At 42.5% G+C, this 246,195-nt stretch overlaps 2 protein-coding genes and 1 long non-coding RNA gene across 4 annotated transcripts; 2 read left to right on the top strand and 1 right to left on the bottom strand.

Moving 5' to 3' along the window:
* Positions 1-8,842: 8,842 nt before the first annotated feature.
* Positions 8,843-16,335, bottom strand: LOC115154173 (uncharacterized). Its single transcript, XR_003867835.1, has 3 exons — positions 15,839-16,335; positions 12,903-13,006; positions 8,843-9,432 (listed from the first exon to the last, which is right to left on the bottom strand). It is a non-coding gene; the product is annotated as an uncharacterized LOC115154173 (long non-coding RNA).
* A 1,951-nt stretch (positions 16,336-18,286) lies between these two features.
* On the top strand, positions 18,287-132,540 carry pknox2 (pbx/knotted 1 homeobox 2). Its single transcript, XM_029700132.1, has 12 exons — positions 18,287-18,353; positions 44,029-44,116; positions 83,387-83,494; positions 84,621-84,757; positions 113,373-113,544; positions 117,729-117,914; positions 122,064-122,199; positions 123,281-123,378; positions 127,704-127,823; positions 128,467-128,543; positions 128,893-129,068; positions 129,451-132,540. Exons 3-12 carry the CDS (start codon positions 83,408-83,410, stop codon positions 129,681-129,683), a joined length of 1,422 nt encoding a protein of 473 aa, XP_029555992.1. The 5' UTR covers positions 18,287-18,353; positions 44,029-44,116; positions 83,387-83,407; the 3' UTR covers positions 129,684-132,540.
* Positions 132,541-134,469: 1,929 nt separating this feature from the next.
* On the top strand, positions 134,470-151,882 carry LOC115154171 (pannexin-3). 2 transcript variants are annotated; one of them, XM_029700131.1, is made up of 6 exons: positions 134,470-134,581; positions 135,114-135,305; positions 137,076-137,218; positions 146,868-147,082; positions 149,991-150,739; positions 151,234-151,882. In XM_029700131.1, the coding sequence occupies exons 2-6, from the start codon at positions 135,122-135,124 to the stop codon at positions 151,290-151,292; spliced, it is 1,350 nt and encodes a 449-aa protein (XP_029555991.1). In that variant the 5' UTR covers positions 134,470-134,581; positions 135,114-135,121; the 3' UTR covers positions 151,293-151,882. The 2 variants fall into 2 exon arrangements, with proteins under 2 accessions (XP_029555991.1, XP_029555990.1); XM_029700130.1 differs by having other exon boundaries at positions 149,991-151,882.
* Positions 151,883-246,195: the final 94,313 nt, after the last annotated feature.

Below are 246,195 nucleotides of genomic sequence, written 5' to 3'. Positions count from 1 at the left end.
GGTGTGACCACCATTTGCCTCATGCAGCATGACACATCTCATTCTCATGGAGTTGATCAGGCTGTTGACTGTGGCCTGTGGAATGTTGTTGGATATTGGCGGGAACTGAACACGCCGTCAATCCAGAGCATCCCAAACATGCTCAATGGGTGCCATGTCTGGTGAGTATGCAGGCCAATAGAAGAACTGAGACATTTTCAGCTTCCAGGAATTGCCTACAGATCCTTGTGAAAAGGGGCTATGCATTATCATGCTGAAGCATGAAGTGATGGCGGCAGATGAATGGCACGACAATGGGCCTCAGGTTCTCATCACGGTATTTCTGTGCATTCAAATTGCCATTGATAAAATGCAATTGTGTTTGTTGTCCTTAGCGTATGCCTGCCCATACCATAACCCCGTCGCCACCATGGGGCACTCTGTTCACAACGTTGACATCAGCAAACCATACACATGGTCTGTAGTTGTGAGGCTGGTTGGACATACTGCCACATTCTCTAAAATGTTGTTGGAGGCGGCTTATGGTAGAGAAATTAACATTAAATTCTCTGGGAACCGCTCTGGTGAACATTTCTGCAGTCTGCATGCCAATTGCACACTCTCACAAAACTTGAGACATCTGTGGCATTGTGGTGTGTGATAAAACTGCATATTTTAGAGTGGCTTTTTATTGTCCACAGCACAAGATGCACCTGTGTAATTATCATGCTGTTTAATTCGCTTCTTGATATGCCACACCTGTCAGGTGGATGGATTATCTTGGCAAAGGAGAAATGCTCACTAACAGGGATATAAACACATTTGTGCACAAAATTAAAGAAATAAAGCTTTTTGTGCGTATGGTAAATTTCTGGAATCTTTTATTTCATCTCATGAAACATGGCACCAACATTTTACATGGTGTTTATATTTTTGTTCAGTGTAGATCAGTTCCATTAATAAAGTGTCTACCAGCTGACTGATCACGTCCAGCACAATAAAACTTTCTCCACTCCATCAAAGGAATTTGATATGCATTGCTCCTCCACACCCATTGGTTTGTGTTCTGAGATTATTTCTTCAAGGGTGACTCATGGAAGTAGGCAGGCGGTATCTGTTACTATGTGCCCCCCTTTCTTGCCCATAGTGTTTTAGACTGAATACTGGAGAGGGAGTGTTTCCAAACAAGTCTGACCCTCTCTGATAACTCTAAATGCATTAATGCCAAGAAAGGGCAAGCCTTTGTTGGAGGATATTCAAGCTTTTCTGACAAGGAATATTACAATATGCCACGAAAAGTCAAATGCAAGATGAAAAAAAACTAGACATCAAGCCTGCAGCATTCTCATTTGTTGAGGTGGAGATAATTCATTTTCACTGGTGACAATTTAAATTTTCAGAGCTCATGTATCAATTATCTGGTTGCAAGACAGCCAGTTCCCTTTGATGAAGAATACGTAAAAGGGAAAAAGGGCCACAAAGGGTTCTTTCCCCCCTCTCTGTCTTCCTTTAACAAGGCAACTCAAACCCCCATTGCCCACCCCCCACTAGCGCAACTAGCCAGGCAAATTTGTAGCTGCCTGCTCACAGTGTGAGCCCTCATACATCATCTTGGCTCAGCGATCACAGTCAGACAAAAGTTTTTTACAACGACCTTGTCGAAACATTCTAGTCCGATGTTTCACTATTCAGTCTAGCTGGTTGGATACTAGAGAGGCCTTGGGGGGAAATAGGTAACAGAGGTACCGTGCTGGGCTAACACATCAGACCTGATCTTATCCCAACAACCTCGACTGATTTTCACTTTGTGCCCTGTAATTGCTAATGGACAATGACAGACTTGACTTTGATGAACTAAAAGTCACTATGACTGGTCTCGTCTGCTGTATGCATCTCTTCCAGCAGTGAGCAGTACACATTAGAACACATAGCTAGCTGGATAGGAGACCAGATGCTGCTGGAAGTGGTGTTGGAGGGCCAGTAGGAGGAACTCTTTCCTATGGTCAAAAAAATAATATCCCAATGCCCCAGGGCAGTGATTGGGGACATTGCCCTCTGTAGAGTGTCATCTTTTAGATGGGATGTTAAAATGGGTGTCCTGACTCTCTGTGGTCACTTAAGATCCCATGGCACATTATAAGAGTAGGGGTGTTAACCCTGGTGTCTTATCTAAATTCCCAATCATCGTGGCCACCTAATCATCCCCAGCTTCAAATTGTCTCATTCCTCCCATCTGTAACTATTCCCCAGGTCATTGCTGTAAATGTGAATGTGTTCTCAGTGAACTTACCGGGTAAAATAAAAATTTGATTTTAATATCTGGTTGGCTACAACACCTCCCTAGTGTGAATTCAGCTCCAAAGTCAAATTATTGAGTTGAATGAGATACAGTGGGGGAAAAAAGTATTTGATCCCCTGCTGATTTTGTACGTTTGCCCACTGACAAAGAAAGGATCAGTCTATAATTTTAATGGTAGGTTTATTTGAACAGTGAGAAACAGAATAACAACAAAAATAGAAAGATTTCTGGCTCCCAGGTGTCTTTTATACAGGTAACGAGCTGAGATTAGGAGCACACTCTTAAAGGGAGTGCTCCTAACCGTAGCTTGTTACCTGTAAAAAAGACACCTGTCCAGAAGCAATCAATCAATCAGATTCCAAACTCTCCACCATGGCCAAGACCAAAGAGCTCTCCAAGGATGTCAGGGACAAGATTGTAGACCTACACAAGGCTGAAATGGGCTACAAGACCATCGCCAAGCAGCTTGGTGAGAAGGTGACATCAGTTGGTGCGATTATTCGCAAATGGAAGAAACACAAAAGAACTGTCAATCTCCCTCGGCCTGGGGCTCCATGCAAGATCTCACCTCCTGGAGTTGCAATGATCATGAGAACGGTGAGGAATCAGCCCAGAACTACACGGGAGGATCTTGTCAATGATCTCAAGGCAGCTGGGACCATAGTCACCAAGAAAACAATTGATAACACACTACGCCGTCAAGGACTGAAATCCTGCAGCGCCCGCAAGGTCCCCCTGATCAAGAATACATATACATGCCCATCTGAAGTTTGCCAATGAACATCTGAATGACTCGGAGGACAACTGGTGAAAGTGTTGTGGTCAGATGAGACCAAAATGGAGCTCTTTGACATCAACTCAACTCGCCGTGATTGGAGGAGGAGGAATGCTGCCTATGACCCCAAGAACACCATCTCCACCGTCAAACATGGAGGTGGAAACATTATGCTTTGGGGGTGTTTTTCTGCTAAGGGGACAGGACAACTTCACTGCATCAAAGGGACGATGGACGGGGCCATGTACCGTCAAATCTTGGGTGAGAACCTCCTTCCCTCAGCCAGGGCATTGAAAATTGGTCGTGGATGGGTATTCCAGCATGACAATGACCTAAAACACACGGCCAAGGCAACAAAGGAGTGGCTCAAGAAGAAGCACATTAAGGTCCTGGAGTGACCTAGCCAGTCTCCAGACCTTAATCCCATAGAAAATCTGTGGAGGGACCTGAAGGTTCGAGTTGCCAAACGTCAGCCTCGAAACCTTAATGACTTGGAGAAGATCTGCAAAGAGGAGTGGGACAAAATCCCTCCTGAGATGTGTGCAAACCTGGTGGCCAACTACAAGAAGCGTCTGACCTCTGTGATTGCCAACAAGGGTTTTGCCACCAAGTACTAAGTCATGTTTTGCAGAGGGGTCAAATACTTATTTCCCTCATTAAAATGCAAATCATTTTATAACATTTTTGACATGCGTTTTTCTGGATTTTGTTGTTGTTGTTATTCTATCTCTCACTGTTCAAATAAACCTACTATTAAAATTGTAGACTGATCATTTCTTTGTAAGTAGGCAAACGTACAAAATCAGCAGGGGATCAAATACTTTTTCCCCCCACTGTATCACTATTCTCCCACTGTATCACTATTCTATTTCAGGAGCATTTCTATGCCAAGTCAATAGTACAAACAGCTCTTGCATCATTAGCCATTTCTTCAACACATTCACTGAGCATGTGATACTATTTAAATGAAAATCACTCTTTGACTCTGATTGATACAAAGAGCAAGACCAACAGGTGTGTCCTGTGGCTGTCCTCCCTGTGTATGAACTAAAAACAGACCACCACACACACATTTTATCCTATGTATCAACAGATATTTTGGGGGGACCAGTGACCACCCACCATTGACAACCCATCTCCATCATTTTGACCACAATCTTTCTAAAGCCTGACACTGTAGCCCCTTTGCCGGGAAGTGGCCCATGTTCGGACATCTTTCCCCCACAGGGACGCCCAAAGAGCCACGCTTCGCCCGCGATGGGGCGTCGGGTCCTAGCTGCCAGGGGGCCATTGGAGAGCACTCTGACCTCTAAATTGGTCCTTCATCTTCCCCCCGGGAGGAGCGGCTTTGGGGTAATCCCCTCCTGAGAAAGGAGTAAGAGGCAGAGGCGACGCCTGGTCCTGGGACTCGAGATTTGTCCCCGGGTGTGTGGGGCACTGACAGCACCCTCTGGCCGCGCACAAAGGGGGTAATGGAGCGAGACCAGGGCGGCAGTGAGAAAATCCACACTCCTCGGCCCCAAAAATACATCAGCTGTTACCGGGGCAACCCGGCATCAAGCTAATTTCTACCCCCCCCCCCAAAAAAAACATTTCCCAGCTCTGGTGAAGCAGCCAGTCAAGCCAGGGTAGTGAGAGGACTCGCTGGAGGTTCGGATGTTCCCAGAGTTCCACTCGTTGGGCAGGGAGTCCTAATTCAAATTCAAGATTTAGAAGCAGCTCACACATTTTTTGACATTCCCCTGTATAAGCCCTCATCAAAACAATTCTTACGTTTTGAAACCTATAACAAACTGGCAATGGATGCCTGCTGAAAACTTGCCAGCTGAGTGGATCCAAGATCCATCGTCAATACTGCCACTGCTAAACCATGGGCTCTTGTCTCCTATCAAACAGGATGGATGAGATGCTCTAACCTTGGGTCAGGATATTGGAGCACTGATAGAGGGTCTTCAGGGTTAGCTTGAGTGAGAGCAGAAAGGCTTGGTGAAACTGGCCATATCTCACAAGGAAGGGAGAGGGTGGGGGTGTGAATTGCAGGAGTTCTGCTTGAGTGGATCTCAATACAGGATCTAGTGAGGAGGAGCACCCTCCCCTGCTTCAAAACCAAGCACCCACTCCCACATCCTGGGCTTTGCACACACCTCTTTGCCCCCACATCTCTCTCCCTCTTTTTTTCTCTCTTTCCAGTCTCCCCATCTCTTTGTATGTCCAGCTGGCTGCTACACAAAGGCTCTGGATCGAGGTTCCAAATGAACCTCAAACCCCCAGACGCTTTGTTCTGCCCATTTTCCCACTCCCTATTGGGAGTTTGTTAACAAAATTGAAAATGAGGAAGGGATAAAGCAAAAAGAAAGAGTGAGAAAGAGTTATGTTTTTTAAAAGATAAAGCAAGGAAATGCACTAGGATCGGCTGGAGCAAAGATCTTCGGGCTTGCATTTTGAACAGGCCTTGTAACTGTCAGATTTGGAGCCTGAGGCATCTGAAAGATGTGGTGGTAATCAGTGGCATCTGCTGCATTGCGACCTTGAAATACCAACTGCTGTTGAAGAAAAAAACGTTCAAAAGGACCATTTCAACGACAACCCCCACACATTTGAAAATAAATTAGTCTCTGATTACATTTCAACACGTAGGCCACATTCGTTGACTACACTAAGAGGTAAATCCTATCCAACCAGTTTCACTATGCTTCAAAACATTCTACCACTCTATGACATTCTTCGGTAACACTTTACTTGACACCCACCGGCATAACACGTTATGACACGGTCATAACAGTGTCATAACAGCTTACTTAACTTGTCATAACCTGTCATAACCCATATATTTACACCTGTTGTGACATATTTGGTTATTTTATGGCTGGTTATGACACCAACAGAGAAAGTCCTAGTTAAATAAAGGTTAAATAAAATGTATTTATGTTGATGTTGGAAGGAATTCTTTACAGTCAGTTATTTTTTACCATTACATTTTAAATAACTTATAAAAATACACTGTCAAGGAGCATTATGACCATCATAATCATATAAACCAGATAAGCCTATCACGTACATGCCCTTCTCCTGAAATCTGCTCCTGCATTCAACTCAGTCATCAGAAACAGAGCATTGGGGGATGTCTGACATCAATGTGTGCGCAATAACAATGATAATTTAATACTGTCCATTTAAGAAAATGTTATATAACATCAACATACTGTTGACAAGTAGGCTATGGTGGAATGGAATGATTTGCCTTGTGTGGTAGGTTTTGTGGGTTTAGACACTCTTATGTAGGTGTCATAACCTGCCATAAAATAATGCAATATATATTTCACAACAGGTCTAAATATATGTGTCATGACCATATTATGACAGGTTATGACAGCTGTTATGACATATGACATGGTTATGACCGTGTCATAACACTGGGTGTCAAGTAAAGTATTATCCGTTCTTCTACCGCTCTGTGGCTAAGATCATGTTTTGTGGAAATCACACGCTCAAGTACAGGCAAGGAGCCCCCCCTTGGGTTGGTCTCAGATCCATCCCAGGCCAGGCTCAACCAGCACCCGTTTCCCAGCCTGTGTGAGAGGGACCGTTCATGGTAGATGGGCCTGACCATGTAAAAAAGGCCTGTGTGGGGAAACGTGGGCCGGAACTAATAGGATTGGTTTTGATTCATTAGATTCGCTTTCATCATCCTGGTTGGAATTTCACTGCACGTCCTGTCGGGCTTCACACTTTAAATGGGGGGGGCTGCAAGGTTCCAAAAGGGGGGCTGAGCACTTGTAATTGAGCCCCTACATTGCAAAAAGCTTCATACTATGTGGAATCATTAGCAGTGCTATAATAATGTCAATGTGCAACAGTACGGTACGATAAACAAATGATTGATGACAACAGGAGAGCTGGCATCCTTCTTACATCTGTAGGTTACTAGCTATACCCTAAAGGGCAAAGCAACCACGTTTGTTTCATTGTGTTATGTTAGCAATAATAGACCCCTGGTGTAACCCTACTGCAGGGTTTCCCAAACTCGATCCTCAGGACCCTAAGAGGTGCACATTTTGGATTTGCCCTAGCTGATTCAAATAATTAATTAATCATCAAGTTCTGGTGCCCTCTTTGCTGCTATAACAGCCTGAGTTGAGGTCAGGGCTCTGGGCAGGCTAGTCAAGTTCTTCCACAAATTATTTCTGTATGGACCTCGCTTTGTGCATGGGGGCAATGTCATGCTGAAACAGGAAATGGCCTTCCCCAAACTGTTGTCACAAAGTTGGAAGCACAGAATCATCTAGAATGTCAATGTATGCTGTAGTGTTAAGATTTCCCTTCACTGAAGCTAAGGGGCCTAGCACAAACCATGAAAAACAACCCCAGACCTTTATTCCTCCTCCACCAAACTTTACAGTTGCATTGGAGCAGGTAGTGTTCTCCTGGCATCCGCCAAACCCAGATTCATCTGTTGGACCGCCAGATGGTGAAGTGTGATTCATCAGTCCAGAGAACGTGTTTCCACCGCTCCAGAGTCCAATGGTGGCGAGCTTTACACCACTCTAGACAATGCTTGGAGTTGCGCATGGTGATCTTAGACTGGTATGCGGCTGCTCGGCCATAAAAACCCATTTCATGAAGCTCCCAACAAACAATTCTTGTGGTGAAATATGTTCCAGAGGAAGTGTGGAACTCGGTAGTGAGTGTTGCAACCAAGGACAGGTGATTTTACCACGCTTAGCACTCGGCGGTCCCGTTCTGTGAGCTTGTGTGACCTACCACTTTGCGGTTGAGCCATTGTTGCTCCAAGACGTTTCCACTTCTCAATAACAGCACTTACAGTTGAGCTGGGCAGCTCTAGCAAGTCCGAAATTTGACGAACTGACCTGTTGGAAAGGTGGCATCCTACGAAGGTGCCACGTTGAAAGTCACCGAGTTGTTCAGTAAGGCCATTCTACTGCCAATGTTTGTCTGTGGAGATTGCATGGCTGTGTGGTTGATTTTACACACCTGTCAGCAACAGGTGTGGCTGAAATAGCCAAATCCACTATTTTGGCCATGTAGTGTAGTTTTTCTTATGACTTTCAAGGATCTTCTACAAAACTGGCCTCCCAGTATCACACATTACCGTTCTGTTAGTGTGCGAATGTTACAGGATAGTTGGTATACTGTATTAGTTTGCCGTCCTGGAGATTACATGTCCAGACATACAGTATGACATTTACTTTTAGGATTAGTGAAGATAAAGAGAGTGCAAGTTGTACAATGCATTCATGCAGTTTTATCTGAGACCGAAATTACATAACTTCAAAACAGTAGCACCCATTGTTTGAGGAAACCCCCCCCCCCCAGAATTTGCGCTTTCCTGCTTTGTTGTATTCTTTGGGAGTATGAGACAGTCTTCAAAGAAGGAAGGCATCAGTCAGTCGAAAAATTTACATTTCAATGTAGTTGAGTGCAGATGCAATCTGGTTTAAATGCTGGCAAATGTGACAGAACACAGAATGCATCCGGAGTTAATGAACACACTCACTCCATTTAAACTACGTGAGAGGGCTACTACTTCACATCACAGTATATCACAGCATCGCTACTGACAGTTCTCTCTTCATTCAATTAGCTCAACTGACTTGAGAGACTTCAGGAATAAGACAGTTATGAGGAGTGTAATCACAGAAGAGGTCTTAGTTAGTTAGCCAGATTCAATCAAAATGCCACCCGGCTGCATCTGAACAATGTAGACAACAAGCGCTATGCATATTCATTACAAACACTTCTAGTAGCAGGAAAGATTTCAGTAGTCAAGATGAACAACATTGAAATGTTTAATAAAGTTCTCCTAAAAAAATCACAATACAACTATTTTATAAATACAATTGGTGAAAAAAAAATCAATGTCAAAAATATACATACAGTCATCAGTCTTATCCTTTGAACTTCTGAATCAGGCAATATCAGGCATTCTATTAATGCAAGTGCTACTCCACCACCACAATTCAAAGTAGCCTAATTGCTATCCATAAACACAAAACATATTGTCTATGTTTACAGTGGCCTATACCAAAGAACATAGTAGCCTCTTTAATTTCAGTTCGCCCAAAATTGCCCCCCATCAACAAACAACGGTCGATGGGCTCGGTTGCCAACCTGTCCTGCGCTCAATTTCACTAGGGCCCCTCTTAGTTGGCCTCTTCTCATCTCCAGCGCTGCACATTGGGCCCTGGCCACCAGTCTAGCAGGCCAACTTGGCCTGGCCACTCAGCTCTAGTGTGTTCAAGGGCTTGGCATAGACAGCTTCCAGGAAATGGAGGGGCAGCAGGCCGAACAGAGCAACCAAGAAGCCTACGCTGGCCACCGACAGCAGAACGTATTGGCTGATGAAGAAAGTGTCTACGGTCTGCAGGAGGAAAGAGATGTTCAGACAGTTACAAACTGATGATAAATGGGTTAGTTTAGGATGGATGGTTTGTGTATGTTTGATAAGTAGGTATCTTGTGTTTAAATGGTTGGTGTAATTCCTCTTTCTTCCAACAGATGTCACAAGTGAGCCACTGCAATCAGTTCTGGGGAGGGAGAAAATGGAAGGCAAGGCGAGGCAGGTTACCCCTTACATTTCACAATAAGCCAAATGTTAAAGGCCCAGTACAGTCAAAAACATGATTTCCCTGTGTGTATTATATTGGCGCACACTATAAGGGTGGAATAATACTGTGAACTTGTGAAAATTATGATAATGCCCTTTTAGAGGTGTTTGAAAAGACTGCCTGAAATTTCAGCTTGTTTTGGTGGGATAGTTTTGGCCTGCCTTGGCATCATCCGGAGGTCAATTAGTTAGACCAATAACAAACAGCGTTCCAAACCCCTCTGCCATTCAACAGTTAGTTTTCCCCTCCCCACTCAGACCATACCCAGACACTCCTAGTAAAATTCATGCTTGAGAAATTGCTCTTGCCAAGTTAGGTACTAATTGTTCCCCAGAAAGGATTTGATATTGAGATGAAAACAACTGCATTGGGCCTTTAACATGGACTTTGGTAAACGTATCACAGTGTCTGACTTGATTTAGTAGTTATTATATTGTACTCAAGCAAACATGGCCTCATTCAAGAAATTGACTTTTTTGTTCTTTTTTTTTAAAAAACATTTTTAGTCATTTAGCAGACGCTCTTATCCAGAGCGACTTACAGTAGTGAATGCATAGATTTCATACATTTTTTCCCCCCCATACTTTTTCCGTACTGGTCCCCCGTGGGAATCGAACACACAACCCTATAGTGCAAGATAGTGCAAGAGACTTGATAATAGCGATATGAGTCATTCAAGGCTTTTCTTAAAGCTAATGATCCCTCAATGTCTGCAGTATGATCACTTGTTGCATCATCCACTTGAAATGTCTTTTCAACTAAAATCATTTTGGCATGTTGAAACTTGATGATAGCAAAAACACAAATGATTCATGACACCAAAAAATTAATTGAATACATTAAGACCAATATTCCTCAAAAGATAGGATACATACTAGGGCCTTGGTGTGAGGCAAGGGGGGGGGGGGCATCGTCTCTGGCGAATGCAGTGTTCTCTCATTTAACGCATCTCACTTTCTTATTTGCCAATTAGCCAGCGAGCGGAGCCCAGAGCTGGGGCCCATGTTTTATTAATGTGGCATCGGACTGCTCGGTACTGGGGCCCTGTCTGGGGCAGGCCCTAATTGGCACTGTGTTATTTTGCTTTTGTTTAACAGCGAGAGGTTAGAGGTTTCTTACACTAGTGTTCACACACACACACACACACACACTCTCAGTCACATACAAGTGGAAACCATGTGTTTGATGTATTTGATACAATTCCACCTATTCCGCTCATTACCATGAGCCCTTCCTCCCCAATTAAGGTGCCACCAACCTCCTGTGCTGTACACACACTCTCAATCATCATATATACTGCTTCTAGTCTGTTTATCATATATCCTAGTCACCTTACCCCTAAGGTACTGGATTGATAGAGGTAGACATGTATAAGGGTAAGGTGACTAGGATATATGATAGACTAGCAGCAGCATATATGATGATTGAGAGTGTGTGTACAGCACAGGAGGTTGGTGGCACCTTAATTGGGGAGGACAGGCACGTGGTAATGGCTGGAGCAGAATGGTATCAAATACATGGTTTCCATGTGTTTGATGCCATTCGCTCCATTCCAGCCATTATTATGAGGCGTCCTTCCCTCAGCAGCCTCCACTGGTGTACAGTATCAATATGTGTGCACGTTGTGTGTGTGAGCGAATTAAGTGAGAGTGTGAGTGTGTAGAATGTGCATAGAGTGAGTGTGTATAGAGGGTCAATGTAGACCGTCCATGTAGCCATTTTGTTAGCTATTTAAACGGTGCATATTATTATTTTAGCACACAATAGCTAGTTATTAGGAGGTAAGTCACATAGAAACATAGAATGTAATTTAATAGGATCTCTGTGGTAAGGAATATCTGGTTGAGCCTCTTCCAAGACAGCCTTCTACAAGATAGTTGCCTGTTATACCCCCGTATTTCAATAGACCTTCTGGCATTGTTTTTGATGTAATGATAGCTAGTACTCCAGTTGTAGACCATTGAGACAACTATTTACAATGTGCAATAGGCAGCAGAATTAAAACAATCTTAGCTATGCTTGTTTATTTTTTATTTGAATATGGCCTAGAAATTATGTACCCCACCGGTAATCTTTTAAATCAATAAAATAGTTTCGTTTTTTTTTTTTACACATTCCAAAGACTTGAAACTCATCTACAAGTCAATTAATATTTCACAACATAAACCTAACTACATTAACACTTTGCTGTGGGAACATAGAAATCCTTAAAAAGTATCATGGCAGAACAGCAAATCCTGAATGTATTCACATGATTATGAATGCATGCAGTCAAAAATAGATTGCCTGAATCTGATTCCTCAGGTCCATGTGTGAGGTGATCTTGCCCATTGGCCTAAACTAACAGGACACTAGGCCTACAGCACTATGAATGCGTCCCAAATGGCACCATATAACCTATTTAGTGCAGTACTGCACCAAATAGAGAATAGGGTGTCATTTGAGACGCAGTTCATGTCTCCCTGTAGTTCTGGTTTTCCCATACACACACCGGCCAGGCTGGCGGTGCCCTCTTTGGGGTGGCAGCTTGGCGGATCTGGCTGCGTTATTTGGCAGGCGGTGCAGGAGGAAAGCACTGCAGTCTGTTTGTGCTGCTGTTGGGGAGAGATAAATCAGACCAGGTCTTTACGACAAACACACCGCCACATGTTCTGAATGCAGCTCTGCAGCCAGGGCCAGCAGGCCACTCTGCTAGGCCTACATACATGGACCACAAAACAAAAGCCATGATGATTTTAAAAAAAGTAGCAGTTTACTTGTTTGGGACAAAACCCTCTGTGTTGTTCAGGGGAATCATTTGATGAGCTCAACTACTCTATTCAAATTCAATAGATCTTCATACTCCATTAAAAATCAACCTACACTGCACTGCAGTGATTTAGCAGACAAACATAAAATGTTTTTATTAACTTAGATTTTTTCAGGGTAGCCCTCAACACTACAATTTCAACATAACAGTGCATGTGTAATCCTGAGTGATGTTCAGCCAGTGCACAGTAAAGTGCTGTGTGGCCAGTTCAGTTTTTGGTGCTGCTGTTAGTACCCTGTTCAACTTGAGTATCAATATTAGAAAACACATGACACCAGTGGCTCACACTTCTGAAGAGAGCCTTTGAATTCCAAGTGTGCCAACAACAACCTTCTGCTCTGACAAGGCAACTATTGAGGCAGCCAGCTGCGGTTCACTTGCAAGTGTGTGTGTGATTACAGTATTATAGCTTACCTCAAAGGTCTTTGAATGGTGACAGGGTCTCTGAGCTGCGGGGGAAGAACACCAGGATAAGAGTGGAAATGAGGGCCAGCAGGAAGACAGGGATGACCCCTAAGCTGTTAGTCAACAAAAACAATACCGATATATAATTTATATTAAACACAAAATCTAAGTGTGAAATAGGGATTGGTCAGTGGCAAATTCTCTACCAAGGTATTCCAGCACAAAGCTTTGACCTACTACAGTAGCTATGTTGGTCTATTGTACTTCTAACAACGTGTAGGCAGGTTGCTTAGGATTCAAACCTTCTCAAACAGACTAATTCATAGTCTTAGAGGTGGTACTCCCACCATAATGTGAGTTGTACTGTATACAGTACAAAGGGAAAATGTTTTATTCTTCATTAAATAATTTTCCTAGTAATCACTTGATTGGGTGTTCTGTAGGACTAATGCAAATTTGGCCAAGGGCACTCCAATCAAGCCAATCAAATCTGTAACCAGTAAACTAACCCCTTTTTACTCATTTTCATGCTTTGTTTAGACAGGCAGCCCAATTTTGATCATAGTTTTCACGAATTGGTGTTTTAACCAATCAGATCAGAAAAATATCTGATGTGAAGAAAAATCACATGGATTGGTCAAAATACCAATTAGTGGAAGAAAAAAAAATCAGAATTTGTCTGGCTGTCTAAAGGCAGCCTTAGTGAAGCAATTCATTTTCTCAGTAAAATCATGACAGAACCATTTCAGCAGTAGTGAAAAACATGTAGCCTAGCTGGTGTCAGTGGAAATAACAGTTAGTCTAAAAACAAATTACACTAAGGATGTAGGGCCTAACTATTTAATATCATCTCTGAAATAAATTATAAATGTGTACAGTATAATCCTCAAAAGTGTAGGCCAAGGGATTGAGGTGGAAGAGCTAGTGGGGCATTCACCTATGACCCTATGATTACAGGACATGCCACAACACCACCTGTGACATGACAGCCTGGTCTCATAGACTAGACGTAACATAGTTTAGTCCGGGACACTGAAATTAGTATGATATGTTACGTTTGGTATTGTTACATAAAACAGATGGTTACTTAATTCAAAAAAATGAAAGTAGGGTGGTTTGTCGGGTTGGGCATAGAACGCAAACATCTAGCAACCCAAAGGTTGTGATTTCAAATCTCATCATAACAAATTCAGAAATGTATAAACTGACTACTTACAACTTTTTAGCTAATTTGCAACTACTTAGCATGTCAGCTAACCCTTCCACTATCCCTTTTAGTTAACTCTTCCTCTAACCTTAACCCTAACCCTTAGCTTATGTTAGCCACCTAGCTAGAATTCCTGACATATCATAAGTTTTGCAAATTCGTAACATATTGTACATTTTGCAAATTTGTATGCAATAAGAATTGTAATTCGTAACATATCATATGAAATGGGTGATGGACATCCTAAATGAATACATACACCATCTATAAAAAAGTATGTGGACAATCCTTGAAATTAGTGGATTCGGCTATTTCAGCCACACCGTTGCTGACAGGTGTACAAAATCGAGCACAGTCATGTAATCTCTATAGACAAACATTGGCAATAGAATGGAATTAGTGAAGAGCTCAGTGACTTTCAACGTGGCACCTTCATAGGATGCCACCTTTCCAACAAGTCAGTTCTTTACATTTCTGACTTACTAGAGCTTCCCCGCTCAACTGTAAGTGCTGTTATTATGAAATGGAAACGTCTAGGAGCAACAATGGCTCAACCGCGAAGTGGTAGGCCACACACAAGCTCACGGAACGGGACCGCCGAGTGCTGAAGCGCGTAAAAAAACAACAACAAAAAAACACCTGTCCTCGGTTGCAACACTCACTACCGAGTTCCAAACTGCCTCTGGAAGATACGTCAGCAAAATAATTGCTTGTCGGGAGCTTCATGAAATGGGCTTCGATGGTCGAACAGCCTCACACAAGTCTAAGATCACCACACTCAACATCAAGCATCAGCTGGAGTGGTGTAAAGCTCACCGCCATTGGAGTTTGGAACAGTTGAAATGCGTTCTCTGCAGTGATGAATCACACATCACCATCTGGCAGTCCAACGGATAAATCTCTGTTTGGCGGATGCCAGGAGGACACTACCTGCTCCAATGCAACTGTAAAGTTTGGTGGAGGAGGAATAATGGTCTGGGGCTGTTTTTCATGGTTCAGGATAAGCCCCTTAGTTTCAGTGAAGGGAAATCTTAAAGCTACAGTATACAATGACATTCTTGACGATTCTGTGCTTCTAACTTTGTGGCAACAGTTTTTGGGGAAGGCCCTTTCCTGTTTCAGCATGACAATGCCTCAGTGTGGAAGAACTTGACTGGCCTGCACAGAGCCCTGACCTCGACCCCGTCGAACACCTTTGGGATGAATTGGAACGCTGACTCAGAGCCGGGCCTAATCGCCCAACATCATTGCCCGACCTCACTAATGCTCGTGGCTGAATGGAAGCAAGTCCCCGCAGCAACGTTCCAATAGCTAGTGGAAAGCCTTCACAGAAGATTAGAGGCCGTTATAACAGCAAAGGGAGACCAACTCCATTTAATGCCTATGATTTTTTAATGAGATGTTTGACGAGTAGATGTCTACATACTTTTGGTCATGTAGTGTACCATACGAAACATATACTAAATGGGGAGTACAGAATAATACAAATACTATAGTTGCCCTTTTTTTTTAATGGGGATCATAATAAAATACCAAAAGACCAGGTTGGCAATCGACATGAAAGTCCAGACCTCTTGGCAGAGGTAGAAGTAGGCTATTCAGGGTAATGCAAATGAGAAAGTCCTGTACAATGTTCACTGGCATCATATCAGCACAAGATAATGTGTACAAAATACTAAAATGTGTTTAGGTATCTAGCTAACTTAGACCTGCATGTGTGTATGCATTCACAACTTACTTAGTTGGTCCAGTAGCTCTCAAGAGGATCATCCTAAGCACAAAAGCTACAATCCAGATAAGAGCAATGAAGAAAACCCCAGTACCCACGCCCAATACCGTACCAGCCATTCTTCACCAAATCAAAGGGCTAGACTAACGCGTTAGCTAGCTTACTACTCACATAGGTCTTGAGGAGATTCAAATGAGCTGTGTTGTTGATCAAGCAAAGCTATTTGCGTGAAATTGTGTTTCTACAAAACGAGTTGCATCGTTTGAACTGGCATTTTTCACTCGCAGTTGACAGTCAAGTTTGATTAAAAAAACGAGTTTGTTAGCTAGCTAAACGGCTAGCTTGTGTTAGTAACGAACTTCTTTCCCAAATAATTGACTCACTGTTCGAGACCGCTCATGATAATGTTGTGTGAATGTTTGTCGCCTACCAACCGCTTACATGCGAACTGTTTAGCAACTACCAACTGGCTCTCTTGGTTACAAATAACCTTCAATTTCATAGGATAGACCACTAGGGCAAAGAGCCATACAGAGTGGTTGTTACTAAATACCGAATAGAATGCTGGGAAGTGTAGGGTATTCTAGTCCTAGCTGAAGTTGCATCTGAAATTGGGTAGGGTCGCTTGTGTTTATTTGCTATGAACTACCTAGGCTTTAACTTTGGATGCTTTTTTTTTACAATAGTATAACCACGATAAATCCAACTAACGTGGTGATGATTATGTTGGTGATTCAACATGGGTAATTTCAATCACAGGCTGCCGCAAAATGCTTTTCAGACAATATCCAGCCTACAATTTCATGAGTGTAACCGATGTGAAATGGCTAGTTAGTCAGCGGTGGTGCGCGCTAATAGCGTTTCAATTAGTGACGTCACTCGCTCTGAGACTTGAAGTAGGGTTTCCCCTTGCAACGGCCGCGGCTTTTGTGGCGCGATGGGTAACGATGCTTCGTGGGGTGTCAGTTGTTGATGTGTGCAAGGGTCCCTGGGCGAAGAGAGGGACGGAACCTACACTGTTACTGTTACATCAAATCAAACTGTATTTGCCACATGCGCCGTATACAACAAGTGTACACTTTACCGTGAAATGCTTACTTACAAGCCCTTAACCAACAGTGCAGTTCAAGAAGAAGAAAAAAATGTACCAAGTAGGCTAAAATAAAAAGTAGTAATAAAAAGTAACACAATAACAATAACGAGGCTATATACAGGGGGCACCGGTACCGAGTCAGTGTACAGGCCAGTTGAGGGAATCTGTAAATTGTCCAGTGGTGATTTTTATTAATTGTTCAGCAGTCTAATGGCTTGGGGGTAGAAGCTGTTGAGGAGCCTTTCGGTCCTAGACTTGGCGCTCCGGTACCGCTTGCCGTGCGGTAGCAGAGAAAACAGTCTATAACTTGGGTGAGTGGAGTCTGACAATGTTACGGGCTTTCCTCTGACACCACCTATTATATAGGTCCTGGATGTCAGGAAGCTTGGCCCCAGTGATGTACTGGGCTGTTCGCACTACCCTCTGTAGCGACTTATGGTCAGATGCCGAGCAGTTGCCATACAAGGCGGTGATGCAACTAGTCAGGATGTTTTCGATGGTGCAGCTGAATAACTTTTTGAGGATCTGGGGGCCCATGCCAAATCTTTTCAGTCTCCTGAAGAGGAAAAGGTATTGTCGTGCCCTCTTCACGACTGTCTTGGTATGTTTGGACCATGATAGTTTGTTGGTGATGTGGACACCAAGGAACTTGAAAGTCTCGACCCGCTCCACTACAGCCCCGTTGATGTAAATGTGGGCCTGTTCGGCCGCCTTTTCCTGTAGTCCACCATCAGCTCCTTTGTCTTGCTCACATTGAGGGAGAGGTTGTTGTCCTGGCACCACGGCCAGTTCTCTGACCTCCCTATAGGCCGTCTCATCGTTGTCGGTAATCAGGCCTACCACTGTTGTGTCGTCAGCAAACTTAATGATGGTGTTGGAGTCGTGTTTGGCCACACAGTCGTGGGTGAACAGGGAATAAAGGAGGGGACTAAGTACACATACTGAACATGTAATATTTGTAGCCTATTGCCACTGTAATATTGGAATAATATATCATTATGAATAATGAATAGCGCAGACCTAGACCAATAGCCTGGCTCTTTTTTTTCAAAGGTGTGTCATCATTGTGAAGTTATGCAATGTATCCATCCTCATGCGAGGATGTCTGCTACAATGTTTCCAATGAATGTAGCCCATCACTTGCTTGTCTCACCGTCAATATGTAATTTTTAATTTGCGCCGACAGGGGGCCGGCAGACTCCGCGGTTTGAGTAGATGGAGATGCGCAGGGCCTGGGTTTGTGTGGTGGGAGACCAGTGGAGGTGATGGGAGGGGGGCTACGAGGAGGCAGATGAGGCAGGGGTGGGGGGGTGGTGGTGGTGGTGGGGTTGGGGGTGGGAGGGGTCTTACATGGTACACGTCACTGCTTGTGCAGGGGAGTATAGGCTGTGTTGTCAGCCTAGTGTCAGTCTGATGAAGATTGGCATTCAGGTAAGCTGTCATTCATTTTCAATGTCAGAGCATGGAGCAGGCTAACACTCCAGCGTCATTACAAAAGGCAGCACATTATTCATACAGACAGGGCCATGCTAGGGAAAGAGAGAGAGCGCGAGAGAGAGAGCGAGAGGGAGGAAGTGAGAGAGAGAGAGAGCGCGAGGGGAAGAGAACAAGATAGACAGGGAGAGAGGGGAGGAGGGAGAGAGTGCATGTGCGAAAGGGAGGGAAGAGGAGAGGAAAAAGAGAACAGAGAAGGGTGATACATTTTTGTACTGGATGGAAAGACGAGGATTTGTGCTTGATGCAGCGTTTGGATGAATAAAATGGCCTATGTATGTTTCAGATAATGGCATTAGGCGTTTTCGTTTTGCGTGGACACTTTAGTTTTCAAGGGATATGGAGAAGAGAGAATTATCGAAGACTGTACTAGACATTTTTAGACACTGCACCTGAACGTGCTTTCCGACAATGGATTCATGCTCATTGAATAATTATTTCTTAATTAATGAATATGCATGTATATATTTAGTTTTATTAATTGTATTTTCAAATATGTTTTGACTGGCATAGCCTGTATGATAGACCTATTTCATGGATATGGATTTTATTCATATTTACATCGAGTCGTCTATAATTTTCATAGATTTTTAGCTGGACGATTGTCTTTAAACTTCATTGTATTCGATCGAATCATTTTCATTAGCTTATTGTTATAGATGGGCTATAGGTGGAAGAAATATCTCCTCTTCTCTAAGGAAAAAAGCACGTTTTGCTGTCAGACCAGGCTGGTAAAATAACTAATAGTATAGGACTAACTTTAGGCTACAAATAGTCCCGTTTGGCATCAATAAGCTATCCCAAATTCACTGTAAATAACTGCTAATGTATGTAATATAAGTATAAGAGGATGAAAGTCAACAAAATTGTTTATAATTGACAAATGGGCTACATTAATAATCTATTCACGTATAGGCAATTGAGGCGCATTATTTTTGCGTTTTTTGGCACATTGGTTATGCGTTATGCTAGACATTGTAGCCTAATCATTGCCACTTTGTCTAAACTACAAACGGTACGCTGGTTATGGCTTGTCAATCAAATCTTGCAATAGCCTGAGCATGGCAAAGAGTTTTAAAGATTTTATTGTAGCGCTATGTGGTTTGGATTAGATCATTTGAAGTCTTGGCACTTGGCGCTCCAACAAAGCAATCCAACCCACTGCCCTATTTGTATGCATTATAGTCAGTGTTTTAGTTTGAATTAATCTGAAATAGCATCTTGTAAAATATTGTTATAGTTATTTAATTGCTCTAGTCAACAAGTCGGATGACTTTAATCCATGTATCAAAATAAATTCAGTTTGGCACTTTATTAGCTACTGTATTTCTATCTTTCTACCTTCATAAGTGAATGGCTTGTGGCTGTCGTCAACTCAGTGACTACAATGTTTGCTTTTCATTGCTGAGGCATACCCTGCAAGACCACTCCAGACTGAACATTAGCCCTCTTTGTGTGGCACGACTCAATGCCTAGTCGCTATATATACTTTCTATTTTGGATTACTTGTTTATTCCAGGACTGGGCTTTTAGTGGGCTGGGCATTTTACATGAACACTCTCAAAATGTCACATAATTTGGAGTTGACTCCAGTCATGTATTCACAATTTATTGTCATGTATAGATTATAAAGAATTAAGCTATTTTGTCTTTCTCCCTCTAAGCTTCAAAGTTGTTGAACATTATAGTGAGTTCTGATTCACAATTCATGCATTCAATATGTGCCCATTTGCAATGTTTGGTCTTCTAATATGGTTTTATTTAGTCGAAGTAGTTGAAGTATTATTGGGTATAACCCTGCATCTGATATTAACTCACTTTTGTTTTTTTATATTTAAACTAAACTGATATATACATACAAGGTATTACCACAAAAATGATTATATAAACTCCATTTGAAGGAGTATTCCATACAACCTCTCAAGTTCTGATGAAAGTTATATTCAGAGAGCATAATTCAAAGCAGTTTATATTTAGAGCAAAATCAGAATCTGCATCTTATTTGGAAATTGGAAAATAAGCCATGTACATGCCAAGTAATTGTAAACATGAAACGTGTAAAACTACTGTAAAGAAACATATAATATGTAAAACATGTAATATTGAAAGCTAATCTTTAGGCCTCACTCAACTAAAGGGCCCTGTTCAATCAACTTTCAAGAAGGCTGAAAGTCCTTGTGGTATAGGGTTGAACATGATGCAGGGTCAGTGTTGTGCACAGTGACCCTTATCCCTTTATACATACAAAATCTGATGTCTTTGCATGTTGTACTCACATTACCAAGCAAGAAATGGTAATAAAATTGCTGCGGCAATGTATTCACAAGTCACATAACAAAAGCTAGTGACTCAGGCATTTAGTCCCCTACGTATCTACCACATATGGGACAGTCGTAAACACTTCAATGGACCAGATTTGTTTGAACTTTGACTATGAACATAAACAATGCATTTTCTTAATTTGTCTTTATTTGTGTTGACAGAAGAATATGAGTCAAAGAATGAATGTAACTTGTGTGTCTGTAAAATAAATATCAGACTCATGATCCAAGCAAATAATTCAAAAGTTAGTTGTGGAAAATAAGAGAGTCAAATAACACACACACACACACACACACACACACACACACACACACACACACACACACACTATAATCTCAATTTTGTCACAAACCACTCATCCTTAGTGCTTGTGCCATTTTGTTGTGTACCCCACACAATTCCAAATGTTGGTAGATCGGGGTATTGACAATTTAGATGCTCCAAAACCCTGCTGGGATCCTAATTGCTGATTTGTGTCATGGGACAAGCAGCCCAGGGGCAAAACTGCAGATACAAAACACCCAGACATTATTTGCATATTCCCATTCTCCAGTTTATGGGTCAATTACATTATTACTGTGCTCTCCTGCAGCTTTTTGGGGATAATCACTAATAAAGTAATTCAGTCGCACAAATGAAGGAAATAAGCAGAGCGAGAAAAGCATATGTTATAAACCAATTTGTGCATTTATGTGTGGCCATAAAGTGATTGAGAAAATTTAAGTGATGTGCAAATGCCTGCTATTTCCTTGCCTTAGCCCCTAATACCACCTCCTTCACTGTGCCAAAGTAACAAATACATCATTTTCTCTGAGAAAACCATCAAGGTTTTTCAGGTCTCATTCTAACTAATAACCCCATTTCATAATCTTCGTCTTAGCAGTCAGATGGAGGGGGAGAGAGCGAGAGAGAGAAGGGGAGAGAGAGTTGTTTTGTTTGAAATCATTCATGAGGCCTTAGTCTGCTGGGTGTATCGCGTTGGAGTGCACCAAGGTCTTGTTCTATCCCCGGGAACATTTGGGCCTTTTTCTCTGCTGTACAGGCCTCCATAGTGCAGCACACCAGCAGACCTCGAGATGATTGGGATGCATGTTGTGGCCCCTACATCAGGGTCCCTCACCGGCCAGGCCCACTAAGCTTGCTTGATCCCTATTGCTCTCTTGAGGAGGGACGAGGCCTGCTTTAACCGTCGGAGGGCTCAGTATAAGGACGACCCTGGATGCTTTTATACTTTATCCCTCGCCCCATTATCCCACTACTGCTGCGTTGGCATCGCTCTAACTCTAAGTCCGTCACCGGGGAGCGACATGGAGAGGAAACAAATTTGCTTGATTTATGCTCTGGAGGAGCAGTGGATGTATTTAACGATCTGCCATGTTGTTTGTGTCATGTGCAATTGGCTGATCCTTCGCTGCTGCTTGCTCAGTCTGCAGAAGGACTGAAAATAGATAGGGTCATGAAAATGCATTAGAACTCTCAGATGTTTTCCAAAGCCACTACATTTGAATAGCAACCAGCAGATGTGAATGGATTTAGTTCCTATTACTTTAACAATATGCTTTCCAAAATCATCAGATCACCAAGTATACTAGGCAAGATCTTTATGGTTCTGTAGAGGTTGTCCAGACAACCCTCATGGTTGGAGATCTGGATATAAGTCTATAACTATAAAACATCACAGTATGTCATAGCATTGAATAAAATATTTAGTCATTTGCTAATGATTTTAGCTTCAGCACTTTGATCGTATTGCCCTTTTTTAGGATGAGGAAATGAAGTAACAGCAGGGAGACATTCCTGAAACTAAGCAAAACTCACTAAACAGAATGCTGATGTTTTTAATTACGTTTAGTTGAAGTGGATGTAATTATAGTGTGATAGATCATAGTCAAGCTATGAATACAGCTATTTATTGGCAATAATGACAATAATGTTTATTGAAAGTACATTTAAACTTCTTTACAATATGATGGTGATGATGATGATGATGATTATTATTCACACCAAAATCAAGTTGTTTTTTTACTGTAAAAATGATTATTCAAGGATCAAAAGCTAAATCAAATTAGCAGCAGCTTATTATTAATTCTGCATTTAAAGACCTTTAACAAGACTGCAAACCTCTTTGTGCTTTTGCTTTTTATCTCTGGTGGAATGCAGATAATCCTAATAAATTAATACAGCCTCACAGAGAGAAATATGAAGCCTGCCAGTAAATCCTGAATTTATTATATTCAAGAGCCCTGGTAACAGCTGAGCTGGGTGAGGTTAGAAATATTTGATTTTGATTCAACAGCAGATCAAAGCAGAGAAAATCACACCAACCGCTATGGATGCTGCATATTTGTGAGCTCCCTTCTCCAAAAATACATACATGTATGGGCAGCAATATGGTAACCCTACAGTTGGTTAAAAAACATACACCCTTAGTGGGAGACTCTTGGAACGTAGGTTAAAACTACAGCTAGAGCTACCATTCATATTCCCACAATTAGTTTTGAGGTGTGAAATGTCATTCTCGAGTTTCCTAGACATTTTGTCTGGCTGTGTTACAAAGCATTGGCCGAGACACAGAGGGCGTGGAGAGAGTACTACTCCTTGGTGGTAACCAAGACAGTTGTCTTGATGGAATCTGGTTGGCCATTTCCTTATGTTGATGATTGGCACTAGACAGTAGTAGACTGTACTTAGAAAAACAGTACACAGGTCCATTGAATGGATGCAATCTCCTAAGTGCCATTTTGTCCTAAGAAGTGCCATCTCTCACAATTTGCTGGAATGACATCACTCAGCCCTTTCTGCCTAACTGTATACTTCCTGTGTATTTCTCAGTGTATTGTATTACAGGACATCACTGGTTTGGAGGACAATATTTTCCCTCTGTACTCTCACCTCCTGGCTTTTTAACATTAGTCTATAATCGAGTTTCCGTCCCTGCAAATCCATCTGTACACCTTGTTTTTGTTCTCCCTATGATGTCCATAGAGGTTTATTATCAAAAGCCAGATGCAACGTCTGACATAGGAAATCAAGGACATTTTTCTGATGGGCTTTGTTATAGCAGAAGCAGTGCGTCAAAGGACTGAAAGCATCGCTTAAGCGGCAATGACAGAATAATCTATTGTATTGCGTTTTAGTGGAAATTTCACTTATTAACTACAAATGACTTCCTCAATGTGGTCCAATTCCTTGTAAAAAGCACCATGATTTTATGCTGACGTTGACTAGTGGGAGTGCATTTTATTTCTCCCTGGTAATGTTATGTCTTATGTTTACTAGACTTTGACTCTCCAAAATACTTTAAGGAGTACCGTTTCATCTCCGCAATATAGTGCATTAACGCATTTTGGCTGTAGGGAGACTGTAAAGCTCCCAGCTCCTCTCGGCTTTGACATATTAGATGATTTAGGGGTTCTAGGCAATGGAGATCTTTGAAAAACATAGGTCCCTCTAAAGCTAACTCTTCTAGGCTTGAGTCAATGGTTCCATAGTTTTGTGCATTGTTCACGTTGAACTCGGTGATATTCAGTCTATTTTGGGGATGGAAGAGAGGAATTTTTTACATTCAGCTTGTCCACATGTTAAGATGTACTTGATAGTTGATACTGTACTTATTTCACGTTGTCCAAACTTTAAGAATCTGAAATTTACTTTTGTTCAAAGTAAAGTTTGTGGACGTTTTCCCATTCTGTTCCCTAATCCTAAAATAGAGAAGTTAATTAAGAAAATAATCTCCTTCCAAATTGATGAGCCTCAGATAACTGTGGGCGATTCATACACATGCTTCCTCAAGTTACTTTAATGGTCTTTGGCAACTTTTATTGAAACCAAAATTGAGAAAACTGCAAGTTGACAAGTGCACAGTACACCAAGATGGCCGTATGTGCCATATTCAGATAATTCAATCATTGCTTTCCCCTCTCTTGTTCTCACCCCATTAGTTTCAGAAAATGATGACTCTGGCACTCAGTGAGGGTGTGTGAGAAAACAATAAGTGAGTAAGAAAAACACTGACGTTATGTTAAAGCTACAGGATTGCGTTGAGAATCAGTCCCTTCGCACTTCGCTTTTAGTCAGTTAGACTGGATTCTTTTGCTGTTTTCCTCGTTAACGTTTTTAGATTTTGTTTGGAATTTCAACAGCTGCTTCCCTTGCTCAGTCACAGAGTATGCTTGCACAATTCCTCTGCACATTCTAGTTCTTGTATAGAGAAGCGAAGTAGACTTATTGTGACATCACTCACAGTTAATGTGAGAATGTAAAGTTGTGCCCTGCAGTATAGGTTAGAAATGTCTGAATAGCTCACTGCTCTTTCAGTTCCTTTGCAAGCAGATCATGTTTAGCCCTAGCCTGTGTTACTTTAGCCTCCCTACAAGAGAGCATGCTCCTGTATTGCTGGAGGGCTAGAGCCCAAGGGGGCCAGGGGTGGTTTGTGAGCAAGGACAAGGTTTCTTAGAAATAGTATAGAGTAGGCCAGAGACACTGATCTAAGGTCCGTTTTGCATCCCTAACCTCTAATGATTAAGGTTTTGGGTAGGGTAAACTGATCTGAGATCTGTGCAATCTAAGGACGACTTTTAAACGCTACAGGTTTTCACTCCTCAACAGGAAATGCTCAGTGACATGTTTATGGAGATCCCGTAGAATTTTGTGTCCAGGAATTTCATTCAGCCTTGAAAAAAGGGAGTTAATATGAAATCTAAACCGTAAATACAGTGAAATGTATATGAAACGACTGTGTATGAATGTGGGTACTCTTATGCCTTGATTCTTAATGGCACACACACACACCACGTGAGTGAAAGCTGTGTGTTTGTAAGACTTTTTAGGCTAATGCCAGTTCTGATTTAAGAAGTGGTTGCATTTTTATGACTCAACATGCATCTTACTTCCCACTGGCTGTTCCAAACCACACACGCCAATCCTTATTTTATGTTCTTTCACATTTGTTACGTTTTATTGGACCCAAGGCATCAAGTTGTTGCCTTTCAAGTCAGAATGTAAACAAGAAGATGGCAGATGTATAAAGTGGATGCAGAGGCTCTGGGAAATATTATCATAACAGACACAAACTCTAAAGGAATCTGCACACAGAACAGTTGGCGACACAAGAATGGTAGTAGTTTTATTGTCCATGTTAGAGTTCCCCTGTCTTCCTTATACACATTGTATCAAGAGATTGAGAGAACACCTATTTATTCTACTCAGACTATGTGTCTTAAAACAATGGCCCTAGTTCCTATTTTCCAATTATGCAACTATCAACATACAATAGAATTAACACTTTCCATATTGTAAAACATTTAGACATTTACCATTGTCTTTAAATTACGTGACTAACCTCATCTTATCAGGGTTGCTTTATAGCAGTAAATAAAGAAAATATGAATTGTAATAAAATGTCTAATTGTATTGTCGTACAGACATTTTATAGATGTTAATTCAAGCTTGACAGTACATTATGTAGAGTACTATGTAGAGACAGTACTCATTTTCAACCTAGTCTATCACTGAGCTTTTCTCCACTACAAAGACTTTTGTGACTTCTGTCCATAATTGGTTACCACTCTTTTATCTTATTATCTGTGTGCGCATCATTATTGCAGTCATCACATTAGATTATTTCATGCATAATAAACAGATTCAAACTGTGTGCCGGGTAATTAGTATGTTAGGATATGTGCCGCGATATGAGCTTTGCTTTTCTAATGATCCTATTGTTCCTTCTGTCTATGAAAAGTGTGAGTTACTGATGCAAATTTGGCACGGTTGAATAAGCAATGTATTTCATCATACCATTTTATTTCTCTATACTTTGCTCTTCTTGGAAGCTCCAGCAAATAGAAAAAGATACTAAAGAAATATTACAGAGAGCGATAGGCATGATTTGATTCTGGTTTCTGGTAGATAGATATTAGTCGATTTAAATCACAGATGTGCTAGAGTCCATTCACAAAGAAAGAGTCCTTTGACATTTTATGTGTTGATAGCTCCACTCAGGTCTGTGGAATTTGCAATGCATTGAACTGCATGGTTTTGATACAGGTTTGGAACTTCTTGGCAAGTTAAGGCCAAGTGCCTTAACACTAAACTGACTTTTAGAATGATCACTTTTGGATGTTTGTTGGCAGACATGTTAAGGTTTTTAGGAAGAGAAGAGTACAGTTCTCTGTAGAGGTCTAACAGACAAAAAGATGTGGGGATTTTGGGCCCGCTGATAACAAATCAAATCAAACTGTATTTGTCACATGCGCTGAATACAACAGGTGTAGACCTTACCGTGAAATGCTTACTTACAAGCCCTTAACCAACAGTGCAGTTCAAGAAGTGTTAAGAAAATATTTGCCAAATAAACTAAAGTAAAAAATAATAAAAAGTAACACAATAAAATACAGTAACGAGGCTATATACTGGGGGTACCGGTACCGAGTCAGTGTGTGGGGGTACAGGTTAGTTGAGGTAATTTGTACATCAGCTTTTGTCAACAGAATTTAAGCTAATGTTTTCAATTTTCTGCACTCTGCACTGTACTCATCTTGTCATGAATGACTGAATGAATAATCTATAGGAATGAACAGAGTCCAGAAAATAGGGATTTTAAATCCTCTTTTCCCCCTCTTTTGTGGTAAATATTTTCTTTTTTCCCATGGTTGGGGTCAATTCAAATTGAAGGGAGTAAACTGAAAATAGTTTAATTCCAAAACGCTATCTATTTTCAGAAGATTAAATTAGCTTTTATTGTTTAAAGAAATTCTTAAAGAGATTTGTGTGACTTTTCACTGTCTAATCATGGCATGGGGTTGTTCAATGATAGACATGTATTTGTTTAAAATCAGAGAGACAAATCATTTCAGAGAGACAAATCATTTTACTAAATGTTATATCCTCCTCACTGTCAGAGAAATAAGTAGTCATGCTTGGTTTTAGCCGATGCTCTCATCCAGAATGACTTACAGTGAGTGCATTCATCTTAAGATAGCTAGAAGAGACAACCACATATCACAGTCAAATATACAGGATGCAAACATTCCATTCCAGCTAAACAACAGATATATAGCATTTATCGGAAAAACACATTTTAATACACATCTAAAATATTTTAATTAAACGTCTGAGAACAGTCATATTTTACACACATACAGTACAGTATGAAGGTATCCATAAGCAATCATTTCTGATAAAAAAACTGAAATGTAAAAAATTGGTGGATATAGCATTTTGGATATAAACTCTTCCATTCTAAAAAAGGGATTTTTTTCCAGTGACTTCTGAATAAATGAAAAGTCAAAGATATTTATTTTTAAAGCTTTTCAATTTCTAAATGTTTTATTCAAATCACTTCCAGAACTGACTGCCTTAAATTCGAATTGACCCCAACCCTGATTTTCCCCAATGCATAACACACAAAACACTGATAACCAGCCTATGACCATGGAGGTTTTCGCCAGATGCTTTGATGAGCAACTACATGCATTTTCAATGGCCATAAACGACCACATATACTGTTTATATCCATTTATAAAACCCCACTGCAAATTGTTTATAACCTACCTGCAACCTGCTCTACCACTAACTCATAGTAACAATAGACTTGTCTAGTTTCATCATGTTTCATTGGGTGGTTTGGACGGGCCTGTCATGGCATCATCTGGACACCGAGAACCAAATTTACAAGAGACTAGTCATGTCAGAACGTTAACAGGTTAATGCCTGTGGATGATCCAGCGAGCTTACCAGAGTCATAACCACATAACCGCCTGTCTCCGCCACCATACCATTCTAAAGACAGTGACTATTGACCAACCAACCAACCTCCTCCCCGAAGGTCAGAGTTGAAACAGGACACCTATAACGAGCCACAGTGGGTTCACTAAAGGCGCAGCACCGTACACCGGAGAACACCAGACTATGTCACCTAATAGTGAACCCCTGTCCTCCGTCTTCCACTTGACTTCAGTCCCCCCCTCCCCCGCCACTTACTTTAAATATCTAATTTTATAATGGTGTCCCTCAAAAGGTTGATGACAGCTCTGTGCTAAAAGTGAAATGTAAACAGCTGCTGTGTAGCGTAGAGCGACCGGTGTGGGGCTGAACACGGCAGCCAGTGGGTCTGTGGTTCGCTGTCATGTCGGCAGTAGAATGACAAGGCCTAAGGTGAGGTGAGAAGCCTTTCCACACCGCCAGAAGTTCTGGCAGTTCTGTTCGGTGTCTGCCCGGTCAAACTCCCCTGTGGCAAATACATGGCACACTCCCCAGGTTGGCTCGGGCCAGTTATGTGTAAATGGACATTGTAGCCCCTGAGCGCTGATCTGGGGTCAGGTGTGTTTGTTTAATCTTAATGAGTAAGGTTAGGGATCGGGAAGGGAAAGCTGATCCGAGACCAGGGCTGTGGAACCGTCTGTCAGTGCAGAGTTTTCTGGAGGTGAGATGTCCCCAGTAAAGAGCAGGATGGTGTAGGATCACTTTCACCTTCGTCTTGATTCCAGTGTGTGTGTGTGTGTGTGTGTGTGTGTGTGTAACAGCCATTTAACAGGCTGGCTGTTGTCCCTGGTTTCCTGCTGTGGTGGTATTTATAAACGGTTGAAGACATTTAATACAGATTGCAGCACACATCTCAGCTTTCCCTGTTCTCTTAAATACATTTTGTACTCAGAAACATACAGACAAGCACATACATGATACATCTATCCATAGTTTGAAATGAGCTGGTGCACACTGGTACTGATTACCGGCACCTCAAATGTTCTAATGCTTGAGTACCAGCACATCTTATAGAATATTGCTTCTAAAATATTGACCCTTGTACAGCTAAATTAAAACAGTATAAAACATTTATGAACTATGTGCTTCAGAAAGGGTTAACCTTTTCCTTCCTACTTAGAGAAAGAGAGAGGAGTCTGGAAAAAAACAGGCTAAAGGTCAGCTAGCCAGGCTGACTTCAGACACAGACGGAGAATTCCACACTGTCTTGACTTTTCAGACCCTTGCCCTTCTTCTGCCAAGTTCATTGTGTTCCCTCTTCCCTCCACCGGCTCTCCCTTCTGCTAGACAGAGAGACAACAAATTAACTTCTGGGAGACGTTGTGGGCCCATTGGAGGCCCAATGGAGTAATATAAAACAGGCATGTCTGTATCTGACCCTCCAAAAATAGGGAAGACACCACCAGGGGAAGATAGTTTTATTGTCCCCCAGCGTGCATTAGATCAGCCAGCCTAGCATTCGCTAGTGGAGGTTCCATCCACCCTCCACTGAATTCATCCCCAAGCCTGAGGAATCTGCTGAAAATTCAGTGTCTCAGTCTTTTCCCCTCCATTACCCCTCTTCCCTCCTTCCTTCCTTCCCCTAAGCTCCACCCCCCCCCCCCCCACCCTATAGTCCGTGGACAGGAAGCTAGGCCCTAGCTTTCTGGGAATGGGGGAAGTGTTGGCTCACCTGGGTTGTGCTGGGATGACACAGGTTGGAGCTGGGTTTGGGGCTAGGACTAGGGATGAGGCTATTGGGGCAGGGGATAGGGATATGGCTCATGTGGCTAAGAGCTACTTCTATAGAGCTGAGGCTGGAGCTACTTCTATAGAGCTGGGGATGGAGCTACTTCTATAGAGCTGGAGCTGGAGCTACTTCTATAGAGCTGAGGCTGGAGCTACTTCTATAGAGCTGAGGCTGGAGCTACTTATATAGAGCTGGGGATGGAGCTACTTCTATAGAGCTGGAGCTGGAGCTACTTCTATAGAGCTGAGGCTGGAGCTACTTCTATAGAGCTGAGGCTGGAGCTACTTCTATAGAGCTGAGGCTGGAGCTACGTCTATAGAGCTGAGGCTGGAGCTACTTCTATAGAGTTGGGGCTGGAGCTACTTTTATAGAGATGGAGCTGGAGCTTCTTCTATAGAGCTGAGGCTGGAGCTACTTCTATATAGCTGAGGCTGGAGCTACTTCTATAGAGCTGAGGCTGGAGCTACGTCTATAGAGATGAGGCTGGAGCTACGTCTATAGAGCTGAGGCTGGAGCTACTTCTATAGAACTGGGGCAGGAGCTACCTCTATAGAGCTGGAGCTACTTCTATATAGAGCTGAGGCTGGAGCTACTTCTATAGAGCTGGAGATGGAGCTACTTCTATAGAGCTGGAGCTACTTCTATAGAGCTGAGGCTGTAGCTACTTCTATAGAGCTGAAGCTGGAGCTACTTCTATAGAGCTGAGGCTGTAGCTCCTTCTATAGAGCTGAGGTTGGAGCTACTTCTATAGAGCTGAGGCTGTTGCTACTTCTATAGAGCTGAAGCTGGAGCTATGTCTATATAACTGAAGCTGGAGCTACTTCTATAGAGTTGAGGCTGGAGCTACTTCTATAGAACTGAGTCTGGATCTACGTCTATATAGCTCAGGCTGGAGCTACTTCTGTAGAGCTGGAGCTACTTCTATAGAGCTGGAGCTGGAGCTACTTCTATAAAGCTGGAGCTGGAGCTACTTCTATAGAGCTGGAGCTACTTCTATAGAGCTGGAGCTACTTCTATAGAGCTGGAGCTACTTGAGATTGGAGCTACTTCTATAGAGCTGAGGCTGTAGCTAGTTCTGTAGAGCTGAGGCTGTAGCTACTTCTATAGAGCTGAAGCTAGAGCTATGTCTATAGAGCTGAGGCTGGAGCTACTTCTACAGAGCTGAGGCTGGAGCTACTTCTACAGAGCTGAGGCTGGAGCTACTTCTACAGAGCTGAGGCTGGAGCTACTTCTATAGAGCTGGGGCTGGAGCTACTTCTATGGAGCTGGAGCTGGAGCTACTTTTTAGAGCTGGGACTGGAGCTACTTAATAGAGCTAGAGCTACTTCTATAGAGCTAGAGCTGGAGCTACTTCTATAGAGCTGGTGCTGGAGCTACTTCTGTAGAGCTGAGGCTGGAGCTACTTCTATAGAACTGAGTCTGGATCTACGTCTATAGAGCTGAGGCTGGAGCTCCTTCTGTAGAGCTGGGGCTGGAGCTCCGTCTGTAGAGCTGAGGCTGGAGCTACTTCTATAGAGCTGGAGCTGGAGCTACTTTTATAGAGCTGGAGCTTCTTCTATAGAGCTGAGGCTGTAGCTTCTTCTATAGAGCTAGGGCTGGAGCTACTTCTATAGAGCTGAGGCTGTAGCTTCTTCTATAGAGCTAGGGCTGGAGCTACTTCTATAGAGCTGAGGCTGGACCTACGTCTATAGAGCTGAGGCTGGAGCTATTTAAATAGAGCTGGGGCTGGAGCTACTTCTATAGGGCTGGAGATGAAGCTACTTCTATATAGTTGAGTCTGGAGCTGCTTCTATAGAGCTTGGGCTGGAAATACCTCTATAGAGCTGAGGCTTCAGCTACCTCTATAGAGCTTAGGCTGGAGCTACTTCTATAGAGCTGAGGCTGGAGCTACTTCTATAGAGCTGAGCCTGGAGCAACTTCTATAGAGCTGAGGCTGGAGCTACTTCTATGGAGCTGAGGCTTCAGCTACTTCTATAGAGCTGAGGCTGGAGCTACTGCTATAGAGCTGGGGCTACTTCTATAGAGCTGAGATTGGAGCTACTTCTATAGAGCTGAGGCTGTAGCTACTTCTATAGAGCTGAAGCTAGAGCTACGTCTATAGAGCTGAGACTGGAGCTACTTCTATAGAGCTGAGGCTGGAGCTACTTCTATACAGCTGAGGTTGGAGCTACTTCTATAGAGCTGAAGCTGGAGTTACTTCTATAGAGCTGGGGCTGGAGCTACTTCTATGGAGCTGGAGCTGGAGCTACTTCTATAGAGCTGGGACTGGAGCTACTTAATAGAGCTGGAGCTACTTCTATAGAGCTGAGGCTGGAGCTACTTCTGTAGAGCTGAGTCTGGAGCTACTTCTATAGAGCTGGAGCTACTTCTATAGAGCTGAGGCTGGAGCTACTTCTATAGCGCTTGGGCTGGAACTACCTCTATAGAGCTGAGGCTTCAGCTACCTCTATAGAGCTGAGGCTTCAGCTACTTCTATAGAGCTGAGGCTGGAGCTACTTCTATAGAGCTGAGGCTGGAGCTACTTCTATAGAGCTGAGGCTGGAGCTACTTCTATGGAGCTGAGGCTGGAGCTACTTCTATAGAGCTGAGGCTGGAGCTACTTCTATAGAGCTGAGGCTGGAGCTACTTCTATAGAGCTGGGTCTGGAGCTACTTCTATAGAACTGGGGCTGGAGCTACGTCTATATAGCTCAGGCTGGAGCTACTTCTGTAGCACTGGAGCTGGAGCTACTTCTATAGAGCTGGAGCTACTTCTATAAAGCTGAGATTGGAGCTACTTCTATAGAGCTGAGGCTGTAGCTACTTCTATAGAGCTGAGGCTGTAGCTACTTCTATAGAGCTGAAGCTAGAGCTATGTCTATAGAGCTGAGGCTGGAGCTACTTCTACAGAGCTGAGGCTGGAGCTACTTCTACAGAGCTGAGGCTGGAGCTACTTCTATAGAGCTGAGGTTAGAGCTACTTCTATAGAGCTGAGACTGGACCTACGTCTATAGAACTGAGGCTGGAGCTACTTAAATAGAGCTGGGGCTGGAGCTACTTCTATAGAGCTGGAGATGAAGCTACTTCTATATAGCTGAGTCTGGAGCTACTTCTATAGAGCTGGAGCTACTTCTATAGAGCTTGTGCTGGAACTACTTCTATGGAGCTGATGCTGGAGCTACTTCTATGGAGCTGAGGCTGGAGCTACTTCTATAGAACTGGGTCTGGAGCTACGTCTATATAGCTCAGGCTGGAGCTACTTCTGTAGAGCTGGAGCTACTTCTATAGAGCTGAGTCTTCAGCTACTTCTATAGAGCTGGAGCTGGAGCTACTTCTATAGAGCTGGAGATACTTCTATAGAGCTGAGATTGGAGCTACTTCTGTAGAGCTGTGGCTGTAGCTACTTCTATAGAGCTGAGGCTGTAGCTAATTCTATAGAGCTGAAGCTAGAGCTATGTCTATAGAGCTGAGGCCGGTCTACTTCTACAGAGCTGAGGCTGGAGCTACTTCTACAGAGCTGAGGTTGGAGCTACTTCTATAGAGCTGAAGCTGGAGTCACTTCTATAGAGCTGGGGTTGGACCTACTTCTATGGAGCTGAGGCTGGAGCTACTTCTATAGAGCTGAGGTTGGAGCTACTTCTATAGAGCTGAGGCTGGACCTACGTCTATAGAACTGAGGCTGGAGCTACTTAAATAGAGCTGGGGCTGGAGCTACTTCTATAGAGCTGGAGATGAAGCTACTTCTATATAGCTGAGTCTGGAGCTCCTTCTATAGAGCTGGAGCTACTTCTATAGAGCTGAGGCTGGAGCTACTTCTATAGAGCTTGGGCTGGAACTACTTCTATGGAGCTGATGCTGGAGCTACTTCTATGGAGCTGAGGCTGGAGCTACTTCTATAGAACTGGGTCTGGAGCAACGTCTATATAGCTCAGGCTGGAGCTACTTCTGTAGAGCTGGAGCTACTTCTATAGAGCTGAGTCTTCAGCTACTTCTATAGAGCTGGAGCTGGAGCTACTTCTATAGAGCTGGAGCTACTTCTATAGAGCTGAGATTGGAGCTACTTCTACAGAGCTGAGGCTGGAGCTACTTCTATAGAGCTGAAGCTGGAGATACTTCTATAGAGCTGGGGCTGGACCTACTTCTATGGAGCTGGAGCTGGAGCTACTTCTATAGAGCTGGGACTGGATCTAATTAATAGAGCTGGAGCTACTTCTATAGAGCTAGAGCTGGAGCTACTTCTATAGAGCTGGGACTGGAGCTAATTAATAGAGCTTGAGCTACTTCTATAGAGCTAGAGCTGGAGCAACCTCTATAGAGCTGGGGCTGGAGCTACTTCTGTAGAGCTGAGGCTGGAGCTACTTCTGTAGAGCTGGGGCTGGAGCTACTTCTATAGAGCTGAGGCTAGAGCTATGTCTATAGAGCTAAGGCTGGAGCTTCTTCTATAGAGCTTGGGCTGGAACTACATCTATAAAGCTGAGGCTTCAGCTACCTCTATAGAGCTGAGGCTGGAGCTACTTCTATGGAGCTGAGGCTGGAGCTACTTCTATGGAGCTGAGGCTGGAGCTACTTCTATGGAGCTGAGGCTGGAGCTACTTCTATGGAGCTGAGGCTGGAGCTACTTCTATAGAGCTGAGTCTGGAGCTACTTCTATGGAGCTGAGGCTGGAGCTACTTCTGTGGAGCTGAGGCTGGATCTACTTATATAAAGTGTAGACTGGGGGACTTGGGCCTGGTACTCAGATCTGGTGTTAGCAAAAGAGCAGATGATGCGCTATTGGTTTCCCCACTAGACCCGTGGGGGCCTGAGGAGCATGGTTCAGGTCATACGAGTTATGTGTGCTAGCTAGAGAGCTCCTTCAGTTTTATTAGATTGGGGAGGGTGATGGAATAGCATAAACTGCATGGACGTGTTACGACTTGTCATATCGAGTAGCATTTTAAACACATTTTCATGTCGTGAAATAGTATTGACAAAGATTGTAAAATGGACATGTACCATTGGGCACTGCTAGGTTGAGTTTGGTCTTACTGGCCAAAGGGCCTTAGTTATCGCTAGTGTAAACAACATTGCTAAACACTAGTTTGTGTAATGTTTTAGTGCTAATCGTATGTAATATAACGTTTTCTAGAATCAAACCATTTGGAAAATATTGAATGGAAGATGGAAGTAATTTAGAGTTGCAGTGCATTAGGACAAACTGACGAACCAGTGACCACACCACAAAGTTCATATCTCTTCAATGTTACTTTCAAATGTTCTGTCTCTGTACTTCCTTTTGCTTTACCCTTTACATCTCCCACCACTGAATATAAAGGTAGCAATTTGCTAACGCTTTAGTAGGAATCACATTGTATATGCTAATTTTATATTCATAGCTAAGTTATTAGGTATTATTGGCAATTTATCAGTGTTTTCTTATTCACACACTGAATAAATGCCTAATTAGCAAACATACCTACAGTGAGGGGAAAAAAGTATTTGATCCCCTGCTGATTTTGTACGTTTGCCCGCTGACAAAGAAATGATCAGTCTATAATTTTAATGGTAGGTTTATTTGAACAGTGAGAGACAGAATAACAACAAAAAAATCCAGAAAAACGCAGGTCAAAAATGTTATAAATTTATTTCCATTTTAATGAGGGAAATAAGTATTTGATCCCCTCTCAATCAGAAAGATTTCTGGCTCCCAGGTGTCTTTTATACAGGTAACGAGCTGAGATTAGGAGCACACTCTTAAAGGGAGTGCTCCTAATCTCAGTTTGTTACCTGTATAAAAGACACCTGTCCACAGAAGCAATCAATCAATCAGATTCCAAACTCTCCACCATGGCCAAGACCAAATAGCTCTCCAAGGATGTCAGGGACAAGATTGTAGACCTACACAAGGCTGGAATGAGCTATAGGACCATCGCCAAGCAGCTTGGTGAGAAGGTGACAACAGTTGGTGCGATTAATCGCAAATGGAAGAAACACAAAAGAACTGTCAATCTCCCTCGGCCTGGGGCTCCATGCAAGATCTCACCTCCTGGAGTTGCAATGATCATGAGAACGGTGAGGAATCAGCCCAGACCTACACGGGAGGATCTTGTCAATGATCTCAAGGCAGCTGGGACCATAGTCACCAAGAAAACAATTGGTAACACACTACGCCGTGAATGACTGAAATCCTGTAGCGCCCGCAAGGTCCCCCTGCTCAAGAAAGCACATATACATGCCCGTCTGAAGTTTGCCAATGAACATCTGAATCATTCAGAGGACAACTGGGTGAAAGTGTTGTGGTCAGATGAGACCAAAAGGGAGCTCTTTGGCATCAACTCAACTCACCGTGTTTGGAGGAGGAGGAATGCTGCCTATGACCCCAAGAACACCATCCCCACCGTCAAACATGGAGGTGGAAACATTATGCTTTGGGCGTGTTTTTCTGCTAAGGGGACAGACAACTTCACCGCATCAAAGGGATGATGGACGGGGCCATGTACCGTCAAATCTTGGGTGAGAACCTCCTTCCCTCAGCCATGACATTGAGAATGGGTCGTGGATGGGTATTCCAGCATGACAATGACCCAAAACACACTGCCAAGGCAACAAAGGAGTGGCTTAAGAAGAAGCACATTAAGGTCCTGGATTGGCCTAGCCAGTCTCCAGACCTTAATCCCATAGAAAATCTGTGGAGTGAGCTGAAGGTTCGAGTTGCCAAATGTCAGCCTCGAAACCTTAATGACTTGGAGAAGATCTGCAAAGAGGAGTGGGACAAAATCCCTCCTGAGATGTGTGCAAACCTGGTGGCCAACTACAAGAAACGTCTGACCTCTGTGATTGCCAACAAGGGTTTTGCCACCAAGTACTAAGTCATGTTTTGCAGAGGGGTCAAATACTTATTTCCCTCATTAAAATGCAAATCATTTTCTAACATTTTTGACGTGTTTTTCTGGATTTTTTTGTTGTTATTCTGTCTCTCACTGTTCAAATAAACCTACCATTAAAATGATAGACTGATCATTTCTTTGTAAGTGGGCAAATGTACAAAATCAGCAGGGGATCAAATAATTTTTTCCCTCACTGTATGTATAAACTGCAAATTAGTGACTATGTGATCCTATATCAAAGTGTTAGGTTTAAAGATTTGTTGGATAAAGTTTATTTAGTTGACTGCAAGGTTAAATAAAAACAAATATCTGCCCATCACAGAGATAGAAGTAGCTATTTGGAATCACTGAATAATTTACAAACATTGAACAAACGTTACTTCCATGACCATGATGCAAAGAATCAATTGCCGATACAGGAGAAGCATGTCAGTTTTAAATGGATTGAATGTGTTTTCAGGGCTTTATGAAGAGGATAAGATGTATAGAGTGAAAGAGGTAGATTTTGTTTTGGTATTTCCTTTTTTTTTTATCCAACCTGACTCATCACTTTGCTCAGGGATATTTATAGCCAGTTATTTCCTTTTCCTGTTTGGCTTTCCCCCTGTTTACTCATGAGGAGAGGAGTGAAACATTCTTCTTCTGTCAGATCTGACTGGAGCAGAGGGGAAATCTATGTTTGAAATAATCAAGTGACACGACAGTGTAGCAGTGACTAATAAAAAGTACAACGACAATGGCTACAACGACAATTACCTTTTTTTTTTACTCAACTTGGTTTATCTTGAGTATTGTTCAGGTTGAACTAAATGGATTATGTAGTATGTGTTGTATGGTGTTCACCCGCATTTGTGAGAGTACAATTGTGGGTGTAAAGTATGGATGTATAGTATATGGATCAGTGTGTGTGTGTGTTTGTATATGCATGTGTGTATTGTGTTGTGTGTGCATGTACGGGTGGATAGGGTGTCGTTCGGTGTTTGTATTATGTGTGTTTATGTCGGTGTGTGTCCCGTGCTTTGTCTGCTACAGCTGCCTATATCAGCTGCTTGCTCGTTAAACGTTGGGTTTAAACCCCTCGTGACACCATGCAGTGTCCTGTTACCCCTATGGGAATACCTACCATTGTCATCCAAAGCTTCCTTAACTCCCTGGAATTCTACAGTTGTTATCCTTAAACAACAGTCTTAGCCATACTGACCTGATAGTAGGCCTAGTCCCAAATGTTGAGCTTAGAATAACTTCTAAACATGCAAATGTATTCTATGCTATTCCAAATGTTAAGTACATAGTCTGTGTTTCAAAAGAACCCCGAAAACTGTGTGATGGTGAAAGAGGAAATAGTTTGCACTGTAAGGGTTCTTTCTGTCAAAATGCTTGATTACTGCTATTGATTATGGCCAAAATATGTTCCCTCCCTGAAATAATCATCACCTAAATAGTTAATGTGATATGACATTTTGAAAAGTGGTATGTATTATGGGGCCCTGGTATGTATTATTTTTTTTTTAAGACAATGGAAAGAGATTAATTGTTAATGTATAGGCTTCCCTGTAGCTCAGTTGGTAGAGCAAACCAGGGTTGTGGGTTCGATTCCCACGGGGGGCTAGCACAGAAAAAAAAAATGTATGATATGTATGAAATTGTATGAAATGTATGCATTCACTACTGTAAGTCGCTCTGGATAAGAGCGTCTGCAAAATGTAAAAATGTAAAAATGTTTATACTGTAAATGTGGAAGTACCATTCTGTGTTTCTTATTGCACCCGATAGATGGCTAAATTACCTCACTTCCTGTTTGGCCAGAATAAAGAAACTTTTATAATTGTACATCCTACTTGACAGTGATCTGTGTGATATTCTGGTGTACAGCTGTAAGGCATGGCAGAAGATTTAGGTCCCATTGTGTGTGTGCAGATACCACTGTAAGGATTTTATATTGAATTCATTCTATAGATACAGATGCATTCAGTTTGGTGTTTGTTGCAAGCATGGGGGGGTCAAGTTTATGCATTGGGTTTTTGAGTTTGGGTGCATGTGCTACAGAACTCAGCATTATACAAAATGAATTAGCTTCTTCATGCCCTGCGTCTTAGTGTAGAACAACCAAGCTAACTTTTCTTGTTTTATGGAAATTAAATTATGGCATAATGCCACTTTCGTTATTAGAACAGAGAGACTGTGCATATGAATCAGTCTACTGTTGTCATAGTAACATGAAGCGATAAACCTTGGAGCAGCTGTTGTTATGGCAGGCTTTGAACAGCTGGGGGGCTATTGCTGGCAAGGGGTTGTGGGAAATGAGTCCTTTGGTCCTCCCTGCTCACCTTGACCTCCCTCCTTTTCCGAAGAGGAGAGTTTGGGGATCTTAAAGGGGTCCATCTGGAATATTCCACTCTGTACTGAGTCTGTGTATGGTTATAGGATATTTATTGAACATTCAGAATGCATAATAATGCTATCTTCTCTGAACATGTTTGACTGAAACTATAACAAACTACGTACTCCACAAAATGAATGGTAAAAAAAAGTGGAGCAAATGAGCTGGATTGTCTCGTAACATGGGGCCGCAAATGAGTTTGAAGCATTCGAATGCATCTCGTTATTCGAGAGCAAATATTGTACATGGCCGCGATAAAAACTCACTCGCAGGAAGCACAACTTGTCCAATTCCTTCAGCATTAATCAAGTCAAAGCGTAACCTGAGAGCAGCACCCCATCCTCCCACTGTTCGCTTTAATGAAGAATTCCTCGACTGGGGGACAGTGCATGTGTGTGTGAGCATGTGTGCTAGGCCTGCTCGCATGAGGCGACGTGCCAGACTCCTTGAGACTCTGAGACCGAGACAGTGACTGAATGTGAGAAAAATCAAACACCCCACCTCCCCCTCTCCCAAGTCAGGCAGGCCCACTCTCTTCTCTCCATGTCTGTTTAGGGGCCTAGCCAGCCAGCCAGGCTGACAGACCTTAGTGGGGCTGGTGTGGTGGTCTGCTGCTGCAGGAATGCTAATGCTTCCTGCTTCCTCTGTGGTTTGTGAGAAACACGGTGATTAGCCCTCCAGCCCCCCAGGGGGAGCCTCTGCTGCTTCGGCCCCACTCTAATTCACTTTGACGTCAACAGGAAGGCCGGTCCAGGGCCCCAGGGGGGTCGTCCTGGAGGAAGACTGGGGGGACTCTTGGGCCTGGGCAGGCCAGGCGGCTGAGCGGCCAGAGAGGAAGGCCACTGCTGGCCCTGGAGCTTAGGGGAGGGTTCGAGAGGGATTACAGACCAGGCTAAAATGTTTTCTTTGTAGCTGGAGGAAACCTGAGAAATGCCTCCCCTTCAACCCCCCCAATCTTCCTTCGGTGACACAGTAGTGTTGGTGAAGTGAACAACCCAGGCTAGAGGCTACATCCTAATTTTATTTAAAAAAGCCTCATCTCCTTTCATGAGCATTGGTCTGAAATGAGTTTATACATTGAACCTAAATGGTATATGGTGGAATCCAGTTCTATCCAGTTCTATCTAGTTCTTTCACTTGTTAGTGGTCTTGCAGTAAAGTAAACAAAGAAGCCATGTAACTGCTACAGTCTGTACATCCATCCTCCCCCTGTCTGTTATATCTCCAGTCTTCAAGCTCCCTAGCCTGTACCTCACACAGTCCTCATTGAGCCATCTTCAGAGTTCGCTCTGCTAGGTGACCTAAACTGGGATATGCTTAACACCCTGGCCGTCCTACAATCTAAGCTAGATGCCCTAAATCTCACACAAATTATCAAGGAACCCACCAGGTACAACCCTAAATCCATAAACATAGATATTATCCTGACCAACTTGCCCTCCAAATACACCTCTGCTGTTTTCAATCAGGATGTTTTAAAAAAAAAAGTTTTTTATTTGATGATATTTGATGATGATATGCAAGTAGAGATACTGGTGTGCAAAAGAGCAGAAAAGTAAATAAAAACAATATGGGGATGAGGTAGGTAGATTGGGTGGGCTATTTACAGATGGACTATGTACAGCTGCAGCGATCGGTTACTTGCTCAGATAGCTGATATTTAAAGTTAGTGAGGGAAATATAAGTCTCCAGCTTCAGCAATTTTTGCAATTCGTTCCAGTCACTGGTAGCAGAGAACTGGATGGACAGGCGGCCAAAGGAGGTGTTGGCTTTGGGGATGACCAGTGAGATATACCTGCTGGAGCGCGTGCCAGGGGTGGGTATTGTTATCGTGACCAGTGAGCTGAGATAAGGCGGAGCTTTACCTAGCATAGACTTATAGATGACCTGGAGCCAGTGGGTCTGGCGACGAATATGTAGCGAGGGCCAGCCGACTAGAGCATACAGGTCACAGTGGTAGTATAAGGGGCTTTGGTAACAAAACAGATGGCACTGTGATAGACTGCATCCAGTTTGCTGAGTAGAGTATTGGAAGCTATTTTGTAGATGACATCGCCAAAGTCGAGGATCGGTAGGATAGTCAGTTTTACTAGGGTAAGTTTGGCGGCGTGAGTGAAGGAGGCTTTGTTGCGAAATAGAAAGCCGATTCTAGATTTGATTTTGGATTGGAGATGTTTAATATGAGTTTTGAAGGAGAGTTTACAGTCTAGCCAGACACCTAGGTATTTGTAGTTGTCCACATATTCTAGGTCAGAACCGTCCAGGGTAGTGATGCTTGTCGGGCGGGCGGGTGCGGGCAGCGAACGGTTGAAAAGCATGCATTTGGTTTTACTAGTGTTTAAGAGCAGTTGGAGGCCACGGAAGGAGTGTTGTATGGCATTGAAGCTTGTTTGGAGGTTAGTTAACACGGTGTCCAAAGAAGGGCCAGATGTATACAGAATGGTATACATCTGGCCTACCTGGTTAAATAAAGGTGAAATAAAAATAAATACAGGTCTTGGTAAACGTGGGGTGTTCAGAGCTCCGGTGTTAGCCGGTAGCTGCTGGAGTTGCTAGCCTACCGGGAGGACCACCACACTCCCACTGACAGGAGACACGACTAGCCGGTCAAGCGAAAGATCATGTGCCCAACCCTAAATGGATGATTGAACTTAAATCTGTTACATGTGCACATTAACTGACTGCACTGCACCATAACTCCTTGAAACTTGCGGAGTCCAAGAGCTTATGGAAGTACTAGGCACAAAGGAGTTTATCTCACAGAGACAAAGAGTCCTTGTAGCCAAGAAATTCTATATTCAACATACACTGCTCAAAAAAATAAAGGGAACACTTAAACAACACAATGTAACTCCAAGTCAATCACACTTCTGTGAAATCAAACTGTCCACTTAGGAAGCAACACTGATTGACAATAAAATTCACATGCTGTTGTGCAAATGGAATAGACAACAGGTGGAAATTATAGGCAATTAGCAAGACACCCCCAATAAAGGAGTGGTTCTGCAGGTGGGGACCACAGACCACTTCTCAGTTCCTATGCTTCCTGGCTGATGTTTTGGTCACTTTTGAATGCTGGTGGTGCTTTCACTCTAGTGGTAGCATGAGACGGAGTCTACAACCCACACAAATGGCTCAGGTAGTGCAGCTCATCCAGGATGGCATATCAACGCGAGCTGTGGCAAGAAGGTTTGCTGTGTCTGTCAGCGTAGTGTCCAGAGCATGGAGGTGCTACCAGGAGACAGGCCAGTACATCAGGAGACGTGGAGGAGGCCGTAGGAGGGCAACAACCCAGCAGCAGGACCGCTACCTCCGCCTTTGTGCAAGGAGGAGCAGGATGAGCACTGCCAGAGCCCTGCAAAATGACCTCCAGCAGGCCACAAATGTGCATGTGTCTGCTCAAACGGTCAGAAACAGACTCCATGAGGGTGGTATGGGGGCCCGACGTCCACAGGTGGGGGTTGTGCTTACAGCCCAACACCGTGCAGGACATTTGGCATTTGCCAGAGAACACCAAGATTGGCAAATTCGCCACTGGCGCCCTGTGCTCTTCACAGATGAAAGCAGGTTCACACTGAGCACGTGACAGACGTGACAGAGTCTGGAGACGCCGTGGAGAACGTTCTGCTGCTTGCAACATCCTCCAGCATGACCGTTTGGCGGTGGGTCAGTCATGGTGTGGGGTGGCTTTTCTTTGGGGGGCCGCACAGCCCTCCATGTGCTCGCCAGAGGTAGCCTGACTGCCATTAGGTACCGAGATGAGATCCTCAGACCCCTTGTGAGACCATATGCTGGTGCAGTTGGCCCTGGGTTCCTCCTAATGCAAGACAATGCTAGACCTCATGTGGCTGGAGTGTGTCAGCAGTTCCTGCAAGAGGAAGGCATTGATGCTATGGACTGGCCCGCCCGTTCCCCAGACCTGAATCCAATTGAGCACATCTGGGACATCATGTCTCGCTCCATCCACCAATGCCACGTTGCACCACAGGCTGTCCAGGAGTTGGCGGATGCTTTAGTCCAGGTCTGGGAGGAGATCCCTCAGGAGACCATCCGCCACCTCATCAGGAGCATGCCCAGGCGTTGTAGGGAGGTCATATAGGCACGTGGAGGCCACACACACTACTGAGCCTCATTTTGACTTGTTTTAAGGACATTACATCAAAGTTGGATCAGCCTGTAGTGTGGTTTTCCACTTTAATTTTGCGTGTGACTCCAAATCCAGACCTCCATGGGTTGATAAATTGGATTTCCATTGATTATTTTTGTGTGATTTTGTTGTCAGCACATTCAACTATGTAAAGAAAAAAGTATTTAATAAGATTATTTCTTTCATTCAGATCTAGGATGTGTTGTTTAAGTGTTCCCTTTATTTTTTTGAGCAGTATATTTACACACATAATATGAGGGTATTTTCATGACAGTACTGTAAAGATAAGAAATATCCCTGGACCACTATCATTGCAAAATTACAATAAAATGCTTTGCTTACTCATGTGTACAGTATGTGGGATATACTGTATGTTAAAAAGTGGCTTTATACATGTGTACTCACACAACAATATTTCCTGTTTTGTAGACTTTGTGTGGAGGACCGGACACTAAGGCGTGGAAGAGCAGACAACGACAACATTGACTACTGCTTCGTTGCAGAGGGCAAACTAACTGTAAGTTTTTCCATCACCTTTTCACAGTCCTGAAATAGGGAAGTAATGGCTCGGACACACCAATAGTGTTTGCCTGCCAAGAGTACTTAGGACCTCTGAACAGAGTGCCAGATGTAATTTGCGAACCGATTGCAAACCAATTTTACATGTACACTGAACAAAAATGTAAAAGCAACATGTAAAGTGTTGGTTCCCATGTTTCTTGAGCTGGAATAAAAGATCCCAGAAATGTTCCATATGCACAAAAAGCTTATTTCTCTAAAATGTTTAACACAAATGTGTTTACATCCTGGTTGTTTGGTGTGGCATATCAAGAAGTTGATTAAACAGCATGATCATTACAGAGGTGCACCTTGTGCTGGGGACAATAAATGGCCACTCTAAAATGTGAAGTTTTGTCACATAACACAATGCCACATATGTCTCAAGTTTTGAGGGAGCGTGCAATTGGCATGCGGACTGCAGGAATATCCACCAAACCTGTTGCCAGATAATTGAATGTTCATTTCTCTACCATAAGCTGCCTCCAATGTTGATTTAGAGGCGAGCGGATTGTGGGTTTGTGTGGGCAAGAGGTTTGCTGATGTCAACGTTGTGAACAGAGTGCACCATGGTGGCGGTGGGGTTATGGTATGGGCATGCATAAGCCTCGGACAATTGCATTTTATCAATGGCAATTTGAATGCACAGAGATACCGTAACGAGGTCCTGAGGTCCATTGTCGGGCCATTTATCCGCCTCCATCACCTCATGTTTCAGCATGATAATGCACAGCACCATGTCGCAAGGATCTGTACACAGTTTCTTGAAGCTAAAAATGTCCCAGTTCTTCCACAGCCTGCATACTCACCAGACAGTCACTCTTTGAGCATATTTGGGATGCTCTGGATCGACGTGTATGGCACCGTGTTCCAGTTCCCGCCAATATCCAGCAACTTTGCACAGCCTCTGAAGAGGAGTGGGACAACATTCCACAGGCCACAATCAACAGCCTGATCAACTATGCGAAGGAGATGTGTCTCGCTGCATGAGGCAAATGGTGGTCACACCAGATACTGACTGGTTTTCTGATCCACGCCCTGAATGTTTTTAAGGTATCTATGCACAACAGATACATATCTGTATTCCCAGTCATGTGAAATCCATAGATTAGGGCCTAATGAATTTAAATGGACTGATTTCCTTATATGAACTGTAACTCAGTAACAGCTTCGAAATTGTTTTGTTGCATGATGCATACATTTTTGTTCAGTATAGAATCTCATGAAAATGTTGTTAGAAAAATGAGATCCACATTAGGTGCAATGTGTGTGACCCTTAACTCTTGAAGTCTTCTTCATTAAAGTTGATGTTTACATACTGTATGTTTGTTTACAGCACCATTAGAGAAGAGGTTTATTTAGCAGGGCCTAAGTGTAGTGTTTAGACATGTGTTGTATATGCATGACTAACATCTGTTACATCTAATTCTGTTGAACTGCCTCTTCCGATCCAACTGCAAGTGTTTTTATCTTCCATGATAAAGGCTAAGACTAAGAGCACACGATTAATTGTAACTCCTACCTTAAACAAACTGCCATGCAAGAGTAGTTCAATCTCTTTGATTTACTCAACTCCTTCGTGGTTCGGTTGAGGTAGCACAACATCAATCATTTAAGGCCTCGTCCTAATTTCGACGGCTAAATTGTATTTCCAAATTGGACTTTTTAAGTTGTCTTTACTTCTCACAGGGAGTTCATTTCCCAAAGTTTGGATGCTGCCTTTTCCCATCTTGTTTTTAATAGCAGTTAGATTCACTCTAAAAAACACTATTTATGTCTTTAATGGCTGAGCGGGCCAGGATGGAATTGACTGGAGTTGACGAGTTCTAAGTGAAGCTGTGGGGGGAGTTCGAGACGAGGGCTTTACCATGACACTATAATGACAGACAGCAGTGAGGTGAACTCATTTTTATCAAGGGGGGAATAGGATGAGAAGGGAGGGTGGAGGGCAGAAAGAGAGGGAAGTCTCTTTAATTGAGTGTGAAAGCAGCTGGGTATTCTGAGCCATTTCCCGCCACAGCAGTGGTGCATTGGTGCTGCCCGTTTCCATATCATCCCAGCCCTAATCGCTCCCAGCCTCTGCTTCCTCTCTCCCGCCTCTCCTCTCCCGCCTGGATCCTTCGGAGCCCTGCCGAGGATTGTCTTACGCTTGATTTTGTTAGACCTAACAAGATTTCGCTAATTAAATCTCCTCATGGCTGGAGTCACCATCTCGCCTGTCGTACAGAGCGATTGTTTGTATAGATCTTTTTAGACAAATAAACATTTTCATTCCGAAGGCAGGGGGAGAGGAGAGGAGGGGGGTGTTGACGGGATGAGGCCTGTGTTGCTCTTTCCGCTCCTCCTATTTTGCGCCAAGCTGCTTGACTGCATTTCTGATAGTCCTTATAGGTTTTTACCTAGGATTCTGTGTGAGGGAAGAGGCAGCCATCCGCACCAGGTACCACTGTCTCTCCTCAGTGGAATGGCAGCCATGAGATGATAGCACAGATAGAACAATGAGCCAGATGTTTCACCGGATGTATACATCTGAAGCATCCGGTTGGCATTTCCACTCACCACCAAATGGCAATGAGAAGAAGCCCAGTGGCCGGTAGTGGGAGGAGATGGAGCGAGATGGATTTTGGGCGACATTCTGCACATTTTCTCTGTTCCCAAAACTATTCTGAACAAAAATATAAACGCAACATCAAATCAAATCAAATTTTATTTGTCACATGTGCCAAATACAACATGTGTAGACCTTTCCGTGAAATGCTTACTTACAAGCCCTTACAATGCAGTTCAAGAAATAGAGTTAAGCAAATATTTACTAAATAAACTAAAGTAAGACATTTTATAAAAAGTAACACAATAAAATAACAATAACGAGGCTATATACAGGGGGTACCGGTACCGAGTCAATGTGCAAGGGTACATGTTAGTCGAAGTAATTTGTACATGCAACAATTTAAAAGATTTTACTGAGTTACAGTTCATATGAGGAAATCAGTCAATTGAAATACATTTATTAGGCCTTAATCTTCGGATTTCCCATGACTGGGAATACAGATATGCATCTGTTGGTCACAGATACCTTAAAAAGAAATGGGCCTCACATTGGGCCTCAGGATCTCATCATGGTATATTTGTGCATTCAATTTGCCTTAAATAAAATGCAATTGGGTTCGTTGTCATTAGCTTATGCCTGCCCCTACCATAACCCCACCGCCACCATTGGGCACTCTGTTCACAACGGTAACATCAGCAAGCCGCTCACCCACACGACGTCATACATATGGTCTGCGGTTGGGAGGCCGGTTAGATGTACTGCCAAATTCTCTAAAACGACGTTGGAAGCTGCTTATGGTAGAAAAAATTAACATTCAATTATCTGGCAACAGCTCTGGTGGACATTCCTGCAGTCAGCATGCCAATTGCACGCTCCCTCAGAACTGTGCACAACATTTTAGAGAAATAAGGTTTTTGTGCGTGTGGAACATTTCAGTTCATGAAACATGGCACCAACAGTTCTCATGTTGTGTTTATATTTTTGTTCAGTATAGAATCTGTTACGAACAGAGTGGAATACATTTTGTAGACTTTACCCTTTGCCAAACGTTAAAAAAATTACATTGTTTAGAATTAGTGCAAGTGGCGAAATGAGTTATTGCACACGTGCACTTAGTAGGCGTTCCCTAACAGAAATATGCAAATACATGCTAGAACACACCAATAGGATCTCGCTAGCTCATGCTTGGCTCTGCCCACCTCCTTGCTTTTTCTGCCCACTATGATTAATTTGATCCCATTGGAAATGACAGGCTGTGGTCTATCTTGGGTTAGTTATAAAAAATATTTGATGATAGTCTCTTATGAACCCTGTCAATGGCTTTCTAGCTCTTTCTATTCCTTCACTTCATCGTGTTATTTTATTGATAAATGGGCAGCGATCATGCAGTTTTACTATCCTGATAAGCACAGCCATTCACCCAATCCACACCGGCCTGTATGGATTAATAGAAAACCTTTTGACATTGATATATGCTTTCATAGTACACATATAGTATGACCAATTCTAAGATGGATAGATGCACAAGAATACAAATATTGTTTTCCTCTCCTGTAGTCCCCTTTGTTGTCATTCCTAACAAGGAAACAGCCTGTAAAACTACATGCAATAAAAAGGGGTTTCAGTAACCAAAATGTCCCTATCAGTCCCAGTGTATATCTCAAGAAGTCTCCCTGCATTGTATAGCACTGTGTTGTGGTGTTCTAGGGGAAGTGTCACCGGGTGGGCCCAGGTCTAAACATAGGCGATGCCTGGAAGGGGCCTTGAAAGCATTGTTGACAGCAGCCATTTGTCCTGCTATTGTGGATTCCCCCTCAGGAGACTCTCCTCGACTATTGTGGGAGCAGACCTCCTGTTTCCCGCTTAGGACTGCACACCCAGTGCCAGGCCTCGCAGTCTCTCTAGCCAAAGGCTCCATTGTAACCCCCTTCCACCTCCTGCCTCCAGTCTCCTCTTCCCCTCCATGCCTGCATCACCCTAACTCCCTCTTTGGTTCGGTTCTATCCAGACCTCTGCCACCTCTTTCGCCATTGTAGGTGGTGTGGGCAGGCTGCCCGGTCCTGGCAGAGGTGCCCACTGGTGAAGGCCTGTGCTTGGTGATCAGGTTTCTTCCACCTGTCGCTCAGCTTAGGGAGGGAGGGGATGGAGGGAGGGAGCCAGGGGAGATGCCCAGGCATCTGGCACCAAGCGAGGCTTGCCATGTGCCAAAAGTACTGGATCCAATGTTCTGGACCTTTCATTTAATCTCATTTAATTTAATTTCTCCACTGTGAAGTTCTTTATCAAGGAGGACAAAATAAATGGTGGTATGGAATTGTATTGTTAGCATTAGTGTTAGCATGTGGCTAATGACTAGCATCTCAAAGCTAGAGGTTAGTTACAGCTAATTTTGCATTGTTGGAATCAAAGCTATGTGTTTAATGTTTTGATATGTCCATACAAGTGTTTAAGGAATGCCATTAGGACTCCGATGAGTACCTTGTGTACAGTTTCCTGCTCACAAAATTGTATCTAGCACATGAAGTATCTAGCACATGCATAGCAAGGTTAGCATAGCATAGTACCGGTACCCCTGTATATAGCCTCACTACTGTTATTTTACTGCTGCTCTTTATTGATTTGTTACTTCTTTTTTTTCACTTATCTATTTTTTACTTAACACTTATTTTTCTTACAACTGCATTGTTGGTTAAGGGTTTGTAAGTAAGCATTTCACTGTAAGGTCTGCACCTGTTGTAATCGACGCATGTGACAAATACAATTTGATTTGAATTCAGAGATGGAAGCCATTAAACAGATAACATCTAAAATGCTCACTCTCAGGTGAGTCAACTAAGCTCATTTTAGATTGAAGCACCTGACACCTCCCACTGTCTTTACAGACAATTAAATAGTGTACATTGCCATTTCCAATCCCACAAGGAAATCCAATGTAAACCCTCGAGAAAGTAATTTAGCCTGCACTGCCTCCATACATACCAAGCCATATTAGTGGATAATCTGTGAAACTGTGAGCCTAGGGTGCCGCCTAGGGTAATGGCATTTTCCAAATGTATTAAACGATTTAGCTGTAATTTCGATAATGGAACGAAAAATGGAAAATGTAACAAATTGGAGTACGCCTGTAAATATAATCCTGCAACTTTTTTGTTGGGCAATCTCAAGTTAACCTGTATGCCTTTTATCATAACTGTTAGCACACTAGCTACCCCGCTATCTCCCATCCCATCTTTCTTGCCATCTCAACCTCAACCATCATCCCCCTGTGAAACCCATACATCTCCTCACCCTGCTAGCTACCCAACCCTGCTCTTGTTACCCCACCTACCCAGCAACCCTAATTCTAATTATGTTGATTTAACTTAGCCACAGCCCCCTCCTCCATCCATCCTTCCATCTGAATGGAAGCTTATTAGTTAGATTTTTTTTATTATTATTCCCCATTTCTTGGGGTCCCTGTCGGCATTTCCAATTACTCTCACCGCGCGGCTGTAATTGCCTCCATGCTAATGGCCGCCAGACAATCGTGCTAAATGAGGTGAGGCTGAGAGGCTGCGAAACCGACTTCATTAAGAGCTAATGGGATTTTATTGGGGGGACTGAAGACCCAGCTCATCATAAAGGGACGATGGAAGGAAAACAAAACAGATGGAGAGGAAGAGCCGAAAGACTCTGCGACGTAGCTCCCTGCGTAGGCAGCAAAACACTACAACTATAACCTCACCACGCCACCAACCCCCACCCCATCCCTGTAGAACATTATAGCGTTATTGAAAGGCCTGGAGGGTGGAAGGTTTTATAGAAAGTCTGTGGGCTTCCACTTGTGCCATTGTATTTCAATTATAGTAAATATTCTGTTTTTTTCAGAATGTTTATTTGTCTTTGTTAAAAAGTATTCTAGCTTGTAATTATGTAGCGCTTACATCAGAAAGAACATTATTTCACTTGCAATCTTCTCTCTCGGATTTTAAGCAGATCAATACCGAGTCAAGTTGGTAATATCACAGTTTATTTTTTCATCACCTATATGTACAATAGATACAGACACAACTAATTCAGTATATTAACTCATAAAAAAATAGTACTGGTGAAACTACCAGACAGACAATGCCCTGGTTTTAACTCAGTTGAGGCATCCAACGTGCTGCGCTGAGATTGAGGTAGCATTCATGCATCTCTGCAGTGGGGGATATGGCAGTGTTTGATCCACTCTGAAACAAGGAAAGTACTCAACTCAAAAAGCGGGCACACAAAGTGCTACAAGAATAGCTTCAACAGCAGCAACGTTTGGTTTTGTACATATTGTTAAAATACTTTTGCAAGTGTTCGGTTTATATATTTTATAGGGGAAAGCGATATGATAACTCCTTCACTGTGCAGATGATATCTATGAAATGGAGATGAGTGAGATAGCCAATTTAATGTGATGCATCTCGTGTTAAGATGTTTTCCAACCCAGACATGTACAGTATGTATACAGTATGTATGAATTTGGTACAGATGCCCATGAAATGGATATGAATATTCCCTCGTCTGTCATCAGTCTGCCCTTGGTATGCATGTGAAGTTGGTCCACCATTTTGGAGAACCCCTATAGCAATTGCTACATTGTGAAGCTTGCGGTTGCGGATCAGTTGCCCATATTTTAATCCTCTGCGCCATCTTAATGCTGCTACGGTTGGCCTGCTGTGGGATTCAGCTCAATGGGCCTTTTGGCTCCTCTGTAAGAGGGTCCTGCCAAAATCTATTACACGGTGAATAAAGCTAAGTGTTCACCTGCAGGAGCATTTAGACCCAGTGTGTAATGGATACTGTAAAGTGAACATCAGCTTCTAATCTGACTTTGCTCCATTCTGTCGCCATTCAAATATCTAGGCTACTCAGTCCATTCACAGGAAATGAGAAATCGTGATTTGCACAAAATACACGACTGTTTGGGATCAAAAACGACATGTTTCTAACTGACTGACTTGTCCTAAGCAAAGTCTCTCAAAAGACAATCGAACAATTCAACGTTTCCTGGCCTCCTGAAAAACTTCCAGTCCAACTTTACTCTCTTGCATTTCTTCCACATATTCCTTGTCTTCATCCACACAAGACAGTGTACTCAGTGTGTGTACCCAGTGTTTGTTCTGGGTGGTTGTAGGCCTGTGCCGGGTCCTGCAGCCGATTTAGCCCTGGTCCTGGTAGTAACAGCTGTTCTCCAGCTGCCAGTAGCTCCTGCTGGGAGTAAAACAGGCCCAAACCTCCAGGGTCGGAGCTGTGGTATGGTGGTCTCCACGGCAACTGGCGGAGGATCTAGAGCCCTGAGAAAAATCCTGCCACTGAGATGAGAGAAGCGCTATGGCTCGCCTCTGAGCACAACACAGGGGAATGCGGGCGCTCCCGAGCGGGGAGACAGGGAGAGGGAGAGAAGTGGATAGGAGGGAGTGAGGGATGGGGAGAGGAGGGAGAGAGGGAGGGAGAGAAAGAGGATAAGGAGAGGCGGGTGGGAGGGAGGGGGTGAGAGAGAAGCTTGGATTTAGCCCTGACAAAACAGCAGTTGTCATGTTAACCCAACCCCCTCCTCCTTCTCCCCTTCCTTCTCTCTTTCAATCTCTCTTCAACCCTTCACCTAGCTCAGTTATTCCCCACAGGGAGTGAGGCTATGGTGGGAGCCTGATCTTCCGCCTCCAGAACTCAGAGGCAGCGTTCGAATGACTGAAACACTATATGTAAGACTTAAAAAATGTCCCTGGGTGCCGTCTTGTATTCAAAAGTCCAACCAGTAATGATTAGAACCAAAAAATCCCTATCCCTTTGCCAAAATGTTGAATATTTTTGTTATATTACACCAGCACTGAGAAAGCTATATTCTATGAAAATAAATGCTATTTTATGATACGTTGTAATTCAATAAACTCTGGCTTTTCATGCAAAGTAAGGTTATTTCATTTGATTTCTGCTCGTTCAGATAAGTTTGTTGCTCTAACTTCAGTAATAAGGTTATGCCTACACTGTTAGTCTCAAACTGCAGACCACATCAAAGCTATTTACACTGTGGTAGGCAATGGCTATCAACTTGTTCATTTTTATATATTTCTGTGTTCACACAAAAACATAAAGATAAGGTTTCCACCCACCATCCTTATGTACAAACAACATCTCCAAGATTCAAATCAGCACAGGAGACAATAGAAACAGTAACAGAAAGAGTAACAGGTGTTAGCGAAGATGTAGTGCCACTTGAACCACCGTATCTGCTGATCAAGGTTTCGCTTTAAGTGGAAGGAGAAATGCTTGGCATGCTTTGTGGACCTTCTGATGATAATACATGTAAATCAGTTTAAATCAGTTTAAGACAAAAGGAAATTGAGAACCAAACCATCTATTGTTATGGTACATTAAACATTTTCAGGACATTATTGTTCTGTTCTACATGTAGAGTGCACCAAGCTTCACCTGTAGCTCGACATGTAAGACACACAAACAACACTTGACTTAGAGGGAGGGGAAAATAATGCTTGTTATTTACCTCAAGGTCAACACTTTTTGCCCAAACAGTGACAGAAACACAGAAAGAATGGCGGGGTTGCACTGTCGGTTTCTATGGTAACAGGCTCCCTGCGAAAAGGTCACCGTCAGAGGCAGCCTCAGAAAGGCACGAGGATTATGGGGGATTTGGAGGGGGAATAAAATCAGTTTAAAAAATATATATAAATACATTTCTTCTTTAGAATATGTGAACGAAGATAGAAACATTTGATTTGAATAGTGCAATTACATGGCTCCAAACGACAAGGGCCTCTCTTTTTTCTTATGATTTCTTTATTTTCTTATGATGTCAGAATTGAAAAGGGAGTGTGGTCGGCAGTCGACTGCCAACCAAGCTTTGTGCTCGCAGCTGATACGTACCTGCCTTGCCCCCTCAATCACTGGCGGCTCCTTCCGTTCCCGTCCCTCTCAAGTCATTTAATTAAGTCAGTCTCGCTGGCATGGCTGGCAAAGATAATTGGAGTGGGTTTTGGATGCCATTTACTCTAAATGTCGGCTGTTTCTTTCCTTTCTTCTCGGTATGCCTTGGTCTGTCTCAGTCTACCTTTCTCCCCTCATCTTCTGGCATGGAGGCTGATGGAGCCACCTAGCTCCCCTTCTCTCTTCTATCTCTCTTTCGCTTCCATCTTATATTCAAATGTGAAATATGGATTAACCTTGTCTGTGTGGTGCGTGGCACACCGCAGAGAAGTTCCTGTGAATTGCAAATTTGGGCCGACGCTGCAATTTATTTTAAATGGCAAATCAGGCGAGGGCAATTTATTCCTCTTTGAAAAAAGTACAAATTTCTCACTGTCAAGAATACTGAAAACTTGTAGGGAAGACATTTTACAATAGCTTAAGAATCACTGATGATGCTTTATGATAGTGTCAGTGATGTAGGCACTGCTTTGATGATCTCGAAGTGAATCAATTGTATGTTGTTTCTCAAAATAATTTCACATTGCTTCTATATGTAGAGATGGATTATTTATACAGTACCAGTCAAAAGTTTGGACACACCAATCATTCAATGTTTTTTCTTTATTTTTACTGTTTTCTACATTGTAGAATAATAGTGAAGACATCAAAACTATGAAATAACCCAAATGTAGAAAACAAAAAAGTGTTAAACAAATCAAAATATATTTAATATTTGAGATTCTTTGAAGTAGCCACTCTTTGCCTTGATGACAGCTTTGCACACTCTTTGTTTAACACGTTTTTGGTTACTACATGATTCCGTATGTGTTATTTCATAGTTTTGATGTCCTCACTATTATTTTACAATGTAGAAAATAGTCAAAATAAAGAAATCCCTGGAATGAGTAGGTTTGTCCAAACGTTTAACTGGTACTGTATATATTGTATGTGACGAATAATGAGCCTGTCACGACTTCCGCCGAAGTCGGCTCCTCTCCTTGTTCGGGCGGCGTACGGCGTTCGGCGTCACCGGTCGTCTAGCCATCGCCGCTCCACTGTTCATTGTTCCATTTGTTTTGTCATGTTTCCCTGCATACCTGGTTTACATTCCCTAATCACACTACGTGTATATTCCCTCTGTTCACCCCATGTCTTTGTGTGGAATTGTTTTTGTTACATGTTTCGTGTTACGCGCCAAAAGCGCTTTGCACTTTTGCCATTTGGCTGGAGGTGTTTTGACGCAGTTGCGTCAGTCTGTTGTTACTTCTGCCAATTAAAGTGTGCGCCTGATCACAACTCTCCGCTCTCCTGCACCTGACTTCTTACCAGTAGCGCACACCTGACAGACCCCGAAGTTCTAGTTGTCACAGGGTAAAGACCAAGACGCAGCGGGAAAATATATACTCATCTTCTTTTTATTTGGTGAAGAAGGAAAACACAATAAACGTATACAAAACACAAACGAACTGGACAGTCTTGTCAGGCACACAGCTAAACAAGCACAATCTCCCACAAACTAACAGGTGAAAACAGGCGACCTAAGTATGACTCTCAATCAGCAACAACGATGTACAGCTGTTCCTGATTGAGAGCCACACCAGGCCAACACAGAAATACAACACTAGACCAGCCCCCTAGAAATACAATACAAGAACATACCCAACAACCCGGAACACCTAAATCAAACACCCCATCTTTCATAAATACATATCTAATAAACCCCGAACCACTTAAATCAAATACCCTTTCTACATAGATACACCACTAAACCCAGAAACACTCTACACAAAATAACCCTCTATATAAACACATAACCAAAAACATGTACAACAAATACCCTCTGCCACGTCCTGACCAAAATACAATAACAAATAGGCCCTTTACTGGTCAGGACGTGACACTAGTCAAGAGTAGGTGCAGTTGAACTCAGATTAAGACTCCAAAATATGGTTTTGCAACATTGTGAAGAAAGTATAATCTCTTAATAATAATACATTATTTCAAGTTCTTTGTGTTGTATTGTGTGCATGAGTGGTGAGAGAGCAGGAATGGAGCAATGAGTGATGTGTGCAACACTGTAAAATTGTTAACTGTGCGCAATGTGCCCATAGGTGTTAACTGCACACTTTCTGCCATTTGCAGTGTTCACTTACTTGAGTGATAAATATAATAGTACATTTACATGACGTGTATGTACCCTTAATGTATAATGTGGTGTATTCAGTGTATTGCACGTGAGTGTTTAGTGTGTGCAGTTTGTGGCATGCGCGGTGTGTGTAAGTGTTAAGTAGGCAAGGACTCCTCCTGGGGGGCCCCCTATCAATCACAAAGGGCCGGGCCTGTTGCTGAAAGGGGGCTGCAGTGGGCCACCCATCCAGCCTTGCCACTCGGGGGAGATCCAATGTCCTCAGAGCTCTAATGCACTCCACATGTCCTTTTGGCTGGGGCTGGGCCTGGGCTACAGGGAGAGAAGGAAAACTATGGAGCTATGGGCAGCAGTGGATAGAGTTCATTAGGCACCAAACTGAAAATGGACCGAAACGGGGAGAAACTACCTGAACTTGGCCAATAAGAAATGCTTGTTTTCGCTTTCTGTTGTAAAACTTTTTTGCTACGTTGTGCACAAATAAATAGGACCCTGGGGACGGCCTGGGAAAGGCCCTATTTCACCACCTTCCAAATGCTTCTAAAAGCCCAGAGGAGAGATAAGATTCCTAGGTTATACCCTGGACTAAGCCCATATATGTTTGAAACAGACAACCCCCGAGTCTCCATCACACAGGGTATTTAGACTGTAATTTCTGGCTGTGTGTGCTTATACCATTCCCACCTGCACTGCCAGCCACGGAGGCTAGGCTACACATATAACCGGGATCACACGGCTCTGGCTTCGATGCAGACATACTAGCCTTGATGAGCATTTAGACAAAGTAAATAGTCATGTGTTGCAGAGAAAGGAGGGAGTTTTGACTTTGCAGACTTGAAGGTAGTGGAAGGGGATGTTGGCAACATTTCATTTGGGACTCTCCTGTGGATTGGCTCGCATACGTATTATCCTCGGCGGAGGCTGAGGCAGATGGAGGGACTTGTTGATGCACCTGCAGCAGCTCGCCAATTCAGTTTTGATCGTTGGCTCATGATAGCGGAGCATGGAGCTCTGTGGGAGTTTTTTATTTTTATTTTAAAACAACATTGGTAATACTGAGTCCTCATCCTCTCTGTTCTCTCTAGTGTTGGGTGATGTCCTCTCTTTTTTATCTCCTGACTACTTTCTCTACATCTCTTACCCTCGCTCTCTTTCTTTATCTACTACTCTTTTCCTCTCCCACTACCTTTCTCTCTCTTTCTCTAGTTTTCTCTCTATCTCGCTCCCCCTCTATCTCCCACACATGCTCCCCTCCACTCCCTGTGGCATTTGAGAGAGGAAATGTAATATTGGATTGTTTGGTGTTTCCAAGGATTCCATTCGGCTGGGCTCCTGCCCTGACACAAAGACAAACATCAGCTGTCGTTGCCAAGAGCAGCAAACACCAGCATCTCCCTCATTAGTGGCCCCTCTCATTTCAGAGCCCTATTGCTTGGTTTGTGTTCGAGACGTCTCTCCCAGCTCTCCAAATGTCCCTGACACTCCACTCGACATTACTGTATACCCACTACAATCGTTTCTAATAATGGTCACAAAGTCATTTTTTTTAGGGTATCAGCAAGTTAAATTGTAATTACAAGGCCATTGGGAATGGTTTGGGACAGTTATCAGATTTCCATTTTATGGAAAAAATACATCTGGATTAAGAGATAAAATTAGGGAAGCAGTTCATTTTTGCAGGGGAGGAAACTGGAGATAGGGATAATAGTCATTCACTTTCCAATAATTCTGAAGGGAGCATCCATGAACTGGTTTTCAATTAGCTAGCATATTCCGTAGCCTAGCTACTGTATCTTTCAGACAGTTTTTAGACTGTGCACCAGTCCCCCCTTTAACTCAACCCAGAATTGGTTACCCTTCGGTTTCCTTACAGGTCCAAACCCACATTGTAAAGGAACACCCTCATGAGGTGAAGGTCTTTCTTCCGACCACCTCTCCACATGTCATCCACCTTGCCCTGGTTCCTCCACATGCTATATTAGTATGACTGCCCTCTGTGGTTCATCCAGACTGACGAGGAGTCCTCATCCCAGGCTAAGTGCCTACCCCAACATCCCCTCCCTCCCGCCCCTCACTACTCTCAAGCGTCCTTTTTGAAATGGAACCCCCAACCCCCCCCCCCCCCCCCACCTCCCTGAACCCTCTCTGCCAGGAATCTACTGACAATCACGGCTGCCCGTCCAACCCTTCTACCTTCTCTACACCCCCCCCACCTGTTAATCCCCCCACTCATTAGCCTCCCTCCGTTCTCCTCAAATATTCCCCCTCGCCTGTCCTTTCCTTTGTAGGGGGGGGGGGGATAGAGGGAGGGATAGAGGGATAGAGAGATGGAATCCTCTGCATACAGATGACTAGGTGCTCTAAACCCAATGAGTCCCACCGTCACACTGGCATGATTTAGGACTTCTAACCCCTTTTAAACATTGTCTGTTTGATCTACAGACTTCTGGGTTGTTCCATTGGATCCGTCTATTCCATCCGTTGGTATCACTGTGTGATTAACGGGGGCTGAGCTCTTTTATACAGAAACGTCTGAAAAAGCAGAACGGTTTGAGCTACAAACTATTAAAAGCTATCACAAACTATGAGACTCTCACCAACCTTGTAAACTCTTGATTTACCCTCGGTGTCAATGTTAGGTGATGTATAGCTAATATTCACTCTAAAACCTGTTGAACTAAGGGCACAGGACATGGAGTCATGCTCCCCTTAAGCCAGGGTCTTAAACATTGGGCCCGGGGTCCATTAGCAGCACACCAGCATTGTCCTGCTTTTAAACTAACACCAATGTTACACTAGTGTATACACCCCTATGTTATACTGGGGAAATTGTGTTTCCATAGCTAGGACTGACAGTGAGGACTTGTGAAGAACAGAATCAACAACCTCTGCATCATCAAAACAGTTGTTTTGTGAGGTGTTAAAACCTGTTAAATGTTAAAAGTCAAAATGTAGATTTCTGCCTAAATAGACATACCCAAAATCAATGTTTTATCTTGAGAGGGCCATAAACAAAACCTAGTAATGCTTATACTGCCAGAAAGATTAAAATCTCACCTTTCATTGATTTATTTTTTAATAAATTGCTGAGGTGTAGTCACTTTTGAGGACACAAGCTCAAATACAAATATTTTAAAAACATGAAAATATGAACAGTCATATATAGATTTTTTTCCCTATTCAACAAAGTGGGGGAATAGGACTTTAAATTATTTAAATGCTTTCGAAATATAGTAATAATCAAATTATAAAGGACTATTTCACCTTTCTTATAACTGTAAAATAAATATGATCATTCTTAGTGACAGTACAAAATTGGCATCATTTCATATAATTGATGACAGAGTACTTTTTAGCCAGCATCTTCTGAGCGACACATGCCTGTTGACTCGTTACAATTTCAGCTTTAAGCACGAGGTGATTTCGTCCCTCTGTGACCAAGAGAAATGGCTCTTGTTTCAGTTCTACAAAATTATTTTCTATTGTTTCTTGTTGACAGCTCTGAATCCATCAGAGGATATTTCAACGAGATGAGACTGGGTTTGTTGCATTCGCTAGTCTCCCCCTTTATAAGCAGAGCTGCGAGGTTCACAGCCAAGGGAGTTCAATCCTGTCTTGATAGGCCAGAAAATGTGACGTGTCGCTCCCTATGCAAATTAGGTGTCTGATTTTTTTCTCAAAGTTGCCGGGATGTCACGTTCATCACACTTACATTGGACCTTTGTTATTCCTAATCAATATCAATGACCTTGCAGAAATGGAACCAGTCACATCTACTAGATTCCTCTGAGTTCTAATTGATCAAAAGTTATACTGGAAAGATCATATTGAATTTGTCTGTAGCAAAGAGATGAAATCTGTTGGTATCATCAGAAATATTAGTGGTTTGATTCATCAGGCTTGCTTCCTAACTCTATACTATGGCTTAATTTACCCATATCTCACATATTGTAATATTGTCTGGGACAGAACATATGCCTTCTACCTACACAAATTACTCATCATAAAAAATACAAATACAAAGTCTAGCCACCTCCTCTAATTATCTGGCTCCATCTGCACCTTTGTTTAATTAAAAAACTCAATATCGTGTCTATTTACGACATTAATGTAAGCCAATTATGCACTTTCATCTACAAATACTCATACCTCCCAGACAGTTTACCTAAACCCTTCTGAAATCCATCTATATAACACAAGACACTGTGATAACCTTCACCTTCTAAACTGCCGCACCAACATATAGTCCATTTTCTATCAGATACAGAGGTACCATACTCTAGAATTCTTATCTTCACATTGCCAAAACCTCATTATCCCTCAATAACTTTAAGCGAAGACTGGGGGTCAGCCTGATGAGCCAAACTACCCAATAATCCCCTCCATGTTGCCTAACTCTCACACACACATGCACACACACACACACTCATAATCAAACATGTCATGTATTGTTTACTGAGTAAATCATGTTCAATTATAAATAATATGCTTTGTTTAACTGATTGAACCATCTTTTTTTATGTACTTATATTTGTGGTGTGGTTTTCATATAAGCTCTTTTGGGCTTCTAACCTCACCTGCCCACTGTTTATTTTTTATCTGTACTGTTTTCTTTCACTTCTTTTCTTTGGTGAGAATAAATAAAACCTAAAAAATCTATATCATTAGGGGAGAGGTAGGACGAAAGTAACACGGGCAAAAGTAACACCCCCATTTTCTCAGATAACACAGAAGCTAGAATGACGTAGTGAAGTCAGCATGTTCCTAATATGGAGGATGACCTCCCTGCAAAAAAACTGCACAATCTTGAGCGATTTGAGTATGAAAAATATGACCTGGAAGTGTTTTTAAGGTGTGGAGTTGTATTTAGTTGTTTAATGTTCGAAACATACATTATGTCGTTTTTTAAATCCATCTAGTGACTAAATGACAGCATAGGTTTCAAGTGTCATGCTAGCTATGTCACGACTTCCGCCGAAGTCAGTCCCTCTCCTTGTTCGGCGGTCTTCTAGCCATCGCCGATCCACTTTTCATTTTCCATTTGTTTTGTCTTTGTTTTCTACACACTTGGTTTCTATTCCCCAATTACATGTTCATTATTTAACCCTCTGTTTCCCACATGTTAGTGTGCGTGTTTATTGATTGTTCATGTCGGTTCTTGTCGGCTGGTTATGTTTGCCGGGTTATGTATTTACACCCGTTATTTTCGACTGACCGGTATTTCTCCGCACCTTGAGTATTGTCTGTATACTGGTGCTGTCGTGGAATTAAATACCTTGTACACTCATTTCTGCTCCCCTGAGCCTGATTCACTGCACCAGTTACCCACCGCCTGACAGAAACACGCACCTCAAAATGGAGTCAGCAGGAGCAGGTGCCCCGCTATTAGGGGTTGAGGAGCGCGTCCAGCAGCACGCTGCCATATTACAGCATCTCGGCACCGCCATAGATCGCGTCCTGCAGACCATGGATCATTGGGAGAGAAGAGGAGTTCCTCCAGCGCCTCCACCAGCACCACCACAGGCACCACCATTCACCCCTCCTTCACCCGGTCCCAGTGGGATTTGGCTCGCTCTTCCGAGGGAGTATGATGGGACGGCTGCCGGATGTCAGGGGTTCCTACTCCAGCTGGAGCTCTACCTGGCAACCGTCCACCCGGCTCCTTCGGGCCGTGAGAGCGTGTCCGCCCTCATCTCCTGTCTCTCAGGGAAAGCCCTGGAGTGGGCCAACACCGAATGGGAGGAAGGAGAAGCGGTGCTGGACGAGGATTTCACCCACTGCTTCCGGGCAGTATTCGACCACCTGCCTGAGTGTAGAGCGGCGGGTGAATTACTCGTCCACCTGAGGCAGGGGACGAGGAGCACACAGGAGTTCGCATTGGACTTTCGGACACTGGCCGCCGGCGCGGGATGGAACGACAGGGCCCTGATCGATCACTACTGTCATGACGTTGGCCTGTGGGTAAGGTTTATGACCCCCCCATAAATACCTTTCTCTCTTCCCCTCTCTCTCTGACCCTACTGAAGGACTGCTGTCCTGAAGGACTGCTGTCCTGTTAAATATAGAGAGTCTGGGAACATCAAACAAATGGGTAAAGGAACCATATTTTGGTAATAAAACCAGTTGGACATATGCTTTGGAACGTAATGAGTATGGATGTCAGTTCAGTTGTCATCTGAGACATTATGACTGATGACAGGACGACATAAACTGTACCTGGGAAAGTATCCACCCTCTAGTTATCAGAGTCACATGGAATTGTTATGCAATTGAAATGTTTGATATTGAAATTGTTTGTTAGGAGATTAAATGTAATTTTAGCTTCCAAATGAGAGATTTGGGTTTTCATAAGGAAAGTGCCCTGCTTGATCAGTGGCCCACCCCTGTGAAGAGGAGGGGTTATAAACGATGAAACACATCCTTTCCCCTCTCCACTATATAAGCCTTTGACGAAAAGATAACCAGGTTGTTCCAGTACGTGAGGTCTGCAGCCTCTACGTTAGAAGGACACACATGTCAAGTACAGAACTAAGCCAACCTCGGCGTGAGCTTTGGTGGCGAATGGTATGAACTTTGAGCTTATTCACTACAGAAGTGATACTTCCTAGCCGTTGAGTTAGCAGCGGCCGCTGTAGACGTGGGCTAGGAAAGGACGGACGACGGATCCAGTCTAACAGACGGACGAAGATACCACCACGTATCCAATTTACCACCAGAGACATTCTTCCGAGGACAGGAAGATCTGTTGGCCAACCCGGCCAGCATCTACGACCAATCTACCGAAGCGCAGCTCAGAGTAAATATTTATTGCATTTTCCTTTTCCAAATGGGCGGTAATTTAGAATGCATAAGATAATGTATTTACGATAGCATAGCTGCTGTTTCTTTGTTCCTAAATCTTCCCGCTCTTTCATTCAAGCCCAACCCCCTTTCCTTTGTGTAACCAGCCATGATACAGGTTCCGTCCACCAGGACGTTTTCTGTATGACATCATATGTATTCGGTGTATTTGTAATTCTGTGTGATAAGTTTAGGTATTTAGTAAATAAATAATTAAACCCAATTTTGTATTGCTGATTCAACTTGTTAGCCAGGGTTCGTGAAGATAACCAAGAATGTACAACTTTCATTATGAGACTGAAAATAAGATAAGGGTTAATATTGACTGCTACCGATGTAAAGTATTACTAAGTATTTTAAGAGTTTATTCGGAAGATAACGGCTCTATAAACGTTCTTCCGTGGTGCCCCGACTTTCTAGTTAATTACATTTACATGATTAGCTTAATCAGGTAATATTAATTAGAGAAAGAATTTTATAGGTTAGCATGTCATATCACTTAATCCGGCATAGCCAAAGACACGACACTACTGTTGTAGTTTGTGCGAGGACGTCCGATGGGAGTTGGCCTGCAGGGACACCAATCTCACCTTTGACCAGCTGGTGGACCTGTCCATCTGGTTGGATAACCTGCTGGCTACCCGCGGACGTCCAGATCGGGGTCTGTCGATTCCATCCCCCAGCACCACCGCTCTGACGCCCATGGTGTATATCGATGACATTCTGATATACTCCACTACACGCGCCGAGCATGTGTCCCTGGTAGTCAAGGTGCTTGGTCGACTGTTGGACAATCACCTGTACGTCAAGGCCGAGAAATGCCTGTTCTTTCAGCAGGTCGTCTCCTTCCTAGGGTATCGCATTTCCACATCAGGGGTGGAGATGGAGAGTGACCGCATTGCAGCCGTGCGTAATTGGCCGACTCCCACCACGGTAAAGGAGGTGCAGCAATTTTTAGGGTTTGCCAATTACTTCCCGGAGATTTATCCGGGGTTTTGGCCAGGTGACTGCTCCCATTACCTCACTGCTGAAGGAGGGTTCCATACGGTTGCAGTGGTTGGCTGAGGCGGACAGCTCCCGTGCTGGCCCATCCGGATCCCTCTTTGGCGTTCATAGTGGAGGTGGACGCGTCTGAGGCTGGGATAGAAGCTGTGCTCTCACAGCCCTCGGGTACGCCACCAAAACTCTGCCCCTGTGCTTTCTTGTGGATTTTTTAACCGATCTACCTCTTTCACAGGGAAACACTACGATCCTGGTCGTTGTGGATCGTTTCTCTAAGTGCTGTCGTCTCCTCCCTCTGCCCGGTCTCCCTACGGCCCTACAGACTGCGGAAGCCCTGTTTACTCACGTCTTCCGGCACTACGGGGTGCCTGAGGATATAGTGTCTGATCCGGGTCCCCAGTTCACGTCAAGAGTCTGGAAGGCGTTCATGGAACGTCTGGGGGTCTCGATCAGCCTTACCTCGGGTTTTCACCCCGAGAGTAACGGGCAGGTAGAGAGAGTCAACCAGGATGTGGGCAGGTTTCTGCGGTCCTATTGCCAGTACCGGCCGGGGAGTGGGCGCGAACTCGCTTCGCCACTCCTCCACTAACCTCTCCCCCTTTCCGTGCGTATTGGGGTACCAGCCGGTTCTGGCGCCGTGGCATCAGGGTCAGACCGAGGCTCCTGCGGTGGACGACTGGTGCAGGCGCGCGGAGGAGACATGGGAGGCCGCCCATGTTCACCTCCAGCGAGCCGCGCTCCGCCAATAGACCAGCGCGGACCGTCACCGCAGTGAACACCGGGGGACCGGGTCTGGCTCTCGACCCGAAACCTGCCCCTCCGCCTGCCCTGCCGGAAGCTGGGTCCGCGGTTTGTGGGGCCATTCAAAGTCCTGAGGAGAGTGAACGGGGTGTGTTACAGATTACAGCTTCCCTCTGATTACCGTATTAACCCCTCGTTCCATGTGTCTCTCCTCAGGCCGGTGGTGGCTGGTCCGCTCCAGGAATCTGAGGTGCGGGAGATCCCTCCGCCCTCTCTGGACATCGAGGGTGCCCCGGCGTACTCCGTTCATTCCATCCTGGATTCGAGGCGTTGGGCAGGGGGCCTTCAGTACCTCGTGGAGTGGGAGGGGTACGGTCCGGAGGAGAGGTGCTGGGTCCTGGTTGCGGATGTTTTGGACCCTGAACTGATGCAGGAGTTTCACCGTCTTCGTCCGGATCGCCCTGCACCTCTGGGTCGTCCCCGAGGCCGGTGTCGGCCCGCCACTGGAGCCGCGCGTCAAGGGTGGGGCACTGTCACGACTTCCGCCGAAGTCGGCTCCTCTCCTTGTTTGGGTGGCGTTCGGCGATTGACGTCACCGGCTTTCTAGCCATCGCCGCTCCATTTCTCATATGTCCTTTTGTTTTGTCTTGTTCCATACACACCTGGTTTTCATTCCATAATCACACTGCATGTATTTAGTCCTCTGTTCCCCTCCATGTCTTTGTGTGTTTTTGTTTATTGTTATGTGGATATTGTCCGTCGCCATACTTTTGTTATATTCCGTGGTTTTGGCACATTTATGTTTTTATGTGCTGTCGTTTGTGGACCGGAATTAAAGTGTGCCTGTTTACTACACTCTGATCTCCTGCACCTGACTTTGACACCCCTAACAGTAATTAGGAACAAAACGAAGTGTTACTTTCGTCCTGGTTCTACCAACATCTTGACAAAATTCAACAAAATTCAACACTTTTATTGCCCCCCATACAAAAACTCCTCACTTGTTTAATAATTAATGATCTGCTTAACGTGGACAGGTTTTGGGTGGAGTAAACCCTCCCGATTCGCCTCTCCCTCTCAGGAGCAGGTCTGTCAGAGCCATGGCCCAGTTAAATGTAGATGGAAACAGAAAAGTCTGAGCCTTTTGGGTAAAACACCTGGGTAAATCCTCAGTGGAAATCATGTACCACAACCACAACCTAAAGTTTAACCGGAGTGACACAGACCTCACTGACTCACACCTCCACCGATAAGGAAGTATCCATTTTAAAAAGGCCTTGCAGATGCTATAGCAGATAAGCAACACAATGTTCCCATCGGCGTATCGCTGGTGAACATGAGAACAGAAGAAGAGAGAGAGGGCCGCGGAAACTGTTAGACGACAGCAAACTCTTGAAGATTACTCTCGTCTCGCCAAGCTCAGGAGTTCCAATTTCAGGCACAATTTTCAGCCTTCAATATCCCAATTTTTATAAGCTTAAAGAGGAAATAGAACTACTGTGTGTCAACCGTGCGATACGCTGCTTGCTCTCATCTGCTCTGCCCTGCCCTGCGTTGGGCTAATAACATCAAGAGCCGGCTTAACACAACGCACAGAATAAAAGTTATGTGGTGTTAGGAGGATGCAATGAAGGTCTCAAAATGGAAGTCCATCAAAGTTTGACTGGATCTGAAAGTATTTGAGGGAGCAACGGAGGGAGGAAAAAGCAATTGCCTACAAATACAAGGAAGAGGATATAGCCTTAGTGCTTTAGAGTTTCAAAACAGAAAGGGAAATAGGCTATACTGAATGTTTTCCAGTTCACCTGGAAAATAATGTCAATGCACAATGAACACCAATTAGATCAGTCTTTATTAGGCTGGCTAATGCATGAATTTATTTCAGTCTGACAGACAGAGCACAGGAAGTCTGATTGATAATGGCAATCTTTTCTAAAATAATCAGGCTATTTTGATTGTTGTCATCAACAGATCTCTGGAATTTACATTGTTCTCATACCGTAGTTCACCTGCTAGATACAGTATATCATTATTTTATGATATTCTCCCCATAAGTTTTGCCGCTGAAGAAACAAATACATATTTGACCTATCTGTCAAAAACTGTGGCAAACCTTTTTAAAGGTCCAATGCAGCCATTTTTATCTAAATAACAAATCATTTCTGGGTAACAATTAAATACCTTACTGTGATTGTTTCAATAAAAAAATGGAATGGTGAAAAATAAACAAAAATAGTTTCTTAGCAAATGGCAATTTCTCAAGCAAGAATTTTGCTACGACTGTCTGGGAGTGGTCTGAGTGGGGAGGGGAAAACTGAAAATGTGCAGTTATTAGCAGAGAGATTTGGAACTCTTTTATTGGTCTATTTATTTGTTTATTTTGTAATAATACAATTGTATAGTATATAAAAAAAAGAATAAAAAAATGATTTGGGCATACACCCCCAACTCCCCATTCCCTCCAGCCCAACGTCTCTGTCCAACCCCCCCACCCCCCACTCCCCCACCCCGGAAAATAAAATAATTCCATTCCCAATTAAATGTTAAAGAACAAAGAACAAATTCTGTCAGTTAAAGAACAAATTCTTATTTACAATGACGGCCTGTTGTGATACTGTAATCTGTAATATCCAAACAATAATTAGCATAAAAACAAATAAATCAAGAATTGGAGTCAGATTGGTCGAATGATGCGATTGAATGTAGATGGAAAAGGCTGTGTGTGTGTTCCACACTCCTGTACTCCTGGGAAATGGTAGTGTGTTATGTATGTTTATTTGGCACATTTAAATATATGAAGGACATTATCACCAAATCTACTAAATAAGGTCATTTTGACTGGTTTGTATGACGGAGTGAGGAGTAAACATTCAGAAACACTTTCTGTGAGTCACCGGACTTATAAATGCATTTATGCACACTTATGCATTCGTATAGGGTCTTTTAAGGAACTATTCATCTTTATGCATTATAGTACTTGTGTGTGATGCGTGAAGGAATCTATAGCCTTAATGCATTTCAAAAAAATGTTTAAAGGAGATGTGAGCTATTATGAATGTGTATGGGAATATTTATGTTGCACTATGTGGCATTATAAACAAGTTGTTCAAAGATAGTGTTACCCATCATTCATCATTTTTGTTTTATAATAATACAAACTTATACATACGAACAACAACTTATAGACGCACACAAACAGCGTCTACATCTCAGCTGCCCAACATTCCCAAAATTCAATGGACACTTTGCAAACTTTTCAGACTTAGTTCATTGATCGGTACAATATCACCATTTAGAGCGAAGACAAAGCAAAATGATGCTATTCTCACTATAAAACAATCTGCAACAGAGTCTCTCCCTCAGGAGTATCTGTGCAGTGACCTCTGCTGAACTTATGTCTATAACAATGTCTATGAGTGGCCTTCACCAAGCCACAGCATCGAAACCATCCCCATTGAGGTGCGTGTGTTTGTCTGTGTATGTTTCTGTGTTTACATTTGAGTATATTTACATTTTTACAGGGACAGTGCACATTAATCAACTTTTCAGTAAAAGTGCGGGTTTTAGGCAGCCGGCTAATTTTCAACCGCATTCCTGGGAAAGTTATTAAAAACAATTACAATAACAAAATAGCAGTGAGCACATGCAGAGCAACATAGGACAAGCAACACGTAGCACGCAGAAAAGCGTGCTACGTGCAAAAAGCAACAAAACAAAAATACATAAAAACAACAAAGTGTTTCCACAAATCACAAGCTACAGATAACATGGAAAGCGGCAATACACAGCCAGGGATTATGTTCATTATGTCTGTGTGAAGGATAGTAGGATGAATGCTAAGTAAGGAGACTAGGAGAGGTTGAGGAATATAGTTATGGATAGAGAGGAGGGTAGGAGGCGGGTAGAGGTGCTGGTTGAGGTGGCTCTACCTGCTGCTTGGCCAGGTTAATGAGGTCGATTGGGAGAAGGCTGGGCCCTGTGATGTGTGAGCCTCTTCCTAGCCTGGGGCCATGTGGCCAGAGGTCCACTGTTGAGCCCATCCGCCTCGGGCTCTACGGTGTGGTGTATGTGTGTTTGTGTGTGTGTGGTACACATTTACATGTCATGATGCTGGTTATGCCAAAGGGATGTGTGTTTGTGTGTGTGTATGCATCTGTAAGTGTCTGAGGGTGTGTGTGCCTGTAACTGTGTGAGCGTGTGTGCATCCAAAAGTGTGTGTGGTTTCCCCCCTTCCCCCAACATCATTACCGCCTGCCAAGGCCTTCCCTCTAACACGGTGAATACCCACCAAGGCCTCCCCTTCTCTTCCCTTTGCATTGCAAATCTACCCCTACGAATGAGCAGTGATTGGATACCCATATTCAGAATACCTCATTTATATCTTCATCTGTGCTATTGCTATCACTCAGGACATTAAGATGCATGCTATTTGGGCTAGGTGTGACCTCCGATGCAAATGTTATTCATCCCCGTCACCAGGAAACTCTATAACAGGATGGACAAAATGGGAAAAGGGGGGATTTCAGTTTGTGAAATGGCAGCCCTTTGGCTTAAACAAATGTTGTGGTGGTTGCCTCGCAGAGTGGTTTTCTCCTTTATGATCCTGAATGCGCCGTTGAAATCGGAGCATGGCGCACTAACTTCAAAATCACTTTTAAACTGCCACATTCCAACATGTTCTTCTTAACATCAGAGTCTGGCATTGTGCAGCATGAAACAATCATATGTGGGATCGATCTTGAAGTAAGTCTGTGTTGTGCTGTTGATAGTTTCTCAGTATGTGTGTGTTGGAAAGACTCACGCAACATCCTCCAACACATGGTTTCCTTAATTCCTTCCCAGCCTTTTTCGTAGAGCCAAAGAGTATTTGGATGAAGTGTGTGCTGTAAACACACATCTGACCACATCCCCTTGACTACAGGCATCACCTGTTTTCTGTTTGCTGGGAAACCTAGCTGAGCTCTGTTCAAGAGCGCCGAATCACCGTGTGTCAGACACATCAATGGAGATGTCTTTCAACTTCAAACATTCGCACTAATTTCTTACTAACACTTCTTCTCACTGTTTGTTTTTGGTGGTGGAGTTAATTGTTTAAATACTGCAGCTCACATTTGGTACAAAACTGACCCTGGTCTAGTATTAGCAAAAGAGGAATAAGAATGTGTATGTGTATGTGCGTGTGCGCTGGCGTGTGCACGTGCGCGTGTGTGTGTGTGCATGTGTTAGAGAAAAAGAGAGAGAGAAAGAGAGAGTGTGACATATATGGCTATGTGTATCTGTTTTCAGTCACATTGAGTAAGACACAGAATCTGAGAGATTCGGAGCCAGCCAGCTACATGAGCAGCTAGACACCACGGTGCTTTCCCCCTCCCCAGCCAGCCTCATCAATAGCCTGGACTCCCTAGACGCTTGTATAAATTAGCCACTGTTATCAGACGAGCTAACGATTGCTGTCCGGGTTCATGTCGAGAATTATCGATGACATCTTTAGCCTTTCCTCAGCCAGGGCTCTCAAGGAGCATGAGGCCCCTGGTGGGAAGGCTCAGCGATCGAACCCAAAGTTCCTGCCACATCAAGGAGATCACTCTAGTTTGAAGTTGAAGTTAGACATCCATCCAGGTCCCTAGAACCTTTAGAATTGCCTTCAAAACCGGCCACCAGGGGCAACTCTGAGCCCTATTACCTTCAAGTAGGCTGGCGGCTTGCTAGTGCGTTGTGGATAGGGATGGTAGAGCGCTCCGGTGCCGAGGGTTCTGTGTTCAATCCCAGTGCTAGGCAATATTATTTTCTTCTGTTTTAAGCCTTTCCTAAACCAACCCTTAACTTCTCGGAATTCATTCCTAAACTTAAACCTATTTTAAAACGTATCCCATAACGAAATTTGAAAACCCCAGCCCGACTCAAGTGTTTTTGGTAACATTATCTCAACTTTAATGTCAAAAACTGATGTTTAACTTAATTTCATCCATAGACATTTGGAAGAAGGTGGACAAACATCAAATCTCAAGTCAACCTGTGATACCTGGTTGGCCAAATAGCTAGACATCGGCCCTGTTCGAATGCCTCCGAAAAGTAATCACTGACCTGAAATGGTTGGATTGGTGAAAGTTTAATCACTTGTAGATCTGTGCTTACCTCAAGGAACTGAGTCATATGCTTATACAGCTTAAATTCCCTGATTAACTGAAAACAAATAAAGGTTATGACTGGAACCTAGTTTTTTCTGACCACATAGTGACTTGACCATGAGGCTAAGTCTGGAACCAACAGGACCATGAATAGCTTCTACCCCCAAGCCATAAGACTGCTAAATAGCTACCCAGACTATCTGCATTGAACCTTTTTGCACTCTATGCACACACAATGGACTCTACCCACACACTCACACTTACACTCCAACACATACACGCACGCACGCACGCAACACACACAGCAAATGGTGGATTCGGCTGTTTGATTTGATTAACATTTAATTTGATGATGTGGTGGTCTAGGGTGTATCGTGGCTATTATGAGGTCAAATGTGGACATACTGTATCAGGTCACGTAGTAGAGCATTTGTTAGATTTGACAGTGAGCTGACATTTAAACCCATTCCAAAACAATCATCTGATCACAATGCAGACATGGAATGGTTATGGCACACATTGTACTATCAGGTCAAGTGTGGATGGTATAGGACTCAATCGCATCAAATGTGACCGGATATGGATTTCATATCTATACTAGGGGTAAATGGTGTCAAATTGGGATTCAGACACTAACTGGCTTTGAGTCAATATGATGTAGGCCGATTTTACGGCTCATATAGAAATTAACCTGGTTGGAAAATTGAATTTGAAAAAAGGAGTGGTCTTTACAGTAATATTATACACTTCCCTGAATCTGATTAAATAGCACAATTGTCACCCTTTGCCGCCACGCTCCTCCAAATTTAGAAAAGCCTTTGATGTTTATTGAATAATTGTACGACTTTTTATGATTCTTTTTATGCTTGCCTTTGTATTTTGGCATTGACTACAGGCAATTCTCCATTGATATGCATTGTGCATTCTAGAATATTTGAGGTGTGCTCTTTGTTAAATACAAAAATCTTTCATACATTGGGTCCTCAACCAACTGGCACGTACTTTGTGGTTTATGGTGTAGCCATATTCCTCTTAGTTGGTCCAGTAAGTATTTGGTCTTGTATTGCAATAATTTACAGGCACTGATCAGTGCTGCTTTGGGACAGGGGAATGTTGTCCCTACCATTCTACCAGGCTAGTTTTGTTGTCCATTTGGGTGTTATATTTCAACTCCATAAAAATACAGGTCCTGATATTAATTGGCCCCTTTGTTGTCCCCCTGTGTGTGTTTGTGATCGTGTGTGTGTGTGTCTGTGTTTGTGTGTATGTACAGTGCCTTCAGAAAGTGTTCATACCCCTTTACTTATTCCACATTTTGTTGTGTTACAGCCTGAATTCAGAATGGATTAAATATATTTTCTCTAACCCATCTACCCACAATACCCCATAATGAAAAAGTAAATTTATTGAAAATGAAATACAGAAATACACTTTGTATACAAAAGTATGTGGACAACCTTTCAAATGAGTGGATTTGGCTATTACAGCCACACCCGTTGTTGACAGGTGTATAAAATCGAGCACAAAGCCATGCAATCTCAAATCAAATCAAATTTTAATGGTCACATACACATGGTTAGCAGATGTTAATGCGAGTGTAGCGAAATGCTTGTGCTTCTAGTTCTGACCGTGCAGTAATATCTAACAAGTAATCTAACAATTTCACAACAACTACCTTATACACACAAGTGTAAAGGAATGAATAAGAATATGTACATATAAATATATGGAAGAGCGATGACCGAACGGCATAGGCAAGATGCAGTAGATGGTATAGAGTACAGTATATACATATGAGATGAGTAATGTAGGGTATGTAAACATTATATAAAGTGGCATTGTTTAAAGTGACTAGTGATACATGTATTACATCCACTTTTTATTATTAAAGTGGCTAGAGATTTGAGTCAGTATGTTGGCAGCAGCCACTCAATGTTAGTGATGGCTGTTTAACAGTCTGATGGCCTTGAGAAAGAAGCCGTACCAGGCGGTGATACAGCCCGACAGGATGCTCTCGATTGTGCATCCGTAAAAGTTTGTGAGTGTTTTTGGTGACAAGCCGAATTTCTTCAGCCTCCTGAGGTTGAAGAGGCGCTGCTGCGCCTTCTTCACCACGCTGTCTGTGTGGGTGGACCATTTCAGTTTGTCCGTGATGTGTACGCCGAAGAACTTAAAACTTCCACCTTCTCCACTACTGTCCCGTTGATGTGGATAGGGGGCTGCTCCCTCTGCTGTTTCCTGAAGTCCACAATCATCTCCTTTGTTTTGTTTACGTTGAGTGTGAGGTTATTTTCCTGACACCACACTCGGAGGGCCCTCACCTCCTCCCTGTAGGCCGTGTCATCGTTGTTGGTAATCAAGCCTACCACTGTAGTGTCGTCTGCAAACTTGATGATTGAGTTGGAGGCGTGCATGGCCCCTCAGTCATGGGTGAACAGGGAGTACAGGAGAGGGTTGAGAACGCACCCTTGTGGGGCCCCAGTGTGGTGGATCAGCGGGGTGGAGATGTTGTTTCCTACCCTCACTACCTGGGGGCGGCCCGTCAGAAAGTCCAGGACCCAGTTGCACAGGGCGGGGTCGAGACCCATGGTCTCGAGCTTAATGACGAGTTTGGAGGGTACTATGGTGTTAAATGCTGAGTTGTAGTCAATGAACAGCATTCTTACATAGGTATTCCTCTTGTCCAGGTGAGTTAGGGCAGTGTGCAGTGTGATTGCGATTGCGTTGTCTGTGGACCTAGCTCAGTTACCTTAGCTTTCTTGGGAACTGTTTTGGAATATTTTTATTCTTTACAGGCTTCCTTCTTTTCAGTCTGTCAATTAGGTTAGTATTGTGGAGTAACTACAATGTTGCTGAGCCATTCTCAGTTTTCTCCTATCATAGCCATTAAACTGTAACTGTTTTAAAGTCACCATTGGCCTCATGGTGAAATCCCTGAGCGATTTCCTTCTTATCCGGCAACTGAGTTAGGAAAGACGCCTGTATCGTTGTAGTGAATGTGTGTATTGATACACCATCCTAAGTGTAATTAATAACTTCACCAAGCTCATCTACCAATAGGTTCCCTTCTTTGCTAGGCATTGGAAAAACTCCCTGGTCTTTGTGGCTGAATCTGTGTATGAAATTAGCTGCTTGACTGAGGGACCTTAATTCTATGTGTGGGGTACAGAGATAAGGCAGTCATTTAAAAATCATGTTAAACACTATTATTGCACACAAGTGAGTCCATGCAACTTGTTGTTGTGACTTGTTCAGTAAATTTTTACTCCTGAACTTATTTAGGCTTGCCATAACAAAGGGATTACAGTAAATACTTACTGACTGAAGAAATTTCAGCTTTTTAATGAATGAGTAAAAATGTCTAAAAACATGATTCCACTTCGACATTATGGGGTGTGTAGTCCAGTGATAAACAAATCTCAATTTAATCAATTTTAAATTCCGTCTGTAACACAACACAATGTGGAAAAAGTCAAGGGGTGTGAATACTTTCTGAAGGCACTGTAGGTGTGTGTGTATTTGCCTGTACATCAATGTGGTTGTGTTAGAAACGTAGTTAGGTAGCCTACTGCATTCCTTCGAGGGATGGGAGACTTGAGAGGCCACCTAAAATACTGTGCAATAATTGGAATTGCTTTATCTTTTAGACTCATCAGTTAATTTGCAATTTTCCATTTAATTACCAACTCGCTCCCTGCATTTGCAATTAAAATGAGCACTGATAACAGAGAAGATGCCTTTTAGCTGATTCCACTTGGAATGAGAACACAAGCCAGGAATAGCAATCAGTATACAAATCACACTCACACTAACACACACAACATCCTCAATTTGTATGATTTGGAACGGAGCTCGTCAGATGTAATAAAATATGTGAGCCAGGATCCAATCCAAAGCTGTGTTGAGTGGAGGGCTGAGTTGAGGGGGTGTTATGTTTTTGGCCTCCCCGGCACTTTTCCACTCATGTTGGTGTCAGGCCCGGGTCCTAGGATAGGATGGGATGAGCTCACTGGTGTAGCACGCCTGTCCTCTGTGTCATCCTGTCTGTGTCTGGGGCAGAGTTGAGCAGCCGTTCGCATCACTTCCTGTCTCTTCTGGCTGTCTGGGTCTATGTGCTGTCTTGTGCACTTGTGACCCCTCAAACTCAAAGACACTGTTTCTACTCAGAGTAGAGCATGCACATTATTTATGCTAAATGGTGTCTGGGTATGCTATACGGCTGTTTTTAAAGAACATTTTATAATGTCTCAGTTATTTGCATGGAAGTATGGGGATTTGTGTCCTGTTTTTGTCTTTTCTGCCTGTAGAATACAGTTGAAATGGTTCAGGCCAAGCAACTCTCTGTGCCTTGCTTTGGTATGACTCACAATGTCAATCTGACTTAACTTCTGGGCACCTCTGATTGTTAACAATTACCATACAAGTTCAGCCTTCTTAGTAAGGATGACAAATATAATCTATTTCACAGTACCGGTCCCAATCTTTCTGTAAACACACAAGCAATTACTGTGATTCATACCATAGCATCCTGAGGGACCTTCATGCTCATGACTAGACATGCTGATTCACTGACGTTGTGCTTTGCATGGGAAAAGTGTGTGTGTAAGCATGTTTTTTGTGTGTGTATGTGTGTGTCTGTGCATGCATGTGTGTGTCGGTGTGTGTTCAAAAGATGGAGTGTTGTAGAGGAGGGTAGCTTTCAAGAGGTCAAGCCAAGTGTGTCAGGTCTGAATGTGCTGAACTGGGGTGTGTGGGGGGTGAGGAGTTGCTTAGGTCTGAATGTGCTGAACAGGGGTGTGGGGGGGGGGGGGGGGGGTGAGGAGCATACAGCATTGTCAGCAAGAGGGGATAGACACTCTATGTGTGTGCATGTGTGTGTGCGTGCGTGGATGCATATGCGTGTGTTTGTGTGTGTATGTATGAATGTGGGTGTATCCGGTGTGAAATGGCTAACTAGTTAGCTATGCGTGCTAGTAGCGTTTCAATCGGTGACGTCACTTGCACTGAGATATATTTAATACATTTTGAATTCAGGCTGTAACATAACAACATGTGGAATTAGTCAAGGGTTATGAATACTTTCTGAAGGCACTGTACATGCAAAGACAGACAGGTCAATGTGGGTATTGGTGTATATACAGTACACAGAAAGACAGGTCAACATGTGTATACTGTAAACACAGACAGACAGGTCAACATGTGTATTGGTGTATACCATATACACAGAAAGACAGGTCAACATGTGTATACTGTATATACAGACAGACAGGTCAACATGTGTATACTGTATACACAGACAGACAGGTCAACATGTGTATTGGTGTATACCGTATACACAGAAAGACAGGTCAACATGTGTATACTGTATATACAGACAGACAGGTCAACATGTGTATTGGTGTATACCGTATACACAGACAGACAGGTCAATATGTGTATTAGTGTATATGCACAGAAAGACATGTCAATATATGTATTGGTCTACATAGAGAAACCACTTGCTGGTACCACACCCGGCAATACTAGAGATCAAGCTCAAATGAAACTGTATTCAAAATGCAACCTCTTACGGATCTCTACAGATAGGTGTCCCTTCCACGGGATGGTTGAGCTAATTTGCCCTAATGCGATTAGCATGAGGTTGTAAGTAACAGGAAAATTTCCCAGGACATAGACATATCTGATATTGGCAGAAAGCTTAAATTCTTGTTAATCTAACTGCACTGTTCAATTTCAGCTATTACAGTGAAAGAATACCATGCTATTGTTTGAGGAGAGTGCACAGTTATGAACTTGAAAAGTTATTAATAAACCAATTAGGCCCATTTGGGCAGTCTTGATGCCAAATTTTGAACAGAAATGCAATGGTTCCTTGGATCAGTCTAAAACGTTGCGCACACACTGCTGCCATCTAGTGGCCAAAATCTAAATTGTGCCTGGGCTGGAATAATACATTATGGCCTTTCTCTTGCATTTCAAAGATGATGGTAAAAAAAATACAAAAAACTTGTTGTTTTTTTCTTTGTATTATCTTTAACCAGATCTAATGTGTTATATTCTCCTACATTCATTTCACATTTCCACAAACTTCAAAGTGTTTCCTTTCAAATGGTATCAAGAATATGCATGTCCTTGCTTCAGGTCCTAAGCTACAGGCAGTTAGATTAAGGTATGTCAAAAAATTGAAATATAGGGGCGGATCCTTAAGAGGTTTTAACAATGCAATACACTTGACATTTATTACAATATCAGGGTTCCAGGGTTATATTAAGGAATGCTCCTCTGCCAATAAGATTAGGTAGCCGGAATGTTGTTTTATATATACTAGGATATATTATTTGACTTAATATTAGGTTAATATGATTGTATCAAACATTTAGGTATTGTGTAGTCAGTGTATACATATAGCCCACAGTCACAAAGATAGACCATTAGAAACACACTGAGGTGAGCCTGTTGTGTTTACCTAACAGTTTGTGATGCAGGTAGGGGGTCCCTGTGTGTGTGTGAATGTGTGTGTGTCAACTCCAGAGACCTTGTAAGCCAATTAGCTCCCCAGGGAACTCCACTTGGTACAGTAGACAACCCTGCAGGATTCCTCCAGCTCTGGACAATAGCAATTAGTCCACTGACTGGAGCTTTAATTGGACACTGATTAGATTGGTGTCATAACTATAACCTACTATCCACTACATGGGGAAAACAAGGGCACTGATTCCCTTTTGTGTGTTATGTTGTCTTATTACAATGTCACTTGTTCTGTGATGCTACATTGATTGTGGACTTATTTAGAAACTATGGTGTACATGTCTACAATGTATCATATATATATATGTGAGTGAGTGAGTGAGTGAGTGAGTGAGTGAGAGAGAACTAGAACAGTCTGCAGCATCCGACCTCACGCTACTAGAATCTGAAGTCTATTGTCTACTGTTTGCTGATGATCTGGTGCTTCTGTCCCCAACCAAGGAGGGCCTACAGCAACACCTTGATCTTCTGCCCAGAGTCTGTCAGACCTGTGCCCAGACAGTAAATCTGAGTAAGACAAAAATAATGGTGTTCCAAAAAAGGTCCAGTTTCCAGGACCACAAATACAAATTCCATCTAGACATTGTTGCCCTAGAGTACACAAAAAACTATACGTACCTCAGCTTAAACATCTGTGCCACAGGTAACTTCCACAAAGATGTAAAAGATCTGAGAGACAAGGCAAGAAGGGCCTTCTACGCCATCAAAAGGAACATAACATTCGATATATACCAATTAAACTTGATATATACTTGATATACTTTAATCAGTTAAATAATCCATTGCCCTTTATGGTTGTGAGGTCTGGGGTGAAACCAAAAATTCACAAAATGGTACAAACACCAAATTGAAACTCTGCATGCAGAATTCTGAAAAAAATAACCTCCGTGTACAACGTAAAACACCAAATAATGCATGCAGAGCAGAATTAGGCCGATACCCACTAATGATCAGAATCCAGAAAATAGCTCTGAAATTCTACAACCACCGAAAAAGAAGCGATTTCCAAACCTTCCATAACAAAGTTATCACCTATAGAGAGATGAACCTGGAGAAGAGTCCCATAAGCAAGCTGGTTCTGAGGCTCTGTTCACAAACACAAAAAGACCCCACAGAGTCCCAGGATAGCAACACAATTAGACTCAACCAAATCATGAGAAAACAAAGAGATAATTACTTGACACATTGGAAAGAATTAACAAAAAAACTGAGCTAACTAGAATGGTATTTGGTCATAAACAGAGAGTACACAGTGGCAGAATACCTGACCACTGTGACTGACCCAAAATTAAGGAAAGCTTTGACTATGTACAGACTCAGTGAGCATAGACTTGCTATTGAGAGAGGCCGCCATAGGCAGACCTGGCTCTAAAGAGAAGACAGACTATGTGCACACTGCCCACAAAATTAGGTGGAAACTGAGCTGCACTTCCTAACCTCCTGCCAAATGTATAACCATATTAAAAACACACATTTCCCTCAGATTACACAGACCCACAAAGAACTCGAAAACAAATCAAATGTTGATAAACTCCCATACAGTATCTTTTGGGTGGAATACCACAGTGTGCCATCACAGAAGCAGTATTTGTGACCTGTTGCCACAAGAAAAGGGCAACCAGTGAAGAACAAACACCATTGTACAGTGAGGGAAAAAAGTATTGGATCCCCTGCTGATTTTGTACGTTTGCCCACAGACAAAAAAATGATCAGTCTATAATGTTAATGGTAGGTTTATTTGAACAGTGAGAGACAGAATAACAACAAAAAAATCCAGAAAAAGGCATGTCAAAAATGTTATAAATTGATTTGCATTTTAATGAGGGAAATAAGTATTTGACCCCCTCTCAATCAGAAAGATTTCTGGCTCCCAGGTGTTTTTTATACAGGTAAAAAGCTTAGATTAGGAGCACAATCTTAAAGGGAGTGCTCCTAATCTCAGTTTGTTACCTGTATAAAAGACACCTGTCCACAGAAGCAATCAATCAATCAGCTTCCAAACTTTCCACCATGGCCAAGACCAAAGAGCTCTCCAAGGATGTCAGGGACAAGATTGTAGACCTACGCAAGGCTGAAATGGGCTACAAGACATTCGCCAAGCAGCTTGGTGAGAAGGTGACAACAGTTGGTGCGATTATTCGCAAATGGAAGAAACACAAAAGAACTGTCAATCTCCCTCGGTCTGGGGCTCCATGCAAGATCTCACCTCGTGGAGTTGTAATGATCATGAGAACGGTGAGGAATCAGCCCAGATCTACACGGGAGGATCTTGTCAATGATCTCAAGGCAGCTGGGACCATAGTCACCAACAAAACAATTGGTAACACACTACGCCGTGAAGGACTGAAATCTTGCAGTGCCCGCAAGGTCCCCCTGCTCAAGAAAGCACATATACATGCCCATCTGAAGTTTGCCAATGAACATCTGAATGATTCAGAGGACAACTGGGTGAAAGTGTTGTGGTCAGATGAGACCAAAATGGAGGTCTTTGGCATCAACTCAACTCGCCATGTTTGGAGGAGGAGGAATGCTGCCTATGACCCCAAGAACACCATCCCCACCGTCAAACATGGAGGTGGAAACATTATGCTTTGGGGGTGTTTTTCTGCTAAGGGGACAGGACAACTTCACCGCATCAAAGGGACGATGGACGGGTCCATGTACCGTCAAATCTTGGGTGAGAACCTCCTTCCCTCAGCCAGGGCATTGAAAATGGGTCGTGGATGGTATTCCAGCATGACAATAACCCAAAACACACGGCCAAGGCAACAAAGGAGTGGCTCAAGAAGAAGCACATTAAGGTCCTGGAGTGGCCTAGCCAGTCTCCAGACCTTAATCCCATAGAAAATCTGTGGAGGGACCTGAAGGTTAGAGTTGCCAAACGTCAGCCTCGAAACCTTAATGACTTGGAGAAGATCTGCAAAGAGGAGTGGGACAAAATCCCTCCTGAGATGTGTGCAAACCTGGTGGCCAACTACAAGAAACATCTCACCTATGTGATTGCCAACAAGGGTTTTGCCACCAAGTACTAAGTCATGTTTTGCAGAGGGGTCAAATACACTGCTCAAAAAAATAAAGGGAACACTTAAACAACACAATGTAACTCCAAGTCAATCACACTTAGGAAGCAACACTGATTGACAATAAATTTCACATGCTGTTGTGCAAATGGAATAGACAACAGGTGGAAATTATAGGCAATTAGCAAGACACCCCCAATAAAGGAGTGGTTCTGCAGGTGGTGACCACAGACCACTTCTCAGTTCCTATGCTTCCTGGCTGATGTTTTGGTCACTTTTGAATGCTGGCGGTGCTTTCACTCTAGTGGTAGCATGAGACGGAGTGGCTCAGGTAGTGCACAAGTGGCTCAGGTAGTGCAGCTCATCCAGGATGGCACATCAACGCGAGCTGTGGCAAGAAGGGCAACAACCCAGCAGCAGGACCGCTACCTCTGCCTTTGTGCAAGGAGGAGCACTGCCAGAGCCCTGCAAAATGACCTCCAGCAGGCCACAAATGTGCATGTGTCTGCTCAAACGGTCAGAAACAGACTCCATGAGGGTGGTATGAGGGCCCGACATCCACAGGTGGGGGTTGTGCTTACAGCCCAACACCGTGCAGGATGTTTGGCATTTGCCAGAGAACACCAAGATTGGCAAATTCGCCACTGGCGCCCTGTGCTCTTCACAGATGAAAGCAGGTTCACACTCAGCACATGTGACAGACGTGACAGAGTCTGGAGACGCCATGGAGAACGTTCTGCTGCTTGCAACCTCCTCCAGCATGACCGGTTTGGCGGTGGGTGAGTCATGGTGTGGGGTGGCATTTCTTTGGGGGGCCGCACTGCCCTCCATGTGCTCGCCAGAGGTAGCCTGACTGCCATTAGGTACCGAGATGAGATCCTCAGACCCCTTGTGAGACCATATGCTGGTGCGGTTGGCCCTGGGTTCCTCCTAATGCAAGACAATGCTAGACCTCATGTGGCTGGAGTGTGTCAGCAGTTCCTGCAAGAGGAAGGCATTGATGCTATGGACTGGCCCGCCCGTTCCCCAGACCTGAATCCAATTGAGCACATCTGGGACATCATGTCTCGCTCCATCCACCAACGCCCCATTGCACCACAGACTGTCCAGGAGTTGGCGGATGCTTTAGTCCAGGTCTGGGAGGAGATCCCTCAGGAGACCATCCGCCACCTCATCAGGAGCATGCCCAGGCGTTGTAGGGAGGTCATACAGGCACGTGGAGGCCACACACACTACTGAGCCTCATTTTGACTTGTTTTAAGGACATTACATCAAAGTTGGATCAGCCTGTAGTGTGGTTTTCCACTTTAATTTTGAGTGTGACTCCAAATCCAGACCTCCATGGGTTGATAAATTGGATTTCCATTGATTATTTTTGTGTGATTTTGTTGTCAGCACATTCAACTATGTAAAGAAAAAAGTATTTAATAAGACTATTTCATTCATTCAGATCTAGGATGTGTTATTTTAGTGTCAATTTATAACATTTTTGACATGCGTTTTTCTGGATTTTTTGTTGTTGTTATTCCGTCTCTCACTGTTCAAATAAACCTACCATAAACCTACCATTAAAATTATAGACTGATCATTTCTTTGTCAGTGAGCAAACGTACAAAATCAGCAGGGGATCAAATACTTTTTTCCCTCACTGTAAATACAACCCATATTTATGTTTATTTATTTTCCTTTTTGTACTTTAACTATTTGAACATTGTTATAACACTGTATATAGCCATAATATGACATTTGGAATGTCTCTATTCCTTTGGAAATTTTGTTCCAATTCCTTTGGAACGATTCCTTTTGTTCCAAAGGAATAGTGTAATGTTTACTGTTCATATTTTTTTCTCACTTTGTTTATTATCTATTTCACTTGTAAACATATATTTCCCATGACAATAAAGCCCTTTGAATTGAGAGAGAGACAGAGAATGTAGGAGTGACAGACGGAAAACACAGGGAGGAGAAAAATAACAGATAGTTCCGTATTCTTCCCCTCTCCCATTACTTAATCATAGCAGCACCTGGTGGCTGCCTTGCACAGTAATAAACCAGACAACTGCTGCTCAGTCATTCTCAACACAAGATACATTTTACATACTGTACAGCAAGTTAATCATTTTGTGGATTTTGTGAAAGTGAGTTTTCTGCTTACCTTTGTCAAAATGTGGCAATTGCTGCATAAGCATATTTATTCAAGTCTTTAAATTCTTTTAAATGTTTTTAATAAAATGTGTTATCACCCTGTTAAATCCAAACAATCAAGTATTTTATTAATGTACATTGAAATGCGTCAAGCAAGGTATTGTGAGTAGCAAGGAAAAACACCAACTAAAGCTGATTAGAAGGATAAGTAAATACCTGGGCCTATTCATAAAGCTTCTCAGAGGAGTGTTGATCTAGGATTGGTCCCCCCTGTCAATGTAGTCTTAGGGCTCGATTCAATCCGTATAATGGATGTTCAGTGCTTTAGCGTAATTGATATTTAAAGGTAATTTCGGATTGAACCAACATATACAGCGTTTACCGTGAAACGTGGAGACTGCATTCATCGCCTTTAAATTTCAAAGTGCTATAGCGCTGAACTTCTGCAATATGGATTGAATCGAGTTCTTCTTCATCATGGTCTATTGTAAAAAGCATAACTGTAGATAAGCTCTATTACTCTGAGACACTTTATGAATACGGGCTCTGACCCTGGACCAGCAGTTAGAGGCCACTTCTACCACAACACAACACCTGATGTTTACATACAGTATAATCAGTGTTGGGGAAGCTCATCTGAAAAGACTATCAAGCTACCAATTACTTTACACTGTAAGAAGTTAAGGTACACTAAAGCTAACCTTAAGAAAAATATAGTTTACTTAACTAAAGTTACTTTCAAAAAGTAGTTCACATCCAAACTACTTTGTGAAAAATGATCATATGTAAATCTGAAATGACAATGACTACATATTGCAAGAACAGATAACTTTGCGGTCATATGTTAACATAATGTGTAATTTAGCCAATTAAACAATAAAACGACAGTATATTTCAAGTGAAAATTAGGCAGGTCTGATGCTGAAAAACAAAGTAAATGATTGCCTACTTCACCCATATCTTCTTTTGTTTTTGCAAAAAGAGTTGTGTGTAGTTCCAGTAGTTAGCTACACAGCTACATGGCAAAAAAGTAATTAACTACTGAAAACACAACCTAGATTAGACTTTAGTTCAACTACCACCAAGCTACTGCAAAATGTAGTAAACTTACTAGTTGAACTACATGTGCACTACTCTACAAAAATGCATGTAATGTACTCCTAACACCATGTGTGTTTGTATCCTCCTGCAGGTCTCCATGTGAAGCTGTCCCATGATGCAACATGTGTCCCCAGCACCAGCACTGACAATGATGGCCACTCAGAGCGTTCCTCCACCATCGTACCAGGAGAGCCAACAGGTCAGTACACCACTAGTGGTCAGCTCAGGGTTGGGGTCCCAGACAGTTTTTTATTTCAGTCAACCCAGGAAATGGATTGAAATTCAGTTCATCAATTGAACAATCCTGAGTCTCTTATTTGTCTTTCGTCAAGTGCACTCACTTCCAAACAAATATTGTTATAAGAGTTTGAAGTAGAGGCTAGCCCAAACTGTATATCTAGGACACATGCTGCCGATAGCACCTTAATTGGGGGGAAGGGCTCAAAGTACAGTAATGGCTAGAACAGAATAAATGGAATGGTATCGAACACATCAAACACGTGTTTGATACCATTCCATTCACACCATTCCGTCCATTATTATCAGCCATCCTTCCATCAGCAGCCTCTTGTGATCTAGGACCCTACCTCAATCTCAACCACTGTCATTAGGAGACAAAATGACCTTAGACCAACAGTTCAACCTCAACCTCATCCTAGCTATGCAGCATCCTAGAGAATGAAGTAGAGCAGGTTTGCCAGAGCACCTCACCACTCCTCTCCTTGTCTCCTCTCTACCACTCTTTCCTTGCGCCCGGAGGATTAGTGCCAGGGGAGATCTCCCGAGCGTCAGTCAGCGCTGGCAACAAAATGCAAATGAGAGCTAGTTAAGTGTGAAGAAGCTAATTTATTTCCCATTTGGAGCCGGCATTAAGACTTGAAGCTTCCTCCCCAAACCAACACAGAGGGGGGTGGGGTAAAGAGGGATTGGACTGGGGAGAAGGGGCCTAATTTCCTTCTCTCCAAAGGCTGAGGGGAGAGAGAGGACGAAGGGGGAGAATGAGAAAGAGAGAGATAGGTGGGGGTAGGGGACCAACACAATTGAAGAGAGGCATTGTACACATCCAGACCGTCACATCACAGTAACACACTCATCTTTTATAGGCCTTGTAGAAAGATCAAGCCAGTTGTCTATCCACTCTCATGTAGTTCACAGAATCTGATAAGGTGTGTGTCTGCACGCTAGAGATAAGATAGTGGAACACAAACCCAGTCTTCTTAGTCAAAAGCCCATTCAAAAGAGGGCTTATGCACATACAGATCTGGGACCAGGGCTACCAGTCTATGTATTGTAGTTCACTGTGGTTCTGTTTGCTGTGCCCTCAGATGACAGGCACCACCCAACAGAACTCCAAGGCCCAGCAGGTCCACATCACAGCATCCTCGGCGGCTGGGAACACCCCCGTCAGTGTGACCCTTGACCCCCAGGCCCAGCTGGAGTCAGACAAGCGGGCCGTGTACAGGTAAGATGTGGTCTCAAAAATAAATTTACAATGTAAAGCTCTTTGTGCCATACTGTAAATTCTCTCTGTTAATTCAGCAAACTTCTCCAAAAAGTGGTAAGGCAAAACTCCTTTGAACTAACTTTGAGAAGAATCAGGCATTGAAGGGAACACCTGTCCTCTTCTGTTTGATTGGTTTAACACACACAAGCACGCACACATAAACACGCAATCCCAATGCTACTGTAACGACGGTTGGTTTTCTCCATTTTCAAGCACTTTATTTGTGTAACTTCTGAATGGTACATACATTACCATGTTAGGAATGCCCTTTAAAAGTGCAGTATTGCAATTAAGAAGTCCTTGTAAGCAGGGGTGTCAGGCACACATTATTTTATAGGGGGCACGAAAGTACGTGAGGATAGAGGCGGGGTGGTTGGAGAATTTTTGCATTTTCAAACACCTGAAACAGCTTTTCTCCTGCAATCTAGAGCCATAATCATTATACCTAATTCTATGTCCAAAATATGTCTATTTGTCTGCATATGTTGTCCAAGCATACCTTGTTACATGTTTACTTGTCATTTTAATTAGGGTGCCATTCTGACTGTTGTAAATCACACATCTTAATTCTGTACACTGCACTACCATGTCTAGGATATTATATTCACATTACAACACAGTACAAGGGATCATAACACACATCATCAATACAGGAACATATCATAATATCATAATTAATAGACAAAATATCATGATATTATCATAAAGTGCCAGATTACATTTAAACCAAGCATTTTTCTGCATATTTAAGTATACATCTTGAGCTGTTTTTTCTTTGGGGAAAAAAAACGTAATATGCTTCTCTGCATCTCTGCTAAAATCTGGGTAAAAGGTTGAAAGGAATGTGAGTCTGATTCAGTACGTTTAGTAATTGATTGCTTTTCTAAAGTCTACCAACCTTGCCAGCAGGCATGCCAGCTAAGATAGTTAGACAAGCTCCTCTAACTGGATTGATAGTCTGAAACAGCTTGGTTTCTAGTTATGAGGTTGGGAGATTGGGAACATATCTAGCTGGCTAGATAAAGCCAACTTTATAAAATTGCTAGGTGGCTAGTATTACAGGGAAACAACAAAACATTTAATTTATTCATCAAGAAGAAATCAATAGGCTACATAGCATGATCAAATTAATTTACAAACATACCTCCTGCGAGTCCTGCCCCTCAACGGCAGCTAAAATCAAATGTTGTGTGTCACTCTACACTCTCTCTCTCTTGCTCTGTGGTGCACATTGGAAGGAACCACTTACTGCTGAGAACAGGGTACTCTTTTCCTGGTCCAGTCAGTGTGGCCCCTCCCCAAAATACCGCCGATATATATATTTTTTTATAAATAATTATGATAAAACGTGGGCTTAAAAATGTATTAGTAATTAATTCAACATTAACATTAATTTAACATCTGACAAATGTAAAAACAGGACAAATCTGATGGGGCATGTGCCTTTGTGCCCCCTATGGGCACTGCTCTTTATAACAGAATGTTATATATTTGTTTTACTTTTTTTTTTACAAGCCTTTGCTTGTAACTTGTAAGAGTAATGAAGGGAATAGACAGTTGCTGCCAACTGAAAACTAAACATAGATTCTGAAACACCCTCCTCTCCCAACTCATCACTTGAATATTAATGTACTTTCATAATGGGCTAATATGATCTATTTATGAAGTAAATTATTCATAGAACACATCTTTTTTTTCATATTCAGCAATCGCAGAGCGAGAAATCATGCTCCAGCAAGAAACCACTAGTTTGTGCTACCAAGAATAATTTATATTCTCCCCTATACCGTCTTTAGCAAACTCTAGGATGACACTGCATACTCTTTGCTCGGCTCGCTGTCCTGGCTCCTTGGCTCTCCCCTAGTGCGGTTATCTACTGTTTTTGTCTGAGTGCTCTTGGCCCCTGGTTGGCTGCTCAGGCCCCTTAGGCGAGAGCTGTGAAGGCCTCGCCAAGCCTCGGGCTGAATTTCTAAGCTCCTCTGAGATACAAGGCTTCTCTTTGATGTGAGCAGCCAGCCTGAGGGGGGCTGTGAGCACTGAAAAAGACAGACTCAGCCCCAGCCCCTTGCTGCCTGTTCACTCACTACAGTTCCCTCCTGAAAACACACACTCACAGGCGGGCTCGCCGTCGTGCTCACACACACATACACAAATGGATGTACTGTATATGCATGCACACACACACACACACACACACACACACACACACACACACACACACACACACACACACACACACACACACACACACACACACACACACACACACACACACACCTAACCATACCACTTGAAGGGTATGAAACTGAAAGCAAAGGGGCTTCAAAACGTTGCCTTTTCATCCTCTCCGACACTTCTAAATATTCTTACAACGTTCTAAACATTGACAGACAAAGCAGACAGTTTCCTGTCTTCCTCTACATTGATCATCTCCTATAGTGCGCCCCTCACCATGCAGCAGCACAACACACAACACATGCTACTGCAATGCCAAAAGTAACTCGACACATACTGTACATTGAATACAGTATACTGTAAATAGTCATTTTTCGTTAAATCAAATCAGACATGAACAGACTCTGTGCCAATTGATTAACAAATTGTTGGAAACCTTCTTGGATTAAAGACAGAATGCTCCCATCTTTGTCTTGTTTTCTTATTTGGATGGCCTTTATGACAAAATACTGTGCTATAATTAATAAAAGACTGTTATACACAACTTTAAAGCATGTTCAATGAGTAGCCTTGCCTTCAAATGATGCAAAGGAAACAAATACATTTTCAATTCCAAAAAGATGCTCCTCCCCTGTTAGGCACTGTTCCAGTTCCCCGCCGTCATTCGGGCATTGAAAAGTTTCAAAGCGAGACAAAAGTTTGAATTAGAATCGCTGTAATTTATCCAGGAATTTAGTCAGCAGCATCTCTTTCTTATTAATGTTTGTGCACACGTCAGTTCTTTTCGCTAATTGCCTGGATAGTGAGTTTGTTGTGTGCGGAAGAGCTGTCTAGCTCCTCTATTCTCTTTGATGAGTCGTCTCTTAATTACTACCAGCAGACTCAATGTGTGATAGTTGTAATTAGCCTAAGAAGCGCTGGATTTTAAAAATTGTATTATTATTATATACACTACCATTCAAAGGTTTGGGGTCACTTAGAAATGTCCTTGTTTTGAAAGAAAAGCAATTTTTGTTGGTCTATTAAAATAACATCAAATTGATCAGAAATACAGTGTAGACATTGTTAATGTTGTAATTGACTATTGTAGCTGGAAATGGCCGATTTTTAATGGAATATCTACATAGGCGTACAGAGGCCAATTATCAGCAACCATCACTTCTGTGTTCCAATGGCACATTGTGTTAGCTAATCCAAGTTTATCATTTTAAAAGGCTAATTGATCATTAGAAAACCCTTTTGCTGATTAAAGAAGCAATAAAACTGGCCTTTTTAGACTAGTTGAGTATCTGGAGCATCAGCATTTGTGGGTTCGATTACAGGCTCAAAATGGCCAGAAACAAAGAACTTTCTTCTGAAACTCGTCAGTATATTCTTGTTCTGAGAAATGAACACTATTCCATGCGAGAAATTGCCAAGAAACTGTAGATCTCGTACAACGCTGTGTACTACTCCCTTCACAGAACAGCGCAAACTGTGGATTGGGAGGCCCCGGTGCACAACTGAGCAAGAAAAAAAGTGCATTAGAGTGTCTAGTTTGAGAAACAGACGCCACACAAGTCCTCAACTGGCAGCTTCATTAAATAGTACCCGCAAAACACCAGTCTCAACGTCAACAATAAAGAGGCGACTCCGGGATGCTTGCCTTCTAGGCAGTGTTGCAAAGAAAAAGCCATGTAAATGTTGTAATTCTTCAGCCACTCCTGAACCTGCGACCAAAAACAAGCTACGTATGGACAGTACCAAAACAAATAATCTAATGATGCTGTGTCTTTGCAGCAAAATCTACAGAGTTGGGATGGTTGTATTCCCCATATACTGTATATAACATTCTATTGGTTGCAAGAATTTTGTGTAATCATTTAAATAGAAAAACTCTGTTTTGAATCTAGCATCGTTTTGTCTATCAGTTCATAAACCATGTGCCATGGAATCGGTACATCGAAAATCCCTTCCCAACTATTTTGCAATCTATATGGCACAGCTGTCATTTTTTTTTGTCCTTAAATGAAACTGGTATATTTTTTTATTTAACTATTTCTTTAACCAATACTGGTCTTTAATTCAGGGCTGACAGATAAGTTCCTTAATTTCTCCCCCTTCCACTTGCCTCTTTCATTTTTTAGGTAATTTCAATATATTTTTGATAGCTACGTGTGGTACATAACTCCACCAGTCCTATTTATGACATCATTTACAAAGATTATACCATTTGTAAACATTTCTTCCAAAAATATAGTTTTTTTAATCAATTAGTATATTTGAGTTTAACCATACTATTTGTTGTAATATTTGTTCTGTCTTTTCCGGTGGATTAAACTGACATTGCAACCAACTCTTTATGGGATATTTTGGAGATGATTTCATTTTCAAATAACTGAAAGTGAGAGGTTGTAATCTGAATAAAGGGAAAAAAGGACATTCTTGAACACAGGTTGAGACATTCTTAATAATCTACTAGAGAACCAGTTCGGATTTAAGTATAACTTTTGTATGACTGAAGCCTTTAGCTAATTGCCTGCATAGTGAGTTTGTTGTGTGCGGAAGAGCTGTCTAGCTCCTCTATTCTCTTTGACGAGTCATCTCTTAATTATTACCGGTGGAATCAATGTGTGATAGTTGTAATTACCCTAACGAGTTATGAACCTTCCGATGAAGAAGCGCTGGATTGGGCTTGTCTTATTAGCGAGCTAGCAGGGGGTCTGTTTTCCAGCAGTCTCTCCACTATACCCAACTGATGGAGGTTCGGCCCACTTTTAGATGGAAACACGTCGGCGGTTGAACGAGAGGCGTTTTTTAATTTGTTGTGGTTGTAAATGTAAGTGAAATGTGGGATGGGGAGAATTTAGCTGGGTTGTTTTGATTTGTAAAGCTGTAGTAAAAAAGGAAAACAGGAACGTATCTCACAGAATCAATGTGGCAACTATTTTTGCATCCATGGGTTATTGAGATATTGAGGTACAGTATGTATAGGGCTCTGTTCTGTAGATAGAGAAAATAACAGACGTGCTGTAAACTTGAATCCTACATAATGGTTGACAAAATGGACCACTCTGTTTCACACAAAAGTCCCATATTTGTCATACATCTTAAATCTCAAAATGGAAAGTAAACAGCCTTACATGCTATAACATGCTTATTTTCAACAGTAAAGAAATATATTTTTTCCTTTCCCTTGACATTGGTGCCAATGTCATCCTTTTTTTAAATGGCCCAAATTGCAGTGCAAAGCCCTGTATGTGGTGTATTATGATTTACTCTCCTCCGTAGTGCTTCTGTGTTGAAAGCTTCTCTTATGCTGGTTCACCCGAGTGTTTTGCATTGATACCGGATTAGAACCCTGTGTAGGTGGGATGTGTGTATGTACTGTATGTACAGTTGAAGTCGGAAGTTTACATACACTTAGGTTGAAGTCATTAAACTCGTTATTCAACCACTCCACAAATTTCTTGTTAACAAACTATAGTTTTGGCAAGTCGGTTAGGACATCTACTTTGTGCATGACACAAGTCATTTTTCCAACAATTGTTTACAGACAGATTATTTCACTTATAATTCACTGTATCACAATTCCAGTGGGTCAGACGTTTACATACACTAAGTTGACTGTGCTTTTAAACAGCTTGGAAAAATCCCCCAAATTATGTCATGGCTTTAGAAGCTTCTGACATCATTTGAGTCAATTGGAGGTGTACCTGTGGATGTTTTTCAAGGCCTACCTTCAGCTTGACATCATGGGAAAATCAAAAGAAATCAGCCAAGACCTCAGAATAAAAATGGTAGCAATTTCCAAATGCCTGAAGGTACTACGTTCATCTGTACAAACAATTGTACGCAGGTATAAACACCATGGGACCACGCAGCCGTCATACCACTCAGGAAGGAGACGCGTTCTGTCTCCTAGAGATGAATGTACTTTGGTGCGAAAAGTGCAAATCAATCCCAGAACAACAGCAAAGGACCTTGTGTAGATGCTGGAGGAAACAGGTACAAAAGTATCTATATCCACAGTAAAACGAGTCCTATATCGACATAACCTGAAAGGCCGCTCAGCAAGGAAGAAGCCACTGCTCCGAAACCGCCATAAAAAACAAACTACGGTTTGCAACTACACATGGGGACAAAGATCGTACTTTATGGAGAAATGTCCTCTGGTCTGATGAAACAAAAATTAAACTGTTTGGCCATAATGACCATCGTTATGTTTGGAGGAAAAAGGGGGAGGCTTGCAGGACGAAGAACACCATCCCAACCGTGGAGCACGGGGGTGGCAGCATCATGTTGTGGGGTGCTTTGCTGCAGGAGGCACTGGTGCACTTCACAAAATAGATGGCATCATTAGGCAGGAAAATTATGTGGAGATATTGAAGCAACATCTCAAGACGTCAGTCAGGAAGTTAAAGCTTGGTCGCAAATGCGTCTTCCAAATGGACAATGACCCCAAGCATACTTCCAAAGTTGTGGCAAAATGGCCTAAGGACAACAAAGTCAAGGTGTTGGAGTGGCCATCACAAAGCCCTGACCTCAATCCTATAGAAAATTTGTGGGCAGAACTGAAAAAGCGTGTGCGAGCAAGGAGACCTACAAACCTGACTCAGTTACACCAGCTCTGTCAGGAGGAAGGGCCCAAACTTTACCCAACTTATTGTGGGAAGCTTGTGGAAGGCTACCCAAAACGTTTGACCCAAGTTAAACAATTTAAAGGCAATGCTACCAAATACTAATTGAGTGTATGTAAACTTCTCACCCACTGGGAATGTGATGAAAGAAATAAAAGCTGAAATAAATTGTTCTCTCTACTATCATTCTGACATTTCACATTCTTAAAATAAAGTGGTGATCCTAACTGACCTAAGACAGGGAATTCTTACAAGGATTAAATGTCAGGAATTGTGAAAAACTGAGTTAAATGTATTTGGCTAAGGTGTACGTAAACTTCCGACTTCAACTGTGTGTGTGTGTGTGTGTGTGTGTTTGCATGGATGTGTGCAAGTGTGGATGGGGGGTAACAGTCACACTGGCACTTATTGAAGTCCAGTAGATGGACTTATTCACAGGGAAGAGAGCAATGAGAGAGAATGTGTGTTTGCATGCACCACTTCTGTGTGTGTGTGTGTGTGTGCTTGTGTATTTGAGTGTGTGTGTGTGTTAGCATGCACAGGCATGTGTTTCCATAGAGCAAAGACTTTGAGGCGCAGCAGCGAGGCAAAGGCATCCCATATCATACACGGCGGGAACGCTTTTAATTTGACAGTGCGCTGGGATGGGGTACGCCATGCAGGCTGTCTGCTCTTGGGCCTCGGTAATGCACCATAAAGTCTGTTTACAATCGCCGCTGTGAAACTCTCGCTGCCATTTTGGCTCCCATCGGCTTCCGACATCCTAACGACCAGCACTGTTTGATGGCACAAAGCTAGCCTCCCGTGTTCTTTTAAAAGGCATCCCTTCATGAAGTCAGCTGCCTGGCGCTAAATTGCCACGAGACGGAGGAGTTAGAGGAGTTTGTGTCAGAGCCCTGTGGTTTATTGGCTCGGTCAGTCCAATATCTGGTTGTTTTTTACCAGGTTTTTGCCATATTACTTGACTGTGGTGGAGAGAGGAAGGGCTGTAGGATATTTGTGAGGGAGGTTAACTAGTGATGTTAACTTCAATATTGTTATGGATACAGAGAACTTGTGGAAATATTTGTAAACGTCAAATAATCTAGGTAATCCAATGATAAGAATGACAAGAACTTTGATATCGGTACTTTTGAAAGTAATCATCTTCGATAACGTCAACTGCAGGTAATCTAACTCTTATGCATTAACAATCACAGCTGATATGACTGAATAGATTCAAACTGACTGGACAGTTTGAATGGTGAATACAGAGTACAGCTTGAAAGGAGTAACATGGAAAGAGGAAACTGGCAAAAAACTGAATTGATGACAGTGTCACGCTCCGATGAAAGGAAGGTGACACCAGCCCATCTGCCTCCGTCTCCCATGGGCCCACTTGCTCTCTACAATCTGACTGTGACAGAGACTGACAAGGACATAGGCAGACATGCACACACACACACACACACACACACACACACACACACACACACACACACACACACACACACACACACACACACACACACACACACACACACACACACACATACACACACTTCAGATGTTCTATACAGCACACACTGCACCCTGTGCCAGCTTTGCCCATCTACCCCGCATTGCAGGCGATGAAGGGAGGATGGATAAGGGAAGAAAGAGAGAGTAGGAGAGACAGAGAAAGAGGGTGGAGGGGGGAAAGAGTGTGTGTGTGTGTGTGCCCCCTGCACAGGGTGTGCTTCAGACATGTAGCCTGGGGGAGAGGGCCTTGTCAAGAGGAGACACAGCATGGTTCCTGCTACAGACTGGGTTCTAATAAAGCGCCCGGGCATACGGCAGGACTGATTAGGAAGGCAAACACGGTGAATATACAGAGAGAGCCACCTCCCTCACCGCCTCCCTCCCCCCTTCGTCCCCTGGCTGGGCTGCGTAAAGCTCCCAAACAAAAACAGTGGCAGAGAAAAACAATGTGGAAGAGCAACACATGGTTGCTCTTTTGAGGGGAAACACTGTTTTGTCCTATTTTTGTAAATCATTTGATTTAAATTTTTTCTGAGCGGATGATTTTTCTATATCTAATGAATAAATAAGTCCCAGTTATAAGTACAGATCAATAAGCCAAGACATTTCAACTCCAAAGTTACGCTACTTTTGACCATTATATACAGTAGGTATGTAGGCTGTATCACATCCGGCTGTGATTGGGAGTCTCATAGGGCGGCGCACAATTGGCCCAGCGTTGTCCGGGTTTGGCCGGGGTAGGCCGTCATTGTAAAAAATAACTGACTTGCCTAGTTAAATAAAGGTTAAATAAAAATAAACAAAGGTAAATAAAGGTAAATAGGGTGCTATTTTGGACGCACACAATGCCTTCGATTTACCTACTAAACTGCAGAAAAATAGTCTGTTTTTTATAATCATTCCCCATCCTTCATGTTTAAGTCATCACGTATCCTGCACCTGTGATTCATGGAGGAACGTTTCATTGTGGTGTGTTGTGGTGGCCCGGATGGTGCAGGAGGAGAGACTTTGTGCTTACTGACTCCCCGCTCGCTTCTCCATCCTGTAAATGGCTCTTTTATGGCCTGAGTAACGATCCCCCTGTCGGCCGTCTCCACGCTGTCGCACTGCAGATAGAGCCTGGCTGTTTTTTGGCGCTCAATGTGATGGTGGTGGGTTGGGAGGTCCCACTCTAATGCAGTGCAGGCAGGCATGGACACACACATCTGACTTCCCCCACACACCTTAGGCTGTCCAGGTAAACAGTGTCCATATTAAGGCAGCCTTAGACTCAGCAGGACTTGTACAGGTAAAGGGTGCATTCTCCTCAGTCCGATCCACTCTCTGATTTACCATGGTCTGTTCTAGGAATAAGGGTTTGAAATAATTTCACTATTTGAATAGTATCATACATTTTTGTCAGATATGCAGATATTCGAAATACATGTGCTTTTTTAAACTTAAGTTTCTAACCTAAGTACTGCTGCGCGAGGGAGAGACTGTCGCTCTATTACTGCAGCTGCGGAGGGGGCGGTGTGTATGAGATGAGTGAGCTGAGCAGACAGAGGGAGAGAGAGAGAGACACCAAGGCAACTCGGGCTACAGCCAAGACTAACTAACTTGTAGCAGCCACAGTGTTATTTATCATCTCATATCAGTGCCTCTCTAGCTAGGCTAATTGAGGCCACATGCTGTGTTTTCACCCAAATCCCATTCAGATAAAACAACAGCCTACCTTTTGGTTGCTTGTTGTAGCTTACGTCTTCTCATTTCTCTCACTTTTAATTCTGTTATTTTACTCCAATTTGCATTGTATTAGGGAACTCTCACCCTACTTGCTATACACTGAGCCTCTTTGCCGCATTGATTGGCCAACGTAAACAACAAGCTACACACATGAAGGCTACCAATCTTTTTATTAAATTAATAATAAAAAATGTTATGGTATATCGTTGAATGTAAAAATGTCACATGGATATTTATATTTCATTTCGAAAAAGCCTTTGTGTTAAACTAGGCCTAGAATTTTTTGTGGGGCCCAAAATGAATACTCAGACAAGTATTTGAAAACTAACATATTCAGACCATTCGGCTATCCGAATATTTGATTAACCATGCACATCTCCGGTCTGTTACATAAGCATGGGGCGATATATGCATACAGAAGTACTGAAATAGTGAACATTAAATCGAGTGAAGATAAATGTGACACATTCTAGAACTGAGAAACATTTTCATGTTAATTAACATGCTACATTTACATGCTCTGAGCTGAGCAGCTCAATGAAAGTAAAACCAGGTAAAATGTTCAAAACCAGGAAAAAGGGTCCAAAACCAGGGGGGAAAAATCGAATCTGGTAAAAGGTCAATGCCTGGAACCTTACAGTACTGTTTAATAAATCCCTCTAAAATATGGATGAAATCATGTATTCACCACTGGTGGAAAAAGTATCCAATTGTCATACTTGGGTAAAAGTAAAGATACCTTAAAATAACTCAAGTAAAATTGAAATTCACCCAGTAAAATACTACTTAACTAAAAGTCTAAAAGTATTTGGTTTTAAATATACTTAAGTATCAAACATATAAGTATAAATCATTTCACATTCCTTATAGTAAGCAAACCAGACGCCACCAATTTTAAAATGTTTTTTTATTTACGGATAGCCAGGGGCACATTCCAACACTCAGACATCTTTACAAACAAAGTATTTGTGTTAGTGAGTCCACCAGATCAGAGGCAGTAGGGATGACCGGGGATGTTCTCTTGACAGGTGTGTGAATTTGACAATTTTCCTGTCCTGCTAAGCATTCAAAATGTCACGAGTACTTTTGGGTGTCAAGAAAAAGGTGTGTAATACAAAGTAGATTGTTTTCTTTAGGAATGTAGTGAAGTAAAAGTTTACAAAAATATAAATAGTAAAGTACAGATACCCCAAAATATTACTTAAGTAAAAATACTTTAAAGTACTACTTAACTACTTTACGCCACTGGTAATTACTGCTATTGTTTATTATTTACTCCCTTGTTTGTCCTCATACTGTGGTGTTGGAGGTGTGGGCCAGTCGGCAAATAAAACTTGCTGTGCATACCCATATGCCTAGGGTTATTAGAAGAAGCTCCATGGCAGGGGTGGACTGGGACAATAATTTGGCCCTGGCATTTTATCTTAATATCAGAGGCTAATTAATCAAAACACATTAACTATTCAAATATCTTTAGAACGACACAGGGCAAGACCCAGATGCAGACACAGGAGGCAGATGATTAGAGTCTCTGATATTTATTAAAATACAAGGGGCAGGCAAGGCAGAAGTTCATTAACCAGGTCAGAGTCCGAAAGGTACAGGTCGGCAGGCAGGCTGGCTCAATGTCAGGGCAGGCAGAAAAGGACGGAAGCGGGAGGGCTAGAAAACAGAGACTAGGAAAAACAGGAGCACGGAAAAACACCCTGGTAGGCTTGATGAGACAAGACGAACTGGCAACAGATAAACAGAGAACACAAGTATAAATTCCCTGGGGATAAGCAGAAAGACAGGTGAACAGGATCAGGGTGTGACAGTACCCCCCCCCCCCCCCCCACCTACATGGGCGCATACCTGGTTGACCGGGGTGCTGGCATTGAAAGTCGACGATTAGGGCAGGGTCCAGGATATCCTTAGCGGTGACCCAGCACCTCTCCTCCAGGCCATAACCCTTCCAGTCAACCAGGTACTGGAAACTCATGCTCCGAGGTCGAACACACTGGAGGCGTCTCACTGTGTATGCCAGATGGCTGTCAATGAAACAGGGAGGAGTGGTGGACCTGGAAACAGGAGACAAAGGGCTGTGAGACAAGGGCTTAATCCTGGACACATGAAAAGTGGGACATATAGGGAGGGTACGGGGCCGGAATCCGGTAGCGGTCCGCTTGTTGACGATACCTGGAGGTGGTCTTGAGAAGAGCAGACGAGCTCTTTTCCAGGTATGCTGACAGCGGCAGACGAACATCTGGGCCGAGGGTATGTTGAGATCTTCTTCTTGCTCTGGGAAGAGCAGGAGTGGATACCCCATGGACCATGAGAGCCTAGTGGCCGGGCAGGGAAGAGTGTTCTAGGCGTACTCCACCCACAAAAGTTGCCGGCTCCAGGTGGTGGGGTTGGTTTTGGCACACTCCGACTAGCCGTTGGACTGGGGATGAAACCCGGAGGACAGGCTGGCCGATGACCCAATGAGGGTGCAGAATGCCTTCCAGAATTGGGCCGAGAATTGAGGACCACGATCAGAGACAATGTCGACAGGGAGTCCATGGATTCGGAAGACGTGCTGCACCATGAGCTGGGACGTCTTCTTGGCTGAAGGTAACTTGGGGAGAGGAATGAGAACATATCTTTAGAGAACCTATCCACTACTTTGAGGATATTGGTGTTGCTATCAGACGGAGGAAGCCCAACATCCAGGGATATTTGGAACCAGGGGTGATGAGGAACAGGGAGTGGCTGAAGGAGGCCAGCCGGAGCTTGCTGTGGAGTCTTATTCTGAGCACACATAGTGCATGCGGCGACAAAGGCTGAGTGGTCAGGAACCATAATGGGCCACCAGAAGCATTGTCGCAGGAAGGCCAGGTTTCGACGAGAGCCGGGATGGCAGGTGAGCTTGGAGGAATGAGCCCATTCCATGACCTGAGATCGGACCAAATCAGGGACAAACATCCGTTTAGCCAGGCCCCCCCAGGGTCGTTGTGCCTTGCGAGAACGTTGTTCCTTGCGAACCAGGCTCTCAATATCGCAGACAACTGTAGCTGCAAGACATGAGGTAGGGAGGATGGTCTCAGAGTCAAAAGGTGTGGCAGTGGAACTAGACATGCGAGAGAGAGCGTCCGGCTTCACATTCTTGGACCCTGGGCGGTAGGAGATGGTGAAGTTGAACCTGGTGAATAACAGAGCCTGCCTAGAGTTAATGGGCCTGCCTAGAGTTAAGGCGCTTGGCTGTGCGGAGATATTCTAAATTCTTATGGGCGGTCCACACCAAAAATGTATTTTCCGCCTCTTCCAACCAGTGCCTCCACTACTCCAACGCCATCTTGACCGCCAGGAGTTCCCGATTTCCTACATCATAGTTTCTCTCAGCGGGGTTGAGACGATGGGACAGAAAGGCACAGGGATGCAGATTTTGGTCCTGGGCAGACTGCTGGGACAGGACGGCTCCCACTCCAACGTCAGAAGCGTCAACCTCAACCACGAACTGACAGGACGGCTCCGGATGGATGAGGATGGGGGTGTAGTAAACCGATGCTTAAGGGCCAAAAACGCCTTGTCAACAGCTGGGGGACGTTGTGAACGGCACCTTGGGAGAAGTGAATGCAGAGAGGGGAGCCGCCAGGGTGCTGTAGCCCCAAATGAAGCTGGCGGTAGAAATGAGCAAATCCCAGGAACGGGAGAAAACTAGGATGTCGTCGAGGTATACAAATACAAATCAATTCAACATGCCACAGAGCACATCGTTGACCAAGGCCTGGAACACTGCGGGAGCGTTGGTGAGTCCAAATGGCATGACCAGGTACTCATAGTGTCCACTAGCTGTGTTGAAGGCCATCTTCCACTCGTCTTCTTTGTGTATCCGAACTAGGTGGTAGGCATTCCGAAGGTCCAACTTGGAAAAGATGGTTGCCCCCTGGAGAGGTACGAAAGCCGAGGAGAGGAGTGGTAGAGGTTAACAATTCTTAACCGTGATGTCATTGAGGCCCCGGTAGTCGATACATGGACTCAGGGTCTTGTCCTTTTTTTTCCACAAAGAGGAACCCTGCGCTTGCAGGGGAGGAAGAAGGACGAATGCTCCCAGCAGCCAGAGAGTCCTCAATGTACTCTTCTATGGCCTTGGTCTCAGGGCCAGACAGGGAATCTAGCCGCCCATGAGGCGGTGTTGTGCCCGGGAGGAGATCAATAGCACAATCGTAGGGACGATGCAGAGGGAGGGAGGTGGCACGAGCCTTGCTGAAAACCTCCAAGAGGTCCTGGTACTCGGGAATGGCGGAGAAATCAGAGGCTTTAACAGAGCCCGCAGGAGGACATCCCGGGGCAGGCTGCGCCGCCTTAAGACAATGTGAGTGGCAGAACAGGCTCCAACCCAGGATAGAACCAGTGGTCCAGTCAATAATGGGGTTGTGCCTCTGTAGCCATGAAAATCCCAAAACAGGAACATAGGGAGATTCAATGAGAAGAAGCTGTATGGACTCTGTGATTGCCCGACACAGGCAGGTTAATGGGCACCGTATTATGAGTGACATTGCCAATAGTGCGTCCCTCCAGTGCTCTGGTGTCCATGGGAACGGAGAGAAGTTGTGTGGAGATACCCAGCTCCGATACCAGAGTAGGGTCCATAAAACTCTCATCAGCCCCAAAGTTTAGACTGGTCACCCCACAGCAGGATATCATGGAAGGGAGTACGAGTAATGGGAGTTAGAAAACTCCCAGTATGGCCCACCATAGTACTCGTACCTAACTGATGAGTCTGGTCTTTCACTGGACAGGTGGATTTGTGTTGCCCTATAGCACCACAATACAGGCAACTGTTGGAGTAAAGCCTATGTAATCGTTCCTGAGGCGACAATCTAGCTCTGCCCTGTTGCATAGGCACAGTAGAAAACGAGTCGCCCGTTCCCGATGATTCGAGGGCACTCAGGTGACTTCGAATCCTCTCGGAAATGCAGGCGTCGGGGACTTCCGGCGTTCTTCGGGGGCGAGCAAGCAGCCGTGGACAAACGAGCGGGGCCAAAAACAGACATCTCCCTCCTGCATTCCCGTAGACGTCCATCGATCCTTATAGTTAAGGCTATGATGGAATCAAGGTCCAGGGGTAACTCCCGAGCTGCGAGCTCATCTTTAATCTCCTCCGATAGTCCATGAAGAAAAGTATCGAACAGAGACTCCGGGTTCCAGGCATTCTCGGCTGCCAACGTGTGAAAGTCTACCGCGTAATCTGCCACACTACGGGGTTCTTGACGTAATCAAAGTAGCTTTCGGGCCACCTCATCCGGGAGAGAATCTTGGTAGAGGGGCCAGCCGTTTCCACAGGCAATGTCACTTTTTTAATTTGTGTGTGTCAATTTTGAACAGCCCACCCAGCTAAAAAAATGGTCCAGCCCTTCTGGCATCTGCCAGAATTGCCAGATGGCCAATCCAGCCCTGTCACATGGTGTCATATTTCCATTACACCAGTTTTTGTGTGTGTCTGTGTGTTTACAGAGAACACCACTGACGAAAGGCAAACAAACATTCCACTCCAAAGCTGAAAATCATCACTTGTGAGAAAGGCAGCTGTTGGAATCAACAACATGACAAATTGCTTTATTATCTCATAAGAAAATAACTGTCTACAACACTTCGATTTCTTAGATCAGCAGCAAGTTAAGTAATAACTAGTCCAGTTGAACACCTGCCATAGAATAGGACCTGAAAAACAGGCCCTAATGAACATAATACACCTTTGCAGCCAGAGGGAGGAAGTGGTTGGCACTTATACTGATCTCCCCCCCCCCCCCCCCCCCCCCACACACACCCACCCATTGGACGAGGCCATGGGGACTGCAGCTCGGTGATCTGCGCATGGCTGCCTGTTTAGTATTCATCTCACGTCTGGCCGAGGGAGTCACATTAAATCGGGATCAGGTAGATTACAGTCTAATATAGCGGGCTATTAAAGGCTGCAAATGAGAGCCATAGGTTAGAGCCAGAGCAGAGGCCCACTCTCCCAGCATCCTACAGTATTCCTGTGTGCTGCATGCCTGCTTTCCCCCTAACTACCTACTCCCTCACACCACCCACACACACACACACGTTCGTACATACGCTGATGGATTCATGCATGCAAACATGTAGGCACAGACCGACACATGCACGTGGCAAAACCAAAGGCTACAGAGGCAGAAATACTACAGGCGGTGTCAACCTGCCTGAAATATGCACCTGACCACAAGGGCCAATAAGTAAGTGGATGAGAGAGTTATTTTTTGTTTATTGTATATCTTATCTGTGTTTCCAGAAGCCTGTGCCAGATTTGTACATCTATTTTGGGGTGCAATACATTATTTCAACTGTACTTTTTTTTAACAATTTTAAAAAGCAGATAAATATAAACAAATATTAATACAGATTGGTACAGTTCATGCTACATGGTAAAATAAGTGAATATGTAAGGTGACACATTTCCAGCCAGAGATAATAATTATTATGAACCAAAAGAGCAATAGAAAAAGACATCCAAACCCACACACAAAATAGCACAAATAAAATGTTAAAACCTTTCTGGGATTTGTGGGACGCTAGCGTCCCACCTCGATAACAGCCAGTGAAATTGCAGGGCGCCAAATTCAAACGACAGAAATCTCATAATTAAAAAACCTCAAACATACAAATATTATACACCATTTTAAAGATAAACTTCTTGTTAATCCAACCACAGTGTCCGATTTCAAAAAGGCTTTACGGCCTTTAAAAGCACACCATGCGATTATCTGAGGACAGCACCCCATCAAACAAACACAGACAATCATATTTCATCCCGCCAGGCGCGACACAAAACTCAGAAATAACGATATACCGTAATTTCCGGACTATTAAGCGCACCTGAATATAAGCCGCACCCACTGAATTAAAAAATAAATAATATTTTGAACATAAATAAGCCGCACGTCTATAAGCCGCAGGTGCCTACCGGTACATTGAAACAAATAAACTTTACACAGGCTTTAACGAAACACGGCTTGTAACAAAAATAAATAGGCTTTAACGAAACACGGCTTGAAACAAAAAATGTAAAATTAGCAATAAGCTTTAGTTTTGCACTGAGTCAATTCCTCATGCTGCTGTTTCCAACGTCTTATCATCGACTCATTAAGACCAAGCTCCCGTGCAGCAGCTCTATTTCCTTTTCCAACAGCCAGATCAATCGCCTTCAACTTGAAAGCTGCATCAAATACATTTCTCCGTATCTTTGCCATGATGAGGGTGACAAAATGGCTACCATAATCAGAATGATTGGAAGAGTGAGAGCGCTCGATTTAATCTAAACAGTAAACAAAAAAGTTGTTTGACCTTAACCCGTTCGGCAATTTCATTGGTCTAATGAAAGCTTCATGCCGGCAAAAAACTGAGCACGTCACAGAATGTGTTTTTTTGGAGAAAAAATTTTTGAAAGAGGGAAAAATCCATATATTAGCCGCGTCATTGTTTAAGCCGTGGGGTTCAAAGCGTGGGAAAAAAGTTGCGGCTTATAGTCCAGAATTTATGGTAATTCATGCCTTACCTTTGAAGACCTTCTTTTGTTGGCACTCCAATATGTCCCATAAACATCTCCAAAATGTCCATTTATTTGGCGCGTTTGATCCAGAAAAACACTGGTTCCAACTCGCGCAACATGACTACAAAATATCTCATAAGTTACCTGTAATCTTTGTCCAAACAACTTTCCTAATACAACTTTAGGTATTTTTTTACGTAAATAATCGATAAAATTTAAGACGGGATAAACTGTGTTCAATACCAGAGGAAAACAAAGTGGAGCGTGCTTTCAGGTCACGCGCCTCAACCACAACAGTACACTTCACTCGACCCTCGTTCTGAACAGGGCTACTTCTTCATTACACAACGGAAAAACATCAACCAGTTTCTAAAGACTGTTGACATCCAGTGGAAACGATAGGAACTTCAAGCAAGTGCCTTATAAATCTAGATACACATAGAAAACCCATTGAAAAGAGAGTGACCTCAAAAAAAAATCCTGGTTGGTTTGTCCTCGGGGTTTCGCCTGCCAAATAAGTTCTGTTATACTCACAGACATCATTCAAATAGTTTTAGAAACTTCAGAGTGTTTTCTATCCAAATCTACAATATGCATATCCTAGCTTCTGGGCCTGAGTAGCAGGCAGTTTACTCTGGGCATGCTTTTCATCCGGACGTGAAAATACCGCCCCCTATCCCAGAGAGGTCTCATTACTGGGCTCCATGTTAATTAATGTAGGTCTTTTTAATCTAAGTGAATGTGTTATTTATTCCATCTCATACAGCTCCCAAACCTTTTGCAGCCACAAGTTATATGTTGGAGGGTTGGGTTTTAACCATTTAATTGGATTGCTGTGAGCAAAATCTGCAAAAGACAGTTCTGACCCCTTCCATCTATGCACTCTGGAATCACCCCCAGGATAGCCACCAAGGAGTGGTGGTGTTTCTACATGGTACACCTCATTTAAAGCTGTATAAACATCATCCCAATACACTTTCAACTTTGGACATGACCAGAATGTATGTACATAGTTGCTCACTTGTTCCCCATTTCAACCATTCTTGACTGACAAAAAGTTTTTACATGGACAAAGGTTTACACAATGCTGTTCGAGGTCACTGCTCTAATTGTGTTACACAGAATGAAAATAGCCAACAGTACTATAGACCCTAAGTCTGGAAGATACATTTTGCACCAAGAGTACAATTGTATTGTGCTTTTCAAGAGCGTGCAACATCCTGGTTGATAGTCTGTTTTCATATTCTTATCTTAGGCTCTTATCCTTATGTAAAGAAGCCTACATCATAAAATGGCAACTACTTCTAAACGTCTAATCAACACACTTCATGGATTGGTGACAATCCCTGTTGAATTCATGGTGTGTTTTGGTCAAATCAGATCACAATGTATTCTCAACTTCACTCCAATAGTTGATTATGAATTAAGTATAGTTTTCAAACTATAGTACCAAAATAAAATAAATAACTGTTGCCTGTCTTTTGAATGGGTGAATAAAGGTTGAAATCTTATTGATCATCGTCTCAACCAAATATTACCCATATTTCCATGTTGAAATGACGTGCCCAGTGAAATTATCTGCCGCACATCCAGTGGCAGGCTAAGTAAAGATGCAGGAGTAAATGCATATGATCGAGTGAAAAAGCAGCCTACACACACTTTAATCAGAAGCAATTAAAACTCAAATTGCATCTGATTAAAGTGTTCAGAGATTCCTTTTTCACCACCTGACAAGTAAACAAAATAACGAACAAACTGTTTGATGCAACCCCGTATCACTGTGTTATCAATAGTTTGGACTAGGGTTTTAAAAATCTGTTAATTTTCCCAACATTTCCAGAACTCCTTTTTGAAGGCTTTCTGACACCCTACTTATTCCCTTCTGATTCTGTGAATCTTCAATCCAGGAATAATGAAAAATTGGGGATTTTGGAGAAGTTGTGCAACCCTAGTGTGGATCGTTTTCTCATGTTGCCTAGGACATTTAGCTATGGTATGACTCAATATGAAGACGTTAAGTGGGAATGATATGGAAATGATCCATCTGCAAAGCCCCCTCTGTTTAATATAGTGGTTTCAACTTCTGCAACTCAGGTAAGAATGACTGTTCACTGCAGTATCTTTATTCTTGGTGTCAATGTAAAGGAGAAAATATATATCAATGTTTTGTCAGAATATACAGAGATTGGCAAAGTTTATGGATACTTGCGTAGAATTGACTGGACAAGACTATAACAGGAAACAAATGAAATAGAACTGAAGATTAAAAACATATTAATTACTTCTTGTTATTCGGAAATCCAACTAGCCTACGGATATGGTTGCACTCACACAAAAGAAATGTGTCATACTTGCTTCCGTTATAGGAAAGGGTCTGAGCCTTTGTAGAACTTTGGTGAGGGGGATCTCATCTGAAGAGGCAGAAGGAGACCTCAATCTCCCACATGACCTATCCTTGGAGCATGAATGCTCAAGATTCTCTACTGGAAAATATTGGACCACATGGCAATTCTTGGTAAAATTAGAATACCTTTCCCAAATATCGATCAAGAATGAGAATAAGGGGTAGGCTTATGTTGTGAAGGGTCCACCGCACTATAAATCGCTGGGTGGGGACTTGCGCAACGTTTTAGTTTGTCGTTTCCCCATCCACCCACTTGGTGGCTTGCATGGTGTTTTAGTTTGCCATTTCGCCTCACCACCAATACTTGGTGGCTTGCAAGGCGTTTTATCCTTTTACGTCTTAGTGGCAGTGCTACAGGTTATGGCGCTTGGTTAGGCCCTCTCCCACCAAAAAACACATAAAAGTGTAAAAAGGCAACCTAAAATACAACCTTATGCTCCATGGTTAAGCGATGTGAGAGACCAAGATGATTCTCTGAAATAATAGATTAGACAACATCATGCCAATGGTTTTTACAAATGGAATACCTTTATTAAATACAATGATGTTGGGGCCTCACGATGTTGGGGCCTCCCGAGTGGCGCAGCGGTCTAAGGCACTGCATCGCAGTGCTTGAGGCATTACAGCAGACTGTGACCGGGAGACCCATGAGGCAGCGCACAATTGGCCCAGCGTTGTTTGGGTTAGGGGAGGGTTTGGCCAGCCGGGATTCCTTGTCCCATTGCACTCTAGTGACTCCTTGCGGTGGCCGGGCGTCTGCAAGCTGACTTCAGTCACCAGTTGTACGGTGTTTCCTCCGACACGTCGGTGCGGCTGGCTTCCGAGTTAAGCGAGCTTGGCAGGGTCATGTTTTGGAGGACGCACGGCTCTCAACCTTTGCCTCTCCCGAGTCCGTACAGGAGTTGCAGCGATGGGACTGTAATTGGATATCACGAAATTGGGGAGAAAAAGGGGTCGTCATTACTTAGTGGCTTGTGCTGCATTTGAGCCTTCTTGGTAGCAGTGGCACAAGTTTTCTTGGATTTCAGGGTCAATTTTGGAGGGGGATTGGGTAGACCTTTGCCTGAAAATAAAGTGTAAAATAACATCCTTTTTAGTTTTATTCAAGTGGAAGAAGACTTCTAAATAGTCAACATAAACACATAACCAATTTTAAACCAAAATTCTACAACATGCAAAAGTTAACCTCCCAAGCCCTACCCCCTAGCCTGGACATCCGGATGGATTTCAGCTCAGTTTCACTACACTAACAATGGTGAAACATGGAATGATTCTGTCTGGGTTGAGGCTACCGTCCCTCTAGCCACACGCTTGGAGATTTGAATGGATCAGTTAAAGTAATACGGTAAAAGGTCCTACCACTCTATTAACAGGCAATGTGGTTGTTTGGTGTCTAAAGTTTAGGGAAAATGGGTCGATTAGTAATCAGCATGGCAGACTACCATACTTATATAACTTGGAGGCAGTAGTGGCTGGAGGTGGGAGATGACATTCCTCATGCAATTCTAAACACACGACAGTATAAAGAATAAAAACCATGCCAATTAAACTGAATGTACATAAACTGCCAATATGTGTTGAAATATACCAGTTATAAATTCTTTGAATGTAGTTTTCTTTCGGTTTCTCTTGGAGAGCTCCTCCACTTCACTGGCTTTGATGATTTTGACATCTTCACATTGCTGTTTTCATTCTGAATGGTGGGTGAAGGTTCAAAACAATTTAACAATCAATTGTAACAACCAGCAATGTTTACTTATTGCATTTTCAAGTATCTGCCATTTACCAGATAAGATGGCGTCGAAGAGGATGGCTGATGTTTTACATTCTCCTAACCAACTTTGCTATTTTGTTAGTTTTTTTGCATTGTTTGTAACTTATTTTTTAACTTATTTTGTACATAATGTTGCTGCTACCCGGGAGAACTAGCCCAAATCGACGTCATTTGCGTTAAGAAAAGATGGAGGAAAAGAGGGCACAGATCGGGCTGCCTTCTGAGAATCCTTGTGCGAGCGAGTGAAGTCCCACTGCCATCCGTTTTACTTGCTAACATGCAATCATTGGAAAATAAAATTGATGACCTACGATTATGATTATCCTACCAACGGTGATGATGGTTGGATGTTCTTGGCAGTATGTTTCACTTGGCTTGATTCAGACAGTCGCCTCGTCTCTTGTACCAATGGATTATGTGGACTTTTATTTATTTTCACCCCTTTTTCATGATGTCCAATTGGTAGTTACACCATACAGCTGGCAACCGAAGTCAGTGTGCATGGGACAAGGACATCCCGGCCGGCCAAACCCTCCCCTAACCCGAACGACGCTGGGCCAATTGTACGCAGCCTCATGGGTCTCCCGGTCGTGGCCGGATGCGACAGCGTCGTCCAGGTTAGACCTTTTTGGAAACATCCTTCAATACTATGGGACCAGTGTAAAGCAAAAACTGCCTGTACTCAGTGGCCTTTCGTCAGTCAAGTCCTGCCAGGTTGTCAGGCAAATTATTTTGGCAATAAGCCTTTGAAAGGAGATCAGAGCCTCTGACAACTTGATTTTCTGACAGGAAGACAGTGCATGTTTTAGGGCCTCATTTAAGGAAAATCATGACACCCAAGCACAGCATATGCATATAATCCAATAGAAACCATGAAATACAAGAAACTCCAGAGTCTACTAATGGAGATGTAGCTACTTACATTTTACATTTACATTACATTTTAGTCATTTAGCAGATGCTCTTATCCAGAGCGACTTACAGTAGTGAATGCATACATTTCATACATTTTTTCTCCTTACTGGTCCCCCGTGGGAATCGAACCCACAATCGTGGCATTGTAAACACCATGGTCTACCAACTGAGCCACACAGGACTACTTGATGGCTAGCCATGTAGGCCAAGTTATTGAATTCATAATTTCTCTTTGGATGTGTCCCCTCGGAGTTTAACTCTACCCTTCCGTTCCAAGAGCCTTTAATCTGAAACGATTTATTCCACCACTGGTGAGGTTATTTTCATTAGCCCAAGAACCCAGCTTCACACATATACCACCCTTTGTTGTAGTTTGAGAAGATCCTGCTTCACACAATCAGACGACCTCTTAATCTCATCCCTATCAAACAACCTTTCAGTACGATCACTTGTTGTAACACTGGAGGTGTCACTCACGTTACCATCCACACTAGTTTCAGTAGAAATGTCAGATTTTCCATTATTGCTAGACTCTACAAGAGCTAAAACAGCTGCATGGCATTTACGCCAATGTTGATGACACAGCTCAATTGCAGTAGTCCAACAAACAATCAAAATAAGTCTATAGGTGATAAAATTATTGTCTTACCTCTTCAGCAATTGTCTTCTTCTCCACGGGGCTTGTTTAGCTTGAAATTGGTTGTGCTTTGTGTTAATTATCGTAGGCTTCTCATACTAATAAGGCAATCAGGTCAATTGGGTGCAGGTGTCAGACGGCATCACAAACAGGTTGACTAGATACTGTACCTTTTTCATAGTGTGGCAACACTTCATGCAATGTAAATCACAAAACATCGTATGACAATTTAGCCCTGTAAATAGAATGCCAAATTCATGATTTTAATACATATTAATAATAGTCTTATCAATATATATATATACTGAACTAAAATATAAACTCTGTCACAAAACACAATGCCACAGATGTCTCAAGTTTTGAGGGAGTGTGCAATTGGCATGCTGACTGCAAGAAAGTCCACCAGAGCTGTTGCCAGAGAATTGAATGTTAATTTCTCTACCAGCGTCATTTTACAAAATTTGGCAGTATGTCCAATCGGCCTCAACTGCAGACCACGTGTAACCACGCCAGCCTTGGACCTCCACAACCGGCTTCTTCACCTGCGGGATCGTCTGAGACTAGCCACCCGGACAGCTGATGAAACTGAGGAGTATTTCCGTCTGTAATAAAGCCCTTTTGTGGGTAAAAACAAATTCTGACTTGCTCCCCAGTGGGTGGACCAGTCTCCCAAGTGGGTGGGCCTATACCCTCCCAGGCTCACAAATGGGTGTGCCCCTACCCAGTCATGTGAAATCTATAGATTATGGCTTAATTTATTTATTTAAATTGACTGATTTCTTTATATGAACTGTAACTCATTAAAATCGTTGAAATTGTTGCATGTTGCGTTTATATTTTTGTTCAGAGTATTATGAATAACATATTTATCAAATACAATTTCCAAAGGTAAAAGTGTATTATTAATATAATTCATGTGGCATCCTATTTCTAGGGCTAATAGTAAATACTTCTACATTTCTATCAATCAATCATAAATTAATGATAGTATACCTAGCTACTCATTGAAATGATGGTGTCCTTTGGGCAAATCAGATGTCAATGTACTACATTGAATGTAGCCTACATAAACCCAATCTTATTCTGAACTTACTTTCACATTGTCACGGATTTCTTTGTCGTCAGACGATATAGCGAAATCATCGTTGGAGAAAGTAGACCAATACGCAGCGGGTTGCGTGTTCAACAACATATTTATTAAAGGACGTTGACCACGGAAAAACAAGAAAACGAAATAAGACTAGTGACAGTTTTACAGGCATAAATAAACGCATAAATAAGTGCAAAATACAACTACCCACAAAACACAAAGACAAACACACCCTATTATATAGGACTCCCAATCAAAGGCAACTCAACACATCTGCCTTCAATCGGGAGTCCAACCCCAATTAACTATACATAGAAAACAAACCTAGAACCTACACCAACAACTAACACCCCACTACACCACACACAAAACCCCAAAATACAAAACAAATATACCTCTGCCACGTCCTGACCAAAATATAACACAAATAATACCTAAATATTGGTCAGAACGTGACATTACCCCCCCCCCCCCTAAAGGTGCATACACCGAATGCACCAACATAAAGAAAACCCAATACAAAAATAAACCCCCTAAACTAAAGGGAGGGAAGGGAGGGTGGCTGCCGTCAACGACGGCACTGTGCTACACCCCCCCTCCCCAACCCACCTATATTGGAGGTGGCTCCGGTTCTGGCCTACTGTCCTCCAGACCGTAGACAGACTTGCTTGACTTTGGACAGTAGGCAGACTCCTTCGGTTCCAGGTCGTAGGCCGACTCCTTCGGTCCCGGTCTGTAGGCAGACTCATTACAGTCACAGTTAATAAATTCAAATTTGGGATCGTAGCCAGACTCACCCGGTTCTGGGTCACAAGCAGATTCCCTCAGTCCCGGGTCGCAGGCCGACCCCCTTGGTTCCGGGTCGCAGGTAGACCCCTTCGGTTCTGGGTCACAAACAGACCCCTCCGGGCAAAAGGGCCACTCTGGCAGCTCCGGGCAGATGGGCCACTCTGGCAGCTCCGGGCAGACGGGCCACTCTGGCAGCTCCGGGCAGACGGGCCACTCTGGCTGATCCGGGCAGACGGGCCACTCTGGCTGATCCGGGCAGACGGGCCACTCTGGCTGATCCGGGCAGACGGGCCACTCTGGCTGATCCGGGCAGACGGGCCACTCTGGCTGATCCGGGCAGACGGGCCACTCTGGCAGCTCCGGGCAGACGGGCCACTCTGGCAGCTCCGGGCAGACGGGCCACTCTGGCAGCTCCGGGCAGACGGGCCACTCTGGCCACTCTGGCTGATCCGGGCAGACGGGCCACTCTGGCTGATCCGGGCAGACGGGCCACTCTGGCTGATCCGGGCAGACGGGCCACTCTGGCTGACCGGGCAGACGGGCCACTCTGGCTGATCTGGGCAGACGGGCCACTCTAGCTGATCCGGGCATACGGGCCACTCTGGCTGATCCGGGCAGACGGGCCACTCTGGCTGATCCGGGCAGACGGGCCACTCTGGCTGATCCGGGCAGACGGGCCACTCTGGCTGATACGGGCAGACGGGCCACTCTGGCTGATCCGGGCAGACTGCCACTCTGGCTGATCCGGGCAGACGGGCCACTCTGGCTGATCCGGGCAGACGGGCCACTCTGGCTGATCCGGGCAGACGGGCCACTCTGGCATCTCAGAGGCAGACGGGCCACTCTGGCAGCTCCTGACTAGTGGGCGGCTCTGGCGACTCCTGACTGGCGGGCGGCTCTGGCGGCACCAGACTGGCGAGGCTGGGCTGACGCACTAGATGCCTGATGCGTGGGGCTGGTACTGGATGTGCCAGTCTGGGCACACGCACCTTAGGGCTAGTGCGGGGAGCGGGAACAGGCTGAACAGGACTAGGCTGACTATTGGGAAGCTTGGTCCGGGTTGCTGGTACTGGTCGTGCTAGACTGGGAATACTCACTTCCGGGATCCTCCGAGAGGCAGGAACCGGAAAGATTGGGCCATGGAGGCGCACAGGTGGCCGTGATCGCACCGCCTGCACAACCCGTCCTGGCTGGATGGAACTGGTAGCCCTGCACAAGCGGGGTGCTGGTACAGGGCGGAATGGGCTGTGCGTGCGTATGAGCGCGACAGTGCGCACCTCAGCGAAACACGGCGCTCTCCACCTTCTCCGCCCCTTCCTGCACTCACGGGTAGCTGGCTTATGGCTCTTCCTATGCCCAGCCAAACTACCCGTGTGCCCCCCAAAAAAATATTCTTGGGGGTGCCTCTCCGGCTTCCTCACCAGCGCGTTCATTGCTTCATAACGCCGCCTCTCAGCCTTAGCCTCCTCGATCTCCTCCCGTGGGCGACGGTATTCCCCAGCCTGATGCCAAGGTCCAGCCCCGTCCAGAATCTCCTCCCAAGTCCATTCGTCAGCATAGTCCATATACTCCACCTGCCGCTCCTTTCTCCGCTGCTTGGTCCTGTTGTGGTGGGTAGTTCTGTCACGGATTTCTTTGTCGTCAGACGATATAGCGAAATCATCGTTGGAGAAAGTAGACCAATGCGCAGCGGGTTGCGTGTTCAACAACATATTTATTAAAGGACGTTGACCACGGAAAAACAAGAAAACGAAATAAGACTAGTGACAGTTTTACAGGCATAAATAAACGCAGTGCAAAATACAACTACCCACAAAACACAAAGACAAACACACCCTATTATATAGGACTCCCAATCAAAGGCAACTCAACACACCTGCCTTCAATTGGGAGTCCAACCCCAATTAAGTATACATAGAAAAACAAACCTAGAACTTATACCAACAACTAACACCCCACTACACCACACACAAAACCCCAAAATACAAAACAAATATACCTCTGCCACGTCCTGACCAAAATATAACACAAATAATACCTAAATATTGGTCAGGATGTGACACACATAGCTTGTGTAAAACAAGTTAAAGGAGTTACTTTCAATTATTCAATGTTATTACGGTACAACATAGCTATGCAAATGAGTATGGAAGCTGATCGGTCTCCATATGTGTTGAGATGATAGCTCAGCAGAAACTAACACAACTTGTTTCCAAAGCTAAGCATAGGTACATAGAGGTAGTCATCTGGATGGTACATGTCCCCTCATTATACCAGTACGGAGTCACTGTTCAGGCAGAAGTCGTTGTGGCTTCAGATTTTATTTCAATATTGAAATCTCTTTATTTGGGTTGATGGCATGATGTTGAAACATTGACATTCATTCAAACATACCTTTTTCTATCGACATTGAAACAAGGTCAAATAAAATATGTGTAATCAAATTTTAAATTCAACAATTTAATCCATCCAATATACACTATATATATATATCATTTTTTAAACCTTTATTTTATCAGGGAGTCATACTATAACCAATGGCTCTTTTACAGATGAGCCCTGAATTATATACATTACAGAAAATACACACATCAATATAAATACAAAATGCAAGCAGAAAGAACAACATGGTCATAAAAAGAATGGATCTGATGTTGCATGACATAAACTGTGCTGCAATTCCCACGTAGATTCTAAGTGAGATTCTTTGCAATTTTACATGGATTTCAACGTATACAGTACATCGTTTTGATGATTATGCTGAAGTTAGGTTAAGTAATTGTATTTCAATGTTTGCAACGCTGGTTGAAATCATATGAAAACACTACTGGTTGATTACTTTTTGCAAATCCAAATGAGTTTCAAACATAGATTCAACGTCACAATATGTTGACAAATTACATTGAAACAACTAGTTTGTGCCGTCGGATCTCATTGTCTACCGTTTTCTTTGTCTGTTGCATTTGTCTTTTGAGTTAACGTTTAAGTTATCTTGCTAATGCAGTTCCTGCGTGTCAAATAGAGCATTGTTGCAGTACAACATGCTGTAGTTAACACACAATGCACAACTAAACTTCCCTCTAAGGCCGGGATTGAATCTGATCGCACATTGGGACAATGCTCCATTTAGGTAATTTACGATTGAGCCGACATATGCAGTGTTTACTGTGAACTCAGTGAACCCCGGAAACATTGCCTTTAAAAGGACCATTGTCGAAAAAGCGCGATCGGATTGAATTACCGGCCTCAGTCTGTTAACATGACACATACCTCAAATACGCCAATACCGATGCAACTTCTTCTCAAACAGAGTTATTTTTCCTCTTTGTACCTAGAACTACTACTTATATGGCAATCAAGATACAGCTAGAGCAGTTATGAAGTTTAACTACTTCCTGTCTTCTATCCTTCCAGACACCCTCTATTCCCACTGCTGGCCCTGCTGTTTGAGAAGTGTGAGCAGGCCACCCAGGGTTCCGAGTGCATCACCTCTGCCAGCTTCGATGTGGACATCGAAAACTTTGTCCACCAGCAGGAGCAGGACCACAAGCCGTTCTTCAGCGAGGACCCTGAGCTGGACAACCTGGTTAGTACCCTGCCTGGGGGCCATCTAAATAGTTTAACGTGGATTTGATCCATCCCAAAGTCTAACATGGCTTCCTAATATTGAGCAGTTATCGCAATAGTCATACTGTAATGACTTCCTCCACCAGTAGAGAGAGCAAATCATCCTCAACATTAGTAAGCCATGCTGGACTACTGAGATTTCTCCTCAACGTTAGTAAGCCACGCTAGACTACTGAGATGCCTCCTCAGTGTTAGGAAGCTCTGTTAAATATCCCTTTCAGGTCCCATCCACAATAAAGTTGTCTTATTTTCTCTCTCACCCTTTCTCATGTACACAGTTCTCTCTTCAATTAGCTCTCTCTCTTGCTCTCTCACACACGTCTACCTCTACCCCCTCCCTCTTGTACCTCTTACTTTCCTCCTTTGTCTCTCTCAATATCTATTTCTATTCTATTCACCCTTTCTCTCTCTTCCCCTTTCCCACTCTTCCCCTCATGATCTTTCCCTCCTACCATTCTATGACAGCTAGCAGTAATTAGAAATTAGGAGAAATAGGGAGGGTGGCTAGAGAGAGAGAAATCATTATGTGGGTGCTCGGCGACAAGTGGAGCGGCAGTCAGTTACCCCGCATCTGTGTGCTTTACGAGGTGCTGGTCGGGGGCTGGACCCAGCACACACTAACTCTTCCACAGGACAGTAAGCTGAAGCTGACTGGCTGAGATGGCACAAGGCCCCGATTAAACAAGCAGCGGCAATTGTCATGTAACGTCTCACCCGGCTCGAATTTGACTCTTACGATATTACCTTACTTAGAATATCTCAACAGCATTGGATATTAGGTGAGAAGGACATCCCCAATAAGAATCCCTATTGTAAACTCGCTAGGGTGATGATAACTAGGGTATTAACTTCAGGTAGAATGATTATAGATTTGTTATTATATAAGGATATGCTTTCATGCATTTAAACAGTAAATGTAAATGACTCCACCAATGCAACAGACATAAAGTTCAAGATGTATATTGTCACATTTTCACTGTACCACATCAAAGAAATGAAAATAATAAACCCCAATGATTTTTCACAACCCGTGTCCAAATTACTTGCCAGATTGCTTAAACCCGTTGGCGCACGTTGGAGCTAAAAAAAAGAAGTCCCGAAGCACCCCATCGTTGTGTTTACTCACTAAACTGAGATCACCAAAGATTGGAAAGCTGCCGCGGTCATCCCCCTTTTCAAAGGGTCCGACACTCTAGACCCAAACTGCTATAGACCTATATCCATCCTGCCCTGCCTTTCTAAAATCTTTGAAAGCCAAGTTAACAAACAGATTACCGACCATTTCGAATCCCACCGTACCTTCTCCACTATGCAATCTGGTTTACGAGCTGGTCATGGGTGCACCTCAGCCACGCTCAAGGTCCTAAACGATATCATAACTGGCATCAATAAAAGGGAGTACTGTGCAGCCGTCTTCATCGACCTGGCCAAGGTTTTCAACTCTGTCAATCACCGCATTCTTAATGGCAGACTCAATAGCCTTGGTTTCTCAAATGACTGCCTCGCCTGGTTCACCAACTACTTCTCAGATAGAGTTCAGTGTGTCAAATCGGAGGGCCTGTTGTCCGGACCTCTGGCAGTCTCTATGGTGGTGCCACAGGCTTCAATTCTCAGGCTGACTCTTTTCTCTGTATATATCAATGATGTAAATCTTGCTGCTGGTGATTCTTTGATCCTGTCAGTGTCAGTTATGTGGAGGTGAGGATAGAGTCAAGTGCAGGACACAGAACTGAGTAAAATAACGCACTTTACTCTCGAAGAAACTCATAAATCAAAATCCACGCAGGGATAAATAATCCTGACACAAAACAACTAACACGATGACAAGCAAACAATCACACACAAAACATAATGAGAACCAGAGGGTTAAATAGGGAAAATAATCATAGTGAGATGGGAACCAGGTGTGATCAATCAAGACATAACAAATGGAAAAAGAAACGTGGATCGGTAGTAGCTAGAAAGCCGGTGACGATGACCGCCGAACGCCGCCCGAACAAGGAGAGGCACCAACTTCGGCGGAAGTCGTGACAGATCCACCTCTACGCAGACGACACCATTCTGTATACCTCTGGCCCTTCTTTGGACACTGTGTTAACAAATCTCCAAACAAGCTTCAATGCCATACAACACTCCTTCCGTGGCCTCCAACTGCTTTTAAATGCTAGTAAAACTAAATGCATGCTCTTCAACCGATTGTTGCCCACACCCGCCCGCCTAGCATCACTACTCTGGACAGTTCTGACTTAGAATATGTGGACAATTACAAATACCTATGTGTCTGGTTAGATTGTAAACTCTCCTTCCAGACTCACATTAAGCATCTCCAATCCAAAATTAAATCTAGAATCAGCTTCATATTTCGCAACAAAGCCTCCTTCACTCATGCTGCCAAACATACCCTCGTAAACTGACTATCCTACCGATCCTTGACTTCGGCGATGTCATTTACAAAATAGCCTCCAACACTCTACTCAGCAAACTGGATATAGTCTATCACAGTGCCATTAGTTTTGTCACCAAAGCCCCATATTCTACCCACCACTGCAACCTGTATGCTCTCGTTGGCTGGTCCTTACTACTTATTCGTCACCAAACCCACTGGCTCCAGGGCATCTATAAGTCTTTGCTCGGTAAAGCCCCGCCTTATCTCAGCTCACTGGTCACCATAGCAACACCCACTCGTAGCATGCGCTCCAGCAGGTATATTTCACTGGTCATCACCAAAGCCAACACTTACTTTGTCCGCCTTTCCTTCCAGTTCTCTGCTGCCAATGACTGGAACGAATTGCAAAAATCACTGAAGCTAGAGTCTTATATGTCCCTCTTTAACTTTAAGCATCAGCTGTCAGAGCAGCTTACCGATCACTACCTGTACACAGCCAATCTGTAAATAGCACACCCGACTACCTCATCCCCATATTGTTCTTTATCATCTTGCTCTTTTGCACCCCAGTACCTCTACTTGCACATCATCATCTGCACATCAATCACTTCAGTGTTAATGCTAAATTGTCATTATTTTGCCTCTATGGCCTATTTATCGCCTTACCTCCCTACTCTTCTACATTTGCACACACTGTACATAGCTGTTTCTAGTGTGTAATTGGCTATGCGTTTGTTTATGTGTAACTCTGTGTTGTTGTTTTTGTCGCACTGCTTTCCTTTATCTTGGCCAGGTAGCAGTTGTAAATGAGAACTTGTTCTCAAATGGCCTACCGGGGTAAATAAAGGTGAAATAATATATATTTTTTTAAATGTCTCTTCCTCTTTCTTCAACGTCTCTTTCCCAGTCCTCCTGTTAACCAGGTCAACTCTCCCATTGACCACAGCTTAACAAGCTACCTAATTGGTCAAATCCTAAACTTAAAAGTAAACCAACCTATTCAATTGTACATTAAATAAATATTTCTTCAAAAGAAATGCATTAACGACATTACAATACAGAAGCAATTTGATCATCTTTTAAATCTAACACCAATGAATTATAACAAATAAACTCAAAACTTGGTTTTAACAAGGGTATTACAGTCAGATTTATCTCCTCCTTGGCCAAGCACTTTTCCACCCCAGTCTGGTACCCTTGAGCGGTGACTTTGAGAGCATGAGCACAGGAATGGGAAGCCTGGTTGGGAAAAGGATTGGATCATGGTGAAGAATTTTGAGAGGGTCATGGATTAGCAAGTGTTATGTCAAGGGCTATATGAGAATGTTCAGGGCCTGACAGACTAGGGCCAGCACATCATCTATAAGGCACACAAGGGGTCTGTCCAGAAATAACCCCTAGCCCCTGGGGATTTCTTGTGGCGTCCATTGTCAATTATCGATCCTGCTGGGTTATATACCTTTGATTCAAACTGGAGAAGGCAACCATGGAGCTAGTCAATGTTGAGCCAGCCTAGCATTCAGGCTAGCATGTAGCAGGTAGCCTACTCCTCCTGTCATTGAGCCTGCTGGCTTTGTCTCTCTCTCCTGAGATGGTGAAGGCCATCCAGGTACTAATGTTACACTTTTTTAAAGCTGGGGAAAGCAACAATGGAGCTAGCTAAAGTTGAGCTAGCTCAGACTAACATGAAGGCTAGCATATAGCCTCCTTCTTTTCCCAGTCATTGAGCCTGCTTATTTTCCTCTCTCTCTCCTCAGATGGTGAAGGCCATCCAGGTGCTGAGGATCCACCTGCTGGAACTGGAGAAGGTTAATGAGCTCTGCAAGGACTTTTGCAACCGCTACATCACCTGCCTCAAGACCAAGATGCACAGCGACAACCTGCTTCGCAATGACCTGGGCGGGCCCTACTCGCCCTCGCACACCTCACTTAGCCTGCAGCAGGTAAGAAACAGACACACAAAAACTCATTGAATCAACATTGTTTCCATGTCATTTCAACTGCAGAAAATCTATGTGATGACATTGAATTAACAGAATGGATTTGCAACAAGTCATCATATTTTTATTTAATATTTTTTACCTAAATCCAATGACATGGTGAATTTTTGTTGCTCATTTCACGTTTAACGTTAGTTGACAAGTCAACCAAAATTAAATCAAAACTGGACTTTGAAATGACATGGGATATGCACGCTGGTACACGCATACACATATGCACTCTAAACAGAATGTCTCTGGTATGCACTTAGAAAGAGCCAACTGTTTCATCTGTTTCGTCTTTTAATTTTTTATGTTAATATAAATTACATACATTTCCCCCTGTTTTCGTTCACTCTAAGGAAGTAACTTCAAGCATGACCCATAACTTTTTCTTTTGAATCTCCATTTATATTTGCAATAGTTATCTCAAATTTGACAGAGATAGTTGGAGCCATTCTGCAAACGAGGGCGGCTGCTCCTCTTTCCAATCCCTTTTAGCAATGAGAGTTAGTGTCCTGTGCATGGAAGCATTTGGTGTATTCTCCGGGAGGTTAATTCCCAGCAAGATAAAGGCTGCATTTGTGTGTATTACATTTTTATTGCTCCTTGAAATTGAGAGAATATTATTTTCCAATAGGGTTTGATTTGATTTATTAGGAGCCCAATTAGCCAATGCCAATGGTGACAGGTAGTCTTACTGCGTTCCGACACATAACAAAAAAGATATTACAGACAAAATGCTTTACAATTTATACTGAACAAAAATATAAAACAGATGCCTCACAAGTCGTCAACTGGCAGCTTCATTAAATAGTATCCGCAAAACACCAGTCTCAACGTCAACAGTGAAGAGGCGACTCCGGGATGCTGGCCTTCTAGGCAGAGTTCCTCTGTCCATTGTCTGTGTTCTTTTGCCCATCTTAATCTTTTCTTTTTATTTGCCAGTCTGAGATATGTTTTTTTCTTTGCAACTCTGCCTAGAAGGCCAATATCCCGGAGTCGCCTCTTCACTGTTGATGTTGAGACTGGTGTTATGCAGGTACTATTTAATGAAGCTGCCAGTTGAGGACTTGTTTCTCAAACTAGACACTCTAATGTACTTGTCCTCTTGCTCAGATATGCACCGGGGCCTCCCACTCCTCTTTCTATTCTGGTTAGAGCCAGTTTGCGCTGTTCTGTGAAGGGAGTAGTACACAGCGTTGTACGAGATCTTCAGTTTCTTGGCAATTTCTTGCAAGGAATAGCCTTCATTTCTCAGAACAAGAATAGACTGACGAGTTTCAGAAGAAAGTTCTTTGTTTCTGGCCATTTTGAGCCTGTAATCGAACCCACAAATGTTGATGCTCCAGATACTCAACTAGTTTAAAAAGGCCAGTTTCATTGCTTCTTTAATCAGAACTACAGTTTTCAGCGGTGCTAACTTAATTGCAAAATAGTTTTCTAATGATCAAATAGCCTCTTAAAATTATACACTTGGACTAGCTAACACAATGTGCCATAGGAACACAGGAGTGATGGTTGCTGATAATGGGCCTCTGTACGCCTATGTAGATATTCCATAAAAAATCAGCCGTTTCCAGCTACAATAGTCATTTACAACATTAACAATGTCTACACTGTATTTCTGATCAATTTGATGTTATTTTAATGGACAAAAAATGTAGCTTTTCTTTCAAAAAAAAGGACATTTCTAAGTGACCCCAAACTTTTGAACGATAGTGTACATTTAAAAACATGAACATGTACTGTGCGTGTGTGTGCATCTATCAGTTAAATATCGGTACATACAAACAACAAGTAGGTCAGATGGGGGAGAGGCGTTGTGCAGTGAGGTGTTGCTTTATTTGTTTTTTGAAACCAGGTTTGCTGTTCACTTGCACTATATGAGTGCGAGTTGTTCTCAACTTGCCTACCTGGTTAAATAAAGGTGAAATAAATAAATACAATAAAATAAATATGAGATCGAAGGGCATGTATAATACTGTACGTTTCCTTGAATTTGTTTTGGACCTGGGGACTGTGAAAAGACCCCTGGTGGCATGTTTGGTGGGGTAAGTGTGTCAGTGCTGTGTGTAAGCTGACTATGCAAAAAAAATTGAATTTCCAGCACAATGTTTCTTATAAAACAAGAAGTGATGCAGTCAGTCTTACCTCAACTCTTAGCCTAGAGAGACTGACATGCATACTATTGATATTAGCCTTCTGATTTCAATGAAAGGCAAGACGTTCTGCTCTGTTCTGGGCCAGCTGCAGCTTCACTAGTTCTTTCTTTACATCCCTATGAGTAGACAATATCAAGATAAGACAAAACAGGACAGGATTTGCTTTGTTGAGTGTGGTTTCAAAAAAGCAGAGCATCTCTTTATTATGTACAGACCTTTCCCCATCTTACAACCATTGAATATATATGTTTTGTCCATAACAGTTTACAATCTAAGGTAAAATCCAAGCAATTTAGTCTCCTCAACTTGTTCAACAGCCACACAATTCATTACCAGATTCAGCTGAGGTCTAAAACGTGTGTGTTCAGAAGCAGTTTATTACTGGCCACCCATTCCAAAACTGACTGCAACTCTTTGTTAAGGGTTTCAATGACTTCATTAGCTGTGGTTGCTGATGCGTATATGGTTGAATCATCAGCATACATGGACACAGGCTTTGTTTAATGCCAGTGGCAGGTCATTGGTAAAAATAGAAAAGTGTAGAGGGCTTTAAGAGCTTCCCTGTGGTACACTACACTTTACAAGTTTGACATTAGAGACGATTCCATTACATAGATAGCTTTGAATCCACGATATGGCAGCGATTGAAAAGCCATAACACATACGTTTTCAACAACAGGTTATAGTCAATAATATCAAAGGCTGCACTGAAATCTAACCGTACAGCTCCCACAATCTTCTTATCATGTTGAGTGCTCACTAGGATATCTGGGGTGGCAGGTAGTGGTTAGAGCATTGGGCCAGTAACCGAAAGGTTTCTAGATCAAATCCCTGAGCTGACAAGGTACAAATCTGTCGTTCTGTCCCTGAACAAGGCAGTTAACCACTGTTCCTAGGCCATCATTGTAAATAAGAATATGTTCTTAACTGACTTGCCTAGTTAAATAAAAAAAATGTAAAGGTCTGTTGTTAATTTGTTTACAGAGAAATAGCATTGTATTTGGTCAAACCACATTTTTCCCAACAGTTTGCTAAGAGCTGGCAGCAAGCTGATAGGTCTGCTTTACCACTTTTGAGTAGCGGAATTACTTTGGCTTCCCTCCAGATCTGAGGACAAACACTTTCCTCTACAATCAGATTAAACGTATGACAGATACGAGTGGATATAGAGTCAGCTACCATTCTCAGTAGCTTTCCATCTAAGTTGCCAATGCCAGGAGGTTTGTCATTATTGATCGACAACAATAGTTTTTCCACTTCTCCCACACTAACTTTACAAAATTCTAACTTGCAATGCTTTTATTTATTATTAGGACACTTGACCAACATACTGTATGTACAAGCACATGATCATCTGATTTAAATCTCCAATATTTGCTGTCGATTGTCATTTTTGCCTTGTACATTTTAGAGGGAGTCCAATAAGTTCTATTCATTATATTATACTGAACCATTTGTGTTTAAGACTGTACATTTAAAAAACTATCTGCACCTTGTTCCATTACATTTCTTGTATAATCATCTTCAAATCTTTTTCCTTAACGGAAGGTGTAGTCCCCTTGTATTTTCATTTAAGGATTTATACACCCTGGATGCCAGGTGGTTTTTGGAATGGACATCCTTTATAAAACTTTGCAATTAGTTAGAACAATTACATTCAAACATGATTTTATCTGCTGACTTTACTGCCAAGTTTGTTTTGTTTTTCTGAAAGGCCATTATACTTGTGTCCAAACGTCTGAGTCATATTCAGTTGTGTACAACATTGTGGAATGTTTTGATGCAAATACATTTTGAAGAACAGACATTTCTCTCCTACATGTTGCAATAATGAGTCATGTCAGCTCTATTCATGGCATTTCTATCTGCAACATTCAGTAAGTCCTCAACTGCCCTTCTCAGACCCCTCACTGGTTCCCTCTCTTCTTATGACCTCTGACCTCACCAGGACCTCCTCCAGACGTCCTCTCCGTCCATGACATCAGTCTCCAGCTCCGTCAACTCCTCGGGAATCATGGTGCCCACCGGGACCCTGCAACAGGGCAACATTGCCATGACTACCATCAACTCCCAGGTGGTGTCAGGTGAGAAGCCTTTCCACCTTCCACAAGCCAGTTGTATGGGTACCTCACCTTCCCTAATATTATGCTTGTTATCATTTATTGGGATGAGTCTTGTCCTGGAAGCAGAACTGAGAGATTTCAGCTAGACGGGAAAGTCAAAATTGTCTATTTTGTAAAATGTATTGAAAACAAAAATGAGCTTTTTGGTCATAATTTAATGTTAGCGTTAGGCATTAGGGTTAACAGTATGGTTAAGGTTAGAGTTAAGGCTAATGTTAGGTTTAAAGTCAGATTTTATGACTTTGTGGCTGTGCCAGCTAGTGACCACTCTGCAGAGCTGCCTCAATAACAAGATTCATGACGAAAAACACTAACCTGCTAATATTACATCTTTACATTGTACTTTATAACAACTGTCCCTTTTGCCTATACATTTTAGATACATAGGCAGGAACAGTTGCAGTTTATGTACAAATTGTACAGAGTGTTCTACCTTGCATGCACAAAATGGACTTACAACAGAATTATCTAAAACAACAACAGGGTGAGAGAAGGTTTAGCCACAATACATGTTATGCACTAAGTATTTATCAATGCTTCTTTCAGCAACAGCGTGCTGGTAGGTTAGAGCATATCCTATGTAAAACAGAGGCTGTTGACATATAATTAAGAATAAACATTTTGTGTTAATGAAGGTGTTCTATATTACTCAAGAGTGTGACAATGGGTTTCTTGTTATTATGTACGGCGGAATGTTACCCCTACCCTCCAGAAATCCCTTCCAACCTAGAATAATCAATCTCATTCCAGCTTTCTCTTTGATCACAACACTCAAATTAACTCAAATTTAACACCCATAATCAGAGAATCTAAATTAGTGGTAATTAGTAGCAAAACAACAACTCCTTCCTCAAGGACCCCGAGGTGAAAGAATACACCTTTTGTTTCGTGCTTTATTCGCGGCGTCCGTGTTTACGTGTTGTTGTTATTGTTGTTTTAGGGTGAGATAATATATCTCTCGAGTTGAAACTGCGCAAGGCCGACTGCTTTTTCACAGAAGAAGAAGCCACTTGACTTTCATAACCGCAAATTATCCCCTCAGGTGGAACCTTGTATCAGCCGGTTGCCATGGTGACATCGCAAGGGCAGGTGTTAACCCAGGGACTCTCCCAGGGGACCATCCAGATCCAGAATTCACAGGTGAGTTCACCAGCTGCTCTCCTAGCATATCCCTCTCTGCTGTCCCCGCAATCCAGTCGCCCCACAATCCCTGCTGTCCCCACTATCCTTGCTGTCCCCACAATCCAGTCGCCCCACAATCCCTGCTGTCCCCACTATCCTTGCTGTCCCCACAATCCATCTTGTCCCCACAATCCCTGCTGTCCCCACAATCCCTGCTGTACCCACAATCCATCTTGTCCCCACAATCCCTGCTGTCCCCACAATCCCTGCTGTACCCACAATCGATCTTGTCCCCACAATCCCTGCTGTCCCCACAATCCATCTTGTCCCTGGAATCCCTGCTGTTCCCTTTATTCAAGATTCAAAACCATTCTTCTCACCAAAACGTATTGTTGTTATAGGTACACTTATTTCAATGCTTGTGAGAAACCAATTAAAATCATGTCAAATCAACTTTTTTGCAGAGAGACATTTTTTTTAATAATAGAAAGATAGTAACACGAGGAATAAATACACAATGAGTAATGATAACTTGGCTATATACATAGAGTACCAGTGCCGAGTCGATGTACAGGGTTACGAGGTAATTGAGGTAGATATGTACATACAGTGCATTCGGAAGGTATTCAGACCCTTTTACTTTTTCCACATTTTGTTACATTACATCCTTAATATTACATGGATTAAATAGGTTTTTCCCCTCATCAATCTATACACAATACCCCATAATGACAAAGGTTTTTAGAAATGTTTGCACATTTATTACAAATAAAAACGGAAATATCACATTTACATAAGTATACATATCACATGTACATAAGTTGCTGCATAGCTATTTTCAGTTCTCTCCAGAGATGTTTGATCGGGTTCAAGTCCAGGCTCTGGCTGGGCCACTCAAGGACATTCAGAGACATTTCCCGAAGGCACTCCTGTGTTGTCTTGGCTGTGCTTAGGGTCATTGTCCTGTTGGAAGGTGAACCATTTGTTGGTACCTTCCAACAAGACATCAACCCTAAGTACACAGCCAAGACAACAGAGGAGTGACCCAGCCAGAGCCCAGACTTGAACCCGATCAAATATCTCTGGAGAGACCTGAAAATAGCTGTGCAGCAAGACCCCCCATCCAACCTGACAGAGCTTGAGAGGATCAGCAGAGAAGAATGGGAGAAACTCCCCAAATACAAGCCTGCTAAGCTTGTAGCGTCATACCCATGAAGACTTGAGTCTGTAATTGCTGCCAAAGGTGCTTCAACAAAGTACTGAGTAAAGGGTCTGAATACTTATGAAAATGTGATATTTAAGTTTTGTATTTTTAATACATTTGTGAAGAAAAATACATCTGTTTTTCCTTTGTCATTATGGGGTATTGTGTGTAGTTTGATGAGGGGGAACAAAACAATTTAATCCATTTTAAAATAAGGCTGAAGCGTAACAAAATGTGGAAAAAGTCAAGGGGTTTGAATACTTTCCGAATGCACTGTATTTAGCAGGGTTATGGGTTCGGAGGTAGAAGCTGTTCAGGGTCCTGTTGGTTCCAGACTTGGTGCATCGATACCACTTGCCATGTGGTAGTAGAGACAACAGTCTATGACTTGCGTGGATGGAGTCTTTAACAATTTGTAGGGCCTTCCTCTGACACTGCCTGGTATAGAAGTCCTGGATGGCAGGGAGCTCTGTCCCAGTGATGTACTGAGCCATACATACTACCCACTGCAGCGCCTTGCAGTCGGATGCCAAGCAATTGCCATACCAAGCGGTGATGCAGCCTGTCAAGATGCTCTCAATGGTGCAGCTGTAGATCTTTTTGAGGATCTGTGGGCCCATGTCAAATCTTTTCAGCCTCCTGAGGGGGAAGAGGCGTTGTCGTGCCTTCTTCACCACTGTGTTGGTGTGTGCTTGGACCATGTTAATTCCTTAGTAATGTGGACACCGAGGAACTTGAAGCTCTTGACCCAGTTAGAGGAACAGTAGTAAAATATATTTAGTTAATTGATAACACTTTATTTGAGATAGTCTTTATCATATCGTATCACTGTCATAAGAATCAAATATATCCTGTTTAAGATAATGACTGACAAACTCCAAATACCGTAATTTCCGGACTATTGAGCGCACCTGAATATAAGCCGCACCCACTGAATTAAAAAAATATATTATTTTGAACATAAATAAGCCGCACATGTCTATAAGCCGCAGGTGCCTACCAGTACATTGAAACAAATTAACTTTACACAGGCTTTAACGAAACACGGCTTGTATCAAAAATAAATAGGCTTTAACGAAACACGGCTTGTAACAAAAATAAATAGGCTTTAACGAAACACGGCTTGTAACAAAAATAAATAGGCTTTAACGAAACACGGCTTGTAACAAAAAAGAAAACATTTGCAGTAAACAGTAGCCGACCAAGAAAGTCATTGGTCACTATCCTCCTGTGCACTGAAACCACTGAAGTCATTGCCTTTCAAAAAAATGAAAGCGGGAAATATCCATATATTAGCCGCGTCATTGTTTAAGCCGCGAGGTTCAAAACGTGGGAAAAAAGTTGCGGCTTATAGTCCAGAAATTACGGTACTCTCAATGTCATGCAGTATATTCATTTTTTCTTGCCATTAGCTGTCACCAGAGGGCAGGCCTATCTGTTATGAACATGTGACGACAGTACTAGCATGAAATATGAATATTAGAGTAATAGCATAATAGCTAACGTGTCATTGGTAAACCTAAGAAATTCGGCACACTGTGTTTGCGAAGTATCACTTGTTTTTTATGGTAACGTTTCATCCTTTAGCCTATGTGCTAAAATGTTCTCCTTGATGAAATGTGCACTTGTGCACTTGTTTATTTTTATTTGAAGTCTAACACACCTGCAAAGAAAGCTCTAGATGTCCGAGTGGGCGAGCGCATGTCCCTTTAAACCCATGCATTCCCCATGTTCTGAAGAACCTCACACAGGAGGTCCATATCTGAGTCAGACTGTCAGACGACCCGTATGCTCGGCTATGGAGTAGACTGTTTAGTGTGGTACTCTGCGGCTGTATCAGCCAGGCAGGAAATTCTGTGTTTGACAGACAGCGGCGGCCTCTGTGAATACCCAAGACCCAGACGAGGCAGCGCTCTACACGTGGGCTGGGAATAAAGTGCATCCCTGTAGCTACACCACCGGCAAACTCCCGGTTATGATACCCCGGCTTGGTGCCGCCAATTAATTCAACCCCGCTTTCCCGGAACACGCATTCCCTGGGCCGAGGGGGATGGGGGAGGGATTTCCATACCCCAGCTGCAACTGTAATGAGGCTTGTTTTGTGTGTTTTATATATTTATATCAGAATCAGTCGGGAGCCGTTTCTTTTTAATGACTTTACAATGCCAGTGTCTGCATGAAATTAATCACATGCATTTTTAGCTGAGAACATTTATGTATTTGTTTATTTATTTTTGCATTTTGTCCTGCCAATGTTTTCATGGTCCAGATAAAATGTTCATATTTTTTGTATGTTTAGTCATTTCAAATGGGTTGTTAAATATGAATGAAGGATCTCCACTTTGATACTGTTTGCGCCAATGACACAGAAACTATTTGTTTTGTGTGTGGACCAGAGATGGACATTTTGAGATTTCATGCATAGTGATCTCATGCCACTGTAGATGCCTTGGTGTGTGTGCGTGTGCGTGCATAGATGTGTTTTCTTACACACACACACACACACACACACACACACACACACACACACACACACACACACACACACACACACACACACACACACACACACACACACACACACACACACACACACACACACACACACACACACAATGCTTCTATATCAGTGGGGACATGCAAACGAAAGCCTCTAACACATTGCTGTTTAAACTAGGACACTGGAACAGGTAATTACCATTGAGTTCTCCCCACCCATCTATACTGTAAAACAGAAATCAGCGATTTATTGAAGAAATGCTTTTTCATGATTTTCTCAACCACCCACTGAGTTGGCACAAAACTCTTATCAAAGCCAAAGTTTTAATTACAAGCGTTCTACTTGTACTCTCTTGTTTTCCCACCACACGTTGCCAGGTTTTTGAGGCAGATTTCTCATCTGAGCTCTCTTTTTTAGATCAGACCGGCCTCGCAGATTTCTCTGAGTCAAGGGTGTTGCGAATCGACATTCCTTCCTCGCCTTTTATTTTAAGTATCATTACTCAAATTGGGTTGCTATGGCAATGGTGAAGAGGGCGGTTCTGCATTTGCCAAAGAGACGAGTAATTGGCACTCTCCCTTTGTTACCATGGCAACAATAACACCCCATCCCTCTCTCCATCCCTCCCTTCCATCCAAGGTAAACCTGGACTTGGCTTCACTCTTGGACAGTGATGACAAGAAGCACAAAAACAAGAGAGGGGTCCTGCCCAAGCACGCCACCAACATCATGCGTTCCTGGCTCTTCCAGCACCTCATGGTGAGCTAGCAACATTTCAGTGTTCATATCAATGTTAATGTGTTGGAGTTAATCAAAAGAAGGCCATCACACTCTCAAAAAGTTTGTTTTTGGCGCGTAAAACTGTTGTATCCAGATAGGCATAACATTTGATGGAAAAGTAAATTAATTTTTTGCAACATATTTTTGAGTGCAGAACCATCACATTTTTTTCTGATGTGCTGAAGCTGGTAACAGAGCCAATATTCATCTGTAGTCCATGGGTTAAGCTATGGAGGAAGATATTGAGAAGAGTCGAGCTATGGAGGAAAAGCGGGGTGAAGGATTTAGAGCTGAAAATGTTAGGATTATAGCTGTGTATGACTGAGGGCCCTTCTAGAAACAGCCCCTATAGCTTCTACACCAATAGGCACTAGGGATCTGAATGAATTGAGTAGGTATAAGCAAGATGGTAGTTCCACCCAGTCTGATAGGCTATGAGGATTTTTGAAGGTGTGAAAATAGGTAAACAGGTTAGACTGAGAAGTCAGCGTGAAGATGGTAAGGGTTAGGGATGAGAGGTGTGAGTGGAGGGTTTGAACTATTCATTCACAACAATTCTAATTGAAGTTGATTCAACTTTACTGATGGCACTCTAAATATCTTATATATTTCCCTTTTGTAGCATCCCTACCCAACAGAGGACGAGAAAAGACAGATTGCAGGACAAACCAATCTCACCTTATTACAGGTCAACAACTGGTAAGATTGTAATACTACTACTGCCAATGCAATATGACATGAAAATCAACTGGCTAAAAGTATGGATGAAATTAATAGTGAATGATGATGAGTTCAAACTTCAGTCCTTTGCTCTACCACCTAATGGTGATTCACAACATATTGGCGCCATCTACTGGTGTAAAAATGCTCTCAGTATCATAGAGTACAAAACGCTTACAGAGAAAAAATGTCTGTCTCTGTTTCTCTTACACTTGTCTCTTTGTCTTTTCATTTGTCTATTTTCCTTCCCTCTCCCTCCCCTCTCCATCTCCCTCTCTGTCCCTCTCTCTTTTTCTCTCTCTCTCTCTCTCTCACACACAATCTCTAGGTTTATCAACGCTCGCAGGCGCATCCTCCAGCCCATGCTGGATGCCAGTAACCCAGACCCAGCTCCCAAGGCTAAGAAGATGAAGTCCCAACACCGTCCAACCCAGCGCTTCTGGCCGGACTCCATTGTGGCTGGAGTCTTGCAGACACATGGACCTCACTCTAATAACGCTGACAGTACGTCACTAAACCATTCAAACGTTCTGTCCATGTCTGTTTGTCTGTTTCAACACTCTAGACAAAGATTGGTTGAGTCAACAGGGTTCTCTTGTAATTTCAACATAGTTTCCTCGTTATTTCAACCTACTTTATCAAGGGAATCATTTTGCATCAATGGGCATAGTTAGTGTGCACATACACACTCAATAGCAATGGATCAGCGAAATACAGTGAATATTGGCATGGGCTATATAGATTCCACCACATTAGACCAGTCCATTATTTTTAAACCCATGAGGGGGATTACATGACCTCATCACTTAGATGAGAAGGGTAGAGAATCGAAGGCAGTTATTGTGTGTTAACCCTGCGTTGCCTGCTTCTCCTCCTTCTCATACAGATCCCCTAGGCTTTGACAGCCTCCAGCCCCTGTCCTCTGTCTCAGCCACACTGTCCATGCAGCAAGCCATGCTCGGGGGAACCGATGACTCCATGGATGGCACAGAGGAAGAGGAAGAGGAGGAAGAAGAGGAAGGGATGGAAGAGGAGGAGGAAGAGGAGGATGAGGAGGAGGAAGAGAGCGAGGGAGGAAGGAGAGATCTGGGCATGGAGCATAGAGAGGGACTCGAGTAATGAGAGATGTTAGAGGACTACGTGACCTTTTGACCTTTTGACACCTGGGTTGTGTTCATTAGTCACCAAATGGAAGAACATTTTGACAGATTTCTCCAATAAGAAACAGTCATTTTCAATTTCTGTTGCCCTAATGCACACAACCCAGCCCATACACAAAATAAAATGCTGGGTTGTTTGGATGACCCGACCTCTGGGTTGCAGGCATTGGGTCACATAGTTTGGTTGTTTTCTTTGAAAAGAACAAGATTGGGTTGTTGATGCTGGGTTATTAAGATATGACCCAGCGGGTCAGATCAGAAGACTGGAGGCGTAGCTTTCATATAGTTATTTTCGGGCACCCATGAGAGTAAATGTCATTCTGGTTCATCTGTTCTGTTATCACATGTTAAGGTTGAACACGGACAGTTTTGTAGCTTTAATGAGGCTTGCAAAAGTGCATGAGTTCCTTAAGAGCTTATGCAAATTCCAATGGTAAGATAGTTACCAGTTTGTTACAATATGTAAATAACATTTTAGAATATGTAATTTGCAAAAATAGTCAATAGACATGTGCAATGTACAAACATAACATGATGAACAGGTAATAAAGTTACTCTCATAGGTGGCCAAAAATAACTATCTGAAAGCCACGCCCCTAATAAGCCCCACCTCCAGAAAAAAGACTCAGCTACTGGGTTAACCCAGCATGAAAGTGAATAAAAACCAAATTTATGGTAAAATTAACCCATGTTAGGGTAATCCCAACAACCAAACATGTTTGGTTATTCACGCAACCCAACTGGCTGGGTCAAAATAAATATGTTAAATATTTACCCAGTGCTGGGTTACCAAATAACCCAAATTGGGTTGTTTTTAACCCAGCATTATTTAGAGTGTACTCTCCCGTTACAACCCACACCTCCATTCAAACTCACCCCTTGACCAGCCCCTAGATTCAGGCCATAGACACACCTCGAATGGGCCTTTTGTTTTTTCTACTATGGATGTCTGTCTAGAAACTACAGATCCGTCCCATCAGAACTCTTAAGACTGAAGAGCCTATATGAGGCTGAAGGTGTCCTAAAATGGACACTATACTATGTGGACTAGTGGGTCACCCCAATCCTCTTATGTTTTATTACAGACAAAATTGATGACAATGACAATGAAGAAAACTATGAGTTGCTGTATGTGAGTTGATTGTGAGCTGTACTGTAGGTCTATACCTGGCCATCACGTTGGGTTCCATGCTTTGGTATCATCCATGCCTTAGTCCGTTTAAATGACTCTTTGGTTCTCAGGTTGACTCCATTGACTCCATAAGCATGATGTTGTCATACTGTTTTCCACACAAGTTTTCATGACATTGATGATGAGCGATTATTTGCTGCAACAAAATTGATGTTTTCAGGTATGATAAAAAAAGGCTGAGGCTGCGGATCCGTAGGTAACCGCCCCCGCCCCGCCCTGCCCCGCCCTGCCCCGCCCCGCTGGATCCCCAGGAAAGATCTGTATCATGTTCTGTGCATGTTTTTCTTGATCTCTAATTTACGCACACATTTTTGTGGTCATCCTCCCTTGATGAGTCAGTCGTGAATGATAATTGTTCAAATTTTACCGGTGAAACGTCCATGCAGCATCTGCATGCCAGTCATTTGATCTCAATCAGTTTCATGGGAATATGCATTTAGATCTTCTTAGTTATGTACAGTGTTGTTTCGAATTATGTACAGTGAGTGAATTTTAGAACAGATGGAGTTAAAACTGTAGCATATCTGTGTTTTGTTTCAAATAAAGCACATATTTTGCCTAGAGGCGCACGCTGTTCATTAGAGAAAAATGCAACCATTCTGTTATATACAATACTATCATTATGTGATCTTGCGGACATTGATTCAGCTTTGATTTAACTTTATTAAACGAGCACCGTTCGCCAGAGTAGCCTGTTCTCTAGAAGCAAAGCAGACTGCAGAGATTGTGCGTAAATAGAGAAGTTGTGGGACCTTAAACCCCCAGGAAGAAAAAATCCAGTAAAAGTCGGATCCGCAGCCACTCTGTAAAAAAAAAAACATTGAATTATTTGCCTCCATGAGCAAAAACGTTTTCAGTAACCTGACAGCACAAAGTATGTATATTCGATTTTTGACATTTGTGTTATGTTGTTGAAGGCTTGCATATTTATTATGTTCTTTCTTAGAGCTCTCAGAAGGCGGTTCATGCGGAACCTTCTTTGTAGAAGGCAAAAAGTTACTTTTGTGACGTTCTGGAGGTCTTGCAATTGCGTGAATCTGAGTTATCGAAGTTACTGATGGCCAGTCAAGCTGACAAAATCTCTAGACTGTAAAAAATTTCACATTGAGAATTCACATGACAAACAAAACACTGCCCTGGTAACAGTGTCTCAATGAGTTAAAGAAAAACACACCAACATGGAGAGAGGTGATGTCCTCAATTCATATTAACTGACAACCTTTGCAAGAAAAATGCAATTTGAAGCGGAAGCCTGGAGATTTAAAGAGAATAGTTAAGTTCCAGCTATATCTTTTACGTGAAGGATTTGAAGAAACTGTGAAAACGAATTTCAGCTCTCTTTTTGTGCTAAATGAAATCCACAAAATGGAGTCACCCATTTCTGATGTGATGTCTTGAAAAGAAAAACCTGTTCTTGAATTTTCCTTGGTCTTTGTGAAGTATGTTCTTCATTATTCATTTTCTTGATTGCTTATTTTTTTAAATGGTTCTTCCAGCGCAAGTGACAATAGGGAAACATTTTTTTTCGTTTGTACACATTAATGTCATAATCTATTCTGTTTCAATAGACCATTTTTAATAATTAAAGATATAAAGCTACTCGTTTGAGTATCCTTTTGAGGCAGAAAAATGTGTACAGTTCCATTTGTGTGCATATGACATTGATCGCACATCTTGAGCATACAGTGTACATATTAGGACAGGCTTAGTCTCAGCCTATTATAGAAACTGTATGAATGTGACACAGTGAATGTGTGAAGTTTTGTGTCATTATACATCACGACAGCATCTTGACAGTGTAATAGCCCCAGCCCTCCTCCCTGTCTCCAGATTAGGAAATACCATCCAAATAGCTGTGAATGATGATGTGATATTTCAGTACCCTTAGCTGTTGTGGTGGTTGTTCTATGTACATCACTCAGAGGAAGCACACTGTGAACGCACTAACGATAACCCCACATGAATGTGGGCCTGTTGCTCATTGTTAAGTCTTGCTCTATTGCTCCTGTCAGAAAAGTTCACCCCAGCCACACTACCTGTTGCAGGCTGACAGTAACCCAACGCTGAGCCTCTGCTTTGCAAACAAGAAAGACCACAAGAGTTCAACTTCCAAGTATTAGAGAATAATCACAGTTCTCCATGTTTTTAACTGAATCCTCCCGTAAACGAACTACCCAAATTACAGATGACTCTCAGACCAAACGGCCTCAATGTAGAGAAACCTCCTACATTTTCTTTGTCTTATATCTCAATCACCGGTTGTTAATCAAGCCTATGATTTGGCCTTGCTGGAGTACCACACAGATGTCTTCCCAGCTTTTCATTTGTGTGATCCATATAAATACAGATTATCACTTCACATTTGCTGAATATGATACATCTAAGATCTTCTGTAGATCGCCATTATACATTGATTTCAGACATTCTGCAGTTTATCACTGGTATGGACACACACACATGCACACACACACAAACTTGGACGCACGTACAGTACCAGTCAAAAGTTTGGACACAGCATTATTCTACAATGTAGAAAATAGTAAAAATAAAGAAAAACCCTTGAATGAGTAGGTGTGTGCAATTTTTGGACTGGTACTGCATCCATATCCATACACACGCACACGCACACACACACACACACACACACACACACACACACACACACACACACACATACACACACACACACACACACACACACACACTTTTACCCCAGTGTCTTACCCAAAAGGCTCAGACTTTCTGTTTTCACCTAAGCGGGCTGGCACCTGTGTCTCACTGGGCTATGGCTCCAGCGAACCCGTGGCCATTGGTACTTTTTAGCTGGAATTTACATAACAATGACTAACTGTGAACTTTTACTATTCTGTTTTTACACAGAGGCTAATGGCTTCTAGCAAAGTAACTGTTTTGATTCTGCAGATGTTGTTGATTCTGCTCTTCACAAGTCTTCACTGTCAGCCCTAGCTATGGAAACACAAGTTCCACAGTATAACATAGGGATGTATGCATTAGTGTAACACGGGTGTTACAGTCTGAAAGGAGCATAACGTTACCAGTCCAATCAACAGTACTGAAATAGCTGTAGCAGGCAGAGCCTAACTGTAACTGCCATCCTCCATACTATGTGCTAGAAGCAGCATCTCTGCAGCCAACCTGAGGTATAAATAGGAAGGGAAATGACAGAGGCAGGAAAAGCCACTGGTGCTAGGGTCTTGTTTGAAGTGGGCTGCTGCCATGGCAGTCAAGAGCATGGTTGGGACATCAGTGGATAGCAAGGGCAGTGTCTCATAGGCACACACATGCACACATAAGTCCAAACACACACACACACACACACACACACACACACACACACACACACACACACACACACACACACACACACACACACACACACAGTCACCCTCGCTCCCCACTGCCATCTGGGCTCCAGCATACAGCAACAGTGGTCCCTTGTAATTAGACCCATCGACCCAGGAGCCAGGCCCAGTCCAGCCCAGTCCCAGCCTCTCATTTAGCAGGGCCTTCCTGGACTACTTAAGGGCCTCGCCAACACAGCTCTGGTCTTCAGAGGTCCGTTTGGTTCAGTTGTCTCACTGCATTTCATTTCTGGATTTCCACCCTACAGTCACCGGTCACTGGAAAGAGCAAGCAGATTGAAGGTAACGTGGAGGCTTTTTTTAAAATCATGATTTAAAGGCTGTTGATTTAGGGAGCTAGAGGTGTGTAGAATAAGTGGTATTTATATCAATGGTTTAAATGACTGATGTATGTTTGGTATTTACCTTATGGTAATACAGTATTGTCAACTGAAGTGAAATATCTGATTCCATTTTTCTCTTCTCATCCTTAGCCATAGTTTTGCATACAGTTATGAGTCCGTCACACAAAGAATACCAGTTTTATTTCTCAAATTGGACATCAAAACTATAATTGCAGGTGTTTAATAACATTACATGGAAATATGTATCAATAATTAAAGAAACAAATTAACACAACTGAATACAAAGTAATTTCTAATACACTACAGGGTAGGACATCTATTTTCTCTAGCTAACCCAAAAACTCTTGGTTGTCAGTTGGGATTAGATCCTGCCCAGGCTAAAAACTCTTCATGCACTATAGGGCTTAGTGCTATCAAGTCTCAGTGGACTCAGGTTGGAGTAAATCCAACATTTTCCTGTCCCTTTCTAGGCCCCAAGATGTCTATCGCTAATGCGGCTGCCCAGGCCATGCTGTCAGACGCCCTGCTACGCGACGGCGCTGGGGGCAACCGCATCGGTCACCTGGAGCTGGAGCTGCCACTTGACAGGGTCATCAAGTTTGTGTCCGTGGGGCTGCCCTTACTGCTGGTGTCCATGGCCTTCGCTCGTGAAATCTCCATCGGTCAGTCTGTCTCTCTCTCTCTCTCCCTCCCCTTGTTTTGCTGCACATTTGGCCCTTTATGAGATATTCATTTTCTTTCCTCTCTTTTTGTCTATCTTTCCCTTTTCTGTGTTATTTTCTCTTTTCTCACGCCTCTTTTGTCCCATGTATCATTGTGTCATCTGCCTCATTATCTTTTCCTTTTCCTCACGTTTCTCTCTCTAGTCTCTTCTCTATTCTTTTCCCTTTACTGTGTGGGAGTGAGAACCTGTGTTTAGGCTATTCGATTAATTAAGTTCATTCTAATGCCTCTCGTGAATTGCAGCAGTATCCTATTATTTTCAATGAAGTCTTTACATGTATTCATAGCATTTACATTTGTTTCCTGATTTGAGTTGACATGTACTGGACCCCAACCTTGGTCAACTGCAGCAATAACACTAACACACAACAATGTGTGTGGTAGCGGCAGCCATAACAGGCTACGTACAGACAAGCTTATTTCCTCGTTTCATTGACATTGAGCTAACGATCGTCTTCCTATGGAGCTGGCCTATAATCAGCCACTACAGATGCTTATAGGAAGGGGGATGATTGATAGCAGCGTTCGCCGACGCCGCATTGCTCGGTAATTATAGGCAACCTGCTGTTTTTGCAGCTCTCTATCGAAGTCAAATGATAGGATATGTTAATTAACTGGAAGATGTAGCAAAATGGAAAACCGTCTAGGAACAGTTGATGGATCTTGGCCCTTCTTATCTGGTTTGTTTTTTTGCTTTATCTTTCGTTGATTGTCTGGTTGGTGTCTGTGTTGTGTGTGTTGTGTGCACCTGCGGCTGCAGACAAGAATTCTGCCACCGCTACAAATAGCTGGGTGAGAAGGAGCCCTTGTTGTACAATGTGTAACAAGTAAGATAGGGATGGCAATAGGGGTTCTTTGTCAAACTGTCTGTGGTAGAAGGAACATGCTTTGTTGCTGTCTGTGTTCCCTTGTAACCTGACAGTCTTGTTAAATAGTCCATTTCAGATACAGTATGTCCCTAGCTATCTCAATTTACTAAAAGACACGCACACACGCACATACACGCACACACAGTTTCACATCTACATTGTGTTACATGTAATCTGTCCATGAACAGTAATGACATAGTATCATACTAACAGTATGGGTTCAGCATAAGCCTTCTGCATGTCCTGTCAGTAAATTTATGGTTGCGTGAGCTTCTTTTAGGAGACTCTCACGGATGTGGAGGCTGTCTATAAAAATAGGACGTCCTGCGTTTAACTCAGGGTTTCCTCTGAAGTGCAAGGGGCACGCCTGTCGCCCTACCCTGCCCTCCCAGCACTGCTGTAGGGGAGATAGACTGAAGAGAAGGGTGTGGACCCCTGGCTCTGTGGTTCAACCATCTGTATGGTGGAGCGGGCTGGGCTCGGTCCTGAAAAACACCCACACATTAGGAGAGTAATACCACCCTGTTTTAAAACCCAGTTTTCCATTTAGAAACATATGATTTAGATTTTTTTTTACATTTCTGTTTCTGGAAAAAGGACACTTGCACATAAAGGAATCTCTCTCTCTCTCTCTCACTCTCTCTCTCTCTCACACTCTCTCACTCTCTCTCACTCTCTCTCACTCTCTCTCACTCTCTCTCACTCTCTCTCACTCTCTCTCACTCTCTCTCACTCTCATGTGTTTATGCCTATGCATGCAAGTATGTTATGTGTGTGCACATGCATGCATCTTTATGTCATCGTAATACCTTTACAAAATAGTTAATGTTTTTTCTCTAGGCCCACAGATCAGCTGTTTCCCCCCCAATAACTTTACAGCCAAGCAGGCAGCCTACGTGGACACGTACTGCTGGGACTCCCTGATGCACCATGAGTTTGACACAGATGGAAACTTTGAGGAGCAATCCCTCTGGGTGCACAAGGTAAGGCGATGTTCTGTCATGATGGAACGAGAGACAATTGTACACACCTTAAAGGGGAGCTGACAGCGTTTTAACTACTTTGCAGATATGAATATGCAGATATGCTCATAGGGCGGCGCACAATTGGCCCAGCGTCGTCTGGGTTTGGCCAGTGTAGGCCATCATTGTAAATAAGAATTTGTTCTTAACTGACTTGCCTAGTTAAATAAAGGTTAAATATATATTTTTTTATAAATAATAAAATGAAACAAACGATCATAGTATCAGTCATAAATATCAAATTCCCAGTTTATGCTACTAAACCAACTTTATAAGATTTTTTAAAATCAGGTTATATTTGTCTCAACATTTCATGATGTGGAGTAAGGCATTGTTGACAGAATAGATGTATACAGTTCAATGCATTATCAATATAATTCACCAATACATTTCTTGGTAGTCCAACAAATATTGCTATCAGGTTGTAAATCACAGCTGGCCTGGTACATTGTTTGCTGCCTCCAGCCATTCGGGATTCAGTTTCAATGAGTCAATATTTAGGACAAAAACAGACGAACGTAACTAAGGCTGGGAATGTCAATACAATCAACCTAGCAAGGGCAATGATCACAATTCAGTCATAATGTGGCTAATAGGCTAGTTTGTCTATTTATGTAGCTATTTATTTAGTGAGCTAAAAACACAGAGCCTAACACTTCTGGGATGATATTATTAGGTCAGTGGGTGAGCGGTGTCATTTGGTTTGCTAGCATGAAATGTGAATCACTTTGTTACCTAGCTATGCTGAACTTGAATGGCTGCTAACATATCTCTAAGTTGTCAATAAAATGTACTTGGCATTGATGAAATGGGTGAGGAGGCAGGCAAGTTCCCATTCAGTTATTAAAACATGGGTTGGGACAAGCATGCATTGGCAGGCAAGCTGCAGAAGGGCGAACCGGCTACTATTCCCCATCATTTATCAGTGCAGTTTTGACGGCCAACTACAAGCTGAAAAAGTTTGAGAAGATTTATCTACTGTTCCCTTGTTAGATTTATGCTCATCTCGTACTAGCCAACATTAGTTGTTTATCTTTTTGTTGTTGATGTACATAGGCAACTGAGGGAGAAAGAGCATACCTGTTCATGGTTGTTTGATCAATAGCGCTGTAAAGTTCACAAATGTAAGAGGACTCCCGTGGTATTTACATATAGCAGAAATCCATTCAGGTGTATTTGTGGCTTTTGGCGAATGCTTTCTAATGATCTGAAGTCGCGCTGTTGCTACTGCCTGTAAACACACAGTCCAGTTTAAAGTGAATGATGGCAAGCCCGTTTGACAAATGATTATTTGCATATTGGCCTACTCTAGCTCTGATTGTCTATGGCACACCGGTCTGTTTAGAGTCCATTCCTGGACAAGACTGAAATGTTTTTATTAGGTTTTATTTACTGCAGTGTCTATTAATTGTCCAAACGCATGGCCGCTTTCCCACTCTATATTGCTATAGGAATATCACAAATGCCTTAGTATACATCATTCCCAAACATTCTATGAAAATGACCATATCTAAGTGGTAAAAAAATAGGTATCATATTCTTCCTGGGGGCGTATATGAACAGATGTTTATAAGATGTCATGTTGCTAAAACGCTGTCAGTTCCACTGTGGCACAGGAAGGTAATGCAACTTCTGTAAATGGTTGCTCTTTGTCAGGGATGAAGACCATGGAAACATTGTTTCTGTCTTTGCCATGACAACAGTGTAATGTAAGTGGATCAGTGGAGGCTCCACAGAGGAGGAAGGGGAGGACCATCCTCCTCAGTGAATTATATAAAAATAAAAGTTGTAACACATTTAAAAAGTTATCCTTTTTAGATAAAATGATACGAAATATATTCACGTCACCAAATAACTGATTAAAACACACTGTTTTGCAATAAAGATCTACAGTAGCCTCAACAGCACTCTGTAAGGTAGCACCATGGTGTAGCCAGAGGACAGCTAGCTTCCGTCCTCCTCTGGGTACTTTGACTTCAATACAAAACCTAGGAGGTTCATGGTTCTCACCCCTTTCCATAGACTTACACAGTAATTACAACTTCTGGAGGACGTCCTCCAACCTATCAGCTCTTGCAGCATGAACTGACATGTTGTCCTCCCAATCAAAGGATCAGAGAATGACTTTAGTACTGAAAGCATAAGCTACAGCTAGCTAGCAATGCAGTGCAGAACATGTGGTGAGTAGTCGACTCAAAGAGAAAGACAATAGTTGAACAGTTTTTAACAAATTGATTTCTTCCAAAATGAAGGAGAAGCAATATATATATAGACAAAGAGATTGCCATTTTTTTTCACTTTAAGTTTCACTTACTTAGCTAACAAATGCAGCTACCTATTTTAGCTTACTCAAACACCCTGCTCAAACAGAGGGATATAACTACCTGGCTATGACTATCCAACACAACACTGGAACTCTTCCAAGTCAAGGTAAGCTTTTGGTTTTACTAATTTATTGCCACTGGGCCCGCCTGTGTAAGTGCTAAACTGCTTACTGACTGTACACTGTAATGTTACTGTATGATTGTAGCGGGTTTACTAACGCGTTAGTTCTGTTAGCTATGTTGACTATGATGTTACTTTAGCTAATATGGTGACAACGATGTAGGCTGTATTTGTGTTTGTATTTATTATGGATCCCCAAAGCAGCAGCTACTCTTCCTGAGTAGCTGCTGCAGTTTATACAATTTTAAAAACATTACAATACATTCACAAATTTCACAACACACTGTGTGCCCTCAGGCCCCTACTCCACCACTACCACATACCTACAGTACTAAATCCATGTGTATGTATAGTGCGTATTTTATCATGTGTGTGTGTATGTGTGTGTATGTATGTATGCATATGTCTGTGCCAATGTTTGTGTTGCTTCACAGTCCCCGCTGTTCCATAAGGTGTTTTTTAAATCAAATTTTACTGCTTGCGTCAGTTACTTGATGTGGAATAGAGTTCCATGTAGTGGCTCTATGTAGTACAGTGTGTCTTCCATAGTCTGTTCTGGACTTGGGGACTGTGAAGAGACCTCTTGTGGCATGTCTTGTGGGGTATGCATGGGTGTCTGAGCTGTGTGCCAGTAGTTTAGACAGACAGCTCGGTGCATTCAACATGTCAATACCTCTCATAAATAAAAGTAGTGATGAAGTCAATCTCTCTTCCACTTTCAGCCAGGAGAGATTGACATGCATATTATTAATATTAGCTGTGTGTACATCCAAGGGCAAGCAGTGCTGCCCTATTCTGAGCCAATTGAAATTCTCCTACGTCCTTTTTTTGTGGCACCTGACCACACGACTGAACAGTAGTCAAGGTGCAACAAAACTAGGGCCTGTAGGACCTGCCTTGTTAAGAAGGCAGAACATCGCTTTATTATAGACAGACTTCTCCCCATCTTAGCTACTACTGCATCAATATGTTTTGACCATGACAGTTTACAATCTAGGGTCACTCCGAGCAGTTTAGTCACCTCAACTCGCTCAATTTCCACAATATTTATTACAAGATTTAGTTGAGGCTTAGGGTTTAGTGGGTGTTTTGTTCCAAATACAATGCTTTTAGTTTTAGAAATATTTAGGGATAACTTATTCCTTGCCACCCACTCTGAAACTAACTGCAGCTCTCTGTTGAGTGTTGCAGTCATTTCAGTCACTGTAGTAGCTGATGTGAATAGCGTTGAGTCATCCACATACATAGACACTCTGGCTTTTCTCAAATTGAAAAAAGCAAGGGGCCTAAACAGCTTCCCTGGTGAATTCCTGATTCTAACTGGACTATGGTTGAGAGGCTTCCATTAACTTCTTATGGCTCGAATCCCGTTAACGGGATCGATTTGACAACATCCGGTGAAATGGCAGAGCGCCAAATACAAATTAAATTACTGTAAATATTCAACTTTCATGAAATCACACATGCAATACACCAAATTAAAGCTACACCTGTTGTTAATCCAGCCAATGTGTCAGATTTCAAAACGGCTTCACGGCGAAAGAAAACCATGCGATTATCTGAGGATAGCACCCCACCAAACAAACACAGACAATCATAATTCAACCCGCCATGCGCGACACAAAACTCAGAAATAAAGATATAATTCATGCCTTACCTTTGACGAGCTTCTTCTGTTGGCACTCCAATACATCCCATAAACATCGCAAATGGTCCTTTTGTTCAATTAATTCCATCGTTATATATCCAAAATGTCCATTTATTTGGCGCATTTGATCCAGAAAAACACCGGTTCCAACTCGCGCAACATGACTACAAAATATCTCATAAGTTACCTGTAATCTTTGTCCAAACATTTCAAACAACTTTCCTAATACAACTTTAGGTATTTTTTAACTTAAATAATCGCTAAAATTTAAGACGAGATAAACTGTGTTCAATACCGGAGGAAAACAAAGTGGAGCGTGCTTTCAGGTCACGCGCCTCAACCACAACAGTACACTTCGCTCGACCCTCATTCTGAACAGGGCTACTTCTTCATTACACAAAGGAAAAAAATATAATTCCTCATCAACCCAAGGGGATTTAACAGTTTTTACAATCATTTTCTTAATGGGTGCGTGCTTATTAGTAACTGGTATAAGTAGTTTCATAAATGCGTCAAGTGCAGCATCTGGTTGCTCCTCATTACACAACACAGACAAGCAAATATTCTTTACAGCATCAACATATGAATCACTACAAAACTTATTGTATGACCACTTATACACTATATTAGGCCCAGCCTTTGGAACTTTGGTTTTCCTAGATATGGCTATTATATTGTGATCACTACATCCTATGGATCACTACATCCTAAAGCAAATATCTGCAGCATTAGTAAAGATGTGATCAATACATGTTGATGATTTAATTTCTGTGCTGTTTTTAACTACCCTGGTAGGTTGACTGACAACCCGAACCAGGTTGCAGGCACTGGTTACAGTTTGAAGTTTTTTCCTGAGTGGGCAGTTTTATTTAATTTATTTAATTTATTTAACCTTTATTTAACCAGGTAGGCTAGTTGAGAACAAGTTCTCATTTACAACTGCGACCTGGCCAAGATAAAGCAAAGCAGAAGGACAAAAACAACAACACAGTAACTCTGTCACATGGGATAAACCAACTTACAGTCAATAACACAATAGAAAAATCTGTATACAGTGTGAGCAAATGAAGTAAGGAGGTAATGTCACATCCTGACCGGTAAAGGGGTCTTTTGTCATTGTAGTATGGTCAGGGCGTGGCAGGGGGTGTTTGTTTTGTGTGTTTTGGGGTTTTTGGTCTAGGGGATGTTGGTTCTAGTTTTCATTTTCTATGTTCCGGTTTCCAGGTTTGGCCGAGTGTGGTTTCCAATCAGAGGCAGGTGTCTTTCGTTGTCTCTGATTGGAAGCCATACTTAGGCAGCCTGTTTTCCTTTGGGTTTTGTGGGTGGTTACTTTCCGTTATAGTCTGTGAACCTTACGGAACTGTTTGCTGTCGTTTGTTTTTTCTTTGTTTACGTGTTCTCTTTGAATAAACAAGTAAGAATGAGCACTATACCCGCTGCACCTTGGTCTGTCCTTAACGACGCTTGTGACAGGTAAGGCAATAAATAGGCCAATAGTGGCGAAGTAATTACAATTTAGCAATTGTGCAGATGTGTAGATGTGCAGGAAATACTGTTGTGCAAAAGAGCAGAAAAAGAAATATGGGGATGAGGTAGGTAGTTGGTTGGATGGGATATTTACAGATGGGCTGTGTACAGCTGCAGCGATCGGTAAGCTGCTCTGACAGCTGACGCTTAAAGTTAGTGAGGGAGATATGTCTCCAACTCGATTTTTGCAATTCGTTCCAGTCATTTGCAGCAGAGAACTGGAAGGAAATGCGGCCAAAGGAGGTGTTGGCTTTGGGGATGACCAGTGAAATATACCTGCTGGAGCGCGTGCTATGGGTGAGTGTTGCTATGGTGACCAGTGAGCTAAGATAAGGCGGAGCTTTACCTAGCAATGTAGATGACCTGGAGCCAGTGGGTTTGGCAACGAATATGTAGCGAGGGCCAGCCAACTAGAGCATGCAGGTCGCAGTGGTGGGTTGTATATGGGGCTTTGGTGACAAAATGGATGGCAATGTGATAAACTGCATCCAATTTGCTGAGTAGAGTGTTGGAGGCTATTTTGTAAATGACATCGCCGAAGTCAAGGATCGGAAGGATAATCAGTTTACGAGGGTATGTTTGGCAGCATGAGTGAAGGAGGCTTTGTTGTGAAATACGAAGCCGATTCTAGATTTAACTTTGGATTGGAGATGCTTAATGTGAGTCTGGAAGGAGAGTTTACAGTCTAGCCAGACACCTAGGTATTTATAGTTGTCCACATATTCTAAGTCAGAACCATCCAGAGTAGTGATGCTAGTCGCATTTAGTTTTACTAGCATTTAAGAGCAGTTGGAGTCCATGGAAGGAGTGTTGTATGGCGTTGAAGCTCATTTGGACGTTTGTTAACACAGTGTCCAAAAAAGGGCTAGATGTATACAGAATGGTGTCGTCTGCGTAGAGGTGGATCAAAGAATCACCCGCAGCAAGAGCGACATCACTGATATATACAGAGAAAAGAGTCGATGATGATAGCCAGTCAATATTTAAATCACCCAGAAAATATACTTCTCTGTTGAAATCACATACATTATCAAGCATTTCACACATATTATCCAGATACTGACCGTTAGCACTTGATGGTCTATGGCAGCTTCCCACAAGAATGGGCTTTAGGTGAGGCAGATTAACCTGAAGCCATATTACTTCAACAGTATTTAACATTAGATCGTCTCTAAGCTTTACATGAATGTGGTTCTGAATATAGACCGCAACATCACCTGCGTTGGCATTTCTGTCTTTTCGGTAGATTTTATAACCATGTATTGCTACCACTGTGTTATCATCAAAGGTATTATCTAAGTGAGTTTCAGAGATAGTCAGAATATGAATGCCATCTGTTACAAGCAAGTTATTGACTTCATGGACCTTGTTTCTTAGGCTACATATTTTAATATGGGCTATTTTTTACCACTTTTCTGGGTTGCTTGATTGTTTTTAATGCTTTACTGGGAAGTTTACCAGAGGTAGACTTACTCATCTTATTTACATTGGAGCTGATAGTGCAGGGTGAGCTGCATAAAGTGGTCTTCCTACTATTGCACACCGCCTCAGTGCTAAAAGTCTAACTCTGATTTATAGGCTCATGATTACCACTTACAATAGCTGTAGGATAAACAGATGTATTCGGTGCAATTAGGGGTACATAAATTAAATTACTTACATTGTGCTTGCCAATGCCCCTATGATCATGTACATTTGATGCAGCACTATGACGACTCATTGTCACAATGGTAGGGATAAACTGAGCTGGTCTTGGATCATTTACCAGTCATTGTTTCAACGCAGACTTGAAATGTGTAGACAGAGACCAGGAGCCAAGATGATTTGGATGGACTCCATCATTCCTGTAGAGTATGTTTTGTTTCTAGAGGTGTCAAAGTTATCAATAAAAGTGACTCCAGCAGAGCTACAGTAGTATTTTAACCAGATGTGTAATGCCAGCAGTCTGCTGAATCTTTCACACCCATGGCCCAACGATGGTACTGGACCCTGAAATTATTGGAACTGCTAAAGTCAGTTCTTTAAAATCAAATTTCAAATGTTTAGCAGTTATGATATGTTTAGCTTGGAAAGTTTTTTTTGCCTGGTCACATACAGCTTACAAGCAAAGGTAAATGGTGAGAGGAGAGTGCATAGATGCAAGAAGGAATACAACGTGGCTGTTATGAAAGTGAACAGTGTTTAGGCTTGATTAGGAGCGTATTCAATCCGCAGCAACCTCATGATGGGTACAGTGAAAATTTGAGTGTCATGTACTAGCCTAAACCTATCGCTGTTGCATTGAACTGGGTGAATGGAATATGAATGACAGTCATCCAATATGCTGTAATAGAAATAAGGTCATGCTCATGAAAAAACAAAATCGTCCTCCCTCATCTTAAACCGCATTGACTGAAGTGGATGAAGAGTCAATGGTATACTGGAGGCATTTTGTGTGCTATACTGGTATTTGGCGGTGTTGTTGGAAAATTCCCAAGTTAAAAACAAGCATTAACAATACATTCTTAAGATAGAAACCCATGAGACTGCTGGCCCTTGCTACATATTCGTCGCCAAACCCACTGGCTCCAGGTCATCTATAAGTCTTTGCTAGATAAAGCTCCGCCTTATCTCAGCTCACTGGTCACGATAACAACACCCACCCCTAGCACGGGCTCCAGCCTTTCCTTCCAGTTCTCTGCTGCCAATGACTGGAATGAATTGCAGAAATCGCTGAAGTTGGAGACATATCTCTGTCACCAACTTTAAGCATCAGCTATCTGAGCAGCTACTTGCACATCATCTGTCCATCTATCATTCCAGTGTTAATTTGCTAAATTGTAATTACTTCGCTACTATTGGCCTATTTATTGCCTTACCTACTTACTCCATTTGCACACACTGTATATAGATTTTACTATTGTGTTATTGACTGTACTTTTGTTTATTCCATGTGTAACTCCGTGTTTTTTGTCGCACCGCTTTGCTTTATCTTGGCCAGGTTGCAGTTGTAAATGAGAACTTGTTCTCAACTGGCCTGCCTGGTTAAATAAAGGTGAAATAGAAAAATAAAAGAGAAAATATATATCTTATTAAAAGGGACGTTTAAAGATTTCTCCAGACATAACATTATTAAACTAAAATCAAATCAAACTTTATTTGATACGTGCGCCGAATACAACAAGTGTTGACCTTACCGTTAAATGCTTTCTTACAGGCCCTTAACCAACAGTGCAGTTCAAGAATATTTACCAAATAAACTAAAGTTTAAAATAATATAAGTAACACAATAAAAACACTGTGACAAGACCTGGAGGTTTCTGTTACTGAGGGCATTAGCAATTCATTTCAAAGCTCAGACGTGTCACTTTAGATGGGTTCTATAAATATGTAATAAGTACTTCTATAAATACTGGGCTGTCTAAGTAAGACATGAATCTCATGCTCATGGGTATAATGATGGGGTTAACCGTGTGCTGTTTCCATTTGTGTATTTGGTGGACAGTCTGTTCAGATGAGGGTAAGGAGCTGTGTCACAAGCTTCTGCGGAGTGTCTGTGTTTGTCTGTATGTGTGTTTCTGTGTGTGTGTTTCTCAGTTGTACAGTACACATTTATGGAGTTTTAGGTGTTCCACATGGGAAATTAGGCGAGATTGTGAGTAGAAATGGAGAGAGATATAGAGTGCTGGATTTGTATCATTTGTTTTTTACAGTAATCGTCATTCATTTCGAATGAAAAGTGCCTCTTGCTTCCTTAATGTCTCAATGAGGAGCATCCATTAAAAGTAATTAATCTTTCTGATTAAAAATGTAGACTGTAAATCACTCTCTTGTTATCTACCTCCCTCTCCTTCTCTTCTTCTCTCTTATAATTTCTCTTTCTCTCACTCTTTTTTCTGTTCTCTTCTCTTTTCTCTCTTTCTCTCTCTCTCTCTCTCTGTCCCCTCCTTTCCTCTTCATTTCTTCCTCACCTTCCCTTCTTTATTTCCTCTCTACCTACCTCCCTCTCAGATGTTCCCGTACTCTCTGTTGGCTATGGCCATGATGATGTACCTGCCTGCCCTCATCTGGCGTTTCCTGGTCATGCCGTCGTTGGGCTCCGACCTGCTCTTCATCATTGACGAGCTGGACAAATCCTACAACCGCTCCGTGCGATTGGCTCAGAGCATCCTGGAGATGCGCCAGAACACCCAGAATCCCTTCACCTTCCAGGCCGAGCTTGAGAGGTGAGAGTGGGTGTGGCAAAGATTGTGGCAGAGATAGATCCAGACAGATTGGTTGAGGCAGGAATTTTGGACTGGGGAAGAGGGAAAAGTAAGCAGGCTTAAAATTGATGTCTATTTTTATTCATTTGCACACAGGAAAATTTTAAACAATATGATGACGTTTAAAAACAAATTAAGAGACCATATTCAGGAGAGGTAAAAAAAAAACGGATAAAATTCCTTCAAAGCAAATACATTGTCCTTAAACGTAAATTATTTAAAAAAAGAAACAATCTTCCTTATATCCAATTACAATGATCGTAACATCATTTTGAATGTATACTACAACTTAATCTATCCAGTCATGTCATATTGCAATATAATACTTAAATAAGCAACCTCAATAACATTTTAATTCTTCAAAAGCGTTTTGTGAGAATGGCAACACACTCCAACAGTCGTGCCAGTTCCTCTCCACTCTTTCATCACCTTCAAATCCTCAATATTTATGATATCGATGAACTTCAAGTCTGATTATTTGAATTCCAGTTCAAAATAAATGTAATCCCTGTTTCTTTTCAAACTCATTTCAAATTCAATACTCCGGTTCATCATTATTCTACAAGAATGGCCGCAGATCTCCACACCCCTTTTTTCCGTACAAAATTTGGTACATTTTCCATTGCTTACAGTGCCTTCGGAAAGTATTCAGACCCCTTGACTTTTTCTACATTTTGATACGTTACAGCCTTATTCTAAAATGGATGAAATTGGGTTTTTTTCTCTCTCATCAACCAATACCCCACAATGACAAACAAAAACAGGTTTTTAGACTTTTTTACAAATGTATTAACAATTAAAAACAGAAATACTGTATTTACATAAGTATTCAGACTTTGCTATGATACTCGAAATTGAGCTCCGGTGCATCCTGTTTCCATTGATCATCCTTGAGGTTTCTACAACTTGATTGGAGTCCACATGTGGTAAATTCAATTGATTGGACATGATTTGGAAAGGTACACACCTGTCTATAAGGTCCCACAGTTGACAGTGCATGTCAGAGCAAAAAACAAGCCATGAGGTCGAAGGAATTGTCCGTAGAGCTCCGAGACAGGATTGTGTTGAGGCACAGATCTGTAGAAGGGTACCAAAACATTTCTGCAGCATTGAAGGTCCCAAAGAACACAGTGGCCTCCATCATTCTCAATTGTAAGAAATTTGGAACCCCGAAGACTCTTCCTAGAACTGGCTGCCCGCCCAAACTGAGCAATCGGGGGAGAAGGGTCTCGGTCAGGGAGGTGACCAAGAACCCGATGGTCACTCTGACAGAGCTCTAGAGTTCCTCTGTGGAGATGGGAGAACCTTCCAGAAGGACAACCATCTCTGCAGCACTCCACCAATCAGGCCTTTATGGTAGAGTGACCAGACGGAAGCCACTCCTCAGTAAAAGGCACATGACAACCTGCTTGGAGTTTGCCAAAAGGCATCTAAAGACTCTTAGAACATGAGAAACAAGATTCTCTGGTCTGATGAAACCAAGATTGAACTTTTTGGCCTGAATGCCAAGTGTCACATCTGGAGGAAAACTGGCACCATCCCTACGGTGAAGCATGGTGGTGGCAACATCATGCTGTGGGGATGTTTTTTAGCGGCAGGGACTGGGAGACTTGTCAGGATCGAGGCAAAGATAAACAGAGCAAAGAACTGAGAGATCCTAAATGAAAACATGCTTCAGAGCGCTCAGGACCTTAAACTGGGGTGAAGGTTCACCTTCCAACAGGACAACGACCCTAAGCACACAGCCAAGACAACCCAGGAGTGGCTTCGGGACAAGTCTGTGAATGTCCTTGAGTGGCCCAGCCAGAGCCCGGACTTGAACCCGATCAAACATCTCTGGAGCGACCTAAAATAGCTGTGCCGCGATGCTCCCCAGCCAACCTGACAGAGCTTGAGAGGATCTGCAGAGAACAATGGGAGAAACTCCCCAAATAGAGGTGTGCCAAGCTTGGAGCGTCATACCCAAGAAGACTCGAGACTGTAATTGCTGCCAAAGGTGCTTCAACACAGTACTGTAGTTAAAGCCTAAATAGGGTCTTGTTTTCTGTTTCCAGTTCACATACTTTTATCTGTAATTAGCTTACTTTTGTTTATAGAAACTCAAATATATATTTTTTAATGGCCACAGCCATGGCAATTACAAACAGGAACATGTTTGCCACTCAAAAATCATCATATCATCATAACCATCATATAAGGCAGGGTTTCCCAAACTCGGGCCTGGGATCCCCCCTGAATGGACCTTTTGTTTTTTCCCTAGCACCACACAGCAGATTCAAATAGGTGGAGATTCACACAAAGAAAGGAAACATGATGGATCAGAGGTAAAAAAAAAAAAAAAAGCAAAGATATTCAAGTAAAATGCATAATCAGCATGAGTGACATACAGGCATCAGATTATTTGGATGAGTCCATGAATGAAATGTCCAGTAGATATTTTTTCATTTTGCATTTGAAGGAGTTGAAGCTGTTGCAGTGCTTGAGGTAGTCCGGAAGACAGTACAAAACAGACCTACAGTATGTAAATAGTGCCTTCGGAAAGTATTCAGACACCTTGACTTTTTCCACATTTTATTACATTACAGCCTTATTACCCCATAATGACAAAGCACATTACCCCATAATGACAAAGCAAAAACAGGTTTTTAGAAATGTTTTCTAATTATAAAAAAAAAACTGAAATATCACATTTACATAAGTATTCAGACCCTTTACTCAGTTAGGTGACTGACTATTTAAATCTTGAATACCATGATAAATGCTTTAAATCCTCACACAACCTCCATTACCAAACATCAGAGCCAATAACATGAAAGTGTGTTTGAGCCAACTGTCCTCTAACCCCATCTCTTCCATGGTCTCTTGTCAGGGCCAAGCGGAAGCGTTACTTCGAGTATCCCCTGTTGGAGAGGTACATGCAGAGCAAGCACGGCTCCTACTTCCTGGTCAGCATGCTCTTTCTGCGCGGCTTCCTCTTGCTCACCTTCATGTCTGCCGCCTGCCTCTACCTCGTCTACTTCCACCTATCCGCCTTTCTCCAGGATGAGTTTAGCTGCTTTGTCCGCACCGGCTTGCTGCGCGACCAAAACTGGGTCCCAGAACTGGTCCAGTGCAAAATGACCGGCCAACTGGTCTTCCAGGTTATTAGCGTGGCTAACGGCGCTATCTACGTCCTTCTGGTACCTATTGTGCTGTTCAGCTTGGTCCGCCTCTTCTGTTGGGATACGACTCTATTGTCGGTCTACGAGGTTCTACCCGCATTGGGACTTAACAGCGGTCGCAAGCTGGGCTGCCCGCTCAACGACCTCAACGTTCTTCTGCTGTTTTTGCGAGCTAACGTGGCGCATCTGCAGTCTTATGGCAGGCTGAGGGCCGTATGCTCGCTGGCATCCCCGCAGATCGGAAAGGGGAATGGCGTGAAGGGCGCGGGGATGCTGACGGCAGAGGAGATCGAGGAGAGGGCCGAGGCAGCACAGGAGCTGGAGGAGGAAGTGGAGGAGCTGCAGGAGGAAGGGAAGCTCAACCTGGTGGATATCATGACCATTTTAGGAGCAGCCCGGGGAAACGCGGTCAACTGCACCGATTCCAGGCCTCTGGTGGAGGAGAATATGAGTCTGGGTACTGTAACTCTTATCTACACTCTCAAACGTATTCTGCTTGTGGGATTGTTCGCCTATATTGTTTGGGATGTTCAGAAAATTATAAAGTGAGGGAGCTCTCTCTGCGAGACTGCAGATGATGTTCAAATTAAATAACGAATGGTGGTGTAAGCAGTTTTCATTGAATAGCCACTCTACTCTTACTGAATATTGGATGAGGAGGCAATAGTAGTAATGGACTTTACTTGAGATAGCAGTTTTGATTCAAACTTTTCCATCTACAATGTGATACAAAAATGCTTTCCACAAATATTAACTGTCCACAAATGGTTTTCTTATACATGTACTACTATACCAGTAGGCCTAATATAAATAAGTATTACGTGTTAGTTTTTTTCTCAGGACCGGAAAGCCTATAATTCTAAAAGAGGCTTTTATTAGGAACTACAGCAAGAGAGCAGATACAATTAGTGGTCATTCCCACTCCTAACTCCCCTCTCTGTCTCCTTACAGAGCCAAACCACCAGGGGTACCATGAGTTGAAGGAGACTGCATCATGTAATCGTTACTAAACAACCAATTGACTGAACCATCAATGTGACACCAATTGAGGGGGAGGGGGGATCAAAAAGACAACCTGGGAGAGAAGCGAGGGAAGGGGTTCTGTATCCAGAGAAGTTGTTCCAAAAAGCCTCCATTAGAATTAAAAACTTGGTGGTTAACTTGAGCGATGTAGTTTCTTTATGTATGACTAAGTTTCTGGGTTGTTGTGAATCAACTTAATTTCAACCTCAGTTTTCCAACTTTTCTTTATGGTTATGCTATTTACTGTACTTGATTTTGTGATTTGTCAGCAAGGAAAGTTGTATGTGTTAAATGTCAACCAGTAACATTTTGTTTGTTTTACGTCAACAGATACCAATGTAATGAATAAGGTTATTTTTATTACTGTTGTGTTGAATGGCTCAAGTGCAACATTTCCCTCACCACTTGTGAATCACATTGTAAATGAATTGCCTCGGAAAATATATGTGATTATTTAATTGAATAAAATACATTTTAAAAGTGCTCACTCTCCAAAAAATGCTTATTTTTATCTAAACATTCTGCGCTGAAACATTTGCTGCACTTTGAGCACCTTTTGTAATTAAAATAAGAAACATATGTATCTTGTCTTCACTGATGTTTTGAGCGCTTACACTTTTAAACTCTAAACTGGATTATTCTTCTCTTACGCATCCCACATCTGCTATTAACTAGAAAGATAAACACAGACTCTTATTCTCCTCTTTACTAAATTGTAATACAATTAAATTCTTATCCTACACCCAGTTCTGACTGAAAGGGCCACCAAAATTCACTGATTTATAGTTAGTGGGTTAAGAAATGACCTAGGGTTGGGTTGGGAAAACAGGGTTGATAATGTAGGGGTTGAAGAAAGTTTCACATATTTACTGCCCAATGTGGTTTGGAGTGCTGAGATGGCATTTTGAGCTGCAATGTCAGATGTCCTGCAAAGACTCTGCTTTAGGGCTTGTCCCATATGGCACCCTACTCCCTATATACACTCTTAAAAAAAAAAAGCATAGCGGACTACTTTTGACCGGGGCCCATAGGGCTCTTGCCAAAATAGTAAACTATGTAGGGAATAGGGTGTTGGGACATAATGTTAGTTGTGCAGCCAAAGCCACATACCTAAACATCCTTGCTGACCTACTCACACATAAATCCACCACTAAGTTCAAAGTGTGGAAACTACAATATGTTTCCCTGATTCAGATAATATAGCCGTGTATGCCAGGCGTATAGACTATAGACACATGCTGGTGAGTGAGACTCTACATTACTTTAGTAACCATAATTCCTTAGCTGTACATGGTAACTGTGTCACGTCCTGGCCAGTATAAGAGTTAATTGGTATTGTAGTTTGGTCAGGACGTGTCAGAGGGTATTTGTTTTATGTGGTTCAGGGTGGTGTTTTGGTAAAAGAGTGTTCTTTTTTGATTTAATAAATGTTCAAAATGAACAACCGCATGCCTGCTGCGTTTTGGTAATCCTTCATCGACGACAACCATGACAAACTGTAGGTAATGATTATTGAAATGCGTAGGTAATGAAAAGAAACTACGTAGTGTGTTTCAAAATAGTTACCTAGTGTGTCTACTGTGTAGTGATACAATTTCGGAATCCTCTCCCTCAAGCACCCCGCTCTGTTTTTTGTGTTTGAATACAATTCCTCACATTAGCCCTGGCAAAGACATCAGATGCCATAACACAGCCAGAGACCTTCATTATATCTCATGAATTGACACTGTAAATAAAGCTGCTCACTTTAGTCTATTTCAACTCGGGCTGGTATAGATTTGTATTGTTTCATATCACACATCTTGATGAAAATCCTCACAAACTCTCCATAATGTATCTGTCCATAACTCCCTAAATCCTTTTTGGAATGATAAACAGAATTAAACCAGAGACATGATCTTTGGAATGTTATGATTACATATTTCCAAATGAACAAACAAATGAATAAATTAAAACAAATCAATCAATCAGCCAATAAATCAATATAACAACCAACCTGCAATGGATTCATCAAAAGTTTTCCATGATGAAAACTTGTTTACTTCTCAACTTAAGGCATATGTGTCACTGTAGCTTATACAATCAGTTTGTCCTTGTCAGAAAGCCTCTGAAATATTGAGAATAATCACTCACAGCCAGTTAGAGACCTGTACAGTACTATCCATCACCACCCAGGGTTCCACTGGGTTTGATGCCCAAGTTCATGAACTGTCAGCACAAGACATATCTGACCTTTTTAATGGATTACGCTCTGAAATCTGTACGAATAGGCATGGTCTGGAACCAACAGGACCCTGAACAGCTTCTACCCCCAAGCCATAAAACTGCTAAATAGTTTGTTAAATTATTAATCAAATAGCTACCAGACTTATCGGCATTGACCCTTTTTGCACTAACTTTTTTTACTCATCACATACGCTGCTGCTACTGTTTATTATCTGTCACTTTATTCCTAGTCATACTATATGTACATATCTACCCCAATTACCTCATACCCCTGCACTTCGACTCGTTACTGGTACCCCTTGTATATAACCAAGGTATCGTTACTCATTGTATATCCATATATTATTACTTTTACATGTTTTACTTTTCTATTATTTCTCTACTTTCTCTCTGCATTGTTGGGAAGGACCCGTAAGTAAGCATTTCACATTTTATTTGATCTGGCTACAATAAATGGCTTGAGTACAGAGCTAATGTGGACAACATGTGAAAAGCAAATAATGTAGTAATTATTAATTATCAGTCTAACAATAAAATCAATCAATTCCTCGGAGGAGGAAGGGGAGGACCATCATACTTAGTGAATTTCAGAAAATTTCGGTGAATTTCAGAATAAATCGTGAAACATTAAAAAGTTATGCTATACAGAATATATTCACATCACCAAATATCTGATTAATAACTGAAGGTCTACAGTAGCCTGAACAGCACCCTCTAGGGTAGTGCTGTGGTGTAGCCGGAGGAAGGCTATTTTCCGTCCTCCTCTGGGTACATTGACTTCAATACAAAACCTAGGAGGCTCATGGTTCTCACCCCTTCCATAGACTTACGCAGTAATAATGATGACTTCCAATCAGAGAATTAATCTAGTACTGAAAGCATAAGCGGCAGCTAGCTAGTAGCGCATTTGGGGCGGCAGGTAGCCTAGTGGTTAGAGCATTGAGCTAATAACCGAAAGGTTGCAAGATCAAATTCCTGAGCTGACAAGGTAAAAATCTGTCGTTCTGCCCCTGAACAAGGCAGTTAACCCACTGTTCCTAGGCTGTCATTGAAAATAAGAATTTGTTCTTAACTGACTTGCCTAGTTAAATAAAGGTAAAATAAAAAAAGTAAAATACAGTGTGGTGAGTAGTTGACTCCAAGAGAGCGAAAGACAATTGAACAGTTTTGAACAAATTAATTTCTTCAAAAATAAAGGAAAATATATCTAGATATATTTGATTCAAATGTTTTCTTAGTCCACCTTTCACTTACTTAGCTAATGCAGCTAATTTAGCCTACTCAACAACCTGATTCAAACAGAGAGGAATCATATTTATCTTAGCTAGCTGGCTAAGGCTATCTAACACTGCAACTCTTCCATGTCAAGGTAAGCTTTCGGGGCCCGCCGGTGTCGTTGCTAAACTTCTTGCTGTACACTGTACTGCGTGATTGCACACATAGATTGGACAGGGCCGGCGTAATGGGCTGGCTTTAGGGGCCTGGCGCGGCATATGGCATGCCAATTAGTGTCAATGACCCAAAACACACAACTGGAGGTGTGTTTTGGGTCATTGTCCTGTTGAAAAACAAATGATAGTCCCATTAAGCGCAAACCAGATGGGATGGCGTATTGCTGCAGAATGCTTTGCTAGCCATGCTGGTTAAGCATGCCTTGTCACTAGCAAAGCACCCCCACACCATCACACCTCTTCCTCCATGCTTCAGAGTGGGAACCACACATGCGGAGATCATCCGTTCACCTACTCTGCGTCTCACAAAGACACTGCAGTTGGAACCAAAAATGTCAAATTTGTACTCATCAGACCAAAGGACAGATTTCCAACGGTTTAATGTCCATTGCTCGTGTTTCTTGGTCCACACAAGTCTCTTCTTCTTATTGGTGTCCTTTAGTAGGGGTTTCTTTGCAGCAATTCGACCGTGAACGCCTGATTCATGCAGTCTCCTCTGAACAGTTGATGTTGAGATGTGTCTGTTACTTAAACTCTGCAAAGCATTTATTGGGCTGAAATCTGTGGTGCAGTTAACTCTAATGAACTTATCCTCTGCAGTAGAGGTAACTCTGAGTGTTCCTTTCCTGAGGCGGTCCTCATGAGAGCCAATTTCATCATAGCACTTGATGGTTCCTCTTTGCTTATTTGAGCTGTTCTTGCCATAATATGGACTTGGTCTTTTACCAAATAGGGCTTTCTTCTGTATACCACCCCTAACTTGTCACAACACAGCTGATTGGCTCAAATGCATTAAGGAGGAAAGAAATTCCACAAATTTACATCAACAAAGCACACCTGTTAATTGAAATACATTTCAGGTGACTACCTCATGAAGCTGGTTGAGAGAATACCAAGAGTGTGCAAAGCTGTCATCAAGGCAAAGGGTGGCTACTATGAAGAATCTCAAATAAAAAAATACATTTCGATTTGTTTAACACTTTTTTGGTTACTACATGATTCCATATGTTTGGGCTTCTGACTGGTGCAGCAGTCTAAGGCACTGCATCTCAGTGCTAGAAGCATTACTACAAACCCTGGTTTGATTCCGGGCTGTATCACAACTGGCTGTGATTGGGAGTCCCATAGGGCAATTGGCACAGCATCGTCCGGGTTAGGGCTTGGGCCGTCATTGTAAATAAGAATTTGTTCTTAACTGACTTGCCTGGTTAAATATTGTAGAAAATAGTAAAAATAAAGAGAAACCCTTGAATGAGTAGATGTGTCCAAACTTTTGACTGGTACTGTATATCTCTCAGATATAGGACAGAGACTTCAGAACAAACATCCTTTAGATAATTGGGGGACCTATCTATTATTCCATGTACTAGAAAATCTGTTCTTAATTGCGTTTGCATGGGCTAATAGGCCAAAAATAATGTTATTATATATATTTGTTGATACTTCAAGGGGTCTTAAAATTCAAATAGAAAACTTATCCTTGGTATGACCTTCTTAAAATAATTCCATTTAGCTTAGTAGAACCCCACCCCCAGCTTAGACAGGGTATATACTCTTATGGGTTAAACATTATTGAAAGTCGCAGGGTCCACTGGATTTTGTGCTAGACTTTTATAATCAGCGACTGATACAGTATAGACATTGGAAACCAGGTGTGGTCATTCTCTGGTCAAACCGTGTTCTAATTAATCAATTAAGTGTCAGGAAGGAAAACAAACCATGCAGAATTACAACCTTGGAGGACTGATGTTATAAACTGCTGAGGTAGAGAGAGCAAGACAGAAAACAAAGACAGAAATTCATAAAATTGATCTAACATTCCAACTGGTTCTGAAGCTCTTGGACCACAATCCACAGCCTTTAAGATGGCAAAGCAAGCTAGGCTCAATCAGATGCCATGTGTTGGCCTTTTCACATAATTGTAAGCCAGTTACACAGCTATGAACGAGCACATGTAGGGGCGGCACAGCAAATAACACTATTCATTTGATGGAAGACAAAAGGCAAGACAGGTTGCCTGGAGGCTTTTTGGCACAATGGGTGTCTTTTGGAGGTAAGCAGGTAAATAACTAATGCAACATCAATCGTGGACAAGTGCACTTGTGGAAGTCCAATTATAAATGATGGCCTCCATTCTGCTGAAGTTTTTCTATGTAAAGATGGATCATTAGAAGTTTCTTCTTCAAAAAACCAGGTGTGGAGTCTTAGATTGCTACAGGAGAGGAAGAGATAAAGACTATCTGATGTTTCCTGGAATAATAATATGGCTTTTTGTATTCACACAAACGGACAAAGATATGTTTGTACAGTTGTTGTGGGTATTTCTGTTATTCTGATTTAAGGCATCAGCTGTTTGATTGACACCATACCACTGGGGGGCACAGTTGAGTTGAATAGGGAGGATGATTGCAAGTTGGTTTCTAAAGCTCCAGGATAGCAACTTGCATCACGGATAAACTTGTTTTGACATGGAGCTAGATCCCACTGAGCACAAAGAGAAATGATCATTCCATACCAGCTCTAATATAGCTTGCAGTATACCAGCACAATCACATTGAACCAAACACTTGCTCGAAAAGTCTTTGATTGAATGTGTGCCATTAGACAATCAATGTTAGGCCAAATCTCACTGGCCTACCTTTCCTCTCTCAACGCAGAGCAAGCAATCCATCGTGTCACAAACGCTGAGAGGGGATAACACTGGCCATATATTTTCTCTCATCGTCTGTTTGTTGCTTTTGTGTGTGGCAATGATCTATGTTTTCTGGGGGCGAGCGTCGCAAGTGGTCACGCTAATGTCCAATTAAGATTGATGTTTTAGGTCAGGCGGTGAGGGAGGGTTAATAACAAGCCAATGGGAATGATGGATGCTGCCTTCAGGTTGAGTGAGGATTCAAACGACGAATGCACTCTGTCACTGTTTTCTGTTGCACGGCTAGATTTCTGTAATGGTCCCTTAATCCACTATTATTACAGTTGGGGAGAGGAAGGGAAAGAGGATGGGGGAACCACAGTCAAGGTCCACTACAGATCCTAAAACATTTCTTTTGCTGCTTAATGCCTGCATGGCGAGGTGAAACAGTGGGTGATGTAGTGAAACGTTAAGTACTGCAGTCTGGAGCCACAGCCGCAGGGACTTCAAGCTCCAGCTTCTGACCAAATCAATACAACTCACCTTGTTTCCAGGAAACTGCTAAATGCAGACAGATCCCCAAATTAAAGGAGTAGTTGGGATACTCACAAAACAGACCCGACGACACACAACACTTTCAATATTAACTCAGTACTTAGTGAGTACAGAAAACTGTCGTTTGTTAACCCTTCAATGTATCAGGGGGGAGTTTTTAAGAGCTGTACATCTGCCAACAACTCACGGTGGCTCAGGGGCAAAGTAAAAACTCCCCTCAAAATATCAGCCTGAGGTGAGATTTGGTCACCGTCTTCTACTCCCAATCTGATCTCAACTGCCAGAACACCAGACGCTTTGTGACTCTACCATTAGCTTGCGGCGGCTGAAGTACCTTCAAGTGTCAAAGCAACGCACAACTATCACTGCCTAAGCTGCTAAGATGGCCGACGTCAGTTAGTGGTTAGCGTGTAAGAAAATACTCTGACCTTGCAGTAAATCAGCAATTGACAGGCGTGACACAGATAACACAAGCTGCTTAGCGTGTCTCTTAAAGGTGAGAATGTTTCCCTATCCCCTCTTCCCTCTGTTTTGGTGTTCTCCTGACCCCCATTGATTGATAACAACACGAGAGCTCCAAAGGAAATGTAGCTGCTGCCATGTAAGCACAAGGACTTGGTTAAGGTCATGTCAACAAACCTGACAGATGATCTTGACATGGTTGCCTCCAGGGCCATATTAAAAAATCATAGGCCTTGGGGTTTTGTCCTTGCACCAAGATGCAATTTGATGTGTGGTCATTTTACTGTTGAAGAAAAAGCCCCTTTATAATGAAACCATAATAACGTTTGCCTTGCCTGTGGCATAGGCTACAGCTGAGCACAAGCGTTTTTAGGATTTCTATTCATGGAGATTTTCATTTTTAGCGAGGTCTGAAAAAAATCTGCCTTTTAAAAATGCATTTAATTCACTTCTACATAATTTACAAGACAGATGACATTAGCTGAATCTTTTTTAATACAACACAAATGACTGGCTATTCTGACACTGACAATCTGAGATCAATCTTGCCTTGAATTCAAACAAACATAGATTGTACAGTATTAGGAGGAAAAATAGGGTAGCCTTCGACAAGCTTCCCACAATAAGTTGGGTGAATTTTGGGCCATTCCTCCTGACAGAACTGGTGTAACTGAGTCAGGTTTGTAGGCCTCCTTGCCCCGCATACAAACACATGAAAATAATTTTCAACCAGGCAGGTGGCGACACAAAAGTCAGAAATATCGATATAATAAATGCCTTACCTTTGAAGATATTCTTCTGTTGGCACTACAAAATTTCCCAGAAACATCACAAATGGTCCTTTTGTTCAATAATGTCCTTCTTTATATCCCCAAAATGTCAATTTATTTGGCGCGTTTGATTCAGAAATACACCAGTTCCAACTCGCCCAACATGACTACAAAGTATCTAATAAGTTACCTGTAAACTTGGTCCAAACATTTGAAACAACGTTCCTAATCCAACCTAAGGCATCCTAAAACGTAAATAATTGATAAAATTTAAGACGGAATATACTGTGTTCAATACCGGATAAAAACAACGTGAAGCGCAGTCCAGTTCACGGCCACCAAACAGTAAAAAATCCAAAAGAAAAACATCAACCAATTTCTAAAGACTGTTGACATCTAGTGGAAGCCATAGGAACTGCAACCAGGTTCCTATTAAATAGGGCTTTCAATAGAAAACAATTGGGAAATACTATGACATCCAATTTTTTCTTCCCTGGATGGTTTGTCCTTGGGGTTTCGCCTGCCAAATCAGTTCTGTTATACTCACAGACACTATGTTAACAGTTTAGACACTTTAGAGTGTTTTCTATCCAAATCTACCTATATATATATGCATATCCTAGCTTCTGGGCCTGAGTAACAGGCAGTTTACTTTGGGCACGATTTTCATCCGGACGTGAAAATTCTGCCCCCTATCAGTTTAGTGTATGTAAAGTTTTGACCCACTGGAATTGTGATACAGTGAATTTTAAGTGAAATAATCTGTCTGTAAACAATTGTTGGAAAAATTAATTGTGTCATGCACAAAGTAGATGACCTAACCGACTTGCTAAAACTATAGTTTGTTAAGAAGAAATGTGTGGAGTGGTTGAAAAACAAGTTTTAATGACTCCAACCTAAGTGTATGTAAACTTCCGACTTTAGGTGTCTGGTTAGACTGTAAACTCTCCTCCAGACTCATATTAAGCATCTCGAATCCAGAATTAAATCTAGAATCAGCTTTCTAATTGGCAAGAAAGCCTCCTTCATTCATGCTGCCAAACATACCTTTCGTAAAATTATTCTATTGATCTTTGACTTCGGCGATGTCATTTACAAAATAGCCTCCAACACACACTGTGCCATCCGTTTTGTCACCAAAGCCCCATATACTACCCTCCACTGCGTCCTGTACGCTCTCATTGGCTGGCCCTCACTACATATTCATCGCCAAACCCACTGGCTCAAGGTCATCTATAAGTCTTTGCTATGTAAAGCCCCGCCTTATCTCAGCTCACTGGTCACCATAGCAACACCCACCATGCACACCAGCAGGTATATTTCACTGGTCATCCCCAAAGCTAAGACTTCCTTTGGCTGCCTTTCCTTACAGTTTTCTGCTGCCAATGACTGGAACGAATTGCATAAATCTCTGAAGCTGGAGTTTTATATCTCCCTCTCTAACTTTAAACATCAGCTGTCAGAGCAGCTTACCGATCACTGTACCTGTACACAGCCAATCTGTAAATAGCACACCCAACTACCTCATCCCCATATTATTACTTACCCTCTTGCTTTTTTGCACCCCAGTATCTCTACCTGCACATCATCATCTGCACATCTGTCACTCCAGTGTTAATGCTAAATTATAATTATTTCGCCTCTATGGCCTATTTATTGCTTTACCTCCCTACTCTTCTACATTTGCACACACTGTACATAGATTTTTATATTGTGTTATTGACTGTACATTTGTGTGTGTCACGGCTGTCTGACGGATCAGACCAAAATACAGCGGGTTTGTAGTTCCACATTTTTTATTTATTGTGAAACGGTAGCAAAACACCAAATACTTGAAAATACAAAAACAACAAACCGTGACGCAGAGAAGACAACACACTACTCAAAAGATAATCACCAACAAAACAGGAAGAGAAAAAACCCTACTAAATATGATCTCTAATCAGAAGGCAACGAGGATCAGCTGCCTCCAATTAGAGATCAACCAAAACAATCCCACCATAGAATTAGAAAAACTAGAACTAAGCATAGAAATAGAAAACATAGAACAAACACCCCTGACCCAACCCCTGACCCCACCCCTCACATCCTGACCTACTCTACCATAGAAAATAACAACTTACTATGGTCAGGACGTGACAATGTGTAACTCTGTGTTGTTGTTTTTGATGCACTGCTTTGCTTTATCTTGGTGAGGTTGCATTTGTAAATGAGAACTTGTTTTCAACTGGCCTACCCGGTTAAATAAAGGTGAAATAAAAATAAAATAAATCTGACCACTTCCGTATTGGCAGTTGGAACAAAAATCTCAAATTTTAACAAAAAGGACAGATTTCCACCGGTCTGATGTTCATTGCTAATGTTTCTTGGCCCAAGCAAGCCTCTTCTACATATTGGTGTCCTTTAATAGTGGTTTCTTTGCAGCAATTCGATCATGAAGGCCTGATTCATGTAGTCTCCTCTGAACAGTTGATGTTGAGTGTGTCTGTTACTTGAACTCAGTGAAGCATTTATTTTGGCTGCAATTTCTGAGGCTGGCAACTCTAATAAATTCATCCTATGGGACTTCCTTTCCTGTGGTGGTACTCATGAGAGCCAGTTTCATCATAGCACTTGATGGTTTTTGCAACTGCACTTCAAGAAACTTTAAAAGTTCTTGAAATTTTCCGGATTGACTGACCTTCATGTCTTAAAGTATATGCCAAATTTAATTGAAACTCTTCTGGTAATTCAAGGTGGCCCAACACCCTTTTAGGACACTTTATGTTCCTTAATTTAGTCAGATACCTGTATGTGCTTGTGATAAAACTTAATCACAATATTGAAAGTGAGCTCCTGTGGTTGTATAACAAAAAATAAATCAATATAAAACATGTATTTACATGTTTTTTTTGTTTTTTTGCCCAGCCCCTGACTCACTCATTGAGAGCGGGCTCCAGAGTCTTCCTGTGGTTGGCGGTTGCAGTGAGAAATATATACTACATATATAATATAGACAGTATATATACTGCTCAAAAAAATAAAGGGAACACTTAAACAACACATCCTAGATCTGAATGAAAGAAATAATCTTATTAAATACTTTTTTCTTTACATAGTTGAATGTGCTGACAACAAAATCACACAAAAATAATCAATGGAAATCCAATTTATCAACCCATGGAGGTCTGGATTTGGAGTCACACTCAAAATTAAAGTGGAAAACCACACTACAGGCTGATCCAACTTTGATGTATTGTCCTTAAAACAAGTCAAAATGAGGCTCAGTAGTGTGTGTGGCCTCCACGTGCCTGTATGACCTCCCTACAACGCCTGGGCATGCTCCTGATGAGGTGGCGGATGGTCTCCTGAGGGATGGATCTCCTCCCAGACCTGGACGAAAGCATCCGCCAACTCCTGGACAGTCTGTGGTGCAACGTGGCGTTGGTGGATGGAGCGAGACATGATGTCCCAGATGTGCTCAATTGAATTCAGGTCTGGGGAACGGGCGGGCCAGTCCATAGCATCAATACCTTCCTCTTGCAGGAACTGCTGACACACTCCAGCCACATGAGGTCTAGCATTGTCTTGCATTAGGAGGAACCCAGGGCCAACCGCACCAGCATATGGTCTCACAAGGGGTCTGAGGATCTCATCTCAGTACCTAATGGCAGTCAGGCTACCTCTGGCGAGCACATGGAGGGCTGTGCGGCCCCCCAAAGAAATGCCACCCCACACCATGACTGACCCACCGCCAAACCGGTCATGCTGGAGGATGTTGCAGGCCGCAGAACGTTCTCCACGGTGTCTCTAGACTCTGTCACGTCTGTCATGTGCTCAGTGTGAACCTGCTTTCATCTGTGAAGAGCACAGGGCGCCAGTGGCGAATTTGCCAATCTTGGTGTTCTCTGGCAAGTGCCAAACGTCCTGCACGGTGTTGGGCTGTAAGCACAACCCCCACCTGTGGACATCGGGCCCTCATACCACCCTCATGGAGTCTGTTTCTGACCGTTTGAGCAGACACATGCACATTTGTGGCCTGCTGGAGGTCATTTTGCAGGGCTCTGGCAGTGCTCCGCCTCCTCCTCCTTGCACAAAGGCAGAGGTAGCGGTCCTGCTGCTGGCTTGTTGCCCTCCTACGGCCTCCTCCACATCTCCTGATGTACTGGCCTGTCTCCTGGTAGCGCCTCCATGCTCTGGACACTACGCTGACAGACACAGCAAACCATCTTGCCACAGCTCGCATTGATGTGCCATCCTGAATGAGCTGCACTACCTGAGCCACTTGTGTGGGTTGTAGACTCCGTCTCAGGCTACCACTAGAGTGAAAGCACCGCCAGCATTCAAAAGTGACCAAAACATCAGCCAGGAAGCATAGGAACTGAGAAGTGGTCTGTGGTCCCCACCTGCAGAACCACTCCTTTATTGGGGGTGTCTTGCTAATTGCCTATCATTTCCACCTGTTTTCTATTCCATTTGCACAACAGCATGTGACATTTATTGTCAATCAGTGTTGCTTCCTAAGTGGACAGTTTGATTTCACAGAAGTGTGATTGACTTGGAGTTACATTGTGTTGTTTAAGTGTTCCCTTTATTTTTTTGAGCAGTGTATTTCCTGCCCAGGGGCTTCAAGCCCCTGCATTAATCCTGCCCTGGCTGCTTCTACAAGGAATATAAAATCATGGCTTGCTAGAGTAACATACTTACACAAGTAATGCTCTGAGTTGGTTTGTTAAGCAACAGCTGTGTTCAAGTTCACTGACTCATGGACAAATAGGGATATATTTTGATCAATAGCACAGACACTGTACCTGTCAATTCTTGAAGTCTTCTCATGCACTCCTGGACTGTAGCATCCTCTTTTTCCTACCCCAAACCCCTCACACTCCATCCTTTCTGAATAAGCGTCAGTGACGCTATCGGAATGGGCATATAAAAAGAGCACCAGGTAATAAGCTAAAATAAATACCCCACCCAGAGCAAAACAGAGAGCAGGCAGGGTCTACTACTTTATTAAAGTCACAGAGCCCTCCTGTCTGCAGCAGCTGAAGACTCCTGACCAGATTGATGTCTTGATTTAGGCGTTAGAGCTGCGATGGGAGGATATAAATGGTAGAGTGTGCTTGTCTGTCTTGCTTTCATCTGTCAGTGTGGAAACTGACACTGTGTGTGTGTGTGTGTGTGTGTGTGTGTGTGTGTGTGTGTGTGTGTGTGTGTGTGTGTGTGTGTGTGTGTACGTGAAACAAGCAGCTGCCACCGAGCCTGCATACCAGGCACCTGAAGCACACAGTTAGTGTGACAATGAGGTAAACGGCTGTGAACAGGCACTGGTGACTTATAGTAGATGTAACACTAAGGTAAAGATTGAATCAGTTTGTGGAGAGGCTAATGAAACATAAAAACACATTTAAAACATAATTCTTTCCCCCATTATTTCTCCATCTAAAAACTTTCCCCAGGGCATACAGTACAATCACTCTCCCAGCCCGATGAGAAACTGATCCAAGCCTTCATCTTCTCTCGGATCGACTACGGCAATACTGTTCGGGGGCCTTCAAGCCAAATCACTACAGAGGTTCCAACCAATCCAGAATAGTGCTCCCAAGGTCCTGACTAGGACCAAGAAGTCAGACCACATCACCCCAACTCCACTGGCTACTGGTCAACTACACCACTTCAAAATCCTCCTGCTCGTGTTTAAAGCCTTAAAAGGATTAAACCCCACCTACATCAGCGACCTCATTTCAATCAGTGAGCAACCTCGCACTCTCCGCTTCAGCCACTACTGCTACTACTGCTTCAAGTCCCCAAGACATGTCTCTGAACTATGGAGGAACGAGCTTTCTGCTCCCTTGCCCCTCGCCTATGAAATTTGCTCCCTGACCATCTGAGAGCAGCGACATCACTCAGAACTTTTCAAACAGGCCTTAAAAAACACTTCTTCAGACCATCTTATTCCTTAAATATATTTTTAGCATCTAGCCCACTTTTGCTATTTTACCTGCCTTGATTGTGAATGTATGTTGTTTTTCTTAGTAGAGCTTTGAGATAACTCTGTAATGAAAACTACGAAACAAATTACATGTATTATTATTATTAGTAGTAGTAGTGAGTTGGAATGGTCTGAATTGGAATACCGGCTAAAGATAAAATTCAGGCTAAAAACAAATGAATGAATTCCAAGGGTTTTTACAAACATTCCATTCATTGTTCATTGGCTTTCTTTAGAGCTGCGGTATTCAACTCTTGCCCTACAAGGTCCAGAGCCTGCTGGTTTCCTGTTCCTGATAATGAATTGCACCCACCTGGTATACTAGGTCTAAATCAGTTCCTGATTAGAGGGGAACAATAAAAAAATGCAGTGGAACTGGTTTTGAGGTCCAGAGTTGAGTTTGAGGCCTGTGGAACTTGTATTACAATTGAAAATAAATAACCACCTCTCAAGGTAAGAAAACTATTAAGATTGTTTTAACATTTTGGAAAACTATCCCTTTAAGTGATTTTAGCTCATTGCTGAAGCAAAGGCAATGGCATAGTGCATTAGTACAAGAATTGGAACTATGTCCACCAAATACTCTATGAGCTTCAGGGACTGTGTCCTCTTCAAGCTAAATTACATTGGTTCACCAAAAAACACATTTGTCCTGCAATGATTTTGCCTAAGTCCAATGGTAATGCTTTCTTGCAAGATGTTCTTTGTTGCTAGTGGCTTGGGACAGTATGCCTGTAATCGTGTTGATATTGTCATCTGAGAGGCATGCTCATATTCAGTTATTCAAGCCTGAAATTATACATTTTTAAAGGTTGTCATTGTTGGGCTTTTCAACTATTTAAAATACTCCCCATTGCTATCTGCCAGATGTTCATACATGTGAGTTTTGGGACAGGACTTAATCCCTGTTTAAAGCAAGCTCTCGGTATAGCACACGTTAGACTAGAGGGTCACATTGGCTACACTGCATCAAAGTCGAGTGTGTCCAATGTACAATAATGGTTTACTAATGTCACAGTGTAAGGCCAAATAATTGGGTATCCAATTTAATTAAGATTGTTCTCTTTTTGTTTTGAGCAATGGGCAATGCATGCACTCATTATGGGACTGAATTTTAACTTGATATTATGTGCATGCTGAACCTTGATGTTTGCGTAAATCATGTATTGATGTCAATGGAAGAGTTGGATGGAAACTTGAGTTAGGGGTGTCAATCTCAAGTTAGGATACAGATCACCTTACAGCATATTTGCTCTCAATTAATGTTTTATAGTAACTTTTAGTTCCTTTTTATAATATTGACTCACTCACACTTTCCCTACAACAACTGTGGGAAACACTGTATGGCTCAGTTCTTGATAATGCATTAATTACTACTCCTGACCACCAGAGAGTGGTGTTTCACATGGAGAAAGATCACTTTTGCACACACTGCCATGCCACTACACTACTGTTGACTGAGGACATGCCAGGTTGGTGCTACCGAAGCACCACCCTGGCATGTCCTTAGTGCAATCTGTCAAAAGGGATTTGTCTGCTGACACCATCCGGACTTGATGGATGTTCAAATGTTCATCTTCAGTCAGGTCCTATTATGTATGTATTTATGACCTTGTCTGGACAGAAGGAATCTGGAAAATGTCAAGAAAGTCAGATTAAAGAGAAGGGGATGTGGTGAGGTACAGAGAGGGAGGAAAAGTAGACTGGGTGCAATAAACTATTGGTGATCGTTGTAATACAACACTGGTGCACATTTGAATTATTCATACTAACTGACTAGTATGATTTGATGTTTATGGAGCAATAATGGGTTTTGCCCTAGTTATTGTCTTCATAAATAGAACTGTGTGTAGGTGTCTCACGGGTGGTCACCTTGGTAACAAGATGCTTGTGGTTGGTCAAAGTAGTATCATAATGAAAGGTATATGAAATTAATCATTTTGATTCTCTGTAAACTGTCAGATAACTAAGTATCATTTCCGCAGCTCGTCATACTGTGTATGCTAATTAATTTGCTTTTAAAGGTCCAATGCAGCCATTTATCTGTTACGTTTTTTAACCTTTTATTTAAACAGGGAGTCTCATTGAGTTTAAAAACTATTTTATAAGAGCTCTGTACATTACAATAAAAACAGAATAATAAAACGCATATACAGTACCAGTCAAATCTTTGGACACACCTACTCATTCAAGGTTTTGTATTTATTTGACTGTTTTCAACATTGCAGAATAATAGTGAAGACATCAAAACTATGACATATCACCATGTAGTGACCAAAAGAGTTAAACAAATCTAAATATATTTTAGATTCTTCAAAGTAACCACCCTTTGCCTTGACAACTTTGCACACTCTTAGCATTCTCTGAACCAGCTTCACCTGGAATGCTTTTCCAACAGTCTTGAAGGAGTTCCCACATATGCTGAGCACTTGTTGGCCGCTTTTCCTTCACTCTGCAGTCCAACTCATCCCAAACCAGCTCAATGGGGTTGAGGTCGGGTGATTGTGGAGGCCAGGTCATCTGATGCAGCCCTCAATCACTCTCCTTATTGGTCAAATAGCCCTTACACAGCCTGGAGGTCTGTTGGGTCATTGTCCTGTTGAAAAACAAATAATAGTCCCATTAAGCACAAACCAGATGGGATGGCATATCACTGCAGAAGGCTGTGGTAGCCATGCTGGTTAAGTGTGCCTTGAATTCTAAATAATGCACTGACGGTGTCACCCGCAAAGCACCATCACACCACCTCCTCCATGCTTCACAGTGGGAACCACACATGCGGAGATCATCTGTTCACCTGCTTTGCGTCTCACAAAGACACAGCGATTGGAACCAATCTCAAATTTGGACTCATCAGACTAAAGGACAGATTACCACCAGTTTAATTTCCATTGCTTGTGCTTCTTGGCAGCAATTCGACCATGAAGGCCTGATTCATGCAGTCTCCTCTAAACAGCTGATGTTGAGATGTCTGTTACTTGAACTCTAAAGCATTTATTTGTGCTGCAATTTCTGATGCTGGTAACTCTAATGAATTTATCCTCTGCAGCAATACTCTGGGTCTTCCTTTCCTGAGACAGTTTCATCATAGCGCTTGGTTTTTGCCATAATATGGACTTGGTCTTTCACCAAATAGGGCTATCTTCTGTATACCACCCCTACCTTGTCACAACACAACTGATTGGCTCAAACTTATTATGAAGGAAATAAATTCCACAAATTAACTTTTAACTAGGCAAACCTGTTAATTGAAATGCATTCCAGGTGACTCCCTCATGAAGCTGGTTGAGAGAATGCCAAGAGTGTGCAAAGCTGTCATCAAGGCAAAGGGTGGCTACTTTAAAGAATCTCAATTCTTTAACACTTTTTTTGTTACTACGTGATTCCATGTGTTATTTCATAGTTGAGGTCTTCACTATGGTGCTACAATGTAGAAAATAGTCAAAATAAACTTGACTGGTACTGTATGTGTATAAAACAATATAATTTAGCACCGAATAACAAAATAAACATTTATTAAAAACAATCACATTGACTTGACAAAGGCGTTCGACAGTGTTGATCATTTTGTTTTGCTGAAGTTATCAAGAATTAGTCTTGGGATATACAGCCTGTTTATGGTTTCAGAATTATCTTAGTGAAAGAACTCAGGCCATCTTGACAGAAGAGTTTAATTCTAAATTTCTTCAGATTCAAAAAGGTGTTCCTCAGGGTTTGATTTTGGGTCCATTATTGTTCACCTTGTAAATTAATGACATAGGAAACAACAGTGTTAATACTTGTAACATTCATCTCTATGCAGATAACAGTTTTGTATTCCTGTGCCACCTTGTTGCAGAAGGTCATTCGTGAACTTCAGCATGACTGATTAAATTCAAAAATCACTTATCCTCTCTAGGGGAGTTGGGACGAAATCGTCCCACACTATTCAACAGCCAGTGACAAATCAGAGTGCCAAATTTAAAACCACAAAATGTCATAATTCAAAGTTCTCAAACATAGGACTATTTTACACCATTTTATAGATGCACTTCTCCTGAATCGAACCACGTTGTCCGATTTCCAAAAGGCTTTACAGCGAAAGCAAAACATTAGACTATGTTAGGAGAGTACATAGACACAAATAATCACACAGCCATTTTCCAAGCAAGCATATATGTCACATAAACCCAAACCACAGCTAAATGCAGCACTAACCTTTGATCTTCATCAGATGATACTCGTAGGACATTATGTTATCCTCTCTAGGGCAGGTGGCACCAAATCGTCCCACCTACGTAACAGCCAGTTGAATCCTGTGGCGCGATACTCAAATACCTTAGAAATGCTATTACTTCAATTTCTCAAACATATGACTATTTTACAGCATTTTAAAGACAAGACTCTCGTTAATCTAACCACACTGTCTGATTTCAAAAAGGCTTTACAACAAAAGCAAAACATTAGATTATGTCAGCAGAGTACCCAGCCAGAAATAATCAGACACCCATTTTTAAAGCTAGCATATAATGTCACAAAAACCCAGAAGACAGCTAAATGCAGCACTAACCTTTGATGATCTTCATCAGATGACACACCTGTTGTTATACAATACATGCATGTTTTGTTCAATCAAGTTCATATTTATATCAAAACCCAGCTTTTTACATTAGCATGTGACGTTCAGAACTAGCATACCCCCCGCAAACTTCTGGCGAATTTACTAACAATTTACTAAATTACTCACGATAAACGTTCACAAAAAGCATAACAATTATTTTAAGAATTATAGATACAGAACTCCTCTATGCACTCGATATGTCCGATTTTAAAATAGCTTTTCGGTGAAAGCACATTTTGCAATATTCTAAGTAGATAGCCCGGCATCACAGGGCTAGCTATTTAGACACCCAGCAAGTTTAGCCTTCACCAAACTCCGATTTACTATTAGAAAAGTTTGATTACCTTTCCTGTTCTTCGTCAGAATGCACTCCCAGGACTTCTACTTCAATAACAAATGTTGGTTTGGTCCCAAATAATCCATAGTTATGTTCCAACAGCGGCGTTTTGTTCGTGCGTTCAAGACACTATCCGAATGGTAAATAAGGGTCACGCGCACGGCGCATTTCGTGACAAAAGATTTCTAAATATTTCATTACCGTACTTCGAAGCATGTCAACCGCTGTTTAAAATCAATTTTTATGCCATTTTTCTCGTAAAAAAAGCGATAATATTCCGACCAGGAATCTGCAATTAGGTAAACAGCCGAAAGAAAATACAGCACAGGCTCGACTCGGGCATGCGCCTAAGCCCTTTGTCCTCTGATCGGCCACTTGGCAAAGGCGATAATGTGTTTCAGCCAGAGGCTGCCTCGATATCGTTCAGCTTTATCCTGGGCCCTGAGAGCCTATGGGAGCCGTAGGAAGTGTCACGTTACAGCTAAGATCCTGAGTCTTCAATAAACAGAGGCAAGAACAACAACACCTTGTCAGACAGGCCACTTCCTGCATGAAATATTCAGGTTTTTGCCTGCCATATGAGTTCTGTTATACTCACAGACACCATTCAAACAGTTTTAGAAACTTTAGGGTGTTTTCTATCCAAAGCCAATAATTATATGCATATTCTAGTTACTGGGCAGGAGTAGTAACCAGATTAAATCGGGTACGTTTTTTATCCGGCCGTGTAAATACTGCTCCCTAGCCCTAACAGGTTATACAATACATGCATGTTTTGTTCAATCAAGTTCATATTTATATCAAAAAACAGCTTTTTACATTAGCATGTGATGTTCAGAACTAGCATACCCACCGCAAACTTCCAGTGAATTTACTAAATTACTCACGATAAACGTTGACAGAATACATAACAATTATTTTAAGAATTATAGATACAGAACTCCTTTATGCAATCGCTATGTCAGATTTTAAATTAGCTTTTCGACGAAAGCACATTTTGCAATATTCTGAGTACATAGCTCGGCCATCACGGCTAGCTAATTTGACACGCACCAAGTTTGGGGCTCACTAAACTCATAATTACTATTAGAAAAATTGGATTACCTTTGCTGTTCTTCATCAGAATGCACTCCCAGGACTTCTACTTCAACAACAAATGTTGTTTTGGTTCCAAATAATCCATAGTTATATCCAAATACTGCCGTTTTGTTCAAGTAACTATCCAAACAGTGATGCACATTTCGTGACAATGTTTTCAAAATATTCCATTACCGTACTTAGAAGCATGTCAAACACTGTTTAAAATCTATTTTTATGCTACTTTTCTCGTGAAATAGCGATAATATTCCAACCGGGCAACATTGTATTCATTCAAAGGCTGAAAGAAAAAAAATGGAGCAGTCTCGTGAACACGCATCTCAGTCTCACTGTCCCCAGGCTGACCACTTACAAACAGAGCTGTTGTACTTTGCCCAGAGACAGCAGACACTCCATTCCACTTTCTGGTGGCTTTAGAGAGCCACTGGAAGCCTCAGAAAATGTCACGTTACAGCACAGATGCTGTATTTTCGATAGAGATGCAACAGAAAGACAACAAATTGTCAGACAGGGCACTTCCTGTATGGAATCTTCTCAGGTTTTGGCCTGCCATATGAGTTCTGTTATACTCAGACACCATTCAAACAGTTTTAGAAACTTTAGAGTTTTCTTTCCAAATCTACTAATTATATGCATATTCTAGTTTCTGGGCAGGAGTAGTAACCAGATTAAATCGGGTACGTTTTTTTATCCGGCCATGAAAATACTGTCCCTTATACCACAACAGGTTAAATTAGTGTTTTAATACAAGTATAAACAAGGCAGCACAAGTCTTTTAGGCATCCTAGGCATTAACATCTAGCGTGGTTGCTGTGGTAGTACTATGCCCAGGCCTAAACCCTGATTGGTTTAAATTAAAAATACAATTTTCAGAGAAAAGGAACAAAGTTGTACCTTAACCAAGGATTCAAGTATCTTACCTAAACAAGGTAATCTTGAAATGATTATCGCGACCTTTATGGAGTGGTACCACATATGCGGATTTCCATGCTTTGGAATACTTCCTGATGAAAATGTGGGCTACTGAGCCAGCAGACCAGGATAAAAGGTTTGGAACTCTATTGGTCCATTAACTAATTTACCTCATGGTATGGTCACCATGGAAGTCCAAAACTCCATCCCACCAAAACGGGCTGAAATTTCAGGTGGTCTTTTCCAACAGCTCTTACACTAAAATGACATTATCATAATTTTCACAGTAGTATTTCAACCTAATAGCGTGGAACGATACACTGAGTGTACAGAATATTATGAACAGCTGCTCTTTCCATGACATGGACTGACCAGGTTAATCCAGGTGAAAGATATGATCCCTTATTGATGTCACTTGTTAAATCCACTTCAAATCAGGTTGAATGAAGGAAAGGAGACAGATTAATAAATGATTTTTAAGCATTGAGACAATTGGGACCTAGATTGTGTATGTGTGCCATTCAGAGGGTGAATGGTCAAGACAAAATATTTAAGTGCCTTTGAACAGGTTGTGGTAGTAGGTGATCTAAAACAGAGGAATTCAAGTTTTTGACTGAACTGGGCCTTTAAGGGGAATGTAGGACTTTATTCAGTATAATACATCTCAACCACGCATTATGAATCATCAGTCACTTTCAAATCAATTGTGAACTATATATAATGTATAAAACTGAAAATTCCTGCAGTGCATTATGATCGGCAGAGAGGAGTTTAAAGCTGTGATTTATTTAACGGTAAATGAAGGCTGCTTTTTACATTTTATTCAATAAACAAAGATCCTGTAGTAAATAACTGAACCAAGGCAAGTGTAGGAGAGGTAGTTCACAGAGCCAGCCTCACATAAGTGACCTTGCCTTCGACCGAAAAACACATTAGCTTCCAGAGCCAAATCTTAGGCTTTAGCTCAGTGTCTAACATGGTCTTGATTGTGCTATTGACCTGGGCTCAATCCCTGATAGCCACACAATGTTCCATTAATCTATTCACGTGGAACAATTAAGTGTTAGCTCGGTTTACTCCTAATTAGGTAATATTCACCCCTGGATAGTCTAATTAATATATATATATATATATATATATACACATTACACTGGTTTGGACTCCCCAGCCCAATTATACTGTTTATCTGGCCAGCTAAATGAATCACTGACTAAGCTATGAATGGAATTTTTCCCCTCCACTTATGCATAATGAATATTGAACTCCCTACGTGCAGGCCTTCAAACAGACGTGTCATAATATCGCCAGCATCAACATAACCTGTATGAAAAACCGGAGATAGTGGATGAGGAGGTTTTTCCCCATAATGTGAAAATGTAAAGTGCTTTGAGCACCTGGGAAAGCACTATCCAATATATTATTGTGAGGAAATATTTTAAGCTAGTAACATCTAAGGGCAGTGCATCATGTAAATGCCGCATCACTGCCAGGGCAAAACATGGTCACAGTGACCCAAGATTATGTTCATGTTGCATCAGAGGCACGACCTTGCCAGGTCACGTAATTTGTTAAACTGTCACATGAATTGTTGTACTTGTGTGGGGCACTTAAAGGTAAGCGATAGAAAACCTGCATACAGTTGAACGAATAGGGAAATGGGCCAAAAAGGAAACTTGAAAGTGTAATCTGTAGTATACATACATTTTAAATAGTCCTTCATGTCTATGAAATAGTCGTGAGGATTTTAAATGTGAGGTGGAAAATCATGCAGGACTTAAATCTAAGCTGCATTTTTTTTATTTGTTTTGATTTCTAAAATGTACCCTAACCTCAGAGATTGAACAGAAGTTTTGTGTACTTCTAAGCCAGTAGTTCTGATAGTAGTGCTCGAACCTGAAAGGGTCCCTGAAAATCAAATGTATTTGTCACATGCGCTGAATACAACAGGGGTAGACCTTACCGTGAAATGCATCGTCCTTAACCAACAATGCAGTTTAAGAAATAATTATTTACAAAATAAATTTACAAAATAAACTAAAGTATAAAATAAAAAACACCGTAAAATAACAATAACGAGGCTATACACAGGGGGTACCGGTACTGAGTCAATGTGCGGGGTACAGGTTAGTCGAGGTAATTTGTACATGTAGGTAGGGGTAAGTGACTATACATAGATTCTAAACAGCGAGTAGCAGCACTGTAAAAACAAAGGAAGGGGGGGGGGTCGTCAATTTAAATAGTCCGGGTGGCCATTTGATTAATTGTTCAGCAGTCTTATGGCTTGGGGTAGAAGCTGACTTGGAAGACTAGTCTTTGACAAATTTTGGGGCCTTACTCTGACACTGCTGTCGTGTCTCTGACTTGTCATTAAATGTAAAGACTATCAAATCAATTCTTTATATGTAATTATTACGTGATTAAACTAATCATGTAAACTTTAATTAACCTCCATAGGGGGTGTGGGATGCTTGTTAATCCAACCGTTGTGTCAGATTTCAAAAAGGCTTTACGGCGAAAGCAAACCATGCAATTATCTGAGAACAGCGACCAGCAGACAAATCATTTCAAACAGTTAGCAGCCAAGAAGAGGAGTAACAAAAGTCAGAAATAGCGATAAAATGTATCACTTACCTTTGATCTTCATATGGTTGCACTCCGAAGACTCCATGTTACACAATAAATGTTCGTTTTGTTCGATAATGTCCATCTTTATGTCCAAAAACCTCTGTTTTGTTCAGCAATCCATTGGAACAAAGCGCGGTCACAACAGACAGACGAAAAATCAAAAAAGTACAATAAAAGTTCGTAGAAACATGTCAAACGATGATTAAAATCAATCCTCAGGTTGTTGTTGTCATAAATAATAATATTTCAACCGGACAAAAGCTTCGCATTGCATTGTATTTACGTGAAGCTGGCTTCGAGAGTTGAGCTGGTTGTGAGACTCAGGCTTGCCCAGTTGAGGTCGCCATTGTCCTTTGTATATTCTTCCGGGTCGTCGTGTGAGGTTCACGTGGTCTGAAGGGTTCATCTCACTCTGGAGATGCTTTCTCGTTGGTCAGTGTTCTTGTACTTGATTTGCGCAAATGTTCAGCTGCAGTCTGATATATGCTAGTTTAGTACAGTGAGGGGGGAAAAAAGTATTTGATCCGCTGCTGATTTTGTACGTTTGCCCACTGACAAAGAAATGATCAGTCTATAATTTTAATGGTAGGTTTATTTGAACAGTGAGAGAAAGAATAACCACAAAGAAATCCAGAAAAACGCATGTAAATTTTTTTATAAATTTGCATTTTAATGAGGGAAATAAATATTTGACCCCCTCTCAATCAGAAAGATTTCTGGCTCCCAGGTGTCTTTCATACAGGTAACGAGCTGAGATTAGGAGCACACTCTTACATCTAGACGTTCCGCTAGCGGAACACCTGCTCCAATAGCCAATGATGGGCGTGCCGCGAATGACAAATTCCTCAAAAATACAAAAACTTCCATTTTTCAAACATATGACTATTTTACACCATTTTAAAGACAAGACTCTCCTTTATCTAACCACACTGTCCGATTTCAAAAAGGCTTTACAACGAAAGCAAAACATTAGATTATGTCAGCAGAGTACCCAGCCAGAAATAATCAGACACCCATTTTTCAAGCTAGCATATAATGTCACATAAATCCAAACCACAGCTAAATGCAGCACTAACCTTTGATCTTCATCAGATGACACCCCAAGGACATTATGTTATACAATACATGCATGTTTTGTTCAATCAAGTTCATATTTATATCAATAACCAGCTTTTTACATTAGCATGTGACGTTCAGAACTAGCATACCCCCGCAAACTTCCGGTGAATTTACTAAATTACTCACGATAAACGTTCACAAAAAACATAACAATTATTTTCAGAATTATAGATACAGAACTCCTCTATGCACTCACTATGTCCGATTTTAAAATAGCTTTTCGGTGAAAGCACATTTTGCAATATTCTCAGTAGATAGCCCGGCATCACAGGGCTAGCCATTTAGACACCGACCAAGTTTAGCCCTGACCAAAGTCAGATTTACTATAAGAAAAATGTTATTACCTTTGCTGTCTTCGTCAGAATGCACTCCCAGGACTTCTACTTCAATAACAAATGTTGGTTTGGTTCAAAATAATCCATGGTTATATCCAAATAGCGGCGTTTTGTTCGTGCGTTCAAGATACTATCCGAAAGGGTAAATAAGGGTTACGCACCCGACGCGTTTCGTGACAAAAAAATTCTAAATATTCCATTACCGTACTTTGAAGCATGTCAACCGCTGTTTAAAATCAATTTTTATGCAATTTTTCTCGTAAAAAAGCGATAATATTCCGACCGGGAAAGCGTGTTTACGTTCAAAGGGAGAAAGTTAAAACATGGGATCCCCTCGTGCACGAGCCTCAGTCTGATGGCCCTCTGACCGACCACCATCCAAACGCGCTAAAGTTTTTCAGCCAGCGGCTGGAATTACATTATTCAGCTTTTTCCCGGGTTCTGAGAGCCTATGGGAGCCGTAGGAAGTGCCACGTTACAGCAAAGATCCTACATTTTCTTTAAACAGAGCCAAGAAGCCCAAGGAATGGTCAGAGAGGGTACTTCCTGTTTGGAATCTTCTCAGGTTTTTGCCTGCCATATGAGTTCTGTTATACTCACAGACACCATTCAAACAGTTTTAGAAACTTTAGGGTGTTTTCTATCCAAAGCCAATAATTATATGCATATTCTAGTTTCTGGGCAGGAGTAATAATCAGATTAAATCGGGTACGTTTTTTATCCGGCCGTGAAAATACTGCCCCCTAGCCATAACAGGTTAAAGGGAGTGCTCCTAATCTTAGTTTGTTACCTGTATAAAAGACACCTGTCCACAGAAGCAAGCAATCAATCAATCAGATTCCAAACTCTCCACCATGGCCAAGACCAAAGAGCTCTCCAAGGATGTCAGGGACAAGATTGTAGACCTACACAAGGCTGGAATGGGCTACAAGACCTCACCAAGTTGCTTGGCGGTGAAGGTGACAACAGTTGGTGCGATTATTCGCAAATGGAAGAAACACAAAATAACTGTCAATCTCCCTCGGCCTGGGGCTCCATGCAAGATCTCACCTCGTGGAGTTGCAATGATCATGAGAACGGTGAGGAATCAGCCCAGAACTACATAGGAGGATCTTGTCAATGATCTCAAGGCAGCTGGGACCATAGTCACCAAGAAAACAATTGGTAACACACTACGCCGTGAAGAACTGAAATCCTGCAGCGCCCGCAAGGTCCCCCTGCTCAAGAAAGCACATATACATGCCCGTCTGAAGTTTGCCAATGAACATCTGAATGATTCAGAGGACAACTGGGTGAAAGTGTTGTGGTCAGATGAGACCAAAATTGAGCTCTTTGGCATCAACTCAACTCGCCGTGTTTGGAGGAGGAGGAATGCTGCCTATGACCCCAAGAACACCATCCCCACCGTCAAACATGGAGGTGGAAACATTATGCTTTGGGGGTGTTTTTCTGCTAAGGGGACAGGACAACTTCACCACATCAAAGGGACGATGGACGGGGCCATGCACCGTCAAATCTTGGGTGAGAACCTCCTTCCCTCAGTCAGGGCATTGAAAATGGGTATTCCAGCATGACAATGACCCAAAACACACGGCCAAGGCAACAAAGGAGTGGCTCAAGAAGAAGCACATTAAGGTCCTGGAGTGGCCTAGCCAGTCTCCAGACCTTAATCCCATAGAGAATCTGTGGAGGGAGCTGAAGGTTCGAGTTGCCAAATGTCAGCCTCAACCTTAATGACTTGGAGAAGATCAGCAAAGAGGAGTGGGACAAAATCCCTCCTGAGATGTGTGCAAACCTGGTGGCCAACTACAAGAAACGTCTGACCTCTGTAATTGCCAACAAGGGTTTTGCCACTAAGTAATGTTTTGCAGAGGGGTCAAATACTTATTTCCCTCATTAAAATGCAAATGAATTTATAACATTTTTGACATTCATTTTTCTGGATTTTTTGGTTGTTGTTATTCTGTCTCACTGTTCAAATAAACCTACCATTTAAAATTATAGACTGATCATTTCTTTGTCAGTGGGCAAACGTACATAATCAGCAGGGGATCAAATACTTTTTCCCCTCACTGTATGCACTACTTCTTTAGGTGATCAATAGTTCAGCGTTCATACTATTTCATGTGTGGAGCAAGTTCTCACATTTCCTGGCCTGTAGAGTTGAAATTATCCCGATATTTGGAGCTGAGGTGACTTTGGGTCACGGGGCTTTTATAGAAATGTAAAAAGAATGTCTATTCACTTGGGTGTGGCTACTGACTTAAACTTTACAGGTAAGACAATTCTCTCATTTTAAAGGTTAAATCGCAAACTGGCTCTAACAAGAATGGAAAGAGTGGGAGGTGCACAACTGAGCAAGAGTACAAGTCCATTAGTCTCTAGTTTGAGGAACAAGTCCTCAACTGGCAGATTCATTAAATAGTACCCGCAAAACACCAGTCTCAACGTCAACAGTGAAGACGCGACTCCGGAATGCTGGCCTTCTAGGCAGGATAGTTGGCAGTCTAAATTTCTCAAGCGCATGAAAGTAATATTTATTGTATATCACAATTCACAAATGGGATACATGGATGGATCTGGTAAAAACATTTTAGCCTATTGCGTAAATTACGCGTAAATTATTCAGAAATTTAAACAATATACACCAGTTACCTTTGGCAGTTATCTGTATATGTCTGGCTACAAGGCCATCTTTAGTGCACATACTTTTCTGATTGAGAGAAATTAAACTACTACCGAAGTCTAATAGATCAAACAATTTCGGATGCTTTCTAACATAAGATGTGTGTATTTGATCAATGTATTCCCTATAGTTTGGTTATCAAAATAATGAATGTGCATGCAGGCAGGGGATCCCTCTTGCTTCAGAGTACATTCACTACATGACAGGAACGAGCGTGCAGGTCTAAGACACCAAGTGATGCCAGGTTAGAATGTAAGGATTCTCTGACTTCCTTGGTTGGAACCAGACTGCAGATGGTTTAATATGCATGTACAGTGCGTTCGGAAAGTATTCAGACCCCTTCACTTTTCCCACATTTTGTTACATTACAGATTTATTCTAAAATGGATTAAATCATTTTTTCCCCCTCATCAATCTACACAGAATACCCCATAATGACAAAGCAAAAAATTGTCACGTTTACATACGTTTTAAGACCCTTTACTTTGAAGCGCCTTAGCAGCGATTGCAGCCTCAAGTCTTCTTGGGTATGACGCTACAAGCTTGGCACACCTGTATTTGGGGAGTTTCTCCCATTCTTCTCTGCAGATCCTCTCAAGCTCTGTCATGGTTGGATGGGTAGGTAACAACACATCCGCCAAGCTGATCCTGAACACAGGGGTGCCCCTCAGGGGTGCGAGCTCAGTCCCCTCCTGTACTCCCTGTTCACTCATGATTCCATGGCCAGGCACGACTGCAACTCCAAGTTTGCTAATGACACAACAGTGGTAGGCCTGATCACCAACAACGATGAGACAGCCTATTATAGGGAGGTCCGCGATCTGGCCATGTGGTGCCAGGACAACAACCTCTCCCTCAAAGTGAGACAAAGGAGATGATTGTGGACGACAGGAAATGGAGGGCCGAGCATGCCCCCATTCTCATCAACGGGGCTGCAGTGGAGCAGGTTGAGCTCTTCAAGTTCCTTGGTGTCCACATCACAAACAAACAAACATGTTTCAAACACACGAAGACAGTCGTCAAGCGGGAATGACAAAGCCTATTCTTTCTCAGGAGACTAAAAAGATTTGGCATGGGTCCTCAGATCCCCAAAGTTCTACAGCTGCACCATCGAGAGCATCCTGACTGGTTGCATCACTCCCTGGTATGGCAACTGCTCGGCCTCCGACTGCAAAGCACTACAGAGGGTAGTGCGTACGGCCCAGTACATCACTGGGGCCAAGCTTCCCGCCATCCAGGACCTCTATACCAGGCGGTGTCAAAGGAAGGCCATAAAAATTGTCAGACCCCAGTCACCCTAGTCATAGACTGTCTCTGCTACCGCGCGGCAAGCGGTACCGGAGTGCCAAGTCTAGGTCCAAAAGTAATCTTAACAGCTTCTACCCCCAAGCCATAAGTCTTCTGAACAGCTAATCAAAGGGCTACCCAGACCCCTATTTTACACTGCTGCTTCTCTCTGTTTATCTATGCATGGTCACTTTAACTCTACTTACATGTACATATTACCTCAACTAACCGGTGCCCCCGCACATTCTGTACTGGTACCCTCTGTATATAGCCTCGCTATAGTTATTTTGCTGCTGCTGTTTAATTATTTGCTACTGTTATTTAATTTTTTTGTTGTTTTATTAACACGTTTTTCGTCTTAACCAACAACACTTTAAGAAGTTAAGGGCTTGTAGGTAAGCCTTTCACTGTAAGGTGTACACCTGTTGTATTCAGCGCATGTGACAAATAAAATTTGATTTGAACTTAACTGCACAGCTATTTTCATGGCTCTCCAGAGATGTTTGATCAGGTTCAAGTCCACTGGCTGGGCCACTCAAGGACATTCAGAGACTTATCCCAAAGCCACTGCTGCGTTGCCTTGGCTGTGTGTCTAGGGTCGTTGTCCCGTTGGACGGTGAACCTTCGCCCAAGGCCAAAGAGTTCAATCTTGGTTTCATCAGACCAGAGAATCTTGTTTCTCATGGTCTGAGTCCTTTAGGTGCCTTTTGGCAAACTCCAAGCGGGCTGTCCTATGCCTTTTACTGAGGAGTGGCTTCCATCCGGCCACTCTACTATAAAGGCCTGCTTGGTGGAGTTCTGCAGAGATGGTTGTCCTTCTGGAAGGTTCTCCCATCTCCACAGAAGAACTCTAGAGCTCTGTCAGAGTTCCCATCGGGTTCTTGCTCACCTCCCTGACCAAGATCCTTCTCCCCCGATTGCTCAGTTTGGCCGAGCAGCCAGCTCTAGGAAGAGTCTTGGTGGTTCCAAATGTATTCCATTTAAGAATGGAGGCCACGATGTTCTTGGACCTTCAATGCTGCAGAATTTTTATTTTTGGTACCCTTCACCAGCTCGGTGCCTCGAAACAATCCTGTATCGGAGCTTTACGTACAATTGCTTTGACCTCATGGTTTGGATTTTGCTCTGACATGCACTGTCAACTGAGACCTTATATAGACAGGTGTGTGCCTTTCCAAATCATGTCCAATCAATTGAATTTACCACGTGGACTCTAATCAAGTTGTAGAAACATCTCAAGGATGATCCATGGAAACAGGATGCACCTGAGCTACATTTCGAGTCTCCTAGCAAATGGTCTGAATACTTAAGTAAATAAGGTGTTTGTTTTAATTTGCAAACATTTCTAAATAAATGTTTGCTTAAAAAAATGATATTGAATCCCTTTTAGAATAAGGCTGTAACTTTTTCCACATTTTGTTAAGGGGTCTTAGTACAGAAGGACAACAAATTTAAAGTAGTTTTAAAAATAAAGTAGTTTTCAAGCCAAGTAGATGAATTTTAACCACCTCACTAGTATTCCTCAACTTAACCTATAATTCAACCCTAACCATTCACTAGCATTCCTAAACCTAACCTCCAAAATGTAAATGTAAACCTAATGCTCCAACCCTAACAACTCAAGAGCTCTTGTTGATTATACTCATCCAAAATGAATGTGGAGGGCTTGTGGATGTGTACTAAAAACAAATGGCAATTTTACTCCACAGCCTCCTAACTTTCCTTTTCGCCCTGGACGAACTTCAACTACTGTACCAGTGAATAAATAATTGTCCAGAGTCCTGATAAATATTAGAGTAATTAATTCTGGCCTAGAAATGTAATAGATTTTTTTAAATGATCAATTACCCGACGTAATAGGTTGTTTTATGGCTCATTCCAAAAAGCATAGGCATTCATTTAAATCAATAGTCCATCAGCATGACTTACATAAATTATGTGCCTTTTATTAACTACTATGCTAATGTCCCCTTCTTTCGGCTTTGATAACTCTAGTGGAACAATGGCCTCACTTCTGAGAGCAAATATTGAGAAGCCGCCGTTCACTCGTGTTCCAATTTAACTAACAAACCACTTCGTTGACATTTCAACCCAGTTCCTCTAGTCAAATACTGTATGTTCATTTACTTTATCTAAAATAGCTGCCGGTTATCTAAAGTCCCGAAGAAAATGATTATTTCTCAATCTCGTTGGATGTCCTCAACGACGTGCTTGACAAGAAATGGCCACACATATTGTGAGACTTTGGGCTGTGCCAAACTTTGTTCACAGAACCAATAGTGCCAGGGGGAGATTATGTAAACAAAACACAAGAAGGAATAATTAAACATATGAATTACTTCTGCAGATGGCTTTTGAAATCCTACCCATTGAACTAAAGCAGGGTTTGATTGATAATGCCTGAGGTACTACAACTGAGTAAAGTGTCACCAAGAGCAGACTGATATCGTGAACTGGGGACAATTCAAATGACTGGTTTCCTCTAACTCAAAAACAAAATGATGAGGAACAGACAATATGGTGGCAACTCCACCCAGCCTATACGTGTAGCCTTCCACCAGATTGATTTCACTTGACAAGGGATTTCAGATCAGGTTGTATATGCTGTATACACAATCTTGAGTTGGTTGTGTCTAATTAGTACAATTTCGATTCCCTTATGTTGCCATACAATCAGATTTTAAGCAGGAAGTACCTACAACAGGCACATAACTGCATTTCTTACAAAAGCTCCTCTCCAAAAACACTAATGCAATTTGCCATTCCCGAGCAGCGATATGGGGGTGCGAGTGCAGAGAGCCGGAGACCGTGTCAGATATGGTACATTAGGCTCTGCATGGCAGGACATTTCTACAGAACACTGGGTAAAAAAAATATATTAGCAATGCTGATTTATACAGAGGGAGCTCCGGCGTGAACAAATAACAGCTTTTCTCTCTCATGGTCTTCCCTGCCATTGGACACAGAATGCACGATTACCCAGTCCTCTTTGAGTCTCTGAGGAAATCCCCCTACAAGACAGCACCACTGCCAACTCCTTATTTTGTATGTTAAATTGGTAGGTACGTAACATGGCTGTATTGATTACACTTCTGTCGCGCCACAGAGAGTCCTTCTGTGGTGGCATGATAGCGTTGCACCTTCATTGTACCTTCATCTGAAATCAGTTGGTCTTAGTCATGTAATTCACGTCAGAGCAACAATTAGTTTCACAGTTGGCTTTCCAGCTCCAGAAGTTCGAGCATGGAGGATACTGAAACCGTGAATCTCTGTGAAAGAAGAACTTCCGGGCGTTGCTTCAGTTCGCAAGTTTCAAAATACCACTATGCTCTGAATAAGAGGTCCTAATCAAGCGAAGGAGTTGAGACTTATGCAAGCCCGGCTTTTTCTGAGCAGGCCTGATGTGTTTAAGTGGAACACAAGATGGCGAAACAGAAATTGAACTGATACACAAGTGTTCAAGTGGTAACATGTACTATGGTGTTGTGAATTGCCTCATCTCATCAGCAATGAGAGCTTCTAATCTCGTCCATGTAAGTTGAAAGAACTCTCCTCTCCTCCATCTCTACTTGAACCATCCAAAACCTGCATCCCAATAAGCTTCTTCAATGCCGGGGATCCTAACGTGGAAATCCTAGGGTGAGACATGCCTTGACTGAGTGGGGGATTGCGTATGAATGAGGAATTCTGGCGTTTGCGCTATTGATGGTATCAATAGCGCTCACAAGGGTCAGCTCGGGAAAATGAGCTGAATGCTTTATAGGCTACTTGTCTCACCAAAAATTATGGTGTTTCCTGAATGAGCAAATGCATGTTTTGAATGTGATGCAAGGGAGCGGTATAACGCTATGAAATATGGCACTATCAAAGATGTCATTAAGTCGATTCAGTTTCCCTGGAAGTGCATTTCAGTCATACTGATCATACATACTGTATCTGAACTTTAGCGTCATGAGAAATATCTACCCCACTATTTGGCCTCATAGGCCATAGCCCAAATAAATTTGTGATTAAAAAAAAATATATAAAATAATTCTCTCCTCATTTTTACTATCAACGATCTACTGGCCAAGCAGAGATTCACCAATACTGCATACATGGAAAGGAGTGTGTCAAGTCATCGACACACACAACAATATAGGCTGCTGAGTTTCATAAGATTGGCCAATCTACACTGAACAAAAATATAAATGCAACATGTAAAGGGTTTGTCCCATGTTTCATGAGCTGAAATAAAAGATCCCAGATATTTTCCGTACTCACAAAGCGTATTTTTTTTACATTTTGTGCACAAATTTGTTTACATCCCTGTTAGTGAGTATTTCTCATTTGCCAAAATAATCCATGTACCTGATAGGTGTGGCATATCAAGGAGATGATTAAAGAGCACAATCATTACACAGGTGCACCCTGTGCTGGGGACAAAAGGCCATGCTAAAATGTGTAGTTTTGTCACACAACACAATGCCACAGATTTCTTAAGTTTTGAGAGTGTGCAAATGTTATGCTGACTGCAGGAATGTCCACCAGAGCTTTTGCCAGAGACTTGAATGTTAATTTCTCTACCAATGTCGTTTTAGAGAATTTGGCAGTATGTCCAACTGGCCTCACAACCGCAGACCATGTGTAACCACACATGCAAAGGACCTCCACATCCGGTTTCTTCACCTGCGGGATCGTCTGAGACCAGCCACCCGGAGAGCTGATGAAACTGTGGGTTTGCACAACCGAAGTTTCTGACAGTTTGTGCAGAAATTCTGTCTCAAGGAAGCTCTTCTGCATGCTCGTTATCCTCACAAGGGTCTTGACCTGACTGCATTTCGGCATCATAACTGACTTCAGTGTGCAAATGCTCACCTTCAATGGCAACTGGCATGCTGGAGAAGTGTGCTCTTCACGGATTGATCCCAGTTTCAACTGTCCCAGGTAGATGGCTCGTGTGGGCGAGCAGTTTGCTGATGTCATCGTTGTGAAGAGTGCCCTATGGTGGGGTTATGGTATGGGCCGGTATAAGCTATGGACAACGAACACAATTGCATTTTATCGATGGCAATTTGAATATACAGAGATACCGTAGCGAGATCCTGAAGCCCATTGTCGTGCCATTCATACGCTGCCATCACCTCATGGGCTCCCGAGTGGCGCAGCGGTCTAAGGCACTGCATCTCAGTGCTAGCAGCGTCACTACAGTCCCTGGTTTGAATCCAGGCTGTATCACATCCGGCCGTGATTGGGAGTCCCATACGGCTGCGCACAATTGCCCTAGCGTTGTCTGGGTTTGGCAGGGGTAGGCCGTCATTGTAAATAAGAATTTGTTCTCAACTGACTTGCCTAGTCAAGTTTCAGCATGATCATGCACGGTCCCATGACACAAGGTTCTGTACACAATCCCTGGAAGCGAAACGTCCCAGTTCTTCCAGGACCTGCATACTCCCCAGACATGTCACTCATTGAGCATGTTTTGGATGCTCTGGATCGACGTGTACGACAGCGTGTTCCAGTTCCAGCCAAGATCCAGCAACTTTGCACATTCATTGACGAGGAGTGAGACAACATTCCACAGACCACATTCAACAGCCTGATCAACTCTATGCAAAGGAGATGTCGTGCTACTTGAGGCAAATGGTGGTCACATCAGATAGTGACTGGTTTTCTTATCCATGCCCATACTTTAAGGTACACTACATGACCAAAAGTATGTGGACATCTCATTCCAAAATCATAGGCATTAATATGGAGTTGGTCCCCCTTTTTGATGCTGTAACAGCTTCCTCTCTTCTGGGAAGGCTTTCCACTCGATGTTGGAACATTGCTGCGGGGTCTTTCAGCCACGAGTATTAATGAGTTCAGCCACTGATGTTGTGGCGATTAGGCCTGGCTCGCAGTCAGTTCCAATTCATCCCAAAGGTGTTCGTCAGGGCTCTGTGTAGGCCAGTCAAGTTCTACCACACTGATCTCAACAAACCATTTGTGAATGGACCTCGCTTTGTGCATGGAGGCATTGTCATGCTGAAACAGGAAAGCGCCTTCCCAAAACTGTTGCCACAAAGTTGGAAGCACAGAATCGTGTGAAATGTCATTGTATGCTCTAGCGTTAAGATTTCCCTTCACTGGAACTAAGGGGCCTAGCCCAAACCATGAAAAACAGCTCCAGACTATTTGGTCCCATTCTGTGAGCTTGTGTGGCCTACCACTTCGTCCAAGTTATTGATGCGCCTTGACTTTTCCACTTCACAATAACAGCACTTACAGTTGACCGGGGCAGCTCTAGCATGGCAGACATTTGACGCACTGACTTGTTGGAAAGGTGGCATCCTATGACAGTGTCAAGTTGAAAGTCGCTGAACTCTTCAGTAAGGCCATTCTACTGCCAATGTTCATCTCTGGAGATTGCATGGCTGTGTGCTCAATTTTTATATACCTGTCAGCAATGGGTTTGGCTGAAATAGCCAAATCCACTAATTTGAAGGGGTGTCCATGTACTTTCGTGTGTGTATTTATAGTGTATCTGTGACCAACAGATGCATATGTGAAATCCATAGACTAGGGCCTAATGAATTAATTCCCTGGCAAGGAGACCTGACGTAAGCTAATTTACAGCCATTACATACTGTAAGAATAGGGGCATCATGCAACCTAAAAATCTGAGGTGGCACAATGTTCATGAGGATGGCTGGGGTGTGGTCCGGTGGGTGGTAAGTTGCAGAATTATGCAGTACTCGAGACATTGTTTTCCTCCACCATCAAAATGCCAAATTATTGTATTTCTCATGAAAGAATGGTGGTCACATCCCTCCAATAGATTCTGCAAGTGTCTGGAACTCTGTCAAGGTGCACTGAATCTGCTCTGGGGGCTCGTGGTGGCCCAATGCACTATTAAGACACTTTCTTCGAGTTTCCTTTTATTTTGGCAGTTACCTGCAGTTAGACAAGCTACCTACTCTAACTTGCTAGCCTGAAATGTTTTCTTGGTAGGTACTTATGAGGTTGGGAAACTGGTATCTGGGCTAGCTTAAGCCAACTTCATAAAGTAGTAGTATTACAGAGAAACAACTTTCTTTTTGTTCAATTTTTTTTTTTTTACAGGACAAATGTGAGGGGGCACGTGTCCCTTATGGGCACGATCCCTATGCATAAGAAGAACACAAAGGCAATTTAATCCCTGAGCCATTCTAATTGAGTGTGTTAGCTAAGAAGCTTACTTTGAAAGCTGGCACTTGTATTGTTTCCTATAATATTCATATTTTCTGTACCAGCTGAGGAATTATACTCCAGCTATTTTTCTATAATAGGATCCTCTTAGAAATCATACATTTTCACATTAACTGACATGGAATTGTATGTGTTTAGTGTCATTCAGCTATTGTCAAGTTCAGTCCTTGGAATTTCACAAAATTAGTTTAAAAAAAAGTTTTTAAATAAGTAGTTACTCTGCACAAATCTATTTTTCTCTGAGGGCAGAACAAATATTTTTTTAGGGGGGAGAAGGTCGCTCTGTTATATTCAAACAACAGTTGTTCAGCACTGTATACATTACAGTATATTTTTACTTGGTCCTCTGCTTTCCCCTGACCTGTTGTAAATAGTTTTGTCTATTCAACTATCCCCAAGCATGAATCATTGACATTAGCTCGACCAAAGAAATTCGCAGCTCCATTGTACCATCTCTTTGTACACTTTCTTCTCCAACTCCCCCACATTTAAATGAAAAAGCGTGGAGAGGGTAATTGATATATAGTAGAGCTACACTTTCTATTATTCTGAGAGTGAGAAGCCTCTGTACAGTCTCCGGAGTAGACCTTGTAATAATGTTTGTTCCTCCGCTGAAGGTCAGATGTCCCTATTGAGGGATTATTGTTGAATTTCACATTGCTGGGGGACACATATCCGTTTTAGTAGTGAGAGTGTCAGAGCTTCCCTGGACCGAGCCAGCTATAGAGTGCTGAACTAGGCTGGAGCCTGGACTTCCCAGGCACTTCCTTGTAGCAGCTCCCCACTGCAATGTAATCAGATAACACTATCTCTGCCAATACCATCTTTTAGTGATGTTATAGTGAACACAAGAGTGTAGCTGGTGTGATTTGAAAGCTTTCTAAGAAATGAGAGGGGAAATAATTTGGTTTCACTTTGTTAGGGTCCATTCACCTGGTATTTAGTTGGTAACATGGTATTTACATAGTAATAATGTATAGATTACTTGTTTTGTTGCTTTAGGATTAATTGAAACAAGCACCTTTGTGTTGAGCTCTTTGATGTAAGTAACAGAATGCTGAATTAAATCATTGCGGCCATACTATTTCCTAGTAAAGACCAGGTAATCAGAAAACAGGACCATAAAATACAGTATGATCAAATGTTTTCTACAGTAACTTGTAGACATAATTATTTTGGACAAAGTCAACTTGAGACTTTTTTTTATTTTATTTTTTCTATGACAATTTCCTGTATCAAGTACCATGGGAGGCCCTCTATGGTTTATTTGTTCAAAGATCGAAAACATTATATGAATGGTTGCTTCAAAGCCCCCATACAACTCAGTAAGTCCACCTTTTATTATATACATTTTTAATTGTCTCCCTAAACATACTTAATTAGCATATCTAATCACAGATAATTCAGGACTTTAATTTAATGAAAATTATTGCATGTGTAATGAACACATGTATTCCCATCCCAGCAAAACATCCCTTACTGGTCACGGTGAAATTAAATCTAGTCTGTGGATGGTACAGCACAAGGGAAGTGCTCCTCTATTTCTGAGTGTGCTTGTCACATCAGACCGATGGGGTTGGTTGTTTATTATTATAATAATACAAGTCTAATTCAGCGTTACTGCAAACCACACACTCAAGCAGAACACCTTTTGGGTTGCTTTATACCAGTATCTGAAGCTGTTATGGTTTCAATATTCTCTATGATGGTGTTGGTCTTAGGCTTGGGTAACACAAAGCAGCTGTAATGCAATTTTAGTTGTGGCTTGTATTTATTATGGAACCCCGTTAGCTGCTGCCAAGGCAGTTTATACCATTTTTAAAAACATTTAAATACATTCACAGATTTCACAACACACGGTGTGCCCTCAGGCCCTTACTCCACCGCTACCACATCTTCAGTACTAAATCGTGTGTGCATGCGTCTGTGCCAATGTTTGTTACTTAAAAGTACCCGCTGTTTCATAAGGTGTTTAAAAAAATTATGTGGAATAGAGTTCCATGTAGTCATGGCTCTTTGTAGTACAGCACGCCTCCCATAGTCTGTTCTGGACTTGGGGACTGTGAAGAGACCTCTTGTGGGGTATGCATGGGTGTCCAAGCTGTGTGCCAGTAGTTTAGACAGACAGCTCGGTGCATTCAACATGTCAATACCTCTCATAAAAACAAGTAGTGATGAAGTCAATCTCTCCACTTTGAGCCAGGAGAGATTGACATTCATATTAGCTCTCTGTGTACATCCAAGGGCCAGACGTTCTGAGCCAATTGCAATTTTCTTTTTTTTGTGGCACTTGACCACACTACTGAATAGTAGTCAGGGTGCGACAAAACTAGGGCCTGTAGGACCTGCCTTGTTGATAGTGTTGTTAAGGCAGAGTATTGCTTTATTATGGACAGTCTTCTCCCCATCTTAGCTACTACAGTATCAATATGTTTTGACCATGACAGTTTACAATCTAGGGTCACTCCGAGCAGTTTAGTCATCTCAATTTACACATTTTTTTGTTGAGGTTTAGGTGAATGTTTTGTCCCAAATACAATGCTTTTAGTTTTAGAAATATTTGGTGCTAACGTATTCCTTGACACCCACAAACTAAGACTGCATTTAATCAGTGGACACCACTCGTTTTTATTACAACTCACCTGTCATAATTGTTTTCTTGACTAAAGTAGAGGTTTATTATTATTGCTGAAGGTACTGTATAGGTGTAAACATTCATTATTTTAGCAGGAGAGCCTAAGAAAGTAGCAGAAATGTGCAGAAAGTAGTTTTGAATGCATTTTATTGAAGGGAAACAAGTCTAACTTTTTTTGGCAACATAGTGATATATTCTTATATAATGTACAATGAAGAATTCCACTACAAAATACTAGTCTTCTCCCATTTTTCGTAGATTTATAAACTACAACAATAATAAAATAGATATAAAACAAAAATGTGAAAAACATAAATCAATCAACTCTAATTGGCACATGTAGGACAGTATGTGTGTGTGTGTGTGCATGGACTTTACAGATGTATTTCTCACATGTGCAGCACATAGTATTTGTTTTACAGTCCTTTGGGGGCAGAATTGGCATCTCCTCCTCTTGCCTGCTGCAGCCACAGGTGGATCAGGACAAGATTCTGCCCCCTCAACAGCTTTTACAAGTGCTGCAGAGGCTCCTGTGTGGAGGAGGCGCTCCCTTCTTTGAATGTGTGGGGTTACAAGTGCCTTTCCCAGCTGCTCTTGGAACACCCTCCTCTTGTTCCGCTTATCAAGCATTTAGGTAGGGTTGATCTTGTTCCACATCATGAAGGCATTGTATGAGGACACATCAATGATGTTATGGAAGATGACCAGGGGCCAGTGGGCAGTCATCCTCATGCAGCTGTAAGTTCCAATCACCTTGTCCAGGTTGCCCACACCTCCGATGTAGTCCAGGATGATGACTGGCTTCCTGTCCTCACGATCACTGATCTCAGCCGTTTTGTGCAGTGTGCTCAGGAGGACCACATTCTTGTTCCTCTTTGGGAGATAAGAAACTAGAGTGAGGGTGAAGGCAAACTTTGAAGGCCTCTCTCCCCCTTGTTGCGAGGAGTGCAGGGGGGAGCTCAGGCTTGTTCGAACTGTGCCAACCAAAGAGTTCAATCCGTAGCACACATTATCTCAGTTTTTTTGTTGTGGTGTGTAAATGAGTAACTGCCGGGTCAAAAATGACCCTAAGGCAATCTTTGTACACTGGTGGTGTACAGCTTTCATTGAAATATGAACAAAGGCGACGTTTCACTTTTTCTAATGTTGTGGTCACTCTAGGAAAAGTCATAAAATTTCAAGTTTAAAAAATATAGTGGTGGGTCATTTTTGACCCTTACTAAGACAACACAAGGCTTAACTATTAAGACAAACCATCCAGAAATGTCCAGGAACTTGCCGATGCCTTGGTGCAAGAGTGGGGTAACATCTCACAGTAAGAACTGGCAAATCTGGTGCAGTCCATGAGGAGATGCACTGCAGTACTTATTGCAGCTGGTGGCCACATTAGATACTGACTGTTACTTTTGATTTTGATACCCCCCATTTATTCAGGGTCACCTTATTCCATTTCTGTTAGTCACATGTCTGTGGAACTTGTTCAGTTTGTCTGTTGAATCTTATGTTAATACAAATATTTACACACGTTAAGTTTGCTGAAAATAAACGCAGTTGACAGTGAGAGGACATTTCTTTTTTTGCTGAGTTTATTTGTAGCCCATCTATCTGATGCTGTCTGGTCAAAAAGAGTATGACATTGTTGCTGCCTTTAGCATTGAATGCAAAGGAAGTCAGTGAGCATTTGGCCTGCCTTGATGACACAAAAATATGTAAAAATAATAGCCAGTCAGCATTGAGCTAAACTGTGAATGATCCTGTCACACCAAAAAAGTGTGATGGGAAGCCAGTTTGGATTTGGCTTTATCCCAAGCACAGCACATCAAAAGCAACCTCATTTATAGAAAAAACTTGACTTGTTGCTGCTCATTGTGTTATTGTCCTCTGGTGGCTGGCTAGATAGCTAAAATTGTCCCGTTCCTAAATTAGCCATGGATGGAGATAGGGATTTGGACATATGGCTTTACTTAATTTTCCATACTGGCCTATGACTATAACAGTGATTCTGTTCCAACCATACGCTACCGGTCAAACATTTTAAAACATCTATTAATTCTAGGGTTTTTCTGTATTTTTACTATTTTCTACATTGTATAATATTGATGACATCAAAATGATGAAATAACACATGGAATCATGTAGTAACCAAAAAAGTTGTAAAACAAATCAAAATATATTTGAGATTCTTCAAATAGCACCCTTAGCCTTGATGACAGCTTTGCACACTTGGCATTCTCTCAACCAGCTTCATGAGGTAGTCACCTGGAATGAATTTCAATTAACAGGTGTGTCTTAAGTTGTGGAATTTCTTTGCTTAAATGCGTTTGAGCCAATCAGAAGTGTTGGGTAAAACTAAACATGGCGGTGTTTGCCTTAGCAATCTCACTGGAATAAAGACCTCCTCCATTTCTACCATTATTGAAAGATTGTGATACCTCACATCTCAAAATAGGGCTACTTATTGTTAGATCCCTCATTTCCAAGGCAGTTATAGTCAATTAACTAATCACTGATCATAATCTTGATGTGATTGGCCTGACTGAAACATGGCTTAAGCCTGATGAATATGCTGTGTTAAATGAGGCCTCACCTCCTGGTTACATAGTGACCGTATCCCCCGCGCATCCCACAAAAGCGAAGGTGTTGCTAACATTTATGATAGCAGATTTCAATTGACAAAAAAAACTACATTTTTGTCTTTTGAGCTTCTAGTCATGAAATCTATGCAGCCCACTCAATCACTTTTTATAGCTACTGTTTACAGGCTTCCTGGGCCATATACAGCATTCCTCACCGAGTTCCCTGAATTCCTATCGGACGTTGTAGTCATGGCAGAAAATATTCTAATTTTTGGTGACTTTAATATTCACATGGAAAAGTAAACGGGCCCACTCCAAAAGGCTTTCGGCGCAATCATCCGATTCAGTGGGTTTTGTCCAACATGTCTCCGGACCTACTCACTGCCACAGTCATACTCTGGACTTAGTTTTGTCATGTGGAATAAATGTTGTGGATCTTAGTGTTTTCCTCATAATCCGGACCACCATTTCATTACGTTTGCAATCACAACAAATAATCTGCTCAGACTCCAACCAAGAATCATCAGAAGTCATGCTATAAATTCTCGGACAACCCAAAGATTCCTAGATGCCCTTCCAGACTCCCTCTGCCAACCCAAGGACGTCAGAGTACAAACATCGGTTAACCACCTAACTGAGGAAATCAATATAACCTTGCACAATACCCTAGATGCAGTCGTACCCCTAAAAACAAAATATCATTATTCATAAGAAACTAGCTCCCTGGTATACAGAAAATACCTGAGCTCTGACGCAAGCTTCCAGCAAATTGGAACGGAAATGGTGCCACACCAAACTGGAAGTTTTCCGACTAGCTTGGAAAGACAGTACCGTGCAGTATCGAAGAGCCCTCACTGCTGCTCGATCATCCTATTTTTACACCTTAATTAAGGAAAATAAGAACAATCCAAAATGTATTTTTGATACTGTCGCAAAGCTAACTAAAAAGCAGCATTCCCCAAGAGAAGATGGCTTTCACTTCAGCAGTGATAAATTCATGAACTTCTTTGAGGAAAAGATCATGATCATTAGAAAGCAAATTACGGACTCCTCTTTAAATCTGCGTATTCCTCCAAAGCTCAGTTGTCCTGAGTCTGCACAACTCTGCCAAGTCCTAGGATCAAGGGAGACACTCAAGTGTTTTAGTACTATATCTCTTGACACAATGATGAAAATAATCATGGCCTTTAAACCTTCAAGCTGCATACTGGACCCTATTCCAACTAAACTACTGAAGAGCTGCTTCCTGTGCTTGGCCCTCCTATGTTGAACATAACATAATAAATGCGATCTTTGTGGGCCATGCCTCAAGACTACCTGGCCTGATGACTCCTTGCTGTCCCCAGTCCACCTGGCTGTGCTGCTGCTCCAGTTTCAACTGTTCTGCCTGCGGCCATGGAACACTGACCTGTTCACCGGACGTGCTACCTGTCCCAGACCTGCTGTTTTCAACTCTCTAGAGACAGCAGGATCGGTAGAGATACTCTGAATGATCGGCTATGAAAAGCCAACTGACATTTACTTCTGAGGTGTTGACCTGTTGCACCCTAGACAACCACTGATTATTATTTGACCCTGCCGGTCATTTATGAACATTTGAACATCTTGGCCATGTTCTGTTATAATCTCCACCCGGCACAGCCAGAAGAGGACTGGCCACCCCTCATAGCCTGGTTACTCTCTAGGTTTCTTCCTAGGTTTTGGCCTTTCTAGGGAGTTTTTCCTAGGGAGTTTTTCCTAGCCACCATGCTTCTTTCACATGCATTGCTTGCTGTTTGGGGTTTTAAGGCTGGGTTTCTGTACAGCACTTTGAGATATCAGCTGATGTACGAAGGGCTATATAAATACATTTGATTTGATCAACTGTTCAGAGGAGACTGCGTGAATCAGGTCTTCATGGTCGAATTGCTGTAAAGATACCACTACTGAAGGACACTAAGATCAGACTTGCTTGGGCCAAGAAACATGAGCAATGGACATTGGACCGTGGAAATCTATCCTTCTGTTCTGACATTTCTGACATTTTCGTTTCGAATTGTTTTGTGAGACGCGGTGTGGGTGAATGGATGATCTCTGCATGCGTATTTCCCACCGTAAAGCGTGGGGGTGATTTACTGGTGACACTGTCAGTGATTTTATTTAGATTTCAAGGCACACTTAACCAGCTTAGCTACCACAGCATTCTGCAGTGATACGCCATCCCAACTGGTTTGCGCTTAGTGGGACTATCATTTATTTATTTTTTCAACAGGACAATGACCCAACACACCTCCAGGCTGTGGCAGGGTTATTTTACCAAGAAGGAGAGTGATGGAGTGCTGCATCAGATCAGCTGGCCTCCACAGTCACCTGACTTCAACCCAATTGAGATGGTTTGGGATGAGTTGGACCGCAGAGTGAAAAAAAAGCAGCCACCAAGTGCTCAGCATATGTGGGAACTCCTTCAAGACTGTTGGAAAAGCATTGCAGGTGAAGCTGGTTGAGAGAATGCAAAGGATGGCTATTTGAAGAAACTCGAATATAAAAAATATTCTGATTTGGTTACTACCTGATTCCATATGTGTTATTTCATAGTTTTGATGTCTTCACTATTATTCTACAATGTACAAAAGTGTCAAAATAGAAATCCTTGAATGAGTAGGTGTCCACATTGAATGGTACTGTAGGTGTGATTCAAAGCACTAAGAAAATAAAATATGAATGATACGCCATCCCATCTGGTTTGATGAATCGCTGCAGAATGTTGTGGTAGCCATGCTGGTTAAGTGTGCCTTGAATTCTAAATAAATCACTGACAGTGTCACCAGCAAAGCATCATCACACAACCTCCATGCTTCACAGTGGGAACCACATATGCAGAGATAATTTGTTTACCTACTCTGCGTTTCACCAAGTCCAAATCTCAAATTTGGACTCATCAGACCAAAGGACAGATTTCCACCGGTCTACTGTCCATTGCTTGTGTTCCTTGTCCCAAGCAAGTCTCTTCTTCGTATTGCTGTCCTTTTTAGTAGTGGTTTCTTTGCAGCAATTCGACCACGACGGTCCAATTCATGCAGATTTAAGCAGCCATATCGTTCTCTCATTTAGATTAATCGGTATGAACCTGAAGGGAGGAGGACAGGGTATAACATACAGTCCATTTGTTAGACACCTTGTGTTTTGATCAATTCCCAGTGATTATATTTTTTCCCAATTACACTCTTGGCAATGACTAATGGGTCTTTCCATATGAAATCAATCAAAAAAGGGCTGATTGATTTTAATATGGAATGTCCCTAATGTGAGTTACAGTGGAATCTATTTAGGATACATGGAAAAGGTCAGCAGCTGGTAGAAAGCATCTCACTAATCTATTAACTAAGACTACTGTAGATGTCCTATTAAAGTACACCTCTAGGAGTTTTAAGGAAAAAAAACCTATTGCTACGTTTGTCACGCTCGTCGTAAAGATGGGACCAAGGCGCAGCGGGAATGTGTATGCTCATCTTCTTTATTGAGATGAAAACCAAAATAAACACTGAATACAAAACAACGACAAGAAACAGTCCTGTAAGGAGAACAGCTTCACATGGAACAACTACCCACAAAAACCCATGAAAAAACACCCCTACTAAATAGGACCTTCAATTAGAGGCAACGAGGAACAGCTTCCTCCAATTGAAGGTCAACCCAATAAACTAAACATAGAAATAGAAAGACTAGAACGAACATAGAAATAACTAACATAGACCATTAACCAAAAACCCAGAAACGCATAAAACAAACAAGTCCTGACCAAACTACAATAACAAATAACCCCTTTACTGGTCAGGACATGACAACGTTGATGTTAGCTGTTGCATTCCCATCACCATATTCAACACCCAAGGACAGCTGTTGCCTCTCAGCTAGAGCAAATCCCTAGGTTTAAGTACACGGTCTGGGCTGACAAGGTAGATTCAATGTCTAGTGGGTTATTCAAACCTGCTTAAAACAACCTTGCCTCCTTGCTAGCATCCTCAAAACATTTTTTCAGTGGTTCTGCTCTGTTTACTTTGTCATTTTCCCCGTTTGGTCTCTTTGCCAAATGGTGACAGTGTAAGTGATGTAACACAAAATTATTTGATTGTGGGGAACTGTTGATTTCAAGCCAGGGAATCTAATCCTGCCACAGCATCTGTTTTGATACTTAATCTGGTAACACTTTATAATAACTTTCTGGAACGTACTATCGATAAATCACAGTATTTAATTTGTAAGTATTTATACACCTCTAGAAAGTCTAACCATTCATCTTCCATGAGCCAACACTAGGTCCTCCGAACATTTACCAACATCTAATTTGTACATTGTCATATTACCTAATTTTGCATCCATGCAATGTAAGCATATTATGCTATTCAAATTAAGCACCTGGTGATACATATCCTCTCATTGCGTGACCATTCAATATCCTGACCTTGCCACAGGATAAGTGAGGAACCTGAGGCCGCTCTCCATTTCCTGAATTAAGCTGTCACAGTGGACACTTAAAGACATCAAACATATTGCTTCTGGACTGTTCCTTTATTAAATGTCCTCTGGAACAGGGGGGTCCATTTTACATCAACTGACAGGAGGGTTCAGAGTGTTCTACACCTTCCTGCCACCAACCACCTTTCTGTCGACTGTCGTATACTCACCATCTTGATAACCCTAAGCACTCACTCCTTTGTCTGAAGTTGAGGAAAAAGTTGAGGGTTCTACAAAGCTAGCATATGGAATTGTTTTAAGATGGTCACACCATGGATCATTTGATTTGGAATATAAATAATCAGGAATAAGATTAAGTGTCTGTCCTATATCTAGGACAGCTCAGTATTATACATTTTTTTGACACACATTTAACCCTTATTTTTTACTTTCAGATGAGTCCCATGACACAGTCCAGTGACACTTGTGGAGAACACCATCGTATTTGTGGGACTCATCTTCCCAGAGTGGTCATATTAGTTGGTAGGCCAAACTGTTCGGACGCTTCAGATGTTTTCGTGAGAAGACCGATTTTCGGGATGTCTCATGGTCTGACAAACACCGCTGTAGCTCGGCCACCTTCCACCGCAGATGCGGAAGGCCGACATAGGCGGGTGTGGTGGATTGAGACGCAGCCCATGCAGATATCACTAGTTTAACCCTTGTGTGGTGTTCGGGACTGTGGGACACATTTTCAATGTTTACTAAAAGCAAAATGATACAATGAATAATTTTTTCAACCTGAGGCTAATTTTCTGTGAAGAACATGTAAAATAACACATTTTCATTGAGTGCACCCGCAAAACACCAGTCTGAATGTCAACAGTGAATAGGCGATTCCGGGATGCTGGCCTTCCAGGCAGAGTTCCTCTGTCCAGTGTGTGTGTGTGTGTGTGTGTGTTCTTTTGCCCATCTTAATTTTTATTTTTATTGGCCAGTCTGAGAAGGCTTTTTCTTTGCAACTCTGCCTAGAAGACCAGCATCTCGGAGTCACCTCTTCACTGATGTTGAGACTGGTGTTTTGCAGGTACTATTTAATGAAGCTGCCAGTTGAGGATTTGTGAGGCATTTGTTTCTCAAACTAGACACTAATGTACTTGTCCTCTTGCTCAGTTGTGCACCAGGGCCTCCCACTCTTTGGCCTCCCACTCCATTCTGTTAGAGCCAGTTTGCGCTGTTCTGTGAAGGGAGTAGCACACAGTGTTGTACGAGATCTTTAGTTTCTTGCCAATTTCTTGCATGGAATAGCCTTAATTTCTCAGAACATGAATAGACTGACGAGTTTCAGAAGAAAAGTCTTTGTTTCTGGCCATTTTGAGCCTGTAATCGAACCCAAAAATGCTCATGCTCCAGATATGTAACTAGTCTAAAGAAAGCCAGTTTAATTGCTTCTTTAAATCAGCACAACAGTTTTCAGCTGTGCTAACGTAATTGCAAAAGGGTTTTCTAATGATCAATTCACCTTTTTAAAATGATAAACTTGGATTGCTAACACAACGTGCCATTGAAACACAGGAATGATGGTTGCTGATAATGTCCTCTGTACGCATAGATATTCCATAAAAAAATCTGCTGTTTCCAGCTACAATAGTAACTTACAACATTAACAATGTCTACACTGTATTTCTGATCAATTTGATGTTATGTTAATGGACCAAAAAATGTGCTTTTCTTTCAAAAACAAGGACATTTCTAAGTGACCCCAAACTTTTGAACGGTAGTGTTTGTGTGTGTGTGTCAGATGTTAAAATTCCTGAACTAAGTGTTTTCATCATTCTAGATTGCAGCCGGTAGCAATCAGAAGAAGCGCTGTGATGTGTGTGGACACAAGAAGGACAGGAAGATACAGTACACATGTATCAAGTGCAAGAAATACATTTACAACACACACAGTAAAACTGTTCTTCATGTGGTGTGTAGACAGGCCTTCATTTGTGTTCATTTATCATTTACATAAAATACTGTATGTAAAATGTGTCCTTCCAATTTGTTCAGTTCATAGCAATGAACATCAAAAGTGATAACCTTGTTACATTTATATTTGTTCAAGATAAACATTATTTATTCCACCCATGTCTTGATTATAATTGATTTTTGTTTACAACAAAATGAATAGCGCTTTTATTGATAAATGTGATCTTGCAGAGGTAAATGGCAAATATTAACCATGTATGCTGGTTATATTGCTTGTAATTGATATAAGTCAACATCTAAGTATTTTTACGTAAATTGTTATGGCTTTAAAAACCCAATGCTGTGGGTCGATCAGACAATAAGTGAGCATAGCTTTCGCCTGGATTTTCCTGGTCAGTCTATGTCATGGAAAGATCAGGTGGCATTTTTGATAGGGTTGATATTTTTCTTCAGGGAAAATCAAGTCTGAATTGTCAAAGTGGAAGTTCAAAAGTCTTTTTAAACCTCAAAATATACTATAAGTAAAAAATGTCCTGCAGAAAAGTTATCCTGCAACAGGGTGATCAAATTAACGTCCTACATCTCTAGTCTAGTCTCTTATGCTATTAGTAATACTGACAGTGTTTGAGTAATGCTTCAGTGTGCATCATCACCATCCCAGACTGCAGCCGACACAATCATAACACATTTCGTATTAAGAGGCGGGAATGCGAAGTTCGACCAAATTATGCAAATGTCTGCGAGAAATATCGATTCAGACTATGAGGGCACCATTTCAAAGATGAGTTTAGTTTCCCAAACCCTCTTTCTTTTACTGGATTGCCTGCCCTGCCGTTTCCCCAGAGGGCCTTGCCAGGGAATGTTTGTGATTATAGGCAGTCTGTCATTCCATACGCCTACTAATTACAATCTTCATTTAATGGGCAGCTGACATGTGTTTGCGAGGGAGAGCATTTAAAAAAAAGAATCTTCATGAGCATGACCCTGGCAGGCAGACAGGAATCCAGGCGCTCGTGTCCACCCACACTGTAGCTACCAACAGTTCTTTCCTCCACAAAGCCAAGCACTCAGTAATCTAACCGCCTCGCTTATTCTATCTTCTTGTCTGTCACAATTTGGGCTTTCAAACGGCAGTTGAATAGGAGCGATTCCGAGCGGTTGCAGATGTTTAAGATAAATGGGTCATATCCCAACTGTCTGCCTTAATTAGGGTTTGTTGTGTGAGAGGCTGTTCTGTGAGTAATTAACAAATCATTTCATTGAGTGCCTTTCTTCTTTCATAAAAGGCCCACATAATTGGATTTGTTTGCCTTTTGTTTATCCAATGGCTGGCCTGGAACCATCATTATTTTCCCCTCTTCAAAGTGAAAATAGTTTATTATCGCATTACAGTATGTCAATGTCGTTCAGCATTTGTTGTGTTGAGATGAATCCAACTTTCAGATTGGCACTCCTGTGACCGACAATCACAATCAGTTGAGAACCTTTCATTCAGAAGTGCAACTGGAGATGGTTTAGGCTGCTTAGACTAAAATACTTATTTTGGGACTGCTGTGATCACTGACTGTCTTGGTTTTTAAAAAACAACAGAACTAGTCTAGCCCCAATCCAACCGTTTTGAGAGATGTATGCACTTGTTGTGGGAAGTTCATGAAAAAAGGAACCCCATTAAAAAAGAAAACGTTGAATGTTTATTTTCCTGCTCCTGTCGCATTTCAATTGCACAATGTCTACCTTAGGGCCATGTGAAATGTGGTAGGTCTGTACCATTCCTAGCTGGCAAATCCTCTTAATTCATTATTCTCTAGAAGACACGACTTATGAACTGCACAGCTGAAAAATAATTACATCTGCAATGCTCATTCAATCACACTTGGGCTGACATTGCTTTAGGGCCATGTGAAATCAAATCAAATCAAATTTTATTTGTCACATGCAGATGCTAATGCAAGTGTAGCGAAATGCTTGTGCTTCTAGTTCTGACCATGCAGTAATATCTAACCTAACAATTTCACAACAACTACCTTATATACACACAAGTGTAAAGGAATGAATAAGAATATGTACATCAAATATATGAATGAGCGATGGCCGAACGGCATAGGCAAGATGCAGTAGATGGTATAGAGTACAGTATATACACATGAGATGAGTAATGTAGGGTATGTAAACATTATATAGTGGCATTGTTTTAAAGTGGCTAGTGATACATTTATTACATACATTTTTTCATTATTAAAGTGGCTAGAGATGAGTCAGTAAAGTTGGCAGCAGCCACTCAATGTTAGTGATGGCTGTTTAACAGTCTGATGGCCTTGAGATAGAAGCTGTTTTTCAGTCTCTCGGTCCCAGCTTTGATGCACTTGTACTGACCTCGTCTTCTGGATGATAGCGGGGTGAACAGGCAGTGGCTCGGGTGGTTGTTGTCCTTGATGATCTTTTTGGCCTTCCTGTGACATCGGGTGGTGTAGGTGTCCTGGAGGGCAGGTAGTTTGCCACCAGTGATGCATTGTGCAGACCTCACTACCCTCTGGAGAGCCTTACTGTTCTGGGTGGAGCAGTTGCCGTACCAGGCGGCGATACAGCCCTACAGGATGCTCTCGATTGTGCATCTGTAAAAGTTTGAGTGTTTTTGGTGACAAGCCAAATTTCTTCAGCCTCCTGAGGTTGAAGAGGTGCTACTGCGCCTTCTTCACCACGCTGTCTGTGTGGGTGGACCATTTCAGTTTGTCCGTGATGTGTACGCTGAGGAACTTAACTTTCCACCTTCTCCACTACTGTCCCGTCAATGTGGATAGGGGGCTGCTCCCTCTGCGGTTTCCTGAAGTCCACAATCATCTCCTTTGTTTTGTTGACATTGAGTGTGAGGTTATTTTCCTGACACCACACTCTGGGGACCCTCACCTCCTCCCTGTAAGCTGTCTCGTCGTTGTTGGTAATCAAGTATACCACTGTAGTGTCGTCTGCAAACTTGAAATGTGTTAGGTAGACGTCTGTACCATTCCTAGCTGGCAAATCCCCTTAATTCATTATTCTCTAAAAGAGACGATTTAAGAACTGCACAGCTGAAAAATCTGCAATACTCATTTAATCACACTTGGGCTGACATCGCTTTGTCATAGCATCCCTCCTGTAAGTGCTAAAGTGAAAGTAGAGCTATATTGCAAAGTTATCTCCAAATTATTATAATAATGAGTTTTGTATGGGCAGGTTGTTGATGATGAGTCTGAGTGATTGCCTTGAAGAGTATTGCTTTGTTGACTTCCATAGCACTCTAAAATGTATGCCACATGTTTTGCACATCTCCATAGAAATCTCCCTACTTTTATTTTTGCAATAGATACAGTGTGCTACAAAAAATGGAATATTCTCAACCAGCTAAAGGATATCACCAATTTATAAAACAACAGAATAAATCCTTTCAGAACTTGGACACGCTGCTTATCCATCGGCAGCAGATACGTCTGGACTCATGAGTCTGTGCATCATTGACTCGTGTGTCGAGTGCTGAAATGACTAGTCAATAACCTGCCACTCCATTGACTGCTCCACTAAGTGCCAGTCAAGGCTATTTATTTCCGAAATACATCAAGTGTTGAAAAACATAAATCAATGTACAGTATATCTCAGTCAGTGGTTTACCACACACAAAATAGATGTACTCAGTATGTGTGCATACACTTTGACTGGTACTGTATGTATGTTATACAGTGCCAAAATGCATTTCGATTAACAGGTGTGCCTTGTTAAAAGTTAAATAGTGGAATTTCTTCCCTTATTGTGTTTGAGCCAATCAGTTGTGTTGTGACAAGGTAGGGGTGGTATACAGAAGATAGCCCTATTTGGTAATAGGCCAAGTCCATATTATGGCAAGAACAGCTCAAATAAGCAAAGAGAAATGACAGTCCATCATTTCTTTAAGACATGGTCAGTCAATTTCAAGAACTTTGAAAGTTTCTTCAAGTGCAGTCGCAAAAACAATCAAGCGCTATGATGAAACTGGCTCTCATGACGACCGCCACAGGAAAGGAAGACCCAGAGTTACCTCTGCTGGAGAGAAGTTCATTAGTGGTACCAACCTCAGAAATTGTTCAGAGGAGACTGCGTGAATTAGTCCTTCTTGGTCGAATTTCTGCAAAGAAACCACAACTAAAGGACACCAATTATAAGAAGAGACTTGCTTGGGCCAAGAAACACAAACAATGGACATTAGACCAGTGGAAATCTGTCCTTTGTTCTGAGTCCAAATTTTAGATTTTTGGTTCCAACCGCCGTGTCTTTGAAAGACGCGGTCTGGGTGAACGGATGATGTGTCTTTCCCACCATAAAGCAAGGACGAGGTGTTATGGTGTGGGGGTGCTTTGCGAGTGACACTGTCTGTGATTTATTTCGAATTCATGGCACACTTAACCAGCATGATTATCACAGCATTCTGCAGCGATACACCAACACATCTGGTTGGGGCTTAGTGGGACTATCATTTGTTTTTCAACAGGACTATTACCCAACACACCTCCATAGCTGTGTAAGGGCTATTTTACCAAGGAGAGTGATGGAGGGCTGCATCAGATGACCTGGTCTCCACAATCCCCCGACCTCAACCATGTGGAGATGATTTGGGATGAGTTGGACCGCAGAGTGAAGGAAAAGCAGCCAACAAGTGCTCAGCTTATGTGGAAACTCCTTCAAGACTGTTGGAAAAGCATTCCAGGTGAGCTGGTTGTGAGAATGCCAAGAGTTTGCAAACCTGTCATCAAGGCAAAGGGTGGCTATTTGAAGAATCTCAAATAAAAATATACTTAGTGTCACAACGTTGACTGAAGGTGGCGCCTCCCCCCATTCGGGCGGCGCTCGGCGGTCGTCGTCGCCGGCCTACTAGCTGCCACCGATCCTCTGTTCATTTTCTTTTGGTTAGGTCTTGTTTAGGTTTGCACCTGTATTGTGTTAGTTCATTAGTGGGGGGGGTTATTTAGTCTTTCTGTTTAGGTTTGGGCTTGTGCGTGATTGTTTTCGTCAGGTTTGTTAGGCTGGGGTTAGGTGTTTTTCCCTCTGCCTGTGTGTTAGTAAGGCTGCGAGTTTTGGGCTGCGCCCCTACTCTGTTTTCGGGCTCATTCCGTTGTTTTGTATTGTTGCCCTGCCTTACCTGTTTTTTGGCAGTTGTGGATTGTGCCTATTAAACGTGTGTTCACGGACATTTGTCTCCTGCGCCTGACTTCACCCCTCCTGCTTCCTTGAGTACCCTTGACATTTAAATGTTTAAAAAATTGGTTACTACATGAATCTATATGTGTTATTTCATAGTTTTGATGTATTCACTATTATTCTACAATTTCGAAAATATAAAAAAATAAAATAAAACCCTTGAATGAGTAGGTGTTCTTAAACTTTTGACCGGTTGTATAGGTGCTGGGCTAATAAAGATTACTTGTGAAGAACAGGAAGGACTGCACACTGTTTATGCTGCCAATTCACATCTTTATTGACATTTCAATCCAATTCGCTGGCGCAGGTTTGGACACTTCAGGCTGAGGAGTAAGTTTCACACTCTGCAGGTGCTACACACACATCCCAAAATATACACATTTCACCTCACATGACCATTACGCACATGACACATGGTGGGTGTGGAAACAATTCAATTCACTTTTGCGCATAGTCAATAATAATTAATCAGAGGTACATATGATCATAAAGGATTATATACATACAAATCAGTAGGCAACAGTAGAAAAGGATTACTGTAAATTGGAAACGTTTGGAATACCCGCCCATACCACCGTTACGCTCAGGACGCGCGCTGGCCATAGATATAATTACAGTGACCTATAGATATAATTACAGTGGCCACAACTTGCTTACCTCTAATAATTTGATATCAATAAGATGGGCACATGTAGTAGTTACAGAAAATGTATACTTACTGTACAGTCGTGGCCAAAAGTTTTGAGAATGACACAAACATTAATTTTCACAGTCTGCTGCCTCAGTTTGTATGATGGCAATTTGCATATACTCCAGAATGTTATGAAGAGTGAAAAGATGTTTAATTACAAAGTCCCTCTTTGCCATTAACATGAACTGAATCCCCCCAAAACATTACCACTGCATTTCAGCCCTGCCACAAAAAGACCAGCTGACATCATGTCAGTGATTCTTTCGTTAACACAGGTGTGGGTGTTGATGAGGACAAGGCTGGAGATCACTCTGTCATGCTGATTGAGATTGAATAACAGACTGGAAGCTTCAAAAGGAGGGTGGTGCTTGGAATCATTGTTCTTCCTCTGTCAATCATGGTTACCTGCAAGGAAACACGTGCCATCATCATTGCTTTGCGCAAAAAGGGCTTCACAGGCAAGGATATTGCTGCCAGTACGATTGCACCTAAATCAACCATCGGATCATCAAGAACTTCAAGGAGAGCGGTTCAATTGTTGTGAAGAAGCCTTCAGGGTGCCCAAGAAAGTCCAGCAAGCACCAGGACCATCTCCTAAAGTTGATTCAGCTGCGGGATCGGGGCACCACCAGTACAGAGCTTGCTCAGGAATGGCAGCAGGCAGGTGTGAGTGCATCTGCACACACAGTGAGGCAAAGACTTTTGGAGGATGGCCTGGAGTAAAGAAGGGCAGCAAAGAAGCCACTTCTCTCCAAGAAAAACATCAGGGACAGACTGATATTCTACAAAAGGTACAGGGATTGGACTGCTGAGGACTGGGGTAAAGTCATTTTTTCTGATGAATCCCCTTTCCGATTGTTTGGGGCATCCGGAAAAAAGCTTGTCCGGAGAAGGCAACGTGAGTGCTACCATCAGTCCTGTGTCATGCCAACAGTAAAGCATCCTGAAACCATTCATGTGTGGGGTTGCTTCTCAGCCAAGGAAGTGGGCTCACTCACAATTTTGCCTAAGAACACAGCCATGAATAAAGAATGGTACCAACACATCCTCTGAGAGCAACTTCTCCCAACCATCCAGGAACAGTTTGATGACAAACAATGCCTTTTCCAGCATGATGGAAAACCTTGCCATAAGGCAAAAGTGATAACTAAGTAGCTCGGTGAACAAAACATTGATATTTTGGGTCCATGGCCAGGAAACTCCCCAGACCTTAATCCCATTGAGAAATTGTGGTCAATCCTCAAGCGGCAGGTGGACAAACAAAAACCCACATATTCTGAGAAACTCCAAGCATTGATTATGCAAGAATGGGCTGCCATCAGTCAGGATGTGGCCCAGAAGTTAATTGACAGCATGCCAGGGCGGATTGCAGAAGTCTTGAAAAAGAAGGGTCAACACTGCAAATATTGACTCTTTGCATCAACTTCATGTAATTGTCAATAAAAGCCTTTGACACTTATGAAATGCTTGTAATTATACTTCAGTTTTCCATGGTAACATCTGACAAAAATATCTAAAGACACTGAAGCAGCAAACTTTGTGTAAATTAATATTTGTGTCATTTTCATATTTTGGCCACGACTGTACTGTATGTACAAAATGACCATGTGGAGACCTGGATGGCAAGACTAATCAATGTAACATATTCATGTAAGATGCGGTCTCATATCAAACTCTTGGTTCAGACCTTTAGGAGACATGGTGGACCCATGGTGAATCTAATACAATTCTCTTCTCAGTATCTCCCCACCTCCTAGGAGCATTAACATGTTCAGTACCAATGTATCTCAGAGAGCTGATGTTGTGACGAGCCTCCAAAGAAAACAGGGTTTCTCTGATCAAGAGTCCTGTTATTATTACTGTGTTTTGCTAACCTTATTTTCAGAGCTCGTTTAGTTTTTCCTACATAGACCGCAAATACACTCGATCAGGTGTACCACATTTTTTTTGCAGAACACTTAATGATATCCATAATCTTAATGGACTTGCCCGTGATGGGGTGATTGAACATTTGTGCATTTGTTCGTAATGTTACACTGGGTACATCGGCCACATCTATAATTACAGTCCGGCACATTGTTCAGGAAGGTGCTACATGGCATCGGTGGGAAATCAGACCTCCCCACAATTTGACTGATGTTGGGGGTGCGTCTGAACACTACCAGTGGGAGTTCTTTAAAGATCTTTTCCAGTTGTGAGCCAGTGCTCAAGATGTACCAGTGTTTTTCAATGATATGGTCGAACTGTTTGCGAAGTAGGGAGTATAGAAATGACATGTTCATTCAAACAGAAGGGAACTGCTATGGGTAGTAAAATGGCACTGGATTATGCCAATCTGTATGTAACGTTTATTTAACTAGGCAAGTCAGTTAAGAACAAATTGTTATTTACAATTACGACCAAACCCGGACGACACTGGGCCAATTGTGCGCCGCCCTATCGGACTCCCAATCACAGCCGGATGTGATACAGCCTGAATTCGAACCAGGAACTGTAGTGACACTTCTTGCACTGAGATGCAGTGCCTTAGACCCCTACACCACTCGGGAGCCACGTAAGGTTGTATAAGAAGAATGTGATTTTCAGCCCTACAATACATTTTTTCTCCATATCAAGCTCTGGAAACGCTTTATTGATTACATATTCCTTCTATTCCAGGACACAGAGAAATAACTTTATCAATTCGACTTCATCAATACAAGCAGTGAACATTTGAAATTCCCACTCACCTTTGATGCACATGAAACAAGTTTTCTGGACATTTTGATAAAGAGGAAGGAGGTGGCTTTAGCACGGACCTATACATTTTTTATTTAACTTGGCAAGTCAATTAAGAACAAATTCTTATTTACAATGACAGCCTTCCAAGAGACAAAAGGCCTCCTGCAGGGACGGAGGCTGGGATTCAAAATGTAGGAAAAAACACACATTACGACAAGAGACCACAATACTACATAAAGAGAGACCTAAGACAACACAGCATGATAGTAACACAACATGACAACAACACGGTAACAACATGGTAGCAACACAACATGGCAGCAGCACAACATGATAGCTGCACAAACATGGTACAAAACATTGTTTGGCACAGGCAACAGCACCAAGGCAAAAAGGTATAGAAAACAATACATGATTGAGTCTTTGAATGTAGAGATGGAGATAACACTGAAAGCCTACAGACAGGAATTCCTTTTTACACGGAGCTTACACCCTGCACCCCTGAAATAGAGCTTCCCTATCAGCCAATACAGTCGCAAATGCAGGATCTGTAGCAAGAGCAAAATTGTGGTGTGGGGTGCCAGTTGAGGGGTGCCTCCCCCTGAATTTTTTATTTTACATTTTAAGACTAATTTCCTGCAATTCTACACAGTTTGACATGACTTATCATGCCTCTCTTGAGGGTTATTTTGAGGGTTATATGAAGGGGTATTTTGAAAACATACAATAAGTGGAAAGACAAATGGAAGTCCCTCCAACCCCCACAAAAATACAAATTTAGGAGAAACACATTTTTTTGGGTGGGGCTAACTTTTGGGTGTACTCACTTTTGTTGCCAGCGGTTTAGACACTAATGGCTGTGTGTTGTGTTATTGCAAAGTTACACTTATACAAGCTGTACACTCACTACTTTACATTGTAGCAAAGTGTAATTTCTTCAGTGTTGTCACATGAAAAGATATACTCAAATATTTACAAAAATGTGAGGGGTGTACTCACTTTTGTGAGATAATGTATGCTCACATGCCACCCTCCGTTCAGAGCGAGCTAGCACGGGACCAGTTCATGCAGGTGCTCGCTCTTACGGAGCTGCGCATACAGACCCAGCTGGCTCATCCTGAGTCATTGCAGAAAGCCTTGGAGATGGCTTTGGAAAGGGAGCTTGTGTGGGCTGGGGCTTCAGCAGGGGCTTTGGTGGGGGTGCATGGAGACACACCCACTGTGCGGGCTGTGGTGCAGAGCAGCCCAGAGCCGGTAAAGCCTGCATGGGTGGCTAAAATGACTGAACTAATTTGTGCTGTGTCTCTACAGGTGGCACACAACACACACCCTGGTCCCATGGTCTGCTGGGGGTGTTGCCAGCCAGGCCATCTGTGCTAGAATTACCCCATGTCCCCCAGAGCTCAGGGAAACGTCTCTTTCCCAACGATCACCATCGCCAGGTGGAGCCCACCGGCACGGACGGGGGAGCAAGGCTCCACTTCCCCTGGAAGCAGATGAGTGCAAGCAGATGGAGCCTGTTGTTGTGGTGGGCCGGACCTATGTTGGGCACTTTTGTCATGTCACTGTGGAGGGGGTGCCCTGCTCTGCCCTGGTGGACACTGTCCACAGTAATCCTGGTGAGCCCAGATATTGTGCCAGGTTGAAACCGCTGGGTGCTCGCGGCCACTATTTCACAAAATGGCCCAAGGCCTATGCTCTGCCTGACCAGGAGGCAGAGACCATCATCGATGCCCTGACAGTGGGGATGTTCAGCAGGTTTGGAGCTGCAGAGTCCATCCACGGTGACCAAGGCAGAAACTTTGAGTCCTGTGTGTTCGCCACCATGTGTGAGAGGCTGGGTATGCACAAGACCCACACTACTCCTCTCCATCCTCAAAGTGATTGCCTTTTGGAGTGCTTCAACAAAACGCTTGGACAGCGGATGGCCATTGTCCAAGCCAAACACCAGCGTGACTGGGACAAGCACCTGCCCATGGTCCTCATGGGATGCCGCTTCACTGTCCAAGACTACACCTCCTACATGCCTGCCCTCATGCTGGGGAGAGAGATCCGCACCCCTGCAGAGATGGCATTTGGTCGGCCCCTGGATAGCCCTCCTGTTTCCCTGGGACTGGAGTATGCCCGGAGACTCCAGGACCATCTGGTGACAGTCCACACCTTCACCAGAGAGCAGCTGGTGAATGCAGGTCTGAGGCAGAAGAGGAACTATGATGTGCACATCCGGGGAAAGTGCTTTGTGGCTGGGGAACTGGTCTGGGTCTACAGCCCCCTGAGAAAGAAGGGCAGATGCCCCAAGTTGGACAGCCACTGGGTGGGGCCCTGCAGCATCCTGGAGAGAGTAGGGGAGGTTGCGTACCGGGTGCAGCTTCCTCCCAGGGGGAGAAAGGTGGCACTGCACCGGGACAGGTTAGCCCCATACAGAGGGGCCTCTTCTCCCCAAATCCCAGGGACCCCCACAATCCCCCCCTCTGGCAATAACATTCCCCAAGGCTCCAGACAGCCCACTCACCCAGTTTTCCTCTCTGTGTCACCGAGTGGTTCCCCGGACCCACGGACTGTATCCCCTCATCCTTGTCCCCCCCATGTCTCTGCCTTCATCCGCTGGGCCCCAGAGGGGCAGCCTGCTACCACGGACTAAGCCCCCTGTTCCACATCTGGACACTCTGCACCCATCACGCCGACACAGACAAAGGAGACATCCGGGTCGCTTCAGAGACTTTGTTTGTTCCCTCGGGGACGAGGGACTTTGTAGTGGGGGGGCTGTGTAGCAACCCGCTCAGACAGCTGTGTGTTATGAGTTATACTGTTTGTTTGTTGTGTTGTACTTACCAGTATCCGGTGTTCACGGGGTCTGACATGCCAGTCAACCTGCCAACCACAGGAATACATCCTTGTGGTTGGTGGAGATGCGGGGGGTTTGGCAGGGGGGTGGAACAACATCAGCTCTCTGAGATACATTGGTATTGAACAGATACTGATAATCTATTACTGAGGAGATAATTGTATTGGATTCACCGTTTGTCCACCATGTCTTCTAAAGGTCTGAACCAAGAGTTTGATATCAGACCATTTCTTACATGAATACATTACATTGATTTGTCTTGCCATCCAGGTCTGCACTTGGTCATTTTGTACATATGTATGTATTACATTTTCTGTAACTTCTACATATGCCCATCTCATTGATATCACATTATTATAGGTACACAAGTTGTTTTTGAAAAGGGTCACCGCGCGCCTTTGGGCCGAATTGGGAGGAAGTGGTACTCGCTAAGCAAGCAGTGACGTCCTTTACATGAGCACTCAGTCTGTTTGACCTGATGAAGATCAGTTTTGGATCTAAACATTATTATCAATAAAAAGGTGAATTGGGAGTATAAACACTGTGCAGGCTTTCCCGTTCTTTACAAAATAATGGCCTGACCAGCATTTTATACATGCCCCAAAGCATGATGGGATGATACTTGCTTAATTAACTCAGGAACCACACCTGTGTAGAAGCACCAGCTTTCAATATACTTTGTATCCCTTATTTATTCAAGTGTTTCCATTATTTTGGCCGTTACCTGTATGCATCCCTGTAATCATTCTGGAACTAGCAAACTGACAACAATTAGAATTAAGGAAGAAAGGGATATTATGGGGTGTCCAAATAAGATTAATTGGCAATGGGAATAAATCAGATTTTAAATCCTTAAACATTCTATTGAGCCTTCCAAGTCACTGACTTTACAATTTCTCGCTCCATCTGCCTCCCTTTCTGAGGCCTAATTAATAATGGCTAGTTGTGGTTTTGCATAAACCATTCATTGGCCAAACTAGCTCGAGCAAATTATGTAAGGACCGTCTCGGACGCACTTCAGTATATGTAATGCCGTATTTTCTGCATATTCCCCATAAAGATTTAGATTTATTAGTGCATTTTATAGTATGTTCCATTACGTGGTGCAATGACTTCAAGGCTATAGTAATGAATGGTGGTAAAGTTACGCTTTGACATTTTTGTGGCTGATGCAAAACACATTCATAACTTTCTGTGAGATCGATGCAAGTATGTCTGTTATCTCATGCAAGTGCTCCAGGTGTCACAAACTGTTGAAAATAGAGGTGTTTTTGCAAACCCTGTATTAGTCCTGTGGTGTTACTTCATTCAGTTTAAGATTTTCAAAGGGATTTGTGTTGAAGTAGCAGTAAAAACACTGAGCACCTAAAGCAATATCATAGTATTGATGTTTCTGCTAAAGAGTAATACCTTTGGTGCGACTGCATAAAATGGAAAACATGATTAGGCATTATGCTGGTCAATAATATTTTGACATTCACCCTTAGAGCATTGATAGAGATCTTGATGTACAAAGGGAGGAGACTTGGTATAAAATAGTTTAGTTAACTTTTTGGTTTATCGATTCTCTTTTTCATGCAGTGCTGGAAGGCAGCCATTTTATATTTCATTCAATGAAAAGACCTACGAAGTCTCTAAAGATTGGGTAAACTTGAGTAAGGCAGGGTTTTTCATCTGAGTGGTTTTACTTCTGACAAGATTATTTTTATCAAGCAAATCTGTAACGGGTGGTGGTGTGGTGCAGTGACCTCTATGCCACTCCATTATTACAGACTTAGCCTGCCTGAGGACCTCTCACTGGAAAACAAGCCCCAGCTGAGACCAGTCGGCTAACAATGGGGTTGTTGCTCTCCTGCCAAAACTAAAAGGTATAAGGCTCTCTCTGTGGAAGTGAAACGTTGCTTGTTTGTCATCTTAGTGCTTTGATTACCATCTAGTCGGAGTCAGACCTGGGACACCAGGTCAGAGGAATCCATGGCCAATTGGTGACATTAAACAATTAATTAACTACATTGAAAAAAAACTGCAATAGAGTGTGAATATTCCTGTTATAGGTGGTGACAACTATGCAACATTACACAATAACCACTGTCATGGCACATGCAACTTCACTTTTCCCAGGGTGCCGATGACGTGAATGTCGATTAAGGCAGCCCCCTGCACCTCTGATTCAGAGGGGTTGGGTTTAATGTGGAAGACACATTTCAGTTGAATGCATTCAAATCAAATCAAATCAAATGTATTTATATAGCCCTTCGTACATCAGCTGATATCTCAAAGTGCTGTACAGAAACCCAGCCTAAAACCCCAAACAGCAAGTAATGCATGTGAAAGAAGCACGGTGGCTAGGAAAAACTCCCTAGGAAAAACTCCCTAGAAAGGCCAAAAACCTAGGAAGAAACCTAGAGAGGAACCAGGCTATGAGGGGTGGCCAGTCCTCTTCTGGCTGTGCCGGGTGGATATTATAACAGAACATGGTCAAGATGTGAAAATGTTCATAAATGACCAGCATGGTCAAATAATAATAATCATAGTAGTTGTCGAGGGTGCAACAAGCACGTCCGGTGAACAGGTCAGGGTTCCATAGCCGCAGGCAGAACAGTTGAAACTGGAGCAGCAGCACGGCCAGGTGGACTGGGGACAGCAAGGAGTCATCATGCCAGGTAGTCCTGAGGCATGATCCTAGGGCTCAGGTCCTCCAAGAGAAAGAAAGAAAGAGGGAAAGAGAGAATTAGAGAGAGCTGTACAACTGACTAGATATCCCCCTTTCCCTTTCCAGTCATCAACAAAGGAAACAGTTCCATGGTATTTGAAGTGTTAGTGATAACACACTACATTTGATTCCTTATCATGTTGGAGTTCCCACTGGACACACACTAGTTGAATCAACATTGTTTCAACATAATTTGCCAATGTATTGTCACGTGGAATCTATGTGGAAAATACACTGGATTTGAAAAAAGTCATCAACCGTAAAATGTTGTTTGGAGGGTGAAATTTCGACCCCAGTATTATGTAATCATGGTAACAAAATGTCAACAAAGACAAGTCTGTGCCACTGACTTAGTCTGTCTTTTTAATTCCAGTTTGTCTACAAATTATTTGTTCGATTCAAGTCTCCAATCCAAATAAAAATACAAGTTAAAGAATTGGATTAATCCAGTGGCTCAGATGGAACTATCCAATCAGTAGATACAGTGGGGTCTAAAATTATTGACACCCTTGATAAAGATGAGTAATAATGATTGTATAAAATAATTCAAATACTACGCTATATTACATTTTGGGGGTAAATGATTTTATACTAATAGTATTCAATTGCTCAGAGTAATAGATTTTCTTTAACAATAAATTTAAAAAAAATCTTCAAAAAGGTCAAAATTATTGACCCCTCAAAGATTCTTATAAATTAAGTAGTCAAAAGTTTAGTATTTGGTTCCCTATTTCTAGCATGCAAAGACTACATCAAGCTTGTGACTCTATAAACTTTTGGTTTTTGGTTGTGTTGCATATTATATTGCGCCAAACAGAAATGAATGGTAATAATGTATTGTCATTTTGGAGTGACATTTATTTTAAATCAGAAAAGAATACTATATGTTTCTAAACACTTCTACAATAATGTGGATGCTAACGTGATTACGGATAATCCTGAATAAATCGGGAATAATGATGAGTGAGAAACTTACAGAAGTTCATACCCCATAATGACAAAATGGAAACAGGTTTTTAGAAATGTTTGCAAATTTATTGCTGTGAGACTCGAAATTGAGCTCCGGCACATCCTGTTTCCATTGATCATCCTTGAGATGTTTCTACAACTTGATTAGAGTCGACGTGGTAAATTCCATTGATTGGACATGATTTGGAAAGACACACACCTGTCTATATAAGGTCCCATAGTTGACTGTGCATGTCAGAGCAAAAACCAAGCCATGAGGTCGAAACAATTGACAGTAGAGCTCCGAGACCGGATTGTGTCGAGGGACAGATCTGGGGAAGGGTACCAAAACATTTCTGCAGCATTGAAGGTCCCCAGGAATACAGTGGACTCCATCATTCTTAAATGGAAGAAGTTTGAAACCCCCAAGACTCTTCCTAGAGCTGGCCGCCCGGCCAAACTGAGCAATCGGGGGAGAAGGGTCTTTGCCAGGCAGGTGACCAAGAACCCGAAGGGAAATCTGTCAGAGGTCCACAGTTTTTCTGTGGCGATGGGAGAACCTTCCAGAAGGACAATCATCTCTGCAGCACTCCACCAAATAGGCCTTTATGGTAGAGTGGCCAGATGGAAGCCATTCCTCAGTAAAAGATACAACAGCCTGCTTGGAGTTTGCCAAAAGGCAACTAAAGAACTCTCAGACCATGAGAAACAAGGTTATCTGGTCTGATGAAACAAAGATTGAACTCTTTGGCCTGAATGCCAAGTGTCACGTCTGGAGGAAACCTGGCACCATCCCTACGGTGAAGCATGATGGTGGCAGCATCATGCTGTGGGGATGTTTTTCAGCTACAGGGACTAGGAGACTAGTCAGGATTGAGGCAAAGATGAACGGAGCAAAGTACAAAGAGATCCTTGATGAAAACCTGCTCCAGAGCACTCAGGACCTCAGACTGGGGTGAAGGTTCGCCTTCCAACAGGACAACGACCCTAAGCACACAGCCAAGACAAACCAGAAGTGGCTGCGGGATAAGTCTCTGAATGTCCTTGAGGGGCCCAGCCAGAGCCCAGACTTGAACCCAATCGAACATCTCTAGCCTTCCCTGTGGCTTTGTTGGTAGAGCATGGTGTTTGCAACACCAGCATGATGTGTGCAACGCCAGGGTTGTGGGTTCAATTCCCACGGGGGGCCAGTACAAAAAATAAAAAAATGCATGACATGCATTCACTACAGTAAGTCTCTCTGGATAAGAACGTCTGCTAAATGACTAAAATGTAAAAAAATGTAAAATCTCTAGAGAGACCTGAAAATAGCTGTGCAGCAATGCTCCCCATCCAACCTGACAAAGCTTGAGAGGATCTGCAGAGAAGAATGGGAGAAACTCCCCAAATGCAGGCGTGCCAAGCTTGTAGCGTCATACCCAATAAAACTCGAGGCTGTATTTGCTGCCAAAGGTGCTTCAAGAAAGTACTGAGTAAAGGGTCTGAATACATATGTAAATGTGATATTTCCTTTTTTTATTTTTTTTTATAATTTGCTAAAATGCTTTGTCATTAACGGGTATTGTGTGTAGATTAATGAGGGGATTTAAAAAAAAATCTATTTTGGAATAAGGCTGTAAACTAACAAAATGTGGAAAAAGTCAAGGGGTCTGAATACTTTCCGAAGGCACTATCTCATTACATCAACATATAGCTTGTCAATTCAACACAAAGTAGAATGTGGATTATTCAAGTCACTACAACTAAATGTAAAACCAAGCTAACTGACAACCCAGTTAAAAACCCTCCACAGAATGTGACAGACTTGGCCAAAAAGCTAGAAGCACCATGTCCTGGGCAGCTTGTTTAGAGAGCCTCTTTAGAGCAGTATATTTTACATTTTTACATTTTAGTCCAGAGCGACTGACAGTTAATCTTAAAATAGCTATGTGGGACAACCACATATAACGTAGCTATCAGTAGAGTCTGAGCTAGAAGTGGTGGGGTTTCCAAGAGACCTGATTTGGCAGAACGGAGTGCCTGGGTTGGTATGTTTGGTTTGAGCATAACCTGAAGGTAGGGATGGGACGTTCCTCTTGTTGTTCCGTAAGTAAGCACCACAGTCTTGTTGTGGATGCAAGCTTCGACTGGAAGCCAGTGGAGTGTGTAGAGGAGCTGGGTGACATGAAAGAACTTGGGAAGGTTGAAAACCAGGTGAGCTGCAGCGTTCTGGTTAAGTTGCATAGGTTTGATGGCACAAGCTGGGAGCCCAGCCAACAGCGAGTTGCAGTAGTCCAGACGAGAGAGGACAAGTTCCTGGATTAGGACCTGTGCAGCTTCCTGTCTTAGTTAGGGCCGTACTCTACGGGTCACTGCTTTGATGTTTGCAGAGAACAACAGTGGTGTTGTGCAGGGTCACGGCAAGGTTCTTTGCACTCTGGGAGGACGACACTGTGGAGTTGCCAACCGTGATGGAGAGGTCTTTGATTGGGCAGGCCTTCCCTGGGAGGTAGAGCAATTCCGTCTTGTTGATGTTGAGCTTGAGGTGGTGGGCCGGCATCCAGGTTGAGATATCTGCCAGGCATGCAGAGATGTGTGTTGCCACCTGGGTGTCAGAAGGGGATAAGGAGAAAAGTAGTTGAGTGTCATCCACATAACTATAATAGGAGAGACCATGTGAGGATATAATGGAGCTTAGGGACTTGGTGTATAGAGAGAAGAGGAGAGGGCCTAGAACCGAGCCCTGGGGGACACCATTAGTGAGAGTACGTGGTGCAAACACAGATCCTCTCCACGTCACCTGGTGGCCTGCCAGGTAGGATGCAATACAAGAGTGTTCAGAGCCTGAGACGCCCAGCCCTGAGAGGGTGGAGAGGAGGATCTGATGATTCGCAGTGTTGAAGGCACAGATAGATCTAGGAGGATGGGAACAGAGGAGAGAGAGTCAGCTTTGGCTGTGCGGAGAGCCTCTGTGACACAGAGAAGAGCACTCTCGTTTGAGTGAACTATCTTGAAGCCTGTCTGGTTAGGATCAAGAAGATCACTCGGCGAGAGATAACGAGAAAGTTGATCAGAGAGAGCATGCTCAAGTGTTTTGGAAAGAAAAGAAAGAAGGGATACAGGTCTATAGTTTTTGACATCCGATGAGTCAAGTGTTGGTGTCTTGAGGAGCGGAGCAACTCGGGCCATGCAGCCAGTGGTCAGGGATGAGTTGATGAGGGAAGTGAGGAATGGGAGAAGGTTTCCAGTGAGGGTCTGGATAAGGGATGAGGGGATGGGGTCAAGTGGACAGGTTGTCGCAGGATGTTATCTGGAGAGAGAGGGGAAAAAGAGGTCATGGCGTAGGGTAGTTCTGTGTGATTGAGACCAGTGGACTCAATAGGCTGAGTGAATGAGTAGCGGATGTCGTCAACCTTTTTTTCTAAGTGGTTGACAAAGTTGTCCGCGGAGAGGGAGGAGGGGGTGGAGGATTAACCTCTTACATCTAGACGTTCCGCTAGCAGAACACCTGCTCCAATAGCCAATGATGGGCGTGGCGCGAATGACAAATTCCTCAAAAATACAAAAACTTCAATTTTTCAAACATATGACTATTTTACACCATTTTAAAGACAAGACTCTCCTTTATCTAACCACACTGTCCGATTTCAAAAAGGCTTTACAACGAAAGCAAAACATTAGATTATGTCAGCAGAGTACCCAGCCAGAAATAATCAGACACCCATTTTTTCAAGCTAGCATACAATGTCACATAAATCCAAACCACAGCTAAATGCAGCACTAACCTTTGATGATCTTCATCAGATGACACCCCTAGGACATTATGTTATACAATACATGCATGTTTTGTTCAATCAAGTTCATATTTATTTCAAAAACCAGCTTTTTACATTAGCATGTGACGTTCAGAACTAGCATACCCCCCGCAAACTTCCGGTGAATTTACTAAATTACTCACGATAAACGGTCACAAAAAACATAACAATTATTTTAAGAATTATAGATACAGAACTCCTCTGCACTCGCTATGTCCGATTTTAAAATAGCTTTTCGGTGAAAGCACATTTTGCAATATTCTCAGTAGATAGCCCGGCATCACAGGGCTAGCCATTTAGACACCGACCAAGTTTAGCCCTGACCAAAGTCAGATTTACTATAAGAAAAATGTAAAAATGTTATTACCTTTGCTGTCTTCGTCAGAATGCACTCCCAGGACTTCTACTTCAATAACAAATGTTGGTTTGGTTCAAAATAATCCATAGTTATGTTCAAATATCCTCTGTTTTGTTTGTGCGTTCAAGACACTATCCGAATGGTAAAGAAGGGTGACGAGCACGACGCATTTCGTGACAAAAAAATTCTAAATATTCCATTACCGTACTTCGAAGCATGTCAACCGCTGTTTAAAATCAATTTTTATGCAATTTTTCTCGTAAAAAAGCGATAATATTCCGGCCGGGAAATCGTTTTTTAGTACAGAGAGAGAGAAAGTAAAAGCATGGGATCCCCTCATGCACGAGCCTCAGTCTGATGGCCCTCTGATCGACCACCATCCAAACGCGCTAAAGTTTTTCAGCCAGCGGCTGGAATTACATCATTCAGCTTTTTCCCGGGTTCTGAGAGCCTATGGGAGCCGTAGGAAGTGTCACGTTACAGCAAAGATCCTACATTTTCTTTAAACAGAGCCAAGAAGCTCAAGGAATGGTCAGAGAGGGTACTTCCTGTTTGGAATCTTCTCAGGTTTTTGCCTGCCATATGAGTTCTGTTATACTCACAGACACCATTCAAACAGTTTTAGAAACTTTAGGGTGTTTTCTATCCAAAGCCAATAATTATATGCATATTCTAGTTTCTGGGCAGGAGTAATAATCAGATTAAATCGGGTACGTTTTTTATATGGCCGTGAAAATACTCCTCCCTAGCCATAACAGGTTAACTTCTTACGTGTAGGGGGCAGTATTTTCACTTTCGGATGAAATACGTGCCCATATTAAACTGCCTCCTACTCAAACTCAGAAGCTAGGATAGAAAACACTCTGAAGTTTCTAAAACTGTTTGAATGATGTCTGTGAGTATAACAGAACTCATATGGCAGGCAAAAACCTGAGAGAAATCCAACCAGGAAGTGGAAATCTGATGCTTGGAATCTTTCCAAGTCATTGCCTATCTAACACACAGTGACTTAGAAGGCTTCCACTAGATGTCAACCGTCTTTAGAACCTTCTTTCAGCCTTTTGCAGTGAACAGAGAGCAAACAAGAAGGCCGGGAAGTTGGTGACCCAGAAAATTACATGAGTTCATTGGCACGCATTCATGTGAGGAGGTAGCTGTGTTCCATAACGTTTTTCAAGACATTGGAATCGTCCGGTTGGAATATTATTCAAGTTTTACGTTAAAAAGGCCCTAAAGATTGATGCTTTACAACATTTGACATGTTTCAAAGAACGTAAATATAACTTTTTTTGACTTTTCGTCGTGACATTTTCCGTGCGCTTCCTACATTTGGAGTAGCTTACTGAACGTGCAAACAACAAGGAGGTATTTGGACATAAATTATGGACTTTATCGAACAAAGCAACATTTATTGTGGACCTGGGAATCCTGGAAGTGGCTTCTGATGAAGATCATCAAAGGTAAGTGAATATTTCTAATGCTATTTATGATTTTAGATGACTCCAAAATGGCGGGTATCTGGTGTATTTTTCTGAGCGCAGTACTCAGATTATTGCAAAGTGTGCTTTCCCCGTGAAGCTTTTTTGAAATCTGTCATAGCGGTTGCATAAAGGAGATGTTCATCTATAATTCTTTGAATAACAGTTTAATATTTTATCAACGTTTATGATGATTATTTTTATAAATTGTTGTGCTGATCCACCAGCAGTATTGGAGGCAAAATATTTTCTGAACATCATGCGCCAATGTAAAATGCTGTTTTTTGGATATAAATATCAACATAATCGAACAAAAAATGCATGTATTGTGTAACATGATGTCCTAGGAGTGTCATCTGATGAAGATCGTCAAAGGTTAGTGCTTAATTCTAGCTGGTTTTCTGGTTTTTGTGACACATCTCCTTGCTTGGAAAATGGCTGTGTGGTTATTTTTGTATATGTTCTGTCCTAACATAATCTAATGTTTTGCTTTCGCTGTAAAGCCTTTTTGAAATCAGACAACGTGGTTGGATTCAGGAGAAGTGAATCTTTAAAATTGTGTAAAATAATCGTATGTTTGAGAAATTGAAATTATTAAATTTGTGGTTTTGAATTTGGCGCTCTGATTTTTCACTGGCTATTGTCAAAATCAATCCCGCTAACGGGATTGGTGTCGTAAGAAGTTTTTAGCAGGGAAGAGAAGATGGAAATGTTTCCTAGGGTTAGAGGCAGAAGCTTGAAATTTAGTGGTAGAAAGTGGCTTAGCAGCGGATACAGAGGAAGAGAAGGTAGAGAGGAGGGAGTGAAAGGATGATAGGTCCTCCGGAAGTTTAGTTTTCCTCAAGAGAAGGGAGTACTGGGAGAGAGAGAGAGCAAAGATTGTGATGGTGCATGACCATTTGGGTAGGGGCTGAGTGGTTAGGGTTGGAGGAAAGGGAGACAGAAAAGGAAACAAAGTAGTAAAGATGAGGTCAAGCGTATTGCCTGCCTTGTGAGTTGGAGGGGATTGGGAAAGGGTGAGGTCAAAAGAGGCAAAGTGGGGAAAGAGAGTTGGAAAGAAATTCATTGAATGCAGACATCGGGAGGTTGAAGTACTCTTCGAACCCACCTGTAAATGACACACGACTGCCTCCAGTTGGAGTCTCTCTCTTATTAGAGCAGAGGAGGAATCACTTGTTAAGCACACACAGCCAGGGCATAGCTCACTCCACCGCCTCCTCTCCTTTCATGTCTCTAAGTCCCTGCCTTGTCTGCTCACCCGCCCGCCTGCCCACCTGCCCGCCTGCATCTCAGGGGCAGAATGAGAATTAAGTGCACAGTGCCATCTGTGCAACTAGAGAAGCTGGAGGAGAGGAAGGCTAATAGTTCCACAACAGATCAAAAGATCATCACACTTAACCCCTTGAGGAGATGATACTGACGGACCTGCCTGCATTGGCTTTTACCTTGGCCATGGCGTTTACTTTTAATGTGTCCCCCGAGGAGTCAAAAAAGCAATGTGAATGTGCTTAAATGTGAATGCAAGCTTAAAGGGGGCACCCCAAATTGTTATGAAGTAGCTGCTTGCTTGAGTGCAGCTCCTGTGCAGACCATGCTATTGTCAAAGGAGCTAACAACCTTGGACCTGCAAGTGAGACAAAATGAAAAAGAAAAGGTTCAAAAGCGATTCCCGGCTCTATTTCCTTTATACCATGAAATGTGTATTTTTTTTTAACACTAACACATTTAGTGTAGAAACCAGTGCCACAATTGTCTACAGTGCCTTTGGAAGGTATTCAGACCCCTTGACCTTTTTCCACATTTGTTAGGTTACAGCCTTATTCTAAAATGTATTAAATTGTTCTTTTCCCACAATGACTAAGCAAAAACTTTTTTTTTTATAATGAAATATCACATTTACATACAGTTGCAAGAAAGTTTGTGAACCCTTTGCAATTACCTGGATTTCTGCATTGATTATTCATAAAATGAGGTCTGATCTTCATCTAAGTCACAATAATAGACAAACACAATCTGACTAAAATAATAACACACGAACAGTTGTACTGCGAAGATCACTCCAAGAGCACAAAGGGCAATCCTGAAAGAGGTGAGAAAGAACCCAAGGGTAACAGCAAAGACCTCCAGAAAACTCTACAAACAACAAAAGTCTGTGTTCATGTGTCCACTATCAGAAAAACACTGAACAACAATGATGTTCATGGAAGGACACCACGAAGGAAACCAGTGATGTCTAAAAAACATTGTGGGACGTCTCAAGTTTGCACGAGACCACCTGGATGTTCCACAACGCTTCTGGGAAAATGTGCTGTGGACAGACGAGACAAAAGTTGAACTTTTTGGGAAAAAGGCACAATGCTATGTGTGGAGGAAAAATGGCACTGCACACCAAAACCTCATCCAAGCTGTGAAGCATGGTGGAGGGAGCATCATGGTTTGGGGCTGCTCTGCTGCTTCAGGGCCTGGACACCTTGCAATCATTGAGGGAACAATGAATTCAAAAGTGTATCAAGACATTTTACAGGAGGATGTCAGGGCAGCAGTACAAGACATCAAGCTTAAGAGAGGTTGAGTGATGCAACAAGACGATGACCCAAAGCACACAAGTAAATCAACTAAAGAATGGCTGAAAAGAAAGAAGATTAGTGTTTTGGAAAGGCCAAGTCAGAATCCTGACCTTAACCCAATTGAGATGCTGTGGCATGACCTGAGGAGCGCTGTGCAATCAAGACAACCCAGAAATATTGATGAACTGAAACAGGTTTGTAGGGAGGAATGGTTCAAAATTCCTCCTCAACATTGTGCAAGTCTTATAAGCAGCTACAGGAAATGTTTGGTGGAGGTTGTTGCTGCTAGAATATTTACAAGTTACTAAATTCAAGGGTTCACTTACCTTTTCCAGCCTGCACTTTGAATGATTTCGGAATGTCTTCAATAAAAATGTGAAAAGTTAAACTGTTTGTGTTAGTTTAGTCAGATTATGTTTGTCTATTATTGTGACTTAGATGAAGATCAGACCACATTTTATGAGTAATCAATGCAGAAATCCAGGTAATTGCAAAGGGTTCACAAACTTTTTCTTGTAAGTGTATATATTCCAACCCTTTACTCAGTACTTTGTTGAAGCACCTTTTCGCTGTGATTACAGCCTTGAGTCTTCTTGGGTATGACGCTACAAGCTTGGCAAACCTGTATTTGGGGAGTTTCTCCCATTCTTCTCTGGAGATCCTCTCAAGCTCTGTCAGGTTGGATGGAGAGCGTTGCTGCACAGGTATTTTCAGGTTTCTCCAGAGATCTTCGATCGGGTTCAAGTCCGGCCTCTGGCTGGGCCACTTAAGGACGTTCAGAGACTTGTCACGAAGCCTCTCCTGCATTGTCTTGGCTGTGTACTTAGGGTCGTTGTCCTGTTGGAAGGGGAACCTTCGCCCCAGTCTGAGGTCCTGAGCACTTTGGAGCAGGTTTTTGTCAAGGATCTCTGTACTTTGCTCCATTCATCTTTGTCTCAATCCTGACTAGTCTCCCAGTGCGTGCCACTGAAAAACATCCCCACAGCATGATTCTGACATCATCATGCATCCCCATAGGGATGGTGCCTGGTTTCCTCCAGATGTGACGTTTGGCAGTCAATCTTGGTTTCATCAGACCAGAGAATCTTGTTTCTCATGGTCTGAGAGTCTTTAGGTGCCTTTTGGCAAACTCCAAGAGGGCTGTCATGTGCCTTTTAATGAGATGTGGCTTTCGTCTGGCCGCTCTACCGAAAAGGCCTGATTTGGTGGAGTGTTGCAGTGATGGTTGTCCTTTTGGAAGGTTTTCCCATCTCCACAGAGGAACTCTAGACCTCTATCAGAGTGACTGTCGGGTTCTTGGTCACCTCCATGACTAATGCCCATCTCCCCTGATTGCTCAGTTTGGCCGGGCGGGCCAGCTCTAGGAAGAGTCTTGGTCGTTCGAAACTTCTTCCATTTAAGAATGATGGAGGCCACTGTTTTTTTGGGGACCTTCAATGCTGCAGAAGGTTTATTGTACCCTTCCCCAGATCTGTCCCTCGACACAATCCTGTCTCGGAGCTCTACGGACAATTGTTTCGACCCAATGTCTTGGTTTTTACTCTGCCATGCACTGTCATCTGTGGGACCTTATATAGAAAGGTGTGTACCTTTCCAAATTGTATCCAATCAATGGAATTTACCACAGGTCGACTCCAATCAAGTTGTTGAAACAGAATGCATCTGAGCTCAATTTCGAGTCTCATAGCAAAGGGTCTGAATACTTATGTAATGAAGGTATTTCTGTTTTTATTTCTAATAAATTTGCAAAAAATTCTAAACTTTTTTTCTCTTTCTCATTATGGGGTGTTGAGTAAAAAAAAAGTTTAATCCATTTTAGAATAAAGTTGTAATGTAACAAAATGTGAAAAAAGTCAAGGTGTCCAAAGGCACTGTATTTCAGGGAGCTGGAAGGTAGGGCTGGAAGGCTCCAAATTGTCTATTTCAGGGAGGGCTGGAAGGTGAGCCTGGAATGTATCAAATGGTCTATTTAAGGGAGGGTTGGAAGGTCCCAAATGGAATACCCCAATTGTTAATGGGCTGTGACTGAATACCCATACTAGTATCCTAAATAGTCGACTTTTTGGGTATGCAAAAATAGAAAATGTTATAGTATGTAAAATTCACAAATTAAGTACACTTTGGTATGAATTTGCAGCACATTAATGAATTGTCTTTTCAGACCCACATGTGTTTGACAACAGCTGATAATCAGATAAAGGGATGGGCTGTACAAAAATGAACAAATGGCAGGGAATAACACCATTAGATTTTGTTTTTCTTTATTTTAGCAGGGAGACACCATTGAGACCAGTGTCTCTTTTTCAAGGGAGCCCTGCGTATACAAGTTCATAGTACAAAATAATCGAATACAATATAAAACAAGTAAAGTACAGCAGGACCCAAATTGCACACACAAACAAATATACACAAAACACAATCAACTAAAACAAACACACTCTCTAAACTGCCCAAGGTTCACTAAGGCCTCTTCAGTATGTGTACTGCTTTTCTACATATGGAGTAGAAAAACCTGACTCTGAAGTCACCAAAGGAGTCTCCAGAATTAACCAACCCTGTGAACGGGTTCGATAACTTGTAATTTGAAATACTTTTAGTAACAAGTACACTAGAAGAGAATCCAGACACAGCCAAGGCGTCATCATCAGCATAGCAACTGGCCCTCCACCACCTGGTCAACGACTCTGTGTACAAGGAGTATATCTGAAGACAGCAGAGTAGGATGGGGAGTGGGGATTAGAGCTCAGGTGAAGTCTGCCCCCTGGATAAACTACAGAGTGGACTAGTGCTGTGGAAATCAGGCCAGCCTCTCCCCCCAGGAGTCAACATCAGACAAGCCTCTTACGGGGAGCAGGCGGGGAGAGATTGCGAGGCCCCTCATCTAAGCCACACCGCTTAAGGGGCCGCTGCCAAATCACTGAGCAAATTATCCAGGGGAGGCGAGTGATGAGGCAACGATGTGTCAAGCCAGACTAAGTTAAGTGCGAGAGCAATTTAGTGTGGTGTTGACATTTTTTGTTTACCTTTGGTTATGTAGTTAATACTAATGTTTTTTCCCCTTTCCACGGCTTGTAATATGCAAGACAGTATATATTTTAACTTTGATATTTAAAGCACATGCAGAAAATGCTTGTAGTCACATGAATGTATCATAAAACGAGAGCAAGAGCTCCCTCATGAACAGATAACGTTTTAAAATACCTACAGTAGTATAACTGATGCATACTTAAATGGAGGACAAGTATGTATCTCGAGATGTTTTAAGGGCAAGTCAACGATTAATGTTACCATGGGCCGAGATAAATCAATTCTAGGCTTAATAACATGTATTTAATATATTCTGATTCCATTGAAAAGGCTTTGGCTCTTATGAATTAGCATTAATAATGCATAAAGGCTCACCGAATGTCCCAAATGAGCATGTGCTTGTCATAGATTTGCAAACTGAATATTATTACATTTCTGCCAAGGGAAAGTCTGACATCATTTGAGTTGCCATCTGATGAATGACGTGGAGTATTTCATTTAAATTCATCATCGTCTCAGATGATCCAACCACACTAAGAAATAGCTGTAACACTGAAATTATACCTAATCTTAACCTAACCCTCATTCCTGAACCTAACTTTAACCCATTAATAGATTTTTTTCCCCTAAACCTAATGTAACGTTTTTCTGCCAGTTGAATATACACTTCCTTGACGTTATGGATAATAATCTTAATAATCTTTAAACGAAATAATTTAGAATACAAACAGCCGCCAAATATACATTATTAGAGCAAACAGCGTGGTGGTATCTTACAGGAGATGAAATATGTATTATACTCACATGCATCATTAACTGATGATGCAATTAATCATAGTAATCAATTGTGTCACTGAGCTGGATCGTATTTTCTTGTTGCCGTGAGATGTTTCTCAGAGATTAAAAACAAGGACCTTATTCAATATCAGCTGTTAACACTATAGCTCCTTGTATATATCAATTGGTTTTGCAGCAGGTGAGCACATTAGACATAAAAATAAAAAACACATGGAACACAAACTATTCTTAATAACAATGGGCTAGTATGTCAGTCATGGGGTGACAGCCATCAATACAAATATATACAATACTAATGATCAACATTAGTACAGGTTACATAATTAGTAAAGTGCGCAGTGCACATTCTCAAATCATCACGTCAACATCATCGAGAAAATGACAATCATAATCAGTAATGTCACCATTATCATCATCACATTACCACCACCATCATCATTATAATCATCATAATCATCCTCGTAATCCCCATGTATGCAAAAAAAAACAAAAAAACACAATGACAGTGAAACCAGTTCGGCCAGACTAGCCGACCTCCTCTGAACTTTATTCAAAAGGGCAATGGTCGTAGGGGTAAAGGAGTGCTTGTACTTGTTAGTCTTGACAGTGGGGAATCCATACCAGGAGCCAGAGGGTTGCTCCTGGAATTCATGGTGTTGGGGGTGGGAACAGTGAGACAGGATGGATTCTGCCTTCCTCACCACTTGTCCGTTCAGGTCAGACAGACTACCCACTTTCTGGTAATCCCATTGGCTCTTCCCGATCCTTGTAACCTATGTCGACTTGAACTAAGGATAAGGCCATGGAAACACATCAGGCAAACATAGAATAGAAATACTCAAATGACTATCCTGACCTTGTTACAACTTCCCCCACCTTTGAATACAACATGTCCTCATATTTAACCCTAAAAGAACCAACAGGGGGTTTTATCCTGACATTTTAGGACTTTGTCCAGCAACTAGTTACCAACTAAAAACCACAATTTACTATGATTTCTGTGTTAATATAGAGGAATACTAGTGGTGAGAGACTAAGATGAAAATGTTGACTCAGTAGTGCACTTTGTGATAAAAGCACACATTTTGGCACAGAGGTGTATGTTCCCCCTGAAAAGATATGGATATGGAGCCACCCCAGATTTGGCCCCTGGTGGGCATGGCAGCCACTATAAAAAAAACAGACTAAATATTTCAGATGTAATTGGAACGGAGTTGATAGCCTATAGCACCAGCGCCCATATCGCCTATAACTTTGTCCACACTATCCCCAAACACACTCACAAACACACGGGCAAGGAATGACAACAAACTGCCTGGTACCCGTGGGTCCCCTCCTTCAGAGGTGGCAGCATACCTTGGGGCACGCATGGGCGGGAGCGACTTTTGTGCCCTCGCAGGTGTGGCCAACACCAACTTGCACCAAGACCTCTCTCCCTCTCAACCCATTTCCAGAGGCCAGTGGAAAGGATAGTCTAACCAGGGGCGGTAGACCCACATAATGAGCTTCCCAAGCCTCCCTCACATGTCTGTTTCCTTCACGGAAAGCCATGGATCCCATAGTGCTGCAGACCCATGATGTCTTTTACTGACTTACTCACTCACTCACTCACTCACTCACACATTCATACAGGGAGAGAGGGGCAACAGATTAGGCATACAACACAAACAGTTCATACAATTCTGTATCCAAACACCATACAAACCATGCAATAATGTTGTCTGAATAAAAAAACAAGCATATTGCACCAAACTGAGGGTGGCTCCTCCTGCTGCTGCTGTACCCAGTTCCCTATCCTGCCAACTATGCCAGATGTAACACCCACAGGTTGCAAGGATAGGGAGGAGCCAATGTAGACTTGAAATGGGTACCATGCCATAGAAAGGCATCATGCAAACACAGATTACTGAAAGAGCTGCTTCCTGTGCTTGGCCCTCCTATGTTGAACATAATTAACGGCTCCCTATCCACTGGATGTGTACCCAACTCACTAAAAGTGGCAGTAATAAAGCCTCTCTTGAAGAAGCCAAACCTCGAACCAGAAAATATAAAAAACCATCAGCTTACATCGAATCTCCCATTTTGAAAAAGCTGTTGCACAGCAACTCACTGCCTTCCTGAAGACAAACAATGTATACGAAACGCTTCAGTCTGGTTTTAGACACCATCATACTGTAGCATTGAGTCTGCACTCGTGAAGGTGGTAAATTACCTTTTAATGGCGTCAGACCAAGGCTCTGCATCTGTCCTCGTGCTCCTAGACCTTAGTGCTACTTCTGACACCATCGATCATGACATTCTTTTGGAGAGATTGGAAATCCAAATTGGTCTACAAGTTCTGGCCTGGTTTAGATCTTATCTGTCGGAAAGATATCAGTTTCTCTGTGGATGGTTTGTCCTCTGACAAATCAACTGTACGTTTTGGAGTTCGTCAAGGTTCCGTTTTAGGACCACTATTATTTTCACTACATATATGTCATTCAGAAACATAATGTTAATTTTCACTGCAATGCGGATGATACACAGCTGTACATTTTGATGAAACATGGTGAAGCCCCAAAATTGCCCTCCCTGGAAGCCTGTGTTTCAGACATAAGGAAGTGGACAAAAAAGAGATGCTAGTTCTAGGTCCCAAGAAACAAAGAGATCTTCTGTTCGATCTGACAATTAATCTTGATGGTTGTACAGTTGTCTCAAATAAAACTGTGGACCTCGGCATTACTCTGGACCCTGATCTCTCTTTTGACGAACAGATCAAGACTATTTCAAGGACAGCTTTTTTCCATCTTTGTAACATTGCAAAAATAAGAAACTTTCAGTTAAAAAATGATGCAGAAAAGTTCATCCGTGCTTTTGTCACTTCTAGATTAGACTACTGCAGTGCTCTACTTTCTGGCTACCCGGATAAAGCACTAAATATACTCCAGTTTGCGCTAAACATGGCTGCTAGAATCTTGACTAGAACCAAAACATTTGATCATATTACTCCAGTGCAAGCCTCTCTACACTGGCTTCCTGTTAAGGCTAGGGCTGATTTCCAAGGTTTTACTGCTAACCTACAAAGCATTACATGGGCTTGCTCCTACCTATCTCTCCAATTTGGTCCTGCCATACATACCTACAAGTACACTACGGTCACAAGACGCAGGCCTCTTTATTGTCCCTAGAATTTCTAAGCTAAGGCTTTCTCCTATAGAGCTCAATTTTTATGCAATGGTCTGCCTATCCATGTGAGAGACGCAGACTCGGTCTCAACGTTTAAGTCTTTATTGAAGACTCATCTCTTCAGTAGGTCTTATGATTGAGTGTAGTCTGGCCAGGGGTGTGAAGGTGAACGGAAAAGGCACTGGAGCAACGAACCGCCCTTGCTGTCTCTGCCTGGCCGGTTCCCCTCTCTCCACTGGGATTCTCTGCCTCTAACCGTATTATGGGGGCTGAGTCACTGGCTTACTGGTGCTCTTCCATCCCGTCCCTAGTAAGGGTGCGTCACTTGAGTGGGTTGAGTCACTGACTCCTGTCTGGGTTTGGCATGCCCCCCGGGTTCGTGTCGAGGGGGAGATCTTCGTGGGCTATCCTCAGCCTTGTCACAGGGTAGTAAGTTGGTGGTTTGAAGATATCCCTCTAGTGGTGTGGAGGCTCTGCTTTGGCCAAGTGGGTGGGGTTATATCCTGCCTGGGTGGCCCTGTCTGGAGGTATTGTCGGACGGGGCCACGGTGTCTCCCGACTCCTCCTGTCTCAGCCTCCAGTATTTATGCTGCAATAGTTTGTGTCGGGGGCTAGGGTCAGTCTTATGTCTGTAGTATTTCTCCTGTCTTATCCGGTGTCCTGTGTGAATTTAAGTATGCTCCCTCTAATTCTCTCTCTCCTCCCCGTTCCCTCTTTGAGGAGCTGAGCCCTAGGACCATGCCTCAGGACAATCTGGCTTGATAACTCCTTGCTGTCAACAGTCCACCTGGTCATGCTGCTGCTCCAGTTTCAACTGTTCTGCCTGTGGCTATGGAAGCCTGACCTTTTCCCGGATCTGCTGTTGTTGACTCTCTCTCTCTACGGCACCTGCTGTCTCTAACTCTGAAGGCTCGGCTATGAAAAGCCAACTCCTTGCTACACAACTCCTTGCTACACAAGATACCGTTGAAGTCGGAAGTTTACAATACACTTAGGTTGGAGTCATTAAAACTTGTTTTCAACCACTCCACAAATTTCTTGTTAATGAACTATAGTTTTGTCAAGTTGGTTAGGACATCTACTTTGTGCATGACAAGTAATTTTTCCAACAATTGTTTACAGACAGATTATTTCACTTATAATTCACTGTATCACAATTCCAGTGGGTCAGAAGTTTACATACACTAAGTTGACTGTGCCTTTAAACAGCTAGGAAAATTCCTGAAAATGATGTCATGGCTTTAGAAGCTTCTGATAGGCTAATTGACATCATTTTGAGTCAATTGGAGGTGTACCTGTGGATGTATTTCAAGGCCTACCTTCAAACTCAGTGCCTCTTTGCTTGACATGGGAAAATCAAAAGAAATCAGCCAAGACTTCATAAAAATAATTGTAGACCTCCAAGTCTGGTTCATCCTTGGGAGCAATTTCCAAACGCCTGAAGGTACCACGTTCATCTGTACAAACAATAGTACGCAAGTATTAACACCATGGGACCACGCAGCCGTCATACCACTCAGGAAGGAGACGCGTTCTGTCTCTTAGAGATGAACGTACTTTGGTGCGAAAAGTGCAAATCTGTCACGTTCACTGTCCTCGAACTCCCTGTCATAAATCAGCCAAGGCGCAGCGTGCCGGTAATTCCACATTCTTTATTTGAAGATAACTGAACAAAACAATAAACAGGTAAAAATAAGTAAATGTGACGCAACTGTGGCACACACCAAAACACTCACAGAAATAATAATTACCCACAAACACAGGTGGGGAAAAGGCTGCCTAAGTATGATTCCCAATCAGAGACAACGATAGACAGCTGCCTCTGATTAGGAACCATACTTGGCTAAACGCAAAGAAATAGAAAACAGAATGCCCACCCCATGTCACACCCTGACCTAACCAAACAGAGAGAAATGGCTCTCTCAGGTCAGGGCGTGACAGTACCCCCCCCAAAGGTGCGGACTCCCGGCCGCAAACCTGAACCTATAGGGGAGGGTCCGTGTGGGCATCTACCCATGGTGGCGGCTCCGGTTCGGGGCGTAGCTCCCGCTCCGCCAGCTGATCCCTCCGCTTTTGTATTACCGGAGCATGGATCATCGTCTGAGGAACCGGACCACGGATCATCGCCGGAGGCTCTGGACTGCAGACCCCCGCCGGAGACTCCGGACTGGGGGACCGTCGCCGGAGGCTCCGGACTGGGGGACCGTCGCCGGAGGCTCCGGACAGGGGGACGTCGCCGGAGGCTCCGGACAGGGGGACGTCGCCGGAGGCTCCGGACAGGGGGACGTCGCCGGAGGCTCCGGACAGGGGGACGTCTCTGTAGGCTTCTTGCCATGGATCGTCACTGGAGGCTCCGGGCCATGGATCTTCACTGAAGGCTTCGTGCCATGGATCATCACTGGAGGCTCCGGGCCATGGATTATCGCTGGATGCTTCGTGCCATGGATCATCCCTACAGTCTCCGGGCCATGGATCATCACTGGAGGCTTCGTGCCATGGATCATCCCTACAGGCTCCGGGCCATGGATCATCACTGGATGCTTCGTGCCATGGATTATCACTGGAGGCTCCGGGCCATGGATTATCACTGGAGGCTTCATGCCATGGATCATCCCTACAGGCTCCGGGCCATGGATCATCACTGGAGGCTTCGTGCCATGGATCATCCCTACAGGCTCCAGGCCATGGATATCACTGGAGGCTTCGTGCCATGGATTATCACTGGAGGCTTCGTACGTGGAGCTGGAACCGGTCCCACCGGACTGGGGAGACGCACTGGAGACTGGGTGCGCAAAGCAGGCACAGGGTATACAGGGCCATGGAGGCGCACTGGAGGTCTGGAGTTTAGGGCTGGCACAACCCGTCCTGGCTGGATGCTTCCTTTAGCCCTGCAAGTGCGGGGCACTGGCACAGGACGAACTGGGCTGTGAAGGCGCACTGGTGACACAGTGCGTAGAACTGGCGCAGGATGTACTGGGCCATGGAGGCGCAGTGGAGGTCTGGAGCGTATGGCTGGCACAACTCGTCCTGGCTAGATGCTCAGTTTAGCCCGGCAAGTGTGGGGCGCTGGCATAGGACGAACTGGGCTGTGAAGGCGTACTGGCGACAGAGTGCGTAAAGCTGGCGCAGGATATCCTGGACCGAGGAGGCGCACTGGAGACCAGGAGCGCTGAGCTGGCACCACCCTTCCTGGCTGAATGCTAACTCTAGCCCGGCAAATGCGGGGCGCTGCCTCTCGTGTTTCCGTCGCTGTTGATTCTCCCTGGTCCAGCTCGTCTTCCCAGTAAGCGCACGCTGCTTGGCCTTCTTGTGGTGGGTAATTCTGTCACGTTCGCTATCTTCAAACTCCCTGTCATAAATCAGCCAAGGCACAGTGTGCCGGTAATTCCGCATTCTTTATTTGAAGATAACCGAACAAAACAATAAACAGGTAAACAGAAATAAACGTGACACAACTGTGGCGCACACCAAAACACTCACAGAAATAATAATTACCCACAAACACAGGCGGGGAAAAGGCTGCCTAAGTATGATTCCCAATCAGAGACAACGATAGACAGCTGCCTCTCATTAGGAACCATACTCGGCTAAACATAAATAAATAGAAAACATAGAATGCCCACCCCATGTCACACTCTGACCTAATCAAACAGAGAAAAACGTCTCTTTCAGGTCATGGCGTGACAAAATCAATCCCAGAACAACAGCAAAGCAGCTTGTGAAGATGCTGGAGGAAACAGGTTCAGAAGTATCTACACTGCTCAAAAAAATAAAGGGAACACTTAAACAACACATTGTAACTCCAAGTCAATCACACTTCTGTGAAATCAAACTGTCCACTTAGGAAGCAACACTGATTGACAATAAATTTCACATGCTGTTGTGCAAATGGAATAGACAACAGGTGGAAATTATAGGCAATTAGCAAGACACCCCCAATAAAGGAGTGGTTCTGCAGGTGGGGACCACAGACCACTTCTCAGTTCCTATGCTTCCTGGCTGATGTTTTGGTCACTTTTGAATGCTGGTGGTGCTTTCACTCTAGTGGTAGCATGAGACGGAGTCTACAACCCACACAAGTGGCTCAGGTAGTGCAGCTCATCCAGGATGGCACATCAATGTGAGCTGTGGCAAGAAGGTTTGCTGTGTCTGTCAGCGTAGTGTCCAGAGCATGGAGGCACTACCAGGAGACAGGCCAGTACATCAGGAGACGTGGAGAAGGCCGTAGGAGGGCAACAACCCAGCAGCAGGACCGCTACCTCCGCCTTTGTGCAAGGAGGAGCAGGAGAAGCACTGCCAGAGCCCTGCAAAATGACCTCCAGCAGGCCACAAATGTGCATGTGTCTGCTCAAACGGTCAGAAACAGACTCCATGAGGGTGGTATGAGGGCCCAACGTCCACAGGTGGGGGTTGTGCTTACAGCCCAACACCGTGCAGGACGTTTGGCATTTGCCAGAGAACAACAAGATTGGCAAATTCGCCACTGGCGCCCTGTGCTCTTCACAGATGAAAGCAGGTTCACACTGAGCACGTGACAGACGTGACAGAGTCTGGAGACGCCGTGGAGAACGTTCTGCTGCCTGCAACATCCTCCAGCATGACCGGTTTGGCGGTGGGTCAGTCATGGTGTGGGGTGGCATTTCTTTGGGGGGCCGCACAGCCCTTCATGTGCTCGCCAGAGGTAGCCTGACTGCCATTAGGTACCGAGATGAGATCCTCAGACCCCTTGTGAGACCATATGCTGGTGCGGTTGGCCCTGGGTTCCTCCTAATGCAAGACAATGCTAGACCTCATGTGGATGGAGTGTGTCAGCAGTTCCTGCAAGAGGAAGGCATTGATGCTATGGACTGGCCCGCCCGTTCCCCAGACCTGAATCCAATTGAGCACATCTGGGACATCATGTCTCGCTCCATTCACCAACGCCACGTTGCACCACAGACTGTCCAGGAGTTGGCGGATGCTTTATTCCAGGTCTGGGAGGGGATCCCTCAGGAGACCATCCGCCACCTCATCAGGAGCATGCCCAGGGAGGTCATACAGGCACGTGGAGGCCACACACACTACTGAGCCTCATTTTGACTTGTTTTAAGGACAATACATCAAAGTTGGATTAGCCTGTAGTGTGGTTTTCCACTTTAATTTTGAGTGTGACTCCAATTCCAGACCTCCATGGGTTGATAAATTGGATTTCCATTGATTATTTTTGTGTGATTTTGTTGTCAGCACATTCAACTATGTAAAGAAAAAAGTATTTAATAAGATTATTTATTTCATTCAGATCTAGGATGTGTTGTTTAAGTGTTCCCTTAATTTTTTTGAGCAGTATATATCCACAGTAAAACGAGTCCTATATCGACATAACCTGAAAGGCCGCTCAGCAAGGAAGAATCCACTGCTCCAAAACAGCCATCAAAAAGCCAGACTACGGTTTGCAACTGCACATGGGGACAAAGATCGTACTTTTTGGAAAAATGTCCTCTGGTCTGATGAAACAAAAATAGAACTGTTTGGCCATAATGACCATCGTTATGTTTGGAGGAAAAAGGGGGATGCTTGCAAGCCCAAAAACACCATCCCAACCATGATGCACAGGGGTGGCAGCATCATGTTGTGGGGGTGCTTTGCTGCAGGAGGGACTGGTGCACTTCACAAAATAGATGGCAACTTGAGAAGGAAAATTATGTGGATATATTGAAGCAACATCTCAAGACATCAGTCAGGTAGTTAAAGCTTGGTCGCAACTGGGTCTTCCAAATGGACAATGACCCCAAGCATACTTCCAAAGTTGCGGCAAAATAGCTTAAGGACAACAAAGTCAAGGTTTTGGAGTGGCCATCATAAAGCCCTGACCTCATAAAGCCTATAGAAAACTTGTGATCAGAACTGAAAAAGTATGTGCGAGCAAGGAGGCCTACAAACCTGACTCCACCAGCTCTGTCAGGACGAATGGGCCGAAATTCAACTTATTGTGGGAAGCTTGTGGAAGGCTACCCTAAATGTTTGACCCAAGTTAAACAATTTAAAGGCAATGCTGCCAAATACTAATTGAGGGTATGTAAACTTCTGACCCACTGGGAATGTGATGAAAGAAAGAAAAGCTGAAATAAATAATTCTGTTGTCACGGGTGTCGTAGGGACTTGACCAAAACGCAGCGGGATGTGTAAACTCATCTTCTTATTTTATTAAAGAAGGAAAACAAAAGAAACATGTATACAAAACAACAAACGACACTAAACAGTCCTGTCATGTGCACGAACACAAAACAGGAAACAACTACCCACAAATCCCATAGAAAAAACGCCCCTCTTAAATAGGACCTTCAATTAGAAGCGACGAGGAGCAGCTGCTTCCAATTGAAGGTCAACCCAATAAACACCACATAGAAATAGACATACTAGAACTAACATAGAAATAGACTAACAAGAACATAGCCCAACAAACCCCGAAACACTCTAAACAAACACCCCCTGCCACGCCCTGACCAAACTACATTAACAAACAACCTCTTTTACTGGTCAGGACGTGACATCGCTCTACTATTATTCTGACATTTCACATTCTTAAAATAAAGTGGTGATCCTAACTGACCTAAAACAGGGAATTTTTACTAGGATTAAATGTCAGGAATTGTGAAAAACTGAGTTGAAATGTGTTTGGCTAAGGTGTATGTATTCTTCTGACTTCAACTGTTCATGTTTTCTGTCATTAAACTAACAAATAACAAAATAACAGGTTTTTTTTAAACATTTTTTTTTATTTCATTTTTTATCAAATTCAATTGTGTATTAGGCTGTTTTGGAGTGTTTATCCGACAAACAAATGCATACAAATAAAAAGTTATTCCTCCCACCTCTAAAACCAAATTTTTCACCTCTGACAGAGAAACAACCAAATTCGATGCTTTGAGTCCACGTCAATGCTTAAATCACATTAGAAGACCTAAAAAATTAAGACATTTGTAATTCAACTAGCAAGAGAGGAATGTGTTTGGCTAGCAATGTTTCTGTACTGCTACTGCACATGTGATGGCAGAGTTTGCAAAACAAATGCCCACCCGATTAATACAAATAATCATGATAATATTTTGTCAGGTAAGCCTATATTTTCTACTTAATATTTAATAGAGTATTGGCAAATGCCTTCTGTCTACCAACAATTACGGTTATCATTAGCATCGCTAGCTGGCTTAACAAAGTGATAAATAATCGCATGTACCACACAGACAGACGGGGCAATATTGCTGGAAATTAATTGTGTATATTGTGTTACTTTTGGCTTTATAAGCCAAGTGTGGCTAACCAGGGATGGGAAAAGGTCAATTTGGCTTTGATTGGCTAGTAGCCGGGAGTTTGTGGTGTCTGATATTTGTTTAAGAAAGTTTGCGGTGGAACACGTAAAACATGTATTTCCTTTCAGAATTGTTTGCCAAGATACTCATAGGTGGGCTGCGAGCTACTGGTAGACCTGTTGCAGACCCCTACAATAGCTGTTTATACTTGGGTTGCATCTCAAATGGCACCCTGGGCTATGGTCAAAAGTAGTGCACTATGTAGGGAATAGGATGCAATGTGGGACTTACCTTAGATCTCCCACATGATGGCCTGTTTGTATTGACCATTCTTTACATATTGCTGAACCAATTACATAATCTGATGTTATTTCCAACACTGGTGCTTTCATGTCCCCTATGGGGCTGATTGGAGTCTAAATAGAGCCATCAACAACAACAATCATTCTTTTGATGTGACGGGCGATCATTGTCAGTGTGTATGTGAACACAAAATAATAGGACCCACTCACCAGCCCAGACAGATCAGAGCCTTCAATTTGCAGTTGAGCTTGCAATTATTTTAAGGGCAGAGAAGACCCCCTTTCATTTTTCTCCCCTGTAGTTGTGGTGGTCTAATTTCCACCCGGCACTCCCTGCGCAGAGAAAGGACTTCCTCTGACAACTGTAGTTTCCTTGAAATCCATTGTGGGTCTCTATTACTTGAATGAGGAGAAGTAAGATGTTGACGATAAAAAGAGCAAAACGGAGAGGCCGTAGGGTTAATACACGTACAATAGCACTTGTATTAAATTATGTACTTGTTCTATTAGACAATGCAAGATTACATCTACAACCATGATACAAATCTGTGTGGTACAGCTCATGCCCAACCTACACAGAGACATTGTTCTCAAAACGAGAACAACAAAGGATTAAGACAAAGCACGACATAAACACATTTGGCACCTTACTCCCTCTCTGTCGGTTCAAAGATTATTAATGTTGGAGACCAACAAACGGAGGATGGAGAGGGCAACAAAAGGGTGGAACATTAATTATCTCAGTGTGTGAACATTAAAGTGAAACGCAGAAGAACTGAACTGTCCCCTCTGCTGTTCGCAGTAACCTGCCCACAGCCATAACTGATGCAGCAAGTCCATTTATAAACCCTCCCCTCTTCATCCCTCCATCCCCCCATCCCTCCCTCAGGGAAACAAAACAACTCGACAGAATTCATCTCCCACCACCACCACCACCACCTCTCCTGTCTGCCTGGAAAAAAATAACTGCCGACATCAAGAGGACCAGACATGTCCACTCCAAGGTTAACGGAAAGGTCAGATGTCATGTGATTGGAGCTCCTGTGACGATTTGCTGGACACGGCCATATCTCCAGATCTGCTGACGGGCATGTGTTTCAATCAAAACATTTTGACATGACATTACAGTGCCCCTCATATAAGCACTACACTTTGGTATCTCTGTTGTGAGACCTATTGTGTATATACACATCTGATGATTGTTGACATGAGCTGACAGAAATAGCTGAGACTGCTTTAAAAATCGAATGAATTGTATAACATGAATAGCCTACGCTTCAATTTTCTGTTTTTACATGCTATCCTTCACATTGATCATTGCCATTTCATAGCCATATCTCATTGAATTATTTATCATGGTCTGATTGGCATGTAGTTTATATTGACATTTTATGGAATACGTTGAAAGAAAAAGCATGTAGTCAAATACTATAAACACAACTTCTACAAGGAACATAATTGGAAAAGCATGTAGAAATAGATTGATGACCTCATAGCAAGAGTAAAAGATGTTCATTGCCTCATAGACTACAGTATATGAGAATAATATAGAAATCATGATTTAACCTTTTTTTAACCAGGAAGTCCTATTAAGGTCATAACACCTATTTCCCAAGGGATACCTGGATAATAAGATAGAATAAACCGAAGTGAGGATCTATTTAAATGCTACATTTTTATATTTATTTATTTCACCTTTATTTAACCAGGTAGGCTAGTTGAGAACAAGTTCTCATTTGCAACTGCGACCTGGCCAAGATAAAGCAAAGCAGTTCGACACATACAACAACACAGAGTTACACATGGAATAAACAAACATACAATCAATAATACAGGAGGAAAATCTGTATACAGCATGTGCAAATGAGGTAGGATAAGAGAGGTAAGGCAATAAATAGGCCGTGGTGGCAAAGTAATTACAATATAGCAATTAAACACTGGAATGGTAGGATGTGCAGAGGATGAATGTGCAAGTTGAGATACTGTGGTGCAAAGGACAAAGATAAATAAATAAATACAGGATGGGGATGAGGTAGATTGGACAGGCTATTTACAGATGAGCTATGTACAGGTGCAGTGATCTGTGAGCTGCTCTGACAGCTGGTGCTTAAAGCTAGTGAGGGAGGTAAGAGTCTACAGCTTCAGAGATTTTTGCAGTTCGTTCCAGTCATTGGCAGCAGAGAACTGGAAGGAAAGGCGGCCAAAGGAAGAATTGGCTTTGGGGGTGACCAGTGAGATATACCTGCTGGAGCGCATGCTACGGGTTGGTGCTGCTATGGTGACCAGTGAGCTGAGATAAGGCGGGGTTTTACCTAGCAGAGACTTGTAGATGACCTGGAGCCAGTGGTTTTGGCGACGAGTATGAAGCGAGGGCAAGCCAATGAGAGCATACAGGTCACAGTGGTGGGTAGTATATGGGGCTTTGGTGACAAAACAGATGGCACTGTGATAGACTGCATCCAATTTGTTGAGTCGAGTGTTGGAGGCTATTTTGTAAATGACATCACCGAAGTCGAGGATTGGTAGGATGGTCAGTTTTGCGAGGGTATGTTTGGCAGCATGAGTAAAGGATGCTTTGTTGCGAAATAGGAAGCCGATTTCTAGATTTAATTTTGGATTGGAGATGTTTAATGTGAGTCTGGAAGGAGAGTTTACAGTCTAACCAGACACCTAAGTATTTGTAGTTGTCCACATATTCTAAGTCAGAACCGTCCAGAGTAGTGATGCTGGACGGACGGGCAGGTGCGGGCAGCGATCGGTTGAAGAGCATGCATTTAGTTTTACTTGCATTTAAGAGCAATTGGAGGCCACGGAAGGAGAGTTGTAAGGCATTGAAGCTCATCTGGAGGTTAGTTAACACAGTGTCCAAAGAAGGGCCAGAGGTATACAGAATGGTGTCGTTTGCGCAGAGGTGGATCAAAGAATCACCAGCAGCGAGAGCAACATCATTGATGTATACAGAAAGAGAGTCGGCCAGCGAATTGAACCCTTTGGCACCCCCATAGAGACTGCCAGAGGTCCGGACAACAGGCCCTCCGATTTGACATACTGATCTCTATCGGAGAAGTAGTTGGTGAACCAAGCGAGGCAATCATTTGAGAAACCAAGGCTGTTGAGTCTGACAATAAGAATGTTGTGATTGACAGAGCCGAAAGCCTTAGCCAGGTCGATGAATACGGCTGCACAGTAATGTCTCTTATCGATGGCGGTTATGATATCGTTTAGGACCTTGAGCATGGCTGAGGTGCACCCATGACCAACTCGGAAACCAAATTGCATAACGGAGAAGGTACTGTGAGATTCGAAATGGTCGGTAATCTGTTTGTTAACTTCAAAGACCTTAGAAAGGCAGGGTAGAATATATATAGGTCTGTAGCAGTTTGGGTCTAGAGTGTCTTCCCCTTTGAAGAGAGGGATTACCGTGGCAGCTTTCCAATCTATGGGAATCTCAGATGATACAAAGAGAGGTTGAACATGCTAGTAATAGGGGTTGCAAGAATTTCGGCAGATAATTTTAGAAAGAGAGGGTCCAGATTGTCTGGCCCGGCTGATTTGTCGGGGTCCAGATTTTACAGCTCTTTCAGAACATCAGCTATCTGGATTTGGCTGAAGGAGAAGTGAGGGAGGTTTGGGCGAGTTGCTGTGGGGAGCGCAGGGCTGTTGACCGGGGTAGGGGTAGCCAGGTGGAAAGCATGGCCAGCCGTAGAAAAATGCTTATTGAAATTCTCAATTATTGTGGATTTATCGGTAGTGACAGTGTTTCCTAGCCTCAGTGCAGTGGGCAGCTGGGAGGAGGTGTTCTTATTCTCCATGGACTTTACAGTGTCCCAGAACTTTTTGGAGTTTGTACTACAGGATACAAATTTCTGTTTGAAAAAGCTAGCCTTAGCTTTCCTAACTGCCTGTGTATATTGGTTCCTAACTTCCATGAAAAGTTGCATATCACAGGGGCTATTCGATGCTAATGCAGAACGCCACAGGTCAAGGGCAGCAAAAATTTTTGAACGGAGCATGCTTATTTAAGATGGTGAGGAAGGCACTTTTAAAGAATAACCAGGCATCCTTTACTGACGGGATGAGGTCAATGTCATTCCAGGATACCCGGGCCAGGTCGATTAGAAATAACTGTTCGCTGAAGTGTTTTAGGGAGCGTTTGACAGTAATGAGGGTTGGTCGTTTGACCGCTGACTATTATGGATGCAGGCAATGAGGCAGTGATCGCTGAGATCTTGGTTTAAAACAGCAGAGGTGTATTTGGAGGGCGAGTTAGTTAGGATGATATCTATGACGGTGCCTGTGTTTACGGATTTGGGGTTGTACCTGGTAGGTTCATAGATAATTTGTGTGTGATTGAGGGCATCAAGCTTAGATTGTAGGATGGCCGGGGTGTTAACCTCCCTGGGCAAGGTGGGACGTTTGCGAAATACAAATACCTAAAAAATGCTATAACTTCAATTTCTCAAACATATGACTATTTTACACTATTTTAAAGACAAGACTCTCGTTAATCTAAACACATTGTCCGATTTCAAAAAGGCTTTACAGCGAAAGCAAAACATTAGATTATGTCAGGAGAGTACCCTGCCAAAAATAATCACACAGCCATTTTCAAAGCAAGCATATATGTCACAAAAACCAAAACCACAGCTAAATGCAGCACTAACCTTTGATGATCTTCATCAGATGACACTCCTAGGACATTATGTTATACAATACATGCATGTTTTGTTCAATCAAGTTCATATTTATATCAAAAACCAGCTTTTTACATTAGCATGTGATGTTCAGAACTAGCATACCCACCGCAAACTTCTGGTGAATTTACTAAATTACTCACGATTAATGTTCACAAAATACATAACAATTATTTTAAGAATTATATATACAGAACTCCTTTATGCAATCGCGGTGTCAGATTTTAAAATAGCTTTTCGGCTAAAGCACATTTTGCAATATTCTGAGTAGATAGCCCGGCAATCACGGCTAGCTAATTTGACACCCACCAAGTTTGGCCCTCACCAAACTCAGATTTACTATAAGAAAAATTGGATTACCTTTGCCGTTCTTTGTCAGAATGCACTCCCAGGACTTCTACTTCAACAACAAATGTTGTTTTGGTTCCAAATAATCCATAGTTATATTCAAATACCTCCATTTTGTTCGTGCGTTCAGGTCAGTATCCGAAGGGTGACGCGTGAGTGCGTTTCGTGACAAAAAAATTCTAAATATTCCATTAAAGTACTTCGAAGCATGTCAAACGCTGTTTAAAATCAATTTTTATGCTATTTTTGTAAAATAGCGATAATATTCCAACCGGGGGATGTTGAATTCATTCAAAGGCTGAAAGAAGAAAATGGAGAATTCTCATGAACGCACATCTCCAGTGTCACTGTTCCCAGTCTGACCACTCACAAACAGAGCTGCTGTACTTCGCCCAGAGACTGCAGACACCCCATTACACTTTCTGGCACGTTCTGAGAGCCAATGGAAGCCTTAGAAAATGTCACGTTACAGCAGAGATGCTGTATTTTTGATAGAGATGCCACAGAAGGAGAACAAATTGTCAGACAGGTTAGCTGACTGATAGCTGATAGCTAGCTAGCTTCAGTTGAGGTATTCCAGTTCGGAGGTAAATAGAAATATTTTAGTAAAAAAAACCAGATCCACACCACACTGGGTGAGGCGGGTTGCAGGATAGTATTTTGAAGTTGAGGCTTAGGAAAAATATTTAAATGAATGCGAAGAAAAATATATAAAAGGTATATAAGATAAGTCTGACTGCTACGCCATCTTGGAGTAATGCCTGAGATTCCGGTGTTTGGAGGATATATTGGTATGGGTTTTGTTTTACTGGCTTCGAGGGCATAATAACTTTTATTCAACGGGTTATCAACGTATTCAAATAATAATTCACATATTTTCATTAACTTTATTTTGATGAATTTATTCATACTATTTCATCCTTCCACAAGTCCCGACACAAATCTAGGTTTGCTAGAGACGCGACCCAGTCCTTTCAGTCTTTGTGTTCTGTATCTATGGACGCAACCTAGTTGTTTGTTCTAAATGTTCCACGATGGGACAGCAGGAGATCGAATTTGAATATTGAAACAATGTTGCAAATGTCGGAGAGACAGACCGCAAGGATAATACAAATCTCTGCTGATAAAGGTGAGATAATGTCTACATGTTTTTTATAGTGGAGATAAAGTTTCTAAAGTGCCTGGCTGGGTTGATGAGAAAGTGGATTGCACAGTCAAATGGAAGAGTAAATAGGCATTTTAACGTCATAGATTTAGCCGGTGGTCATTTGTGGAATAGGCACAGACTGGAATGCGGTTTTAACCAATCAGCATTCAGGGTTAGACCCACCCGTTGTATAATGGTCTTTATTGCATACCAAAACATTCTGTTGAGAATGTATAACCTACTTGTTCCTGCAGAAGAATCATGTAATACAATTACATCATTACACTGTTACACAAGCTTTTCAAACTGCTAGTGGACCGCCTCCCCCAGGGCTTGCTAATAGATGTTGCTGTGCTGACACAGAGTAAGGCACATCAAGTCACCAGTAGCCGGCTACACTTGGATCCCGAAACTTTTTCTGGCATGTGCAATGAGACCACGTATTTGCAACAATCTAATTTTTCAAGTTTTGAGCAGACCAGACTGGAGCTACTTTCTTCTATATGGGTTAATTATCCCAATGTCACAAACAATGTGTGGTGAACGTCAAATAAAAAGACAAAAACATCAATGAGCTTCTGTTTAAATAAAAGTTAGATTAAAATAAATCCTCCACATAACACACTTTTTACATGGTGGCATGACAAGACCTAGACTACTTGAGGCAAGTTTGAATTATGTAATTATTTTTCGGACTATGGTGTGGGAATACAACGATCACTCCCAGTGCAATATGGTAGGACTGTTTGTGCATCATGCAAATTCTCACATATACCCAGGACATTAATTTGATCCTCAATGTTACACCCTCCTTGCGTAAATATTTATTTTGGATGAGTAATATTCATTGCAGATGAAAAATCTTCTGCTTTAGGCTTTACTCGCTACAGCCTTGTCTAAATACTTCCCATTGTGTCGTATCTCTCTGAGGAAAGCTCTCACCTTCCCAAAGGAAAACCATTCTCCCAAGGTGCACCACTTCCTGTGCTAGCCCTTGACAAAACCCAATGCTGAAAGTGTCTCAAAACAATGTTTGTATTTGTAATTATGCTAACCCAGCTTGTCTTGGACTATGTAATCATGTTCGTTGCATTCGGTGAGCCAAGGCCCTGTAGCATGTTTCAAATGGCACAGTTTCAAATTGTCACTTCGGTTCCTCTGCCATTTGGATGCATGTGTATTGACCAGTGGTGCAAAATACTTAAGTTAAAATACTTTAAAATACTACCTAAGTAATTTTTGGGGGTATCTGTACTTTACTTTACTATTTATATGTTTGCCAACTTTTACTTTTACTTTACTACATTCCTAAAGAAAACGATGTACTTTTTACTCCATACATTTCCTTTAACACCCAAAAGTACTCGTTACAGTTTGAACGCTTAGCAGGTCAGGAAAATGGTCCAATTCACGCAATTATCAAGAGCACATCCCTTGTCATCCCCACTGCCTCTGATCTGGCGGACACAGTAAACACAAAATCTTTTTTTGTAAATTATGTCTGAGTATTTGAGTGTGCCCCTGGCTATCCGTAAGCAATTTACAACAATACAATTAAAATCAAATTGTATTTGTCACATAAGCCGAATACAACAGGTGTAGACCTTATAACCTACTTGAAATGCTTACTTACAAGCCCTTAACCAAAAATGCTTTAATAAGTTTTAAGAAAAATAAGTGTTAAGTAAAAAATACATAAGTAAAAAATAGAAAAGAATTGTGCCGTCTGGTTTGCTTAATATAAGCAATTTGACATTTTTTATACTTTTTCTTTTACTTTTGATACTTAAGTATATTTTCGCAATTAAATGTACTTTTGATACTTAATTATATTTAAAACCAAATACTTTTACTCAAGCATTTTACTGTGTGACTTTCACTTTTACTTGAGTCATTTTCTATTAATTAAGGTGTCTTTACTTCTACTCAAATATGACAATTGGGTACTTTTTCCACCACTGGTATTGACAGATGTATTGCCACCTATGTGAAGGCCATAGGTGACTGCCTCTGTCATGATCATTACTGCTATGAGCCAAGTTACTGAAATATTAGAAAACTATATTCATCAGACAAGAGGTTAGAGTATTGTCTGCATTAACATATTATGTGATATTTGATATGCAAACCCCATCTGTCAAAATGATGACAACTTGATTTCCCACATCTCTGCATTATGAGCGCATGCACTTTAATTATCTTTAATAATTCATAAGGTCTGACTCTTCAACAATCACCTTGGATCAACTTCCACTTCATACAAAACCTCCCTGAACTCAATAATGGGGAGCAGACATGGTATATTTTCTCTTCTATCTGAGAGATAATAAGGAGACAGAATAGTACCGGCAAAATTGAACAGACCAGACAAGACAGGCAGAGAACGCCTTAACATAATGAAAGAATGCTGAGTGACAAGAGGGAAAGAATTGGCAAACGATCACAGATGTGTAACAAGGATCCTCTCTTTTTTACATATTAGATTATTCCCCTCTCTAATCGTTCTGCAATTTGTGAAAACTGTTGGACTGCGTGTAATGTCACATCCAAGACATCTTGACAATTTGAGCAAAAACAAACACCATCTTCGCACAAATTCAATGAGAAACGACGAGTGCTTTGCTGATTAAATTCCCTACAGTTCAGTCGCATTCTGGTTCGTCTGACCCAGAAAAGCAATCAGATGATAAATATGTTATGCAAACTTGTTTAGCGATGAATTAGATAGGAGTTCTGCCCATCTAACAATTTGTAAGCAGCCCATATTCTCTAATCTAGTTAAGGTGCAAGCCGATTGTCCCCTGTGATTAGTAATTATCAATTTCTCTAAACACAGTCCTGCAATCAGCTAGAATGGCTTACTGTTAGATTTCCCTTGCCTCTTTTTTGATAGTATTAAAAACAAA

This window comes from Salmo trutta, chromosome 19 (genome assembly GCF_901001165.1).
Source record: "Salmo trutta chromosome 19, fSalTru1.1, whole genome shotgun sequence".
NCBI classification, from domain to species: domain Eukaryota; kingdom Metazoa; phylum Chordata; class Actinopteri; order Salmoniformes; family Salmonidae; genus Salmo; species Salmo trutta.
The sequence above is the reverse complement of the archived record's forward strand: the minus strand, read 5'-3'. Positions and strand labels throughout refer to the sequence as shown.

Bases quoted from the DNA above. Each gene is read 5' to 3' on its own strand.
- pknox2 (XM_029700132.1), top strand. From the start codon at position 83,408: ATGATGCAACATGTGTCCCCAGCACCAGCACTGACAATGATGGCCACT. The intron at 83,495-84,620 runs GTCAGTACACCA...CTGTGCCCTCAG, and splicing joins CGTACCAGGAGAGCCAACAG to ATGACAGGCACCACCCAACA. The intron at 127,824-128,466 runs GTGAGCTAGCAA...TCCCTTTTGTAG, and splicing joins GGCTCTTCCAGCACCTCATG to CATCCCTACCCAACAGAGGA.
- LOC115154171 (XM_029700130.1), top strand. From the start codon at position 135,122: ATGTCTATCGCTAATGCGGCTGCCCAGGCCATGCTGTCAGACGCCCTG. The intron at 137,219-146,867 runs GTAAGGCGATGT...CCTCCCTCTCAG, and splicing joins AATCCCTCTGGGTGCACAAG to ATGTTCCCGTACTCTCTGTT. The intron at 147,083-149,990 runs GTGAGAGTGGGT...GTCTCTTGTCAG, and splicing joins TTCCAGGCCGAGCTTGAGAG to GGCCAAGCGGAAGCGTTACT.